The 285,019-nt window shown below is 47.9% G+C and overlaps 5 protein-coding genes and 2 non-coding genes across 20 annotated transcripts; all 7 read left to right on the top strand.

The window, feature by feature from the left end:
- Positions 1 to 440: 440 nt before the first annotated feature.
- Positions 441 to 20,004, top strand: FAM76A (family with sequence similarity 76 member A). Of its 2 annotated transcripts, XM_073317442.1 has the most exons (10): positions 441 to 614; positions 1,104 to 1,168; positions 2,745 to 2,799; positions 3,571 to 3,723; positions 4,786 to 4,943; positions 5,891 to 5,977; positions 6,659 to 6,790; positions 14,448 to 14,583; positions 15,704 to 15,805; positions 18,459 to 20,004. In XM_073317442.1, exons 1-10 carry the CDS (start codon positions 534 to 536, stop codon positions 18,543 to 18,545), a joined length of 1,056 nt encoding a protein of 351 aa, XP_073173543.1. In that variant the 5' UTR covers positions 441 to 533; the 3' UTR covers positions 18,546 to 20,004. The 2 variants fall into 2 exon arrangements, with proteins under 2 accessions (XP_073173543.1, XP_073173544.1); XM_073317443.1 differs by lacking the exon at positions 6,659 to 6,790 and having other exon boundaries at positions 447 to 614.
- A 15,475-nt stretch (positions 20,005 to 35,479) lies between these two features.
- Positions 35,480 to 60,420, top strand: SESN2 (sestrin 2). The gene is made up of 10 exons (XM_073318101.1): positions 35,480 to 35,955; positions 48,135 to 48,200; positions 51,032 to 51,229; positions 52,527 to 52,709; positions 53,220 to 53,432; positions 54,412 to 54,562; positions 55,056 to 55,174; positions 55,875 to 56,065; positions 56,526 to 56,670; positions 57,261 to 60,420. The coding sequence occupies exons 1-10, from the start codon at positions 35,866 to 35,868 to the stop codon at positions 57,345 to 57,347; spliced, it is 1,443 nt and encodes a 480-aa protein (XP_073174202.1). The 5' UTR covers positions 35,480 to 35,865; the 3' UTR covers positions 57,348 to 60,420.
- A 29,606-nt stretch (positions 60,421 to 90,026) lies between these two features.
- PHACTR4 (phosphatase and actin regulator 4) lies at positions 90,027 to 189,879 on the top strand. Of its 11 annotated transcripts, XM_073317317.1 has the most exons (15): positions 90,057 to 90,111; positions 124,703 to 124,785; positions 126,987 to 127,033; positions 167,213 to 167,389; positions 167,963 to 168,043; positions 171,461 to 171,616; positions 171,735 to 172,103; positions 178,860 to 179,442; positions 181,001 to 181,215; positions 182,597 to 182,753; positions 184,257 to 184,312; positions 185,277 to 185,338; positions 186,335 to 186,472; positions 187,309 to 187,385; positions 188,112 to 189,879. In XM_073317317.1, exons 3-15 carry the CDS (start codon positions 127,018 to 127,020, stop codon positions 188,125 to 188,127), a joined length of 2,103 nt encoding a protein of 700 aa, XP_073173418.1. In that variant the 5' UTR covers positions 90,057 to 90,111; positions 124,703 to 124,785; positions 126,987 to 127,017; the 3' UTR covers positions 188,128 to 189,879. The 11 variants fall into 11 exon arrangements, with proteins under 11 accessions (XP_073173416.1, XP_073173418.1, XP_073173424.1 ...); XM_073317315.1 differs by lacking the exon at positions 124,703 to 124,785 and having other exon boundaries at positions 90,027 to 90,111; XM_073317316.1 differs by lacking the exons at positions 90,057 to 90,111; positions 124,703 to 124,785 and adding an exon at positions 91,795 to 92,690.
- Positions 189,880 to 192,487: 2,608 nt separating this feature from the next.
- On the top strand, positions 192,488 to 203,611 carry LOC140900586 (uncharacterized). Its single transcript, XM_073318091.1, has 5 exons — positions 192,488 to 192,716; positions 193,265 to 193,297; positions 194,408 to 194,440; positions 195,472 to 195,502; positions 202,005 to 203,611. Exons 1-5 carry the CDS (start codon positions 192,488 to 192,490, stop codon positions 202,288 to 202,290), a joined length of 612 nt encoding a protein of 203 aa, XP_073174192.1. The 3' UTR covers positions 202,291 to 203,611.
- Positions 194,080 to 194,286, top strand: LOC140900596 (small nucleolar RNA SNORA73 family). The gene has a single exon (XR_012155666.1). It is a non-coding gene; the product is annotated as a small nucleolar RNA SNORA73 family (small nucleolar RNA).
- Positions 195,129 to 195,335, top strand: LOC140900597 (small nucleolar RNA SNORA73 family). The gene has a single exon (XR_012155667.1). It is a non-coding gene; the product is annotated as a small nucleolar RNA SNORA73 family (small nucleolar RNA).
- Positions 203,612 to 208,061: 4,450 nt separating the features above from the next.
- On the top strand, positions 208,062 to 222,328 carry RCC1 (regulator of chromosome condensation 1). 3 transcript variants are annotated; one of them, XM_073317663.1, is made up of 10 exons: positions 208,062 to 208,122; positions 210,971 to 211,055; positions 212,630 to 212,817; positions 213,808 to 213,987; positions 214,159 to 214,255; positions 215,024 to 215,146; positions 215,958 to 216,113; positions 217,271 to 217,390; positions 218,518 to 218,670; positions 219,651 to 222,328. In XM_073317663.1, exons 2-10 carry the CDS (start codon positions 210,983 to 210,985, stop codon positions 219,824 to 219,826), a joined length of 1,266 nt encoding a protein of 421 aa, XP_073173764.1. In that variant the 5' UTR covers positions 208,062 to 208,122; positions 210,971 to 210,982; the 3' UTR covers positions 219,827 to 222,328. The 3 variants fall into 3 exon arrangements, with proteins under 3 accessions (XP_073173764.1, XP_073173763.1, XP_073173765.1); XM_073317662.1 differs by lacking the exon at positions 208,062 to 208,122 and adding an exon at positions 208,330 to 208,401 and having other exon boundaries at positions 219,651 to 222,327; XM_073317664.1 differs by lacking the exons at positions 208,062 to 208,122; positions 213,808 to 213,987 and adding an exon at positions 208,330 to 208,401.
- The last annotated feature ends 62,691 nt before the right edge of the window (positions 222,329 to 285,019 follow it).

Raw genomic sequence — 285,019 nt, forward strand, 5'->3', positions numbered from 1 at the left:
TTTTTAAGGTCAGGCTTGACAAAGCCCTGGCTGGGATGATTTAACTGGGGATTGGTCCTGCTTCGAGTAGGGGGTTGGACTAGATGACCTCCTGGGGTCCCTTCCAACCCTGAGATTCTAGGATTCTAACTGATCTCCCCCACTTCCTTCCGGCGCGCGCGGGGGCTTCTGGGACATTTCCGCCTCTGCGACGCCTCCTCCCCTCTCGTGAGCGTCCGGATGCTGGAGGGAGCCCCCGGGACGCGCCTGGGGTGACGTCACCGCGCCGTCCACACCCCGGATGGGAGAACTCCCCGGTGACGTAAACGCTCCCGCTCTCCCCAACCCGAAGGACCTCGACGTGCCCCGCCCTCTCACACAGGAGTGGCACTCCGGAAAACCAATGGGCGCGTGAGACGGCTTCGGGCTGAGCGCCGTGCCCGAGGAGCGACGTTAGCGAGAGCCAATGGTGGTGACGGGTGTGGCAGCCCCGCCTCGCGGCTGCCCGACCGCCCGTCCCAGGTTAGGCTGCGCCTGTCAGTGGGGGCGGCGGGATGGCGGCGCTTTACGCTTGTACCAAGTGCCACCAGCGCTTCTCCTTCGAGGCGCTGAGCCAGGGGCAGCAGCTGTGCAAGGTCCGGGGGGATGGGGGACTTGGGGGGTCCATGGGAGGGGAGGGGGGATTGGGGGAGTCCTGGGAAGGGATGGGGGAGGGGATTGGGGGAGTCCTGGGAAGGGATGGGGGCATGAGGAGGGGATGGGGGCAGGGGGAGCCCTGGGAAGGGATGGGGGCAGGGGGAAGGAATGGGGGAGGGGATGGAGTCACGGGGAGGGGATGAGGCCCTGAGAGGAGTGGGGGAAAGGATGGGAGGCCCTGGGGGGAGGGGATAAGGGATTGGGGGAGCCCTGAGAAGGGATGGGAGGAGTGAAGGAGGGGATGTGGCCCTGGAAGGGATGGTGCCCCCTGGGAGGAGTAGGGGGGGAAATGGGGGCTCTGGAAGGAGTGATTGCCATGAAGAATACTTCTGCTTTGTCCAGGGTGTTCTGTTGTTGTGTTTGGGGGGGACTTTTGAGTCTTTGGGGAACGTGTGTGGTAGAAGCACTAACTCTTCTTTTTGCTGTAGGAGTGTCGAATCGCGCATCCCATTGTCAAGTGCACGTACTGCAGGACCGAGTTCCAACAGGAAAGGTAAATTTCTGCTAAGCTTAAACACTGGACAATAAAAAGTAGTTGGCATCTGCTTCTTTAATACACATCCAAAATAGTCCCACTTCAGCCTCTTGATTCTCTCATGGTTCCTTTTTCTATGTGTGAATTTAGCATTTATTGACAGCCCTGGAAGCTGAAATTTTCCATAGACTATGTACAGCAGAAGCAGTACCAGTACAAGCTTCACACACACTGGCCCACTAAAGTATCTTAACCCTGATCTTTAGGTGTCCCCCGTAAAGACAAAGGAGACAGTTTGGTGGCTTTGGGAGTTCTGCTGAGAAAAGCGAACCTGGTATGTTAATGCCAGTTGGGGCAGGGTTTGTAATGTGGGAACAAGACTGAGAGCTACCAAACTAATTTCACATAAGCCAATGAGCAACCATCTGTTGGTAATAGCTTTGGGTAACTAGTGGGCTATGCTGTTTATGAACTGGCAACCTAAAGGTGAAAGGCTTCATATCCTGTTACCAAAGCCCTGAGCCATCCTTTTTCTTCGCTCCTGTTTTCTGTTGCAAAATGTTCCTGATACTAAACTCCTGTCCTCCTCTCCTTCCACTGGTGATTCTTTGTGTCCGTAACCCATATGCCATTTGGTTACAGCAGCCCATTCCTTGAAACCCTCATCATGCCCCTTGTGTTGCGCCTTCAATGATCCAGCACTCTGTCATATGTCGTCTGAGTGCTTGTAGGGGGGCCAGTGTTGTGCCCCTTGATGAGGCTCTAATCATAGTCCCAATCTCTGTCAGGCAGACGCATTCTGTGCTCTTGATTTTGCAGCATGATGTGTGGCATTTCTTCCTGGGCGGTGCTCAGCTGTATCTTTCAGTGAAGTGCCTGAGTGCTCCTGGAAGCTGTTCCCCTTCTGTGTTTTGGCATGCAAAAATAATTCTTATTCTCTATGCTGTAGCGTAAATACCTGTCTTGTCCTTCTGCATTTGCAGTAGTAAACATGGTTTTCTGCTGGTTTTAATTTCATTTTTGTGAATATATGAAGAAGAGGGACCAATGATCCCAGCAGCCACTGAGCATATTTCATGCAGGCAGTGTGCAAGGTAGTTCCCTGTTTTCCATCCTGCGGATTGGGGTCAATGAACCTCAGTCCTAATCTGCATCAACCCTGCTATTTTAGTGCTTGCCCTCTCCGGTACTGAGATTATCACTCGTGCCGAGTCATGTAGTTTGATGCTGGTTAAATGTCTGCTGCAGATTAGCTGGTGACCAACTAACTCATTTTGTTGGTGACCATAATCCCAATTGAGCAAATATGTGCGTAAATTAAAGGCTGAGGTCTTAATTAAATTAAAGGGGCTGCCTTATGAAAATGCCGTCTTTCAATAATACCTCACTGTGGTAGATTATCATCACCAGGCAGGGGTAGCAAATACATTTTATATAAAAGCCACTAGTGAACATGAATACAAAAATCCTGCCAGGAGAGTTGTATGGTTAGGGGAAATTTAGCGCTCAAGCACAGAGGGCTTAATCTGTACCCAGATATTGCTGACACAGTTATACTTTATTCTTGCTTTTTCTTAATGTTTTGTTTTAATAGCAAAACCAACACAATATGCAAGAAATGTGCTCAGAATGTGAAACTCTATGGAACGGTAAGTGCTGGGGACTGTCCCGTCCACCCTCATAATTATAATGCTATTTCCATTGTCTTTCATCCGAAAACGTGTAACAGCCTGTCTGTATAGGGGTTACCTCACACACTACTGAAATGCAGTGCCCTTTTGGGTGAAACATAAGACGCTTTTTTGTGGTGAATGGCAATACTTCACATGAGTTTAGGACAGCAAGTGACCGATCCCATATCCAGTTGAAACTAAATGGGGGATTTAGGGAAATCAGAATGTGATAACCTAAATTGAAATTTGACCAGGAAGTTGGAATAAACATTTCTTCCCTTTAGGATGAGGTTTGAAGCTTAGGTCCTGACCACTTGTCATTAAAGATCCCATGGCACCTTATGCAGAAGTCGGTATAAGTTCAGGTATCCTGGCCAATCACATATACTGCAATTAGTAGTTTGGATGCCTGATCCCTGGTTTATCTAGCTCGGTGGTCTCCAAACTTTTTGGATCGTGCACCCCCAGGGCCAGCTCTAGGGATGCAAAAAAATAAGAGCTGCCACCGGCGTGCTGCCGAAGACGGAGCAGGGAGAGCTGAGCTGCCGCCGGCGTGCCGCCAAAGAATCAAAGGTCCAGGAGCGCTCCTCCTGCCGCGCACCCCCCACTTTGGAGACCACTGATCTAGATACATGCACAATTCTTGAGTCCCTATGAAGATGGGACTGTTTGAGTGATAGAAAAACGCACATGTGCCACGTATTTACAAAGCATTGCTAACCCGTACTGTATCTGTCCTTCTTAAAGCCCAAACCATGCCAGTACTGCAACATAATAGCAGCATTTATTGGCAACAAGTGCCAGCGGTGTACGAACTCAGAGAAGAAGTATGGGCCACCTCTCTCCTGTGAACAGTGCAAGCAACAGTGTGCATTCGACAGGAAGGATGATAGAAAGAAGGTGAGTTTCTATGTAAAATGGGGCTGGAAAGGTGAAAGAACTAACCACAGTAATAGCCTATTCATCTTCTGCACCGAGTCACAGGATTTCCGCAACAGTAACGTGTCGGCTATAAAGTATTTTCTGGCCAGCTCAAGAATTTACATTTGCAATGAGAGATGTTAAAACACTAAGTTCATTGGATTGCTTTATATTTTCAGCACCATAGTTCCTTGGTCAGGTCTTTTTCTGAACTGGACTTAGTGTAGGTGCACACACAAGTGAGAGGGGACCCCACTCCAAAATGGGTGGTAGAGATAAAGGGAACTTCACGTACTGTGAATTGTCCCAAAGGTAAGCATATGCATAAGTCTTTTAACATGGGCCCCAGGCCTACAGTTTTGGACGCTGTATAAGTAGTTCCCACCATCTGGACAGAGCCCCTTAGAACAGTAGTTTTCAATCTTTGGTCCATGGACCTGTTGATGTCGGCCAGTCTATGTCTAATCCTCAAGGTTGTTGAGGTTGTTGTTACGATAGGACAGTGGTTCTTAACCTGTCGGGGTCCGCAGACTATGCCTAAGATTTCCAAAGGGATCCGCACCTCCATTCAAAAACGTTTAGGGGTCCACAAATGAAAAAAGGTTGAAAACCACTGAAACAGAGTATTAGTGTTCGGGTTCCTAAAGCACGTGCCTTCGAGTCCAGGTGTTGACCTTTGTGTTTATAAAAATCCGAATTGCACAGGATGTGATTTCTTGCTCTAAAATGTCATGGGGAACATGTGATATAAACAATCCGAGAAGTGTCAGCTCAGAACGGATGGTAGCTGTGCCAAGTTTTTATCACTGTGACTTGCTGGCTGCATCGCACTGGCAGTGTTGAATGCAGTCAACACCTTTTCTAACCACATCAGGGACCCCTTGAGTCACTGCATGTGTGTTGTTTGTGACGGCATACCTTGTGTCTGTAAATCCTGAGCATGGCTGATCTGAAGTCGCCATCAGGCTACTTGTCTACTCTGTGCTTGGGATGTGGGGAGGAAGCGAGAGAAAACCCTCTGACTCCCAACTGGCCTTTCAGGTGGATGGGAAGCTGCTGTGCTGGCTGTGTACGTTGTCCTACAAACGGGTCCTACAGAAGACCAAAGAGCAACGCAAACATCTAAGCAGCTCTTCACGGACGAGCCTGCAAGAGAAGGAGCAGTTCAGCAGGCTCAGCAGTGGCAGCCATTACAACAGGTAACCTGCGTGTAAATGCTGCGAATAATGCTCCGTCGGAGCACTTCCCTCCTGCAGGAGGGCTGCCTGCTCCAAACTCATCAGACCCACTTCCAGCAAAAGTGGGAGAAGTGCCTTGGACCTCACTACTGCGTAACTGGGGTGACTTTTAACATCGTTATGCATCTTTTTGCGTAAAGCCTGGGTAATTCTGACTTAATGAATATGCAAATCCAGTAGTTCTAACCTAAACTCCTAATAGTGTCACAACACTACTCAGTGAGATCTGTTTTACAGAATGCTTACTGACACGCTGTTTTCTCAAATAATTAAAGCTGCATTTGTCAAATTAATGACAGAAGTGCATTAATTCATTCAGTAGCCTTGCTCTTCCAGGTGGCTGAAACTGGGATATAAAAAAGTGAAATGACTTGTCCCAGATAACACAGCAAGTCAGTTGGCAGAGCTAGGACTCCTGACTCGACCACTAGACATGTTTCCCCAGCATTCAAAATTGACTGACTCAGATCAAACACTGCAGCTGAGATCACCTAGGAGACTCTTGGTGATGATCCCTAGTTTGAACATCTGGGGGCTGCTGCTCAGGTATTCTCAGTGGGGATTTAGGATGAGCTGATCCTTTTCTGTGCATTGTGGAGTGTATTACAGTTCTTGTTGACACTGGGTCAACTTAGATTTATCTTTAAATATATGGTTTTGGACATAGAATGTTCATGTGCCCAGAAGTTTGATTGGCACATTGTATAAAATAAACTCTAGTTTCTCTTTAAGGAATTATCTTTTATTTGGCCATCACTATGCTTGGAGCTCTCTTCTCTCTAAGCTTGTTGTGAGTGTGCTTTAGTGGGAGGTGGTATTTATCTGTGCCTCTTTCTTGTTTCCGGACAGTCTCTGATTCACAGGCCTTTTAGGTTCTGACATGTATCTTCATTGTTTTTCCTTCATAGCCAGAAAACCTTATCCACCTCCTCTATTCAGAACGAAATTCCAAAGAAGAAACCCAAGTTTGAGGCCATATCAGCCAATGGTGACAGGTGAGCCAGTTGGTTGGGAAAGATGCCAGTGGGTGGTCTCATTTAAGTTTGTGTAAGAGAGAATTCAGTGCAATTAGCAGGATGCTTATATGACAGAATGGGGCTCTCAAACATTGGTACTGCAAGGGCTGCATTAGCAGCTTTCTGGGACCCCACAGGCCAAGCCTACCTAGCACCTAAATGTACACTTGAAAATCAAAAGATGCCCAATGTTTGTACCTACTAGAAACTGCTTGTTGGTTGAGTTCACCAGCAGTTACAACCTGCAGCCTGGATCAGCTTTATCCTCACCCTGCAATGACAGGGGAAGGGTGGCCACTGGCTGCGTGATGGGCTCTGGTCTGCAGTTTGGGCTAGAACGTTATCTGTTAGACTGAAAGCTAGGCTGCAGTCAGAATAAAGAATAGAATGCAGGGAGACAATCATTAGATGAGAGAATATAGAGAGAAGTCTTATCTCCCCCCTCTCCTGTGGGAGGAAAAGTGATAAACAGCTTCCTCTGAACACAGTGGACCTGATTCTGCCACTGCTATATGCATGCAGTTCCCATTGACATCAGAGCTTGCATGCAGCAGAACGGACCTCACTAGCTATATAAGGAGAGAGTGAGATGGATATTTTTTTTTTTTACACTCTTGTACATGCATATTTTCATTCCTCCCTTTCCTCTCTGATTCTCAGCGTTCCTTCCTCTCCCGAGATGCTTTGCCCCCCTACCCAGAGTGCCCCGTCCGTGTTGGTGCAGTGGGCTGCTTCCCAACAGAGTCCCGGTGCCCATCATTATCCTGTTTCTCAAGGCACTGACGTCCTGAAGTGAGATCACCTATCGTTTTTTCCCACCCCCGGTTGCCCTCCTGCCCTGGAAATTGTCTCACATATGGAAAGTGTCCCCATCGATGGCTCTTCTTCCAAACTGCATTGAATTGGGAATATAGAGCACAGCGTAGGCTCATTAGTGCCAGAGAGTCTTATTAAGTCTGTTGAAGTCACTGGTAAAGTGCTCACCGTCCATCTCAATTGTTCATCATTTAACTCCAAATCACCTCTGTCCTAAGGACACCTGTTAGCCCATTGTCTTTGGCTATTGAAGTAAGAAATGCCAAAGCATGAAACTGAGTTTAAAGAATTCTTTAAGGTGTAGCGGTTGCACCATTCTTTAAACGGAATTTAATGCTGATTGGCAGGAGACTGAACACCACCTCCCCCTGGCCAGAGCAGGTACAGCACAAGCAGTAGTGCTGCAAGTTGCCCTCTACCAGTGCACCTCAACTTTGACTTTTAGGGTGCGCTATTCCATCTGTGGCACCTCTGCTGAGGCTGCCAGCCGTGTTGTAGGTCAGTGCCACTTGTGACGGTAGAACTTCTTAAATATCTGCTTGCTAGGAACGGGAGCGAGCTCCTTTAATTCATTTCACATAAACTACCGAGTAGCCATTATCCGGTAACCAACCTTGCTCACACGTTATCTGGAAGCAAAAAGGCTCCGTGCCCTAATACGAATTCCAAGTCATCCATTCAAAAAAAAACTTAGCAAATGATAAATAAATCAGATTACTTCATTTCAGTTTACTCTTGTACCATATCTTGTTCTCACTTGAAAGCCCTGGTAGGCTGTGATCCTCTCCACAAACTTCTCTAGTCTTAGGGAAATCCCATTAATAAGTTATACATAATTATAGCTGCTGCTCCTAAGTTCCAACGGTGGGCTGTGTGTTGTCCAAGACATAAGTTGCAGCCATTTTAAATCTATGTGACTCTGTTGCTGTGGGGCAACAGTCACCCTTAGTGGCTAGTGAAGTTTAATCCTGGGGCTGTATTTCCTTGTAGATGTTCAAAACAGTAGTTAAATTCTATGATGCAGCTGCCCCTATCTTTAACTTAGAGGTGTGGCCCACAAAGACTGCTTCTACATGGGCGACCCCTCTGTGTTACAGCTGAGGGCAGCTGCATCTTTATGCAGAGTAGGTGCTAGCCTTGGGCTCTAGGCAAATTGCCAATGCAGCCTAGGCAAAATTGGTGTGTTCTTGGGCTCAGTGACTTGGTAGCAACCCCTTCGTGGTCCAGCTTATCTCTACTCTTCACCTTTGTTGGCTTTCCATCCTGGTGGATGCAGATGGGTACTCCTCTGGGCTTCATAGGTTCATGCTTAGTATCTCTGAGTTGATGATTATCATGTTCTGTCACACGTGTATTGGGGATTGTTGACTGACATTTGAATTATTTATTTTAAAAAGTCTCATTCTGGAGTTTTTATGGTTAATTTGGAGGGTGAATTCTACTGCACAGGGAGCGGAGAGGCTGACTGCACTGGCAAGAGCTGGGCATAGCATAGGCTGAAGTTAGGTACCATCACCACCCAGCTCTGTCAGGGCAACTCAACAGTGTCCTGCAACAAATTCTACCTTACCGAGTCCCACAACTCTGACGTTGGACTCACTCAGTTCACTGCTCTTCCACTCGTGGGTCCCAAACAGCTCTAATGGTGTGTTTCCCACCTTGACTTGAGCACCTGTTGCTAGTCCAATCCTGAGCCACCTCAAACAGGTGTGCCAGAGCACCTCAATCCTGGCCCACTGCACCCAGCCCATAGCTTCTTCCTGAATAGAGGCTACCAAATGTGTGTCACGGTTCAGGTCAATTGCACCTGTATTCTCCCTCCATGATTCCTTAAGAGCACTGACTCTAGGCTCCCAACTCCACAGCTGTCACCTCTCTTGGGCAGAGACCCATGTCTTTCTCCTTCCTGACTGGGTTTTGCCAGGCTGCACAGTTCCCTGCCTTCACTGTGATATCCCCAGCAAGCCAGGCTGTCTAACCAGGTCGGCATCTGCATTTTGCTCGAAGGTGAAAACATTACAGAGAAAACACATTAAGAACAATAAAAGAACCTACATGCATGCTAATAAGCTTACCATAGATCACTCCCCAATTCCAGCAGAGTCTCTGGTAGGAGTTTTCCCCATGGTTACAAGTTGATAACAGCCTTAGCTCAGAACTAGCACACTCGTGAATAGTTTCGTCTGTTCTTTCCTTGGGCCTTTGATCTTGAGACTCTGGGAAAAGGTGATCAGCAGACAGTAGTCCTCTCCTGGGGCATAGCTTTAAAAGGCTGGGGTTTTGCATTGTGGTGGTAGGGAATTTGCATTCATCTCCCACTAGAGATTCCCCTGGCGAACCACTTTGTCCCAAAAATTCTTGTCAAGTACATTGTTCACATGGTTCACATAATCTCTTTCCCCAAGAGAGGTTACATGCAGTCCCAGTCCACGATAATACATAATCTTTGCATTTAATACAATGGACTCCCAAGTTATTTAAACTTAATTCAATAAGGTTTTTCAAGGATATTGCATGAAATTGCCATATTTGTCTCAATGTGGTCTTACGATATAGACAAATGTTCACAGTGGATTAGATTAAAACACCCGCACTCCCTTCACTTGTGACCACTGAAGGAGTCCAGTTCCAAGACATGAAAAGCTGACTCACTATACCCCTGGGCCATCTCTTTAGCACAGAAAGATCATAAAAACCTCTATCTGATCCTTGTAGGTGAGCCCTAAGACGCAAATTTGTTCACCCATATTGTCCTGAGGGAATACTGAGCAGTAAATTCCATTAAATAAAAATATTCCCACATGCACAAAATTTCTGTGCTTATACTTAAAGTACTCAGTTTGCAGGCATGGAGAGGGTGGTTTGGGGTGAACTGCTTCTTCTTTGATGTAGTTAAATCAACCTTAGGCCAAGCTACTACTTCCGTTTAGAAAATATTTGTTTAGGCAGATTTTTCATAGTTGGGAAGAAATTTCTAAGTTATTTTTAGTGTAATTTGAACATTGACCTTGACAACGTCCCTTGACAACCAGTCTGACTTTAGTAGCAATGTCTCCAAACAACTGAGACATCATCCCTGAGAAAGGCATTGGTTGTAGGAAAGAGTGTCACCCCTGAATTGGGCCCTCCCTAAAGTGTGCAGGGATCATTGTACCACAGTTTGTATATGTCAAGGGTATATTTTGGTTGGACTTCTGAAGAGGCTCTTTTTTACCAAAAAAAAGTGATTTATTGTTTGTTTTTCAGTTTTATTTCTAATTTTGTAGCTAACTTTGTAGCTTCCATTCCTAACTTGAAGTTAGGGTTTGAGATTCACTCAAGACAGGGAAAAGAAACCCTTCTCCTATTGACATGACTTTAAAAAAGTACCCTCTCGTTTTTTTTTCCACCTTGAAGTAATTGCAGAGACATGTTACAGCAGTTGGATCTCTGAGTACCAACTGTATGCATCCGATGAAGTGAGCTGTAGCTCACAAAAGCTTATGCTCAAATAAATTGGTTAGTCTCTAAGGTGCCACAAGTACTCATTTTCTTTTTGCGAATACAGACTAACACTGCTGTTACTCTGAAACCTGAGTACCTGATTATGCACACAGATGAGATAGGCAGATGCCTGGCCACTCTGAAATATACACGCAGTTTGCACCTGCATAATTACCCCCCACTGTCTGTTTCTAGGCACCAAACTCAAGGGTGAGTTGAGGCTCTTTTTCCGTTAAGGCCGTCTGTCTTTACTTGTGACTTGCCAATATTTGTTAATGATGCAATAGGATGAGAACCTCTCTTTAAAACCGTCTCAAAATCTCTCCCTTTAGTTCTCTGCTGAGGGGAGCAGATGGGTCTTTCTTCCAGTCTCCTCTTCTGCCTTAATAAGTTTTCTTGGCCAGGAGCAAACCAGGGAGTGCAGAATTTCATGAGTGGGTGGCCATGGGAAGTCTGAATCTCCTGGCAATGTTTATTACCTTGGGATACAGCGGAGGATTCATGAAGCAAACTTGGAACCATTAGTGATTATCTTCAAGAACTCTTGGAGGACAGGTGAGGTCCCAGCGGACTGGAGAAGGGCAAACATAGAACCTATCTTTACAAAGGGGAACAAAGACCAGGGAATTAGAGACTGGTCAGCCTAACTTCAATATCTGAAAAGATACTGCAACAAATTATTAAACAATCAATTTGCAAGCACCTAGAGGATAACAGGTCGATAAGGAGCAGCCAGCATGGATTTGTCAAGAACAAATCATGCCATATCAACCACATTTCCTTCTTTGACAGAGTTACTGGCCTAGTGGATGGAGGGAAGTAGTAGATGTAATATATCTTGATTTTAGTGAGGCTTTTGACAGTCCCACGTGACATTATCACACACAAACTAGGGAAATGTGGTCTAGATGTAGTTACTGTAAGGTGGTTACACAGTTGCTTGAAAAGCTGTACTCAAGAGTAGGTATCGGTGGTTTGCTATCAAACTGGGAGGATGTATTTTATGGGGTCCTGCAAGGGTCTGGTACTAGTCAATATTTTCATTAATGACTTGGATAATGGAGTGGATATTCTACTTATAAAATTTGCAGATGACACCAAGCTGGGAGAGGTTGTAAGCGCTTTGGAGGACAGGATTAGAATTCAAAATGACCTTGACAAGTTGGAGAATTGGTCTGAAATCAACAAGATGAAATTCCGTAAAGACAAATGTAAAGTACTACTTAGTGCATTTAATCTTTTTTTTCCTCAATTACAAAATGGGGAATGACTGGCTCAGTGGTAGCATTGCTGAAAAGGATTCGGCAATTATAGTGTATCACAAAATGAATACGAGTCAACAGTGTGATGTGGCTGTAAAAAGTGCTAATATCATTCTGGGGTATATTAACAAGAGTGTTGTATGTAAGACATGGGAGGTAATTGTCCCACTCTACTCAGCACTGGTGAGACCTCAGCTGGGGGACTGTGTCCATTTCTAGGTCCCACAGTTTAGGAAAGATGTGGACAAACTGGAGAGAGTCCAGAGGAGAGCAACAAAAATAATAGGAGGATTAGAAAACCTGACCGTGAGGAAAGGTTAAAAAAAATGGGGCATGTTTAGTCTTGAGAAAAGCAGACTGAGGGGGGACCAGATAACAGTCTCCAAATATGTTAAGGGCTGTTACAACAATAGTTCTCCAGGTCCACTGAAGGCAGGACAAGAAGTAATGGGCTTAATCCACAGAAAGGAACAGAGATTTAGGTGAGATATTAGGGAAAACTTTGTAATTATAAGGATAGTTGAGCACTGGAATAGACTTCTAAAGGAGGTTGTGGAATCCCCATCGTTGGAAGTTTTAAAGACCAGGCTGGACCTTTCAGGGATGGTTCATGTTTCCTTGGTCCTGCCTCAGAACAGAGGGCTGCTCTTGATGACCTCTCAAGGTCCCTTCCAGCCCTGCTTTACTATGATTCTGTGTGCCCCTCGTTTGGCCAAGGAATGGAGTAGGATAGGGAAGGGCTTACTTGTAAACAGGCAATTCAGTGAAGAAACTTTGCTTTCCCCCCACAGAGAGTATCTTAGTTTTAGCTCTCCTCTGCTCCCTCTCTCCCTCAGTATGTCTGTGTGGTGTGTGGAAGCCTGAAGCTCTTGTTGAGAGAGTGGAGATGCTAAGAGTGACATTACTGCATTGTGCATATGTATAAAGGTGCTGGAGGCTGCTTTGCTTCCCTCACTCAAATCTGGTACCTGTGTGTCATATTGCAGAGAAGTAGCACATTACAACGTTCTGGGATGCAGGCTCTCGTTAAATGCTCCGTATAGACAAAGACTGGCCATGTAGAACATTATGGGTGTTAACCCCAGCCAGCTGACATGCAGTTAAATACATCTTCTTGTCAATACCAAGCATTCAACATCATGTTAGTTAACGTGTTCTGTGACAATAAGACACTCTAATGCAGATAAACCCCCACAGATCTGCAGTATTAAGCTTCCGTTTCCTCCCTGGCCAGGATTTCTTTCCCATCCCAGCATGTCCTGTTACTTTTATGACCTGCACAACTCCATTCATTGAATTTCTCCCTTTGGATTCCCAACAGGGACACTTCTACCCCACACACACCACGTAAGGGAGGAAAAGCCTTTCTCCATCACATCCCAGAGACCCTGTCATTCAAACTATGTCCAATTAGATTCTGTCTTTTCAAAGTACTGAAGAAACTCCCTTGGGAGGTAGGCAGCAGATATTCTTACTCCCATTTTACAGATGTGTAAACTGAGGCACGGGTGACTTAACTTGTCTCAGGCCACAGACTGAGTCAGTAACAGTTACATTAATAATCTGGTGATCGTTGGCTGTCAGTGCACTAGGCCACACTGCATTTGCCTTAGACTCTACCAATACTAGGGCCGAATGCACAGTCCAAATATATGACAGGTTTCAGAGTAGCAGCCGTGTTAGTCTGTATTCGCAAAAAGAAAAGGAGTACTTGTGGCACCTTAGAGACTAACCAATTTATTTGAGCATAAGCTGTAGCTCACGAAAGCTTATGCTCAAATAAATTGGTTAGTCGCTAAGGTGCCACAAGTACTCCTTTTCTTTTTCCAAATATATAGTCCAGGTGAGATACTTGCATTATTTATTATTAATTTTCAAATAATTTATACAGCAGCAATAGCATGTAATATTGGCAAACTATTCCTTAGCACCAAGGGGTAACTGTTAGACATATTGTAAAGACAGACTAAACAGTACAGAAGGTGGTGTCTAGGTAGATAACTTGTGGAAGGGACCATCTCTTTGTTCTGTGTTTGTACAGTGCCTAGCACAACGGGGGTCCATGACTGGGGATCCTGGGCATTCTTGCAATACACACAATATGCTTTACCAGAGACAGGGACTGTGTGCGTCTTGCCCAAACAAGCTGTCAGCCAGCCAGCTAGATTCATAGTGTCTGAGGGTGTGTCTGAGGAAGTGTATATCTTCCTTTCACTCTTTTTCTCTTCCTGAATAGTCTTTGATGTGGTAATGAAGCTTTTCTCCAAATCATTGTGCCATGGCTGGAATTAAAATACAAAAAGCCCAATGCATCTCTTCCTGTTTTCCCCTGAGATAACTTTGGCTGTAACCTCCGTGTGCTCTTTCTATTGTTTGTTTAAGTTAGGGGGTTCATTTGTTACTTTTTCCTGTTCCATTGTTTATCAGGGCCCTGATTTGCATTTAGTGAAAGGTTTTCCCCCCCACTGCCATGGACTCCCTGTGACCTAAAGAGGGTTCCTAGGTGATTGCATAAAGTTTCATTAACTCATTGATTGCTTTTCCATACCTCTTGGTTTGAAAATGGATAGTTTCCATGCAAGTAAAGTCTCAAACACTAATGGTTGAAAACATCCCTAACAGTCTCCCATCCTTTCTTGCTGAACGCTTAATATTAAACTTGTCAAGATACAAATTGTATTGCATATCAGGACATCAGCGATCCTGCTATGTGACTATCTCTGAATTCCCATGGTGTCTGGTTACAAGGTTATAGGTAACTTATGTAGCCTTTGAATGGATGAGGTTATTCAGTTGTCGCTATCTGCGATGTCATCTGTGAAAGGGCTTCCATGTACTGGTGAGTAGAAGAGTGTGTGATGAGATTCTATCTCTTCTCTCTCTTGCAGCTTTTCTCCAGACCTTGCCCTGGACTCCCCTGGCACGGACCACTTCGTTATTATAGCCCAGCTGAAGGAAGAAGTGGCCACTCTGAAAAAGATGCTGCACCAGAAGGATCAGATGATCTTGGAGAAAGAGAAGAAGGTACAGCCCTGGACCGCTTCCACACAAAAACTGCAGAGTGAATTATGAGCCACTTACTTAAAGGTCTTTACCTTGCACATTTGTACAGTGTCTGTCTGTTAGCCTTGTGGAAACCAGCTAACTCTCAGGTGGGTGTTGTCTGCAAGCTGGTTAATTTCCAGGGTTAAAGAGCCAGGCACTGTGGCAGGAAGGAAGGTGGCTTTCTGGCTGTTTGGAGGTGGGTGGGCCAGGATTGCAGAGAGGAACAAATTCTGACCATCCACTGCCACACAATGAAGATTACCCCTTTTTCCTTTGCCTTGTACTCCCAGTATGCCCAGCCTTATGTGCTGCCAGTTCTTGATGACTGCTGGAGTGCAAGAAATGGCAGTAGGCAGGTAGGTTGCATGTGGGGTTGAGTCCAAGAAAGCCCATAGCTGCTCTGTGTGCATAGGTAGAGCAGGCAACGCTCAGACAAGTCTCAGTCCCAACCTGTGGCACCCCCTGCTTTGGCACTTCTGAGTCCCAGGCAGCTCTGCTGACGCACCTCAGCTCTGGCTGCTTTCACAGCATGGTGTGAGAATCCTCTTTCTTACTCAAAGTATTCCTAATAATAGTCACACCTTACTTAGCACGCTACAAATGTTAATTAATCCACTTCCACAAACCTCGTTATCAGGTGGGTAAGTATCATTATCTCCATTTGACAGAGAGAGAAACTGAGGCACGGAATGGTTAGTGGCCTATTGGTGCTCAGCAGGGCAGAAATGAATAAGAGCTATCAGAGCTCAGCCCCTCTGAAAATCAGGCCGCAGATTAATTGCCCAGAGTCACAGAATTCACTGGGGTTACTAAAGATGCACCCATGCTGGGGCTCTGTCTGGGTCCCACCTTTGGTATTAGCCTCAGCTCTTGGTGCATGTCCTCTGGCCTGCAGTTGGGCAGTAAATGTTCTGAACCCTCCTTGGCCTACAGGATCGCAGTGTTAACCCACATGGTGCCTCTCTGAATGTGTTCCTTTCTCCAAGGTGACTTCTACAGAGACATTTTCTAGGGCAGGACATCTGTTCGGGGTGAAGGAATCTGGACACATCCCTTTTCTCCTCACTCATCCAAAAGCTGCTTGCTTGTTTCTCCTTAGATCACAGAGCTAAAGGCTGACCTGCAGTACCAGGAATCCCAGATGAGGGCAAAAATGAACCAAATGGAGAAGACACACAAGGAAGTCATGGAGCAGTTACAGGTGATGGCATTTCTATTCTAATGTGCTGGGTTGTGATCTTCGCAGGAGTGACTGAGAACACTGCCTAGATCAGAACGCTTCTCAGGCTTCCACCCACACAGCTCTGCTAATGCCTTTCAGTCCTGACCTGAAGTACTGCCTGTTCGAATAGGATTTGGCCCCCACACTGCTCTGCCAGTGCACCTGAATCCTTCTAGCCCCCCCTTGCTATTCTCTTCCTGGGCTCAGTTTTATTGTATCCTCTGCAAACTGGATGGGAACTTTATCAAAGTCAAGCTTGAACCCAGGTGTCAAGACTGTAAGGCCTATTTATCCACCCATTGCACCACCGAGCTCCTGATTTGATTTATTAGCTCAGTAGCCAAGGAGAACAAAGCCAAACAAACAAAGGGTAGTGCTTTTTGTTAGACTAAATAGATATAATTGTAAAGAAGTCTGTGAGCTTGTAGGAAATGTCCTTTTTTTTTGGTCGGGCCATGAAAACGGTGTATATCGGCAGAGGTAGATTCTGGTCTGCAGTAGGTCAAAAGGGAATTAGTTAAAAGAAAGAAATCGTATATGGGTGCAAAGTTCATCTCCTTAATTACTCTGTCTGGCATTTACAATCAGCTAAAGCTCTAACTATGAGGGGAAAAAAACAAAAAACAAAGGTGTGGATAAGACACAGCAGAAAATGTTCTTTCCTCATCACCACATGCCCAAGTTAATTATTAGGGTAGGACAGGTTTTTGTAGATTACAGTTGATGTCAGAAATCTATCAGTGCTTGTGAGTTCCTGTCCACTATGCAATTTCTAAAGTTGTCTTAAGTTGTTTCTTAAGTTATCCCAGGCTTCGAGCAGTCATGTTATGGATGGGATTGAGACACCTTCTTTTAGAACTGAAAAATTCGGAGGCTGGATGGCTTGTGGGCTGGTAATGGAAGTCAGAGCCCATAATCTCTTACGTTGTCTGCTTGAATCTTCCCAAGTGACCCAAAATTGTTCCCCGTGCAGGCTCTTAGGTGACTTGTGTAGAATGAGTTGACATTCTCATTCCAGTTCCTAGTAGGCAAATGTTCACGTTACATGTTGCCACGACTGGTTGCCTTTGTTGGCAGTTTCAGCAGAGAAGCCAAGGGGGACTGAGCTTCCTTTTATCTCTTGAGACAGTCCCTCCAGATCAGGGCAGAAGCACATCTGTCGGGCACAATGTGGGGAAAGCTGTCAATCCAACAACTTCCAATAGCACCAAACTTGCTCCATTTTAAAATAAAAGAAGTATCAAATAACTGAACTGGCTGGCCCTCGCATACCTGCCATTCCTGGGTGGAGAGGTGTGTGTGTTTTATACTTAGCTCTAAATGAGACAGCCCAGAACTTGGTCTTTCCAGTGTCTGAGTGTAAAACTTCAGCTAACACTGGCAGAGGTTTTGGAAACTCTTTTTCTCCAATGATTCCAAAATAAAAGTTCAAATGGTAGCAGTGATAGCAGGTACCTGGAAACGTTCATAAGATTCACTTAAAAAAAAAAATCTTAAATGTCCTGTTTTTTCTGGGGAAGCTCAGGTTTGTGTGGGTGCCTCTGTTCTTAAAAGCTTGAAGGAGGCAGAAGAAATTCCTTTCTGCTCTAGCACTGCATGCGTGTAGCATCCATTCTCTTGTTTGTAAGCCATCTGCCCAGGGCAGCTGGAGACTTGGCTCATACAAGTTCTCAGCTGTAGGCGAGGGTCATTCTAGCACCCTGCATGCCCACTCAATGCAGTTTGCAAACTGAACCAGAAGAGCCATGTCTGGCTTTGCATGCACACCCCTATCATTAGCTTGTGCTGTACCAACAAGATAAGCAGAAGGCCAGAGAGTTTGGAGAGAGGTGATTCAGAGGCTTCGTAGTAATACAGTGGAGCCTTTCACTTCTAGTTGCCTGGTTTGAAGCCAGTCTAAGTTAGTAGTGACTGAAAGTTGTTACCCGCTGGCTGTTTGGTGATTGATAAGAAATCATCTGTCTCATCTCTTGTTCACTGAGACCTGGATTCATGTCACAGAAATCACCAGTGCAGTAATGCTTCCTGGTGACATTGGCAGCCTCAGTAAAGAGGCTGGGAGTGAAACAAGCCAGGAATATTGATAGAGCCACTCACCCCTAGAGTTGGTCAGAGTTGAAGAGGATTTGGGGATTCAGTGTGGGGGGGGAGGGGGGGAGAGCTTGCACTGCCACTACCCATCCTGCACCTTGTTCTGTGGACTTTGGTCTCCAGAGCCGTTAATTCAGCATTTCTCACAAATAAAAAATGAAAGGGGATGGGGGAAGGAAAGGGAAGGGAAGTTTCTCAGGCAACTCCCAGTGGAATTGAAAGGGCCCTCCTCTCTTGTCTAATGAAAAATCACTTAATCTGTTGTGCTTCGTGATGGAAGTTGATTGCCTGCAGCACTTGGGAAGGAATTCCCCCCTTCTCCCATTTAGGTTGGTCAGGTACATTGGCATTTGCCTGTCTCTGCAGCGTCAGGTGTTGCCAGCTGGTGGAAATGGAATACTGGCCTTGCTGGTGTGATCCAGGACAGCAACTTCTACATCCCTTTTGGTCTGTACGCAGGAAGCCAGCTGTGCCTGTCCAGGTAGTTCTTGAGTAACAATGATCCACGCTATTAAAATACCCATTTTCACTGTGTTTCCAGGCCAAGAACAGAGAACTCCTGAAGCAAGCAGCTGCCCTATCCAAGGGCAAAAAGCCTGAGAAGTCAGGAGCAATAACCTCCCCTTAAAACAAAAACAAACTGGGAGCTTCCCCAGCATTAACCCAGGAGGCCTGTCTGTTCGGCTGGAATCCAACCTCAGTCTTGTTACTATCCTGTCGCTATGGACTCGATGGAACGCCTGGTGTGTGTTGCCTTTCAACAGCATGGTTGAGTGTGTCTGGTTTCAATATCTGTTGAATACTGTTATATAGTATAGTGATCCACAGGGAGCGGTGCCCCCACACATCTTGCTGTCCCCGTGCCCTGGAACGAATGGTCTCCAGAAGAGACCCTGTTTGGAAAACAGGTATTACCACTGCCACTTCCTACATTAGAAACCAGGGATCCTGTGATACTGGAGACCCGTCTCTGCAGTTTAAAATCTGCTGAGCTGAGGCACAATCCGTTGTTGGCTGGTTTTCAGGCTTACCAAGAGCTTTGGGGGCACGGTGAGAGCTTTATTTTCAAGTGTTTTGTTCCTTCTTTCAAGGGAAGCTCTTAAATCGTCTTCCCCAAAGGGAGCAGGAGGCAGCACGCCGATCTGCCTGGAGCGGTTACGCTACCTTTCAAAACCTGTTCCAGAATCCAGGCTATAGATTTCTCTTGGGTTTTTAAAATATTGGCTTGGCACACCTAACTGCCTGTTTTGATAACTTTTGGTTTGAGAGTCTTGCAGAATAATTGTGCATAATAACCATATGGTGGCCCTGTGGGGCTCTGGTTAGTGGCTTGGGCTAATCTAACTTCTCTGGCACGGCCTTCTGCAGTAAAGGCAGAAGGAGAGCTTAAGGCTGTATTAGACGCGCTCTCCCCTCCCAAGTCCCGGATCAAGTTGATCCTTCTATATCTTCTCCTCTCCACCCCACTTCACTAACGTCAGATGTTACAAGAAGTGAGTTCAGTCAGGTCAATAGTGACACAAAGTAGGAAGTGCTTCTTGGGTGCTGGGCAGAGAAGCCCCCAACCTCCATTCCCAACAAAAGCCAGCAGGATAAAAGAGCTGAGAAGGTTCTCTGCTTTTCTGAAACAATCTGACTTCAGAGGCAAAGAGGCCATAAACAGTTCCAGTAAGATCAGCTGGAATGTGTACTTCCAACCCACCCTCATTAGAGGAGAGCTGAGCTCTGCAGCTGTCTGAGCCCTGCCCTCAGGGCATCTCTTAGAGGGGGAAAAAAGCACTCTGCCATTAGGGGGAAATGCACAGATGGGCTCTCAAGTCAGCATGTTCCAGGCCAGGTTACTCCATGGAATCCCACTGGCCAGCCCTATTCACACAAGGTGAAGAGAGAGCTCAGGGGTTAGAGACCCTACCTCGGGGGGGAGTAGGGGAAGGAAACAACCTTAATGTAGACAGGCACCAAATGGAAAGAGATGAGACACTGACCCTTTGAGACAGGGCTAGCTGCTCCAGCTGGGTTTTTATTAATCTTTTAAGTAGAGAGTTGCAATTTTTTTTTAAGATGAATTTATTCAATGGCACTTTTCAGATGTTAGCTTTGAGCGTGGAAGAGCACACTGAAGCATCAGATACTGTCGTGTGGTTTTTGTTTTTAAAAAGACTTTAGGATGCTAAGAAATCTTTGCACTCTGCCAGAGTGTGACAGCCGGAAAAAAAAAAAAACAACCCACCTAATTTTATACTTCACATATTTTTAGAAAAAGTCTGAAATGTATCAATAGGATTTTTTTTAAAAATGGGGGCTTTGCTTCTTAGCTTCCCTCAGGACACAGAAATAATAATAGAGGGAGAAGGGCCTTGTATATACAATGTTGTTGTTTTTTTAATTGTGACACATTGATCATGCAACTGAGTAGCTGATGGTTTGTAGTAATAACGTTGTTTCTTTGTATGTTTGTAATAATGGAGATTTTAAAGGGATGCTTTGATTTGTACAAAACTCTGACAAACGTTAAAAGTGTTTTAAACAAAATCCTCTTGATCTGTGTGATATTTTATGTTTGCCTTTTTTGGGCTGAATCCCTAAAAGGCATCCTTAGCTCTCACCTGGGAATGATTTGTCTGCTGATCCTGGCTGTGCACCTGAAGCACAATGGTGTAGTGGTGCTACTCATGGGTGTGTGGGGGGTGTGGAGAATTGAACAGAATTTTCTTTAATTCGGCTTTCTTGTATTTTGGCTTCTATCTTTTAAATTCTCACAGTCAAGAATCAGTGTCACTTAACCAGTTACATCCACACACTTCAAATTTATCCCAGATGTGCCAGTCAAGAAGATCCTCATTCATTTTGCTTCTCCAACCAGAATTGCTTCATGAACCAAAACTAAACAGGGAACAGCACTTGATAGGAAAAAAGACTAAAGGGTAGATTTTTTCAAGGTACAATAACAGATGCTTAATGACCATTTGTGCCTCTCCTCCTAGATCATCTGTTAGTAGGGCTGGTCGAAAAAACACGTTTTTGGTCAGGAGAAATTCCAATTCCACAAAATTTAATCTGACAACTGAACATTTTCAATTTGGAAATGCTGTCACAGTGCACCGTGGGAGGAGCTGTGTGGGCGTCCCCTGTGTGTATTCTTCTCTATAGACTGGACATCCATGATGGGCTCTTAGAGGGGGAAGGAGGTGCACATGGGAGGTGTAGTCTGGCCACAGAGCCCAGCCTGTGGAGAACAGGGACATGAGGCAATCAAAGTACTGCTTGCATTGAGCCATCCCCACAACATTTCCATGATTTCGGGTTTGTGTTTTGTTTTTCAAAGAAAAATCCTTTTTTTTCCTCTCTCTCTCTTCAGAAAGCAGGCATTGTAACTGCAATGTTTCATTGTAGCTAAAATCCATTTTTCTGTCAAAACAGTTTTAATGAAAACTGACCAGCCCTGGCTTTTAGGGGGTAAGTGCAAAAGAGTGTGATGAAAAAAGAGATATTGACCATATGAACTGAAATATATTTAAAAATAAATTGGAGGTAGCTTGGCCCAAAGCACCACAGCTTGGTCTCATGTTATTGTTCAGAAGCAGTTGCCATCACAGCTTTTGAACCCCAGAGTAGGCAACATTGATTACATCCTAAAGCACTTGGCCATGGTCCACCTACCTTAGTGAAAGGAAAATGTGTGTGTTTTCTTTATGGCAGCTGTCAGGTCTCAAAGCCCTTTTCAAACAGTGTGACTTGCTGGTGGGGGAGGGGGAGAAACTGGACACATGCTCAGTTTTCTCCTCTTATATGTTTATAGCAGTCCTGAAGGGGTTGGTTTCTTTTTTAAACGTACAGTATGTTTTTCAACTGAAAAATTTCAAAATTGTTGTATCTGGTTTTGCTGGAGCTTCAGTGCTCTAAGCTGGCTGAAGGGCCCTTTAAATCTGGAGAGAGAAGGTAGTTTATGTCCAGGGACTAATTGTTGGGTGGTTCCCTATTAAGGATGACACAAGCAAAAGAAAACCACAATACAGCAATAACACTTACCATTTATATGGTGCTTTCTGAGTTCTGTGTAAATGTTATTTTATCCCTGCCTGCACCCAAGTTATCCCCACTTTACAGGAGCTAGGAAAATGGGTTGGTGAATTCATTTGCTCAAAGCTACATGGAAAGTCAGTGGCAGAGTTGGAAATAAAATGCAGGACTCCTGAGTTCTGATCCATTGCTCTGATTCCTAGACAAGCACTCCCTTTCAAAATCGCCATCCTGCCTTTCAGCCTATAAAGATAGAGGGCTTGTACACACTAGCACTTATGTTGATCAGGGGTGTGAAAAAGCCACCCCTCTGAGCGACGTAAGTCACACATACCTAGGCACCGGTGTGTACAGCACTATGTTGGTGGGAGAGCTTCTGCCGCCAACATAGCTACCGCTACTCGCAGAGGTGGATTTAGTATACTGACATGAGAGCTCTCTCCAGTTGGCACAGAGCAGGGGTGGCCAACCTCAACCTGAGAAGGAGCCAGAATTTACCAATGTACATCGCCAAAGAGCCACAGTAATACGTCAGCAGCCCCGCATCAGTTTCACTCCCCGCTCCCAACGCCTTCCACCCACCAGCAGTCATGCCGATCAGCGCCTCCCTCTCCCTCCCAATCAGCTGTTTCCTGGCGTGCAGGAGGCTGGGGGGCGGGGAGAGCCGAGGGCACGGCAGGCTCAGGGGAGGGGGCGAGAAGGGGTGGAGCGGAGGCAGGACCTGGGGCAGAGCCAGGGGTTGAGCAGTGAGCGCCCCCCCCGGCACATTGGAAAGTTGGCACCTGTAGCTCCAGTCCTGGAGTCGGTGCCTCTACAAGGAGCCGCAGATTAACCTCTGAAGAGCCACATGTGGGCCACCCCGGCACAGAGCATCCGCACTATCAGCGCTGCACCAGCATCTGGGACGCTGCTCCCCTATAGTGATTTTGGTGTCGACTATCCCACAGAGTGAGAATTTCATGGGGCTTATCCTCCAAAGTCTTTGGTGCTTCTGAAATTTCCACCCACAGATCGAATAAGAATTTAATAGCTCCTGGTTACTAGCCCATACTTCCTTCTCCAAAACTATGTAATCACCAGTCAAACAAATTTAGGGTTCGTAATTGCACCTTATAGCATCAGTTGGTTTTATTTCAAAGCTTTCTGAAAAGGTTCTCTAATTTTTTTTTGGTAGAAAATTACAATCATTTGCAAACAATTGTCCCCTCCTCCCTTAAAAACAAAATTAAAAACCCACAACCAGAGTTACCCTCTCCAGAAACAAATAAGGAAAGAAAGAAAGAGCGGAATCCGTCTGTAATAACCGAGCAAGAGAGAGGGCACGGCTATCGCCTAACAGGTGTATTGCATTGCTTTATATGTGATGCCTGAATGAACTCCAGCTTCAATCAAAAGTCCCTTGCAATTACATATAGATGTATAAGGGAGGCAGTGTAGCTTAGTGGATAGAGCACTAGCTTAGGACGCTTGTTCTATTCCTGGTTCTGCCACTGCCCTGCTGTGTGATCTTAGGCAAGTAACTTCGCCTACCTGTCCCCCCACAAGAGTCTCAGTTTTCCCATCTGTAAAACAGGGATAATGATATCTTCCTCTTTTGTATAGCACTTTGAGATCATCTGATGAACGGTGCTAGATTATTATTTATTCATAATTATTTACATTTAAATACAAAATAGCCTGGCCATGGCTCTGGGCACCCTAGCAATGAGGTGGAACCGCAGCCTGCACATGTGAATAACCACCTAGTAGCATAACAGCCTTTGCTCACAGTAAAAGTAAATTAGCTCCATCAGCTGGTAATTTTAAGCAGAAAACAAAACCCCTCCCATTCTTGGAGCACTGCCTAAAAGCCCAAGCAAACAGATGGATTTTGCAACTGGCCCTAAAGGTTAACAGATTTGGGCTACTTTGCCTTTTTAACCTATGATCTCAGAACATTTTACAAACTTCAGTTAATTACGCTTTATAACTCATCCAGGAGGTAGGTAAGCATTATCTTCATTTTACAGGCTGGGAAAGCGAAGGACAAGAGAGGTGAAGAGATTTGCCCAAGGCCCACAGAATGAGACGTTGGAATGAAACCTTAAGAGTCCTGGTTCCCAGTCCCAACTACTCACCAGATGTCTTGATGTCCATTCCTGCCTTTTGATCTGTAAGTCACTTTCTCGTAGTATGCCATCAGTCAATAATGAGGCCTACTGCTCCTGTGCTGGTGCCTTACCCTTCGAGAGACATGAGGGACCCTTCCTTGTTGAACCCCAGCTATTTCTTAGCCAAGACGCCTTTTCTCAAAGGAAATCTCTTACTTCAGAAGGTCCATGCAAAAGGTGCGCAGTCTGCAGGAATACCTTCCATTGTGCTTACCAACGTAAGGACCAGCAGTTACACTTCAAGAGTGCACAGTCAGTCAGCCTTCCTCTAGCTGCCGCTTAACGCTCAAACACAAGCCGTATCTACGTTGGGGACTTTTCACCAGTGCAAACCCCCTCTGAGGTCTGTCGACTGTCTACACTAGGGGTTCCTGCTGGTGCAGCTGTATTAGTGACGTTACACACATGTAAAATCCGTATCGCTGAGCCTGGGGGTCTGATTTTCAAATGTGCTGAGCATTCGCAGTGCCACTGGACTCCAGTTAGAAATGTAAGTGCCCGGCACGTCTGAAAACCAGGGTAACTGGTATTGGCTCATGCCGAAGCACGTTGTGCAGCCTCGGGTACGGTTTGTGCTTCTCTAAAGCTGGAACCTTTCATTGCCTCTTTTAAGGGCTCCACTAACGCTCCGCATGTTCTCCAACCCTCAGATCATTTTGCTGGCTCTTCACTGCACCCGTGTCAATCCGTTTTAAATGGTGGTCACCAGAACTCTGTGCAGGATTAGTATGAGTCTCACCAAGGCCATATACAGGGTAAAATCCAAGTGCTGTGCTGACTCCCTCGTCCCCTGTTTATACAGCCCAGGATTGCATTAGCCCTTTTTGCTTTGAGGCATAAGATTGCTGAGGAAGAGGGGAGATGTTACCCGGAGAGTGAGTGTCTCCCCACGGCATCAGCTGATGTTGAGGATGCTGGAACGTCTGCTTCCCCGCGCTATGAATGCTCTACACAAAGAGGGCTACAAGTCCCAGAAGGCACCTGCACTGTTTCTCCAGGGACTCCTTTTACCTGTGCAACCCCGGCTTTGGCTCCGATCAGCTTACCAGTCCAGATGGACAGGGGGAGCAATAAGGTTGCATCAGCCAGAGATGCTTTCACAGCCTGCCCAGGCCCAGCCTGCTCGGGTCTGTCTGTCTGCTTTGCAGAGCACACAACACACGTCTGGCAGAGCTAAGGAAGGACTGTGTCTCCTTGGCTACAGCATCCTAACCAGCTGGCTGATGGGCTGAGCAAAGGGTGGCTGGACAGGCTTGGTCCGTTACAAGGAAGTGGGACTGAGAGCTGCAGATTTGGAAACTCCTTGCGGGGGCGGGGGAAAGGCCACAGGCAGGACTGGAGAACTAGCACGGGCTGACTCTAGGGGCATCAAGCACCCAAGTGACAGAGGAGCTACTTTGTATCTTCCCTGAGCCATGGTCTCTTTACGATCCCGTTTGCTTCCCCGTGGTCGTGTGCCAGCATGGCAGACGCTGATGTGCAGCCTGCTAGAGATGCTGTGCAAGGAGCGGTCGCCGAGCCCAATGCCCCTGGGGCAGGCGCTGCTGAACTGCATTCAAAGTGCCTGCCCTCTCCAGAATGGGCCAGTGAAGGAGGAGCCAGAAGCACAATCGGGTCTCCACCAGGTGTTGGTGCTGCTCCTCGGGCTCTCTAGGAGCTGCCCATTTAGCGAGGTCACAGAGGAAGGCTCCCAGATGCTGCGGACTGCCCAAGTAAGGGTCCAGGCAGGCAGGCAGGGTCCAGTGGAGCTGCAGTACTGGATTGGATACCACCTTCTAGGCCATGGGGAAGAATGCCAAACAGGCAACTGAGTCAGCGTCATACACACCACCCACAAAGGGCACCAGGGCTAAGTGGCCCATGAACAAAGATTCCCATTCCTAGTAGACTTGTCCATATCCCACCCCCAAACCCACCCCCATGGTTGGTCCTGTCCTGTCCGCCTCAGCAAGGAGGCCAGCAACTGTGTCGACATGGAGAATAAACCACCCTGCCACCCCTCATCCAGAGGAAGCCAGAGTCTTGGGCTTGCCCTCGTTGTCATTGTTTTTCCCTTTTTGTGAGTGCCCACCTGGTGCTGTACACCAGAGGGCAAAGCTGACAGCCAGCCAGGTGAATGGCAGGGGGGTGGCACACAGCATGCATGTAAAGGGCTCAGGGCAGTAGCAGCTAAAGATTGTGTGACCTAGTAGCCTGAATACAGGACTGGGACTTGTGAGGTCTTGCATCTTAATCCCAACTCTAGCAGTGATTTGCAGCCCTTTGCCTTAATGTCTCCCTCTGTAGCATGGGGTAATGATGCCGTAGAGAAGGGGTTGTGTGGGGATGAATGAGTCAATGCTTTAGTGATAGAAGGGGCCCAGTAGTGCTGCCCTGCCAGTCACCATCCTGAGCACCAGAATGTGCAGCCTGCATGTTAGAGGCTGCTGGTCTCTGTTACTGGGTAGCAAGGGAGGTTCGATCGGGCCTTTGCCAAGCTTGTCAGCATTGCTGTAAAGCAAAGAGCAAACCGAGTGAGTCAGGGAAAGCTGCTGACAGCCCAGAGCAGCTGGTAAATGGGAGGAAGCAACACAAACAGCCCAGGAAAAGTGCTGAGATTGCAGGTGACCGATTTTATGCCTCTAATTGGCTGTGGATGGATCACCAGAGGCTAAGGAGCGGTGGGGGTGTCTGGTGCCACTCCTTATTGCTGAGTTTATTGCTCACATGTGCTACAGACCGGCCTTGCTCAATCTGTCCTGCCTCTCTGCTAATCGGGAGGGGGGTGGTTTGTGTTTTGGCTCTTGTGTAATAAGCTCTTCTCTGTAGGCAATTGCATGCATGCAGCCTGTCTTTTCAGGACTGTTGTAGGCTCTGAGCAACTGTCTCAAGCAAGGCTAGGTCTCTCGTGGCATTTGCCTCAACGTTTTCTGATTAGATATTTTTTTCTCAAATATTTTGTGTTGTCTGCAAGTGTCTCTGCTGAATTAAATCACCAGTGTTGACCTTTGTTTCCTGTCCCAAACAGTTGCATAATCTTTTTGTACGCTGTTCAACAGCTGGTGCGTTCTGCCCCAGAGGCGGTTGCACTTCACTGCTAGGTGAAGTGAATTCTGGAAATCAAGAACGTGTTTCAGTATTCTTTAGAACAAAAGACGCTTTGTGAATGGGATATGTTATTAAGTGATCTATCTATTGAACCAGTGAATCAGGCAAAGATACCTGGGTTCTTTTCCTGGGCTGACCATTGACCTATTCTGTCTTTGTGGGCAAGTCACTTCCCCCTCTCTGTGCCTCAGTTTCCCTTCCCATCCTTTGCCTATCTTGTCTAATTAGATTGTAAGCTCTTCAGGGGAGAGACTCAGTATAGCACAGTGGAGGTCAGATCTTGGAAGAGGGCTGCTTGCACTATTCTAACAATGACTGACAGTTTCACTTCTGTGGGGTTGACTTTTGTAAATGCTTATTTATCAAGCAAACAAATCAGTTTCACGCTGGAATGGGGAAGCCTTTCCTGGATTTCAGGGCGCGTGGAAATGGCCCGTGTGCTGCCACTTGTCAGTGCATATTATTTCTAGGGCTGTCAATTAATTGTGATTAATCGCACTTATAACAATAAAATACCAGTTGAAAATTATTAAATAATTGTGGATGTTTTTCTACATTTTCAATATTGATTTCAATTACAACACAGAATACAAAGTGCACAGTGCTCACTTTATATTATTATTTTTATTACAAATATTTGCACTGTAAAAATGATAAACAAAAGAAATTGTATTTTTCAGTTAACCTCACACAGGTACTGAAGTGCAATCTCTTTATCCTGAAAGTGTAACTTACAAATGCAGATTTTTTTTGGTTACATAACTGCACTCGAAAACAAAACAGTGTAAAACTTTAGAGCCTACAAGTCCTACAAGTCAGTCCTACTTCTTATTCTGCCAATCACTAAGACAAACAAATTTGTTTACATTGATGGGAGATACTGCTCCCTGCTTTTTATTTACAATGTCACCTGGAAGTGAAAACAGGCGTTCACATGGCACTTTTGTAGCCAGCGTTGCAAGGTATTTACATGCCGGATATGCTAAACATTTGTGTGCCCCTTCATGCTTCAGCCACCATTCCAGAGGACATGCTTCCATGATGATTATGCTCGTTAAAAAAATAATGTGTCAATTAAATTTGTGACTTTACTTGTTGGGGGAGATAATTGTATGTCTCCTGCTCTGTTTTACCCACATTCCGCATATATTTCATGTTATAGCAATCTCGGATAATGACCCAGCCCATGTTTGTTTTAAGAACACTTTTTCACAGCAGATTTGACAAAATGCAAAGAAGGTACCGATGCGAGATTTCTGAAAATAGCTACAGCACTCGACCCAAGGTTTAAGAATCTGAGAGAGATGAGGCGTGGAGCATGCTTTTAGAAGTTTGAAAAGAGCAACACTCTGATGCGGAAACTACAGAACCCAAACCACCAAAAAAGAAAATCAACCTTCTGCTGGTAACATCTGACTCAGATGATAAAAACAAACATGCATCAGTCCGCACTGCTTTGGATCGTTGTCAGGCAGAACCCATCATCAGCATGGAAGCATGTCCTTTGGAATGGTGGTTGAAGCATGAAGGGACATATGAATCTTTAGCGCATCTGGCACGTAAATATCTTGCAACACCGGCTACAACAGTGCCATGCGAACACCTCTTCTCACTTTCAAGTGACATTGTAAACAAGAAGCAGGCAGCATTATCTCCTGCAAATTGTAACCAACCTTGTTTGTCTGAGCGATTGGCTGACCAAGAAGTAGGACTGAGTGGACTTGTAGGCTCTAAAGTTTTACATTGTTTTATTTTTGAATGCAGTTTTTTTGTACATAATTCTACATTTGTAAGTTCAACTTTCATGTAAAGAGATTGCACTACAGTACTTGTATGAGGTGAATTGAAAAATATTTTTTTTGTTTTTTACAGTGCAAATATTTGTAATCAAAAATACAAAGTGAGCACTGTACACTTTGTGTTCTGTATTGTGATTGAAATTAATAGATTTGAAAATGTAGAAAAACATCCAAAAATATTTAAAATAAATGGGATTCTATTGTTGTTCAACAGTGGGATTAATAGCGATTAATTTTTTTAGTCGCTTGACAGCCCTAATTATTTCACACTGTCATTCTGTGACCCAGTAAGGCACAGCCTGAGCTGGCAGCTGAGCCAATCCCCTGAAGTCAACCACAAGGCCCCTGTGTCCCCACAGCAACCTTGGAGTTGCAGCACAGACCATCCTCCCCATGACGTTTGCCTCCCTGGGCACTGCACCCACAGTGAGAACATTTATGCCCTCCCCTTGCCCCCTTGATGAGAGAGCTGGGCCCGCTCTGTCCTTCTGCAGCCAAAAATCCCTTCACCCACCATGGAAGTGCAGCCAGCTCTGGGGTGAAAAGCTGCAGCCAGAGCACAGGAAAATGGGCAGGGTAAAATTCTGGCTAAAAACCCCAGGGGAAACCTCCCTGCTCGGATCAGAAACCTCCCAGGATCTGTATTGTCCGGATGGGGTGGGACGGGACTTGGGTTTGAAGAAAGCACCTGGAAAATCACACACACGCAGTGAACTCCACATGACTCCACTTATCAGCCTTTGCCAGATGAAAGGCTGAGTCGACCCCTCGGCGGCATCGTTTGAATCCAGCGAGTCTAGATGGCCCATACCTGATGCTCAGGGAATAGCCACCCCACTGGCCTGTTAGCTAATGACCCTTGGCTCTGTAAAGCAGTGGAAAACGTACCACACATCAAAAATTCTCTTCCCCTGAAAGGGAGGCTTAGCGAACGGTCGTTAATTATTACTCCTATTGTATTACACTTCCCACATGTCTACACTCTGTGCCTGGACTCCCTTGGCAACTGGGAGCACAGGAGAGCCAATGACAGAGCTGGCAAGAGCCTGTTGGATCCTTCAGTGTATACATACAAACCTTTCTCTCTCTCTCTCTGTGGGACACAAAGTGGTGGTCAATGCTGAGCAGACTGCCTAGCGCTATGTAGTGAGACGTGGGACAGAACTGCACAGGGGTGCTCTGGAAGGCAGGTGCAGAGGTCGGTCCCATGCTGTCTGGCAAGGAGAGCAGGACACAGAGCACTGCTGAGTCAGGTTCTGAGTGCGAGGCACCACCACTCCTTGACCCACTGATGGGAGGCAAGGCGGCTGTCTGCCCCAGCAGCCTGAGAGGTCAATCAACCAAAGCAGGGAGGTTGAGAAGACCCTTGTAGGGATCTCAGGCTGCCTCTGTTGCCTCCTGGCTGAATTTTTGTGCCTGTCCCAACAGAAGCCCTAGTGGGGGAACGAAACAAGAACCTGTGTCATTATCACCTGGAAAGCATTTGCAGGCAATCTCGTCTGGCCTCCCACAAACCAACGCCTGCTCTCCTGAACACACTGGGCAATTCCTCACCCAAGCCTGGAGCCCTGTATCAGGTGGGGGCTTGGGGATGGAATGAACCTGCAGGATCTGCCCTGCTTCTCCTGCTAAATTTGCTACTGGTGTGGGGGCAGGGAGTTGGACAAAAGAAGGAGCTTGACAGCACGGCACCTGCCCAGTGGTTGGGAGAAGCCCATGCAGGATGATGATTCTGAATTATAATTGTATGGTGGTAGTACCTGGAGGCCCAGCCCCATTGCGCTAGGTGCTGTATGCACACATAACAAAAATGGTCCCTGCCCCCAAACTGCTTACAGCCTAACAGGTGGCTGCAATAAACGAGCAAGGATGGTAGAAGGTAACAGTGAGAGGATTATGATCAGCTGGAGGGATGCAGCTGAGAGTGCACATGCAGGTTAGAAGCAGCTTCTGGGACTTGGCTGTGCACTTGGTCCTAAAGCCAATAAGGGATGGATAAAGAAGGGGGCAGGAATAGACAAGGAGCCAGAGATCAATATTATAGGGGCCAAAGAGATGCCTGAGCGATTGGGAGGAAAGAAATCTTTTCAAACGGGATGCAGTGTTCTAGGCAGCTGCAGTTGCAGAGGAGAAGGTTCTCGAACCAAGATGATCAGTGTATGAAACGTTGGAGGTGTGGTGTGAGAAGGATTGGGCAAAGAGCAGGCAGGCTTCAGGCCCTCAGAGGGAGCACAGAGTAAAGTGAGACCAAGAGCCTGATTCTGATCTTCCGTTCTGTTTACACTGTGCTTTTAGTGGAGTTACTCCTGATTTACACCAGTGTAAATGAAAGCAGAGTTAGGCTCAAGGCCGACAGGTAAAATTAGAGCAAATCCATGGTTTGTGGCCTTGGATAACAGCAGCCTTTGTGTTTGCAGGTGGGCATGGCAATGTATCTCTTCTTGATCTTCAGGTGCCATGCAGGTCTGTGCGTTTCCAGGTACAGGTGAAAGCCAGCAGCAATTGGCCTATCTCCTCCCACCTCTGCACATAGTGTGCTTCTAGGGGCCTCAGGCTTGAAATACCCAGACTCCCTGGAGCCAGAGGTTCAAATCTCCACTGGGTCAAATCAGCCTGATCATGCTTGTGTGGCAGGTGGCTTCTTTTGTGTGTGTGAGTGTATGGTGATGGGGGTGTTTGCAGTAAATTGTTAAAATGCAATGTCTTGTCTTGTCTGCTCTATGAGGATGTTAATGATCCTGGGGCTCTTTCCATAGAAGGAGGGGGTTTTACCAGGTGCCAGAACATCCCCTCATGCTGCTGTTAGCTAGCGGGGCTTGTGTGCTTTGGGACCTACCCTGGGAAGCCGATTTCCTGCCTTGCCACCTCATGTCGCCATTCAGCCTGTGAAAAGTGAGTGTGCAACAGCACCATTGGTGTGAATAAGTGGTGAACTTTACACCCTCTCTGGCCAGGTGTAAATGACGAGACAGGATATGAAGCAGGGGAGAAACAGTTTCTGAATGTGCAATTTGCTCATGGATCGATGCTTTGCCTCTGCTGGGTGCATTGCTGCCTGGAGAAATGGGGGCTGCATTGTGGAGTTTGCCTTTGAATTTCAGGCTCGAATCAAATTTTGCCAAGGCTTGGGCTGTTCAGATTTTTTGGTTCTGATTTGGGACTGAGAGATGAGTCCAAACTGAGAGATCTGAAGCTCTGGTTCTGGTATGGAAGCATTATAAGGAGAGGCCCAGCCTTCCCCAGAGTCCAGGAGGATTTGGGTCTGGGGCTTGGACTTGGCTTCATCTCAAGTCACGTGCAATTTAAAAGGGCTCTGGCCCCACTGTTTGGCCTCTCCAGATTTTAAACCCTAGAGTAACATGGGAGGAGTTGGACCTGATGGATTTACAAGAGAGAGAAGAATCTGGCCTCCCTGACTGCACTGGTCAAGTGGCTAAGGATGCTAAACCTTGCTATCATGATCTGAGCTGCAGTGTGCATAGGTCTGAAGGGAATGGAAGGCAAACTGGGGTCTCTTTGCACAGAAAGGTGGTTAAAGAGCACAGAACGTTGTCAAGCCAGAGTTTTGCAGTAAAGCTGCAATTGCAAAACGCTGCTAAAAATAACACTAGTTGTGTGGGGAGCTTTATCAGCCAGAGGGAAAAAATCAGTTTGACTGTATAAGCTGCAACTGCAAGCTTCCTCTTTTCCCTTTGTTGTGCTCCTTGCAGGCACTGGCTGAGTGGCCTGAAGTCTCAGCCAACCACGCTCTGCTGTTCCTTCTTGAGCTGCCTATCCATTGGCTGTCCTTGGAAGTACCATTAGCAAGGTGCAAAGACATATTTTCACCTAACTGGCAGGCGTTTTGGATTGGAGCAGGAGGAGGCTGTTGCCAGGCAAATACAGAGCTGTTTGCGCAGCTACTTCTGTTTTCTGGACTTTGCCGTGTGTGGCTCTTTCTTGGCACTGTTGTCTGGGGCTCTTTCTTTTGTAGAAATTTGGTGTTTGTTAGTCAAATCAACAGGGGTGGAAATCAATAGGGGCTGCGCCAGGGCAGCTGAGAGCAGAATTTGGCACTGCGCTGTCTGTCTGATTGTTCGATGAAATGACGGACCACGTTCATCTCCGGCATAGCTCCATTAATAATGCTGCCAGTTGTTTGGCCTTGTGTGTTGCTTATCAAAATCTGTGCCCTAATTTAGGGATGATAAGCCATGTATAAAGGAACAGGGATGGGGTGATCTACTCCCAGTCTCTGATGAAGTGAGCTGTAGCTCACGAAAGCTTATGCTCAGATAAATTGGTTAGTCTCTAAGGTGCCACAAGTCCTTCTTTTCTTTTTCCCAGTCTCTAGTGGATACATCAAAAAAACATACAACTCAATATGAATGGAACACAGGATAGCAGGGGAAGCTATAAGGAAGGGCTATGGGAGGAGGGGAACCCAGGACTCTGACTTGCAGCTCCCCCTTTTATGCCAGTCCTGGCTTCCCCTTCTTCTCTCTGCTACTACCCCATAATCCTTCTTTGTTGTCCTCCCCCACACTGTGCCATTACCTCGGTGAACAGCATCAATTGTGCTGACCAAGCAGCACTGTTCTGTCCGTGTAGCTGCACCTACACTGGGCGTTTTGTCAGCACAAGTGTGTTGTTAGGAGGTGTGGTTTTTTGCACACCCCTGACTGACAAAGCCGTGCCCTAGAAGTGTTAAGCGTAGATGAGGCCTGAGTCCACGCTGATTCTCCATTGCCCTACTCCTGGAGCTGCCATATAAACGCGTGCAAAAGTGAGCAGAAACGCTACTGTTCTAATTTTGTAGCATTTTACATCCACTTTGCACTTGTGTAAACGGCAGCACAAGGGCAATGGCGAATGGGCGCAGGACACCTATGCGGCGACTTCTTCTCTGCACGTTCAGAAATCCCTTAGGTCGGAGGAGTTTGTGATCCGGGATCAGCCCTCTGAATCCACAGGGAACAAATGTTCTTTAAAGAGAGCTAATCTTTGAAACCCCATCATCACCTCTCTTTATCCCTGTGTTGTTTTTCTCCTGATTGGTGGTTTTGCACCATTCAAGAAAAATGTACCAGTGAAAAAAATTTGTTGTTCAAGCTATTTTCTGTCCCCAGTCGGGCCTTCAGACTAGGAACCTGGCTTGTTTGTGCTTCCACAAATTCACTGACCCTGAATGGGGCTGAATTACACCCGTGCATTGGAGAGAGGAGTTGGGCCCTTCATGTTTGTTTAAAGTTATTTCCTTTATTTATTTAGAGTTTGTTTTGATTTTCGTCTCTGTGTTTGGCAGGTTGATTTGGCTACGGCTCAGGTTTCTTTTATTAGCCTTTAAAATGTGGACTCAGGTTGTGTTTTGCCAGAGGCTGGGAATGGGTGACAGGGGCTGGATCACTTGAGGGTCCTCTGTTCTGTTCGTTCCCTCTGGGGCACCTGCATGGGCTGTGCCTCCCCAAACAGCCAGGCATGGCCCTGCCCACACTTCGCCCCCCAGGGCACCGCTTCGCTGGTGCCACTGGACTCCAGGGGCTGGGGACACACCGCCCGGCTTCCCAGGGCTAGGGGGGCTGCAGCAGCGCAGCACGTTCTCCCTTCTGGCACTCCAGGGCTGGGGGGGCTGCGAGCACTAGCCAGCCTGGGGCAGGTGCCAGTGGCTGCTGTGGGGTGGCTCTGGGTTCCAGGGAGGGGTGGAAGGGGTGGGGCCTTGACTGGAAGGGGTGGGGCTGAGGGCTGGCCTCCCCCAGCCAGCAGTTCACGCTCCGCCCATGGGCACCTGTCATTGGCCACTGTGGGAAGATGGGCTACTGGGTTAGATAAACCTTTGGTTTGACCCAAGTCTGGCCGCTCTTATGTGTTATCTTTAGATAGATCAATCAATCTTGGGGGTGAGGGCTGGATGCTCAAAGTGCAGGGACGGTTACAAGGGGTCATAGATCAGGCCAAAACATATGTTTAAAAATCTATTCAGGTCACTGAGGGATGGGGGTCAAGCAATTTTACCAACATTGCTGCTCCCAGATTATGACCCCCGCCCCCTCACTTTTTTCAAACCACTTTAAACTCCGTACACAGGAAGGTGGCTAGATTTTGATCTCAGGAACATGGATGCACCTTGCGAGAGGGACCTTTTACAAATACTTTCAATGGTAAACGTTTTTTTCCTTCCCTGTTCCTCTCTAACCTTCTCTCATCCACTCCCACCCTCCCCCCAAAGGAGGATCAAGTTTTATCTCAGGATATTCCTCCAAAGAAAATTAAGACTCTCCCGTGGTGAGGGCGGCACTAATCCGATGCGTGTCTTTGTTGCATTCAAATTGCCGTGTTCAGCCCTCGCTAACAGCCTGCAAAATTTGCCCCCACTTCTCTTCCAAGGAGATCGGCTCCGCACCAAAGTAGTAAACAGCGATTGAAACTCGCATTCCCAAAATCCCAAGCGGCTCTGTCCTTTCCTATTGGAGGAGAAGTTTAGGGGGCTGAGTCATGGCTCTGGAGGAGGCTCCTCCTCCTGTGAGGTGATTGGGTCCGTGGGCCGCCGCTGGCTGCAGTTCCGCCCGCCTGGAGCCGTAGGAGAGAGCAGCTGGCGGGGGCCGCGGCCGAGTCGCGGGTCAGTGCTCCGGGCGGTCGCGCGGGTTCTGCGCGGCTGGTTGGGTAGCGGAGCCCTGGGGCGCTCTAGAACGCGGATGCGCCCGGACGTTCCAGAGCCCTGCGGCGTTCGGACGTTCGGCCATAGAACCCCGGGACCGCGACCAGCTGCGGTGACGCTGACGCCTCCAGGGGCTGCCCGATCCGCTATGCACCTTCAGCCTCCGGACAGATAACGCGATCCCGGGACCGAGCGCTGGCGCGGACGTCGCAGCACGGCTCCCCCGTCCCCCCGAGTGCCGCCACCCCAGACAGCACCATGATTGTTGCCGGCTCCGATGGCTGCGGCTGCACGGGCATCAAGGGCTATTTACCCTGCGAGCAATGTGGTGATTTGAGGACTAAACAGGTAATGGAAGAGGGAATACCCCGGTGGTTGTTGTTGTTTTTTCCGGGAAGGGTCTTTGCTCATTTTCCAGTCTCCTCCTCTCCTCTGCTGTCCCGGTCTGTAATTTAGGAGCTGTTTACTTTTCCAATCTTAATGATTTGGGGAGGGGTGCGCTCCAGATCCAGCCTGGTTGCGTAAGGGATTCTGTAACATTTTTGACATGGCATAGTACGTTTTACCCCAGTTGCATCAGGCGGTGGACTGGGGGCGCAACAGGGGCGTGAGGCTGGCATACCAGTGACGAATATGGGCGCACTACCTGGGGTGATGAATCCCAGATCCGATGGGCAAACAGCTTTGCAGTGTCTTGCATGTGTAGTGAGCTGAGGTCTCTCTCTCTCTCTCTCTCTCTGTGCCTCTTTGGAGGCAAATCAAAGTTTCCATTTGACTGGCTGTTTGGCGAAGAGGGCGCAAGTACAGACATGTCCCAAACGGTGGGCCAGTCATCCCCCGAAGGGGTTAACCAAGAAGTCTCAGGTTAGGAGGGTGTGGGGATGGGTGGCTAGCTAATGTGGCAGCAGATCAGGGGGCTGAGACCACTTTTAAGAATTACTCTTACTGACTTCTAGGAGAACAGCCCCTTCTAAAGTTGACAGATTAAGTAGAAGCAGAATTAAAAAGTAACTAACTATACCTTCCCTTCCCAAAGGAGTTTTCCCAACCCCAGTTCCATCTTTTATTATTTTATTTTTATTGTTTTGAATTTCCTGGCTTTAATACATTTGGGTCACTTTGTAAAGCCTGGCAGGGCTCATTAAGATTTTCTTTAGCTTCCAGCCTTCACTCCAGTTTAAGAAAAGGATCCCCCCTTCCCCCATCTTTTCCCCTCCTTCAGCGATGTGAAGGAGATGAGTCTGCTCCCCTGGGTTACAGAAACCTCCTTTGACTCTAAACTGCTAAATTCTAAATAGTCATTCTCAACCTCCTTTGGGTTCAAAATGGCCCTTTCATAATATTTACCCACTTGGCTCTTGGGCAGGGAATTGTATTGCCTTAAGGCACAGCTGCCATCTTCAGTACCCATATTCAGTGGGGCCCAAGTGCATGCAGAGCCCTCCGAATGCACTTAGCTCTCTTTTGCTAACGCGGTGGGACCACCTGTTTGGAATTGTGCAAAGAGGTGCTCCCAAGAAGTTAAAATATGGCTTGCCCCTTGCAGGGTGCTGAGGACAATACAGTAACTAAAAGCTTTCTTGAGGAGGGGGCGGGGTTGCGTTTGAGGGCCCTGAGACACTTCCCTGGATTAAAAGGCCACCCGCTCTCAGTTGTCTGAGGAGAGAAGTGAATTAAAATAATCTTTTGTTTCAGGGGAAATAAACGTGGGGAAGAGGCAGATGCAGATAAGAAGGGCAAATAGAATAGAACAGGGTTATTGGGCCCTGTGCAGTTTCTGTACTTGTTTTTTGTGCCCTCTTAACTGTGTGGCCCCATCTGGGCACCTTGGGGACTTGGTAGTTAGTTTGAGGCAAACTCTGCGTGCAGTAACTGATAGCCTAAAAAAATGACAGAAGCTGGGAGGGGAAACCGAGGCATAGAAAGGGGTAGAGGTTTAACCAAAGCTGCACAGCAGGTTGGTGCCAGAGCAGATGACACAATACCCATGTTTCCCAAGTGCCAGTCCAGTGATTCTTGGCACACTGCTTTTATCATTCTTGTCTCGGTAGTAAGGTCTAGTAGTTACATAGAGAGACCTTGGTTATTTCCAGGCACTGTGCTTGTTTCTGAAGATGGCAGAATTGAATCCTCTTGTGAACAGAACTTCATTGTGCAGAAAACATTTGTGTCTCATGTAGACCTGGATGGGGGTGGGCAAGAATACAAGCTTTCTCTTCCCTGACCTCTGCTAGGGAGTATTCAAAATAGATTTTCATTTATGGAGGAGCTTGGAATTTGGTGCTAGTCCACAAATGGGTTTGGGACTTGGGAGTGGTATAGAGAAGCAATCACTGTGTCAGATCCTGAAGTGCTGTGAATACTAGTATTTGGTGCTTCCAAGGCTTTATTATTAATCATGTTAATTGTGCAGTGCCCATTGTGCTAGGCGCTGTACAAAGTAGCAGACAGTCCTTGTCCTGAAGCATTTACAATGTAAATATACTAGACAGACCCAGGGTGGGGAAAGAGGTAGAACACCCAAGAGGAGTGAACAATGTCATGGCAGCAAATTGTATGTTAATTCCATAGTTTTTGTTTTTAAGGTAGATTAGGTAGGATGGGATGAGCTAAGTGGAAAGAAAAATGAAGAGGGAGGGGACATTAATGGAAAAGGGGATGGGGTCAGGGGTTGCAAAGTGCTTTAGGAACACTAGAGAGACAAGGTGGGTGAGGTAATATCTTTCACTGGACCAACTTCTGTTGGTGAGAGAGACAAGCTTTCAAGCTCATACATAGCTCTCTTTCAGGTCTGGGAAAGGTACTCCCAGTGTCACAGCTAGATGCAAGATGGAACAGATTGTTTAGCAGAAGTAGTTTGTGCATATTGTAAGGGACCATTCAATTTAGAGTGGTCCATTAACACCTCTGCGGTCATAGGAGAACAGAGTGGGTTACAGATTGTTGTAATAAGCCATAAATCCAGTGTTTACCATGAATGGTTCCTTAGAATATGTGCTAACTACTTACACTAAACAATCTGTTCGGTCTTGCATTTAGCTGTGACATTTGGAATAGCTTTCCCAGACCAGAAGAAGAGCTGAATGGCTTGAAAGCTCTCACCAACAGAAGTTGGTCCTGTAAAAGATATTATCTCACCCAGCTGGTCTCTGTAATATCCTGGAACCCACAAGGCTACAACTACACTGCAAAGGGGTTCTCAAACTGGGGGTCATGACCCTCAAGGGGTCGTGAGGGTATTACATGGGGGACAGCCTCCAACCCCAAATGCCACTCCACCTCCAGCATTTATAATAGTGTTAAATATAAAAAATGTGTTTTTTAATTTATACGGTGGGGCGGGGGGGTCGCACTCATAGGCTTGCTGTGTGAAAGGGGTCACCAGTACAAAGGTTTGAGAACCACTGATTCTTCTCACAGACATCCCTGCAAAGTATTACCCTTTTCTACAGATATGGGCGGGGGGGGGGGGGGAAATCAGAGGCACTGTGGCTATCCTGATTTCCTGCAAGACTGCAAAGCAAGCTGATGACAGAGGTGGGAATGGAACCCAGGATTCTGTATGTTCAGGCGTGTGGTTTAATTACTAGAGGATGCTTCATCTTAACAACACTAATGCAACTCTGAATCTGCCAGCCCCATGGGTGGCCCATCACATCCCTTCTCCTCTAGAGGTTAGTATCTTCCTCGCCTTAAGGCCAGTGCACCAGCATCAGAGCTGTTCAAAACTGTGGGAATTTCAAAGCTTCAGCAAAAACCTTGCCAAGTTTTCTGTCTTTCAACCAAATACATTGCGGGCTGAAATCTTTTGAATTTCAGAATGTTGACAATTTAAATGGAGGGGGGGGGGAAAAACCTATTTTACAAAAAATAGGGACACTTTCTCCTGGACATTTTTGCTATTTCCCCTCCTCTTCCCCTGCCCCCACATCAATCAACTCTACTCCAGACATAGGGGGATTGGGGCTCCCACTCAGAAGCTGTGGAGTTTTGTCCCCAAATTAATACACTGTAGCTTTTAAGTAATAATGTAGAGTCCTAGAAAGGGAATGCAGTTGGAAACCACTGTACAGCAGTGAAGAACCTACATCAAAAAATTTATCCCACATGGTTAGGGTGCAAGATAGGAAAAGCTGTATAAGAATGTTTAAATAATGAATATATAACAATGAATCTGTTAATGTAACGCTGATCTCTGCAGGTTAGGATCAGAACTGCTTAGCTGTCTGTCTTAGGCCATGTACTGCTACCCGCAAAAGAGATGCCCTTTCATCTCAACTGTTAAGGGTAGGAGGGGCTGAGTTCTGTGCTTCCTCAAATACGGTGAAGCCATCCTTATATTGGGACTAATATGCGATAGTGTAGAATTTCATGATCTGCACTTTTAGAGCACCTTTCATTTTGAGAATTCATGGACAGGAACTAGGCTGCCCCAATATGCTGGCATAGTGGGCACAGGTTCTGTAGGGTTTCCCTTCACCCACCCTGGAGATGCAGTCACCTCTTGGTTGGAACACAGCCGTGTGCACGCTGACCTTAGGTAGTGGTTCAGGCCTACAACGGAAGAATACTGTAACCAGTTGAAATGGCAGGTGGGGAACTTTTAGGGAGGCGGAGTGCAATGACCAGAGCAGGGATACAGCAAGGACACTTTTAGTAAAGGGGTGAGGAAGTGTCAAGAGATTGTCTGATGTTCCATCTGATTCATCACTATGTCTGAGGCTAGGTCTACCGCTGACTTCGGTATAACTTACATCGCTCAGGGGTGTGAATAAGCCCCTCTCCCCGAGCGACATAAGGTACACCCACCTAAGCACTGATTTGGATGGGAGAGCTCACCCGCCAACACCGGTACCACCTCTCACAGAGGTGGATTTATTATGCCAACGGGAGAGCTCCCTCCTGTCAGCATAGAGTGTCTTCACCAGGGGTGGTGCAGCTGCACGGATGTAGATTAGCCCTGACTTTCCTATCACTGCTCCCTCCTCTCCAGATTCCCATCAGGATCCCTTTTTTTCTTTTTGTATAAACAGAGCCATAGATAATAAACTGGTTTCCTGGCCCTGGCAGTAATTCTGTTTGCTTAATCTTTTGGTGTCCTTCTCAGGCATGCTCTTTGCCAATACCTTGCTAAGCTTGGCATCACTTGGCACCAGAGTTCCCACCCCCCGTCAGACCATTAGCTCTTGTTGCTGGGTGTTCTGTCTCCAGGAGCACCAATCCCAGATCTTTCAGTTGAGGAAGGGCCTCCTCTGTGCTCCCAAGTGGTTAAAGCACAGGGCTCTCTGGAAATCAAGAGGCCTGGCATAAGCTGTTCTTGTGGCCTCCGGCAAATCAGGACGGTGGCTCCATGTCTCAGCTTCCCCTTTTGTCGAACAGGGGTAATGCAGTAGAGGGTGGTGTGAGGATTAACTGGCCAAAGGGAACCATAATGCACCAAATTATTAATAAACACATGAAACTAACAAATAGCCATGTTCAGCGTGTCTGAACAATGGCTACAATGCAGCATTACAGGTGACTAGTAAATGGTGGGTGCCAGCGGTTGGGGGGGGGGGGGGAGAATTGTGCTAACATCACTGGTGGAAGGTAGTTTAAAATAAGTACAGCTGATGATCTGTTGGTCCTTCAAGGTATTTTGTTTCATGCCATCAGAATGTTCTCCTTTTGAAGAGCCATCTGGCACCTCTGACTGGGTGTTAACACCTCCTAGGGTGAAACATGCAGGGTGAATTGCATCACAGGAAACCTGCTTGTTTGTTTGTAACACCAAGCAGCCAGACTCAGAGGCAGCCTTGTAAATAGGGAAGGAAGAAGGGACAGGTAGTCCAGAGGGGAACTGCTGCTGAAGGGGAGATCAGGACTGAACTAGGGGTCTGCGAAGAGGGGTCTGGTGGAGGAGAGGGTGAATTGGGTAGTCTGGCTGGCTGGGCCGTAGAAGATAGGTGGGAATATGATAAAGGTGATTTTGGACGATGGGGGCTTAGTTTTTCCTTTGCTGCTTAACCTCCTAGGACAGGTGGTCATCAATGAGTGAGCCAAAGTGTATTTAGTGGGATGCTTCTTGGAGGTGGGGTCACTGGAGCCGATCTCCCTGTATATAAAGGCTTTTGACCTATGGCTGAGGAGTACATCCAGAGCAGATTGCTCCTGGGCCCTGGGCAGGGGAAAAGGGGGTGCACAGAGTGTCTCTGGTGGGCCCTTGGGTGATTACAGAGGGGTTAATCCTTCCTCAGGGTGTCTCTTTTTCCTTCCCCTTCCCTTTTTGCCTGAGCGAGTTGGTTTTGGGGATCATGCTGGGAAGGACAGGGGCTTGCTGTGTGTTTCCGTTTTTTGCTGGGATTTTCCATGGGAACCTTGGGGATCAGGTGCCCAAGTCCCACTGGAATTCAGTGGGATTTGGAGGCCTAACTCCCTTGGTTGCCTCTGACTAGCCCAGTTGTTGTCCTTTGGACCAATACAGACGCTGATCACCGCCTCTTCCCCCATTGCCCTTCTTAACTTGTCTGTCTCCAGCAGCTGATGTCCAACTAGTGGTGCTCCAGGCATTCAGAAAGCTGCCAGCATTGAGTGAGACATGCCAGCCTGACCGTGTAACTTCCTGTGTCTCAAGGAAGTGCTGTAATTGGATTGGCATGATCGCTTTGCTGCAAACATGAGCTCCTGCCAGACTCCTCTTTGGGCATTTGGCAACCCATACCCTGGAATGTACAGGTGTAAACCTGGCCTCCTTGGATTCTTGAAGAAGAACCAGGATTGGCAGAGATCACTAAGTGGCATCTGTTTCCCTGTGGGCACATTGCATCAGTTAAAATAATAATAATAAGAAAAAAAAAAAGTCCCAGGATCATCAGCCAGAATAAGCCTATTAGCCAGGCTGGGCAGGGATGGTGTCCCTAGCCTCTGTTTGCCAGAAGCTGGGAATGGGTGACAGAAGATGGATCACGCGATGATTACCTGTTCTGTTCATTCCCCCTGGGGCACCTGGCACTGGCCACTGTCAGTAGACAGGTTTCAGAGTAACAGCCATGTTAGTCTGTCTTCGCAAAAAGAAAAGGAAGACTTGTGGCACCTTAGAGACTAACCAATTTATTTGAGCATAAGCTTTCGTGAGCTACAGCTCACTTCATCGGATGCATACCGTGGAAACTGCAGAAGACATTATATACACGCAGAGACCATGAAACAATACCTCCTCCCACCCCACTGTCCTGCTGGTAATAGCTTATCTAAAGTGATCATCAAGTGATACTGGGCTAGATGGACCTTTGGTCTGACCCAGTATGGCCGTTCTATGTTCTAATTTCCCAAAACTATTCAGTCACATACAGGCCACGTTGGATCAGAACTATGCTAACTGCAGCCACCTTGCACCTGCTTGTTGCTACCAGGATTTGTTTCCATGACCAAAGTGGACAGGTTTTTGGTTTTTTTTTTTTTTTTTGTTTTTCTTTTTTTTTTAAGGAACTAGTCTGCAGAGGACATCTGTCCATGAGAAATATCTAATGCACCTATCACTGGGGTATGTAGCTATTGATCAACAAAAGATCAGAAGAGGTATTGAGGGATTTGTAGATAGTTGAGAAATGGATACAATAGGTTCTTCCTGCAATCAGATGATTGGAGAGGAGTTATGGGTAGGGTACTTCACGCATATACGTTGTTAAAATAAACCATGGCTGGCTGATCTGTTTGAGGATGTGGGGCAGATCAGAACTAAGGCCTCAGTTTCAGTGAAGCACTTTGAGCGTGCACTTAACTTTAAGTCCCCGAGCAGTCCTTGGAAATCAACTGGTCTATTAACCTGTGTAAAGTTCTGCATGGGATTACGTACTTTGCTGAATTTGGGAAAAGGGAAATAAGGGATAACTTAAGGACTTGTTTGCACTGAGACTTTTGCACCGGTGTAACTGGCCAGGTTGCACTAGACTCGTGTGACTTATACTGGGGTGGCTTATGCTGCTACAGCTTACACCAGTGCAAAAATCCCCATTATCAGACCATCCCTTGGAGGAAATGGTGTAGGAAAAGTCTAAAGAAGTTCTGAAAGGTCTGAAGAATGGTAAATGAGCTTGCAGGTGAGCTGGAGGAACTGAGTGTAATAAACTTCAGCAGAAATTGGGTTAGTACATGGAAAGACATTTAAATTGACGGAAACACACAGTTGAATGATAAACATGAAGGGATGGAAAATAATCATACTTTGCTCTTCAGTAGTGTTTTTCATCAGTAGTTCTTGAAATGCTTTACAAAGGTCAGTGTCATTATCCCCATTTTACAGATGGGGAAACTGAGGCACAGAACCATGAAGTAACTTGCCCAAGGGCACCCAGTGGGACTGTGGCAGAGCCCTCTTGGGCCACTCAGTCTGCCTCCCAAACAGGTTCAAGCCCTTCATGAGAACCTGTGTTTCTTCTAGAAATAAATACAACGCTGGCCAAGGTGTGCTTGGGAGCAACCCTTTGCTCTTTGGAGGTCAGGAGAGACTCTTGCTGATTGGCATTTGCAATAATGGGGTTTATTGCCCAGGGTGTGTTTGCACCCTTGCTTCGTTCTGCTCGCTTTGTCTAAAGGTGCCTGACTCGGGTGGTGTGTGGCTAATGGTTTTTTCTGCGTGCAGTTTTCCTTAGAAATATCAGGGTTGACTGGTTGCTGCAGGGCTGGGAGGGTGCATGTGTGTTTGGTAGGAGAGGAGTTTTGTGAACTATCCCCTTGAGAGAAGGGGCAGGGATGTTGAATCTTTAACAGGCAGCCTTTTTCCCATTGGGCACTGGAGTTACCCAGTGGTGGGGCTTCCCACTTACCTACGCCCTCTCCTCACAGTTTAATCATTTTGAATAAAATCTTTTCCTCTGCTCCCATGTCACAAGGGACTGAAAGCTGGGGAACTCCATGAGTTCTCTGGTCCCCGTAGAACCTCGAGGGTAGACGAGAGGTGAATTTCCAATGTGCAAAAAATGAGCAGGATTTTTTCTCTTCCAGCGTGTCCATTATAAAGCGGGGGCGGGCAAGTCCAGTTTCCCTCCCTTCCACCATCCCCTACATGTCTGCAGGTCTCTTTTAAAGCTATTTCTAGCTATCCCAAGTCCCTGTGTGATGTGGCCCTTTGCCCCTCCAGTCCATACCCTTGTTTTTAATCCTAGAGTCTGCTAGGCAAGATTGCTGCCCGCAGCAGGTAACGTCACTATGAACTTTAGTAACCCGGGTAGGCTGGGATGACGGCCTGGTGTGATTGGCTGACTTGAATGTCTGGTGACAACCAGCAACCTGGTCAATTAGGTGTCACAATGTGGGCTAGTTCTCTCTTGGACTGGCCTATCTGCTTCCTCCTCTAGATGCTCTATGCCTGCTGTTGTCATTGGACTTTGCTGTGAGCCTGCCCTGAATCCCTCTGAGCTGTTACTTGTGCATCTGCGAGGGGTGAGGGAAGGCAAAGCTTAGCCTGCAAAAGCACCATGCATGTGCCTCTCGGCAAGGGCTTGGCTTGGGCCCATCCTGTGCAGTGTCCGCTCACAGTCCGCCTGTGTCTGGAGGTGGAAGCTGATGAACCCTTTCATTCTGTCTCCCCCAAAGGCAACAAGTCCCATCTCCTCAGGGGGCTGTAGGAAGGCAGATGGGGGTGACTTTACCATGGAGCGGATCAGTTCCATGCTAGGTGATATGCAGACTTCTGGTACAAGATGGTTCCCTCCTCAGGGAACTTCCGGTCAAAGTTTGGGTTTAAAGAAAAATGCTTTGCTCTGTTGGTTAAGGCTCGGGGACTGAGGAGTTTGTGGACAATCTCTTCACTGATCAGTTCCCCATCTGTGAAATACTCCCCATCTCATGCAGATAATAATGCTCCCTTTCCTCCATCCTCTGTTAGATTGTGAGCACTTTGGGGTAGGGGCTGCCTCTCACCTGATCTGTAGCTCATAGCAAAATGGAGCTCTGGTTTCAGCTGGTACCTCTAGGCGCTGTTGTGATCCAAGCCATGCATTTCCCCCTAGGCTTTGAAAATTGGTACACGAATAAGATGCTGTTTGTGTGAAAGAGAAATGAGCAAGTCTATTTCACTCCGTTCCGCCGGTGAAACTACAAAAGAGAGAAGCATCGGGACAAAAGTACCATAGAGCAGAGAGTGAGTCAGCGTGTGTACGAGTGAGGCAGCTTTAAATGAGCCCTCCTCCTTGACATCTCTAGTTCTTTGCTTCTCCCTCACCCTTTCCCAATGCCCTCACTCTCCTCCAGCTTCAGGAAATTGCCTTTTAAATTTTAAATCCCCTCCCAACTGCAGCTGGCCCACTGTCATGGTGAGTTCAACCCAGTGGCACAAGTGGCTGCAACAAGGTGGAGCTTTACACCAAATGGAGAAGTTTGTGGCTTAATTCTGGAGCGACTACACCAAGCCTTTGGAATGGCTCTATGCAGCAAGGTGGGGACAGTCATCCTGTCTGCCCGAGATGTAGATGGGATGTGTTCCCCTTGTTAGAGATCCTTGAACCACAGTTTCAGATCTCAGGGTCTTTGCCCTCCCAAGGAAAAAAGAAATTGGGTTCAGTGCAGTTTACTGTGTGTGGGAAGAGGCTGAACCGGAGTTTGTCTGTTTGAAATCGGTGCTTAAAGATCTTTGCAAAAGTTAAAGGGCTTTGCCCAAGAGTTCTTGCTTGAGGCTTGTTTGTTCTCCCTTTCTTCCCCATGCTCTGTGTGGCATACTGTCCTCCACCCCAGAAGTGGCTGCATTTTAGGGATGGTGTCTGTGTAGTGTGAGTCACTCCTTGTGGAGTGACTCCAGTAATGCCACCAAAGCGGTGGGATGCAGCCACTAGGCACTGAACTGCCCGTCCTGATCCTGCTCACAAACACCTACCCCTCCCACACATACCCCTAGAGGGCAACGGCAGCAGTCACCGAGCATTAACCATGTGTACAGCTGGAGGAATCCGCTCCTGAAAAGCAGCGTTAGGGACTGAGAAGCATTTGTTTGGAATACACTGGTGTCCTCAGTGCAGCTATGCATCCCCCCCTACCCCTGCCAAAGCATTAGCACCCTGTGGTGCTAAATACCTTAATTTACCTAAAGCATCCCCAGCTACGGCAGCTGATGCCTGTAACCATTCAAAGCTAGCTGCTGCCTAGGGTTGTCTGTGAGGGCCCTGTGGCTTTGGAGTTTGCTTCCTCTTAGTCCAAAATGGCCTTAGGGTGACCTTCAGGGCATTAGGGTGGGAAACTTGGGCTTCTGCATTGCCTGGCTTGTAGTCATTGGCTGTTTCACTCTAACTGCTCTGCACTTATGTTTGGGGGGATTAATTTTCTGGTATGTTCCTTGTTCTGTTGGTCGAGGGCTCCTAGCACATTTGGATGAGGACTCTATTCGTGTGCATTCGGAGCTCACACCCAAACCCCTAACGACTGCAAGCTAAACCCCATTACCTCTGGATCCCTTCACAAATAGCTCCCCCTCCTGCAAGCTGCTTCTAACCTGATCCTCCAGACGACTTAAACCACCCTCGCTTTCACTGAGCAAGACCCGCTTCCCTCAGCCCCTGGCCCACGTAATTCAGAAGCAACGTACATGTTTTCTCCCCGCTTGTCGGCAAAGATTGATGGTGGGATCTGGGCCTGGCAAGTTTCACTATCAGTGGCAAGTGCCAAACCTGAGTGGTGTTCTGATCCGCTGCCAGCCCAGACACGAGCAGTTCTGTGGGAGCTTTTGAACCCACGTTAAAGCCATCTATGCTATCACGTCTCAGTGCCTTGATTTCCCTCCCCTCATCCCCTGCAGGGTGCTCCAGGTAACCTAAGACCCAACACGGCATAAATAATTAAAATCACTGGACGATTCAAGTGAGCAAAGTGCATCTTGTAATGCCATTCTGCTCTTTTCATTTGTGTACTCATGGGTTCAATAACTCAGCACTGAATTGGCTGCTACAGTATAATCTTCCACCTTTAGATTCCCTTCTGTATATCCTGAAAGTCGGGGGAGCGGGGAAAAAAGCCCTCTAGTTCACTGAAAGGTGAAATGCAATCGAAGCTGTCCTGATGTCAGGCTAGCTCCATGAAGCAAACTTTCTGTGTAACAGAGTCAGGTTATTTCATCAGGCAGCACAAGTGGCCGTTACACCAGCCCTGCTAGGGGATATCTCCTGAAGTGTTTCTGTCAATCTTCCACCTCCTGGCCAGAGGCATCATGTGGGCGTGTGGCTGGTAAATTGCAGCACCCCTGCTGGGGCAGCTGGCTCACGTGGAGGTATGCCTGATGCAAACCCACTTGGGGGATTGCTGCAGGCTTGTTTGGAGGAGGGTGCACAGAAAGAGCAGCTCTGGATACCTCATCAGACAAGTCCCCAAAGTAGCCAGGTAACTGCATGAGTCCTTTCCCATCCCACTGCCTTCACCTAGGAGGGAGGTGCCAACTCTGATTTGTCCCCCCTCTGGAGGGAAGGCAAGCAGCTCTCACCCTGGCAGGATTGGAACGTCCCCGGTTTCTTTCAGTGCCACACTGGGCAAGGTCTTAAAGTCGATTCCTTTTTTTTCTTTCCTAGGACAGAAGAATAAAAATCCCACGGCAGCTGGGAAGAGGCCCAAGTTCCTTCATCCCCGTGGAAGAGGTAGGATATGGGGACTTAAAGCAAATTGATTTCTCTCTGAGGCTCCTGGGGGCAAATGTGTTCCCCACTCTTCTGGGCTGGGGCCGCAGGGGAGACTGGAGATCTGATTTCCAGCCCCTGCTTGCCAGGGTGTGAGAGCTCTGGAGGAAGTGATCTGTTTGTCTGCTTAGTGCGTGGGGGTGGTGGGGTATCTGTTTGTTTGATCCACCTGGGCCCCCCAACCGGTTGAGCAGCGTGGAAGAGGGTTGGGAAGGAGTCTGTCCTTGTGGATCAGTGCCGGTGGGGATACCTGGCTGTACAATAGATTGGAATGGGAGCCGTTGGGGGGGAGGTGGTATAAGATTCCCCTTAATTCACTTTCTGACCACCCCTCCCACCACGGCCAGTCGCTCTCCAGCACGTGGGATGGTGAGAGTCAGGGAGGGGTGGTGGGGAAGCAGCAAAGCACAGCCCTGGTGCGTGGCACGAGAGGGCCCCCTGTGACAGCAAACCCCGGGCAGGCCGGGAGGGAGAGGTTCTTGCTTGCCACCTGCATGGGTCTAAAGGTCTGGCTGTGTGCTGAGAGCAGAAGAGTATGGGCCCCTGTGACCTCTGGCTCTCAGCAGGCTTCCCGGGGCTTCTCCAAAAAGATGGAGACCTGCCTAGGCTCCTGTGCCGGGGAAGAAAGATTTCTTCTCCAATCCCCCCGCCCCCATGTGGGGAGGCACAGGAGGGGGGATCTTTGTGCTGCTTCCACTGGACGTTTCTGACCATCTAGTGGCTGGGCAGGGGTCTGAGTTATGACCCAGATTTCTCTCTCAGCCTCCCCCGCATTCGCTGCTCCACTGTGCCTTGTGTAGAAACAGGGCTGTCGCCCTTGATCCCCAGATGGCAGGCACAGCTAGGTGTCGCTCCAGTCAGGTCACTTTCTTCCCAGTTGGGGAATGGGGGGGCTTGTCGATATCCTCTAGATCAGGGGTTTTCAACCTTTTTCTTTCGGAGGCTCCCCCGAACATGTTATAAAAACTCCACAGCCCACCTGTGCCACAACAACTGGTTTTCTGCATATAAAAGCCAGGCTGGTGTTAGGGGGCCCCATGCCACAGCGGCCCCCACAAAGCGACATTGCTCAGGCTTCAGCCCCACGTGGTGAGGCTCAGGGCCCCGGGCTTCAGCCCCACATGGTGGGGCTTCGGCTTTCTGCCCTAGGCCCCAGCGAGTCTAACGCTGGCCCTGCTTGGAGGCCCCCCTGAAACCTGCTCGAGACCCCCTCGGGGGCCCCAGACCCCTGGTTGAGAACTACTGCTCTAGGCAAAGAGTGTTCCCTAGGTGTGCTCGCAGGCCCTTCGGAAGAGCTGAGCGCTTGCTTCCCATGGCTCCGTGCAGCAAGAGAGGGGCTTTCCAGATCACCCTGCTGCATCGTTGCTTCATTTGTCCAGCGACCTTCACCATGCTGCTCACAAACAATGAGCTAATTGCAGCCCAGCTTGTTCATGCCCCTCCAATTGCATCAGCCGCCTTTCTAGCCCAAGGTGGGGGCCGAAGGAGGGTGATTAAACAGCTCCTGATCTCCCTGCTTTGAGACCCAGAACTGCTCTGGTTCTGATGCCCTCTGGGCAGGGAGCCACCTCCTCCTGATTCAACACTGGCCCCGCTGCAGCTTCCAGCAGGCCTGTCAAGCCCTGGCTGGCCTATCGCTATGTTCCCGGGCTGGCTGCACGGACGGTTTCTTCTACCACTGACGTCAGGGTGCAGAGCTGGGCACCCGCTACTCCTTATCAGGGCTCTCTTGTTGTTGTAACCCATTGTAACCGGGCCTGCCCTGTGCTGGGGGGTGTGGCGGGGGAGGAGCCGGCATGCGGAAGGTGGGTTGAACAAACAGATGTGTTGCATCAGCTGGCAGGGCGCCAGGCCTGCTGCAAGAAACAGATCGAGCCCTTCTCGAGCTGGGTTTCTATTGGTTCCTCCCCAAAGCCCTGGGGAGCCCTGAGAGGTGGGGCAGTTCTGCTGTTCGCAGCCAGTGCTGACAGCCCTAGGAAGATGAGACTGGTTCGCTGCTTGTTGCCTGTAGGTGCTGCAGACTGCAGAGAGGAGAGCTGGGCAATAGGCTTGCTCCAGGGCACACAGCGTGGGTGGCTGAGCTTGGCACTTCCTGGGGCCTGGCTCTGCCCTCGGACTCTGCCTGCCTTTGGCTATTGTTAGTCCATGTTTGTATTGCACCTAGGAACCTCAGCCCTGGACCAGGCCTCCGTTACACTCAGTGTGGTACAAACACCCCCAGAGAGTCCGTGCCCGAGGGAGCTTGCAATAAAAGGGTATTAGTTCCTCCCGGCTTTATAGGGTCTCTTCCCAGCACTGCTACGGCTGACTTGGCAAGACTCGAGGCATGTAGCTTACCCTCTTGTCTAATATGGGATGACTGGTCCTGACCTCCTGGGGGGCTTTGTGGCCTGATGGTTGTAACGTGCCTCTAGGTCTGTAGATAAAAGGAGCTGCCAATGCAATCCCTAGCGCTCTGTAAGAACTAAGTGATGTTACTGTGTGCCGAGCATCGTTCTCCATGCTTGTTACTGAAAAGCCCCAAAACAAAGCCATTGTTCCCTGAAGCCCAGACCTCCTGAACTCCTGCCCCCGCCGCTGTGGGGCAGCTGGAGGGTTAGGGGGCAATCAGTCGAAATGACCCTGATGCAAGCAGTGCCCTCTGGGGACGGGCCTGGACAGTTAGCTGGGAAGCTTGTGCTGTTAGCATTTGGGTCGGGGCAGTTGCCTGTCTGACCCGCATCGTGTCCCACGATAAATGGGGCTGGGATCCTCCTGGGGCAGCTGGATTCTCAGCGTCTTTCTCCCCGCAGATCCTGCAGGAGGGCATGGAGAGGGCCCAGCGGCAGCTCTTCATTGAGGCGTTGGTCTCCATGGGCAGGGTGGATAACATCACCATGGTGATGGGGCTGCACCCGGAGTACCTGGCCAGCTTCTGGAAGACCCAGTACCTGCTGCTGCACCTGGATGGGCCCCTGCCTTACCACAAGCGCCACTACATCGCCATCATGGTAAGTGCCTGGCGGGAGGCAGGCACTCGGGTCCCGTGGGCCAGGGCGCTGCAGGGAGGGATGGGAACGGGTGAGTATCTGAATGCCTGTAGGAGAACAGTTCATGGTGCTTTAGGGGGTGGAATTGGCAGCAGGGGGGTAGAACGGAGCAGAGGTAAATCTGGAGATGCATATCCAGAGCAACTTGCTAAGCAGGAGACGGATTGGGCCCCGGCTAGGGTCTCCTTGGGGTGGGGAAAGAGACCAGAGGAAGCATCAGAACTGCCCTGGCTTGAGTCCATGTGAAGACTCCACTGGCCAAAGCACTCGCGCGCCATTCCCAAATCCCTGAAATTCCAGATTCCATTCTCCCTGCAGCCCCGTCACATTGCTAAAGGCCTCTCCATAGTAACAGATACACCTACCTGGAGCAGCCCTCGCTCAGGACAACGCTGTTGGGGATCTTCCTAATCTGATCTGCCTGCCCTTTTCTGTCCTGCCGTGAGCATTCATATCGTTAACGGTGTTGGTGTGCAAAGTATTGTGGGCATCCGAGTTGGCACCCAATGAAAAAATGCAGCAGCTCGTATCGCTGCGCTGTCCTTTCAACTCTCGGCACTTGAATCCCATATGGAAGGTTTTCTTTATAACCAGAGCAGCTAGAGACCAACTTTTCCTCTCATTAAAAAGATTACTGAGAAGCTGGAGAACAACTGAGGTCTGTCTGTGTCATAGAATCATAGAATATCAGGGTTGGAAGGGACCCCAGAAGGTCATCTAGTCCAACCCCCTGCTCAAAGCAGGACCAATTCCCAGTTAAATCATCCCAGCCAGGGCTTTGTCAAGCCTGACCTTAAAAACCTCTAAGGAAGGAGATTCTACCACCTCCCTAGGTAACGCATTCCAGTGTTTCACCACCCTCTTAGTGAAAAAGTTTTTCCTAATATCCAATCTAAACCTCCCCCACTGCAACTTGAGACCATTACTCCTCGTTCTGTCATCTGCTACCATTGAGAACAGTCTAGAGCCATCCTCTTTGGAACCCCCTTTCAGGTAGTTGAAAGCAGCTATCAAATCCCCCCTCATTCTTCTCTTCTGCAGGCTAAACAATCCCAGCTCCCTCAGCCTCTCCTCATAACTCATGTCTCCCCCCAATCCATCCCACATCCCAGGCTTGAGGACATGCGGCCCTGGAGACTCTGCAGAAGGGAAATGCCCTGGGCTGACCTGGGTCGGGGGAGAACCGGCTGGATGATGTGCTCTCTCCCATCTCAAATGTCCTTATCATAGTCCCTGTCTCCTCTGCCCTCACCCCTAGGCAGCGGCCAGGCACCAGTGTTCCTACCTGGTTGGCTTCCACGTGGCAGAGTTCCTGAAGGTGGGAGGGACCCCAGACTGGCTCCAAGGCCTACACTGTGCCCCCCAGAAACTGAGGAACCTCAACGAAATCAACAAGATCCTAGCTCACCGGCCCTGGCTTATCACCAAGGAGCACATAGAGGTGAGTGCCCGGGGAGAGGAGCTCTGGTGTGTGCCCCGCAATAAGCAACCTGGGGGAGGGCTGCTTTTCACTGCTGGGCCACAGAAAAGGGGGAAGAAGGGAAAGGGCAGCTTGGTGTCGCGCTCGTACCTGGGATGTGCTGTCCTGAAATGAAGGATGCAGAGTGCTGGGGGAGAGGGGCCTATGGCTCTGGGCTCTCCTTCAGCTGAGCGAGCTGCTGCATTTCCTGGCTCATAAAGAGGGAGGGCAGGAATGGGGAGGGCGCACCACCCTTCTGAAGGCCCTTCCTGTTACTCTCCTTCCTCCTCCCCCTGGTGATTCTGCGACCAGCCGGCGGAGAGGTGCTGACCCAGGCATGGGGGGCGAGGACACAAGGGGGGCTGAGGGTCTGCAGTGGTCTGTGCCCTGCTCCCCTCTATCCGCCCTGCACTGGGTCTGTCGGGGGATATACTCGCCGCATGCGTCCCCTCTGGGGAAGAGCTGACCGGGGAATGTGCATGCGTGTTTCAGGCCCTCCTGAAGACGGGTGAGAACAGCTGGTCCCTGGCAGAGCTCATTCAGGCCCTGGTGCTCCTCACACACTACCACTCGCTCGCCTCCTTCGTATTTGGCTGTGGCATCAACCTGGAGACGGACCAGGATGGGGGGCACGCCTTCCAGCCGCCTTCGCCACGCAGCTGCGACAGCAGCCCCGCCTCTGAGGATGGCGCAAGCGGCTCCAGTGTAAGTCGGGGACCTCGCGCGTCCCTGCTGTCTGTGCAGAGCTGGTGTCTGGTAGAGCCGTCCCCCCAGCCGCGGCAGAGCTGGGATGGGGGTTGCGGAACACTAGGGGTTAGGGAAGGGGTTTCCTGCTGCCGCGTGGCGGTCCCGTCATGGGGTGGATGGGTTAGGAGCTCGGCCAGTCAGCTACCAGTCATTCCATGTGCTGGTCACAGCAGTTAGTTCCAGAGCCTGGTGCGAACGACTACCAGGGAGGGGGTTACATCTGCAGCCCTGCAAATCCTTCCCCAGCCAAACCCCAGGAGAGAAGGGGCACCCCAATTCCTGCTGAGATTGCAGCAGGCTAAAGCCCAAGCTGGCTCTAACCCAGCTGTGGTGCCTGCCCTGCTGATGTGGCTTCTTTGTGGCCTCTCTTACAGCCCCAGAGAGGAGCATCCAAGGGCTGCCATCCACCGTGTCCTCCTCACAGTGTAAGGGTGGATTGGGAGTGGGGCTTAGTGAGAAGATGGAGATGTGGCTGGAACCTTTTTCACTGCAGCTATTCAGAGTGGTTCAGCAACCCATAAGCAGCATGGGGAGGCAAACCATACATTAGAGCAGCCCTGGGACTGCTCTAAGTGACACTGGAGGTGTAAAGGTGACTTGCCCCTTCCCTTGGGCTGTGCCTTCTCTGCAGTCCCTCCTTGGGGTGTAGCACAGAATCTAGCCCACAATAGGTAGAGAGGCACAGGGCCCTGGGTCGCACCTGAGTAGTGTTGGGCACAGTGCCAGCTTGGCATAACACCGTAAGGATGAACGAAGCCCCAGCAAACGTCCCATTGCCAGCAGCCGATTGCGCTGGATAACAGGCATGTGGTCCCGCCAAGGGCTCGTCTCTGCACCTACATAAAGGGGGTTTTTTGTCCTTGGAATGAAGTTGGGTGCATCCCTCTCCCAACCGCCGTTGGTACTGACCCTGCCCGCTCTCTCTCTCCATGTCCAGGGCAAAGATGCCATGCAGGAGGTGGAGGTGCTGATGGAGAGGATGAAGCTGCTTCAGGAGTGCCAGCTGGAGGAGGAGGGGGTCACGCAGGAGGAGATGGAAACCCGCTTCGAGCTGGAGAAGACGGAGAGTTTGCTTGTGGCCCCCTCAGGTGAGGAGGGAGGATGCGCCTGGCAAGGGGCAGAGGCACATGTCCCAGCCAGGTCCAAAGGCTTTCAGTGGCTCTTCTGCATTGGCCATAGTCTGTCACTGGCTTAGCCTGGTGGGGTAGGAAGGACAAGGCCTCTCCGCCACAGTGCTGCTGCCTGATGCTCAAATGCTGTCGGGGGGAGGCAAGGAATCCTCCCTGGCGGGGCTGCCAGCAGCTCCCTCCACGCTGGCTCTGCTCCCTGTGCTGGGCACAGCAATAGCCTGTCACGGATTCCTGCTGTCAGATGTAATTATCTCATGGGTAATTGGTGAACAGTGCGGTCTGAGCTAATTGCACCTCCCATTAGGGCAGATCATGGCTGCGGGTTTGCTCTGCAGAGGACTGTGCCGATGACTCAAAGCTCAGGAGTAACATGGGAGGTGGCTCTGGGTCGTCTTTGCCACGGGGCCTCGACAGGCGCTAACGTCTCTGTGGGCTTTTGTTTTCCATCCAGTTGACATTGCTGAGCACGCTCTGCCTCCCAGCGTCCTGTGCTTCGTGGAGGATCCCGAGTTTGGATACAAGGATTTCACTAGGAAAGGAGAGCAGGCCCCACCCACCTTCCGAGCTCAGGTACCTTCTGTGGGCTGCGCGCTGGGGCTCCCCGATACAGCCGCCCAGCGGCCACGGGAAGGGGAGTGGTGCGGAGCGAGTGTATCGGGGTGACCGCATGCACTTGTCTTGCTCTTGGCCATTCCAGCCCCTCTGTCTCCCTCCTGTGGCTGAACCAGGGGCCTGGCCACCTCTGCTGCTGCGGCTCCTCCCTGCAGGTGAGGCACAGTGGGTGCAGAGCAGAGGTGTTCCCAAGGGTGACGGAGCCGGAGCACTGAGCAGGCAGCAAAAGGAAAGTGACTTGCGATGGGTGCCCAGTGCTCGGGGCTGGGGCAGAGTAAAGCAGTGACGCAGCCGACTGGGGCATGCTTGATTCTCCTGCCTCCTGGGTCTGCAGGGCTGCCGAGCTCTCTCCCCTACAGCCAGATGTGTGGTGTGCAACGTCCGAGTGGGGCAGGAGCAGCAGGACCATCTGATCGCGTTGAGGGCTGTGGGGCCATACTTGGGGCTGGCACCGTCTGTGGGCCTGGCTCTGTGTTGCCATCACCAGCCGGTCCCTTTCTGGGGAGCTGTGTCCTATGCTTCAGGCTCCTGTTTTCTCAGGAGGCCTGACCCCAAGTCCACGGAGAGGCTCCCACTCCTGTGGATGGGGTACTGGGCCAGGCCCTTCGCTCCCCTCAGGGGTTTTGGAGCCTCTGTCCCAGCATCCTTCTCCTTGCAGGATTACACCTGGGAAGACCATGGCTACTCGCTGATTAACCGCCTGTACCCCGACATGGGGCAGCTGCTGGACGAGAAGTTCCAGGTTGTCTATAACCTGACCTATAACACCATTGCCATGCACAGGGGGGTGGACACCACCATGCTCCGCAGAGCCATCTGGAATTACATTCACTGTGTCTTCGGCATCAGGTAGGTAACTGGGGACCCACTGAGCCCACAGTGCCCTGGCCCTCAGACACACCCACTTCTCCCCTCTCCCTCTTTCCCTGGTTGCCCCAGGCCAGGAGTCTAGAGTCTCCAGCTCAGCCATTATTGGAGGGTCCCTGGGAACGGGCTCTGGGGCCTGGTTCGAATCCAGCCAATGGGCAGCTGCGACCAAAGCCTTGCCCATCTGCAGTAAGCTGGTGGTCTTTGTCCAGTTACTCTGGGCACAGCTGCGTGTGGACGGCCTGCCTGGGATCACCTCGCTCACAGGCCCTGTCCCTGCAGTTTGGGATGGAGACCCATTGTGATTGGGAGGGCAGCGGGGAGGGGAGCAGAGGTGCCAGGGATGCCGGAGGGGGAGGGAAGGAAGGCAGGAGGAGCTGGGCTGAGGCCCTATGGCCCTGGTCTCCCCGAGGGTAAAGGGGATTCTCCCCTCCCCTCCTAGATATGACGACTATGACTACGGGGAGGTGAACCAGCTCCTGGAGCGCAGCTTGAAAGTCTACATCAAAACCGTGGCCTGCTACCCAGAGAAAGCCACCAAGCGGATGTACACCCACTTCTGGAGACACTTCAAGCACTCCGAGAAGGTGCGTCCCGTCCCCTCCCCTCCCCGGCGTGGGGGCAGCCCTGGCGCCAGGAGCAGGGCTAGGCGCTGAGGTGGCCCCCTTGTATAACCAGGGGAGTGACTGAGGCAAAGCCGAGCAGCTTGTCACAGCCACGCTGGTCCCAGCCAGGGCCAGCGCTAGGCAATTGCTTAGGGCCCCGAGCAGCTCGGGGGGGCTGTTAATTATTAATGTTGGGGAGGGGACCCTGAAACTATTCCTGCTTGGAACCCCCAGTGGGCTGGCACCAGTGCTGGTCCAGGCCCCTGTGCTCATCCTGCCCTCCCTGTTGTGGCACTGGTGGGGTGGGGGGTCCCTGCTGGAAGATGTCCCCAGATCCTAGCAGTGATCCCTCTGCCCAGTCCAGTGCTCAGCCTGTGGCTGTGCGGGGAGACCCCAGAATGCACCAGGACCATTGTGCGACCGCGCACTGTGGGGAGAGGGGATCCTCCTTCTCTGCAGCCATCCGTTTGCTGTCCCAGGCTCTCCCCAGCCCTGGCAGGAAGTGGAGGCGGCAGGCCGCATCGTCGCTGCACCGCGCCTCGCCTCTTGAGCACCCTCTCCCTCCGTTCCAGGTGCACGTGAACCTGCTTCTGCTAGAGGCTCGGAGGCAGGCGGCCCTGCTGTATGCTCTGAGAGCCATCACCCGCTACATGACCTGACAGCGCTGCGCTCCCCACGCCCTGCCAGGCCGCGCCTCGCCGCGCGGGACGGGGGAGTCTGACTTCACCGACGGGGGTTTGGGATCCGTCGGGAAATACTCTGGGCCCCTGGAGCGAAGGGCTGGGGGGCTCCTCCCCCCTCTCTCCCCGGGGCCAGTAAACACCAAACTGCTCAGCCCCTTCCCTGTGTAATGAAGAACCATCTCCGCCATGCCCAGTGTTCCCACGGACACTGCCCGGCAGGAGCCATCCTGCGCCCTCCCTGTGGGGACTGTCAGCCGGGCTCCACACCAGGACTCTTGCTGCTGCCTTGAAGCAGACGTGCCTTTATAGTGTTTAGCGTGTCACGAAATCAGACTGAGCTCCCTCCCTCCCTCGCTGGTGGCTGCTACCCCCTCTGTGCCATGCATGACCGTCCTGAGGCCGGTGACCAGTGCAGTGGGCAGCAGAGAACTGCGCTGCCGTGCCTGGGGCCAGGGCGCTGCTGAGGGGAAGGGCCTTGCCTTGTGCCAAAGAGATCTCTGCCGGCAGGCTTACCTGGCTACCAGGAACGTGCGTGTCTCTCTCTCTCCTCCCTGCCCCCATGGCCCAGCGTGGCCTCTCCGCGTGTGTTGCCATAAGACTGGGAGCAGTCCTGCCGGGCACCAGCCATCTCACACGGGGGCCAGTGGGGAGAGCCAAGGGCACAAATGCAGCCAGCCTCATGCTGCTGCCACGGCCACCACACTACGTGTCTTCTTGGCCGAGTGCCAATGTTCCTGCTCTCCAGAGCTCTGCTCCATGGAACGCCTCTGGGCTGTGGATGGAGGGAGATCAGGGCACGGGCGGGATGCCCCTGTCTGTGTGGCTGTTCTGCACAGCACCTGCCTCAAAGGGAGGGTAGGGTAACCTGAAGCCCACACCCTCATGCACAGCGCTCAGCCCTGCAGACGCCCCGGTCAGGCCGTGCGGTGGGGTGTGAGCCTCTCCGCCCTGGCAGGGGAGTTTGGGCCAGAAGCTCCCGCTGTCAGGGCCTGCGGGAGAGCCCCCATGGCTGTGAGCCCCTGCATTGCTGAGCCCCCCCTGAGAAAGAGGCCACAGGAGCACCCACAGGTGTCTCCAGTTCAGGGCTTGGAAGTGCCCAGTAGAAGCAGGTCTTTCCCGGGGCAGAGGGGGACAGGCTGCAGCAACCTGGATGCCCCCTGGGTGAGTTTGTCTGGCACGTATCCTGTGCCCTCATGGTCCATGGCATGTGCAGCTCTGGCTCCCCTTCCTCTGCTTGGTGGGGGGGACATGGGGTCTGTGCTGTGTGTGCAGAGAGCTAAACAGGGTGACCCCCCCACCCCACGGAATGTGCATCTCTCCCGCTCCTAGCACCAGGCTGCCCTAGCAACCCACAGAGGTTCGAAACTGAAGGAAACTTGGAGGCTGCTCTCTCCACCTCTTGCTACTTGTACCTGGCTTCGTCCTGAAACCAGCCTCATCCTCTCGCCCCACCCGCCTCCGTCCCCTCTCCTGAGTGTCCCACGTTTCAGCCCCCGCATTACCTACGTCCCTCCCACGTCGGGCACCCCCTCCTCTGTCCCGCTGAAATAGCCCTTGCTCTGAGGTCTAGGAAGCAGGCGGTGTCTGTGGTGCAGGTGGGGAGCATACACTGTGTGACGCTTTCTGAACAAGGCCTTTTTCTTTGTGCCCATCGTTTTGGGTCTGCTTTGCACACAGTGTCCCGTGTCTGTTCTTGGTAGGTCGAGAGGGCCTGAGGGTAAATTCACCCCATAGCACTGCTTAGGCCCCACTGGGGCCTATGTCCCGCTTACCACCCTTTGTTCTGAAGCGGAACATAAGTGGTACATCAGCCTAATACTAGAAACCCTGCACATAGGTGAATTTCCCTCCTCTTGCCAAAGACAGAGGGACCATTTGCCTCTTGCATGCAGCCATCCTGGATGGACTCCGCTCCACTTTGGACTCCACACCGGCACCAGCCATTCGTTGCAGGAGTCAAACTGGGTGGGGATTTTCAGGGTCTCTCTTAATTGCTGTCAATATTTTGATTAGCTAGAAACACAAACCAAATTAGCCTGACTTGATGGCCACTGTAAGAGAGACTGCAAAGAGGGCAAATGCTTCTGGGGTGATGTCCACTTAGAACCAGGCATAGAGGAATTGAAACTTTTGACCCGGGGGAAGATCTTCTCTGGTCACTTTTTTTTTGGAAAGCATTACATGGTACAGGATATAGCGTGTGTGTTACATGCTGCATTGTAAAGCAAGGACTATGTACACGCACTCGGGATACAGTGCATGTGTATAATATATACACTCCATTGTAAAGCAAGGTTTGTGTACAGACAGGCTGGGCTATATGTGTATTTTTACACACACACACACACACACGCTCCTTGCTCTTGCAATGCAGTGTTGTGCGTGTCTCCTTTTTTCTGTCTAGAGCCAATCTCTTTTCACAAACGTGGGGCCTTGTAGCTACCGCTCTCCCCACGGCAGCATTGCACGGTCCGGCAGCTGATGCACTGTGAACTCAAAAGATGGTTGGCGCTGTTTGAGGTGGGCTGCCCCTGCTCCTTCAAGCCAGCTTCTCTTTCCCACGCTGGCGTGCGAAGTGAAATGCTCTTGCCCTGCTGGCAGGTTTGCACAGGGTAAGGTCTGGACAGCAGTCTCCGTTTGTGTTTGTGAAGTTGGCCGGTCCCGTATGCCGGTAGGGAGGGACGTGAGACTGTTCTGTGTGTGACTTTGGGGGGTGGGGGGAAGGGGGAAGCAAATGTCTGTAGCTTTATCCAGATGTGCCACAGCATTTCACACTCGTGCAGGTCACTGTGAAATGCCCACTGTCAGCGCTTTGCCGGTCGACAGCCGTTCCCTCCTTCCCACTCTTGCTTTCCCTGGAGTGACTAGTTTGTGGAACTGACAGGCCCGCCTGTCGCCGCAGTGAAGGACTGGTCGCTGAACTGTAATTCTGTGTAAGTTATTGGTTTTTTGGATGTGTTTCTTCCCAAGTGGGTGTGAAAATGCTGATTGTTGTGACTTTGTTGCCAAATCTGTGTTGATGAGAAATAAAGTTGACTTTTTTTCCAAATGCCTCTGTTAATTTCCTTCCCTGGGCTCTCTGCTTCGAATCACACTCTTGCGTCTGAAACTAGAGCAATGGGGGGGGGGGGTCTGCTCTGCCTTCTGGGAGTGTGAAACTCGCCCCAGGTCAGAGCACCAGCACTAGGCCTCGGCTCCAGGTGACCCATGTTCAGTGCACGCTGGGTGCTGAGCACGTTGGAAAATCTGGCCACTTGTCTAGGTCCCTAAAACAAGAGCTGAGCTCTCCGGTCGGTCACATCCCAAGTGCAGGGGACAAGCGCTCTTGGAGCTCTGGCCCCAGATATGCGTCAGCCGCGTGCCAGCCCTCTGCAGGGGGCTGTCCGCCATCCCAAACTTTGGGTGAGCAAAGCAAAAGGCCTTCCATGATAAGTGGCACTGGGGCAGCTGAAAGCAGGATCGAGGCCTATTGTACTGAGGTACAGTCCCTGCCCTAAAGAGCCTAACAAGACGGGAGCGTTCATGTGAATTTTAAGGGAGTTTACTTCAGTCAGGTTCCTACTGCCTTTTGAATTCCTAAGTGGTCAGACACGGCAGCTTTTCGAAGGCCTGGGCACAACCCACTTGCAGGAGCCAAATTTGAACTTTGCGTGTGCCTGTGTGCTTATCTAGGGCGGGAGGGACCGGGGGAAATGCCATACATCTGATCAAAAGCAGATGAGCCCTCAAGCCGTCGGAGTTGAGTGGGAGCTGGCCAAAGCCCCACAGCGCGAAAGAGACTAGCTCTGTTAAGCATGTGGTTTTTGTGCAGGGTAAGTTGGCGACGTTCATCAAGGAAGTACAGTGATGGGGCAGAAAACAGGACTTCTTGTTGTGGTCGTAAAATTCACAAGCCCCAAAAAAGCCAACAGTAACAGGTCAGGCTGTGCTCCCAGCACTGAGAGGGAGGGGCTCAGGCTAGAGCAGCATCCCCTTCCCGGAGCTTCCCTCCTGGCAAGGGCGAGATCTGTGCCTACCCCCTTCAACCCATGGCATAAGGAAGCGGGTATCTGTGGAGGGTGGCAAAGGCTTGGCACTAGGGAACGGGCTTAAAGAGCCAAGATGCTAAGACTTCCAGCGCCTCCCTCAGCGGCTGGGATTCCTGCAGCTCCTGGGCTGAGGGGCTGTTTGCTGACCGGGACTTTGTCAGCATCTTTAGGATAACAGCTTTTATTGGCAGTGCGCAAGGGCTCAGCTGCCAGCCGCTGATAAGAGCAGCGCTGAATGCAGCCTCAGTGCTGGGCCTTGATCCCATCACCCCCTGCCCCCTGTTGTGGCTCCAGCCCCTCCGAGGGTGGGGGCCTTCAGGCCCCGTGCAGCACCCTCTTCCCTTCCACACAGGCAGGGGCGAAATGTGGCCGCTAATGAACGGGCACGGTGTTGCCAGGCAGCAGGGCGGCACGGGATGTGAAGAAGCTAATTTGGAACTGCAACAGGAAGCTAGGGAGGTGGAATATGCAGCCCCAACTGCCTTGGGTCCTGCCTTTCTCCCTGTGTCGTAAGCGACCTGTTGAATCAAAAGGGGAGTGGGCTTGCTGGAGCCTCTCCCAGGTGCAGATACTTCCCCCACCCAAGCTTGGAGTCTTTTGACCTTCCAGGTATGCTGCAAAGCCTGTCGGTCTGAGCTGCCGGGGTAGGGCTGAGGCTGTGGGGAGGGGTCCCAAGCTGCATGGGTTATGTGACAGGATCAGCTGCGCGGGGGAGGCAGTCTGGCAGTGCTGGGGTCTCAGATGGTTTTGTGGCTGGGATCCAGGCTGGTGCTGTGGTTTTTAAATGCACGGTCAGGGCCCCAGAGCTTAGGACGGTGCCTATCGCCATGGAGGTTTATTAATAAATATCATGGGCCTCCCAGTAACAGTTAGGGCCCCAGATGCGAGTGGGACCTCATGGCGCCTGGTGCTGGACACACACAGAATACACAGCAGCTGCCCCAACATGATCACAATCTAAACAGCCAAAGGGTGGCTGGGGAAACAGAGGCAGGTGAAGTGACTTGCCTGTTGTCATACAGCCCGTTGCTGGCAGAGCTGAGAACAAATCCAGATCTCCAGAGTCCCAGGGTAGTTCTCTGCCCTCTAGATCACGCTGCCTCTGTCAACTATTTCAGCCTGATGACCTGACTTAATTGCAACCAGGTAAAACCTGGCTCCTAGGGACAAGCGTTGCCCCCAGCTTCTAGCCACGGGAACTGAGCGGGACTAGGTTTTTGGTCAGGAATTTGTGACAAGTTGAGACCAAAACTTTTCATGGAAAAGGGTTTGTCTAGACAAAACTTGTTGGGAAGGTTTCTCAGGTCCAGGATGGAATTTCTGGTAGAGGGGAGAGAGCGGGACCCCAGAGCAGCTACTCACCTGAGAGCTGGGGGTGCTCACCTGGAACAAGGTTCAGTTTCAAGTCCCTTTTCTGGCTGTGTTGGAACTGGGGTATGAATGTGGGTCTCCAATAGGCCAGAGATGTACCCTAACCACTGGACTCCTGGCTGCTCTGGGTCTCGGTTTCCTCCTCATGGAGAATGGGGCAATTCTGAAATTGGAGTGGGTGGGGACAGGAAAGCTGGTTCCTGCCCCACTCCTGAGCTCTGAGACTCAGGACTTTGGGACGACATTTCCTCCAACTTGCTGGGACTCCCCCTCCCCCTGCATTGTCTCCTCTGAGACCCCAGCCCTGTCAGCGCGAGGGACCACAACGGTCCCACTACTCAGCTCAGGCATGAGGGTCGATGGGGACAAACGGGGCAGCAGTGTGTTGGGGCTAACCACGGAGCTGTCTCCTCAGCGTAGGCTCCGCTGAGCCGGACACATGGGTGGGGCCACGCCACGCTAGCTGAAGCGGTCCTGGGGCTGTGACAGGGCTCTGAGCCAGTTCCCCTAGCCGGCCAGCCAGCTGGGTGGGGATGGGACTGCTTGTTTATTCCAGGCGAGAGCTCAAGGCCACCTTGGCTGCCTTTTCTCTCTGCCTCTCCCCCTCCTGGGATGATAATCGCTCCCGGTGAAGGACAGTTTGCACAGTGTTATCTGCAGTGGCTTCTCCTCAGTCTTTGCATGGAGTCCCTGGCTGGGGTGCTGCCGGGCGTGAGCTGAGCCTCGCTAACCGGAACGGCTCCCATCTGGCCCTTTGGTTTAACAGCTTTTCCCTCAAGGTGAGAGCCAAGGTTTGCTTAAAGTGGGGGTGGGGCACAGGAGGGTGTCTCTCTCCCTCCCTCAGCCCCCCCCCAGGATGGTGGCTCAGCACATGTGAGGGAACCCCAATCACCCCGCGCCCCGACAAATCAACCTGTGGCCTGCATGGGGGAACTAGCCACAATGGCCTGATCCTGAGCCCCCCTGTGGGGTGGAAGCGTGGCCTGAGCACGGGTTGGGGTGGGGGAGTTTGACTTCTGGCCCCAGATCCTCAGAGGCATTGCAGCACCTAAATCCTACTGGTTTCAATAGGAGTGAGGTGCCTGGAAGCTTCTGGGGAATCGGAGACTTGGCTCCCAAGTGCCCTCTGATGGTGGCTGCCTCCATCTGTCTGTCTGTCCAACTAGAGCCTGTGATCTCAGCCTGTGCCCCATGGGCTGTTTGCATCCCTGTCAGGATGGCCCATGTGCTGTCCTCAGGGCTGCACAGGTAGGGTGTATATGGTGTGGTTGTGTCCCACAGAGAGCTGCCTCGGCGGCCCCTATGGTAAATAGGTTGCAAACTGGAGGCTCTTTGGGGGCTGGTGTTTGGAGGGGCGGGGCGAGGTATCTCAGGCTGGGCACCCCAAACTCGAGGCTCCTCTTCCACGCCTGCAGCTGCCCCAATGCCCTCCTGAGGTGGGCTCAGTTTATTGGCCTCCCTCCCCAGGCTGTAACCAAGCTTGTGGGCGAGTTTCGGCTCTCTGAGGCCCGGGTGCTGCTCTGCAGGAGGGCAGCATGTGGGCCCCGGCCGGCCGGCTTCACAAGCCTGAGCCCCGCTCCACCCAGAGCGCCCTCAGCCAGGGGCGGAGCGGGAGGCCTGCATCGTCCCTGTGTGCTGCCCGGGGATAGAAACCAGCATGGAGCACCGTGCTGGCCTTGCTCCTCGGCCCGAGACGGCAGCAGTTCCTTGGCTTCAGCTCATGAACCTGCACCTGGCTGCTCAGTGCAAAGCCAGACTCCACCCTGGTGCCGTGGCACCAACTTCAGTGGGCTCTGGCCGGGGATCGATTCAAGCCAACGGGCCAGAAGTCAGGGTCCCGGTCGGTCCTGTGGTCTCTACAGGGGTTGGCATAAAAAAAAAAAAGGAAGGAGCCTTTTGCAGGTGAATCACATGGCAACAACTACACCAGGCAAGCTCCTGACCAATCTCCATCCACGTTCTCCGACCGTGCCCATCCCTGTGGCATCTGGCCAGGTGAGATCACAGTTATTCCCGTGCTGAAGTAGCTGCCTTCTTTGCAGGCCTGACGCCTCGAAGGCCGAGGCAAAACCATCACTGCCCCCTTATCTGCGCCGATAAGTGTTTATCGGCTCTGGGGGCTGCGGGCTAAACCAACTCCCCGCTCCGCAGTGGAGGGGGGGTGGGGCAGGGTCTTGGATTTACTGTCTCTGCTTAGGAACGGTGCAGCCGGGCAGCCCCAAGGTCAACTCGGCTGGATGCTGACAGCACTGGATTTACCGATTCTCTGCTTAGGAATGGTGCAGCAAAGGAGCAGCCCCAGGGCCCGGCTGCTCGTGCCCTGCACTTCAAGGCCAGGCCTTGTGTGGGAAAGACAATTGTAAGTGGAAGAGAGAGCCCAGGAGAAGTGTTAGTAACATGAATGGTCCTGCTGCCGTGGGCTTGCCTGGGACTGAAGAGTACTGAGGCTGTGGTAATCTATTTGAAGGGCTTTTTGGGGCTCTCCCCTCCTGGCTGACAGCCTGACTCCACCATGGTTAGCATATTTCAAAGCCTCGCCTGGCACCAATTAAAGAAATTGATCTGAAGATCCTGTACTCAGTGATTAGCCTGGCCCTACCCAGTCCAGGGGAGGGGGCAAGAAAAGGCCCTGTTTGTGAAAGGCAGATGAAACACAGGCCTCCCTCTGCCTCCCTGCATCCTTGGCCAGCATTACACAGGAGGTGCGACTAGATAAAAGATCAGATAGAGCTAGACTAGGTCAGATTAGATTGAAGTTCCCTTATGGCCTTGGAATCTATGAGTGCTGCTGGAACAGAGTGGGGGTGCTGTAGGGTGATTCTCACCCCTCCAGGCTTATTCTCCTCCCCAGGGGGTACCCAGAGCTGAGCGTCAAGCCATAGAGCTGCCATGCAGGTCCCGTAGCTGGATGGCTCAAGCTCTTCGCTGCACTGCAGGAGAGCTGGGTTCGAATCCTGAAAGTGCCTTTGCTCCCTAGATCAGCAGGGGACGTGGGCGTGGGGCATGGTTAGCCCTTAATGGGGGATGGAGAGCCACACTGCTGGGGTCTTGGAAGGGCTGGAAGAATGGTCAGAGAGCAAGGCTGGGGTCAGCCAGGTCATGTTGTCCTGCTACAGTCCCCCACGGCCCATTTCCGCACCGCAGAAACCAGCACCTCGGTTGCTGTTAGCTCGTTCCCCTTTTGGGCTGGGGCAGCAGCGGGGCCAAGGATTGAGTTGGCAGGGGAAGTCCGATCCCTGCTTAACCCTAAAGTGAAAACAGTCTCTGGTCATGTGAAGCCAATTTGTAGGTTGCCTTCTGTGCTCATGATTGAGCTGGAGCGTGTTCTGGCAGAACTGGGCAGGCCAATCCTTGATGCCAGGGGTCCGTCCCCCCATGTTTTCGCTGGAGCCTCTGAACTCTGCTCATCAGCACAACTGCTTGTGTCTCCACTGAAAACGCTACCCACCCAGGAATGCAAAAGCCACAGCTGCTGGTAGGCTAAAGCCCCATTGGCACTCCAGGAAATTGGTGCCACCTGGGAGCAGCTCAGGAAGTGCTACTTCCCAGCAAGGGGCTGAGATGCTGGCCAGGGCCAGGGCTCTAATCTAAACCTTTGAGCCAGCCGCGTAGCTGTCAAGGACACTGTTTGCAAGGCCCTGGGCACCCCAGCAACTTCCCCTCACTAGACAATGAGATCACATTAGAACATGACCATGAGGAGTCATGTTAACAGCATAGACAGGGAAGACAGGGACAAGTCAGGTTAAACATCATGCCAGCTGGTTGGGGGTTACCCTGTGGTTCCCAAAGGGTTTACCCATGACCAGCCGGTATAACATTAAACACAGCATGCCCCTATCTACACTGGATACTTAACATCCTGTTCCTTACTTCCAAGCAGACTCCCTTGGGAGGTGCGGGGGGGGGGAGGAACCTTTCTGGCCAAAACCTAATAGGGTTCTAACCGGAAAACGGGCACAAGCTACTCTGTTCTGATCCAGAGCCCAGCTGGTTGGGGCTGGAGCTTGGATTCAGGCCCATCTGAGCCTTCCTGACCACTGGGAACAGGAAGGTGGTTATAAAACCAGGTTGTGGGCAGACGCTTCTCTGGCTGCACTGGGGAACGTGAGTACGGCTGGTTAGCGGGGGTAGGATGGTAGCATGGGCCACTGGAGACATGGATTCACGTCCCTGCTCTGCCAAAAGCTCCCTGTGTGACTTGGAGTGACTCACTGCAGCCCAGATACACCAAGACATTTAGGTTCCTAAGTTCTGTTGAAATCCACGGGAGTCAGGACCCTAAATCCTTTTGCAGATCTAAGCCTTAAGCTCCCTGGGCCTCCACTCCCGATCTGCAAGATGGGGCTAGCAGCAGTGCCCTACCTTCTAGGATTGAGACGTGCTCAGAGACTACAGGCTATCACAGACAGAGAGAAACCTAGCTACCACCTGATTGTCACCTGCTGCGGTTAAAACCCAGCCACTCTCAGTGCAGATTAAATACCTGTATTTATTACTCCGAGTATCTGTTTGGTGCCCATCACCACAGCATCTGGGCGACATACTAGACTTTTGAGACCACTCGTGCCATGCAGCGTTACCAGCCTCCAAGGAAGCCTGGGGCTGGGCGGGGGCCCTGCTATCTTGCATCCGGAAGGCCAGTGCTGTCCTCAAGTGTTTCCTCACCTGGAGAGAATCTGGCTAGACTTGAAGCACTAGCTCTGATTGCACCTGGCTAGAGCGGGGACTCTGCCTGGCATGGGAGGAGCTGCAGCACAACCCCCACCCGCCCACCCCCGGGCTAGACGCAGCCGGAGGCTGGTTTTTGTGTTTGTTTCCACTGCAGGAAGCTTTGCAGGCGGTTTCTGCACCTGCAAGGGCCTTCGGGACTTTCCGCAGCAGATAAGAAATTGCATGGCTTGGCTAACTGGAGAATCCAAGGTGCCGCTGGCAATTGCCCTCCCTCTGTGCTGAAGCCGGGGAGAGGTTCCGGTGGCTCTTGCCAAGGCCAAAGTCTAGAGCGCGGCGATTACACCGCCGCCGAGGAAGGCCCTGCCTGGCGCGAGCACCTGCCGTTCGGCTCCTTGGTGTTAAAGTGCCACCGTTGCCACCTTTCGAGCGGGGACTCAGAGCTGCTGGGTTTGTCTTGTGCTGGAAAGGAGGGAGGTCCATGGCCATCCTCAGAGGCAAAGGCCTGAGGGCGGGCGGAGCTGAAGGTCCCACTCCAGTTACTGGCTCGCTCTGCTCCGAGGGGAGCCGGAGCTGTCGTTTCCATCTGCAGGGGTGGAACTGGCCACGCGTGCCCCCTCCCTGGTCCACAGCGCTGGTGGAGCCCACACCCTGGGGTCGTGACCCCTACAAGGGTTTTGGTGGTTAATACTGCCCTGTCCTTGTCATATTGCTAAATAGGTGGGGTGGATCCCAGGGGGTGGCAACATGGGAAAGGTAGAGAAACCCTGGTCTGATGCACCAGCATAAGAATTTACTGCTTCTTCTGTCCTTCACAGCCGGTGGCCTTTGCCTGCTTCTGCTCAGACGACACCTCAGCAGCTGGGAGAGACGCAGCTCTGGGTGGACTGAGGACAGGGCACTGCGTGGGATCACTTGACCTCAGCAGGAAATAAGTATTTATTTACGGGACAGGACCAGGCCATGATGGGCTGAAGACCACGGTCTTGTGAGTGCTCTGAGAGCCTTGGATGAAAGGTGGCTGAGCATAAATCAAAAGGGTTTCTTTTCCTCTTTGTCACCAGGTACTGCAGGACGAGGGGTCTGACGGGTTGGCGGGCCGACTGGTAACGATCTCCTCCTCCGACGTCTTGAAGCCACACGCGTGACTTTTTAAGCCAGTTGGGTCATTTCTGATGGACGCCGTTTGAATGCTTGGTGTTGGCGACGCTGCTGATATTAACTCTCCGCCCCAAGGCTATCTCTAAGTGGAAGGTGGTGAGAGGACAGATTCCTCCCTGCCCCGAACCCTCTGGCGTTACTTACCCCATGTGCAGAATCGGGGGGAGGGATACAGGGGGACAAGGAGCTAGGGAGAGGCCAGTCAGAGCCCGGGGGGTTACATTTAGCCCCAGTGTAAGCAGTTGCAGCTTCTTAACATACATGTGTCCCCCACAAGTGGAATTAGGCTGGTGGGCCCAGCCCCACAATGGTATTTAGGTGCCTTTGAGGATCTAGGCCTTGGTCTTTACATTCCCACAGTGACTGAACAAGCATAATTGCGTTCTTCTCCCCTATCATCCTGCTTGTAGTACATGGTCTCCTAGCAGTCAGCTCTGCCTTGCCTCCAGGCTGCTGTGCTAAGCCCCCCTTGTTCATTACACCACAACGAGGAGTTCCCCAAGAGGACGCGGTGAAAAAGGGAGGCGTGTGGTGTTGCTGTGTGGCTATGACGTCCCACCCCAAAAGTGGCTGCATTTCTGAGCTGGGTGAAAGGATTCCCGGATATAGCCTGCCACATGCACTGGGAACCTTCACGATGCAAAAGCTGCTGCCGGCTGAGGGCATGAACTGGGGCTGAGCGTCGCTTTGGAGGTGCACCCTGGCACCATCCCTGCACTGCCAGCCAATGCAGAATGGGGCAGGGCCTCTGCCACACCCACAGTGGAGTGGCTCATGGTGCCAGAATGTCCCATGGGTAGAGGAAGCATCAGGGTTCTCGCTATCCTCTGTCCAAGTGTGCAAAGGGCTCCAGTGTGCTCTCCGTACTCTGTACCCGCACAGAGCTCTTAGTTTCAGAGTAACAGCCGTGTTAGTCTGTCTTCGCAAAAAGAACAGGAGGACTTGTGGCACCTTAGAGACTAACCAATTTATTTGAGCATAAGCTTTCGTGAGCTACAGCTCACTGCATCGGATGCATACGGTGGAAAGCGTAGAAGATCTTTTTATACACACAAACCATGAAAAAATACCTCCCCCCACCCCACTCTCCTGCTGGTAATAGCTTATCTAAAGTGATCACTCTCCTTACAATGTGTATGATAATCAAGTTGGGCCATTTCCAGCACAAATCCAGGGTTTAACAAGAACGTCTGGGGGGGGGGTAGGAAAAAACAAGGGGAAATAGGTTACCTTGCATAATGACTTAGCCAATCCCAGTCTCTATTCAAGCCTAAATTAATTGTATCCAATTTGCAAATGAATTCCAATTCAACAGTCTCTCGCTGGAGTCTGGATTTGAAGTCTTTTTGTTGTAATATCGCAACTTTCATGTCTGAATTCACGTGACCAGAGAGATTGAAGTGTTCTCCGACTGGTTTATGAATGTTATAATTCTTGACATCTGATTTGTGTCCATTTATTCTCTTACGTAGAGACTGTCCAGGGTTGACTCACAGCCCCCAAGTATTTCCCAACCTGGTTTTCTAACTCGGGCTCAGCCAAACATACCTTAATAGCTGATTGTATCACAAGGGAGAGACAGAGACCTTTGTTTATGCCCTAGCAGGGAGAGAAAACACCCAGCGACAAATCACTTCATTGCTCCGATTGTACCTGATAGCGCTGAGCCAGCGAGCAGACAACAGGACACGGTACCTCGACACCTGTGCAGATTCAAATATAAATGGGAGCTGTCAGGGAAGGTTGTTTAAGGTGTTCTGAGTTTTAATGCATTAGGTGAAGCTTATTGTGCCATGGGCGTGATAAGGGATGCTTTAGAATGGCCATAGTCTCTCTTTCTTCATCACTCTGATGAGCTGTGACCTACAAAGCACTGGGTTTGTGCCTGATTTGATTAATAATTAAATAACGGTCATCTCCCTAATATTTCATTCTTACCTAGCACTTTGCATCTGTAAACTGCAAGGACCTCATCAAGAGCGTAAATGGCATCCCCCCATTTTACAAATGGAGAAACTGAGGCACGGAGACAGGAAATTATTTGTCCAAGTCTGTTTTGCTTCTTTATGATGTATAAAAATTCCCCATCCCTCTCCCCACAATCCCCTGTACGTTATTGGGGTACAGTTCTGGAACCTAAAGGGGTTTTTTTCCTCTTGCTTGTTAATTACCTTAGAAATATTATATTGTCAGACTTCATCTCCCCTGGATTCATGAGAGGGCTTTTTGGTCTGCCTTGGAGAAATGTATTGTAACCTCTCCCACCTCAGTTAAAGGGGGTGGGAATTTTGAGTCTTTAACAAAGATGGCCTGTTGCCTAAGGCTTCACTAGGCATCAGAGTGAAACCAGCACCAACAAAAAGCGATACCGAGATTTTCAAAAGTGACTACGTGAGACTGGGGGCGCTTCCACTTTGGGAGACCCAACGTGAGACACCTCAAAGTGGTTGTCAGAAGGGGCTGAGCACCTGCCCTCTGAATAAAAGGCGCTGAGGTTGTGCCCCAGAATCACTGGAGCTTTTGAAAGTCTTGGCCAAAGGGCTGTAAACCGGCTGACTATGATTTCCTTCCCTTCTCAGCTGTTAAGAACATAACGGCCAGACTGGGTCAGACCAAAGGTCCATCCAGCCCAGTATCCTGTCTACCACCAGTGGCCAATGCCAGGTGCCCCAGAGGGAGTGAACCTAACAGGTAATGATCAAGTTATCTCTCTCCTGCCATCCATCTCCACCCTCTGACAAACAGAGGCTAGGGACACCATTCCTTACCCATCCTGGCTAATAGCCATTAATGGACTTAACCTCCATGAATTTATCCAGTTCTCTTTTGAACCTTGTTATAGTCCTAGCCTTCACAACCTCCTCAGGCAAGGAGTTCCACAAGTTGACTGTGCACTGAGTGAAGAAGAACTTCCTTTTACTTGTTTTAAACCTGCTGCCCATAATCTGTTGGTCTCTTGTCGCTTGTGACGTCATCCCCTCTGAACTAAATCCACCCCAACAAGCGGAGTTTGCCACCATCACATTGATCAGCTGTGTGGTCTGTCGCTGTCCCCTAGGCTCCGTCTGTCTTTAGACTATTAACTCTTTGGAGCAGGGTCTGCTACTAGTATTGCTTTAGTATTGCTTTTGGCCCCTGCCCTCTCTAGCATTGGTTCAAGTCAGTCTTGGCCCTTTCCTGGTTTCCACTGGTGGCAAATAGACCAAAGCTTTACAAAAACAAACCTTTGCTAACAGACCACCACACCCAGTGAAGCCTGGGAGCCGCTGCCACCCCGTGGACAATAGAGACGACACACTGCCAGGCTGGAAAGCAAAGAACCCACAACAGGTGACGCCCTGTGACAGTTTGGCAAATGTATAGTAGGCTAATCTTTAATCCTCCACCGTGCGTGTGTAATATGTTAGCTATTGTGTCCAAGTGCTATGGGGGCCTCTCCCACCGTGTACACAAGATGGATCTTCAGAGGCCCTGGGGAGCAAAACAAATGAGTAAATAACATCCTCTTTGAGTCAGGTCATCTTTCAACACCTTTGTTCTCCTGCAGGATTATAGCGATTAACTAGTCTGCATAGTTTGTTACAGTGCACGGTAATCTCCTTCAGTCAGCATGGAAACTAGGTGTCAGACAGGCAGGCCTCGATGACTCAGAAGATCAGGAGCAGGTCACGTGCCCCCCCCTTTACCTGGCGCCCCCCTTTATGTCCCTCCCACACATCACCTGTGGTAGGATCTAGAGTTTTTCTCTGCTCCGCTCGTGTGGTTTCAAATACGTGGATTGAAAATGTCCACTCTGGGGTTCTGTAGACTACGTGAACTGAGGCTGGCATTCTCAGTTTCGGTGTAGTGAACAGGTGTCCAATCTGGCCACAGTAACAAATCTGGCATTCAAAGATGTTCAGAGTAGCTGCCCGATGTGACCAACTGGGAAATAGCCCTGTTGTTGTTTAAAGAATGTGTGCGGGCCTCTGTGTATTTGGCCAGGCAGGATGGAATTAAAGCAAAGGAGGCTGGAAATGAGGAAACCTGCAGGCCAGGAGCAATGGCAAAGATAAGACAGCTTTAGGTACACACCTTGAAAGCAGCTAACATAACAATGGCTGGGCCATCAAGGGGGGAACAAACTACCTCCATACAGGCTCCCCTGAGTTACTCCTCCCAAGGCCATGCCTGGGATCAAAGGAGACCTAAAGGCTCTGAAAAAGAGAGAGGTGGAGTGTGATAGGGAGGGAGGAGAGGGGAGGGAGGAGAAGCTACCAACGGTTTGTCAGAGAAAAGCTGACCAGGAACAGGGAGACATAAAGACTGTAAACAGGCCAGGCCAGAGATGGACTCGGCTGGGCAGAGGGGAATTTGCAAAGGTTATTGCTTTGGTTGGCGCTTTGCTCTCATGCATTGTCCCTTTGAGAAATGAACAAACGACGGGCTGTTTTGGAGACACCGGCTCTGAGTCACTGCAAATGGAAGCCGTCCCAGGCTCTCGAAGGGAAACTTCTAGTGGTGCCCAAACTAGACTGACTCTGTGTCATTAATACAATTGGGAGCCAGAGATCAGCAGCCCAGAGATCCAGGCTGACAGTGGTTCTTCCCAAAGTGAGGGAGGAAACCAGGCCTCTCATCTAAGGGATGCACTCGGGAGGGAAAGGGGCCCAAGGCACAGTTTGCCCAGTAACTGTGACACTTTATAAATTAAAAAAACAAAACAAAAAAACCCTAAATCCATCATCATTTATACTATTTATGCCCCTTCTTGACAAAGCCAACAGGCCATGGGCTGAAAGGGCCTCTCTTGTGCATAGAAGGTGTCTCTCCAGGTGAAGTCTGAGGTTCTTGGCATGTGGGGGGAGCTTGCATTGTGGATAGAAAACTTCATTCTTGTGGTGTATTGAAAACTTTAAAAATTGCAAGCTGTCACTTTAAAGCCTAAGGGTTTTTTACTGATCCTGCTTACAGGGTAGCAGGACTCTATAGGGAAGCATGTGATCAGAGTCAATTCTTCAGATAGCCAGCCTCGCGTAAAGTGGGACGAGTTGCATCTCTGTTTTTGGGGAGCAGCCTTGTTTGTCTCTCTCTGATTTGGGGTTCTTGTGTGTTATTGTTCAGAATGCTAAGAAATAAAGTAGTGTTACATTGCAACCCTTCAGCAAGAGTATTTGTCTTTTTATCTAACTTTTCTGTACATATATCATGAACATAACAATTCAGCACTTTTCTATTTTGCTTTGTTTGCCTGCTTATCTACCACCTCGCTGTGGGCCAGAATAATGGTTTGATGGCACATCTTGCTGCAATGCTGCTGCTGAGGAATTGGGTTTGGCCCCTGAAAAGTTGAATGAAATTAAATAATGAATCCAGTGACAGGATTCACTGAGCAGCTGAACCATTTAGTTCCCTTGGAGAAAAACACCACCAACAGGCTAATGAGAATTAAAAGGGCCCTTCATCTGCTGCTAGAACTTTTCTGTGTTTCAGAGGCTGATTTCAAATAGCTGAACTCTGGTTCTGCAGGAGGCATCTCGGATGGAGATGAAAACTCCCAGTGTCCTTTTTGTGTCTTGTCTTGTGACTGCAGTAATTCACAGTTGGATCATTTGTCCGGAACTGAATAAAGGGGACCTGGTCAGCTGAAAGGGCCATTATCAGCTTGAAATGGTTGATGGGGACCAATGTATAACCCTGCAGGTTTCTGATTGAGCCCCCTTTAAGTAGCATGTATGGAAATATATATTGTCGGTATATTCTGCTCCCCTGTTGATATTTACAAAGGTCTTTCCAGTCGGGGAGAGTGGGTGGTCCCAAGATCAAAGCCACACTTGAACCCAGGACCCGTCCCGTTCTCTTTGCCCCTGCCTGCCAGTTGCATCTTTGCTGCTGCTCTTACTGGTAAACTCCCTCTTGCAAAGCCTGGGGGAAAGCGTGTATGTGAATTTCCCCCAGCAATGCCTGAGAGTGGTGTCCTCATGCTAATCAAATGCATGAGACAAATCGGCATTCCTATGGGCACCAACAAAGCAATGGAATTGACTGACCACAGGGTGCTGGAAAAGAGAGAGAAATCTCTCTTTTGTCTCTGTCTTCAATTGCAGTGATCTTCCGTTTTATTTGTAACCATTTCAGGTACAATTTGTCAGGGGGAAATAAAGGGTTATTTTTCCAAGCATCTCTTTAAAGAAATCAGATGATGAAAGCAGATTTCTTCAGTTCTGTTACTAATGGAACCTGAGATTTTCTTTAAATCAGAAAGAGCTTTGAAGATGTCATTTTATTTTTTACCGTCATTGCTGGCTGCTTACTTCCTGCCTTTCACTGAACTTGGACCATACAAATAGTCTAGACTTTCAGGCTCCTGCAGACTAGATTAATGCAATAGCATTCAGGCTGCAGATGACATTTAAAAAAAAATGTTTTCGGTGGCATTTAACAAAGCAAACCACAAAAGCATCTCTATTGATCTCAAACTTTGCAAAATCTCAGCCTGAGAAATACCTAGATTTTCACCCTCAATTCACCTCCCAATGTTTCCTACTGCAGATTTAAAATAAATAAATTGATAAAAGTTAAGCACCTTGATGTTGCCTGAATATATCATACTCTGTTGGCTCATGTGTCTTCTGCTGGTGGTAAATGATCTAGTGAAATACAACAGATGGCCACTGGGAGTTCTCCAGCATGCCTTGCTTCCCTTTGTCTTCCAGGTTTGGGCTGGGTAGCTTTGGAGCATCAAACAACTTGTAATTGAGCGGGTGCCGCAGCAATCTTTTAACTGACTGCTTGGATCATTTTGTTAGCTTCGTTCATCTCTTTCTTCAAACGTCCATAATTAGACATTAATGAACGCCTCATCCCAAGATCTGCAATTTGTTTAAATGTGTATAATTTCTTAACAGTTTTCATTGTCTCTCTCACACCACTATGAGATCTAATACCCTCCCTACCCTGGGGCTGTTCGTTATATGATTTAAACGAAGCGTTACACTTGTCTTTCCTTCCTATTTTTTTAAATGTTAATGGTGTTAAAAAATTCTAGTGTGTCTAGGAGTGTCAATAATGCCAGTAGGAATGCTACGAACAGATTAAATTTGTAAATAGCTGCTTTAACTCTGAAAGATCCCAAAGGCCTTTACAAATGTGTATATTACAAACCATCACCGAGAAAGTGTTTCATCCATTACTGAGATGCATCCACCTCTGTTGTGGAGCCTCTGTGGTTGTTTTAACAGTACACAACAACACTAAGCAAGAATTTAGGACTAGTTCCGCTGAAATATGTGGCATCAAGATGAAACCGCAGAAGGAATTTTAAGTAGACAGTGGAATTCCCTACATTGGAGTTGAGCCGGGGTAAATTATTCCTGTTGTTGATTGTGCCGATCCGATGAAGTGAGCTGTAGCTCAGGAAAGCTTATGCTCAGATAAATTGGTTAGTCTCTAAGGTGCCACAAGTCCTCCTGTTCTTTTTGCGAACACAGACTAACACGGCTGCTCCTCTGAGAACAAACATTACAAAGGTGAGTGGAACATCCCTAGGTGCCACACTGATGCTTGTTTTGCACCAGTGTCACTAAGCAGGCATTTGACTGCAACCAATGGCTAGAAGCGGGACAAATTCACACTAAAAATAAGGGGCAATTTTTTAACGGTGAGAGTGATTGGAACAACTTACCAAGGGTTGTGGTGCATTCTCCAGCTCTGGAAATGTTTAAATCAAGATGGGAGGTTTTTTCTAGTTCAAATAGGAATCAATTCAGAGACATCCTAGGGCAGTGATTCTCAAACTTTTGTACTGGTGACCCCTTTCACATAGCAAGCTTCTGAGTGCGACCCCCCCACTTATAAATTAAAAACACTTTTTAATATATTTAACACCATTATAAATGTTGGCAGCAAAGCGGGCTTTGGGGTGGAGGCTGACAGCTCGTGACCCCCTACATAATAACCCACAACCCCCTGAGGGGTCCCAACCCCCAGTTTTAGAACCCTCGTCCTAGGGCCTGTGTTATGCAGAAGGTCAGACTAAATGATCACAATGATGCCTTCTGGCTGTATAACCTCTGAATGACAGATGAAGATTTCATCTGCCTCTCGCCAGAGGAACTGACTAGGAAGGGCTCTTATACTGGGTATATACCAATAATTTGCAAACATTCCAAAGTGTATTTCCCAACACACCTGGAGGCATGTACCAAAAATAGGAGCACATCTTGTGTGTTATTGCTTAATTATTTCATAGGAATGGAATGTATTGTTCTGTTGGGCCCCGGAATATACTTTCAGCATCCTCATACAAGAAATATGCCTGTTTTCTTAGGTAATCAGCATGATCCTCATCCTTTGAGAGCTGGATCTGTGAGTCAGCACCACAGCTGTGTCACTGAATAGTTTCTATTGTGTGTGCCAGCATAGTAAACACACGCTTGCCATTGTGGTTTACTACACTATACACCTTAATGATGTTACAACATTAAAAACGCCTCTGAAAAGTCACCAGATGCTTCAAGTGGAGATACTGCATCTGGGCTATGAAATTGGGCTTCTGTTAAAATCCCAGCCTACGCCAACAGACCCTGGAAATACTTTGGGATCAGATCCTGCACAGACATAGGCAGGGGCTTAACTTCCCTCGCCGCGACTGTCCGATTGGAGTCGATGGGTTTACTCACAGAGCGCATAGTTAGGCATGTGTTTAAGTCTTTGCGGGATAGGGGCCTTAGACAGGCAGAAATTGGTAATAATACAGCTGCCTTAGATGTGAGGATGGCTATACTGGGGGGTTCCGCTACGCATAATTAGTGGAGTTGGCATAACTGAGGACAAAAATGTATACGCTGCCAGTCCCAGAGGTGTTCTGTCTATATGCATCAAGGAAGTCCATAGGAGACATCAGGAAAACATTGCTTAGAACTCCTGGTGATGGGGTGTACAAACCCCACACGAGCCAGGAAAGGGTTAATCAGTTGCTGGGTGCCCAACCAGCCCTGCCCCATGACACCTGAAGTTGGTGTCTGGCACCAAGGCCAGAGCTAAAGGAGAGCCTGGGATGGAGAGTAGGGGTTGAGCTTGTGGTAGGGTTAAGAAGGCTGGCTAGGGCCAGAAACCAGGGAAAGCTGCTGCTTGTCGGGGCCTCCCCCAAGGGAAGGGAAGAGACGAGAAGAATTTCATGTCCCCTCTTGTGTCACCTGGCCGGAGGACTAAGCCCCTCATCCTGGAAGGTGTCGGAAGCGGAGCAGAGCAATGGAAGCCCAGGAGGCAAACAGAAGAGGAGCTACTGCTGTCCTGTGCTGTGGTGTGGGGGGCGTGCTGGGACAGGGTGGCCACACCCCTAGGTAGGGAGCAGTGCCTGGTATGGCTTGCAAAATGGCCAACTGGGGTGTAGAAGGGTACTTAGGTGGCTAGTCCCTGGAAGTAAAAAGAAAAGGAGTACTTAAACCCCAGCTTTGGCTCCACTGCGATCTGCAGAACTCTAACTGAACCCCGGAGGTGCCTAAACTCTCTTGGTGCCTAGGTTTTCAGGGTGAAAGTTCCCTGGACACTTGGGTTTCTGTCCCTGGGCACGTGCACTGCTGCCTTGCTCCGGGCATCCAGCCGCTTCTCTCCTGCCCAAGCCCCACAGCACGTCACAAAGTGGGGGAAGGCAGGCGTTCGGCTGCAGGGTCTAACCTGGCAGGTGTGCTCCGAGGCTAGCGGATCAGGTCCCATTCCCCATCCAGAGGAGAAGCCCACCTTAGAACTTAGTGCTGAGAGCACTCACCTGGGCTGTGGGAGACCAAGGGTCAGTTCCCCCCTCTCTGCTAGGGGGGACAAAAGGATTTGAATGGGGACTCCCCCACTTAGAATCATAGAATCATAGAATATCAGGGTTGGAAGGGACCTCAGGAGGTCATCTAGTCCAACCCCCTGCTCAAAAGCAGGACCCATCCCCAATTAAATCATCCCAGCCAGGGCTTTGTCAAGCCTGACCTTAAAAACTTCTAAGGAAGGAGATTCCACCACCTCCCTAGGTAACGCATTCCAGTGTTTCACCACCCTCCTAGTGAAAAAGTTTTTCCTAATATCCAACCTAAACCTCCCCCACTGCAACTTGAGACCATTACTCCTTGTCCTGTCCTCTTCCACCACTGAGAATAGTCTAGAACCATCCTCTCTGGAACCACCTCTCAGGTAGTTGAAAGCAGCTATCAAATCCCCCCTCATTCTTCTCTTCTGCAGACTAAACAATCCCAGTTCCCTCAGCCTCTCCTCATAACTCATGTGTTCCAGACCCCTAATCATTTTTGTTGCCCTTCGCTGGACTCTTTCCAATTTATCCACATCCTTCTTGTAGTGTGGGGCCCAAAACTGGACACAGTACTCCAGATGAGGCCTCACCAATGTCGAATAGAGGGGGACAATCATGTCCCTCGATCTGCTCACTATGCCCCTACTTATACATCCCAAAATGCCATTGGCCTTCTTGACAACAGGGGCACACTGCTGACTCAAGAAGGGTGCTCCCAATACAGAGCTATAGGATATTTGGCTCCTTCCATCTCTCCTGTTGAAGCTGCTCCACTGTGGGTAACTAATGAAGTGTTCGGAGCCGGGGGAGGGGACTGGAGCCAGCATCACCCACTTGGGAGGTGGGGGCTCGAACCACAGGACTGCAAAGTTTTTGCTTTAAGACTGTAAAAAATGTTTGCTCTGAACCTGTGCACCTAGTCAGGAGGGGTCATCTCTTATCAGTGGTTCTCAAACTTATTTGATCGCACCCCCCCCTTCTTTGTGTCTGGGGGGCGGGCAAGGGTGTTGTGGCATCGTCACTCTTACTTCTGCACTGCCTTCGCCTCACTACCGCGTCTTTTAATCCAAAACACTGTATACAGGACAATCAGAAGGTAGCGGGAAACCAACATAAATGTTTGTGTGCTACTCCCTATCGCAAATGAATCCGACACTTAGGCAGCTGTGGGACTCCTGAAAGAAACCAGACACCTAGCATGAATATCAGACCCAAACAGGGGACTGAGAGGGGGGCTCTGATCCTGGAGCTGATGATGGGCTGAAGTCTAGACTTGTAAGTGGGATTTTTCAGAAGTGCCTAACTCCCATTGATTTCAATGGGATTTAGGCACCCAATCAGTTTAGGCACTTTGAAAATCCCACGATTCAATTCCCACTGAAGCCACTGGGGAACTTTCCATTCACTTTAAGGGGAGTTTGATTGGACTCCATCCCCAGGTTAGCTGTGGTTAAAAATCATTACCAGCTGACTCCCTTTCTTCCATTTAGCTTCTGTCAGCGTCAACTCAAGCCAGCAAGGTTTATGGTTTTCTGATTCAGTGTAGCCACCTGCTGGATGCTGGAGGTGTCTCTCCTCTACTGCTCCTCACCCAGGGTAATCACTTTGTCTTATCAACTGCTACATTTCCACGGATGAGGAGGGAAAGGGTCTGCCTTCCTCCATGTTTGGTTTTAACCCTTTTGCTGTCATTTATGTCACTGACAGCTCAGTGGGGTTCCTTTAACTGCTACCTTTTTGGAAATCCTCTGTGTTGCATCCTAGTGCTTATGATTTGAGAAGCTAAAACGGTGGGGCACTTCTTCTGCGGCTGCGGTGCAGACAGTGTCAATGCAGCTGTCCTTGCATTTCTTAAACAGGAGGAGGGGCAGACCTACCATAAATGTGTGTGTGTGTGTACACACTGGTTGGTATTCAGGAGCTGTCAGAGTTGTCATGTCCCCTGACCTTGTTATGTTATAATGTTCGGCAGTTTAAGCACCCACCGGGTACGCTAAGAGCACGGAGCCCTGCACGACTCATTGAAAGATGGGTGTTATTGATCTGTTCAAGTCTAACTAGTCCTTAGTGTTACCGAAGAATGCATCCGTGATTTAGCTGACTCAGTGGTTCTCAGACATTTTTTGTGCTGTGCCCCACTTTTCAGGGCAGACCCATCCTCTAGTGAAAGCTTTATCTCCTAGTCCTGATGCCAGAACATCCCTGCAGCAACTTGCTTACACAAAGTCATCTGAGGACAGCACCACAGAAACAAGCACTTGCTTGAATGTGACAGGCTCAACTGTCGGGCTACATTGCTTCCCTCCCCTCCCCTCCTTTCACTTTGTATCCGTGTTGTTTATTTTCATTTTTTTAGCACTGTATCGCCTTTGTTGCCTTCAGCCCCCAGTGCTCTAATCTCTCCATCCTGCCCCTTCATTGTTTGCTCCTGGCATCCTGGGTGTTTGTTCCTCCTTTAGTTTTAGTGGCACCCATAAGTTTGATCATTCATGGTTGAATCTGGACCAAAGAAGCAACCAGTAAAGACTGGCTAATATTAAGCATCGGTGCAGGGAGCACACAGGGGCTCCATATTTACTTTAATTGGCCTCAAAACTAAATCCCTCTCAGGGATTCTTCAGAGAGTCTTAGGGTTTGTCTCCACAGGAATTTGAGCAGAATAGCTGTTGTGAAATACACTATTTTGCAATAGCTATTGTGGAATATCTCTCCGGGTGGACACACTATTCCAGAATAAAAGTTACTTTATTCCAGAATAATTAGTGCAATTTAATAGCGTGTGCACAGGAGGAGCTATTCTGGAACAGCGATTGTGGAATGGTGTCTTCTGCTTTCACTATTCTGATCAATTTCTCAGTGTATTTAAACCCGTAGATTGTGCTGTTGCTCCCAGGAAACAACATCACTGACTTCCCCAGAGTGATGCAGGCAGCTCTGCAGACCCCTTGGCAGAGGTCCCCTTTGAGAACTACTAATCTAGCTCAGCTTTGCTGACCCATCTCCACATCCATGGCCTTCGGGATGTTGAACGATACTCAGCTGTTGTGTGACCAGGTAAAATTTTAGGGATGTCAAAGGATTTGAGCCAACTTACATCTGGACTGAATTTGTCCCCATAGGGCTATAAAATGGAAACTAAGAAAGAGAGAATTTTATTTAGCCACAAGACTTCTGTCAATCTCATTACCCTGTTATCTGAGTATAGATAGCCCACAGATATGAATGGATTTAGAGAATTATTATTATCTGCATTTTACAGATGGGGGAACAGAGGCACAGAGGAGATGAAGTAGTTTACACAGGGTCACCTGGTAGCTGCCTAGCTAGTGTTCTGACTGTGCTGGGGCCCTTAGGACCACACACACTAGGACAATTATCAAGGACAATGGAAAACTGCAGGAAATGTTGGCAGAAGTTCCTCCTCCCAAAATCTGGTTAATTTAATTAGATTATAAGATCTTTGGAGAAGAGACTTTTATACGGTGTGTGGGCAAAGCCTAGCACAATGAGATCCTTATTGGGGCTTCTATGTGCTACCATCATACAAGAAATTAATAAGCATATCTTTGTGGGGTATCTGCTGTTGTCCTCATCTCTTGATATTTAGATGGATAGTATTCTCCACCTATGTATCTATATGACCCCCACTGCTGTGTGCCTTCAAAGAGGAGTCGGAGACCCGTATTTTAGATGATCACAATGAATGATTTTTGCTGGTTCTAAACCATTCACAAACTCATGCACAATCTAACACTTGTTGCCGGTGTGACAAAGCTCTGTCCTTGCCTCTGTGGGTCCCGCATTTCCTGGTGGATTTCGCTAGCCTCAGAGGCTCACTGTGACCCTCCACATAACCCTTCTCTCTCTAGAGACAAGGGTCACAGTCTACTGAGCCATTTTCATCATAAGCCAGCGAGGGAGGTGAGGAGAAGTTACCCTTCCTTGCACAGTCTCTGTTGTGTCCCAGTCTCAGTGATTAATCAGGTGGCAAAGGTGTGGGGGGGAGCCCAGGCCCACCCTCTACTCCGGGCTCCAGCCCAGGGACCCTAATAGTATCAGCTATGGTAGCTGACCTTTTAGAAACATAACATGTACAATTCCCTGGGCTACTTCCCCCACAGCAGCCCTCACTTCCTCAAGCTCCACTTCACCCTTACCTCAGGGCCTCCTTCCTTGTGCCTGATATGGTGTGTACTACTCAGCCTCTCCAACAGCGCAACTTCCTCCCACAGCTCCTGACATGCACACCCACCTGACTAACTGGGAGGCTTTTAACTAGTTTCAGCCAGCCCCTGATTGGCTTCAGGTGTCCCAATCAACCTAGCCTTCTCCCTGCCTTCTGGAAAGTTCTTCATTGGCCCCAGGTGTCTTAATTGACCTGGAGCAGCTGCCATTTCACTTATCCTGGTACCAGGGATTTGTTTAGTCTGGAGCTAATATATCTAGCTCCCACTACTTTTCCATAGCCATCTGGCCTTGCCCCGTCACGCCAGACAACACTAAACAAACACAACTATTAAAAAAGTTACTGTATAACTACTTGAAATAAACTTAGCATATTATCTGCAATACATAACATCCCCAAGAGTGTGTATTGTATTAACCAAGGGATCGGTTTGGTTCACCACTCCAGGTCAATGGGGGCTGCGGGATGCGTTAGCCAGCACATCCCTTGGCCCACGCCGCTTCCTGCAGCACCCATTGGCCTGGAGCGGAGAACCACGGCCAGTAGGAGCTGCGATCGACCGAACCGGCGAACGCGGCAGGTAAACAAACTGGCCCGGCTCGCCAGGGGGCTTACCCTGGTGGGCTGTGTGCCAAAGGTTGCCAATCCCTCCATTAACCTATGGGATGTATAGACTGCTTAGCTATGCGGATTTTCCCCAAACCAATATGGCATTACACCCCTGCAAAGTATTCCCTGGGCACCTAACTCCCAATGGGCCTTACTGTTGCCCTTACGTGCTGGTGTTAGGAAGCTCATATTGTCATTATGTTCCCATGCTGGCCCAAGTATCACCAGAAAGCTTGTGTGACTTGTAGATAATAAAGTTACTAGAAAAAGGGCTTTGAAATATTCCTTTGAATGCTGAATGCCTCTATCCAGCTAATTGGTATTCAGTTCAAAAAGAACGTAGGTCACTCTAAAAGGATATCCTCTATTATACTGCATTCAAAGGTCCATTGTAGCTCTAAAAAGATTCTACAAAACATGAGAGGAAACAAAAGAGACTGAAAGGCACTAAATATACAGAAGAAGCTCCATTAGATGAAAAGGAAGTCAGTTGATAGCCTAGATCAATGTTCTCTCCTGCTTCTTGATGGACGTTTTTCCCCAGAAGGTTCATGGCATTAGGTTGGACAGTCAGGATGGTAGCCTGGGTCTCAAGAAACCCAGGTTCAATTCCCTGCTCTGCCATAATCTCTGTGTGACCTTGGGCAAGTCACATAGCCTCCCCGTGCCTCAGTTTCTCCATCTATAAATGGTGATGATAGCACTGCCCTGCCTCCTGGGAGTGTGTGAGGGTAAATGCATTAATTAGTGTGTGGTATGCAATACTCTGGAAATGGGGGTCATTTCAGTACTTAAAATAGAGCAGACCTAGCACCCCTAAATATGTGGATTTTGCCATTTATGGTGACTCATAGGCTAGAGGGGAAGGATGGTGTGGAAATCTGGGTTGCACATTTGACTTTTCCTTTGGGACTCTGGGAAAGTCACTTAAACTCACTGGGTAGAATCCTGGCTCCACTGAAGTCAATGGGAGTTCTGCCATTGACTTAAATCAAGCCAGGATTTCACTCTATGCCCCATTTTCCCCATGTGTACCTTACCAGCATGCGGATTAAATCATTAAGTACCTTGAGATCCTCTGATGGAAGGTGTTGCCTGGCTGCATTGCGTTTATTATTGCTTTCCTTGTCATTTCAGCAAATGCCTTTTCATTAGGTGCAAGGACTCTCCTTTTGGCTGGAGCTGTGGGATCTAAATCAGGAACATTCCTAACCTGGCCATGGTGGTACATCATCTCTTTGGCTTTCTTGGCTTCAGTTAAGAGCCTGTCCTCATCCCACAAACCAGGTATTCCACAGATGATGGACTGAGCTGCTCAGGGTTGCATTGGTTGGTTGTTTCTTTCTCCTGGGATGAATGTGGAAAGGCCCCCCCCCACCCAATATCACTGACCCCAAGTGTTCAAAAATCATCAGGTCGTGAAGCATCATGAACTTGGCTTTAAAAACCATGAGATTTTTAAAAATAACATTGGGAAGGGGGCTTTTTATTTGCCTTCGTGTTTCTGAACCTTTAGGGTCCACTTGAGTCATGTTTTCAAGCTTTTCTCTGCAACTTTGAGGGATGGAACCTTACACTTTTTTTTTTTAAATGAAAGCTGAGTCTCATGACTCCGGGTGCTGGAGCTTTAGAAAAAAACAACAAATAGTACAAGAGTTGCAAACAAATCACAAGAGTTGGTAACACCACTTACCACACAGACTGACCCATAGTTAAGATGCAAGATCTCCAGAGCCCAGGCTTTTAGAAAGCCTGCAAAGAGATCTCCCTCAGAGCCAAGGGGGAGACCTTGTAGCCAAAGTATCGATGTAACTTGCACTAGACTCCAGGCAAAACAAAAGGGCTTGGCCATTTCTTTCACAAAGCTTGTGCAATAGCAAATGACATGCGCTCCTCTATTTTCATGACTGCATTCTATGACCTGCTTCCCATCTTTCCTGCCCAGAGGCACCTACTTTAGCTTCCAGCTTGTTCACTCTTCCTGCAAGCTAACGTCCTTGGAGGCCACAATGCTCACTCTGGCATGAACAAGGTCAAATTGTTTGCCCAGCTCCTCTAATTCTGCTAACAGCAGCAAGTTACTCATTGACTTACCCTGGAGAGAAAGCTGTCCTGAATCTTCAGGCAAGATGATTACTGCCCCATAGATCACCTTTGTCTGCATTCCTGCAGCTGCTAGGCATACAGATAAGGCTTGAGAGGGGGTGTAAGCTACAGCACCAGGTTGTTGATGAATGACTTTCCTAATCAAGAGATAACCCTACCGCTCACCCCCCCACTACTGAGAAGCTTTCTGAGAGAGATTTCCAGAGGCATGAAGCATGGGGCTCTAGGATTTTAAGTGCTCCATAGTGCCTGGTGGGCGTAGGGCCCAGTAAATGGGGAGGTTGCAAGTTGGGGGAAGAAGGGCAATGGAGTCTCCGCGTAAAGGAGTCACAGCGGATGGAAACAGAGAGCACTAGAAAACCAGCGCATTTACTAATGTAGCAGGAACTGGCTGTAAATAGCACAGAGTAAAGCATGTACATCTAGAAGCAATGCACACACCCATTTTACACTAACAATTTGTTTATGCATCCGCAAGCAACAAACCACATCTGACTTGCAAAAATGTATCTCTGACAAAATCCCACCAGAGCAGAGGACTTCCAGCTTCAAACCATTTGCGTCCATAAAGCAGCTAGAACAAGGAAGAGCAGGTCTTCATGAGGCCTTGTCTACTCTGGGAGTGGGGCGCAGGGTGGGTAGTTAAAAGCTGCAGTGAAAACCATGCTGCGTCCAAGCTGCGGTGTGTAGCTACACGTGGCAGGGAAAGGCTCTGGCAGGGGGGAGTCAGCAGACAAAGGCTCTGGCAGTGGGAAACTGCCAGAGCCTTTCCCGCTGCTGGTGTCTTTCACTCTTGTGGGCAAAGGTTCCAGCAGCTCCCTGTAGTGGGATCAAGCCTTTTCCCATCTGCCTCCCCTCCTCCCCCCACCAGAGCCTTTCCCCCTGGCTCGAGCAGCAGGCTAAAATTAGCAATGTAGCCAGGGTAGGCACTGCTTGGGCACGTACAGAGCCACCCTAGGTTCAGGCGTGTCTTTATTCACCTACGCAGTGCCTCATCATCTGCTCTGCTATTTATACCTGTGCTGGCAAGGGGGGTGGGGTGAAGCCTGCAGTGTAGGTACACTATATGCCGAAACGTAGATATAGCCTACGCCTCAGGTCGTTTACTGCGTGGGACAGGGAATGTCCACAGAGCACAGGCTTGACTAAAAAATTGGTACATGCACAGCCTCCGTTCCTGCATCAAATGAAAATCTGCAGAGCCATCAATAGTGTGAAAGGCCCCTTTTTGGCTTCAAAGGCATCCTTCGTACCTAAGTCTCATAAAGAAGGCAAGATGGCCTTGTAGCTCAAGGTGCTGAAGACCTAGGTTCAATTCCATAGTCTTCCTGGGTGACCTGGGGAAAATAATGTAACTTTTCTGTGCCTCAGTTCCCCCTCTAGATAATGGGATAATAGCTCTGCCAGGCCACACAGTGGCCCTGTGAGGGTAAATTCATTAATGTTTATGCGGCTGAAATACTACAGTGCTGAGGCCATAAAAGAACTCTGATAGATTTTAGAAACTATTTTTATTGATATTATATGTATTACAGGAGCCCCTGGGGTTCCCAGTGATGATCGGGGCCCATTGTGCTGTGTATTGTATACACACACTGTAAGAGTCCCTGCCCCAAAGAGCTTGCAGTTCAAATACTGGACTTGTGCAGGGGTAGGAAGAGAAAGAAGGGACGTAGTATTTTCCCCATTTTAGAGAGGCCCAGAGAAATGAAATGACACCGAAAGTCTATGGCAGAACTGACTGCAGGGTTTATAACCATTATACTTCTGTTTATCCGATTGAACTTAGTCCTAGATGTTCTCACTGATATGTATCTATAGTACTTGTCTGGCTCCCATTACCACAGTATCTGAAGACTTCACCATCTTGAATGTATTTATCCTCACAAGACTCCTGTAAGGTAGGCAAGTTTTACACATGGGGAACTGAGGCACACAGGCCAGATCCTCAAAGGTATTTAGCTACAGCACTGAGGCTACACCACTGTAGTGTAGACACTTAATACAGCACTGGAAAGGGGTTTCCCCATCACTGTATAGCTCTGTGTGGCTCAAAAGCATGTCTCTCTCACCAATAGAAGTTGGTCCAATAAAAGGTATTCCCTCACCCACCTTGTCTGTCTAAGCATTAGCATGATGACAGAGTTTATTTGGAGGCTGCCCTCAGGTAAAGACATGCTCCAATTTACAGTAGAGGTGGTGGAAGGATTTTGTGTGGGAAGGACTTGGAAGGGTTGGCAGCCCTCTAGGAAAGGAGTGGAGTTGCATAGCTCCTCTTGCGTTACAACCAGAAGGAAATGTATTATCAAGGTACAAGCCAAGCAAATAAACCTGCCTTAAAGGAAATTGGTTCATCTGTGTTTAGCCACACCAGAGGACTTCCATATGGACTGAGGGTCTTCATTTATGCTATTGTGTGTAATTTGTTTTTAGACAAGTAAATGGTTAGTTATGAGTTACTTTTCATGATTTTTCCTGCATATAACAAGTATTTCCTACTGTAATCAATCTGTTTGAAATTTTTCACAGAAAAAAATTCCTCCAATCAAACAAATGTGATTTTTGTCAGAATTTTTTTATTAATCAGGAGAACTGCACTGAAGAATGTCATTTTGAAATGTTGAATCATTTTGTTTCAATCAAAAGTGCTGAACTTTTCCATTTCAATGCTTCAGATGTGAAACTTTTCAGAATTTTCTGTTTCATGAACAGTTTTGATATTTTGCCATGTTGCTCATATTTGGAATGGAAAGTAACGTTGGAATGTCAAAATTTCCTGTGAAAAAAAATTCCATGTTTTGAACAATAAGTATTCCTCCTCCTAGTCTGTGTACATCTTTGTACAGCCCCTAGTACAGTGTGGTCCTGATCCATGACTAGAGCTCCTACGTGCTATAATTCTTATTTATTATTTGTGTTTAGTTAGGTTTATTGCTACTCAAAAGTGAGAGTTATCTTCTGTTCCTTTGCTCCTTGTGTCTGATTATATTACATAGGAGAATATAACTGGGAGGTATGGCTTAATAAGTGATTCAGCCTCTGTCAAAACCTACTCTAATAAAACTAATTCAGAAGGGTGAGGAAGACAACTCTTTGTCCTGAGTAATTATACAGACTAATTTCATAGAATCATAGAATATCAGGGTTGGAAGGGACCCCTGAAGGTCATCTAGTCCAACCCCCTGCTCGAAGCAGGACCAATTCCCAGTTAAATCATCCCAGCCAGGGCTTTGTCAATTTAAAGGTTTGGTGGCAGTATAAACGATCTGAAATGCCCCTCTAGAAAAATTCTCAAAAACTTGTTATGGTCAATGGGCAGTTTTAGTTAAAAGGAGCCAGACATGACACAGCCCCTGCTCACACATGCATGAGATACCCACATTTCCCCCTACCTTATCTCTCATGCAATTTCCTGAGCCACCCCATTACATGTACCACTCCTCGTCTTTCCCTGTGCAGCTCTCCCCATGTCCCCGGACTCCCTAAATTATTCCCCTTCACATCACCCACAAATTATTCCACACAGATAATCTCCCCAAATTACCCTCAACTCCCTCCAAGTGCCCTCCACAAACTCACCCCTCAGATTACCTCTAACTTTCCCAAATTACCCACACAGTATCCCTAAAGAATCCCCAACTCACTACCGCCAAGTACACTTATTAGTCTCCTACCTCTGACTTCCTCCAGCACATACAGCTTCCAAGTTACCCCAGTTCCAACCCCAAACCGCCCCGCCCTCCGCTCCCCACCCCCCACCTCTCCCCAAACCGCCCCGCCCTCCGCTCCCCACCCCCCACCTCTCCCCAAACCGCCCCGCCCTCCGCTCCCCACCCCCCACCTCTCCCCACCTCCCACCTCTCCCCAAACCGCCCCGCCCTCCGCTCCCCACCCCCCACCTCTCCCCAAACCGCCCCGCCCTCCGCTCCCCACCCCCCACCTCTCCCCAAACCGCCCCGCCCTCCGCTCCCCACCCCCCACCTCTCCCCAAACCGCCCCGCCCTCCGCTCCCCACCCCCCACCTCCCCCCAAACCGCCCCGCCCTCCGCTCCCCACCCCCCACCTCTCCCCAAACCGCCCCGCCCTCCGCTCCCCACCCCCCACCTCTCCCCAAACCGCCCCGCCCTCCGCTCCCCACCCCCCACCTCTCCCCAAACCGCCCGCCCTCCGCTCCCCACCCCCCACCTCTCCCCAAACCGCCCCGCCCTCCGCTCCCCACCCCCCACCTCTCCCCAAACCGCCCCGCCCTCCGCTCCCCACCCCCCACCTCTCCCCAAACCGCCCCGCCCTCCGCTCCCCACCTCTCCCCAAACCGCCCCGCCCTCCGCTCCCCACCTCCCCCCAAACCGCCCCGCCCTCCGCTCCCCACCCCCCACCTCTCCCCAAACCGCCCCGCCCTCCGCTCCCCACCCCCCACCTCTCCCCAAACCGCCCGCCCTCCGCTCCCCACCCCCCACTCCCCACCTCTCCCCAAACCGCCCCGCCCTCCGCTCCCCACCCCCCACCTCTCCCCAAACCGCCCCGCCCTCCGCTCCCCACCCCCCACCTCTCCCCAAACCGCCCCGCCCTCCGCTCCCCACCTCCCCCCAAACCGCCCCGCCCCGCCCTCCGCTCCCCACCTCCCACCTCCCACCTCTCCCCAAACCGCACCTCCTCCCAGTACAGCTCCCCCCTGGTTAATATCCCATAATATCCCCCGCCCCACGGCCTACGAGTCCCGGCATGCCCCGCGCGCGCCCCGCCCCCCCGCCTGCAGCCTGCCGGGCTTCCGGGCACGCGCCGAGCGCACTCGCAGCCGCGGGGCAGAGCGGAGCCGGGGCAGGACCCAGCCAGGTGAGGCGATGCCGCTCCGCGCCCCTCCTGGCTGGGGGTGGCCGGGTGCCCCCCGGGACCCTGCCCCATCCACTGCCCGGCTCCTCTCCCCCGGGACCCTGCCCCATATCCCCCCTCCCCTCGGGACCCTGCCCCATATCCCTCCTCCCCGCTCCCTCTGCACCCCGGGACCCTGCCCCATCCACTGCCCGGCCCCATATCCCCCCGGGACCCTGCCCCGTATCCCCCCTCCCCTCGGGACCCTGCCCCATATCCCCCCTCCCCGTATCCCCCCTCCCCCGGGACCCTGCCCCATATCCCTCCTCCCCGCTCCCTCTGCACCCCGGGACCCTGCCCCATATCCCTCCTCCCCGCTCCCTCTGCACCCCGGGACCCTGCCCCATCCACTGCCCGGCCCCATATCCCCCCGGGACCCTGCCCCGTATCCCCCCTCCCTCCCTCTGCCCCCGGGACCCTGCCCCATCCACTGCCCGGCCCCTCTCCCCCGGGACCCTGCCCCATATCCCTCCTCCCCGCTCCCTCTGCACCCCGGGACCCTGCCCCATCCACTGCCCGGCCCCATATCCCCCCGGGACCCTGCCCCGTATCCCCCCTCCCCTCGGGACCCTGCCCCATATCCCCCCTCCCCGTATCCCCCCTCCCCCGGGACCCTGCCCCATATCCCTCCTCCCCGCTCCCTCTGCACCCCGGGACCCTGCCCCATATCCCTCCTCCCCGCTCCCTCTGCACCCCGGGACCCTGCCCCATCCACTGCCCGGCCCCATATCCCCCCGGGACCCTGCCCCGTATCCCCCCTCCCTCCCTCTGCCCCCGGGACCCTGCCCCATCCACTGCCCGGCCCCTCTCCCCCGGGACCCTGCCCCATATCCCTCCTCCCCGCTCCCTCTGCACCCCGGGACCCTGCCCCATCCACTGCCCGGCCCCATATCCCCCCGGGATCCTGCCCCATCCACTGCCCAGCCCCTCTCCCTCGGGACCCTGCCCCGTATCCCCCCTCCCCTCGGGACCCTGCCCCATATCCCTCCTCCCCGCTCCCTCTGCACCCCGGGACCCTGCCCCATCCACTGCCCGGCCCCCCTCCCCTCGGGACCCTGCCCCGTATCCCCCCTCCCCTCGGGACCCTGCCCCGTATCCCCCCTCCCCTCGGGACCCTGCCCCGTATCCCCCCTCCCCTCGGGACCCTGCCCCGTATCCCTCCTCCCCGCTCCCTCTGCACCCCGGGACCCTGCCCCATCCACTGCCCGGCCCCATATCCCCCGGGACCCTGCCCCATCCACTGCCCAGCCCCTCTCCCTCGGGACCCTGCCCCGTATCCCCCCTCTCCCCCGGGACCCTGCCCCATATCCCTCCTCCCCGCTCCCTCTGCACCCCGGGACTCTGCCCCATCCACTGCCCGGCCCCATATCCCCCCGGGATCCTGCCCCGTATCCCCCCTCCCTCCCTCTCTCTGCCCCCAGGACCCTGGTCCATCCACTGCCTGGCCCCTCCCCCCCGGGACCCTGCCCCATCCTACAGCCTGCCCCCCCCCTCCCGGGACCCTGCCCCATATCCCGCCTCCCACCCGGGACCCACCCTCCCCCCCCCCGGGACCCTGCCCCATATCCTGCCTCCCACCCGGAACCCCCCCCCCCCGGTGACCCTGCCCCATATCCCCCCTCCCACCCGGGACCCTCCCCTTCCCATCCTATGGCCTGGCCCCTCTCTGCCCCGCTCTGGGACCCTTCCCCATATTCCCCTCCCTCTGCCCCCCAGGACACTTCCCCATCTTATGGCCAGGCCCCTCTACCCTTCCCTGTTCCCCACTTCCTCTGCCTCCCCCCCCCGATCCTTTCCTGTCCCACTGCCTGGGGCTCTCTCCCTCTCCCCCCATTCCCGCTGCCCCCCGGGACCCTTCCTCATCCCACTGCCTGGGGCTGGCTCTCGCTCTCCCCGTGCCCCCTCCCACCACCTGGAGCTAGCTCCTGCACACCCTCTGCCCCCACCCCTTCTGGACCCTTCCCCAACCCACAGCCTGGTGCTGGCTCCCACTTCCTCAGCCCCCTGAGCCCCTTCACTATCCTATGGGTCGTCCCCTCAAGACTGCTGTCCCTCCCCTCCCACCCTTCCCCATTCTATGGCCAGCCCCTGTCCCCAGCCTCTTTTTGCCTGTGGCTGCCCCAATTTAACCTCCCTTTACCCTCTTTTGTCTGGGGCTGGCTCCTCTCTGCCCCCTTTTGTCTCTCTTCCCCACCCCAAGCGTCCCAACTGCTCCCCCACTCTCTGCTGTTATTCTCCCTCCTTGCTTGTTGCCTGTTTCACATGCAGACACATTTTCTGTCTTCCCCACTTCACCCCCCGCCCTTCTTTTCCCTAGCTGCCTTTTATCTCCAGGACTTCCTTTACTTCATGCATACTATCTAGCTCCATACTAAGACAAAATCCAAAGACAAAAGGGGTGTGGGGTCCAAAGCCGCTCTCATATTGCTGTAACCCACCGCTTTTCACTGCACCGCTTGTGGAGATGGGTTATCCCCTGGCTGTTGTGGCAAGTTGGACGTTTGCGGCTGTTGAGGGATGGCATATGCTGCTTCTCTAAACCAGTGAGCTTCAGCCTTCCCTTTCTAACATGATAACACAATGTAACAAAAAGAAAAGGAGTACTTGTGGCACCAATTTATTTGAGCATAAGCTTTCTAAGGTGCCACAAGTCCTCCTTTTCTTTTTGCGAATACAGACTAACAGGGCTGCTACTCTGAAACAATGTAACGGGGGACTGAAGGGAGAGAATTTGTGGTGATGCCAAAGTTTAGGGCAGTGATGCCTTGCTTTCCAAGTCTCTCAGTCCCAGGAAGGGAGAGAACCTCATCTGTTTGTTTAAAGTCAGTATGGAAAAATTCAGACATGGGTGCCTAAACTCTAAATCAGTATTTCAACACTTACATAAGTAGCCCGATTTTCAAGCATGCTGCACATCCAGCTGCACCCAGTTTCAGTTGGGAGCTGCTGAGTAGTGCTTGAAAATCAGGCCACCTAAGTGCCTGTGAATATAGGCTTAAGAGCCCCCAACATTAGGACCCCCATTTAAAAAAAAATATCTTGGCCAAGGCTTTTATTGCTATGCTTCCCTGTTCTTTTGAAACACTTAGGCCTTGACTACACACACAAGGTGTACAGTTTTAACTACCCTGGTATGACCCCACTGTTTATAGTGTCATAGAATTGTAGGACTGGAAGAGACTGCAAGAGGTCATCTAGTCCAGTGCAGGAGCCTTCTCTGCAAGACTGTGTCTGCAACTTCTGCTAGTTGGAACGGATTTCTTGGTATCTGTTTGCTTGATCGGCTCTCTGTTTCAGATCTCATCTGAAACAGTTTCCTCACTTCCAACTAAATTTCCCTTTCCCTTTATCGTTTATCTATGTAACTGAATTATTTAACACTAGTGCCTTGTATTGTATTTGTCCAAGTGCAAGAGGGTGAAGTCTTGAAGTGCCTATATGTAGACTTGCAATGTTAGTTGAAAAAGTATTGATGAGCTTACCTATTGGTATTTGGTATTGGTATAAAGTATTTTAGTAATGCCCAGAAGGGGACAGGGGCACTCATGATCACAGTCCCTACACTGAAGGTCTTAATATTCCCTTTCTCAAACTTTTTGTCTTTTTAGTTTAAATGTTTATTTTCAATTGTATGAAAGCAGCTGTGCAAATATTTACAGAAATGTGGAGGTATAGCCATTTGAAAAAAAATCTCTCCAACAAAATATAGACTAGGAAGTGAGTCTCAATCCTCTTCTAGAAAGTGAACAGAAACCTCCTAAAATAGACAGCTCATGCATTTTAAATGTTGAATTCACTTCTTAAAAATATAAACAGAGACTTATCAATGGTAGATCTTTATATTCTCTAGTTTGTTTGGCGTGGGTGGTGAAGGGCAAAGCTTTCTGGGACCCTGTCTTGATGAGCAGTCTTGTTAACCAAGTTTAGTTAGCTCAATGTGGCAGGTGATAGCCTGCATTTTGGGGCTTGTCTACATGGGAAAGTTTTGCTGGTTATATACACTGTTATGGTTAAATTGATATAACACCTCCTCCCCTCAATATACTATATTCTAGTATAAGAGGTGTTATTTTTTTGGTTTATCTCAACCTCCTTCCAAACCATGAGTTAAAAATGACAAAAAGCACAAACCAGAATAAGTGTGTCTGCATGCCAGAGTTTTATACTAATATCACTATACTGGTTGCAATGCACACCTTGGGTTATACCAAAAAACTTTCCTGTGTAGAGAAGACCTTTTAACAAGGCTTTCCTAACATATTCAATGCTGTTTAAGCTGCCCCCTCTCAGGCTGAAATGTAGCTGTCTAACACAGTTTTGGACTTGTTAGAAAAGCCCTGTTAAAATACAAGCTATCATGGTGAGCTAATATGATTAAAAGTATGCACATTTTCCCCATCAGGACATACCTGGTTTATTTGCTATGAGCCCTGGAGCAGACTTGAGTCTCTCTTGGGAGGGTGGGGGAAGGGAGGGTAACATTAGTGGGAATGTAGATCCCTGTGGAGGGACTGACACGGATGGGTAAAATGTGATTGCATCCTTGTTTCTCTGCTGCTGGATCAGTAATCTGTGATTACACAGCCTTCCACTTCATTCAGTCACTGGTTAATTTGATCTTCAGTTTAATTTGATGATCTCAGGAGCCAAAGCATTTGTATTGAAACAAGCCACTTGTATTTTGATCAAGCTTGATTGCTTTAGACACAGTTAGGCATTATATTTTAAAAATTTTTAAAATTAGGAAATATTGAAGTTGATTCAGGCATTTTAGTCAGTGATTATTATTCACTAGCTATAAAAACTCATTCAATAAGCAAAAAAGTGCTCAAGGAAAACCCATGTGGTGATGAAAGTTGTTGTTCAGATATTACAGTCCATAGTTATTGACATAAATGCTGCCATGTGCTAAGCAAGCTGTTGCCCACCCCTGTGGGCACATGGATAATACATTCAACCATTTATTTCAAGCAAAACAATAGGTAGGGACTGGTTCGCAATGAGAGGAAGGTCCTATGAATTAGTTAGGAAACTGAATAGGGTTTATCCTGTGCGGGGGCTGATTGCTTGCTAATCCCACTGAAGTCTGTGGAGTAGAGGGTGCTTAGTTAGAGGTGCTCAGCATTTGATAGGATCGGGGTCCTAATTTCTCTTTGTGGTGAGAGAGGTTCTGACATTCTGTATTTCATGTGTTTTTTTGTGGCTTTGAGAATGTTCTTTTGTGGGTGGGTTTTAGAACACTTGGAAAACGGAACAGTATATGGCTGGAGTAGCTCAGTGCTTGGCTTTGTGTAAAGAAAAAAGCGTTTTCAGATGTCTATTTTTATCAGTCAATTAGTAGTTCTTGCTGATTTGTCAGTGCTCTGTGATGAGAACTAGTTGAAACTAGTTCTTTTCTGCACACTGGGGGAATCACACATTTGTCAATCAGTGAATAGGCAGATCAGCCGTCGCACCTTTGTGATTGGTCCAGTGCAGGTGTTTCTTAACTCTTTCCAGATAGTACCCTTTAAATCAGCTGCTCACAAACTTGCTCTATGAATCCTTCGTGCTGCCCTCTCAAGAGGCTTCTCAGGCTTCAGCATATAAAAAAAAATGTAGATATACAAGCACTTGGGATTTCCATAATGCCTTCAATTTGATGATCTCAAAGTGCTCTAAAAACATGCATAAATTGCTCCATGCCTGTGAGGCATGGAAATATTCCCACAAGAAGCTGAGGTAGAGGTTAGAAGTGAATAACTGATGGTCACATGGCAAGCTGATGGGGAACTGGGCAAGAGAGAACACAGATCTTCTGACTCTCAGCCCTGTGCATTAAGCCACTGTGCTATCTTGTCTGACTTTTTGGTTCATGATGTGCTCCTGGTATCTGAGGATTAATTTACAAGTGACTGAGTAAATATTCAAAGGAATGCTGGGGATGGGGAAGCAAGCTTGCAAGCCAGGTGGTATGGCTGGTATGACCTATAGTTACTTCAGCCCCATCCACATCAGGAACTGATATTCTACTGGGTCTATGTCATGGATACTTACCCAGCTTTAAAGAAACCAGCAAAGAAGTAATCAGCTAAGTTTGAGCAAGGGAGGTTTAAGTTAGATATTAGGAAAATCTTTCAAACTATAAGGACAGGTAAGCACTGGAACAAGTTACCTGGAGAGGTTGTAGAATCCTGGTCATCGGTGGTTCTAAAGAGCAGGTTAGACAAACACCTGTCAGGGATGGTTTAGGTATATTTTAATCCTGCCTTTGTGAGTGGGGATGGACTAGATGACCTCTTGAGGTCTTTTCCAGCCCTACACTTCTGATTATTTTTTCAAGATATTTTTAAATCGAAAGATGTTGTTCTGTGCACAGACTTTCTGTTGACTTTAATTTGACCTGATTGGGGCTAGGATACCAAGATGATAGGCACTTTTTGTACCTAGTGAAATCTTCGTTGGCACAATAATGCTTATTTGAATCTATTTACATAGGACTTCAAGCCCTTTTCAAACCACATTAGAGAAACTAATTGTTCCCTGATGTTATCAGTTTAAGGAACATGATTCATCTCTTAACTGAATGATATATTTATGTGAAACGATAGAAAACATCAGTGGCAAAGATGGGAAGAGGATGACAGTAGGGAAAACAAGTCCTTCCTCGCAAACAGGGACCTAATGTTTTGCTGTTTTTTGGAAAACCACTTGGCTTTCTACCATAATGTGGAGGAGAAAGCAAACTATTTACCCAGCCCTAACTTCATTCTTTTGTATTTGTGCCTTTGATGTGCTGATTATAAAACACGGTTAAGAACTGCTTACCTAACAGCTTCATTGGCTTTCAATGAGACAAAGTGCTTGTGTGCACTTAGGGCTTGTTTACACTGGCACTGGTAAAGCGCTGCTGTAGTCCTGGCAGAGTGCTGGGGGAGAGCTCTCCCAGTGCTCTAAAAAACCCACCTCCGCAAGGGCAGGTGCGCTGTCTACACTGACATGTTACAGCGCTTAAACTTGCTGCGCTCAGGGGGGTGTTTTTTCACCCCCTTGAGCAAGCAAGTTGCAGCGCTATAATGTGCCAGGGTAGACAAGCCCGAAGAGCACTGTGGTGGTGCAGCTGCACTGCTGTAGAGCTTAGTGAAGACGCTACCGATGCTGAGAGGAGAGCTGCTGCCATCAGCGTAGGTACTCCACCTCCCTGAGAGGTGGCAGCCGTGTTGACAGGAGAGGCCCTCCCGTTGACAGCACTGTCTATGCTGGGGGTTATAGCACATCGCTCTTTTCCACACCCCTGAGCAATGTAGTTATACTGACATAAATTGGTAGGGTAGACCAAGCCTTAGGCTCTTAAGTGCCTAAGTCGCTTTTGAAATGGGACCCAGGCTCCTAATCCATTTAGGCTTATTTGCAGATTTTACCTCTAGTGTCTGATTCTCCTCTCCTTTTATATATTTTCTGCTGCTATAAATCAGGAATAATTCCATTAAACTCCAGGCAGGTCTGCACTAGAAAGCTTTGCTAGTACAGTATAGCCATATGTTAGAAGTGTGATCATAGAAAACAAAAAAAAAAGAACTATATCAGCAAAAGCCGTAGTGTAGACTCAGTTATACTGACATCAAAGTGCTTTTGCTGGTAGCTTATTTTACTCTCCAAACCGATATAAGCTATACTGGCAAAGGTACAGTTAGTGTTTTGCTGGTAGATGTTACGCTAAGGGTTGGCTGGTATAGTTATACCGGAAAACTTTTTCTAGTGTAGACATGGCTTCAGTGGAGTTACACCAGTAAAACAACTGGTTGGAGAAAAATTATTCTTCAAGGCTAGAACTGTTCTTTGCTGGCTGGGTAGAGTATTAAACCATTTTTTGCCTGAACTATTAACTTGTTTTTTAAAGCTGTTCTGCTAACATGGCTATGCCAAAAGTATGGATGTGGCCATAGAATCTTAATTACTATTCACCGTTTCAGTATAAGGATTCAAAAGTATGAATGGCCTTGCATTTTAGATGTACCGGTCATTTCCAGCTGGGACCTATAACAGGATGATGATTGCTGGAATACACTTAATGGGGCCAACTGGCTTATGCAAACAAGGTTGGTCTCTCACTGTCATAGATGTTAGCACGTTTCATCTCCTGTAAACAGTATTTAATTAACAGGTTTCAGAGTAACAGCCGTGTTAGTCTCTATTCGCAAAAAGAAAAGGAGGACTTGTGGCACCTTAGAGACTAACCAATTTATTAGAGCATGAGCTTTCGTGAGCTACAGCTCACTAGTGTTCCACAGAAAGATTCAGAAGTGAAAGAGATTGTTAGTCACTTTGGGCTCACTTCCTTGTGAGGGATTCTTGCACAGAGCCAAAAGAAATATCTGAATGAAATAGAAACACAGCTTTTTTTCTTATTTGAAAAGTTTTCACTGTCTATACATGAGAGGGTCCACATTCTTCTGAGTGTCCTAAGCTTCATGTACCCTGGGCTGTGGGCCAAATTAGTGTTTAAATCCTCTTTCTAACATGTCCCATCAGTGACAGTGGTGGTAAAATCAGGCCCATTGTTTGGTCATGTTGACAGGATCACATCGTTGTGACATTACCCAGGATACAATCTGGAACAGCTGTGTTGCCTTTTACACTGCTTCGCTGTGAAAGCTACCACTTCTGGTCTGCCCGCACAACCTTCAGCCTGTAAATCACTCCCAGTTATACTGTACAAGTGCTGTGGCCAGCCACCCATGAATTACACCAGCAGTGCAACAATAGCAAACTCCCAGTCTCAGACTTTCCCCTAGCAATGTGCATCTTGTAGTACCCAGCCCCTCCTGGCAATACAGGCTTATATAAAGTCCATCATTTATATAATAGAAAATGATATTCACAAATCTTGTTGTTCCAAATGAAATTTCCCAAACACTTCAATTCAAACAAACAGTGGATTAGATAAAACAATAAAACAAGTTTATTAACTACAGGAAGATAGATTTTAAGTGATTACAAGTAATGAGGCATAAATGTCAGAATTGGTTACAAAGAAATAAAAGGTAAAATGCAAAATAATACCAAACTTAACAAGCTAAGTGAATTTAAAGCAAAAGGGGGTCTTTCACCACATGTTCCAGCAGTTTTACTGGCTAACTCTTTCAGCCAGAATCTCTCCCCAGTTCGGTGATGCTTCCTTTGTCTTTCAAGTGTTGTCTATGCCATGTGTACAGGTGAAGGGATGAATAATCTAGGGAGTTTGTGCCTCTTTTCTTTGAGAATCATTTCCATCTGGGGTTCAGGTGACGGAACGTCTGTGGGACTGGAGACTTCCAGCTGTTTCTTTGCCAACATGTAAATTTCTCTCTCACCCTTTTTCCTCCAAAGAATGGCCGCTTAACCAGGTGATAGTCTATTTGATTTTGTTGACACTTGGCTAAAATGTTTGGCCAGTTTGCCTTTTGTCTCTGAGGAACTGGTTTGTGCCTTCTTTTCTAAATTTGGAGCATGTCTCAGCAAAGTCATACAGTAGAGTTTTATAACTTCACATGCAATGTTGACCCACATATTTTATCAAGACAATAATAATCAGCATATTATGAGCTTTCAGATGATACCTCACAAGGCATACTTTGTACAAAATCCATTATAGTTTTGTAAAAAGGGTGAACATAGGGATACAGACTGTCACAGTCATATTAGAAGTATATTTTAAAAAGATGCTGAAACATGTTTCAAACATGGTTCTGGCATAGTGTGGTCCCAGGCATATTGGCCAGCGAAATGGTGAGGAAGCCAGTGTTGCTGGCACGCTTAATCATGATTCCAGAACTCTCTTCTGGGTTCATTGAGGCCTTGGACATGTAATATCAGGCTTTCTGTGTGGAATTACCCAATGAGCAATGTATGTAATGTTGTCCTTGGCAGCTGTGTTTTACAGTAGAGTTTTGAAATTAGCTGTGGCTTCAGGCCACTGGCTTTTTTATTAAGTTTCTGCACTTTGTGCTGGAGTGGCAGCAAAGGCCAGAACACATAATGCTCGCAGACTTACTTTGGGGAAAGTTCATACTTGCTAACTCAGTCTGATTGCTCTTTATGGCCTGCAGTAAATTTATCATTAACTTTAGAAGTGCTATTCTCTTACTTCTGTCTGATATGTACTTACTTATTTTTGCTGAATATGCATGATAACTAGTATTAGGAGGAAGTGGAAAATTTAGCTCATTCATTGGTAGTACATGTCTGATATCTCAGTCCTGACTGACTCTTTTTGTACTGCATTCAGTGAATACTGACAGCTATTCTGGAATACTGAAGTATCCAGCTTCCCTGTGGAGAATATGGGGCTTATGCAGAACATATCTGGTGGATTTCGATAATTACTAATACAGACAAAGCAGTGAATTTCATCACTGTGATGTATTTAGTTGGCTTTCTAAAAAGACCCTATGAGCACAATCCAGTCATTGGTTATAGAAAATTAATCATACAACTGGAAGGGACCTCAAGAGGTCATTTAGTCCAGTCCTCTGTACTTGTGGCAGGACTAAGTATTATCTAGAGCAGGTGTTTGTCTAACCTGCTCTTAAAAATCTCCAATGATGGAGATTCCATAGCACCTCTAGGCAATTTATTCCAGTGCTTAATCACCCTGACAGTTAAGAAGTTTTTCCTAATGTCCAACCTAAACCTCCCTTGCTGCAATTTAAGCCCATTGCTTCTTGTTCTATCTCAGAGGCTAAGAAAAACCATTTTTCTTCCTCCTCCTTGGGAACAACCTTTTACATACTTGAAAACTGTTGTCATGTCTTCTCTTTTCCAGACTGAACAAACCCAGTTTTTTCAATCTTCCCTCATAGGTCATGTTTTCTAGACCTTTAATCATTTTTGTCGCTCTTCTCTGGACTCTCTCCAATTTGTCCACATCCTTCCTGAAATGTGGCGCCCAGAACTGAACACAATACTCCAGTTGAGGCCTAATCAGCACAGAATAGAGCAGAAGAATTACTTGTCGTGTCTTGCTTACAACACCCCTGCTAATACATCCCAGAATGATGTTTGCTTTTTTGCTTTTTTTGCAACAGCGTTACACTGTTGACTCATATTTAGCTCTTGGTCTGCTATGACCCACAGATCCCTTTCCGCAGTACTCCTTCCTAGGCAGTCATTTCCCATTTTGTATGTGTGCAACTGATTGTTCCTTCCTAAATGGAGTACTTTGCATTTGTCCTTATTGAATTTCATCCTATTTACTTCAGACCATTTCACCAGTTTATCCAGATTATTTTGAATTTTAATCCTATCCTCCAAAGCATTTGCAATCCTTCCCAGCATGGTATCGTCTGCAGATTTTATAAGTGTACTCTGTATGTCATTATCTAAATCATTGATGAGGATATTGAACAGAACCAGACCCAGAACTGATTCCTGCGGGACCCCACTCGTTATGTCCTTTCAGCATGACCGTGAACCATTGATAACTACTCTCTGGGAACCCTTTTCCAGCCAGTTTTGCTCCCACCTTATAGTAGCTCCATCTAGGTTGCATTTCCCTAGTTTGTTTGTGAGAAGGTCATGCAAGACAGTATCAAAAGCTTTACTAAAGTCAAGATATACCATGTCTACCGCTTCTCTTCCTCCCTCCCCCCCGCCTTGTTACCGTGTCAAAGAAAGCTATCAGGTTGGTTTGACACAATTTGTTTTTGACAGATCTATGCTGAGTGTGACTTATCACTTGTCATAAGGAAGGAAATAATCTTTGCAAACACATCACAGATTTGGAAAGTAAAGTAAAAGAATGCTGTAGGATCCATTAGGCTTCCGTTCTATTAATCGTTCTGATACCGACGTACCCTGTGACATGAGGCAAGTCACTTTACTCCATGCCTTTGTTTCCTCTCTTGTCCTGTCTGTCTTAATAAGAGAGTAGCTGCCTCTCATGTATCATGGGCTTTTATAATGTCAGTGATTAATATTCTAAGTCTTAATCCCTGTGAAATGTGAAATAACCGTGTATTTAGTTCTAAAATATTTCTTCATATTCTCCAGTTTGAATATTTGGTCAGGTTTCATTCTTGGTTTTTCTGCTTCCCTTGGGTCATCCTTTCTGTGTCGTGATACATTTCTTCATTTAATAGTTTCAATCTCTGCTGTGGGGAGGCTTTCTGTTTGAGACATACTGTGATGGGAACATGTTTACCATTAGGTTTTCATTACTTAATGACATTCTTGCAAAGTGAGACTTCTATTGAACAATCTTAACATCTCCGTGTGAAAAGAAAAAGAAACTGCAGAGAAATTTCCTCTTTCACCGCCCCTCAAATTGAAACATTTAAGAGGAACATAGGTAGAGAGAACAAAGATTCTGGCATAAAAACTGGATATGTTAACATTTCTAACTAGTAAATGAATTGTGGATGATCTCAGTTGAAGGATTTATTCTGATTTGAGAGCATTGGTCTCTGGAAAAATTAAACCTTTTTTAAAGCCCACTTTGCTGTTCTGGCAAGTTTTGGTGAGTGCCTCCCCAACCTTTGCCTTGCTTGATTGGTCCATGCTGAGCATCAGCTGGACCAAAGTGTATTGTGCTCTTGTCTGTGGATCTTTTTGCCCAATGGCATGGCAAAATGGAGTTGGAAAGTTGGCAGTTTGCAGTTCTGTGTTGGCAGTTAAAAGGGTGGAAAAGGGTCTTTGCTCAAAGCTCTTATAGAGTGATTCATGGCAGTAAAGGACCCTTAAATGTTTTGATAGTATGATTTTATTTTTTCTGATTGATAATTTAATCTCCATGCAAGGCTGAACTATAGCTGCAGAAAGGCTTCCAGTGTATGAAAGGAAAGCATAATTAGTACCAGGTATTGGAAATCAGTCCGTTTAATTTATAATTTCTGTTTCTAAAGTTTGCAGTTGTGCAAATTATTAACTAGCAGACACATTTGATTGCAGATGGTCACTAAAGTCAGACTGGACTCTATTGCAGCAGCCTCTTGTAAGTTATTGAGTGACTGCTCTTTTTTTTAATGTGACTTGAGGGCTTGTCAACACTTACAATGCAACAGTGATGCAGCTGCACCACTTTTGGGAAGATACTACCTACGCTGATGGGGAGGGGTTCTCCCATTAGCATACGGACTCCACTTCTCCGAGAGGTGGTAGTTCAGTCTACAGGAGAATTCGCCTGTCAACCTATTGCTGTCTGTACCAGGGGTTATGTTGGTTTAACTGTGGCTTTCAGAGGTGTAGGCATTTCACAATCTTGAGTGACAGTTATACCAACCTAATTTCCCAGGCCACAGAAACAAAAATAACCTTTTTTGTAAATGTGTTGTGCTCTCTGAAGGCAACTTGATTGAAATATCGGTCAAGATATCATTACAAGACTTGCCTATAGTAGAGTGGTGGTGTCCCTCAAGGCAGTTTTGCACATGGTGTGGGGTATGCTGGAATGCCAACCAACAGAGAGCAGTGTCTTTTGCTGACACAGCTTTTCATGGTGAGGATGCATGGCACTGGAAAAAGCAGCCAAGTGTGCGTGTGCTGTACCAACATAGTAATGTTGGCAGCTAAGTGTCGGTAAAGATTCTGACAGCAAAACTTCCTAGTGTAGACATGGCCTGAATTAAGTAGGGAAGAGAAATTGTGATCTGTTGACACTTGGTGCTAGCAGTGGTGTTTCTGTAACAATCTAGATCTCCTAGTTTGCCATCAATATAATGGTGTCTGTGTGCTGGCTGCTGCTAGGCGGCAGAACAGGTGGTTTGAGAGAGTGCCATATAGATTCTAGCAATCCAGTTGGCTGTGCTTGCAAACAGAAATTTACTCCTGTTTACCCTTCCTGCATTATTGTAGTGGGTGCATGTGACTTTGGGCGCACCTGTTCCTGGGTTGTTTGTTAGATCTTAAAAACGAATTAAGGTGCTAAACTCCATTGCTTTTCTGCAAGAGAGTTCCCCTACAACTCTGCCGTACGAGAGCAAGACTAGTTTCTTGGCAGAGCTTGTACGGGGGAACATTTGAGTTAAGATCTGATACGCATGAAATATTGTTCAGTCACTCTCAGGCCCTTCCTTGTTCACGGAGGCGCACCTCTGTTTCAGGTAGCTGATGCATGGTATTGCATGTTTAATCACAGTTTCTATAGCAGCAAAACCTTTAACAAGAGGGTGGAGTTCCCTGCCAGTTCATTGCAATGTTTTTTGAGTATTTTATGGCCTATTTATAGATGCTTAGTCTGTGGTGTTGATCAGAGTCACGTTTGTAAAGGATAGGTTTCAAAAACTTTCCCGCATTCATGATGTAAATATCGAAGGGCAGAAAAAAGGAAGCTTAGAAAGCTGCAGTGGTGTAGTTGCACTGCTTTTCTCCCCAAGAGATGGTAGCGATGTTGCTGGAGAAGCTTTCCCATCGATATAGTGCTGTCTACCCCAGGGGTTAGGTCAGTATAACTACATTGCTCAGGGGTGTGGATTTTTCACACTTCTGAGCAGGGCTGTCCTGGGGGGGGGGGCGGGGGTGGTGCGGGGCCCGGGACATAGGTGCTGAGTTTCTAATCTGCCAGGGGATACTCCACCCCTTCCATCAAGGCCCCACCTCCTAGAGCTGCAAGAAATTTCTAACTTTCCCACTAATTAGCATGAGCTAGTTCCTTGGAAAATGTATGTAGTGCTATTAGTGTGCATGGCACTTTATAGTCGAGTAAACTCGAGAGCAGTGGTGGGCCGCCTGCGGGCCCCCGCTTCCCGCAGCTCCCATTGGCCGGGAACGGTGAACCGTGGCCACTGGGAGCTGCAGGTGGCCGTGCCTGCGGATGGTTAACGTAAACAAACTGTCTTGTGGCCTGTCAGCGGATTACCCTGACGGGCTGCGGGTTGCCCATCACTGCTCTAGAGCAGCGCTATTCAAAGTAGTGGTCCGCGGATGAGCCATTGGCTGCCAGTCTGCGTGCACATTGGGGGGAAAAGAAATTGCTGGTCCCCCACATCCGATAGCTTGAGAAGCACTGCTCTAGAGACTATAGAGTAGTATTCCTTATACCAGTGTAAGATTGGCAAACATAGTAGAAGTATATCAGGAGGCTTTTGGCTAATCCTGAGAGATTTTCCATGAATCACAATTTTTCCCAGCTTTTGTCTAATTTACTTGGCCCCTTATTTATATTTTATCATTGTAAATCTCAAGGGATACTTAAAAACCATCTGTTGCTGGATCAAGTGTCAGGGACCGCAAACTACATTCTGAAGTCAAGTATTTCTTAGATGACCACTCGAACCCTAATTTTTAATTACAGTAACGAGTGTATCGGAGTAATCGAGATAATCAGTTGACTGAAACATTCTGTTTGCAGATTCAAAACCTGCAGCCTTATTTCTGAGCAATGCCCTATCAAAATCATGGTGCATTCCTGATATTATTATGCCATGTCCATTACTGTGGTATCCCAGGGCTTTCAGTCATTTTGGGGAGAAGGGGGTTGAATGTTTTTGATCAGGGACCCATTCTGAAATGGTTAACAATGTTAGCAGTTGAATGCTAGATTAAATTTTACTTCAGCAACAACACCTCTGTGAAGTGAGAGGTTGTGGTGGGGGAGAGCATGACCATTGTTTCTGTCTGCCTGTCTACAGACATCAGAGCACCAGGCTAGGTATATTCTGAAGTCCCTTCTGAACCTGAATGGCTAGAAAGCTTTTAAAAAAACAAACCTAAGTGCAGGTTTTTGGGGGAATAAGAAAAATCCAGACTGATATTCTGTGCATGTGGTTTGCCCCTAGTAATGTGGGCTAGTTAAATATAAATCTGTGGATTGGATGTTTGCATAAGACACTGCCAGGAGGATTCAGTCTTGAGCTCTTCACCATGATTCATCTTCAACCCAGCTAATCACTAGAGTTGTGGTTTTTAAATGTCTGCATGTCTCCCCAAGAGCTTTGATGGAGTGGCACTTGCTAAATATTACTGAACTTACACTTACAACATTCGCAAAAGGAAAAGGAGTACTTGTGGCACCTTAGACTAACCAATTTATTTGAGCATAAGCTTTCGTGAGCTACAGCTCACTTCATCGGTTGCATCGTTTGAGTGGGTGGATTCACTGACCGCACATATCCCAAAAGCAATACATAATGCAATGCTTTTGACTGACTCTACTCAAGAGAGCCTGTGGTAGTAAGGGCGGGGGCTTGTCTGTAAGAAGTCTGTATGCAGCATTCTGCCTGGCTATATCCAATTCTAATAGTTTCTCATTTTTAATGAGCAATAGTTCACGCACATGTGTATTTAAAAAAAGAGAGTAAAGCTGGTGTCTGGTTCACATTGTAATCCTCTGCCGTTTCAGAGGCTTAGGCTTGGTCTACACTACGTACGTTCTTCAATATAACTATGTTGCTCAGGGGTGTGAAGAATCCACACCCCTGAGCAATGTAGTTATACCAACCTTAACTCCCCATTTAGACAGCACTGTGTTGGTGGGAGAGCTTCTCTCAGTGACATAGCTACTGCCTCTCGCAGAGGTGGAGTTATTAAGCCGGTGGGAGAGCTGTACTGCTGCATCTCTGTAAGTGTCGACAAGCCCAAAGAGAAGCACCAGCTAAGCCGGTTCCAGCCTGACCCCCAATGCTTTTATTGCTATTTTTAGCCCTGTAGCCTGATTCTCACAAACCCAAGTCAATGGCTCAGGCTCTTAGATTCATTGTTGCAGGGCTTTTATTGCAGTGTAGAGTTACCCTGAGGTCCTCTTTCCATTCATCCCTTACATCCTTTGTCTCTGAGCTGCAGTCATATTCTCTTGGAAACAAAGCTACTGTCCCTGGCTACTAACTGTATAACTGGTTTATCACGCTTTCTTTTAGCAATTGGCATGAGGGCTCCTGAACGTGTTTTAGAAAGGTACATTGGTTGTTGTCTCTTACAATGGTACACAGACTGGTTTTTCCCCCCATACGCTCACCCCATGTGTATTCCCACTGCCCTCCCACTTCCAATCGGTCCTTTGCTTTTTGGTAGGGTGAATCTAACAAATTTTTGAAGGTAATACATAGGCCCTGGATTACTTCAATTTCCTGTTGTTACTCTGAGTGACAAATAGAGCATTGTCCTTGTTTTCAGACCATAATAATTTAGACCAGACTGTCTGCATTTTTATTTGCAGACCCTGAAAACTTCATTTAAAAAGGAATCAGATTTCAGAGTAACAGCCGTGTTAGTCTGTATTCGCAAAAAGAAAAGGAGTACTTGTGGCACCTTAGAGACTAACCCATTTATTTGAGCATGAGCTTTCGTGAGCTACAGCTCACTTCATCAGATGCATGCCGTGGAAACTGCAGTGAGCTGTAGCTCACGAAAGCTCATGCTCAAATAAATGGGTTAGTCTCTAAGGTGCCACAAGTACTCCTTTTCTTTTTATTTAAAAAGGAATGATATTTAGTGGGCCCCATCTATGCTCAATTCCAAATGTGCTCGCCAGATCTGTTTGGAAAAATATTTCATGATAGAAAGAGGCGAACACTTTTGTTGGCTAGTATCAATAGGGCTGAACTTCAGTGAGCCATATTGTAACTCACCATTTGACCCTATTTATACCGGCCAGGGAAATCATGTTTGCACCTTTCCAGCAGAGTATTGTTCAAACATTGTGCGAATTCAGCACAGATGGTGTCTTAGCAACGTGGTTAGATTTCAGGTTGTGTGCTGAAAGTGATAAGATTGCTTTGCAAACTTTTACTCGCCCACTCACCCAAGGTGAGTAGTGATATTTTGACGGGCGAGTAAAATATCATTATGAATTGGCATGGGAAAAGTCTTTTGTGCTTGGGCTGGCAAATTTTTCTTGATCTTACAAGGGACATAAACTACTTTGCAAATGGAGAAGCATAGAGAGCTTAAAGTAAGGAAATTAATGGAAACTCTTTTGATTGGTGATGGTAGGAAGCTGCTCTGTGTAGATTGTTCAAAATTTGTGATACGTTTGGCTGGATTGAAAGCACCTGCTGTTGGAAAAACATTAGCTGCAAAATCTTACACTTGCACATTTCCTCCTTGACTATTCTCGGAGTAAATTGATGGGAGCACGTAAGTACTTAAATATGTAGAACCTGTAGCTGGACATGAGCTGCTCCCAACTGTGGCTAATATGCTTCTGTAACCTTTACAGGGGACTGTTGGATTTCCTGCTTTCCCCAATTTCAGCTTTAGCTCTTCACAACAGTTAATTTGATGCGTAAATCCAGGATCAGCCTCTGGCAATAGCCAGTACTCTGATGCCTGGGGTCAGATTTGCAGTTGTGGAAATAGGGACCCCAGGCAGGAGTGAAGAAGGAGAATTTATTCTTCCTGGTGGCTGTGGTGATCAGATTATACTATGAAGCATGACATTTTGATTACCTATTGAAATGGTTTCCCTGTCTTGGCAGACGCAGCAGCAAGTTTCTCAGTTTGAATAATCAAAAATGCATCTGGTGGCTAAGTGTTCCCTTTGTGTATTCAAATCTTGCAGCTTTCTGCTATACAGTATCTGGACCTACACTTCTTCCTTTAGGATTATGCTGCAGAAGGAGACTCTAGGAGGAAAATAGACTCCAAGTTAGGGTACAAGATTAAAGACCATTCCAGCTTGTCTCTCTCACCAACAGAAGTTGGTCCAATAAAAGATATTGCCTGATCCACCTTAGCTTTTGGGAAAGTTATTTACCTGGCCACTGGGGAAAAAGTATTGCAGATCTGATGCCCTCCACTGAGGAGGAGGATGCTCTGTGGTAACTGCTGATGGGGAGGAGAAGAGGAGCATGAAAGTGACTTATACCGTGTAGTTCCCTTGGGAGATAACGGTCCAGGATTTTCCCCAGGATTAGCCTTTTTAAGTTCTACCACTATCCAGCTACCTCTTGTGTAGGCCTGGTATACTGCTAGTGTCGGCAGAACTTAGATGCCTTACCACCATCTAATCTTGCTCAGAGCAAGTCAAGGGGGAGCTGATGTATAAATGCTCGCAGCTGATCTACACTAGTGCTACCACTGGTGGAAGTGCAATGGTGGGAGAATATAAAATACCCAGTGCAGACACACCCCAGTTTCTGTCAGCATACTAAGGAGAAGTACTGAAATCCAGCAGTCACTCCTAAACGAATACTCTTGCTTCACTTTAGAGCTGCCATGGAGAAGATGTAAAACAGTGAGCTGTAAAGAAATGTTCCCAGCATTGCAATTGCAGAATAAAAAGCCTTTTCTTTTTAAAGTGTCAAACATTATAGGCTGTTTAACTGAAAATTGCCAGTTATTTCCAAGCAGGCAACCAAAAGCCTCATGTTTATAGGAAGACTTAAGTCTTCCTACTAGAATCCAGTTGACCACCCAGAATAAAATTAATAGCCCTTTAGAGGGGGGAATAATTTTGTGATCAGCTCCCTGTGCTCATGTATCACTAATATTCAAATTGACCACTATTCGCTGAGGGGATGCTGAGACTATGGCAGGTTAGAGGAGGACCGCATATACAAGGGGGAAAAGTTGTCTTTTCCTAGAGTTCGATGGGCGGGGGGGGGGGCGGGGGGGAGGAGTCAAGTTGTAATCCTTTCTCTGCCCATTGAATTGTTCTCTGCAGTAGATATAGTCAAGTTCTGTAGGAGGCGGATTGGCCTTTCAGATAGAGCATATTCATAGAGACAGGAGTCTTGGATTCTGTTCCTAGTTCTGCTGTTAACTTGTTCTGTGACTGGGGTAGTCAATTAGTTTTGTCAAGGTCCAAATTTCTTGGTCAAAGTATAGGCAAGGTCCAGACGCCAGAGAAAACAATAACAAAGAATAACAATAAGTAGTAAATAAAAAGATTTGGGGGGCCATTCAAAAGTGTATGGTAGTCCGGTTTTGGCTCATGGTCAGCCTATTGACTACCCGTGTTCTCTGACCTTAGGCAAGTCAATTAAATGGTCTATCGCTATTTTACAAATGGGGAAACTGAAGCAGAATGATTCTTTCGAACATCGAACAAAAAGTGCTATTTAAGCACAGGTGGTATTGTCGGAGAGCTGCTGTAGGTGAGTAGCCTGCTGCATGTTCATGGATGGTTGCTGAGGCTACGTCCCACTGCAGCTTATGTTGGTATAAGTTCTATCTCTCAGGGGTGTGACTAAGCCACCCCCGCGTGACCTAAATTACAGAGACCTAAAAGCTGCACTGTCGGTGGGAGAGCTTCTCCTGCTGACGTAGCTACCGTTCTTAGAGGCTGGAATAATTAAACCAATGGGAGAGCTTGCGCCCATCGGCGTAGGGTGCGAGTGGCTCAGCAGCACCAATGCCGTGTAGTCATTGCACACTACGTCGCACCAATGGAATCTAGCCAGAGCCTGAGTAAGAGTTGCTGTGCAGTGGTGGGGGTTTGGATCATATTATAGCACCACGTTCCCCTCAGTCTAGTTATAACAGTACGGTCTTGGCAGAGTGCATGGGCCCAAGTTACCGTTCGGGGCTGCATTATAACCATGATAAAGATTGGATGATTAGTAAAATTATAATATTGTTTGATCTGCCTACATGCAAGTCTAAGATGTGGTGTTATGGGTGGAGAATTACTGTGTTCTAAAATGATTCCTTAACAAAGCAGTTTTGCTAGTGTAGACAGGATCGGGCAGGTATACTTTCTATCTCTATGCCCTGATGTAGAAATGCTTTGCTGGAAGTGAAACAGGGTTTCTGTGCAGTGGGCGTCCATCTCGTCCACCTGTCAGCTTTGGCTGTAGAACTGGGATTTGGAGATGCTGTCTAATTAAGCCTGGCTCTTCACTTCAGTGGCTTTTTATTGCACATATTTCAGTATATTGTGCTTAATTAGTTCAGTCCAGGTCATAGATGGATTCTTGACACTGGCAATCTCATCAAATTGGAATGAATCACAGGGGAGATGGTAGGACTGGTGGAATTAGAATTCCTCTCTCATTAGGCCTTGAGGCACCCAGAGGAATCACCAGATCCTATCAGGAAGAAATTAAAAAGATAGGGTGTGGTAGGAATTTCTGAGGCTTGGTCTAGACTACCAGTTTATGTTGGTCTGAATGGAAAATCCACATCCCTGAGCAATATAGTTATACCGACCTAACCCCTGTTGTAGACAGTGCTTCGTCGATGGGAGAAATGCTCTAGTCACTGTAGGTAGCGCCTTCACTAAGTGCTACGGTAGTGAGCTGCACTGCTGTAATTGCAGACAAGTCCTTAGAAAGTGTTTCTTCCAGATTACTTTCAAGTATTTGCATTCTCGCATATATTTAACAGTACTTTTATTGCACTTTCCATTCAAAGATCTCAAAACTCCTTACAAAGGTGGGTAAGCACTGTCTCCATTTTACCAGAGTCCTGATCCTGACTCTTATTCTGGTGCCTTATCTACTGGATCAAAACTGCCTCATTGTAAGACAAAGAGGATCTAAAAAACATGGCATTACAATGAACTATTGAATTCGCTGGCTACAAGCAAGGAGTGAATGAGGAAGCTGGCAGGATCTGCTGATACGGGATTAATATCTGTGGTGTTTACAGTGGCAAAGAGTCTTGTGGCACCTTATAGACTAGCAGACATATTGGAGCATAAGCTTTCATGGGTGTTTACAGTTTTTCATAGGGTGCCCCTTTAAGATAGAAATCCTCACCTGGGCACCCATCTCCACACCAAGCCCATACCTTCTCTGGGACAACTAGAGGTAAATCATCCTCAAGGAAATGTAAGTTACAACTCTGTTTTAAATGACTTTTTGAATGCATTTACCCAATAAATGAAGTAGGGCTTCCCTGGTCTGTACTTATCTGGCTTGCCCTCATCTGTCTATTGGCACTGAACCTGCTTCCTGCTGCTATAATTCCTCCAGGGCACTTTGTATTTTGGTTCTGTCCTACAGTCCCTTCCCTCTGAACCTGCTTCCTGCTGCTATAATTCCTCCAGGCCACTTTGTATTTTGGTTCTGTCCTACAGTCCCTTCCCTCAGTTTTGTTTTAAGTAGTAAACTTGTTCACAGTTGGTTTTATGCTGAAGGAATATCTGTGATGCAGGCATGGAACAGGCAAACCGGGTGTTTGCTATGAGGCAAAACTGTCTCTTGTTGGGGGGCATGTTAATTTATGTTTGTAGCCTGTTTTTTTTTTTTAAGACTAGCACAGACTGGGGCTAAAGTGTGTTTTTACATCAACAGTGAATGTGTGTTAGCTAACTGACTGTAAATTACTCATGGATATAGATAGGCACTGTAGTTTTTAGTGTAGCTAGGAGAGCTCAACCACGTGTGTGGGGTATAGTGTTGAGGCCAGTTGCCTCGGTGGGTTAAACTAAACAAGAAACAGGCATGCTTATGCCAGAATAGAGCGTTCACATACAAAGGTATTTGGGAATAGTTCTATGTATAGACAAACCCTAATGCTGTCTGTCATTGGACTCCTGTGACCTTGAGCAAGTTACTTAAGATCTGTTGTACCTCAATTTCACCTTTTGTAAAATGGGGAAATAAATACCTAATTTAAAAGGTTGCTGTGAGATTAGAGAATTTGTACAGGGGATTCATGAAGAAAATAACTCCTTCAAGGCCCAGACTTGATCCAGCTTCCATCCCTCATTATAAGAGATACTACATCTAAATATTGTGTGCTAATCCATGCTCTGAGTTCTCCATAGAAAGCCATCAGGGGCTCATGTGTGCTGTGAAAGTCAGGACATTTTATCCTGACATCTGTACTCTTTGGGGGAGGGCAATCTGAGTTGGTGTGTGGGAGTGAGAAATTGCAGTGCACTTGGTGGCTAAATGGTGTGGGAGCAAATGAGATGGAGATGACAGATTAGCTGTCTGCTTGACTAGCAGAGTTTATTCAAATTGGTTGGAGAGTCTGAGCCCTTGTCTGCCTGTTGTCAAGTCGCACTGCAAGTAGTGCCTGCAGTTGTGCCTGCCATCAAAATCAGGTAGTCACAGCTCTGTCCCCTCGTAGAACATGATGTTCAGGGCATGGGGGATGGAGTGTCTAGAATTGTCACCCAGTCAATTGTGTAGCTTTTTGTGGACATCACTAAAGCATCTAATGTAGAGCACCAAAATAGAAGGTGAGTATGAGTCATATAAAATGTCACTGCAGCAAACAGTAAATCTCTCTTTAAAAACTGGCTCATGCAGCACTCCAAGGAATATTCGCTCCCCTTCTCTTTTACCATCTGTTGCCTCCTCTTCTAAAAAGTAAACAAGGAGGTGGTGAAAAACAGGGCTTAATTTCTGCAGGACTGCTACCTGCTTTCACTTATTCAAAATGAATTTACTTACTCAACAGTTAAATAACTTTCAGAGTAACAGCCATGTTAGTCTGTATTCGCAAAAGGAAAAGGAGGACTTGTGGCACCTTAGAGACTAACCAATTTATTTGAGCATAAGCTTTCATGCGCTACAGCTCACTTCATCGGATGCATACTGTGGAAAGTATAGAAGATCTTTTTATACACACAAAGCATGAAAAAATGGGTGTTTACCACTACAAAAGGTTTTCTCTCCCCCCACCCCACTCTCCTGCTGGTAGTAGCTTATCTAAAGTGATCGCTCTCCTTACCATGTGTATGATAATCAAGGTGGAACTCTGAGCCTGGGCTGATGTCCATGCTGCCACGACTTCACTGCTGTTGTTACTTGAGCTCACTTTGATCTAGTTAGATCAAAGCTGGCTTGGATGTGTCTGCTGGTGCACAGTCAAACCCCTGGAATGGAGTGTAGTCAGACCCGAAATCTTGTTAAACTCTGAGGGTGTTGATCTCCATCCATACTCTTTCTCTACTCATCCCAGTTTATGCAGATGATACTATTTAACACAAGGGTTGAAGCACACAAGTACAACTGAGGGCTGGTCTACACTAGAAAATTAGCTTTACCCAGCTACGTCGCTCAGGGGTGTAGATTTTTCACACCAATGAGCGAGGTAGTTAAGCTGACCTAAGTCCCTGTGTAGACAGCACTATCGATGGAAGAATTGTTCCAATGACCGAGCTACTGTCTCTGCGGAGGTGGATTACCTATGCCAACAGGAGGTGTTCTCCCATCAGTGTGGGTAGTGTGTACGCTGATGTGCTACAGCGACGCAGCAGCAGCTGTCCCACTGTAGTGTTTCAAGTGTAGACAAGTCCTAAGTGTGTGTGGCACTATTTTGACATTGTTAAAGCACTTGACTCTAATTGCTCTTGTCTGTAAGTTTATTGTGATGTAATGTGAGGAGAATGCTAGAACTACAACTGACTGACCAAGCTTGGTTCTGGAGCTCTGCTTTACTAGTGAGGTTTAAACCCTAACATCAGGGCCATCCTTACACATACGCAAACTACGCAGCTGCGTAGGGCACCAGGAAATTTGGGGCACCAAATTGCCCCAAATTTTCTGGTGCCCTACGCAGCTGCATGCTGCTCCAGCGGCCAGCCCGATCCCCTGGGGCCAGGAAAGCTGCCCCTGCTCCACCTCTTCCCCAAAGCTCCTGCCCCTGCTCTGCCCCTGCACTGCCTCTTCCCACCCCTGTTTCGCCCCAGCCATGCCGAACTACACCTTCCCCTGGGGGACTGCAGCAGAGGTTGAGCGCGCCCCGCACCCACGGGGCGGTGGGCAGTGGAGCGACCCGGCACCAGCCTACTCCGCTCCGCTGGCTCCCAGCTGTGCCGCCGGTGAGTGCTGTCCCCCAAGTTCCCCCAGTTCCCCTCTGCCCCCCAAGGCTGGGAGTCAGGGGAGTAGAGTGGAGCAGGCTGGGCTGGGTCACTCCACTTCCTGCTGCCCCATGAGTGCAGGGTCGGGCCTGCCCTGCAATCACCGGGCAGCAGGAAGTGAAGCGACCAGGCCCCAATCTGCTCCACTGGTTCGTGCTGGGGGGGCAATTTCCTTCCTGCCCCCTCGCGGAGGCCTGGGGCCAGCCTCTCCCTCCCCCTGTGGGATGGGGGCTGCGTAGGGCACCAAAATGTCTAGGGATGGCCCTGCCTAACATGCTCTGGCTTGCACCCAGGGTTTGTTTTTGCATAGGATTCTGTGTTAATGTGACAAAACTATCGGCAATTTCCAAGCACCAAAGTTAATTATTAAAAATGAATGTTCCCACAGGCCCTGATAGTTGGTTCCTGGGTGGCTACTGCTAAACCACGGATTTATGTGGAATAGCTGAGCTCACTTGAGGAATTTTGACTTTGTACGTTTCAAATTCACAACTGTAACTGCATTGATCAATTTATTTGTGTCTGAATTTTCTTCTCTTCAGAAAATGAGGGCCCTTTGTTGTTTTCAACATGAAATTCAGTTAAAGGTGCCATTGTACGTACTTGAGTGGGTAACCATTAGATCATGGGGTCTTATCAGATTGTGTGCTCTGGGATTTATACATCCCAGAGTGAAGTCATGCACACAATAATGGAATGAATGGGTAAATCTCTTAATACTCCAGATAAAGCACAAGTGGCTGCCTTGAAGGTTCGGTTTCAAGTGCACACCCAACAGTAACTGGTCCAGCCCCCAATTTAAGGAGCTCTTAACTCTTCTGGAGTGCCTTGGGGTTCAGGTGAGCCACAGATTTGGTGTGGTGCAAGCTTTCCCATGAGCTTGGTGTTCTCCTCAGCATGGCAGCCATCTCTGGATTCTCTTCTGGTCTCAATACTTTGTCGCTCAAGAAGAGAGGTAGCCAAGACCGACAGGAATACACTAGGAATAGAACCCTGTTAAGTGTAACCAGGGTCTTCTGTGCTTTTCTGATGTGGTTACATGGGGCTCAGTTTTTCCACACAGTAGCTCTTTTCTTGGCATGGCCGTGTTGGCTTCTCATGCTGTACAGCTATGGCTAGCTTGGTAGCATCCAATTTTGCCTGAGCTGCTGGTGCCAGAGGCAGAGAATTGTGGGTTCATTTCACATGGTGCAGTACACGTCAGGATATTCTTCGGTGCAGTACCACTCATTTATTATCCATAGTGTATCTGGACATGAACTCCCTGGAGTCAACTATGTTAATGCTCAACAAAAATCAGTCGCACGGCTAGGGTCTTAAAGGAGCAGCATGCTTCTCTGCCCTTCACTACCAGATCTGCAGGCTTTCCGTTCTGCATGATCTGAGATGCACTGAGCGGGTGCAGGAGAGAGACAACTTACTCTTAATGCTCTGGTGACTCAAATGGCTGAACACATTTAAAAAAAAAACAAAAACAAAAAACGAAAAGGCGAAACAATCCACCGTCACGTTGCTTGAAAATAAGAATGGAACAGTTTCAGTCTGGAAACCGTGGTTTCAAATGAAGTTTCCTTTCCACTCATAACTCTGGCGGCATTACCACAGTGCTAGAACATGCACTTACCCCCTCTGTTTTCACTGAGAGTTTGACAAACATGGAAGCCACAGAACTGAGGCTAGAGCGGTGAGTAAATTTGCAGCCCTCTTACTGTGTACGCTTTGAGTGAACTAGTGCACGAGTGAACGGTACGTAGCCCAAAGGATACATGCAACTCTCAATCAAAAATGCTTCCTGTGGCTGCTCCCCATGTAATTGAAGGCTGGGTTCGGTGGTAAGCTGAAGGTTTTCCTTTCTGGTGAATCCAAACAAGCCATCTCTTCTCATATACCAAGGCAGATACATGGGTAAGTCAATATTGTGGCCGTTTCTACCATTTCAAAAGTGTGTGTCCATTAAAAGCTGATATTTTGCTAATGAGGTGCAGCCTTTGGTCTCCTGGGGAGTTGTGAAAGTGGCCTTTGCTGTTTCAAAGGCTAAAAGCTCCTCTGGACTAGTAAAGCTTGTCATGGGGCCCAGTGCTATATTCAAAAGTAGATGAAAGCAAATGAAAAGGTTGATTCTCTGACAGCCCCTCTCCGTTTCACTTAGTCTGGCTGAAAACAAAATAATACAGTTAGTTATAGACTGGATATGAATAGCAGATTCTCACCTTAACTGATACAGGCAGACTTGTAGATTCTTAAGATACAAGCTACACTTGCTTTGCAGCTTGGAATCCCCAGGTGTTTCATACACAGGCTAGAAATCCCTTTAGCCTGCGTCCCGCACTTCCTCCAGTTCAATCTTTGTTCCTCAGGTGTTTCCAGGAGTCTTCTTGTGTGGGGAGTGAAGAACCCCAGATGATGTCACTTCCTGCATTATATAGCTTTAGCATATGGTGGGATCCCTTTGTTTCCAAGCTTGGTTCCCTGACCAGTTTGTGGAAGAACACTGACATCCCAAGATGGAGTCCAGAGACATGTGGTCTGGTCACATGTCATTGTAGAGTCATAACAGCCATTACTTACAGGCAGTCTGTAGTGTTCTCAGGAAGGCTCACCAAGTTGGGGATAAGCTTCTCCTAAGGCCTATTGTTTTTCCTAATGGCCCATTGCCCTGAATAGGCTCTTCCCCAGCCACTGTCTAGGCTGAAAACATCTTGTCTAGTGGGTGTTACCCAGGTGTAACTTCATTTGGAGTACAGATACACAGTAAATATTCATAATTTCAGGTACAAAAATGATGCATGCATACAAATCATATTCAGCAAATCATAACATTTCCAATGACCCCTCACATGACCCGGCTTGCATAAAATGCATCATTATTATGCTGTAACCATATCAGAAGAATATGGGGTGCAGTGTTACAACTACCTCATGGCTTTTGTAGAAAAAAGTGTGTGTAATTGGGCATATGTGCTGAGGTCTGTCATGCTGTCTGTTCAATGTTTCCTCCTTCAGTTGGTCTCGGTAACTTTGGCTTTCTCTGAACAAGGATTTAAAGTTGTATTGTTTGTTAGGTAGCTCCATCTAACGTATTCAAAAATGCTAGTCAAGTGAAGGCAAATTGTATGTTAGTGTGCTAAACTGGTCAAGTTAAAGCCTAGGCCCCTGTTGGCTTTAACTTGACCAGTTTAGCGCACACTGAAGTACAGCTTGCCTTGGCTTGACTAGCATTTTGGAAGGTTTTTAATTAGAACAAGCTAGCAAACATGATCTAATCTCTCATCTTTAACTCCCAATCTAGGGGCTTGTCGACAAGGGGAAATTTACCAGCATAGCTATTCTGGAATAGCACCCTGTGTGTGGATACTCCTGTTCTGCAATAGCCCTAGCACTTTAAATTCACACCCGACCTTACTCCTGAACAACTTGCCAGTGTAGACAAGGCCTAGAAAAAGTCTTTGGCAGCATTGTCTGTTTCAGTCTCAGAACTCGCAAATGTGATGTCACACCCAGGAATTACACATCAACCCATGTTCTGAAGTTGGTCTTGGTATATGTATTGTATATAAAATGCACCCATGGTACTTGGTGCTGTGATATGAGTAGGCCAAACTAGACACTAAACGGGGTCAGGTTAGGTCAGTGTTTTGGTGGGGGACCTAATAGAAACAGGTAGGTGCTACAGGAAGTAATATGGTATCTTACCAAGTGGTGATCTTCTTCCTTTTTGAATTGGTGCACCAGTGATGCTGGGGGACTGTGCAGCTGTAGTTGCTGTCTTTCAGAGGAGATACAAACTCACAGGCCTGACCACTTGTCGCTGAAGATCCAGTATCCTGACTAAATTTTGCTTCCTTAAAATCCCCCTGAAGTCTGAACTAGAGATGGCATTTCCTGTTCACTACCTGTTGTGCTGTTTTGTGCTTTTACAGGACTATTTATTCCACTCTCCTTAGAGATAGCAGCAGATTGTGGTGTGATGGGTTTGTAAACCACTTTAAAATTCTCCAAAAGGTGTGGCATAAGACAAATCATTATATATGCAATTGAATATTTAAAATATGGAATTTTAACTTCCAAGAAAATTCTTACAAATCTTGTTGTGCTGTTTTGACTGAAATCTGCATTGTTTGTGCATGAAAGTTGGAATATTATAATTATTATTATTATTAATGGGAAAATATCATACAAAAACAGTATGATAGCTGACTGGATAGTGATCAGGTTTGAATCTGAAATGTTATCTTCATGTTGTGGCTCACCTTTGTAAATTTTCTTTAAAAACCCACAAACAACAACATTCCAGATACTACTTGGTGGTTTGAATTTTCATAGAACAGAAGAATGGGTACAGTTAGTAACTTTTCCCTTCCACTGATTTATGAACGTGAATTGAGTTCTAGGTATTTACTGCTTGTATGCAATGGTCCTTCATGCTTACTATTCCTGCGTTAATATATACAAACTATTGTCTGGTGCAAAGCTGGGTTCTTGCCTTTCAGAGGTGGAGCCCATGTTAAGAAAAATATCTGTTCATAACTGCACTCCTGAGACTTGCTAACTTAACACTCCATTTCCCAGAGGCATCTCCTAAGCAACAATGATGTGATTTCTGATTTCAGTCTCCCTTGACCTCTTGAGATGGCTGTGTGAATTCGTGCTCTTTGGAAGAGGGGTGGCATGGAAGGCACAACTTAGATTTCAGGAAAATAAGCTTCCTTGAAATATTTATTTCCTGGTGTTAGAGTACAGCCAGGCAGTCACTGGTTCATTTTACTACGTGCCACATCACAGAACAGAGAGGATAACAGTAGGATAACTGGGCTTCTGCATGGAATCATTATGTAAAAACTATACAGCTTCTTTCTCTTTCTCTTTCCTTTGGCATACCATAAGCTTTCAGGATGTAGATGAAACTAATGAAATACCTTGCTTCAGAATACTAGAAATGTCACAATATATTGGGGTAGTAGTTGTTCACATGTTCTAAAAGGCCTAACAGATTAGTTTATTGTGTAGCAGGTTTATGGTTACAGACAGAACTCATCAAATAGTAGACTACATCTTAAATAAACCTTAATATATCAATTAACCAGGTTTTCTTCTGCTGCTTGAGCATGTGACCCAGTTTGGGTTCTATTCGCTGATCCTTGCTGTCGAGCTACCAATCTGTTCATTCCAGTTGTTTTATGTTCCTCTAATCTATGGAATTACCATTTTGCAAAACATAATTTTGTGGTGTAAGGGGTTTTGTTTGAGTATTGTGGCTTGCGTGTTTTCATTGTTCATATAGTTTTGACCTCTCTGCTGAGGAAGGTAAAATCTAGTCTATTGTGAAATATTTTTTCTTCCTAAAAATTTCTGCTTACTGACCGTTTGTTTTACCACCACTTAAAGAAGAACTTTAAGAATGTGTTCTTAATGCCATCTTTATTCTTGGACATGTAATAACCTGCTAACTGCAAGTACTTCTACAGCAGTCTTTTAGGGAAAGCAGTAGCAGTTCAGGTGATTTGAAAATTTGTTTGTGTGATTGTCTTGAAGTTTCTCGCAGACTATCTGCGGAGAAGGACACCAGAAATCACTTTTGTCAGTGGACTTAAATGGTCCTTTTACTGCAGATTAAAAAACAGTTTCAAACGTATTGGTTGGAAAGGATTTGTTGGTTCTGGATTGTCAAGGATTTATAAAGCCATTCATGTCTACATCACTAGTTCAAATGCAATCCAGGTTGATGTCTATCTTTCAAAAGCTATATATGCAGATCTGTGATGCTGTCCAAATGGGTCACTTGCCACTGGCAGCTCTTTAGAAGTCTCTGAGACATGAAGTGGGGTATCAAGTCATTTCTCTTGTGCAGAGGTCTGCATCGTACAATTACCACAGCAATTGGAGACTTATAAGCAGAGAGACAAAGGGTTAAATGACAGGTTTCAGAGTAACAGCCGTGTTAGTCTGTATTCGCAAAAAGAAAAGGAGGACTTGTGGCACCTTAGAGACTAACCAAGACTAAAGTACCTCTTGCTCCTGGAGATGGTCACTCCTAGAAGAGATTTAAATTGCAGTGTGTGGGGAAACTTGCACTATTGTTGATGCTGCATCTGTTTTGTGGGTAAATGCAGGACTTCCACTTCCAGGGTGGTTAGTCTGTCACAGTTCACAGCACCAAATTCTTAAACACATTTCAAAAAGTACTTAAAAACTAACAAACAAAAACCCCAACAACAAAACTAGCTCAGAGACACAAAACTTCCCATAAATCCTGCAACACTGAGAGCTGAATAAAATAGTCTAGAGTTAAGATTACTTAGTTTGGTGCTGAGAAGCTTAAGGTTTAATTCTGTGCCATACTTTCCTTTTGACTGTGCTGACTGCTTTTTATGTTGAGGCTTTGTAAATATAGCTTGTTCAGTAAACTGGAACACCTGGACTTTCAAACTACTGCATATTGCAAATGTTTCTTACAAAAAAACACCACACGCAAATCCAAAAGGTCATATTTTTGGCAGGAAGGACAGGAATCTGATTTTGTTTCAAATGGAATTGTATGTGAGAACGTGCATGCTGCGGCTTATTCACTTAATATACCATTCAACACTGCTGAGCTACAGTATGTTGAGAAACAGTCCTGCACAACTTATCTTCTAGTGAAAGGCTGTTAACTAGGGGTTGTCTACACTACCTGTCGGATCGGCGGGCAGCAATTGATCCAGCGGGGGTCGATTTATCGCATCTAATATAGATGCGATGAATCGACCGCTGAGTGCTCTCCCATCGACTCCGGTACGCCACCAGAATGAGAAGCGCAAGCAGAGTCGACGGGAGAGAGTCAGCTGTCGACTTACCACAGTAAAGACACCATGGCAAATAGATCTAAGTATGTTGACTTCAGCTACACTATTCACATAGCTGAAGTTGCGTATCTGGGTCGACCCTGTGCGGTAGTGTAGACAAGCCCCTAGTTTCTCTGAGGCCTATCTTGGCTGTATAGTGAAAATAAGGCCTTGTCTACACCTCACTTTTGTCGTTCAGGGGTGTGAACCACCCCATCCTGGAATGACCAGAGTTTTACTGACAAAAAGCACCGGAGTAAACCACGCTTTGTCGGCGAGAGAGCTCTCCCTCCAACAAAGCTACCGCCTCTTGTTGGGGGTGGATTTTTTTTGTTGGTGGGAGAGCTCTCTCCTGCTGACAAAGAGCGGCTACACTGCACACCTTTTAGCAGTATGGCTGTAATGGCACAGCTGTGTTGCTAAAAGGTGCGTAGTGTAGACATAGACTAAGGCTAACAAAATCCAAACCGTAGCAACAATTTAGATGGTAAACCCCTTCCACTTTATAATCTATCGTCATTACTTTACTCTTCCATGCCACACCCACGGTAGCTATGCTGCTGGTGTAAAGTGATGTTTATTATACCATTTGCATGGGGAGCCAATTATCAGAATGTTAAATCTGTATGGAAATTAGTGGGTTAACATATGTAGTGTAATGGCCTTTCAAGCTATCCCGCTCTATACCAATATTCCAGTCATGAGACTTATCTCACAAAGTGTCTGTGATGCCAGTTAAATCATTATTTAGCTTGTGTACTAATACTTTCAATTCTTCCTTTTTATTCCCCGTACTCCTTGCTAGAAGTATACAAAATAATGAATGATATAGATAAGGAAGACACCACGTCTGTTTCCCCTGTCTCATAACGCAACAAGGCACTTCCAATAAAATTGGAAGATGGTGTATTCAGAACTGATATAAAGGAAACTCGTTAAACACAGTTCACCTTGTGGAATCCATTGTAATATAATATCAGAGGCCCAAAACAGGATTCTAAAAAGGAATTTAACGTTTATCTGGATAACAAGAATATCCAGAGTCCTTATAGTACGTATTCTTATAAAAACACAGTTTTCTGAGGGCTACAAATCCTGTGGCGCCAGATCATAAGCCAACCTTTAACTACTGGGGGTAGGAGGAAACTTTCACGAGAGGCAGATTATCCTGTGTTTGCTTACTGCAGAAGTTCTTTGTCTGAAGTAGCTAGTTTTGGCCACTGTTGGAAACAGGACACAGAACTAGCTGGACCACTGTTCTGATCCCTTGTGGCAATTTCTGTTCCTCAATGGAAGCATAGATGTTAAGTGACCTCTTCCAGCTCATGCAGTTGAGTGACAGTGCCAGGAATAGAATCTAGGAATCCTGACTCCACTGCTGCTTGCTCTATTAGATCACATTTCACTTTCCTAATACGACTGGTTTTATTGTACCTGTTCTGTAATAATAACTAGAAGAATTTGGCTTTAGAGCTACACTAGGGAGAATCCTAGTGCCCAGTGCTCTCAGGCTTTGAGACAGATGTTCTTGGCACATCCAGCGGGGGTAGGGGACTGAAAGGATTAATATTCCAAGCGCAAATATGCACCTTGGAGTAAGCAAAGCTCAGTGAGCGCAGCCTGTGGCGAACATCCTTGAAAAGGAAATGAAATTGAAATCCCTGGGTGGCTGGAGGGTTGCTACAATCTGACTGTGCTGTGGTGAAAGTAGCATTGAAGTGTCTGTTTCCATTCCATTCCTGCCTTCCCTTTTCTATGAGGCTTACTGAGACAGCAGGTATGGTGACTCGATCTACAAATGCCCTCCACCGTTCAGCCCTTGCTAGCTGAAGATTTGCACTCTGAAAAGAGAGTGCTGGATCTATTTTTTTTGGTTAAGGAGTTTGTAAAGCAGCTAAAATTACCTCTGATAGGTAGAAGTATATGACATTCATTCTAATCCATGTGGATGGTATTATCGTGAAGCTGTCTTCAGAAGTTCCAGGACAGCTGTATGACATGGAGCTAGGAGTTTGTTATAAATTTTAATGCTAATGGACTCTGTTGGCTGGAAGTGCCAAGAGGTTTTAAACAAGAAGTTTAATATGGCCTGCTGCACCCAGGTCTGTGCGTGCTGACTGGTGGGCTTGGAACAGACACTATTCACACTATGATGAGAACAGTTTAAGCATGGTTGTGCAAAGTTCTGGCATGGTTTCCCTGGTCATTGTGGACAATTTCCCCTCCTCCCCCTGTCTAAACAGTGCTGGAATGGAATGCTTTAAGTATTGGTAGCCTAGGGCATGATTCTCTGACCAAAGGGAGTTCCTGTCTATGTAAAAAAGAAAAGGAGGACTTGTGGCACCTTAGAGACTAACATGAATAACATGCTTCCGATGAAGTGAGCTGTAGTTCACGAAAGCTTATGCGCAAATAAATTGGTTAGTCTCTAAGGTGCCACAAGTCCTCCTTTTCTTTTTGCAGATACAGACTAACACAGCTGCTACTCTGAACCCTGTCTATATAGTTCAGGGCTACTGTGTTTAAAGCTCCGCTAGCAACTGCTTGTTCAAACACAGTTCCAACCCTGGTGCGAGTAAGATTATAGTCTGTCCTACCTTGGGATAGTAGCACAAACTGAATACACATTCTAAAATGGAGGAATTTGTCAAGGTGGGGAAACTCATCGCATTCCTGGCCTGGCCAACATTCTATTAGCACTTTCCAGCTGCCAGAGACAAAGGTACCAAGTATCAGAGGGGTAGCCGTGTTAGTCTGTATCCACAAAAACAACGGGGAGTCCGGTGGCACCTTAAAAACTAACAGATTTATTAGAGCATAAGCTTTTGTGGGTAAAAAAACCACTTCTTCAGATGCGACTAAGAGACAAAGGTGAGCTGAAAGAGCTGTTTTAGGCTGCTAGGTGCTAAGGCATAGATTGAATTGATGAAGGGAGTGTGTGAAGTGGTGAAGCAGCTTGCAAGGTTAAAAAACTCTCCCTTTAGGAAGTCACTTGTGTAACTGGAGTCCTTGAACTCACCAGGTAACCCTTAAGGCATATATCACTAAGCATCCTTCCTCAACCCCTCCCTGTTTTCATCAGCTTCTGTTGTGGTTGGCAACTGCAAGCTCTTCTCCACAGGAACTCAGGGAACTCAGCATTGTTTGAAAACACCGAGAGAGAAGGTGGGTGAGGTAATACTTTGTATTGTACCAACATGGCTACAACAAAACTGCATTAAAGCACCAAGCACATTTATGATTCCGTATAAATAAGTATACTTCAGTGAAAGTGCACTGTTTCGTTCCTCTGCAGCTCAGTTCAGAACTTAGAGAATCTCTGTAAGAAAGCTGTTTTCTTTTAATTTTTAAGCCATTTTACCATAAATTCAGACTTGAGAGACAAGGTAGATGAGGTAATATCTTTTATTGGAGCAACTTCTCTTGGTGAGAGACAAAAACTTTTGAGCTTACACAGAGCTCCTCTTCTTCAGGTCTAGGAAACATACTCAGAGTGTCTCAGCTAAGTACACCATCATGTGGTTTCTAAAAGTTTCCTATGAACATGACCTTTTCCATTCTCTCTAGGTAAGCATTGAAATGTTCTCATTTTTATAGGAAGGGTGGATTGATTTAAATCAGTGATTTAAATTGTTAATTTTAATCATGACTTAAATCAGCAAGCAGAAAATCTTGATTTAAATAATCAGTTTTAATCGTATTTTGCACTTGTACTTTTTAGTTCTTTTCCTAAAGAAAGGTTGATTCTGATTGGTTGGTAACCATTAAAATATGTTGATTTGCAACTAAAAATTGCCCTTACACTAAATTTGGTGCTTCTTTCTGATAACCAGGAGGATACGCTGTATTTTTACACAGTCATTTAAACAATTATATAGCTTAAGTTACATTTATTTAGGTTCTTAATTTTTCCGTTTTTATTATGTTAGAAGATGGTAAATGATGGATTTCTTCTTTACTAGATTAACTTCTTACTTGTGATTTGTGTCCAGCACTATTTGGGTGGAAATTCAAATACAATTAAAAATGCAGAAAAATAGGGTTCTTTTTCAAATTTAAATACAACTCCCTTAATTGTGCTGGATACATAAGAAAAAATTAACAAAGATGATCCCTTGTTTTGCATTTGAAATTGACTCATTTATTGAAGGAAGTATTCTCTGTAGGTCATGAATTGAAGTGATTGTTTCTGGTCACCATATCATTCAAGGTTTTAGAACTTGTCGATCTCATAGTCTCACACTTTGTTTTCCTCTTCCAATCGAGGAATAAAAACTAGCTTTCCTGCTTTTTCAATTCCGTATTTCTTCCTTAACTTCGAATGAACTAGTCATTGAACTGAACTAGTTGAATAAACTGAAATGAAGAAAATATTCTCTCTCCCCCTGCAGAAGAGACTACTTTTGTCAAAATCCTGTCTAGCACTCCAGTTTAGCCAGTGGCTTCCACCAGTTCAGTGGTTGACTTTCTTCAAAACTTGGCAGCAAACACATACTGCTTAATATTTTTTTGTATTTAATTTAAATTATTTTAATAGACTATAACTTTAGGCCTTAACATAAATTGTCAATTTCACATTTAATTTCATAGATTTCTTTAAAAAGGCAGTTTAAATAGATCCAATTTTAATGTTTTACATAATCAATTTTTATCCATCCTGTTTATAGGTTAAGGTACACTGCCCTGGGAATACAACCACGATTTATCCATGGAAGAAGTGTTTGACGCTTTATTTGTTAATAAAGTTGTAGTTTTATATTTTAACTTGTCCACGGCATAGTAGTCTCCGTATGCAGAACACACACCGCATGCATGGCACTTGGAGGTTAAAGTGGTGTTAATAACTTTCATTTTTATCTTGCAAATATATTCTTGTGTATGGGATGGCTAATGCTCCTGCATTAGTGCTGAAAGGGGGAGGTTTCCCAGACTTGCGCTCTCCTGGGGCAGATTTAGAACCTGCTAGTACTGCTGTCTCCTCTTTTGACTTGCATCATCTCGGCTCTCCACCTCAAATATTGCATGTGCATTCTGTGCTGTGCCTGTGGGGCCTGTTTGAATGGAACAGCAACAAAAGAGAACTGTTCAAACCCAAAGCATTCTGAAATCTGAAGCTCCCTGGAATTAGTTCACCATGATAGGACTTATCACACTTTTGTGCTAATGGGGTGGATGTCAGTGTGTTTCTGTCTTGTTCCAAAATTGCCAGATAGGGTTCCCTAACCTGGGGCTCAGTTACCTGCCTGTTGGTTAAAGACTTGGTTAGCCACTATTGATAGGGAAGCTAAAGTAGACTAAGGCTTTGGTAAAACTCAGGATTTTTCTGCTATCAACTTGCACTTACGTTTTGTTTTTTCTCTCTGCAGGAATTTTTCAGAAAACTAGCGTACCACAGGAATGGAAGAAAACGCTGGTAAGTACTCTCCTGAGTTCCCATACCGCAATTTGTTGGTCTTTTTTCCTTCAGCCCTGGTTCTCTTGCATTTTCATATCAAAATGGTACTTCCTTAATTTCTGGGTCTTGAACCATAAATGTCCAAATGGTAGGATAGAAGACAACCAGAAAAATAAGAACTAATGCTGTTTAGCACCTTTGCAGCCTTCAAAGACCAGATTCGGATCAGTTAAAATGTTGTAAATCTGGACTAACTTTATCAGAGAGAGTCTGGATCTCAAAGGTGAAAGGGATCAGAATTGATTCTGCAATCCTCAAAGCACTTTACAGGCAAGTAGCCATTACTGTTTTACAAATGGTGAAATTGAAGCTTGTCCAAAGCCACACGGCAGTTCTGTGGAAAGACCAGGCTTAGAATACAGTAGCTCCTCGTGCCATATTTATTCCCCTAGACTGTGCTGCCATGTGAAGGATGTAGGGTGAGCTGTAGCTCACGAAAGCTCATGCTCAAATAAATTGGTTAGTCTCTAAGGTGCCACAAGTACTCCTTTTCTTTTTGCGAATACAGACTAACACGGCTGTTACTCTGAAACCTAATTTAAAAAGGTGATTTTAGAGTAATTGCCTTAGGCACTGCATGACTTGCCCTGAGGCAAACTGATCAACACGTTAGTTAAACCTAATCTGTGATGCAAACTGGATTTGGCCTCAGTTCAAGTGGTAGAGACCTGCATAGAATAAGGGCTTTAATGGCCTTTTTCTGAATGGCTAAAAATCATTGTCAATAGGCAATAGAAAAAGGCAGCCACCTGGCTAGAAACTACTTTTTTTTTTTTTGGCAAACATTTCATCTTCCCTTCATCAGAAGGAGTCAATCTCTCTCACCCATCCACCAATACAAATTTGTGTGCATTTCACCTTACATCCCACTGAAGTATGGTGTTACTTCATTCCATGGCTGCCAGCTAACATCTTAAATGACGAATCACAGAAGATGAAGTCATAGCAAAGATTATTCTTGGCTTGGCACTGGATATACAATGGTCCCTTTTTAAAAAGTCTCTCTAATTAAATTACATTTAAATGCCAGCCATTTATTGGCTCACTTGTGGTTTGTATTGAGCTGTGACATAAGCGAAGTAATAAAGTTGCGTGACCACAAATCTTGCCTTTGGGCCATCCTCACAGAGACAAATTATATCACCCTTAACTAGGGAATTGAGTGGTGTTCAACAGTGGCATTATCTTAGTGCAACAATGGCAGCAGCCCTTCTTGTGAAGGCCAAGTTAGGACTTTGTGGAAAACTGATCTGCTGGACCCGAATGGCTCAGCTGGAGCGGTTACAGCCTTTTCTCTGTGCCAAAGTGAATATGCATAGAAACTATGGTCAAATTCCTGGTAACAAGTTACTGCTGTGCACTGTAATAGCCTGTAACGTGAATGCTTTTTTCATGCTATTCCCCTTTTCCTCCAAAAAAGTTGCTTTGGGCCATGTTAAACTAACTTGCAACTGACAACTTTTAAAGTAAATGACTTCAGTGCTGGTAATAGATGCTGGAGGGATGGCCATGGGGATGGAATCTTTCCGTTTATCCACAGCACAGCCCGCAGCAGTGCAAGTTTCTGTCACCACTCCAGTATGCCTCAGCTGGCACTGAAGGGACTCTTCTGGGGGTGGCTGCAATGCAGATTGGGTTATTTAATTCATCCTGAGCCTCTCTGCTGAGACTACCAGCAACCAGTTTGTGTCCATGTCACAAAAGCCATCATCTGTCCACTGGCAACTGGACTTTGACCTCAAGCTCATTTTACAGAGGCCAGCAAGCAGCCATCAGATTACAACAAATCTAGCTCACTCTTGACCTTGACTGCCCTAGTGACTTGGAGGTGGAAAGCACTAAATCTCATTACCGTTTTCCTGAGCCATGTAGAATCACCCACCTCCCCCCCCCATTTGAACGCTCAGCAGTACAAGTGCGAGAATGGTTATATTTTGCACTTCTACTCAAAAGGTCAGTGGCTGTATTTTATTTCAGCCTGTTGTGACTCTGTAAACCTACTGGTTTATATAGTTAACGTTGCTGGAAACAATATGAGGTAGAATAAACAGATGGGTCTTTGATTATTATTGTTTTTTTAAATTACTTTGCTTTTAAGGAGGTTCATTCTCCAAGTGCTACTAAATTCAGGATTCCTGGGTTCTATTCCTGGCACTGACTGGAGATGAGGTAAGGCTGAGCTTTTAACTGAAGGTGCTGTGTGACTAGCTGAGCTGAGGCTGGCTCCCTTTGTTTTTTCAAAGCCTAGTGACTTGATAGATTCCTGTCCTTAACCAGTTGTATATTAACCGCCTTCACAATACTGCATGGCTGGCTTTTGTTTTGACTGTATTGGCACATGTTCAGAGTCTGCTCTGAATAGTATTGCAATGCACCCAAGTGGCCACTGGGACTGTACGATTAGTCATAATTCCTTTCAGTCACCCGGCTTCACTACCCGTGCATGGGTAGGGATGGAAGCTCCTTTTGGCTGGCTGCCGTGGTTAATCAAAAATGACAGATTTGCTGCTGCCTTCAGATTTTAATTCATGATCATCAGTGAAGGCTACTCCGAGCATCCCCTGTAGACAATTCTAGTGGAGTTTTAGTATAGCATTGAGCTCAGCTCTTCCACTCAGGTCTAGAGGGAAAGGAATATACAGGACTCCTGGTACTCTTACTAACTGGTGATGTGAAACCCACCAAAGAGGAAGAAAAATCTGCAGGGATGGAAATAACATGGTTCTGGGTAGGTGCTGAGGCACCAAGGTGACTAGTTTGGTGTTAAATCCTAGTCAGGGCATATACATGTATTCATTTTCCATGTGTCAGGGTTGGGGGAAGCTTGCTAGTTTTCAGGTTTAACTCCATGAGTGAGGCAGGAGAATGGGTGCTAATCAGTGATACACAACAGCCTAAATATGCACAGGAAACAGTGGGCCAAGTCCTACTGCTTCTTTGCAAGGCCTTGAAGAGATCCCACCTACGCAAGGGATCTGTCAAGGAAAATATTGTTGGAATACTCAGCTAATTTAGTTTTTCCCTTCTCAGGTCCTTCCTGTCAGCACGTTGGGGGTGAAGTTTTGCTAGCGGCCATATTCTATTTTTAGAGTATATTTCTGCTGTTCCATTCCCAACCCACGCTACATCAGCATCCAGTCCCTCCCACTCAAAAAATAACATTGTTTCTTGGATGCTCTTAAATTAGTTGGTCTGGGATCCTGTGTGGTGTGTTTTTTTTTTTTTTTTTAAATGTAGAAGTCTTTTCTAGTATTGAGATCTAGCATTTTATCTGTAGTAGTTCCATGATGTGATCTTAAGAAGCAAATAGTTTAAGCATCTTATTTTCTCTTTTCGGCAGTGGAAATCTCATCTTAAGCCCATGGCTATTTGGAAACTCTGCTGTGGTCTTGAGATGAAATAATGCGGAAACAAACTGCTAGTTCGCTTTCAATAGCAATTGAACTAACCATTTTTGAACACTCGCACAGAGTTTATTTGCTGTCTTTTTTTCATGGGGAAGTGTTTGTGGGCAGCGTCATTATGTCCTTTCAGCTGCCTGTGAAAACGTTTGGTTTTCTGATGTCGGAATTTTTGCTTCCTTCTGAGACTAGGAATTTATTTGGCAATTATTGGGAGGACCTTTTTGTAGCTCTCCTGTCTTGAGAGCAGAGGATGCTGATGGAATTGCTGTGCTTGGAAGTTTTACTAGAACTCGATTAAGGATTTTATTGCTACCAGCCGTCCAGACTATAATCTTGTGTTCAGGATCGGTGAGGCATGCTAGGAAGCTGTCATGTTGTGCTGTTAGTCAAGCAGAAATGCATGCTGGGGTAGTGCAGACTCTTCTGTACCCACAAGCTTCTTCCAAGAAGTCTTCTTGCTTTCTCAGAGATGGCACTGAAGATATTGCTGAGGAAATTTCTGTTCTGTCCTATTTCATTATTCAGGATTGATTCCCTCTTCAGTTGATTCCTCTCCCTCTTCAGTTCCTGCCATGCCACTCTTTCCAATTGCTCCCATCTTTTAAGATGTGCTTGGAGCAGCCACAGTATTCAGTGTCTCTCCCTCTCCTCCTCTGTGCAAGCTAATGGGTAATTTGTTTGAGACTCCATTGTAGCTGCTGGGCTAAATGGCCACAAGTTAGGAAGCTAGTACAGTAAATATCGCCTATTGCTTTTCAGAGTTTAAACTCTCTGGGAGGCACTATAATCTGGTGAGAGGAGGAGGCTAGTAGTCAGGATACCCACATCTAGTTCCTAGTTCTGCCACTGGTTCCCTATGTGGCGTTGGGCAAGTTACTTAATTCCTCTGTCTTCACCTGCACAAATGGGGATAATTCTTGAGGTGCCTTGAGAGCCTCACATGAAAAGCAGGAAGTAAGTGGGGTATACAATTCTTCCATATGTATGGATGATGGTATTTTTAAATCCTCTGTTTAAGGTGTGTTTAGAGAAGCTATACTCTAAATACACAAACTCTGGTCCCTGCTGTTTAATAACTGTCCTATGTGCAGGGAAGCCAAGATTAAAGGAGTATGATGAGGTTTTTCAATACTTGATTGTCAGGAGGACTGTTCTTAATTACTGTTTTTTTTCCCCAGAGATTATTGAGCTGAAAGACAGGGTGGGTGCTGTAACAAAGACACTATGGTGGCCAGAATGATATGACTCCTGTTCTATCAGATGCTTCAGTCGTGTTCCAGCGGCCTCTGCCGCAGATAGCTAAAAATAACATTTACTTCAATACTCTATAGTCACCGGTTGCGAGGTGGGGTGTAGGTGTGTGGCTTTTAGCTTCCCATGGGATTTCTCACTGTTTCTTGTTTTAAACATAACCTGCCAGGCTTGATGTCTCCAAGTAAGGCAGGTGGTTGGTAGGATAGAACAGAACACTCTGGACAGGTAAAGTCTGTTATGAACAAAACAAAACTGGTTAACATAGCAAATAGAAATGTTTTCTGCCCCCACTTTAAATGGAGCTGCCAATGTTTTTCTTGCTGTTCCTTTGTGTATATGCCTTCACATAACAAAGGAAAATTCAAATGCGTTTATGAAGCCATTTGTGGTAGCAGCTGTTAAAAAATAAATAAAATAATATGAGGGCGTGCTTTATAGAATATAACACTTGACTGATAGTTTGCCAGTGTGAATCCAGCCCAGGTCCGTAGTGACTACAGGTTACTACCTGGTGACTGAGGTCTTATATGAAATGAGGTGGACATGTCAATCCAGTATTTGGTGGGGAGAGGAGTCCACAAGAACCACAGAGATAAGTAGCACTAACTGGCACCTTCTTGGGCAGAAGGTCTAAGGATTTAATTGGGCTTGTAGACGGTATTCCCCCATTTTGCTCTAGTGATGGTCACTGCAGGTTCAGGGTTAAAGCACTTTGAACAGGACATTGTGCTAGGGATATACTTGTCCTTTTGCTGCTTGTCACCTGATCTCCAGAAAAATTGAGGACCCCCATCTCCAGGGCTATCTGGCTCTTTTCACCATCCACACTTATTTCCACATGAATATATTACACTTTAAAATGGAAAGGAATGGTGGGGAGAGGGAAGCACTGTGTATTGATCTCCACCCTCTCCGTTTGCTGGGGGACTCCTATGAATGGACTGCCTCTGATTTGGAAACCAGAGGTTTCTTGAACTTGCTTTAGTGTTAGTACTGTATTAGACAGCATCCAAGTGGGGAATCCCCTTCTGATGATTAAAAGTCTAATTAGAAGTCAGCTGCCTATAGATTGATGTAAGAATAGACCTTTAATGGTGCACAGACATCTCTAGAGAAAACCTGTCTGAAAGCTTTTACGGGCTTCTGTGCAAAAGAGCTGAAGATGCACTTCTGAGTTTTAGACTAAAGCTCTGGAGAAGTCCTGCCACTGTTGTGAATGGTCTCCTGTTTTGAGCTGTAAAGCAAATTAACTGACAAGCCATCAGAATGTTAGAATACTTCAGTGGTAAGGCTTACAGCTGTTACCCACTTTCCCCACCAATCTCCTTAAGAATGGCAAGCAGCCAATGAGAAGAATATCATTGTAATCTATTCCACAATGCAAAGGATGGGTTCTCTTCCCTCCCTCTCTTCTCCCCCCCCCCCCATCATACCACCTGCGATTCTATCGTGGCGTTATGGTGCTTTGTAAATTGAGTAATGTAAACTGTGTATATGATTCAAGAGATAGTTAAGTGCCTGAGATTAAGCGTATTTTAATTTCAGTGGAAGTTTGCTAATTTACAAGCACACACAAAAAGGCAGGATTTCATCATTAGTAAAGCTTACTAAGAAATGGAAGTGATTTCATAACACCTCACAACCTTTTAACAAAATACAGTACAGAACACTTGAAAGAGTTGTCATAAATAATTAAGTTGACTACACTTGTCCAATTAACAAAGTACCGTGGGATGTATTAAGCTGGTGGCTTTTTGTTTGTGTTCTTAAATTTGCAGTGGGTATTCCAGTTCTTAGTGACATTGTTTTCGAGTGTTGGCTGTGTGCTCAGGGCAGCTAGATGAGAAACAGTAAAGGCATCACTACTTGCCACATTTGCAAATATGTCAGATCAGTTGATCTGGCAATAGAAGGAATCCCAAGTTGATGTATGGACTCTGGCTTCTTTCCTTTCCAGGTCTGTAAGTGGGAATTACAAAGTTATGTGCTGAGTCTCTAGAGACTTTGTAACTTTGCAGTACCCCATGGCCAGTGACTGATAAAGCTGTTATAGCACGTAGCCAAGTCTGCAAATAGCAGTTTGTACAGAAGGTTCTGTGTTGGGGAAAGTGCAATTTAAACCTGCTAGTTTCATGATTGAGTGCCTAAGCTGTGCACGTACTGGCGCTGACCTTCAGTTTTGGTCATTGTGGGCGTCAGGAGATCTGGATTCTATTTTGAGGTCTGCCTTTTTCCTTGGGTGGCTTCCACTGCCTCCCTGTCTGGAGGGTTTAGATGGGGGAAGTTAACTAGCTGAGGTGAGTTGTCTGGGGGGAGTAAGCTCCGTTTAGATGCAGGGTAAGTGGGAGCTTTGGATAAGTGGAATTGTCTTGTATCACGTTTTAAAAAAAAAAAATCTTCCCTGATTTCCTGAAGGCTTTTTCCCCCTGTTTTGCACTATACTGTGCTTAAATGGCCCACAACAGTGGCTGAGGCTAAGCTCCATGTAGACCTCGTTGTTTTCTCTTTAAGTAAACTGAATGTTGTCTCTCCTTAGAGTTATGGCCTTGGTGCTTTGTGAAGAGCATTGGTTGAACAAAGCTACATTATGGGCGCCAGCATGCTGCGGAGTTAGTGCTGATCGACAGCGAGGAACTCTGCTTGGTTTCTAACTGTGTTCTTGGTTATCGCCCTGTTGTCATCTCCTTATCACTGATTCTTGAGAGCACGTTGAAAAAGAACCCTGGTTCTGACTTCTGAAGCTGGTTTTAGCTTCCTAAATGCTTTTCAGTTTAACAAGAAACCTGCAGAAGGCACCTGGCACTCTCCTTGGAGCTGTAAAACTCTTTACTGGTCTGTAAAAGCGGCAGAGAGTCCTGTGGCACCTTATACGTATTCACCCACAAAAGCTTATGCTCCAATATGTCTGTTAATCTATAAGGTGCCACAGGACTCTTGGCCACTTTACAGATCCAGACTAACACGGCTACTCCTCTGATACTTTACTGGTCTGTGTGCGCCTAAAGAAGAATAATCAATGTTCATGACCCTGACAGATTTTTTTTTTTGATCGCGGCTCAGGTTAGGGAGTACTTCTGTGACTTTTGTCTAGTTCAGGCTGCTTCTGCCTTGCTTCAGAAAGCATGTCTTCTGTAAAGTACCTTGAAAATGGGAAGTGACACACTTTTGTTGCTGGACTATAATGAAGGGTTTCTTATTAATCTCTCTAAAAAGCAATTATATACTCATTTGAGTGATTAAATTCAGCTTTATTAAATGACCTTTTGGCCTGTCTCAAGACTGAAGCTTCAGACATTAGGCTTCAAAGTCTGTTACAAAAGAGGGTCCTGGATCCTTTGTCAACTCCTATCTAGGTATTTATCTGACCGTCCTCCATAGTATCAGAGTGCCTTTGTCATGAATAGATTTCATCCTTGCAACACTCCTGTGAGATAGTGAAAATTGCAGAAAGGGAGCTGAGGTATAGGGTAGGTTAATGATTACTGAGGTTTTTACATTCTTCTCATCTCAACTTGAAGCGCTGTGATTTGTCTGTTTTAGTTGAGGACTACACAGGGCTCCCCTTAGAGGCTGTCAGTGCTGCTCTTTAGTTGATTGGGTTTGTTCATTTCTCCCCTCTCCCTGAACCTGAATGCACTATCTTAGCAGAATTTCACATTTATCCTGGAAGTTGTCCTGTGTCTTGTGTGGGTATGTCCGCACTGTAGAGAGGACCCTAGGCGATCAGCACCATGGTTAGCCTCGCTCGGTTGTAAGTGGACACGGGAAAACAAGACTCAAGTCACTGTGTCCTCACTGGTGCTGCACTCTCCAGTGTGTTGCTAGAACTTCTTGGGTCATATCTCATGGTTCTTAGTGATGCAGGTAAGGTAATCCCTTTGATTCTTTCCCAGTGAATTGTGGGAGAACTTATGTCCTTTTAGGTATGTGGGAGATTGTGGGAAGGCATTGGAGGACTATCAGCACTCAAGTGGTATAGCTTATATCCTCACTGTAAAGTGGGCTGTAAGCAGCACGTTGGCTGTAATCTATACCCCCAGCTGGTCTGGATTGAAAGTACCACCGTGTTTGGGTGAGAGGGTTTTAAGTGTGAATGAGAGCTGGGATAGGGGCAACAGCCAAGTAAGAGCCTGAGTTTTAGCTCTGCAGTGGAGACAAGCCCTGTGTCACAATGAAGAGCACTGTTCGGTAAGTTTGGGATTGTGAAACTTTCTTGGGAGCACTTGCTGGTGGTTGGTCCATGCAAAGTGAGCCAGTTCCATGGGGCTGGCTTTGATGCTTCAGACAGCATAGCTGCCTCTCTGAGGAGATGCTACTGTGTCTGGAAGAAAACTGGAGCTACTCTGTGATCAGCACAGCCGCATCCTTCTTCCTACCCTTCTCTTTGTTACTGCCTCTTGTTTGTTCTGGATTGTTACCTTTAGACTGCTAGGTCTCTAGCTGTACTGTAAAGCATTAATGCACATTCATAATGCTAGATGAATAGTAAACAATGTCCCAGAGGAGCAGGACACCAGATATCAAGTGCAAGGGGGTAGTGGGAGGACAAATAGAAACCTGGACAGCGTATCCCAGGGGAGAAGGGAACCCAGCAGCTGGGCTGCATGTGGAGGAAAGAGGACAAGTTGGGAGGAAAGGAAAAAGGGACCAGCAACAGGCATTATTTGACATATCTGCTTTTCCATGGCTCTCCTCACAATAATAGCAAAACATCTGAAGCATTACTGAATGGATTCTTGCAGTACCCTGGGAGGTAAATCATTACCGCTATCCTCACCTTGTAGAGGAGAAACTGAGGCACGGAGCTTAAGTGACTTGCCCAGGGGAGTCTGGCAGAGCTAAGAACAGAATTCAGATGTCCTGAGTCCTAGGCCAGTGCCTTAATCCCAAGACCTCCCCCATCATCTCCGGGGAAGGGTGAAGTACAAGGCGGAGGCAGAAATGAACTGAAGAGCAAAAGGAGACTGATCAGTCCTTTCTGAAATAGCTGTTCCCAAACTTTGCCTGCGTGACTTCATTTTCAGACTTACTGATCCCCTCAGCCCCCTTATTCTATCACTAGACTCGCTGCTGGAGTCTGAGCTGCAGGTGGTGCTGTGCGAGCCCGAACAGGAATATGTGCCCGACAAAACAGCACGCTCCATGTGTCATGACCTTGTGTGCCAGGTTGCACGTACAGAGGATGCCATATTATAGAGCAGGTCCTGACATGTTTGTAGTTGGTTTGTATCTTCAGTCACGTTCACGACCCCATCTGTTGATGCCGTGGTCACACTTGGGGTCACAGCCCATAGTCTGGGAACCGCTGAGTTAAACACTTACCTCATTCACAAATACTCTTTTCTACCTAAGCGATACTGCCACGTGGTGGTCGTGAATGGGAGAGGAAGTGGCTAACTGGACTCAAGATGTAATCTACACTATGAAAGAGTTTAAGAATCCTTGTTACTGGTCACCTAGCCATCCCCTTAATACTTACAGCGCAGTACTATTAAGTGTGACACAATATGATCTAGTTTATTTGAGCATCTTGTGCTGCCTGTTTGCTTTCCTTTCATTCTTGTAATGTAGTGTTCGTACATGACTTGGCTCTGATGTGTGTGTAATGATATCTGTGCAGTTAGAGCAAATGCAACATCCATTCAGTGGTTGTCTCTGCAGATATGCTCAAGGCTAACTTGCTCTGTGTACAGAAATGTTCTGTTGTGTACTTGAGTGCATTTTATAGCCTGGTAGCTGTGCAGTTGGACCACTAGAGGGCAGACATTACTTAGTTTGCAGTTTGTAGGCTGTAGAAATGGAATGGGTACATTTAATTGGGGGGCAAACAATGGTTTCTTGTCTGATTCTTTTCTTCTGAGCTTTCCAGTTGTAATGAAAGGTTTTACTTTTACCCTTAGTGGCTTGTCAGTGAGTCAGACTCTTTGCTTTGTAAAATGAGGTGCTGCTGAATGAGGTGAAGGTTTGCCTAATATCTGCTTCCTAAATCTGTTTTTCTGATTTTGTTCCTTTTCATGAGAAGTAAAGTCACGGACAGTCTCCATTCAGAATCTGTTTACCAAAAGACTATAGCAATTCCTGCAAAACCAGGGATTTAGTATAGAAAAGCTGGTAACTTTGGCCCCAGTCCTGGAATTTGATCCATGCAGGCAGACCCTGACCCTACATAGCATCCACTGATTTCACTGGGATGAAGAATTGGTGCAAAGGTTTCCCTGTATGGATCAGACTACAAGATCAGGGCCTTCACTTGTAGATCTGCCTGTTTGCATCTTCCATGAACAAGTAGTTTAGCTAAAACTGGAACATGATTTTAAAAAATAAATCCAAAACAACAAAACCTGCAGTCAAGTTGTAGCCAAATGATGGTGGCAATGGATGCTGAATTTTACCGGCTGTAAGCCAGTTTTAAATCTTGAGTCTGGCTTGAAAGCGGGTTATAATTGCTTGAGGATAGGGACGAAAGAGTACAAGAGGCATAATCCATGTTGTGCTCCACAACAAAAGCCTTCTCCCCCTGCACTTTGAAATGTGGAATTTAATAATTTCTGCGCATTCTGAATAGGAATCTTACAGAAAAAAACAAGGCTCAGTCCTTTATATTTCCACTGTGGTTACCCCCTCTGACTAGGAAACAGCCCAATGCACTGTTTGCTTTGTTTGTTTGTTTTTCCCTCTCCTCCTATGGCGTGGCTGCAATAAGGGATTAATTTACAAGGCTCGCCTTCCAGTGAGTCATCAACTGGCAAGGAGAATGGGTTTGGAAGGTTAGGGAGTGATCCCCATTAGATGAGTTTCTGGTAAACTGCTTCACAAAGGGGCAGGTTACCTTCTATGGTGGAAGTTGGGATGTGTTTATTATTTTCTCTGACAGATCCTCCAGTTTGATAAATGTTTTAATAGCAGCAATAAACATTACCTTGCGTGTTTATTTCAAGGTGTTCATATAAAAGTGAAAGAGACTTCCTCCATGCCGGCTGCCTTAGGAGTGGCTTAAAGGAAGAGTAAATACAGTCCGTGCTGTCCTTTTTTTTGGCTGCTTGTTGAACAAGACAGTGGGATCAGAACTGAGAGCTTGTCTGCTGTCCAATGCTGCATCGGTGCAGCTGCGCTGCTGTCGCACTTTAGGGAAGACGCTACTTCACCGACAGGAAAGTTCCTCCCATCTGCATAGTTAGGTACCCTCTCACCGAGGTGGATTATGTTGACAGGGCAGTCCAATGGAAACCTCAGCCAGTGCAGTGTCTGCTCTTCAGACATGTCAATAACAAGGGCTCATTCCACCGTGCGTTTCTAAGAATTTGAAAGTGCAAGAAGATAAACCTTACTTTGTGGGCATTAGAAGCATGGAAATGAGTCCTGTGTGCGCTGTTCCATTTTCTTTGTGCTAGGGCAGCATGCTTCCTGGCATTCACTGTTTTTCTTTCCAGATGCATTAATTAATACACAAAACAAGGCTGGTGGAATCCTGGAAGTTACAGATGGATAAGGCCCAATTAGATCAGCTACTAATGTGGCTGCAAATGTGGGATTGTTCCTTACAGAACATTTGTGGGTTGTCCAATTTAGCTTTTAAATTCCAAGTATGGGGTGGGTTCAACTCCCCTTGAGAGTCTGCTTCAGGGATGTCAGGAAGCTTTTCTTGATTTTCAGGTTCTGAGAATAAATTTGAATTCCAGGGGGCTTCTTCAGATTTGCAAAGTTTGTCCTTTTAATCCTTCAGAAACTGTATAGCTATGGGAGGTTAACGGCTAACTTTGCTTGTGGCAAGCCTTTTCCCCCTTCTGGCGTGAATCCATAAAGACCCACTGAAGCCACAATTATTGACATTCAGTGAACCCCATAACTGCATTCCTCTGGAAACTGTGTAAAAATCAATTTGAAGACATAATTTTTGCCAGTTTTCTCTCTCCCTCTTCTGTGCATACCATGGTACCAAATACAAAATGAAGAAACTCACTAAAATCAAACCCATAATGGGCTCTACTTTCCACCACTTTTAATGATCTATTTAGGATGTTTTAAAATTATATGGACCTAATCCTCCATTGCCCTGCACCTGTGCAGGCCCTTACACCAGTGCAGAATGCATGATATACTCTCTGCACTTATCTAAATGGCTGCGCGAGGTGCTGGGTGGAAAAATCACGGCATAGGAAGTGATTGTTCTTCCCTTCTTACTGAGGGAATGCTAAAGTATGGGGGGAATTTAGACTCCCATTAGTGCTAATTAAGCAAGTAGATACTCAGTTCCTTGGTGCAGGTACACAGACACTGTACTGGGCTGAAGTACCAGTGCATTGCAGGGAGCTGGTAATATTTTGATTTGGGGAGGAAAGGAAAAATATCTCTCTGAATTTAATTAAGTTGAAAATGCTGATACTAATGAATTACACAAGCTTCATGTTGGGTGGGGGGAATCCCCCACTGAATCAATGACCTGAGGACTTTGGGAGTGAAATTCTGCAATTAGCAGGATCAAATGATGCTGAACATGAAGTTAATCTCATTATCTCTCTGAAATATTGAGCAAACTGCTTGTGCCCTCTGTAATAGGATTGTTCCACTGAGTCTGGTGTGTGCGCTGTCTCTCCATTTGTATTTTCTTATCTCTAACATCCCCACCCCTAGCCTGGAATCAAGTTTGACTAATCCTCACAGAGGCTTATTCTCCCAATGGGTTGTATAGCATAGTTCTTCACTGATTTTTGAGTTGAGAAAATGTATCTGTTGGGAATGGACATGCTGCTGTCAGGAACATGGAAGACCCAAGGAGCTATGTTATGTTCACAACATGCAAACCAAAATTAGATAAATACTCTTTCTGGAAGACTGTAATGTAACATGACTTTATTTCTTAAAATCCAGAGCCCTAACATACCAGAACCGAAAACAGACTCCCTAAGGCACAGAGGCATAATTCACCCCACCTTGCTCTATGCTGGCTCTTGCAGACTGGAAGACTGAAGACTCAGACCATAGGCTTCCTTACAGAGCCACCTAACCTGAAAGCAGCACCATTAAATTCCTTACCCTTAAAGTGAGAGCTCGAAATTTTAACACAGCTTTACAATATTCCACAAACTCAAATTGCAGTTCTACTCTAATGAACGACTAAAAATGCCCCCTTCTTATTCAGCATCCTCCCTGTGTGTTTTCACTTATTTCTTTTGGCACTAGTTACATAAATACATAGAATCATAGAATATCAGGGTAGGAAGGGACCTCAGGAGGTCATCTAGTCCAACCCCCTGCTCAAAAGCAGGACCCATCCCCAATTAAATCATCCCAGCCAGGGCTTTGTCAAGCATGACCTTAAAAACTTCTAAGGAAGGAGATTCCACCACCTCCCTAGGCAACGCATTCCAGTGTTTCACCACCCTCCTAGTGAAAAAGTTTTTCCTAATATCCAACCTAAACCTCCCCCACTGCAACTTGAGACCATTACTCCTTGTCCTGTCCTCTTCTACCACTGAGAATAGTCTAGAACCATCCTCCCTGGAACTACCTCTCAGGTAGTTGAAAGCAGCTATCAAATTCCCCCTCATTCTTCTCTTCTGCAGACTAAACAATCCCAGTTCCCTCAGCCTCTCCTCATAACTCATGTGTTCCAGACCCGTAATCATTTTTGTTGACCTTAGCTTGACTCTCTCCAATTTATCCACATCCTTCTTGTAGTGTGGGGCCCAAAACTGGACACATGAGGCCTCCAGATGAGGCCTCACCAATGTCGAATAGAGGGGGACGATCACGTCCCTCGATCTGCTCGCTATGCCCCTACTTATACATCCCAAAATGCCATTGGCCTTCTTGGCAACAAGGGCACACTGCTGGCTCATATCCAGCTTCTCGTCCACTGTCACCCCTAGGTCCTTTTCCGCAGAACTGCTGCCTAGCCATTCGGTCCCTAGTCTGTAGCTGTACATTGGGTTCTTCTGTCCTAAGTGCAGGACCCTGCACTTATCCTTATTGAACCTCATCAGATTTCTTTTGGCCCAATCCTCCAATTTGTCTACGTCCCTCTGTATCCTATCCCTGCCCTCCAGCGTATCTACCACTCCTCCCAGTTTAGTATCATCCGCAAACTTGCTGAGGGTGCAATCCACACCATCCTCCAGATCATTTATGAAGATATTGAACAAAACCGGCCCCGGGACCGACCCTTGGGACACTCCACTTGACTCCACATAACTTATAATTATTTAATGGAGTTCTAGATTCATGGCCAAGTTATGCCCTCCATTAGGACAACCCCAACTGAGTTCTGGTTCTGTTCTTAGTTACAAAGATGTAACTGTAGATGGAACTTGGTCAGCAAAATATCTTACAGGCAATGAAGAAGCAGGATCCAGAACGAACCAGACCCTAGATTGTTTTTCTCACTTCCAAAGTCATTTTTGCTCTTCTAAACTGAGCTGGTTCTCTTGTGATGCAATAAAATGGAACCCCCCTGTGCATGGCTGTTTTTTAGTGACTTTACAGTAGAATGGCACTGTCACGCTGTCTGCAGTGGCTAATGACTGTGAGGACCTCCTTCAGGGCAGACACCCCAAACTGGTGGTGTGTTCTAGAATTAGATTTCACCAAGCCAGTGACAAATGTGAACTCCTGGATCACTATACCAGTCTTACCATGGAGTCACAGACTGTCCCCCCTAGACCCTCCAGACTGTCTTGCTACCCAGACAAACTAGACTTTGTGATAAAAGGTCATTTATACCAAAATCACATCACATTTATGTTGCTTCCAGTTCCAAGAGACCAGTCACTTGCCTCAGATCAATTAATACTCTAGATCTTATATCAAAGATTCTGTAGCCACTTCTATAGTAAACTAACTAAAGGTTCATTAGCTAAGAAAAGGAAATGAGTTATTGAGAGGTTAAAGTAGGTAAAATATATGTACAGGTGAGTCACCGTTTGTAATTCCAAATGATGGCAGTGATGTAGTTAGCTACCGGTTTCCCAAAAGTCTTTTCAGGGTTCCCAGATTCGATGGGGATCTCCCCTTTGCATCTGGGACACTTCCCTGTAAGAGTCCAAACAGTTCAGAGATGCAGGATCTTTTCTTGAATCCATCTTTCTAGGTTCTTCTCACAGAAAACAAGCTGACAGTGTCACAACCCACATGGGCTTTTCCTTTGAGAGGGAGTGAAGAATGCATTTTGAGTCTTTGATCTCTGATCATCACACGCAGTGACCATTTGCTTTGAAATTAGCTCTTTTCTGTTACAGTTCTTTATTTGCTTTCCACAAGTCGTCTTTATTGTTTGATGGGTTATTTAGTTACAGGGGTATACAAAATATAAATGTTTGCTACTACATTATAATGCAGTATACTACATTATTATAATACAGGTAAGTGAAAACAATGCAAATAACATCCTGCTAGTTTTCATGAAGGGTAAACACCAAATACACTCTTATACACTTAACAATGACTTTGATCTATACTAATACACAGATGAATTGGCCTGGGGCTCTGGCATGAGCTGGCACCTGGTCTGCCAGGATCACAGGCACTTTACATGAGTACCCAGTAAGTGAGCAGATGTTTCGTATAGCAGCCAAAAATATCCCCAAATGCAGGAAAGTCCCTATAAAGGGCTGCTTGCTTTTAGTGCCAAGTTTTGATTTTACAATAGAGATTTTATAAACATTTCAATGAAAATGATTTTTTGTTTAAAGTACAGCTACATTGCCATAGCAAACAAATTACCTTAAGAGTAAGCCTGTTACTTTGACTGTGCCAAGGTTGTATTCCTCTATCAGTGTATCGTGGATCTCCAATACAGAAATTCCTTGGGGGGTGGCAGAGCTAGGAGCATAGTGTTGCTTTGTACAATATATATTAGCATGGAACATCTTGACCTCTTCCTGTCCCCTGTCGCCAAGCAAGTCCATTGTGGACCTATCTGAACATGGGTAACCTATCTGCAGTACAGTAGAATGTATTTCATATGAAAGTGCCATGCAAAGCTCCCCAGGAGATTAATCTCTACATGCAAATGATCTCTGTGTGAGTTGCTGCATCACACAGACATGTAACGGCAAAGTGTGAAATCTACAAAGGGTGCCTTGGGCAGAGGCAAGGGTATTCAAACACTAGTGCTCTGGCCAGTCCAGTGTCTTAGAATATGTTCAGAGCAGCAGGACTAGCATTGCAGTTTCTGTGCTTCAAAGCTTTTCTTCCATTGGCTGGCAGGATCTGTGAGCAGCCCTGAAATTGTCCTCAGTTTCATATGCAAGGTCTGCTAAGTGCACTCTCTTCAGGAGTGACTCTTGATTGTGACTGTCAAGGTTCCTCCCCACTCTGAACTCTAGGGTACAGATGTGGGGACCTGCATGAAAAACCTCCTAAGCTTATCTTTACCAGCTTAGGTCAAAACTTCCCCAAGGTACAAAATATTCCACCCTTTGTCCTTGGATTGGCCGCTACCACCACCAAACAAATACTGGTTACTGGGGAAGAGCAGTTTGGAAACGTCTTTCCCCCCAAAATACTTCCCAAAACCTTGCACCCCACTTCCTGGACAAGGTTTGGTAAAAAGCCTCACCAATTTGCCTAGGTGACTACGGACCCAGACCCTTGGATCTTAAGAACAATGAACAATCCTCCCAACACTTGCACCCCCCTTTCCTGGGAAATGTTGGATAAAAAGCCTCACCAATTTGCATAGGTGACCACAGACCCAAACCCTTGGATCTGAGAACAATGAAAAAGCATTCAGTTTTCTTACAAGAAGACTTTTAATAAAAATAGAAGTAAATAGAAATAAAGAAATCACCTCTGTAAAATCAGGATGGTAGATATCCTACAGGGTAATTAGATTCAAAACATAGAGAATCCCTCTAGGCAAAACCTTAAGTTACAAAAAAGATACACAGACAGAAATAGTTATTCTATTCAGCACAATTCTTTTCTCAGCCATTTAAAGAAATCATAATCTAACACGTACCTAGCTAGATTACTTACTAAAAGTTCTAAGACTCCATTCCTGGTCTATCCCCGGCAGAAACCAGCATATAGACAGACACACACACCCTTTGTTTCTCTCCCTCCTCCCAGCTTTTGAAAGTATCTTGTCTCCTCATTGGTCATTTTGGTCAGGTGCCAGCGAGGTTACCTTTAGCTTCTTAACCCTTTACAGGTGAGAGGAGCTTTCCCCTGGCCAGGAGGGATTTCAAAGGGGTTTACCCTTCCCTTTATATTTATGACAGTGACTGAAAGGATTGCACTATTCTCATGAATGCTTTTTGGCTAATATTTTGGTCTGATGCCATTGGCACCCAATATTGTGGTGGTTGGTACTAGATTCCACTGTGAGGGGGCAAGGAAAGGCTTATGTGGAATGAAGGGGAGGATACTGGACCTTACTGGGAAAACCTATATAGTGACATCTGGAGGATGGGCAACTTTGTAGCCAGCTGTTAATTTCGCAATGATATAATCAGTCAGATCTCCTTTGATCTCAGTCAGTGTTATCTCATCTCTTGACTGTTTCCTTGAATTATGTAGAATGGCCTTGACAGTGTAAACAATTGCCATTGCATTGTCTCAGAAGCTATATGAGTCAAACACAGTGCATAAGCAGTTCTGGATATGGAAGCCAGGCCTGCATCATATTTGGCATTTATTGCATTCTTCCATCTCAAAGGTGCTTGACAAACATTGATCCTCCTCACTCTGTGAGATAGGTATGCAGTAGCTCCATTTTCTCCAGGGGGTAACCTTAGGCTAAGTGGCTTGTCAAAGGATATAGAAGATTTGGTGTCGGATGGTGTTGGACTCAGCAGCTCCTGACTTCCACTGCTGTGTGCGGGCCACTGAACACTGCCTCTGTCAATTTAAAATGCATGGGGAAGTTCTGAACCCAAGCCAGGAAATTATTGCAATAGTAGTATTCGTTATCCTTGACAGTTGTTGTCATTTATCAGAATTCAGCCCACTCTGAAACCCATTGACATAGCACTGTCTACATGCGGGGTTAGGCTGGGATAGCTGCGTTGCTCAGGGGGGTGGATTTTTCAGCGATGTAGTTATACTGATATAGGACAGTAGTGTAGACCTGGCCTAAGGCTCCCACTGTTCCTGCCAGCCGTAGGAAATTGTAAGAGAAGTCTATTGTGGACAGAGGCACCCAACTTACATATGCTTTTCACTCTTTTAGGTCTGTTTGGAAATTCCAACCCAAGGGGATATAGAAAGTGGGGATATCAGAAGATGTGAGATTAAGCAGCACTTTAATCAAGTTAGTGAGGCATTTGGCGGCATGCTTATCCCTCACTGCTACTAGGCAGGAGTGACTTGGTGGCTGTGCAGCAGTGTTCTCAGTGAGGGTCTGTCATGCTCTTACTAATCACTCTGACGTTTGCATGTGTGGTGCTCTGGACACTCACCATCCAAGTTAGTCCTTAATAGTTTTATAAACTGTATTAATTTGAGTGGCTAGATCATCTCCTCAAGTGTTATCTAGTTCCTCAGGTAAATATAGAGTGGGACCTGTATTAACTTGAACCACACAAAGTTGATAAACTGGAATGGTTCCTTTTGGAGCCGTGTCTCTATTAGTCAAATATTTATTCATGAATTGTTTCTGAAGGCATATTTGTGCAATAGACAGGGAGATCAAACCTGTAATTATGTGCTAGCTTCATGCTGATGGAGATTCCTAGTAAAACAGAAATCACTTACAGAAGGAAGCTTTTAAACATTGTGTTTGTGTGTGGATCTAAAATACTATGCAGTAGTTGCAAAATTTCAATGTTTAGAGGCATTTTGAGTTACCTAGGTGAAAAAGTATCTTCCTCCCTGAATTTCTGACTCTTACAAGTGATGGAGTTTAGCCAAGTCTATTTGCAGTTCCTTTTAAGAGTGAAACAGTGGTGGGGAATGTTGGTTTCTCTTCCAAATGTGTGTGCCCCAAATGATCAGAAGCAGACACTGTTTGTGCCTAACTTGTCTTGCATTTTAACAAGGGGTTCCTAGTCTAGTCAATTAAAATTGAACAGATGCCCTGTGGAAGTTGGTTGTACCCCAAAAGGTTAAACTAAAGCACTTTTATCCATTTCCCTAGTCAGAGCCACGTATGTGAAGGATGGTAAGATTCCCTTGCATTGTCTGGTTCTATTTCTCCATATTTTATTAACTTGCAAAGAGTGTAATTTCAGTATATCAAATTCTGGGCAACTTTAGAAATGAGGGATAGTGGAGCTTCCTTCTCTGAGGTATACATATAACAAAGGCACTTAATGTTAGAGTAAATGCTGTAATGTTTCATGGAGTGACCCTTTCTAGGGCGCGGCAACAAAAGGGGAACTTAGTTGCTGAGACTTTGTGGGAACTTTAAAAAGGAAATAAAATTTTAGAGTGTGTAGAAAGCTCTTCCCACCACTCTTCTCTCTGTTACCATAGGCAGTGTGGGGATGCATTCAACTCAAGCTGGTAGTTTGCCACCTTGATGCGCCAGACTAAAGTTAGTTTGGATGGTGTCTTAAGTACTTCAGAATGATGTGCAAGAGCAGGCTTGTTAGCTGTTGGGCCACAAGCTGTATTTATGCTGACTAACTTCTAGGGTTAAAGCTACATCTTTACTATGTTTAGAAGTTTACAAAGGATTGTAGCCATAAACATTACTAGTAATAATTAGCTTTTATAACTTCTGCATATCTAGTGCCTGGCCACACTAGTCCCTTTACTATCCAAAAGGTTGCAAGGAAGGTCATGCAGCTTTGCTAAAGGAGTCCTTTTTTAGTTTTGCTATTTTTTCGGCATTTGACTCTTAAGCTCTCAGGACAGGACTCACATACTTTGTGCTCAGTAAAGTGCCTACCATAAATTGGTGATCCAACCCTATCTGGTTACCATGTTCACAGTATTTTGCAGCAATTATTCCTGTATTTTGCCAGCTGAGTGTTGGTATATGAATATATTTTGGTCTTAAAAGGAAAGAGAATGTATTTTAGATGCATGCTACAACTGTTTCTCATACTATTCCCCTTCATCCAGTGGTTTGCATTAGGAGGAACTAGATGACCTCCTGGTTTCATAGAATCATAGAATCTCAGGGTTGGAAGGGACCTCAGGAGGTCATCTGGTCCAGCCCTCCCTGCTCAAAGCAGGACCAATCCCCAATTTTTGCCCTTGATTTTTGCCCCCTAAATGGCCCCCTCAAGGATTGAACTCACAGCCCTGGGTTTAGTAGGCCCATGCTCAAACCACTGAGCTATCCCTTGCCCAACGTTTCACTCTGCATATCCTGCTTCTGACCGCTCTTGCTCTTTGAGAGAGGAGATGGTGGTTTTAAATGAGTAAAACGGGGGGGGGGGGGGGGTTAAAGTTGTGTGTAATGGAAAACTTAAAGGTAACATGTTTCCATATTCCAGTTTGTTGTGCCCTCCAGTAATGCAACTTGAATGTGACAGGTGGGCCCCCTATACCTGATTGCTTGCATATCAGTAGAACATGCTATCAATTCACTGCTTGTTTGGTGCTTTGTTGGAATTTATCCTGCTGCTGTACTTTTGTCAGCTTTTGACCAGTATTTACTTTAATACTATTTCAGAATACTCTGAGGAGCAGTTGGAATCTGCCTACGAGAGTCCATAGCCTAGAGACAGTATAGTCATGAATACCTGAAATTATCGTGACTTAGCCAAGATGTGCCTGGATCTCAAATTTTGTTTATAAGTTCCAGAATGCAAAGGAGTGCTCTACTGTCCATCAAAAATATTTAGCGTACATTTTAACTATGATGGATGGAGAAGAATGGAAGAAGACGTGAAAATCACTCCACATAAAATCTGCTCTTATTTTGAATTGCATTTCTGAGCTTTAGCCTCATTAAGTAGAATCAGGCTTATGGCCATAGAACCACCAACTTGACACCCAGGCATCTATGCACAGAAGTGTCTTGTAAGCATTTTAGCTGGGATTGTGACAGAGGTTTGCAAGCATCCTGGGTGCTCTAGCCACCTGATCAGTATAATTCTCAGATGCATGGCCTACCTAGCACTGGTATCCAGTATGTGTTAAGTAGGGAGCAGCAGCACTGTGGCTATCCTCAACTTGTTGGATCACAACTCCTCCTCCCTTTCACTTTGAGATCAGGAAGAAGCTGGAGTTATTGAGTAATCACTGGATACAAGGCCAGCAAACTGCTTGAGGAAATAGGAGTTTCCCAACTGGAAACTTAATAGGAAGTTCACAAGGAAAGCGGGTGACTAGTAACTGGCTTACCGCACTAACCTAGTGTGCCTCCAGCACAGAAAAGTATGATCAAAGTATCCAAAATCTAAACGGGATGCCAGTTGACTTGTGAATAAGCTTTCTTATGATCTGTGTGAAGAGGAGGAGATCACATGCTGCATTAACTGTTGTGACCTTTTAGATTTACTACCCACCTTTCCAACCACTTACTCACTTTACATTGGTTGGTCAGTCGTAGCGAATACCGTTTCTAAATGTTTGTGCAAAGTGTAATGGGAAATCAAGTCAAATGGCTTTCATAGCACCTTTGAGGAACTTTTACAGATACTCAGCACTCTGTGAATTTTCTAGTTAATTCATTTCTTTGGATTCTCCTAGCTATATACAAAATCCTGCAGACTGTCTAGCATGCAGTGAAAACATTGTCCTTCAATTGAAATGAACAATGATTGGGGGAGCGTGCACGTGTGTGTGAGAGAGAATTAAACACAGAGAAACTTTGTTAAAATATGTTCAGTGTGTTATCACTTCCCCCTCTCTTTCCCCTAAAAGGATGTTTATAAGGGATAGCTCAGTGGTTTGAGCATTGCCTGCTAAACCCAGGGTTGTGAGTTCAATCCTTGAGGGGGCCATTTAGGGATCTGGGGCAAAAATTGGGGATTGGTCCTGCTTTGAGCAGGGGGTTGGACTAGATGATCTCCTGAGGTCCCTTCAAACCCTGATAGTCTATGATTCAAAATCCAGTACGGTTGCCTTATCTTTTTAAAAATTAGTACATTTACCTTGGGGTAAGAGTCCTGTTTTTTACCTAATCTCCCTGTAAGGTATGCTGTCACTGTGTTGCTGACAGGCTCTGAAGGAAAACACCCAGTATCGTTCATTTGTTTTGAATGGACTACTCAAGCTTGTGTGGAGTGAGTAATGCAATCCTCCCTTCTTTAACTCTGCTATGGAGCAGAAATGTCGGAGTCACTGTTCTGTTTCACATTACAGTCAGAAACTAGTGTGAACGTCTGTGTCCACATAGAGTAGCTGGTGCTTGTGGTCATGATGGGTTTCAGGCTGTAAAAGCAACTCTGTGACCTGTCTCAAAGTAGAGGTACATAACAACCAAGTTCTCCAGTCAAGGTGGTTTCCTGTATATAGCGCCGAATAGAAGGCTTTCTGTGGAGGATGTCCCTAGTACCTCTCTACAGTCCACACCTAGCCGCAGTTTGCAGCTCTTTGCTGTGTAATCAATATACTCATATGTCTGGGAGCAGATATCAACACTTCCGCTCTGGGAAGCATTACTGTGAGCAGTATTGTCATCCTCCTCGATTATGATTTATAAAAGCTGCTGTATGCACAATTTTTGTACTGTTTTAACTAGATTGGCTTAGAAACGATATAGAAAAAGTTGTCCCAATAGAGGTACCTTTATATCCTTATAACTGCAGCTACACTAGGGAATTGCACAAATCTCTCTTCTTCTCTCCCCCCCCCGCCCCCAGTGTTGTATAGTTGACTTTTGCTGGAAGTTTCATTACTCAGTTTTGTTTATAAAAGGGCTTGACGGTTGAATGTTGCTGCACCATAGCTACTTTTGCTGTTCTGTCACAGAGACTTTATTGGACTAGATTCAGCCCTGCAACTCCCACTCAGTCACCAGGAGTAATTATAACTTAGGCCATGTCTAAATTACAAACTTTTGCTGATGGAAGTGACATCAGTATGAAGCAGTCGCAGTTAGCCTGTCGCTCATATGTGTGCGTCCTTGGCTCCTTTTGTTGATGGTGCGTATACTCGCCAGGAGTGCTTGTCGATGCACAGTGTAGTTATCCCGGTGTGCAACCCACCACTGTCTAGCACACTATCTTTTGGGGAGTTTTGGCAATACATGGTGGGGCAGAAATGAGTCTCTCGGGCCGACTGGGAGCAAGGGGTCAGCTTGCCAGCATGCCACGGTCTCCATCCCATAATGTCATCTATATCCCATAATTTTTGTTTTTTAAAATCCCACTAACCCGTTCAGCCCTCCTAGCTGTCCTCCATCTCTTACAGAAGCATGGAGCCTGCACAGGTCTCTGCTATTGTCATAAGTGTTGCAAGCACAAGATGTACAAAGGTAGATTTTGTGGAGGGCAGATTGCTGTGGGACATAGCGAGAACAAATTAAAGATTGTTTTGTGGCGTTCGTGGAGCAGCTGCAAATGGTGGAGTGTCGTATCTGGGCCTGAGAGATTAGCATTGACTAGTGAGATTAGCATTGACTAATGGGATTGCATCATAATGCAGGCTTGGGATACTGAGCAGTGGCTGCAGAACTTTCAGATGCACAAGCCCACGTTCCTGGGTCTCTGTGTTGAGCTTGCTCCATCTCTCCAGCGCAGGAATGCTGGAATGCGAGCTGTGCTGGTGGTAGAGAAGCGAGGGGTGATCACGCTATGGAAACGTGCAATGCCGGATTGCTACCAGTCAGTGGGAAATCATTTTGGAGTTGGAAAATTCACTGTGGGAAATTAATGGAACAGAATTTAACAAGGGAAAAGAACATTCATGTCCGTTTCAGATACACATGCAGCAACCGTGGCTTTCACAGGTCAGGGTATGTGAAGCTGTGATTGTCCTTAATGTCCCTCAGTGTGGAGTGGTTGGGGTAGGGACGTGGTCCTATGCCTCATGGAATGTTAAGGCAGGGGTGTGGGGAGGTGCTGTAATGGAGTTCTCCATGGCTTGCAAAGGGAGGTGAGCCTGTGACTGTTGAACCAGTAGGTCCATAAGAGTCTGCAGCATCTGTGTTTGCTGCTGGAGAAACCCCATTATGTCCTGCACCTTTCTTCTGTCTGCTGTGTCCTTCTTCATGCAGTCTGCAATATCACCCTCTAGGCCCTCTGTTCATGGTCTGATGCAGCACTGGCTTGCATGATCTCGCTGAACATTTCCTCCGGTGTCCTCTTCTTTCTCCTCCTTATCTGGTTCAGGCAATTCCACGAGTGTGGAGGGAGAACTCCTCAAAAGTGCCATGGCAGCAGCTACAGATAAAACACAGAGGTACCATTGTCAATATAGTCACAACAGAAAGCAAAAGCTAAGATTCAGAACTCCCTTCCCTTGCTCCCCTAAAGATTGATACAAGATCTGCTTATTGACACTTCTGCTTTGGAGTGCTTGTGTACGGCTCTACTCACAGCTCCAGCCATGGTGTGTATGGCTCACCATGGGCAAGGGAAATGAGGAGATAATTGCTCGATTGCATGAAACTGAGCATAGGGCAATGGCAGTACAGTACATCACTGTAATGGAAAATACATGAACACACTTACTCAAGGTTCCTTCCCCTGCCTCAGGCTTGCTTGTGCTTGACTTCCAGGACTGATGGCTCTGTTGTGGAGTCTCAAACGGGTCCTGGCTTGTGGCATATCTGGACACCTCTTCCCCCACCCTCCCTGGTCACATGTCCCCCTTCTTCCCCCACTTGTCCTCACTGTTCATGCTGGGGGCCTGTGACTTGGGCTCCTCAGAAGTATCCACGGTGGTGTGCAGGGTGGTGGTGGGGTTTCCACCAAGTATGGCTCAGCACTGGACTGACTCTTGGCTTCCCTGGCCTTCTGATACACCTGCCACACTTCCCTTGCTTTCACGCAGCACTGTTGCTGAATCGGGTTGTCCGCCTTCTCTTGCATCCCCCATGTAATCTGCTCATAGAGGTCTACGTTTCTACGGCTGGTACAGAGCTGCATGTGCATGGCCTCTTCTCTCCACAGGCCCAGGAGATCTCATATGTCTTGTCTATTCCAAGCCTGAGCACATCCGGAGCGTGTAGCTGGCTTGGGCAGCTGCACACAATAATAGAGAGAGCATCTAGATGTGCTCGCCGAGCTGGGCAATCAGGGGAAAAAGCATTTCAAAAATTCATGGATCTTTAAAGGGGCTTCCAGTCTCCATGACCCCAGGCAGTGGAGTTCACAGTTGTGACCAGAGTGGTCAGTGTCAGGCATTGTGGACAGCTGCCGGAGGACTGTTAGGGTCAACATAAGTAAAGTGGCATCAACACTCACACTGCATGAACCTCAATACATCAATCATGGGTCAGTGCCACTTGGGGAGGTGGTGTAATGGGGTGCCTACATAGGTGGGAGACACAATTAAGTATAGGCACATGCACAATTAGGTCAATGCAAGGTGCCCTACATTGGTCTAACTTCGTGTTGTAGATCAAGCCTGAAGCTATTCCCTGAATATGGCCTGTCCTTTGTGTTCGGTGTACAGGCTTTTCTTATTTTACTTCAAATGGGAAGGAGCCGTGGTTCTTTAACCCTAGCCCGCAGCTTGCTAATGTAAGACTAGATCAGTGTTGGAAAAAAGGCAACAGGAATCAATCGCTGCGGGGATATTCCTCCCAGACCTTTCTCCAAGCCAGACAACTTTCATCTGCTGATTCAGAGAGAATATGCAGCCCTGTTACCTCTGGACTTTGTCTCCTTCACATAGCTGTGTATTTAAAAGGCTTTCTGCCTGTTTCAAAGTAAACAGCTCTTTCGTGAAGTGGAGCATTTTTGTAATTCAGAGGACTTTAATTGCTTATAATATGGATTCAAAGTTCTGTAAAGAAACAGTACTTCTGATCCTGTCTGACTCAGCAGCGAGAATAATCATGATACATTTAATTGGAGTATGAAGATGCATTGTGGGGGGTGAAGATAAGAACAGTGCTTTCAAGATTGTAAAGCAGTTCTGTGTGTGGGGACATTAGACGTTTGTCTGCAAATCTATTACTCCATTTGATCTTGTTGCTGCCTTGAAACTGTCCATGGAAACAAGATCCATTTGTTCAGAAGGGACAGTTTAATGCAAAGCACGTTACATCTACAGGTAGAGCAGAGGGTGAGCACTTTGCTTTGTGCATGTTTTACAGCTGTGCTTAAAGGTGGAGGAGTGAATCTGCAGGTCACATGATTTCACAGGTAACTTGTCAGAATAGGCACCAGAGATGCTACCCATATGCATTAATATAACTAACTTGGTGAGTTTTTATTATAAAGCATGTCCCAAGATATATATATGCCAGCCAGTCATTGTATAGTACACTGGCTCAATATACCCTCAAGGGTAGCAGAGCAAACACCTGCTGCTCTTATCTAATGCACTAATTTGATCTGTAATATCCATTACATACCTAGATACTGGTTTGAGGGACTGAGACCTCATTTGGAAAATGGCTACGTCCTTTGGCCACCCGAATTGGCTGCCCGTGACCAGTCAGTGTATTGGGAATTGTGATAATTTTGTCAAGCAGAGCACTATGGAGGGTGACTTCTGTTCCGTGAAATAGAAGAGCTGTGATGCCGTGGGCTGTCCATAGTGGACTTTAGTGGTGGTTAGAGCAAGACTAGAGAGCTGGGTTTGGAGCAGATTGCTACATTGCAAGACGATGCTGCAGCAGATTTTATGTTAGAGACACTGTCTGATTAAGTGTTTAAAATGCTCCCTTACCTATGTTACAGATGTCATTTTGGATTATTAAAACAGAATTTTTTATAGCATTCTCTACTGCTTGGCTTCAGGATTTTGCTCCCTTTGACCGCAGAGCATTGCAGGTCGTTTTAATTTTTTGCTTTCCACTCACTATTGTGATGCTGCAATGTGGGAATTTTTGTGGGTTTTACAAAAATTGTTTCCATTTCTATTAATCATAGCTTTTTCAGCAAAGAAAATCTAAATGTGGAGATTCTTCTAACTCTCCTATTATGGGTGATAGCTGATTCCTTTCAAGGGGCCCTGTCACATCAGGCAGGCCCCACATTTAGGTTTTGGTTTAAAAAACAAAACAAAAAACCCCATTATATTTATTACAATATACATGTATTTAAGCTCCAAATGAAATATTGTTTTCTTGCAATGCAAATATCCCCTTGCAGTGTTTGCAACATCATCACAGCATCATTCTAGTGCATGAGAACCAGAATAGAGAGTCATTTTGTTTTTCCGCCCAAACAGAAGTTACAAAAAGTAACCGAACAGCATAAGTAATGAAAAGAAAACTCAGCTTTTTACAATTAATTAGTTCTGGATGTTTGTTACACAAATGTATAGGTTTTTTTAAAAAAAAATATGGTCTTAACCTTCTGATGCTCCTTTAATTTTATCACATCCCAGGCTTTTGTACAAATATCAGTTCTGTCTGTATTGTTTTAGCAAAAGGGACTGACTTGATGGAGCCAAACAGCTTATTTTGGTTCATTTTTTTTAGGCCCAGGTATACTGTAGTATCTAGTTGATTTTGACTGGGAAGTGAAATAGCTGAAAATACAGTTTGCAAACTGTTCTCAGGTAAAATCTCCCTCTCCTCCTTCCTGTTTCTCAGCCTCTTGGTGTGTTCCTGCTAAACTTGACGTAAGGAGCAAAGGGTGTTGATTGTTTGGACTATGCAGCTAAGCGGCTAGAGTGTGGTTGGTAGTCTCCTCCCCTGCCTGAGCTTCAGCCCTGACTAGTGTGCACTCTGGAATGACAGGCATTCCTGCTTGAAGGGAGCTGGCATGGACGCTTATTTATGAGAATCACAAGTGCCGGGGCCTGGGATACAGGAAGAACAGGAGCTGCGGTAGCTTGGCTGACACCCGGGCCATTTCCTGAGTTCTGGCAGTCTCCTGGTCGCAAGGCCCTGGATTTTCCCCCACCCTCCAGTGTGGATTTCTCCCTTTCAAAAAAGGCTAACAGACTCTCCCAGGGTAGTGGTGTGTGGTCCCCCCGACCCCTGTGCCGCCTTCAGAGAGCTGCTTTGAAAAGAATCTAAGCATGGGGCAGACACTGTTCTCGAGACCAGTACATCCAGCTGCATTCGGTAAGTAATGGAGGGCAGGAGAAGTCTAATAATCTCTGGCTGGGGCCGAGGCAGGGATTGCAGGTGAAGCTGGGAAGTACATAGAAATGGAATGCTAGGATTGTGTAATTTGCATAGATCACATTAGACTTGGAAATGTCTGACTCTGAGAAGAGTAACTAGAGGGGAATTACTTTGTGTCTCTCTGGTTTCTCCTTTCTCTCTTTGCTGTGTTTAAACTTATTTACTATGCAACTTATTTACTATCCTTGCTGATACCTGTAGTCAGGTTCTGTGCTACATTAGTTAAAGAACTTTCTCTGATCTTTGCTTGCTGCTGCCTGTCAGGTTCAGGGACGCTGGTTTACAGAGCCCAGTAAAATTCCCCACATTTGATTGCAATTAAACATTTTATACAGCCGCAGTATGGAACTGATACACAAGTTGACCGTTTTGCATGGCATCACTGAGCTTTTGGGGGCACCTTTAATATTTTGAAAAATGGGCTTGGCAGTCTTCTTTCTACTTGATTCTATCTCTGCCATTTCTTCCCTGCTTTCTACAGAGGGACGTCTGTGGTCTTGAATTCTGGGGTACTGATGCTCCGACTACATGGAGTGGAAGAGTCCTGATGTGATTAATTGCTAGATATCCATAGTACAAGTGCCAGCCCAGTACTTTAGATTTTGAAAGCAGAATTTGATAACTTTGCTGTAGACTAATGAATTTAGCATGGCATTGGGAGCCTGTTTTGGGTTCGATTCCTGGCTCTGGGAGAGTGCTGTGTGACCTAGAACAAGTCATTTCAGCTGTCTGTGCCTTTATTTTCCTGAGTGTGAGATAGGGTGAATGCATTTTCCACATTTCACAAAAAGCACTTTGATATTTGGAGGTGGAAAGCATTTATATAAGTGTAAATTATTCATTCCCTTTCCATTAAATCAGTTTCTCAGCCTTATAACTTTGAACTTTTCTGGTGCTTTTTAGGGGAATAATTAGCTTTAGGTTAAGATAGTGGTTTTTTCCTTCTTACTGGACTTGTTCAAGAGCTGCTAAAAATAAGTGGTGTGTGGGGGGGGAGGAAAACTTCAGTCTTCTCTGCTGTCAGTGGAGATTAATAGTGCCTTCCCCTTGGATTTATGAGGTGTTGGAAGGCAGATCTATTTGGTTTTGCCTGGGCTGCCCCCTCAACCGGGCGCCAGAGATTTCTGTACTTTTTAGTGAGAAGGGAGGATGACACTGTCATCCCCTGCCCTCAGAATTTGTCTTATCCACCTGATTATGTGCCATCTATAGATTCCTCTTATTGCACAACTTGAGTAAAGGTACCAACCCATTGAATAGATCCTGAGATTTTAAGGGACAGCTTTCGCGGGCTCTCTTGTATTGACACAGACAAGATGTTCATAAAAATCCTGTTAAGATGATATTGGACAGAGATATACAAAAGCCAGGGAAGTTAAAGGCTCACACTGTCCTTACTTTGCCCCATTACGGTGGAAGAGGTTGGGGAAGTGCAGTATGTGTTGTGACCGGAGTCTATTGTTGCTTTTAAGGTCAAGACATCTCCCTCCATCTCAGATATATTTATAGCTATAAATATAGAGAAACACACTCTCTCTCTCTCTCCCCCCCTTCAAATTTTTATATAGTTTTAATTTAATAGGAAGGTAGAAACACCAAACAGATGGCTTCTAATTTTTTTTGAGTCATATCTGCTTACTTTTCTGAAGGACTTAGTTTTGCTACTTTCAGAGACACCGCATCTAGGGCAGAGGGAGATAGGTTTTACTCTGGCTTGTACATCAGTGGCTGATATTAACAGTTAAGAGTTAACAGAACTGTTAACTCAAGACCTAGCTGCAAAATCACTAAGTGATGGCGCTATGCTAGACAGGACTCCTAGATTCCAGGGTGACTTTGCAAGGCTGGCATATTTTCACTTATAAACTAAGTGGTCTTCGGTCTGTTCTACACGATGAACTTTTGCTGGAATGGCTGTGTTGGTCTGGGGCATGAAGAAGTGTAATCCTGACCCTGACTGACACCACTGTACCAGCAAAAGCCCCTAGAGGAGATGGAGTTATACCAGCAGTTTTGCCGGCATAGCTTATTTTTCTTGGGGAGTGAGGGGGTGGGAGCAGATACCAGAGAAGCAGTTTTGCCTGTATAAAAGGCATTCACACTAGGAGTGCTCTGCCAGTGTAGTAAGCCACTATAACCTTCCAAGTGTATACCTGGCCTCACTCTGGAGTCATTGAGGGATGATAAATAGGGACCTCTCTTCTAAGGGTTTTTTGTTTTTTTCCCCCCTGTAAAAGGCGGAGATGTTTTGTGGCCTGACTTTCTGGAGTGTGGATATAGGGAATGGGCTAAAATGCTATCAGAATGTATTTTTTTCCTTTGTCATTTCTTTTTCCTGCATAATGGAAACGTTTATAACCGGTCCTAAAGTGTGCAACTTCAGACCAATCTGGTGGCTGTGCTTTATGGTCACATGGGAGTTCATCTCTGGAAGGTTATCCCATCAGTCTGACTTGCTCAGGTGTGTTGGGGGTGATGTTAACCAAGAGGGTGGTGCGACTGACTGACTTTCCTTGTATGATCTGAAAAAGAGCTCAAAAGCTGCTCTCTCACTAACAGAAGTTGGTCCAATGTTCCAGATGTTACCTCCATCACCTTGACTTTCCTTGCAGATTTCAAAGGTGCAGAAGACCTCTTGATAGACTCAAAAAGCTTCCCACTCCTGGAACAAATGTACTTAATATTCTGTCAATATGTGGGGCTATTCAGTTTTCCAGTAGAACTATGCATATCTTTGATGGTTGTAATGAAGTTACTGCATAAGTGCTGTAGCCAGTTTTCAAACACTTTTATTAAGATGACAGACAAAGGCCTTAGCTTACAGCATGAATACATATGTCCCTCAAATTTAAGGCTTTTTTTAAAAAGTCTTTCTAGTCCCATATAAACAAATTAGAGCCTATGAGGTTAAGGGCTCTGACCATAGTGCTGGAGCCACATCCGGGATAATTAAGGGCAAGGTGCATTGGTTTCTTTAAAGGAATGTGACATGAACAAGATCAAAATGCCATAAAATTAGGCCTTCTTTACATATAAACTTGCACTGGCTTAGTTAAAGCAGTGCAAATCTTCATGTAGACACTTATTTTGATTTGTAGATTAATATGTTCTACTTAGTATAAACTGAAATATACCTGGTTTAACCTGAAATAAGTATCCATACATGGGCAACACATATAAGAGGCTTGGGGAGGCTAAGATTCCCCAAAATAAAGAAGGCTGGCCGTGCAGGGAGCAAATGCTGGATGCAGGTCGCCTCCCTTTTGGAGGTGTGCCGGCCTGACGCCTTTGTACCCTGGGAGCAGGAGTGCCGGAAGCTCCCTAGAAGTGTGGGGGGAGGGGCACCAGCACCTGGACCGAGCCCCTAGCCCTCCCCTCTCTTCCGAGGCCCTGCCCGCATGCCAACCTCCTTCTGTGGTCCAGCCCCTGTTCTGCAGCGAGGCCCTGCCCCTGCTCTGCCTCTTCCTCCCGAGGCCCACCCCTCTGCTTCTTCTCTCCGCCCCTTCCCCCTGTTGCTCACCCTTAAGGCAGGAATAAAGGTGGGAGGGCATAGCCCTCCCACTTTTAAAAGTGATGGGGCCAAGGCCCCCTGGCCTCCCCTGTTCCGGCACCCCTGGCTATGGCCACATCATTTTTTTCCTGCCAGAAGGGCGAGCGATGGGTGGAGAGGAATGAGCAGCAGGGCCTTGGGAAGAGGCGGAGCAGAAGGAGGTGGAGTGAGGGCGGGGCCTCAGGGAAGAGCCTGAGAGGGGGCAGGGCCTTGGGGTGGGGCAGGGGAGGGCCAGAGCAGGGGAGGGGCCACCATCTGGTCACTGGTGGCCCCACTATTCTAGGGAGTTTCCGGCACTCCTGGGAGTGGCCTCCCCAGACAAAAAACTCATTTGCCACCTACGTATCCACACAGCCTTTTGAGTAGGTTTAAAATACCACCTTAAATTGAATTTCTGCATCTCTGCATGTAGACAAGCTCTGAGGCTCATAAATAAAGGACTAATCTATAGAATTGACCGGGGGAGTTCTCTAAGAGCAGAAACTTATCTGGTGATTGGTAGATTGCTTGCAATAACTCCCATAAATAAAAAGAAATTGAACCACTTTCATGTGAATGGTAATCCTTTAGGATGAAGTGGTACAGGCCAACAACAAATTCATGAAAGGCTAAATGCAACGCCAGCTCACAACAAACCATCAGTGTTGCGAAATAAAATCTTGGGTTTGAGGTGGGAGAAGAACTGTTATTTCTTAACAAAAGCAAGATTCTAACACATTCCATCGACCCCAGTGGTTCTTATGACTCCCATCGCTGGTGCATCATCCACCCTGTCACTCTGTGTGATCATCCTGAGTGTGTGTGCTCACCAAGTTCCCCTCTAACACTGGTGTCGTAAGAAAATACGCATAGCATTAACATTTCAGCAGGAGGAAAGATGAGGTGGTAGAGCCTCCCTCAGACAGGAGGTGTCTGAGACACCTACGTTGTTCCTCTTTCACACACTACTCTGCAGAATGGGTGGGGGAAGGAACATGTCATCTATATTTAATCTAAAACAGGGATTCTCAAACGGCGGGTCGGGGGTCACAAGGTTATTACATGGGGGGTCACTAGCTGTCAGCTACCACCCCAAACCCCGCTTTGCCTCCAGCATTTATAAGTGTTAAATATATTAAAAGGTGGTTTTAATTGATAAGGGCAGGGGGGTATCACATTCAGAGGCTTGCTGTGTGAAAGGGGTCACCAGTACAAAAGTTTGAGAACCACTGATCTAAAATATAGTAGGAGAAAACAGTATACAATCTGTTCTGACTCTGCATTTCTGTGAAGAGTTTCTATTTTTCTTTAGGAGCACAGGAGTAGAATCTGGAAATACCTGTAACCTCCCTCAGCTTCATCAAACCTCCTGAACATGTAATAGTATAGTGTGACTCCTACACATCTGGGATGAAATTCCTTGAGAAGATTTCCTTATGTTCTTCAACCTTGTACACTGGCAATGAGCTCTAAGGTCGATGTGGGCATGGACTCAATCTGTACTGATGAACCAAGTTAAAAACATGATTTAAACTTATTTGTAGTAGCTATACTGGATTTGGACTGCGTGGGGACTAAATTAAACCGGCTTTAAAAAAAAAATCACTGAAAACCATGCCAGCCTAAGGTCTCTACGTAGCTTAGAGCTCTTTTCTAACTCAGCTTGGCTTTGTGATTTTTGGTGTCTCTTCATCCTGTATATCAAGTCCCGGTGTTCTAAAAGATTATCCGGGTACCCATTGCCATTTTAAAGAGGGATGGGAGGGATCTATGAATGTCAGCTAACAAAATAAAGGATTCTATTATTGAGGTTTTTACCTGAAGACTCTCCTGTTCCTTTTTGAAAGTTGGGTACATAGTGCAATACAAAAGTGTGTTGCAATGGACGTGACCAGATTACACCATTTGAGGGATGATGCCTACTTTTAATGAAACCCAGAGATCCTTGCTCTGTTGCAGGATTTCATCCATCAGGATATCTGACTCGCCATGGTAACTTGAGGCAAAAACCTTTCCCAGAAATTCCATCACCAAGCCCTGCAAACTTCTTGGGAATCAATGACACGTCTACAGGAAAATATTAAGCCACTAGTTGACTGTGCTGGAGGCAATCAGCTTGGAGTGTGTCAGGAAATCTAGGCCTTGGAGAATGTATAAGAAGCTGGCTCCTGTTGATGACGTGGTTTCTGTTGAATTAAAAGTACAGTAGGCAGCTTAAGGGCATTTTCGTCTTTAATGCAGGAGGAGAAAACAAAGTTTGATCAATTTTAAAATGTCAAGAATAAAAGAGCTGTAGACTTTAGTGCAAACAGAAGTGTGATCTCTTCTGTGCATCACAAGTGCCCTCGACAAAATTGCTTTTAACTTTGGAGAATCTCATTCATGTGCCTTTACTTTTCTTTAAATGTGCTTCAGATTGGAATGTCCTAAATTTCAGCAGGAAATGTTTGTGTGTTGCAGGGAGGAAGGCTTAGGATGCTTTTGCAAGTGCAGTTTTAAGTGCACCGGGAGGGGTGTGGTTGCATAAAACATGATGGGACCAAAGTGTGTGTTAAACATGTTAGCAAATCGTTAGCGCTTTTGACCTTAACAGAATTCTATCAAGTGGTTAAAATATACTTTGTGCCCATCAGGCAAGACTGGCTCACGTTTTAACATGGGCATTGGGATTGCTGTTAGGCTAAAACATGATCCTCCTAAGCACCTTTACAGGTGTGCATTAGACAATGGTGAATGTGGACTTGAAGGGCTAGCTGCCTAAAATGTGTGACTGAAATGGGACGCTAGTTTTTTAATGGAGATGAAGCACTAACGCTTGGGTGGGAGAACATGCTGGTTTGAAGTTGAAGCTTTCTTCAGAGTTGTGGTGTGAAAGAACAGCTTTGCCATCACGAGGCAGTCTCACCCAGAAGCATATTAACCTGTCGTGAAGCATTTGATAGAAAGTGCTGCAACCCTTTTAGACTAGATCTATACAGTTATTCTTTTCATTAAAATTGGTTAAACAAGGTTCTTCCGAAGGGTGTGGATGAGTGTACATGTGTCAGAGGTTCTTATTTGACTGGCTAGTGACGATACTTAGAGCCCTGCATGGATACATCATTTGTATCCACATCTGAACCGCAATCTGCAAAAATGGTCCACGGATATCCGCATCCGAGTCTCTCACCTACCCCCCTATGGATGACTTGAGCTTGCCACACAGGTGGGTGAGAACTGTGCTCTAGGGAGAACTTTGGAGGAGCTGCTAGAAGCTCACACCCCTAATTTCTCTTTCCTATTTTCCCCAATCTCTTTCCCAAAGCACTAAATTGCAGTTCTTTAGCACAGTTTCCCAGCTGAATTACTCAAATAAGGAGGGGTGTGTTCTCTTGATCTCATCATATAAAACAGCCTACAGACCTCCTACACTTCATTATGCAGCAGAATAAGGAGAGGCAGTGAGAGAAACCACCTTTTCTAGACACCTGTGGTGGAAGACTCAGTGGGTGCCAACATCTACTCCCCTTGTGTGCCATTTTCAGAAATATGTTCACTGGTCCCGATGGAAATGTGCTGAAACTGAATGCTCACATGAGTCCAGTGTCTTTCCTTGGTCTTCCAGGGGATTACCCACTGATCAGAACAGTCGCTGAGTAATGAGACTACTTGAAATACATGTCACTCTAAAGCATGTCTGCAGCAGCTGATCCACCCTGTAATTAAGAGTGCAAAGTGAATATAGCTTATAATGGCATCATAAGACGGCTGTTTTAAATGGCTGTGTGCACATGCTCTTCCTTTCACAGTCAATAATTAGCACTATTGGGGAACATGGCACTTTACAAACCCAAGTGTAAGTGATCATTTCCCTGTGATGCTTGCAATCTAACTTTGAGCCTGTACGATGAGTCATGTTTCAGACAAAGGAGGAAGGGAGCTGCTCTCATGACACAAATAATCTCCTGACAGACAGGAATTCTCAGTGAGAGATTGCTCAGTACAATGCAATGAGCTGATACTGATGGGCGAAATAGTGTAGAGTTTAACTTAAGGTATTTGTGATAGCCAGAACTGAATGATGTGAGAGAATTAAATAGTGGATAAATTCTACCTCCGTGCTTAAACCTGTTTGGATATCTGCTTGCTTCGTTATACCCTCCCTCTGATCCCCTCAGTGGTGGCTGTAGAAGGAGAGCAGATATGGTCCTCCTCCTAATTGGAAGTGGAGAAATTGCAGCTTGTTGAGCTGTGGTCTCAGTTCATTAATCTGTGAACCTGACAGTTAGCTTATTAAAAGAAAACTGAGCCCATTTTGCTTAGTGCAGCACTCTGAAACCTCAGGTGGCAGAAAGCGCTCGAGCTTACATTTCTTATACCGGTCCTGACTGGAGATGTATTTGAAATGAGTTTGACATGGGTCTTCCGTAATGTTGGTGTTGCACCTTCAGTATAGTGATGGTCACCAACCCTAGGCTCAAATGCCTTCATGGCACTTCAGTTCCAAATTCAACTCACAGTTTGTTCCTGGCAAGAATTTCTGCTTGCCCTGTGAACTTTCAGAATGCTCTGCTGAGCAAAGTGAATGCAGCTCTTTAAAACTACACTCATAACTCCAGGACTAATGCTTCATTCTCTGAAGAAACTGCCTTGAAACATCTAGGAAATCTATCTTTGGTGTTAAGTTTGAAAGTCCAGTCTGATTTTCCTGTGACTAACCCAGGTGAACATGAATTAAACTAAGAGGTATCTTTTGTGCTTGCAGGTGTGGGACTACCCTAGTCTGTTTACATACTTGCAGTAATTCATCAGTGTGGGTGTGGGACTACCCTAGTCTGTTAACTGAATCAAGTTTTGAACTTGCCTTCCTTTCTGAAATGGTTCCTAGCTGTGGCTATGGCCTCAGCTCTTCACTGAGGCTGAGTGAATCAAACTTTTCTAACTGAGAAGGTAGATCCTGACCGCATCGAAGCTGGCCTCCAGTGAGTCAGGAGAAAGAAATCTTTATAGAGCCGGAAGAAACATGCCTTATAGGTAAAATCAAATTGACCCAAGTTTGGGCCTAGGATGTCAGGTTCTAAAATATGTTCCAACTAGTTCAGGCAATGAAATGTTGGAAAATGCCTTTATGTTGGTTGATTCCCTTTCCTCCCTTTCCTATTGCTGCCACTACATGAAATTGACTTCTATGCAAAACTCCTCCTGTTCTGTCATTTCACATCAGACTATTTTTGTCCGTTTGGTTTCTGATCATTTATCCCATGACCCCACTATTAGAAGCCATTAAAGAGCATCCTGTCTTTACATAGAATCCTGCATGTCCCTGTTGGACTCACTGGAATACTATTCCGGTTCCCTCTAGGTTATTAAAACGCCTTCTGTTTTTCCCTTCTCTCATTGGGGAGGCCTGATTTTGCATGCTGTCACTTCTTCACCCAAGAAGTAGTTACCAGGGGCCCATCAGTGCTGCTCTTTATGAGCAATATTGCATCACATAGTAACTACTGAGTGGCATACACAGCATTCTTTGCCTGTAGCTGCCTGGGGAGCAAAAGATTCGGACTGTTGCTCCTGCATACCTAATCTTTTTCTGTGAGTATGTCTACACTGCAGGTGGATGTGTGGAGGTGGGAGTGATTTGCAGTCCATGTACACATACCTGTGCTAGCTTTAATCTAATTAGCTCACTAAAAATAGCCGTGGGCATGCAGTGCCACAGGTCACACAAGAAAGTGTGGACCCAGGGGGACATGTAAGCTTATGCAGTCCTTGCTGCCATGTCATCACTGCTATTTAGTGAGCTAGCTACATTAAAGCTAGCACAAGTCTACATGAACTGTACATGAACGTGTACATGGACTGTAAATCACACACCGCGGCTGCAGTGCAGACATACCTGATGAACAATGTCATGGCATGAAGATCCAAGTGTCTGTCAATGAAACCCTAGTGAAATACAACACGTAGGCCTTTCCTATTTTTTTCTCTTTTTCTGCAAATTTGATCTCCCACATGTTGTTAAAACCTATCAAGTTCTGACATCTGGTATTACGTCTTCTGACTGGTTACATAAATGTTATGATTAAATGTATGATACTCTATTTGGGGTGTGCTGGACTTAGAAGTTGGCTCTCTCCAAAACCCTATAACCTGGGTTATGGGCTTCTTGGTTTGAGCTTCCTGTATGTGAATAGCAGATGAGTGAGTTGTCGTCGTGGGTCAGTGGTGCTGCCTTTTCTGGAGACATATCGTGTAGCCTAGTTTGAGACTGTATAGCTCAAGGACTTCATGAATCCAAAAAGTTTGCATCAAACTCCAAAAAGTGTTTTTATTTACAATTGCTCAGAAAAATAAGGCCCACAAGTGTGATTTATAGCCCAGTGCATACACAATAGAGTCCCCAGTGTATTAGGGTATGTGGTTTATTCTAGTATTACAAAAAGCCTTCCTGGTCTACACTAGTACATTAGGTCTGCATAACTACGTTGCACAGAGGGGTGAAAAATCTGCAGCACTGAGCAGTGTAGTTAAGCCGATCTAAATCCCCATGGAGCCAGTGCCATGTTGACAGAAGAAATCTTCCCTCGTCCTTCCTACTGCCTCTTGGGGAGGTGGATTCTGTAGGCTGATGGGAGAACCCCTCCTGTCGGCATAGGTAGGTCTACGCTACAGTGTATTAAGTAAAAAGAAAAGGAGGACTTGTGGCACCTTAGAGACTAACCAATTTGAGCATAAGCTTTCGTGAGCTATAGCTCACTGCATCGGATGCATGATGCTTATGCTCATGCTCAAATTGGTTAGTCTCTAAGGTGCCACAAGTACTCCTTTTCTTTTTGTAAATACAGACTAACACGGCTGTTACTCTGAAACCAGTGTATTAAGTGTAGACAAGCCCTTAGTAAGGCTCTCTATTCCCAATACTGGGTACTATCCTGGTGTCCTGTAGAGCTACTTGGGTGCTCCCAAGTCACATATAGCTAGAGGCCAGGGATTCTCAGCCTATAAATTATGACCATGAAGTGGGTCACTAGCAATCTTTAATACGAAGCAAGGCTGCTATAGGTCCCTGCTGGCTTTTGTGGATTGTGAGTTCCCCCTTCCTAGTGAGTTCCAGCAAAATTGCGAACTCCAAGCAAGCAAAAAAGGTGACTGGCATATCTTGATGTTTTGTGTTCAAATCGCTCTTCACAACTTGCCTCAAAAGGAGGCTTTTTTGATACAGAACTATGTTTCATAAATATATCCTCTCCTGCTGCGTTCTCCTGGGAATTCTAGTAAACTAGGTGGAGTGCAAGGTTGCATTGTGTTGCTTTCCTGAGTTTGTTACTCTTGGCCCGGTACTGTTAGCTTGTTTTGGGGGTGGGGAGTGGAAATCAGACTGGCTTAGTTTTATGGTATACAACCGTTGAGCTGGGCTGAGAACTTCAGTAGGTTGTATAAATACAGTCATGGAAGTTTATAGTACAGAAGGTATTTTATTCATGTAACTACTTGTGTCCGGAGCAGTTGCTTCCAGCTGAGATCAAGAGACTGCAGTAAAGCTTTTTGTTTGTGCTCCTAGGGCTAAATTATAGCACTGTACAAATATTAACTAAGTCACAGTTACACTTGAGGGATTTTTAACACATCACAGTATGTCTTTAGCCTGTTAGCACTGAAAACTTCACTTGGCTTCACTGAAAACTTCCCTACTCCTGTTCGATACTGACTGGTTATGTGAAGGCATGGAGTCTTGCTATCTCCTCTGCATGAATTTGCATCACTCACTGCTTAGCACTTTCCCGATATCCACAGGTGGGTTGGCAGGGACTGACTGGGTGGGAAAGGAGGGACCTCACTGGAACAGACCCGTGACTTTGCTTTTTCTTTCTGTGTAGCTGAGGAAGTGGATCATCCGCCATCTGACATGGGGATGGGGGCTGATGTTCTGGAATCTGGAGACACCACGCCCCCCACCAAGAGGAAAAGCAAGTTCTCAGGCTTTGGCAAGATCTTCAAACCTTGGAAGTGGAGGAAAAAGAAAAGCAGTGACAAATTCAAGGAGACTTCAGAAGGTAAAGCATCGGGCTTGGTGCTGGTCTTGAACTTTGGTTTAAACACTTTTTCCCACTGGGGAAGCTCATGCCAAGTTGTTTCATCCTTTGCTATTAGCCATCAGAGCAGTAGCAGCTATGGGTGAGCTGCAGAGGCTGGCTGAAGCCTTGTGTCCAAGTGCTGGTATGACTGGGATCAAAGCTTAATTCTTTGTCAGTGGTGGAACAACAAATTCACTGATCAGAGGCCTCAGCTACTTGGCTCCTTAAAACCACCGCTTAAAGACCTTTTAACTGTAGAAAACAATATTCTGAAGAGTGTTAAAGATATAAGATTCCTTTGTTGAAAGGAACTTCTCAATGAGGCTTAGGCTGGAGGAATGACTGTTCACTGCTCTAGCACTATATTCTGGTGTGTGAATACAGGCCCCATATAGGTTACTTTTTAACCCCCTCCCTCTTCTTCCTTCATGCAAAATGCAGCAACTTGAACCATTTTTGTTTCATCCACAGAGCCAATACATTTAAAAACAATTCTTTTGAAACCCTCCCCTTGCCCTGTTTTCTGAGTGCTTTTTCTCAATTTAATATCAGTTTTAGAACGAAAGATTTCTATGCGAAAGCCAAGAGAGGAGCTGGTTAAAAGAGGGGTTCTGTTGGAAGACCCTGAGCAGGGTGAGTTTGGAAATGAACCTGTCATCCGCCTATCTGTGTTCTGTGTAGCTGGTCGTCTGCTGACATAATCCCATCCTTGTTGTTGTACCTTTAAAAAATAAAATAAGTTAAAGGCTGTTTGCTAAACATGACCTCTCATCCCTTGTCTGTCCTTTGCACACGCTCCCTGTCTGGCTCCTGCACCTAGCTAGGAAAGCAGTGTAAGGAGGAAGAAATTCCTGAGATAAGCATTCCGTGTTCTTATGCATCTTCCTGTCTGCTGCTGGCAAGGAAATTCTGTGTCACTTCCTGTCGAGTTTGTCATATTTGTATCTCTGCCTGGCCTTTGGTACCATCCCTCTATGTTCCTCTCCTTCACATTCATGCTCACTGTAATCTCCAGGTTGTTCTGATCATGTTTCAGTTTATATTCTAGCCCCAGTGAAAAATAGGCTATCTATAATGTTGAATTTGATTTGTTTCTAGGGCTGCAAGGCCAAATGAAAGGAAACAAAAATTCAGTACGGCTTTTGAGTTGCTTGTGTAGAGGCATTCCATCAAGGAGCTGATAGATGTCTTTTACATGCCTCTGAGACAGGCCTGTAATGTGTGCATTCATTTCTGGGCTCCTCCTTATCAGAAAATTGTAGCCAAACTGTAGGAAAAGCAGCAAAAATGATTAAAACATTAGCGAAATGGGGTGAAATATGACTGAAGTAGTCCATGGGTATTTGAACCTTGTAAACACCAAGTTAAGGGAGGAATTTTGTGTGTTCAAAGGTGTGTAATGAGAGGTCATGGGATGAAACTGAGGAAGCGAAAACATAAGCTTGATATAAATTTCCTGAGAGAGAGATGACAGATGGGGAGTGTTCTGAGGTGTAACAAGGGGGTGGCATGCAGGAGTGTTGGTAAGATATAGAATTTTGTGTTTTGGCAGCAGTCACATGACCTGGGTTAGGAAGTGGAGGAGACAGTTACAATAAGATTAAACAAAGTGCCAGAAATAAAGTGTGGGACCAGGCGAGCACTGTCAAGTGGATAGATTTTTAAATTACAGAAATTAGAGATGGACTCTTTAATATTTTTGTTGCAAGTCAGTGGAAGGTTTCTACAATTGATCGCACTTTTAAATCCTGCTCTCAGATAATCAGTGTATTTTCTGAAAGGTAAGTGTTCTGGAGAGAAGAGAGAGTTTTTATCCACTTGCATGCACTCTGCTGGCTCCTGGGTTCTGACAGTCAGGTCTTAGTGGCTCATTTTAATAAACTTCTTTGCTGTCCTTTATTCAGTTCTACGCAGCTGCCTTGTGTCTAGTATTCACCTTACAAATTGCAAACAGTGCAGGCAAAACTCTAAATTGTAACATAAATAAAGGAGAGCAGCTGGCCAGGGTAGCGAAGATGTGTTCAGATGGGATGTGAAGATAGGTGGAGTTGTGGCAGATACAGGAGGGCTGTGTGGGGAAGAGGTGTAGAGAAAGTGGTTTATCCACAGTGGGGACATAGGGAGTGAGTGCCAGATGAGCAAGGGCCGCAAACAAAGTCCTTGAGGCAGGCTGGCCCAAGCTCATGGAGGGCTTCAAAAGCAAAGACGACCGTTTTGAATTAGATTATGGAAAGCCTCTGGAATTGAAATGGCTGGGGGTGAGGGAATGAGAAAGCCAGCAGCAGCATTCTGTAAATGCCGGAGCCTGGAGAATATGGGAAGGCATTAGGAGAGAGTTGGAATAGCTGAGGAGGGGCGGGGGGTGTAATATCTAGGGAACTGTCTGAGGGAGATGATAGGCAGATTGACAGATTTTAGAGCAGTGTTTCCCTGCGTGGGGGAACTCGTATGGAGGGAATGAAGGACTAGTCAGATGGCCCTCTGGATTGTCCTCCAGAGTCCTGGCTTCAGTTTTAAAATGAAAGTCTCATGTTTGCGAAGAAAACAATAAAAACACTAAGGCCATGTCTATGCTACTGGCACAACAGTGGCACAGCTATGCTGCTGTCGTGCCATACTGCAGAACATTCCTACAAAGATGGAAAAGGTTTCTCCATCAGCATAGGTAATCCACCTCTGAGCAGCGGTGGCTAGGTTGACAGAAGAATTCGTCCATTGATTTAGCCATGCCTACGCTGGGGGTTAGGTTGTCTTAACTACAGTGCTCAGGGGTGTGAAGAACCGTAGCTATGTCAACCTAACTTTTAAGTGTAGACCAAGCTTAAGCAAATTTAACGAACACAGCAACATCTGCCTGAGTTCTCAGAGTGCTTGAAACAATAGCTGAGAGTGGAAAAAATGTGTCCCATCAAGGTGACAACTAAGGCTATGTCTACACTACAACTTATGTCAGCAAAATTTATGTCACTCAGGTGTGAATAAATCACCCCCTGGAGTGACACAAATTCCACCTACACAAGCGCTTGTGTGCACAGCGCTATGTCAGTGGGGAGAGCTTCTGTAATACTGTATGGCAGGGCTGAAGGGGTGTGTGGCTGGCTTTGTTTTCCTGAAGAAATGCTCAGCTTTCAGAGTTGAGAGAACACTGCTTTAGGAGACATGGTAAGAAGTAGTAAGTTTTAAGGTTGACGAAGGGTTTGGAAACACGTGCTGGACCTCAATCAGAAAGGAAGGTAGGCGAGATGGGACTTTGTTTAAGGAAACTCTTCTTCCCCATTGTTCAAGTGTTTCGGGCTGCTCATCATTCTCCAGGGCAAATGCTGCAGGAACGCCATGTACAAACCAATATGGAAGGTATCAGTGCCCTGGGAACACTGACTGAATCTTGTCGTCAGAACAAATCTATTGTACATACAGTGGAAACCTGGCCAGCATTTTGAGTTCTGTAACGTAGCAGAGTACAGGGGTTTATTAGAAAGCCCTTAAAGTAAGCTGACATAAAAGGCTGCCCAGAGCTTGATTGCAACTACTCCTGGACTGCTGATCATGGGATAGTGCTGGCCTTGAAGGCCATCCTATCTTTGAATCTTGTAAATATATTCCTTTGTAAATGAGTCCATTGTGCAGGAGACTGATGGGGGAATAAACAGATTGTTGGAATAAATGATACTACACACTAGAGTTACAGGAGATTAGGCCCTATACTGTCTTTTAGCACGTTGTTGAAATCAAGAGCTCCAAACTAACTTGGTGCTGATGTTACCATGTGCTATTTTATGCAGAAAGTAATTCTAGGACCAGATATTCCAGAAGTAAAAGGAGTGTTGTGGATACTTGCAGATTTTTAAATATAGTCATTAGCAATCTATTGCCAGTTCACTGCCTATTGATAGGTGTGTACCTTCTCAGACTTCAGATCATAGAATCATAGGACTGGAAGGGACCTTGAGAGGTCATCTAGTCCAGTCCCCTGCTCTCATGGCAGGACTAAGTATTCAGTATCCTTTGCCTTTTCTGATGGTTTTCTGTTCATTCCCCACCCCCTCACAGATGGAGAGGAACCAGACAAACTCAGCCATACTGCATTGAAGAATGGGCATACAGTCCCCATTGGTGGTTCTGGGGTGTCAAACTTGGAGGAAGAGGTTGAGAAGAAGTCAAGTCTTAGAAAGTCTGTTCCAGTTGAGGAACCAAATAAAAGACTAGGTAGGAAATCAGGCTTGCTTCAGTTTCTCACAAAGAAATACCCGTTTTGAAATCTCTTCTCTTGGGTCCCCTCATTCACCAATCTCTCTGAGCACTTGTTTTGTGTTTCACTTTGCAGGCTCATCCAGTAGCAATCCCAGTTCAGAAATGGAGCCTCCTCATGAGCCGCAAGCACCCAAACAGCCTTTGCTTCCTCCGAAAAGACCCTTGTCCTCTTCTCAGGAGGCAAGTGATGTGCAGGTGAGGGATCCCGCCCCTGCCAGCCGCACCACAAGGACTGCATCCTCCTCTACTGTTACTGCCACCACCAGCATATCCAAGACGGTCAGTTCCACAGTCGCCCCTTGCCCAGCCCCCAGGACTGTGCCCCCTGCTCTTGCCAGCACTAACACTACTGCTGCCACAAGTACAACCAGCGTGGTGCCCGCCAAACAGCCCCCCATCCCGCCCCCGAAGCCTGTGAACAGAAATAGCAACCCTTTAATAGGTAAGTGTCGTCGTCTTTGCAACTGGCTGTCAGTCAGACCTAGGATGCTCTTTTGTTCTTTGAGATTGCAAACTCTGTTTGGAAGGGAAGATTTGTGTTGCTGTGTTCATACAGTATCATGTCTCGAATGTCTGTGAGCTGATCGAGGATCTTCAAAGCTTGACCACTGGACAAGCGTGGAAACTGGATGAGCTCTGTTGATGCTGGTTCCATCAGCACAGGGCAAACATTAATTACTTTCAAGAGGCACTAAAAATTGAACGATCTGCCTAGCACAGATGTATCCAGCAGCTGATCAAGGGAGGCAGTCTCTAGTTTTTCTGTTAAGGGTAGTGATTGAGATTAAAAATCACTATTGTTATAAAGTGTCTTTAATCTTCCACCAATGCGGGAATTTATCAGCTGTGCTGGACTGGAAGGCTTGGGATTGTTAGTGGGTGTTGGCAAAAAGAAAAGGAGGACTTGTGGCACCTTAGAGACTAACCAATTTGTTTGAGCATAAGCTTTCGTGAGCTACAGCTCACTTCATCGGATGCATACTGTGGAAAGTGTAGAAGATCTTTTTATACACACAAAGCATGAAAAAATACCTCCCCCCACCTCACTCTCCTGCTGGTAATAGCTTATTTAAAGTGACCACTCTCCTTACAATGTGTATGATAATCAAGGTGGGCCATTTCCAGCACAAATCCAGGGTTTAACAAGAACATCGCGGGGGGGGGGGGGGCAGAGTAGGCAAAAACAAGGGGAAATGGGTTACCTTGCATAATGACTTAGCCACTCCCAGTCTCTGTTCAAGCCTAAGTTAATTGTATCCAATTTGCAAATGAATTCCAATTCAACAGTCTCTCACTGGAGTCTGGATTTGAAGTTTTTTTGTTGTAATATCGCAAATTTCATGTCTGTAATCACGTGACCAGAGAGATTGAAGTGTTCTCCAACTGGTTTATGAATGTTATAATTCTTGACATCTGATTTGTGTCCATTTATTCTTTTACGTAGAGACTGTCCAGTTTGACCAATGTACATGGCAGAGGGGCGTTGCTGGCACACGATGGCATATATCACATTGGTGGATGTGCAGGTGAACGAGCCTCTGATAGTGTGGCTGATGTGATTAGGCCCTATGATGGTGTCCCCTGAATAGATATGTGGGCACAGTTGGCAACGGGCTTTGTTGCAAGGATAGGTTCCTGGGTTAGTGGTTCTGTTGTGTGGTGTGTGGTTGCTGGTGAGTATTTGCTTCAGGTTGCGGGGCTGTCTGTAGGCAAGGACTGGCCTGTCTCCCAAGATTTGTGAGAGTGTTGGGTCATCCTTCAGGATAGGTTGTAGATCCTTAATAATGCGTTGGAGGGGTTTTAGTTGGGGGCTGAAGGTGACGGCTAGTGGCGTTCTGTTATTTTCTTTGTTGGGCCTGTCCTGTAGTAGTTAGGCCTAACAAAGAAAATACAGGACAGGCCTAACAAAGAAAATAACAGAATGCTACTAGCCGTCACCTTCAGCCCCCAACTAAGTCATTATGCAAGGTAACCTATTTCCCCTTGTTTTTTTCCTACTTCCCCCCCCCCCCCGCGATGTTCTTGTTAAACCCTGGATTTGTGCTGGAAATGGCCCACCTTGATTATCATACACATTGTAAGGAGAGTGGTCACTTTAGATAAGCTATTACCAGCAGGAGAGTGAGGTGGGGGGAGGTATTTTTTCATGCTTTGTGTGTATAAAAAGATCTTCTACACTTTCCACAGTATGCATCCGATGAAGTGAGCTGTAGCTCACGAAAGCTTATGCTCAAATAAATTGGTTAGTCTCTAAGGTGCCACAAGTACTCCTTTTCTTTTTGCGAAGACAGACTAACACGGCTGTTACTCTGAAACCTGTCATTAGTGGGTGTTAGAAGGCTTTCACCTCTAAATCACCAGTTTATATGGTCAGTGGAAGTTGATGGTTACAGCTGTTTGGTGTCCTAATGAACTGGTAAGTCCCAGTGGGAAATATCCACATGACAAACTACTGTGGTATTTGGCATGGATCAGTGCCCTTGCTGCCAGTTGCAGCAGCAAGGCAAAGGACTCTGAGTGGACCATGGAGTCTGAACTGCCCCCTTGCTTCTTGAGGTGCTTCCTCAAAGTGCATTGGCAAGGCAGGGATGTTGGGGAAGCATGCCCCCCTTGCTGCTATGGATAAACTGAGAAATTCAGGCTGCAGGGCTGCCCATCTGGCAAATCGTATAGCACTAAAACGTAAATTAAGAGCTGATTCTTCCCAGTGCTGGTTAAGTAAAGAATTAAATGCATCTGTTTCCAAACCTGTTTTAACAGAACATGTTGAGGGGAGTTTCTTGTCATGCAGTTAGCCCAATATTACGTATTGGTCTCTTAGATGCCTTGGTTAAATCTTGAGTAAGTCCCAAGTGAAATGTGTTAAGTGGACTGAATGAAGCCGTTAAAGGACAACGCACTGCACAGCTAGTCTTTGGACAGGAGTAGCAGGGAGTGCCACAGATCAGGACTGAGATGTATGGGCAGAGCTGTGAAATGAATCCATCCATAGTGGTGGCTGGGCTTGTGCAGATCTTGTTTGGGAGGCATTGGCAGAGCTGTGTCGAGAAAGCCGGCGCAGGACCTACTTGCAGTAGGCTTAGATCAGTGTGTTCGTTTCCACAAGCAAATAATGCTACTTCTCCAGACTAAAAAATAAATACGAACCAAATAATTTAGTTTTTCTGCTCTGGGATGCGCTCTGCTCTAGCAGGTTTTACAGTTGAACTTTGCATGGTATTAAACTGCTGTTTGCCAGATAATAAAACTAGTCTGACCATTCCTGTTGTGCACGCAAGGAATACCTTCTTTGCTTGCTTAAGCTGCTTGCACACAACATGGGTGGTATTTGAAATGCATGAGCATTAATTGCAGGTAGTGCTGAGAAAAAAATATAATGAAAGACAGCAAAGTGTCATACTGCTGCTATCTCCAGGGTAGGGCCTTAGACACCTATGGCAGAGGGTGTGGAGGGAGTGAGGAGTTACATGTAAGTAGAGCTGAAGAGCTCTGCACCTGTTTTGCTTGCTTTGCCTGTTGAGAATCCCCATTCAAACAGGGACTGATTTCACAATTGTGCTCTGTACAGACCTACATTTAAATACTCAACACAATGCTGTTTCTGATACAAAAGTATTGAAAGCAAGATTGGAGTTGGTCTTTTTGCAGTATCAAACCCGCATAGTTTCACTAACGAGTGAAATTGAAAGGACGTGTATTTGGATGGTGTAAACACTAAGGAGGGGAAGAAAATATTTAACAGATAGTAAAGGTATAACTAGGAACAATGGATTTGAATTAGGCAAAGGAATATACAGCCTGAATGTCTAGAAGTGTTACCCAATGGTGAGATTGGGGAATAGGCTCCCAAAGGAAGTGGTGAAAGCCCCATTGACTGACAGAATAAAAATTAGGTAACAGAGCACAAAATGGAAGGGAACAGCCCCGCACTGAAAAAAAGTGACCATGGCTAACATAAGCCGTCTCTTTCATCTCTGCTTCCTCATTCCGTACGTTAGGCTCCTATGCTGCTGGCCTCTTAAATGAGACTTCCTGGCAGGATAGGCTCAGGAAATGCTAACTTTCACATAACTTAACTTGTACACAACAGTAGTTCACAGTGTATGCATGGATTCTGTCAAGGCCATGCCAGGTACAGGGGCAGCTGTTCACACCAAAGTGGCTAGTTTAGCCTTTACTAGAGTAATATGTTGGCTTCTGTGTTGGGTCAGAGGAGTTTGTACTGTCCTGGGTGCAGTGAAACTAATTTTTAGCCCAGTGAGAAAGACCCCTTTGCCTTACCCATGACCGGAGACAGATTGGATTCACAGGACACTTGCAGTAGGTCCTAGTCCTGTGCGTGCTCTGCTTTTCTAACGCCCATTTATGGGAGGTGCTGGCTACTTGGCTCCTCTCAGAATCAGGCTCTTAGTTCCCAAACATGACCTCTTAGGGCTGATCCTATCTGGCTTTGAGTAGCACTGAAAGCAGAAGCCAGTGGGAGCTGAGGACACTCAGCACTAGACAGGATCCTGGCCTTAATCTGTAAGGGAAAAGTCTGTGTATTCGAAACATCTGAAAAATGCGTCCACCTTTGTATTACTGCAGTCTTCCCAGAAAGCACAATCTCCTCATCTCTTGCTGCCATTTGTGGTTCTGCAGCACCACTGGACTAGGAGCTCTTGTTTCAGATCTGGGGAATGTGTTGATACAGATGTGATTGTGGTGGTGAAAACAAGCAGACACGGAAGAAAACTGACGTTTTCCAAGCAGTTTGGTAGGAGGAAAATTGACCTTTCAACCCTTAGAAGCTGCTACTGCATAAATATTAAAGGCCAAGAAGCCACTGCTGAAGAGCCCAGTGCATGACTTTTTTTAATCCCACTCCCACCTACTCCCACTATTATGGCAGTGGGTCCCAAGGGACCCACGGGATACCAGTCCCACTGCAGGGCTCTGCACTAGTCCCCTGCAGGGCTCTGCACTGCAGCAAGAGTCCAGTGTCCTTTTTAAACACTGGGTGTTCTCCTGTAGGACAGAAGTGATATACCAAGTGTGAGGTCTCCAATTTTGGGAGCCACTACTGAAGACTATATTTTCTGGATGGGATGGGATACATTACATTACATTACATTTGGGCCCCAGCCCTCTTCCCCTAGTCACATTGTTCTCGTCATTCTCTCCTGGATCAGCATCAAACAGCACAGACCCCTGCGTTAAATTCAGGCCTGCCCCACAAATCGGGAAGGGACTTTCCAAGCTGTAGATTTTATGGGTCCTATAAACCCCTCTGGACACATGATGATTTATGATGTCAGCTCTGCCTTAGATACTAGTGACCACAGTAGAACCATAGATGAGGGGTAAGCTGGTAACAGGATTTATGGTGACCCAGCATTGAGTCCACGTAGAATAGGGAAAGCACTTTCATGTTGGAGAGGAGTGGCTAGCAGTAATGTTCTCTGTGGCTAGCTCTGACAGCTAAACTGAGTGTGAGCATGTTAGCGTTTCAGTCCCACCGACTTTTGTCTTCAAATAGCAATACTCTAAAAGTGTTGTATGAAAGGAAAAGCTTTAAGTCCAGGGTTTTGTTGGGGATGTTATATCAAATTCCATTTTTGGGTGTTGGCTGTAAATGTAGGCACAAAGTGCCCTGGTTGCATTCATTCCTTTGCTAAGTGAGCAGCATACTGATCCGCATGTCCTGCACCTGCCCAAGGAACGCTGCCGTTCCTGGAGCTGGCCCTCCTGTTGCACTCTCGCCAAGCCAACCTTCCATGCAAAGCAGCAAAACAAGCAGGAGCTCTTCCAGCCTGCTCACTCTTGGCTGCTGTCCTGACTTCTTACCTTAGTAGCTAGAAGAGCAAGTGAGAAGCTTTGCCACCCAGTTACAGGGTGAATTTGATTTAAATCACTAGTCAGGAAGACTCGATTTAATCATCGTTTTCTCCATAAAAGTGCATTCTTGTTGGTGGTTATAACCTTAATACATATTCTTCACAACTCAGAGATAGATGTAGGTTTCATCTTTAGAAGGTACACACTATACATTTTTAAAGTGATTTTATTTTGAAAACTTTTCAGATTAGTTTTACATCTATATCAGAAAATGAATTATTGTTTGGTTATTTCATTTACCAGAGGTAATTGAAACAGATATTTATGAAGTCATTGGGAGATGAACTATCTCCAATTCAACAGATTAATCATTACTATTTGGAGGATTTTCTTGCCATACTGTATTAGGAAGAGAACATCACTAGACAAACATTTTAAATTGTTTTAGTTAACTAAAACAACAATGTTAAGTATTCTGGATTTTTTTCTTCAACAGCAAACATATAATAGTTTAACAAAAAAGCATATGTCCCTCGCTTCTCACATTTATCTCCAGACTTCTTGTCCAGATCTATTCCGCCCCCAACAATCTTCTATTCGTTGAACTTTTTAAAACTTTGCACTTTTAGAGAGGTAAGAAATTGACTCTGTGTACACAAATTTGCGGAGGGACAATAGAGTTGAGGTCTGTTGTTTCTCACCTCTTTATATTTATTTATTTAAAAAAACCTTTTTGCTGTTAACGAGCATGTTACCTTTGGAGACACAAATCCACAGTTTGAGAACTGCAAAACTAAGCATCTCGGATGGTATCTTCTAGACTGAGTACTGAGTCCCATTGGGTAGGTAGAAAGATTAACCTAAATAATTTCTACAGAAGCCCCTGGAGCTCCATAAGATTGGGTCCCTAATCCATGAACTATTGGAATTCATTTACAAAACTTTTCTTAAACATTACATGAATGTATTGTCTCATACTATAGAATTAGAATTTATAATCCCTATTCCAGGATGAAATATCTTTGAGCTATAATATATCTTAATTAAAACTATCTTTAGATAGGTGTTTTTTCCTCAAAAAGCATTTTATAAAAAAAAAATTTAAATAAAAAAATCTGATTTAAAATTTTTTTTAAAAAAAATCATTGATTTTTATCCACCCTGCCCAGTTACCTCTGGCATCTGGCTTTAGGGAGCAAGCAGCTGAGACTGCAGGAGGTCATGTGAACTGATCAAGGTCTCAGTGGGTCAGAATCTGCCTGCTTCTAACCACTGGATCCTGTAGCCTCCTGAGTGCTTTCAGTGCTCAGCCAGTGGATGAGTGAGGGTCCAGCACTATGGCAAAGCCCTAATAAAATGTGGGATCTCTCTTCTTTTCCAGCTGAACTGTCTCAAGCAGTGAACAGTAGTATGGGCTTAACAAAGCCTTCCCCGCCCCTACCACCCAAGAGAGGCATTCCATCTAACATGGCACCCTCACTGGAGTCAACTGCTGCCTCGAAACCACCAAGTGATAGGGTAGTGACAGCTACTCGTCCCGCATCGATACCAGTGCATATCACCGTGTCTCACCCGCCACCGTCGCCTTCTCCGCCATTGCCCAGCCACATACCTCCCGAGCCCCCGCGCACGCCCCTGCCTGCCTCCAGCCCTGTGACGGAACCCCAGCTCTCCCTGGAACTGCCCAAGGAGACCCCTACACAGGAAGATCTCAGGTCACTGGAAGTGCCCAAGTGGGCGGCAGAGCAGGGGTTCGGAGAACCTCACTTGCCAATGCGGCTGCTCCAAATCCCACTGCACATCCGGATCCAGCAGGCGCTGACGAGCCCCCTGCCAGTTACCCCACCTGCAGAGGGGTCGCACAGGGCTCACTCGCTGCTCTTTGAAAGTGACAGCCCCTACGAGGACAACAGCACCCTGGGCCGGGCCAGGTCGCTGCCGGTCACCATCGAGATGCTGAAAGTGTGAGTGCAGACTCTGTGCATGCAGGAGCACTGACGGGTAGGGGGATAGCCGGGCACACAGCAGCCTGCACTGTGGTGTGGGAACGCTGCGCTCCACGTCCTAGAGCAAGACCTATGATTGTGGAAAGTGCCACGGGAATTGAGTGTTTGGAGAAATGATCATCACCTTGGTACGCTAGGCAGGAAAAGCAAAAACAGTTCAGAGGAATCTAGGTATTTAATTGCACTGACGAGACAAAGTGAGATCCTCAGTTTCTTCATTCAGCCATGACCTGCTTCTGATGACCTAGAGCAGGGGTGGGCAAACTACGGCCCACGGGCTGGATCTCGCCCCTCAGGGCTTTGGATCCGGCCCATGGGATTGCCACCCCCATGGCATGGCCGGCACCATGTCCCTGCGGCCCAGGATGGGGGTCGGGGGCAGAAGGCTCCCCGTGCTTCCTTCACCTTTGGGTTCCACACCCGAAGCTCCCATTGGCTGCAGTTCCCTGTTCCCGGCCGATGGGAGCTTCGGGTGTGGAACCCATAGGTGAGGGCAGTGCGCGGAGCCCTCTACCCCTCTCCTAGGGGCAGCAGAGACATGGTGCTGGCCGCTTCCAGGAGTGGCGCGGGGCCAAGGCAGGCAGGGAGCCTGTCTCAGCCCCGCTGCACACTGCTGCCACCCCGGAGCCACACCAGGTAAGCGGTGCTGGGCTGGAGCCCGCAGCCCGAATCCCTCCTGCACCTCACACCCCAACCTCCTGCCCTGAGTGCCCTCCTGCACCCCAACCCCCTGCCCCAGCCCTACATTCATGGCCCTGAATGCAATTTCCACACCCAGATGTGGCCCTCGGGCCAAAAAGTTTGCCCACCCCTGGCCTAGAGAGACTGCTTGGAATTTGATGTGGTCATTCCCATCTCCCCACCCCCCCCACACACTCTGCTTGGGTTTGGCAGCAGGTTTGAACCCTGAAACCCCAAATGGGGTTGGCTGGTGATTAGAGGGTGACGGGGTTAGCCCCAAGTGCCTCAGACATCTCATGCATCTCCTTGAATTGGTGCTTGCTGAGCCCGGAGTCCTTCCGACTCTTCAGGAAGGAGGGATGAGGCAGGGATTGCAGCACGGGCCTTTGAGCAGAGCTCCTTCAACCTGCCACTGTTTTGGACTTGCCACAAAGCACCGAAGGAAGCTTCTTGACTTGGGCTCTTTAACCCCCTAAGTCCCGTAAATTCATTTGAAAATCCCACCCGCAATCTCTGTCTCAGTTGCTGCAATTCATGAATGTTTAAAGCATGTTGACATCCCTGGAGGGAAGGTGCCACAGGAGGGTAAGGAAATCTAAGTACTCTTGCTCGTAGTTCAGCAGGGCTTCCATGAAAGAGTGTGGGGGTAAAAGGGGGGCAGCAGCCGCAGGCAAACAGCCACTGACTAGGAAGGGGTTACAGCGCTTGTGACCTGCCTTCCATAGAGAGGCTTCAGTTTAAATTGTCGCTGGGGCTGGGGATGGAACAAATCCCTGACCTCAGAGTGAATCATTGTCATTTTTAAAATCAATAATAATTGTGCGCGTTTTGTTAGTCCAGATGATGATGAAGAGGAGGAAGCAGACCAGGAGGGCGAACGGAGTTCAGGTCCTCACGTTTACATTGGAGATGCACCATCTGTCACAATCATTCCTAGGCTAATGCCACAGCCCCTGCAGGAGGAAGAGGAGGGGACGAGTGATTCGGACTCGGAGGGACCCATCCTGTATAAGGATGAGGAAGATGAAGAGGATGATGAAAGCCATAACAGTAAGGTTTCACCGTTGGGAGGCCAGCTTTACTCCTACACACACAACTGCACTTAGCCACGTCAAGAGCCACACCAAAAGTTTGGTCCGTACAGTGTCCCAAAGTGTTAGCCTCTTTGCTTCCTCACAGGCTACTTATCCACAATGTGGGAAGTAATGCATCCTGGAAAACATAATCCCAACTGTCCATACAAAATGATGATGACTGTTACCACTCAAGAAAGAGTTCTTGGAGTCATCGTGACTTTTCTGAAAACATCCACTCAATGTGCAGCGGCAGTCAAAAAAAGCTAACAATGTCAGGAACCATTAAGAAAGGGATAGATAACAAGACAGAAAATACCATAATCCCACTAATTTATGGTATGCCCACACCTTGAGTACTGTGTGCAGTTCTGGTTGCCCCTTCTCAAAAAAGATACAATTTGGAATTGGAAAAGGTACAGAGAAAGGCAACAAAAATGATTTAAGGGAGTGGAACAGCTTCTATATGACAAGAGATTGGTGCAGGCCACTTTAGAAAAGAGACAACTAAGCCAGGGGAGGGGGAAATGATAGAGGTCTATAAAATCACGAATGGTGTGGAGAAAGTGAATAGGGAAGTGTTGGTTAGCCCTTCACTTAACACAAGAACCAGGGTTCACCCAATGAAATTAATAGGCAGCAGGTATAAAACAAACATAAAGAAGCACCTCTTCACACAACACACAGTCAACCTGTGGAACTTGTTGCCAGTGGATATTCTGAAGGCCAAAAGTATAACTGGGTTTAAAAAAAAAAAAAGTTAGATATGTTCATGGAAGATCAGTCCATCAATGGCTATTAACCAAGATGGTCAGAGATGCAACACCATGCTCTGGGTGTCCCTAAGCCTCTGACTGCCAGAAGCTGGGACTGGACAACAGAGGATGTATCACTTGATAATTGCCCTGTTCTGTTCATTCCCTATGAAGCATCTGGCACCAGCCACTGTCAGAACACAGGATACTGGGCTAGATGGACCATTGGTCTGACCCAGTATGGCCGTTCTTGTGTTATGTTCCCACCTGCCTACACTCCCTCAAATACCCCAACTGCCAACCAGCCCATGTACATCCCTGCCTGATGGGGAAAATTCCAGCAGGGGATGCCACCAAAATAGTAACCACACATCCTTCCAGCTCCCTCTCTAGACAGGATGGTGTTACTCCTTTTACCATGCTGCAGGCTGTACTGTAGCTGCATGACCTTAGTGACATTCAGCTCCTGCCAACAGAGGAGCTGTGGTACTTGACCATTGTGTGTGTGATGCCGGGCTGGCCTGTGGATCCAGCTGCTTTTTTACAGCGTGGGAGCACTCCTGTCTTTACTCATGCAAGGATCCCTTCTTCCCTTTCCCACAGGCGCTCTAGCTAACAAGGTGAAGAGGAAAGATACATTGGCCATGAAACTGGGCAACATGGCCACGCAGCAGGAGCTGGAGGAAAAGAATGCTTTCCCTCGGAAAAGCAAGGAGGAGTGGAATGAAATTCGGCAACAGATTGGGACAGCATTGATCAGGTACAAAATGCAGAGGAAAAGAAAAATCCTCTGTCTTCGGCATAACTAAGGGTGAGCCAAGAAATCTGCTTGCCTGAAATGTAGCAACAAGGAGGCTTTTTCTCTGCTGCGTTGGGGCTGGGGTGCTAGGCTTGCGTGTCATTTCCCTCTGAAGTATTGTAAAGACAAGAAGCTTACATTTCATGCAGGACAGTTTCCACTGTTCGGGAGGGAAGCCATTTGAGCTGGAAGAGCCAACTCTTCCTACCCCCATAGCCTGTCAGACTTCTCATTTCCTGAGTTGAAGTGTGCTGTTAAAAACAAAGTTCGAGGAGCCACACTGAGCAGTGATGTGAGCAACTTGACAGATGTAATTTGGAAAACAGGTGCAAGTGGCAAGATCATCTAGCTCGCTGTGAGTAGGCATTCTGTGGGACCCTGGGTGACGCTGGTACTGCACTTCCTGAAGTTAGAGGGTGCAGCTCCCTTACCCAAGGGCTGAATCTGGCCTGGGGAGGAGTGGGAATTCTGTGGGTGTAAACTAAAGCAGGGCTGCAAAGTGTCTTGTCCACAGCTGAGTTGGATTCCCTCGTGTCCAGTTGGGATTCCACTGCAATGATGATTCTGGGCTGCTTCAGCCCTTGCTGTGCTGGCAGTTCTAAAAACAGGAATTGCATACGATGTCACAGTACCTGTTGGACAGTAGCCAATACCAAATGTTTCAGAGGCTTCTTTGCTTCCACTCACTGCTCCCTGTTCCTCCTCCTCACCTCAGCCCCTGCGGAGAGAAAGGAGGCAGCCAGATACTTGAACAACCTTGCTGCCTCACCACTGGCCCAGCTCAGCAGCTTCTCACCTTCCTCCGCTCCAGACTGCAGTTGTGCAGTCATTACCAGCCTGGCCAGTGTGGGTGTTCTGCTGCACCCAGACAGCACGAGGCGGCAGGGGAGAGAGGCCCCTGGTTACAGGTGCGCTAAGTGTGGGGTCAGCTTGTGCCACCCAATTGTGCCCCCACTCCTTGGGGTGGAGAAGGAAAAAACAGTGACCTGTTTCCATGTGAGACACATGGCAGCTGTGCCCTGCTTTATCTGACATCCTCACGGGGGCTGTCTTCCTGCTACGCACCAGCCCTCCCACACGTGCAAGTTAACATATCTGAAGCGCCCAACAAATAAAGGTGCATTAGAAGTTATACTGTGAGACAATTTACACCCAACTTTTGACCAGCTTGTCCGTCCTGTGTTCCTTACACCACTGCTGCCTGGCCCAGGCAGCTCCACGGGAGCAGCACCCACTTAGGCCAAGTTCAGTCTAGTGGATTCTGCTGTCTGGGTGAAAAGCTGTGTTAGCAGGTGGAGGGAAGAATTGTCTGGTTTGAGCAGTAATGAAAAAAGGGAGCAAGATGATTAAAGTGAGTATCGTATTAACTCTACTCCCTGCTGCTTCCAAATGAGCATTGGCATCTGTGTGTCCTACAGGAATATGGCTGGGCAAGTGTAATGGTTTTTATCTCCTCTTGTTTAGGCGACTAAGTCAGAGACCAACAGCAGAAGAGCTGGAGCAAAGGAACATACTTCAACGTGAGTAACGACTGCTCTACAGCTCCCAAACCCATAAGTATTGCTGCTTTTTTCCCCCTGTTTCTCAGTTGTAGCATCAGAGGGGTGCAGGGGTAGAATGTATGTCTTCTGCAGTTTTAGAGCAGAGTTCTAGGCCCCTGTTTACTGAGCTAGAGTTAATACACTGTTCTGTATCCCTTCTGTGGGGTACCAGCAAACGCTGACCTGACTGAAGCTTCTTGGACAATAGTATGAACACTCAAGCACAGTTCAAAGGCCCCTGTTCACTAATTTACACCCGAAAGATTGTGAAACACACACGATTTCTTCCCATGATATTTTTAAAGAAAAGCTGTTTTGCTTGGGTGTAAACATTCGACTGCAATATGTGCAGCCCACAGATCACTGCATCATGCTACGGCATAAAACACAGCAGGTGACTATGATCTGTCTAGCTTCGTTGCCCATGATGAATGCAATTAGAGTTAACAGTGTAAATGGTGACAAGAGACAAGACTTAAAATCAACTCTAGAAAACAAAATGTCAGCTTGGAGATGATTTTCAACAGAAATTTCCTTCTCTGTATTGCTCTTTAATCATTAGCATAACTGAAAATTCCTTCCCCCTCGCCCCCAAATATAACACCTATTATAAAATGTAACTTAGGCCCATAGGAGCCAAAGTCACTCAGTGCCTTAGAAAATTTTACCCAGAGTTCTCTGCTAGCCTGGAGAGGGCTCTGGTTAGCTACTGAACCATCCTGAGGTAAGGCCCATTCTGCTATCCTTAGTCTATGGACTGTTTGAGTAAGGATGTCTGACTCAGACCCTAGTGCTCTCAGCATGCCTGGAGTTATTGCAGACAGATGGTAGGAGATGCAGATAGTCCACGGATATGAAAAGCTGGTTTTCCGTGTTCAGCTCTTGACAGTGGTTTTCAACGAGGCACTGCTTTAAATGAAACATTTTTTTCCCCCTTTGCCAGAAAAAAATGAGGCCGACCGGCAGGCTGAGAAGCGGGAGATTAAACGCCGCCTCACCAGAAAGGTACTGCAGTGCTCCGTTTGGTGTTTTCCATCTCTCTGCTCTGTTGTGGATGGTGGCGGTAGTAAGCACCTAAGAGAACATAGAGGGGTGGGGGAGTCATGAGGCTGCTCTGTGGTTATCCTGAGTGCCCTCTGACTGTAACAAGTTGGGAATCTGTCTGGTCAGTCGAGATATTCCTACTGCACCTATCGCTGGAGTGTCGGAGTTCCACATTAAAACAGCAGCGGCCACGGTTTTCAAACTGGGTGGCCTGAAATCAAGTTCCTAAATAAATGCCTGAGAGAAACTGATGGGAGCCGCAACTGCTTGCAGCCATTATCTTCAGTGGGATTTGTGTCCAGCAGCTCGGGAAAAACAGGCCACTTCTATTTAGATGCTTCTTCTATGCTTAGATGTGGATTTAGGAACCTAACTTTAGGCAGCCAGGTTCGAGAATTGTGAACACTATTTCCAGAATGGGGTGTGAAATGGACAGACTATCCCAGATTCTAATGCTGCTGTCTCCCATATACCAACGGGATTAGCTGTTGATCCCAGATGGGTCTAGCCCACGGGGACAGGGTTAAACTCGTCCCACACTTGTGGCTGGGAAGGAATTTTTACAGAGCATATTAATACGGAACTTAAGTACATGTTGCCATTCCCTGGGGCAGTAGGGAGGAATCATGCATTAGAATCAGGTTAGGAGTGTATCCCACACGGTCAGTTTCCTGTATCTAGGTCCCCCCTTCCATCTGTTCCTGTAGCTCTCATTTGAAATGCCGTCCTGGCCCTGTGTGCCTTTTACACTATAAACACTGCCATAGACTCACTTAACTGATGAGGCAATTATTAACTCTTCATTAAGGACCATACTGGGGTGCTTTTTTGCATCCCACATCAGTGTCTAGTGATCTCTCTTATATGCACAAAAAAGATTGAATGGTGGGGTCTTTGGCCAGAATGCACACTGGTGACAAGTATGGTCGAAGCTGACTTGTCTTCTGTTGCTTTCAGCTTAGTCAAAGGCCTACAGTGGCTGAACTGCAAGCTAGGAAGATCCTGAGGTTTCATGAATATGTGGAAGTGACAGATGCTCAGGACTATGACCGGAGAGCAGATAAGCCGTGGACAAAACTCACACCCGCTGACAAGGTAATGGGGAGAACACTCTTCCCAACCCTTGGAGCCCCATGTTGGATACCCCATGCTCAGGGATATAAGCAAAGTAAACTTGCTCTTCTTCTTTTTGCTTCAACTCTTCCATGTGGTGGGACCCTGGTCTCCCTCCCGTCTCCTGAATGACTCATCCCATCTCCCTAGCCCCATCCTGTTGAGCACCCACCCGCTACCAGCACACCAAGAGTTTCCTGTTCTCTACACACAAGGCCTGTTTGGGCTCCATGCTGCTTTCTCCCAATTCCCAGCCCAACCTCCCTCTTTTTGCTCTGGCCTTTGATCTGAAGGAGTGGACAGGAGCCTATAGCAGGAGGAAGCAGGGTACAGATGCTGGGAAGACCCAGGGAAGAGTGGGGGAAGTTCTTGGCAGGCTGAGGCTGGCCTGATCAGGATCACTGCAGGAAAGTCTCAGTCCAGTTCCATGCACCATCATCCCTTAGGAACTGGGCATACCTCAGGGTATCAAGCATCTGGGGATTAGCCAGTATTTTAGGGTTAACCTGAGGCTTTGAGAGGGGTTGTTGAAGAAAAAATGGGGGAGCTGCTGAGTTTGATCTCCAGTACCTCACTTGGGTTATAGCTGTCCGCAAGCTCCCTCTTCAACGGTGAGGAAATTGAGGCTGTGGGTAGTCCTGTCCATTTCAAAACTACATGTGCCCTTCATTTTATTCCTTAAAAGTAGTTGAGATGGTGCGGACCAGCCACAAGCAGATCTGTACATGCAGCACGTCCTGGGTCTATGTAAATCGGTGGTGGTGGGGGGAATAAACAGTGTGGGTGAGCTGAAAGGATTTCTTTCCCCCTCTGTGCAGGCTGCCATCCGAAAGGAACTGAATGAGTTTAAAAGCTCTGAAATGCAAGTCCATGAAGACAGCAAACACTTCACACGGTGAGTGAGACAAGACTCCAGGAGCCCATGTGCTTTGTCTTCGTACAGGCCATAGCTGCTTCTCGTCTTGCTCATAAAGCTGTGCTTTGAGCCTCTTAAGCCAAGAGCAAGTCTGAGCTTCAATATTGAGTAATGGGCTTTAATCCCATCCGGGAGAAATAACCAGATGCAGCTTTCACAGATATTTATCTTCACTTTCTCCGTTGTAGGGGAGCTTCTTGGGTGCACCTGCCTGTAAATGGTGGGCCTGGAGACTGGATAATGGGTTATAGAGCCTTTCACCTGTACATTGTGGGTTCAAATCCCGGTAACTCAATAGTGAGCAAAAGCTGATACACCACTAACCAGCTGTTAACTAGTATGTGAAACAAGTAGCCAGGTGCCCATGTTACAGAAAATACCATCACAATTCCCTCCCACTTGCTCTGCAGTCTCTACATAGAAGTGAATGGAGAATGAAAAGCTGCTCCTCACAGGCTAGAGTTGGGAGTGTGTTGGCTTGGCAGTGCAGGAGAAGTTCTTTCTTTCAGTCCCCACTGGGGTGGATTGTCATACAGGGACCTGAAGTGCCTCTAAAATTCTCACTGAGAGCCCAGTGATTACATACCATCAGTGCGGGGACACTACCAGTTTATTAAAGACCTCCTGATATTTTAACATCCATAACATTTCCTTACAGTTTACCCAAATTCCAGGTGTGACACTGGTTTTACTCTTCTATTTTAGGTTCCACCGGCCATGATCCTCCAGAAGAGGGAATGAGAGAGACCAGAGGAGAGAGGATTGAAAGCGCGTGCTATTTCCATCTACTGGGCAATATAGTGGAGGAGAACCTTGGGGCTCATCCAAGCTTTGCCTTGAAAACATACCCAGAGAAGGGCTCTGAGCTGGGGCACAAGGGGATCCTATCTGAATGTAGCATTTCACTGGAACAAATGCATCTTGAGTGCCATCAGGCTGGAACTGAACACTATACCTCGCATGATACAGCAATACTCCCCAGGGCATCCAGGCATCTCGGCTCACCTTCCTGAGGACCACACCGGCATTGGAACTGAGCTCTCCACTCCTCCCCCAGCTCCCTTTATTGCTCCCGATGAGCCCTGTTCTCCACTGTAAATAGTCCTTACAAACTGGTTGGAACTTTTTGTTTTTCCCTTTTTGGGAAGGGGGAAAAAATAATCTAAGCTCTGATGTTCCAGAGAGCTGGGAAGCGTGTGTATATTTGCTGTGTACAAAGGAAACCTTTTTAAAAAATGCTGACCTGGCAGGAAACTGACATGTGACTATTTTTGGTTTGGCTTGCTTCTTTTTAATGTACTTAATATTCTGAATCACTACTGACCAATGATATGTTGCCCTGGAAGGGAAATTGTATAGATCTTAACAACATATGCTGCATCTTGTAAACTGAATTTTTTATTTTACAAAAACCAAACCCACGAACCTGCTCCTGTGCTAACAGACCTTGTCTTGAGACAATTAAGTCTTGTTTAATGGGAGCTACAGACACAGGAAACAACGGTTGCCTTTTAAAGTTTTGTTTTTAATTTCAGGAAGTTGAGGTATGTAATAAGTTTTCTTTGATTGTGGCTTCCTCTATTTTTTTTTTTTTTTTTAACACTCTCCCGGATCAGGGTGAAACTTGCCTTTTCCTATTCTCATAGCGAAACCTCCTGGAAATTTTAAGAATTACACTGTGGAGAGGAAGAGGTTTTAAAAAGTGACCTTAAAACCAGTCAGTCTTCTGAGAATGTTCTCTTATCAGTTCTTACTGAATGTCTTTAATGTTGACATAAGCTACAGCTGTAGCGATGTGCACGGCACTTGTCCCGTGGGGGTGAAGTGACACTTGGAATGAGGCGGGGGAGATGTTACTCAAGAATATGGGGGATTTGGGATTTTACTGGGGGGTGGAGGGTTCTGTATTGTTGGATCACTGGTGTGTTTTGTTTTGTTGCTTGTTCACTCTCTTTGCTGGAGGTCACTCAGAGCTTGTGCTGACTAGCAGTCGGCATTAGTGTGCTTGAGGTCTGTGCTCATGAATCCTATGTATGTCTGCCTGCCTAGTGTGGAGGCCTTTTCATGTTCTTGGTACTGCCCTTCTTCCATGATGTGCCAAGTATCTGCTGGGTCAGTCCTACGGGGTGTAATGTGGCACCCTCATCTGCTGCCTTCACACCCCAGGAGATCCAGTTAATCTTGTTTCATCTCAGTCATCATACTCTTAGAGCAAGGAGTCACTGGGGATAATTTCTTGTTTCTTCAGATTCCCTCATAGTCCCCAAAAACAATGATTCACAAGCAAGAGGCAAAGATTGAAGTTCCCTTTATAGAAAACAATATGGAACCTGGTGCATTGCACTTCCAGATTGCTTCCCTGATGTACAAAATCTCTCTAGACTAAATGATTGCATTGTATATCTGTCTTCCCGTTGACAAATTTTAATTATTAAATAAAAGTATTTTAGGACTCTTTTTGTAAACAAAACAACTTGTCTTTCATTTTGTGCCACTAACAGGAAGGTGAGAAATAATGGGGACCACTTCAAATCCCTCTTGAGAAGGAGCAATTAAGTTCTGTGCGGTTTTATTCTTTGCAGGTCTGTCAGATGAGACCATGACTAAGGTCCTGTCCACCTTAGACTGAAGATCCTCAGGATATTGTTTGTAAGGATAGGGAATGTTGTTGTCCTAGTGCCTCTGACCAAAATTTCCTCTCACCTGCATTGTACAGCAGACTGTGTACTAGCTGGCTGCTGGCCTCCACCCTCGAGCAATAGCATTTCTGCCATGTTGCTATACAGTAGTTTAAGGCCTTCTGAATCTTAAAGATGAAATACTGTTTTCATAGATATTACGGTAGCTTGTGAGCTGGAGTACACTTGCTTCTGTGCATTTGTATATGAATGGGCCTGGGGAGAACCATTAGGTTAGTGAGGTCCATCTGCTCACAGGATTTAGGGACCTGTTTGAAATTCTGTGGGATGAAGTAGAGACTGATTTCTGCCAGTGCGCCCTTACTCTGAGGCCTGCTGACGTCCTGCTCTTTGGTCTCCACTGCTGACTTTGTCTCAAACCTTTAGGCCTGGTCTACGCTACCCTGTTTTACGCAGCTGGCCCTAGACCAAATGGTGCCCTAGTCGAGGAGCATCTTCGGCACCCCTTCCCCCACCCATTTGTTAAACTTCTGAATAAATTATTTTTTATTGCATTTGTAGCCCATTTCATGACTTCGATGCACGATTTGCAGGCATGATTTTAGTCCTGTCATATAAGACGATAAATTTGCACACTAGGATCTGTAAACCTGTATTTATTCATGCCATATGTAAGCAACTAAAACTAGTTTCCTCTAAGATAGTCGTCTCCAAAGTGGGATGTGCAAGTCTATCGATTGTGGGGCGCAGCAGGAGTGCCGTTGGGGGGGGGGGGAGCCCTCAGTCCTCCAGCCTGTGGAGGAGCAGGGGCAACCGCGCAGCCAGCGGCTGGAAAGAAGCGGCACTTTCCCCTTGAAAGTCGGCCGGAGAGAAGCGGCGCTTTGAAGGGGAAAGCGCCGCTTCTCTCCGGCCGCTGGTTGCACGGCTGCCCCTGCTCCTCCTGAGTCCTCCGGCCTGTGCTCTCAGGGCTGCATTCCGAAAGGGGCTTTAGAGCTGCAGGCCAGGGCCCTAAAGCCCCTGCGGTCCGGGTGGCCCTGCCTGCCGGGGGGGGGCAACGCACAGAATTGCGGCTCTCAGAATCGTGGCCATGTGGGGTGGTGGTGCGCTGCGCAGAGCCACCTGCAAGCCCCCTGCACCAAACAGGAGCTGCCCCAGGTAAGTTCTCTTCACCCCCACCTGCCCCAGCCCTGAGTCTCCTCCTGCACCCCTACCCTGAGCACCCTCCCACCCCCTAACTCCTTCCCAGACCCCGCACCCCTACCCTGAGCGCCCGCTGTATCAGTGTTAAAACAAGATTTTCAAAAATAAAGCATATTCCATCACATTGCTCTCACTAAAAACATTAATTTTTTTTTAGTGAGACCAAAAGTTTTTTGTACCGTTAATAACTAAAATTATTTTAAAATATTGTTTTTCATCTTTATCTCATCGTTTTTTAATTTCTATTTTTTTTATAATTAGTACAGTAATACATGTATGTAATTTATACATAAATATACATACAGTAGGGGTGCGCGCTGAAAAATTTTTTCGGATAGGGGTGCGTGGCCAAAAAAAAGTTTGGAGACCACTGCTCCAAGTCAGTGGTTCTCAACCTGTCTACGGTGGTGGGGCGTATCCCCATCCACTACTACCTGTATGGCCCTGAGGATGTCACGTGCGCCGCAGCTCTGTGCTGATGGGGCCGCGGGCCACACGTGGAGAATCGCCGCTCTAAGGATCCAGAAACTCTAATTTTAAGGATAACTGAACGGTACTAACATCAAGAAGTGCATCAACACTAGGCGGGCCACCCTGAGACAGCCTTGCACGAGCTGACCGCCCGCCGTAGCACGGGAGCCCTGCTTAGCCCCTTCTCTACGGGCGGGGGGCACGGCGGGCCGCGCTCTCGGCGGTTCAAGGGAAGTGTCGTTCTCCGTCCTCCAAGTCTGGAAGGTTCCGTGAGGTTCTGCAAAGGTCCGGAACGTTCTCGGTCAGTGACAAATGAATCCGCAGCTGGAATACCTGAAATATTTGACTTTGGGCTGTTTCCCCTTTTGCCCTTACCGGAAGCAGCCCCCCGAGCCTGGCGCCAGGCTCGGTGATATTAACAAAGGTGCAGATTTCACCTTGCCCAGCATCGTTTTTATTATCCAGCCCCCCCCCCCCCCCCACACACCCACCCAGTAACTGCAACGTATCTGTTTGTCAGCAAGAGTCGGCGGCCACCCCCCGAGGCCCCCAAAACGTTTGTTGGCAGAACCCCTGGCTGAGGCAAAGGGTGACCCCTCCCCCTCTCTGTCTGGGCCTGCCTGCCACTGCCCCCCCCCCACCTCCACCCGCTGCTGGTCTAGGGCGGCCCTGCAGGGGGCGCTGTCTGGGCTCTCCGCAGCCGCCGCCCTGGGAGGGGAGAAGCGGCCGCACGAAGGCCAAGCCTTTCCCCGCCCGAGATCGATAGTACGCATGCGCGTCAGGGAGCCTCCGCCCCCGGCCGGAGGGCTAGGGCGCAGCGCATGCGCCCACGGAGCTGTTGGCGTCTCGGCCCGCCCCGAGCGACGCGACGCAAGCCCCGCCCCGCCGTTTCCGGCTCACCGCTGCAGCGCATGCGCTCTGGACCAGCTCTTCCCGTCGTGCCCTGGGTGCTATAAATTCTCGTTGTCCCGCCTCTGTCGCTCTTTTCCCTCGGAGCGAGGTGGGTGGTAGGAGCGGGGCTGGGCCTGGTTTGGTGGGGCGCGTGTGGGGGGAGAAGGGGATAGTGGCCCGGGGGGGGGGGGGGTTATGATTCCTCTCCCGGCCACGGCCCAGGGGAGGCCGGGCCTGGGGCCAGGGGGTTCGTACGGCGGCTGGCGGGGATCGTGATTCCTGAGTAGAGCCTGGGCCTCAGGCTCGGCCCATCCCCCGGCGCCTCTCGCGGGGGGAGGGGCGGCGCCGCGTGCTGCCCCCGGAGGGCCCCCCTGGGTCCGGCGTCCAACGAGGCCCCCGGAGAGAGGTTGCGCGCTCGGCTCTGCCCGTGTGGCGCACGGGAGCGCAGGCCCCTTGCCCCGCGTTGGAGAACTGGTCTGCAGCCTGCCGGTTCCTGCTGCTGCTCTGAGGCCTCGGACTGCGTCTGCGGGGATCAGCCATGCAGGAGACCGTGTATCCCTGGGACGGCTTCTTCCCGCTGGGAAGGCACGTTCTGCAGCCCTGTCAAACCCCATGGGCTCGGCTGTTCTAACAGGTTATTTGTTTGTTCTGTTTCAGCAGCTTTGCAAGCAGCGCATGCCTGTCCACAAGGTGAGGACTTACAATTTTCTCTGTACATATAGGTACCTTTCCACTTGCTGGTATTGTTTTCTTGCACACTTGGGCTGGCTCTGCATGGTAGCCCAGTTTACCCCAAATAACATTGAACCCTGGAGATGGAGAAGGCTCACCAAGGATAGCAAAGTTTAACTAAACCTGAACCACCCCTGTTAGAAAGCCTAGGTGGTGATCCTGCTCTCTCACAATAGAGGAGCACTCTCTTGTCTGGCTGCAGGATCAGGCTTTTGGGGGAGCGTGGAGTGGTACATTTGAAATCTTGTGTCAACAGGTGTTCTCAGTTTAGTTGGTATTGGCCCTACTTTGAGCAGGGGATTGGACTAGATGACTTCCTGAGGCCTCTAACAACCCTAATATTCTATGATTCAATACATATATGATTTTGTGTAATAATTGAAATTTAGAAGGTATGTTGTAGTCCCGTTGCCTTTTCATTGACTGACTCTAGATCTTTGTTTTGGTCCATACAAATTTCCATTTTGATCAAATTTGAATTCTAGTTCACGTACATCACCCCACTTCAGTGTTTATAAAACAGACTTGTGAGGTCCATTTGGTCAGAGTTCAGTTTTCATAGCATTACCCATGGTATGTCTAACACATTTGTGTAACTGGTGCATGGTGTACACCCATGTTTTGCATTGAGGGTTTTCGGGCACTGCATTACGAGGTCAGAATTCATTAAAGTTTAGCATCTGGGAGGCTAACTGGGTGAGTGGTTCAATTGTGTATGGACTAGAGTACATTATTTCAATCCAACGTGGGCATCCGGAGAAGTTGCTCTCTCTTGGCTCTGCCCGTGTGGCGTACGGGAGCGCAGGCCTTCGGGCTCCATGACGTATAGTCCTATTCCACGACGTTGGAGAATAAGCTTGGGCCTCTGGTCTGCAGCCTGCATATTCCTACTGCTTCTCTGAGTCCTCGGACCGTGACTGAGGAGATAAACCATGCAGGAGACATTGCATTACTCAGATTGCTTCTTTGTTCTGAGAAGCCATGTTCTGCAACCCTATCAAACTCCATTAGGCAGACTGAGCAGGGATTCGTTCAGTTGTTCTAACATGTTTGCTTGTTCTATTTCAGCAGCTTTGCAAGCAGCACATGCCTGTCCACAAGGTGAGGACTTATAATTTTCTGTGTGTACATAAATACCTTCCACTTCCTAGTATTGTTTCCTTGCACACTTGGGCTGGGTCTGCATAGTAGCCCAGTTTACCCCAAATAACATCGAATCCTGGAGATGGAGAAGGCTCATCAAGGATAGCAAAGTTTAACTAAACCTGAACCACCCCTGTTAGAAAGCATAGGTGGTGATCCTACTTTCTCACAATAGAGGAGCACTCTGTCTGGCTGCAGGATCAGGCTTTTGGGGGAGCGTGGAGTGGTATATTTGAAATCTTGTGTCTACAGCAGTGTTCCCAATGCATATATGGTTTTGTATAATTGAAATCTAGAAGCTATGTTATAGTCCCTTTGCCTTTTCGGTGACTGACTATAGATCTTTGTTCTTGTCCATAAAAATTTTCATTTTGATGTAGATCAAATATGAATTCTAGTTCACCTACATCAGCCCATTTCAGTGTTTATAAAACAACCTTTGTGTGGCCCATTTGGTCAAAGGTCTGTTTAGTACATTTGTGTAACTGATGCATGACGTATACCCATGCTTTGCATTGCGGATTTTGGGCCACTGCATGGATGGGGTCGGAATTCAGTAAAGTTTAGCATCTGGGAAGCTAACTGGGTGGGTAGTTCAATTGTGTATGGACTAGTGTAAAACAGTGCTAGAGTACATTATTTCAATCCAACGTGGGCATCCGGAGAAGTTGCTCTCTCTTGGCTCTACCCGTGTGGCGTATGGGAGCGTAGGCCTTCGGGCTCCATGACGTATAGTCCCATTCCACGACGTTGGAGAATAAGTTTGGGCCTCTGGTCTGCAGCCTGCATATTCCTACTGCTTCTCTGAGTCCTCGGACTGTGACTGAGGAGATAAACCATGCAGGAGACATTGCATCAGTCAGATAGCTTCGTTATTGCCAGGGTTGTGCATGTGAGTGTTAAAAACACACTTCAGTGAACTATAAGGAAATCTGATATAAGAGGGATGAATTATCAACTCATCTGAAAACTTTTTTGTTTTCTTCTAGCTTCAGGTGCTATGTTGCATCAGTTGAAAAGGTGAGTAATGTACTGTCCATTACTTCTTCATAGATGTAGATTTTTTGCAATTCATAGCTGATGTTTATTAGCACAAGCTCTTTAGCTTTGTTGATTAGTATATAAAAGCTGTATGGAATCAGTTGTAAAGTAGCTTAGTTTATCATAGAAAGAAAAGGAGTACTTGTGACACCTTAGAGACTAATCAATTTATTTGAGCATAAACTACAGCTCACGAAAGCTTATGCTCAAATAAATTGGTTAGTCTCTAAGGTGCCACAAGTCCTCCTTTTCTTTTTGTGAATACAGACTAATATGGCTGCTACTCTGAAATTTATCAGACACGTTTCACTTCATTGTAGCTATCCAGAGGAATTACTCTGTGTTGGACCAACACAAGGTTAGCCTTCAAGCCTTGTAGCTTCTAAGGGACAGATGGGACCTGAACTTGTGTGACCATGGTGTGGTCCTCAAATGTAGATTATAACCTGCTATGAGGAAATTGAAACTACAAAAAACCTGCCTTGCTGAAAAGCATGAGAATCTGCATAGATCACTACTGTGGGGCTAAATTATTTTGATTACACCCTGCAATATGTATGCTCAGTTGGCTCCCATGGTGTTTAAATTTTTTGAGGCTGGATTAAGGTGACCTAATCTCCCATAACTTCCAGTAGAGAAGACAACGGGGCTGCCTAGTTTGGGTATTGCAACAGAGCAGTGGAAGACAGGAATCTTGAAGCCTATGAAAGTCTCCCATAGCTGTGGGTTTGAGGGCCATGATTTAATCTGCATATTATGGCAAGGCAAGAGGGAGTGAAATCCCTACAATATGGCCTTAACTTTTTGGAAATCATTTGCACTCCATATGTGCATTTTTATCAAGATTTGCAGTTGTTCTTGAATTAAACCTTGCTACATTCCCTGTGAAGAATCAACATTAGCCTACTACTTATGGGGAAGGGAGGGGGTGTGTGAAATAAGGCACAGGAATTAAGTCAAAACTGGGAAGAGAATCAAGGTCTCTTGACTAGTCATAGGCTTTAACCACAACATTCTCCTGTCTCACACTAGCACTGATAACTTTGTTTAAAATACCTAGGAAAATCCCATAAAACAAAACCACTGACCTCTGGCTTTATTCTTTCTCCAGGTAAAATGAAGAAGCAGCTGGATTACAGGGTTCACTCTTTTCAGGTTCCATATTTGAGTTCTCTTTTGGATCCATTTTCCAGCAGGATTCCTGCAGTAGTTCTTCACATTCATGTCCTGGTCTCCTATTCTTTTGACTGGATAGTATTTTAGTACTATATTTTATTCCCTTTTGTGGATGATTAGTTAATTCTAATGACCTGGTATGCTAACTTCTGATCTCATGATTAAATTAAAGAAAACAAGAGGAGTTAGTAAAAAGAGGTTTAACAAGGTTCTGTAAAAGAAAAATGTAGATGTGGTCATATGTTATGTTTTGTGTGGATAGGAGAGTTCTGGGTTGAGTTCTACTCCTTTAGTGCTTTGTGTCGTCTCCAGGTAGCCTGACAAATGGAGTAGGGCTGTGTTTACTTTGGCAAAATTGGTTTCATAATTCTCAGGGTCGATAAAAATGATCTTTTTAATTTAAATTGGAATTTTTTTTCATTTAAATTATGTCTCACTCTGTTCAATGAAATCTGAGTTTAATATAAAATGTTACGGCCTACGTTTATAATAATCTAAAAACATTTTAATAAAAAATATACTGAATTCATAAGTCTATCAAACTTACAGGCTGATTTCAATGTAAAGAAAGAAACGGAAAAATCTTGCTTCTGAGGTCAGGCTTTATAGATATGGCACAATAGGTCATGTACTGTAATAAGGGCTTGTTTGTTTAATAAAAATTTTGTATGCTGTTCTGTGTGTGTGTTAAAATAATTTCAGTTGCCATTTTTAAGCAGTTTGACACAAATCATGAATAAAGTTAATTAGTAAATAAGCAATTTATTATCACCCACCATTTGCCATACTAAAAATGGACTATAAATTACTAAAAATCTGAATTTTAAGCTATATAATTGCTTAAATACATGTTTACGTGTACTGTTCTAGTTAGCGAAAATGATGGACCAAATCTGGCATAAAGGCTTTTCTATTTAGTTTTAAATCAACAGGTTTTAATGGTTATATCCACTTTCTTTAGAAAATAACTGAAATACAAATGGAAAGATTGGTTAAAATCAGTGATTTAAATCATGCTTTAAATTGCCTTGATTTAAATCAATTCACCCTGCCACAGATACCCCCAGGTGTAGATCCCACTGGTGGCATTAGTGGTGGAAATTGATATAGAGAGGACTCAAGTGTGTGTAACATTTCAGCTCACCCTGTTCTATAACCTGCTTTCACTACATTTTCCACAATTGCTACTACTCGTGGTGAGTCGCATGTCTTACTTTAGTCAGTGTAGACTTAACTCAGGTTTGCCTAGACAAGGATTATTATGGGTGTTGTGTTACACCATGTTGGATAACACAGTGGTTCTCAACCAGGGGTCCATACCTCCTGGGGGGGCTGTGAGCAGGTTTCAGAGGGGCCACCACGCAGGGCCAGAGTTACTTGCTTGGGTGGGGCCCGAGGCAGAAAGCTGAAGCCATGCTACGTGGGGCTGAAGCCAAAGCCTGAGCAACATAGCTTTGTGGGGGCCCTAAGCAATTGCCTTACTTGCTCCCCCTTAATGCTTGCCCTGGCTTTTTTGTGCAGAAAACCAATTGTGGCACAGCTGGACCATGGACTTTTATATCATTTTGTGGAGGCCTCCAAAAGAGAGAGGTTGAGAACCCCTGGGATAACACATTCTAAAAATGCCATTGACTATTGCCTAAATATGTTAAACTGCACTAAATACAGCCTAGGCTTCAATTCAGCTTAGTACATGCCTCATTAAGTGTGTGGCAGTTCTCCACCCATAGCCCTTCCTTATAGCTTCCCCTGCTATCCTGTGTTCCATTCATATTGAGTTGTATGTTTTTTTGATGTATCCACTAGAGACTGGGAAAAAGAAAAGAAGGACTTGTGGCACCTTAGAGACTAACCAATTTATCTGAGCATAAGCTTTCGTGAGCTACAGCTCACTTCATCAGAGACTGGGAGTAGATCACCCCATCCTGTTCCTTTATACATGGCTTATCATCCCTAAATTAGGGCACAGATTTTGATAAGCAACACACAAGGCCAAACAACTGGCAGCATTATTAATGGAGCTATGCCGGAGATGAACGTGGTCCGTCATTTCATCGAACAATCAGACAGACAGCGCAGTGCCAAATTCTGCTCTCAGCTGCCCTGGCGCAGCCCCTATTGATTTCCACCCCTGTTGATTTGACTAACAAACACCAAATTTCTACAAAAGAAAGAGCCCCAGACAACAGTGCCAAGAAAGAGCCACACACGGCAAAGTCCAGAAAACAGAAGTAGCTGCGCAAACAGCTCTGTATTTGCCTGGCAACAGCCTCCTCCTGCTCCAATCCAAAACGCCTGCCAGTTAGGTGAAAATATGTCTTTGCACCTTGCTAATGGTACTTCCAAGGACAGCCAATGGATAGGCAGCTCAAGAAGGAACAGCAGAGCGTGGTTGGCTGAGACTTCAGGCCACTCAGCCAGTGCCTGCAAGGAGCACAACAAAGGGAAATCATGCCGCACCACTCTATTACAATTCTTTGAAGGAGAAAGGTGATCCACTAGATATAGTGTACTTGGACTTTCAGAAAGCTTTTGGCAAGGTCCCTTACCAAAGGCTCTTAAGCATATATAGTGTAGATAGCGCCCCTATGAGGTGGGTGCATATGGTGGTGGGAAAACTGTTCCCAGGGAGGAGTAGTTCAGTCAAGCTGGAAGGCCACATTGAGTGGAGTCCTACGGGGATTGCTCCTGGAGCCGGTTCTATTCTATATCTTTGTTTGCAGATGATACCAAACTGGGAAGGGTTGCAAGTGCTTTGGTTGAAAATGATTTGGAGAAATGGTCTGAAATAGAAGATGAAATTCAATAAGGAAAAATGCAAAGTACTCCACTTAGGAAGGAACGATCAATTGCACACATGTGAAATGACTGCCTGGGAAGGGGTACTGGGGGTGTTACAGGGGACCACAGGCTAAACATGAGCCAACAATGTTGCAAAAACAAACATCATTCTGGGATATATCAGCAGGAGTGTTTTCTGCTCTGCTCCATACTGATAAGGCCTCAACTGGAGTATTGTGTCAAACTGCACCACTGGTCAGAAAAGATGTAAACAAATTGGAGAAAGTCCAGAGCAGCAACACTGATTAAAGGTCTAGGAAACAACCTGTGAGGAAAGACTGAAAAAATTGGGTTTGTTCAGTCTGAAGAAGAGAAGACGGGGGGACAGAATGGTTTTCAAGTATGTAAAAGGTTACAAGGAGGAAGGATGAGAAATTGTTTTCAATCTCTGAGGCTAGGACAAGAAGCAATGGACTTAAATTTCAGTAAGGGTGGGTATAGGTTGGAACAGTCCTGTCAGGGTGTTTAAGCACTGGAACAGAAAGCCTAGGGAGGTTGCGGAGTCTCCATCATTGGAGGTTTTTAAGAACAGGTCAGACAAACATCTGTCAGGAATGGTGTAGCTATTACATAATTCTCCCTTGAGTGCAGGGGACTGGACTAGATGAACTTTTGAGGCCACTTCCAGTCTTACACTTCTACAGTTCTATAGGATAAATGAGAGGGACCTCTCATGGGTTTAAAAGTATCAGAGGGGTAGCTGTGTTAGTCTGTATCCACAAAAACAATCAGGAGTCCGGTGGCACCTTAAAGACAAACATTTATCTGGGCATAAGCTTTTGTGGATATATCTGAATAAGTGGGGTTTTTTACCCACGAAAGCTTAAGCCCAAATAAATCTGTTAGTTTTTAAGGTGCCACTGGACTCCTCTTCGTTTAACTGATTAAAAGAAAATAAAGGGTAGGAATAAATGATGAGTGTTCAGTGGTGAGACATAAATAGTGGGTTTCCTCAGGGATCTGTACTGGGACCTGTGCTGTTCAGCATATTGGTAAATGGTTTGGAACAGGTAGGTGGCAAAAGTTGTAGATGACACAAAATTACTGAACATAGGTAAGTCCAAAGCAGACTGCACAGAATTTCAAAAGGAGTGACAAAATGGCAGATGCAATACAGTGTTGATAAATGCAAAGTAATGCACATTGGAAAAAATAATCCCAACTATACATATAAAATGGTAGGGTCTAAATTAGCTGTTACTACTCAAGAAAGAGATCTTGAAAACATCTGCTCAATGTGCAATGACAGTCAAAAAAGCGAACAGAATGTTGGGAATCTAGGGGGGAGGGATAGCTCAGTGGTTTGAGCTTTGGCCTGCTAAACCCAGGGTTGTGAGTTCAATCCTTGAGGGGGCCATTTAGGGATCAGGGCAGAAACTGGGGATTGGTCCTGCTTTGAGCAGGGGGTTGGACTAGTCCCTTCAAACCCTGATATTCTATGAAAGGGAGAGATAATAAAACAGAAAATATCATCATGCCACTATATCATTCCATTGGTACTCCCATGTAGTTCTGGTCACACCATCTCTAAAAAGCTACATTAGAATTGGTGAGGACAACAAAAATGATGGGGGTGGAACAGTTTCCATATGAGGAGAGATTAAAAAGACAGTCTGTTCAGCTTGGGAAAGAGATGACTAAGGCGGGGATATGATCGAGGTCTATAAAATCGTAAACGGGGTGGAGAGAGTGAATGGGAAAGCGTTATTTACCCTTTCACATAACACAAGAGCTAGGAGTCACCCGCTTAAATTACTTCTTTACACACGTACAGTTAACCTGTGGAACTCATTGCCATGGGATGTTGTAAAGGCTAAAAGTATAACAGTTCAAAAAAGAATTAGATAAGTTCAGGGGGGGGTCTACACCCATCAATGGCTATTATCCAAGATGGTCAGGGACACAACCTCAGGCTTCAGATGTCCCTAAACCCCAAACTGCCGGAAGCTGGGACTGGAGGACAGGGGATGATGGATCACTCAAAATTGCACTGTTCTGTTCATTCCCTCTGAAGCATCTGGCACTGGCTACTGGCAGAGACAGGATACTGGCACAGATGGACCATTGGTCTGACCGAGTATGGACGATCTTATATAAATGTGTATGAATTCATAATTTAATGCTTCTTCATTAATAAGCTTGTGTACATACCATGTAGCATCTAGTCTGCCTGGCAGAAGGTTTTAATCTGTAATTGCAAATGTGTGCAGTACTAGTCTTTGAAATATTCTAGAAATTAGTTTTTTTTATTCAGTGACACTTATGTACAGGTCAGTATTAGGCTTAGAGATGACAATCCACAGCTTCGGTGGAGCTTCAGTCCAAGTGCTCACTAAGCAAAACTGGCAATTTTTCTATTAACGTAGATCCAAGTTAGCACAAGTCTGTGTACTTGTAGAAAATGAAAAATGGTGGTAGTGGTGAGTAATGCTAACAATATACTTTGGGAATTTTACCTCTACAGGGCAGTTACGGTATGTGAAGACATGGACGATACAAGCCCCTTAAAGCTTAGATCAAAGAAAAAAAGACTGTCCACAAACTTTGAAACATGTGTTGTTTGCCAAGAAAATCAAAAGAATGCAAACCTGTCAAAAGCCACCAGTGCTGGCCGGAACTCTGTGATGCTGGCAGCAGAAGCCAGGAGAGATGAATTGTATTGGCGGCTACTGGGTGAGTTTTTTAGTTTAGACAAAAAGAAAAGGAGGACTTGTGGCACCTTAGAGACTAACCAATTTATTAGAGCATAAGCTTTCGTGAGCTACAGCTCACTTCCTCAGATGCATATCGTGGAAACTGCAGCAGGCAGTGTGTCACCAATACTCTACCACAGGGGTCGCTTTCAGAAATACACAAGCAAGTCGAATTTGGCATATGTCAGAGTTATGTTGAACCCAGGGAGGAAAACCAACTCTGAATCTGATCAGAGAGCAGCAAGCTCATCCGAGTCTGTAGCCACCGGTTTAAGCACATCCTCCAGCGACTGGTCCTGTTGCGTTGTTTGCCTAAGAAAAACACATAAGAAAGACAAGAAACTTCATAGAATAGGAACATTTGAGAGAGCAGCCAATCTGAGGGAGGCAGCACTTCAAAGAGGAGATGCTGACATGATGCGCAGAGTATCTGTGGAAGACTTGATTGCTAAGGAGGCCGTTTATCACTCAACATGCATTTCTTCCTACTTGAGTAAAACCAATCTTAAAGCAAAACAATCAAGTTGCACTGCAACAATACAGTCACCTTATGACGTTGCATTTTATCAGCTGATTGAAGAGATAGACAATGATCTTATGGACAACAAGAAAGCTCTTCTCCTATCCAAGCTGCTTCAAAGATTCAAAACCCTACTTCCCTCAGAGATAGAAACCGCAAGCTATTCCAGTAGCAAATTACAGGCAAGATTAGTAAAACACTATGGGTCTGCAATTTCATTCCATGGACAGCACGGACAAGGCAAGTCTACCGTTGTTCTATGCAGCACAGTAACATTAGCTGATGCTATCCAAGCTTCTAGTAATGTGAAGCAGGCCCTTAAATCATCCAAGCGTTTTTTGGATGGGCTTCCGGCGAGTGAACCTGATCATCGGCTTTCAAATGAACAAGTGGTTTTGTATAATGCTGCTTCAGTACTTCGGTCTGAAATAGCCAAAGTGAAAGCCTCAGAATATTACCCAAAGACAGGTGATTGTAATTTTCAGAGACCAGCTACTTTTGTGCCCCAGTTGGTGCAGGAATTTGTCCTTCGGCTGATAGATAAAGAGGCACATAATTCAGTCAGCAGTGAGTGTCTTCCTTCAGAAGACATTCAAAGAAGGTGCCACTCAATTGCAGAGTGCATAGTATTTAACAGTAACCCATGCACTCTCCACAGAGATCATGATGGTGAACAAGATAGTGATGTTGACTAGAAATGTCACCAGCGCTACTAAATGTCCATGATACCTGTACAAATTTATTATTAGAGTGTATTTCACCCTTTAAAAGGTTGTTGTGATGCTTTAAGGTCACAAATCCAATTTTATGTCTTGAAATAATGCATGGAGTCATTAAACTGACAGAAACTTGCAAATATTTCAAAGTGATCATTTTAATGTGTTATTTCTGTAGCAGTGACATCGCTTGGCAGCGCCACGTCATACCTCATCGTAAAATAGACATGGTTTATGGTGTGCCTGTGTGTCGAGATGGCACATTAAGTCGACCCGAATCAGTGGTGTCTGCCGCTCGCCCGTCTCTACGCTGGACTTGTAGATCACTAGCTGATGTGTTCTAACAGCATACCCATACTCCTAGTCTAGACAAAGCTTTAGTAAAACAGGAAAAAAGTCAGAGATGTTAACTGGAAAGAAATAAAAATGTTCCAGTGGGCTCCCCAGTCCAGGTCAGACTGCATTTTAGGTACTAGGAGAGGGTGGGAGGTTGGGAGGTAAGGTCCCATGTGTACTGTATTAAGGAGAGTCTGCAGTTTTTCTTCATAAAGAATCTTATGGACACTGACTGAGGGGTTCAGTGGTATGACCAATAAAAGAATTGGTTTTAAACAGTGGTGCTTGGATCTTGATCTGTCGTTCAGTGACATGACTGGTTAAATGGTTTCACTCAGAGTGAAACTCAGGAACACCTGATGACTTCTCGTGTTTCATACAAATAGCTGTATGCACTTGGGTTCTCCCTGTGTCCTTGGATGTCTGGGGATTAACTCTTTCATCTCCAGTGGTATCAACTTGTCAGGACTAAATGGACCAATCTGAGGCTTCCTTGATGCCAAACTGGCTGATGAAAATCCAGCAGATGTGGTTGATGGATTTATGAAGCAACCTTGCTTGGCAACTTTCTTAATAGGGCTCCTAGCCACCAGATTGCCCAGGGTGAGCTTTTAAGAGGTCATTATCAGACCCAAAGTGTAGAGTTTACCAACTTTTTGTTACAAAACATAGCATTAGTAATACTTAATGAAAATATTTCTGCTAATACTGTAAGTGACCGAGACCTACATTTTTATTTCTCTGTAAAATGCCATGAATGCCTGAAGAAGAGCTCTGTGTTGATCAAACACTTGTCTCTCTCACAAACAGAAATTGGTCCAAGAAAATATATGACTTCACCCACCTTGTCTCTCATGAATACCTATGGCATTATATGACTCGAATGAAATAGTTTTTGGTGAGGGTTTGACCATCCACCTGCTGTATGAGTAACCAAATTGTTGATGCATTATATGAGCAATGGAAACTAATTTCCATCCTCTTCATAAGCGACAGGAGTAGTTATGACATGAAACTTGGGCAAACTAAATCTTTAAAGTAAGTTTCAATAGCTTGAGATTTTAGTGATGGGTAAGAAAAAAATAGGGTTTTTGTCATGATAGTGACTCTTTAAAGAAGGAAAACATTCCTTAGAAAACAATCCAAATGTTAAGGAACGCAGAATACACTGGAGAGCTGAAGTGAACAAAAGCTTAGCGTAGTTCAAACTACATTCTGGTAAGACATCCATGCTGTACTCAAGGCTAAAGATAAGTTCCAAGATATTAGCAAGCTACTAGGAGAGGCAGAAATATAAACTGGCTATTTTGTAGGGATACCTAAGTAACATTGTCCAAAGTGAAATATACCAGAAAATTGACCTAGTATTTGTTGTCATTTGATCACCGGGGCTGTGCAAACCTGAATTTATTAAATCTAACGTTCTGTGGAATGACTTTTATAAGGTGAAGGGAACCTAAAAGCATTGGCTTGAACCAAGGGTAATGTAGGTCTGAGCGTTCTTTTAGTTCCTTTGGATGTCTCAAAAGTACCCACTACCAAGCTAATGTGTAATGCGGATGAGGCTTGAGACAGCATCCAAATGCAGTAATACAAAGCTCAACCAATGTGTATTTTAAACCTTCAGGGCACAGCAGTTCTATGGAGTCAGGCTCTCAAAAGTTAGTTGCAGAGTGGGGGGAAGTTCTCTACTATGATTGTCTCCGATTTGGAGCTGATGGACCCATGGCTGAAAGGCCCTGACTACATGGGGACCTGAACTGTCAGGAGAAACCTGAAAAGAGTTGAAGACCACTTCCGTGCAGCAGGCTTTACATGGTTCATTGTATTCATGTTTAAATTGATGTCTAAAACCTGTTTCCTTCCATGCATATGATTTTCTGTTTATAGCGCCATACTGCCTAGATGCCCTAGTTATGGACCAGGCCCCCATGGCGTTAGGTGCTGTACAAAAACAGGCCAAAAAGATTATTTCTGCCCCAAAGGCTCACAATTTATGCTGGTTTTCTCTGCCTAATCTAGGAAACATTTCTCACGATATTTTCTCCACACTGCCATGTAGCTGTCTTTAGATCACATAGAGCAAAGTGGTTTTCAACCGTGCTGACAATTCATCCACATTACAAAATCTGTGTTTAAGCAGGCAGGCGTCTGATCATGTCATAACCAGGCCCAAGCCCTAGTCCTAGATTGTGCTTCCTTAACACATTTGACATGCTGCTCTTATTTGCTTAGAAGATGTGAAGATTGTAGCATCATGCTTAAATATTTGCAGTGCAGCCAGAGCATTAAAATGGCTTCCCTTTAAATAGGCAAGGCATTTTGCAACAGACCTGCGAACATGGCCCTAAAGTGAAGCATGACTCAGCTCTGCAGTTGAAATGTGTGTAATAGGTTATGGAGCCATGTTGCCTGAACACCTGTTTGGACAATCCTTGCTACAGCCTCTGTGCTGAGTTTTAGAACATACTGCGTTTCTATTGAATTATGACTAATATGACTTTGGGCTGTTCTATTGCTTACCAAAGGCCTCAAGGCATTTTACCAGAGTTAGTTAATCCTCACAACACTCCTGTGAGACTGGTGTGTAGTTCCCGTATTTTTGGAACTAGGGGGAAGTGAGACATAGAAATGACTTGCCAATGTCACAGTAATCAACGGGGGTAGGAATTTTGACTCAGGAACATGGGATTGGAAGGAATCTCCTGGGTCACTGAGTTCAGTCCTTGTCCTGTCATAATCCCTTTAATAACTTTATCAAGATCTATCTTAAAACTAGTTAGGCTGTTTGCTCCACTTCTATTAGAAGGCTGCTGCAGAACCTCACTCCTCTGATGGTTGGACATCTTAATTTCCAGCCTAAATGTATTCATGACCAGTTTAGACCAAGTGGTTTTCAACTCTGAGCACTAGGCATCAGTCCACTCCATACAAAAGCTGTCAGTGCAGGTCTACATTTTACAGCCTTAAGGGAACTCGCCCGGCAATTGCAATGCTTGCTGTGGGGAGTGTAAGGCTGTGCCACAAAAACTGGTGAACAGTTTACCCCAAACACTTGTGAAATAAATGCTTACACTAATTGTTTCACATCTTTCCTCTTCCCCATCCGGACAGGAAAATACTGTTATACAGGATTAGGAAAGAAATGGACTATGATAAGCCAAATTACTGTGATTTCCTCAAAGATGCCATTTTTATGCTGTAAGATCTCAGTGCAGGGATAGGGTTATAGTTTGTCTTGCGCCAGGATAGTAAAGGAGATGACTTTTTAATGTGAGTGACTGTCACAGCAAGATGTTACACAGGGCACCCATTATGCAAGGAAAGTTACATGTGTGACTTCCTGCGCTACTAAGGATAAGCGTGTGCTCTGCATAAGGTGTGGAGAGGGAAGGAAACGTGCTGTTCCCCTTGTGTCATCCGTAAGCAACAAATGAACAGGAACTTGTTCTAAAAGAAGCCACTGAGACAACCCTAAAGCCTACCGATCATAATTGCTGCTTGTAGCCAACCTAAAGCATAGATAGTCACAGGCATTGCAAACCTGTCGTGTGTAAACAATGCATTAGTATAGTAAGACACTCCATTCTTGCCTCAAAGGAAGCAGTCGGGTCTAGTGAACAAAACACTGAGTTAGGAAACAGGAATTGCCTCATGGATCTGCCATTAACAGCGGAGTTGGGACACCATCTAACCTCACCATAGCCAAATCTCCTCTCAGTAAACTGGGGCCAAGAGAAGGCAGTTTTGCGGACTAGTTCATATTTCTACAGCACTGTGAACGATAAAAATAATGTAAATGTTTCCAATTTAAAAAAAAAAAAAAGAGAGAGAGATGTCCCCTTTCAGTGTTTGGGTCCTGGGGACTGCGGCGTTGGGCTTGGGCAGATGGCATTGATTAGAAGTTACAGAATGGTAAACATCTGACAAGCAAAACAAGGGCGCAAAAATTGAATTCTTAAAGTATACGCCTTTGAATAATGTCAGTTCTTTGCAGTAGAGGTGTGGTTACTGGTTACATGCACAGTGAACCCTGTAAGCACTTGGGCATACGCTTCATGCCATGTGTGCGATGAGGCCCGTGGAGTTCAGTGGCTGGAGCCTAAAGTTAAGCGTGTGCGCAGAATTTGCGCGCTGCTGCAATTGCATCTGCACAAGGCAGCTCCCGCCGCTGGGGCGGACCTTCGGGTCTGTCTGCGGTTCTCCGTCTGCCGGTCCAGTTGCAGAACTGGGGCACACAGCGCCAGACCCTGCAAAGCCGCCTACGCCGAGGAGTCCCACTGACATTGCCTCCGACCCCCAACGCTGCAGCCGGGGGTGAGCGCGGGCAGGACCGGGCCCGTTGCACTTCGCACGGCCCCCCTGCCCTGGCCCCAATTCACCGCGACTTCTCCCCCTTCCGGGGGTTTCTAGCTCCCTCCCCGGGGCTTTTCCGCGCAGTGGCCAGCAGGGGTCGCCAGCACCATTTTCTGTCGCTCGCCCAGGAGGCCGGCAGGCAGGCGTTGGGGCTCTCCTCGCGCATGCTCCGGCTGCAGGGGGGTGGGGGGGCGCACAGAGGACCGAGCGGGCCAGCCGGGGTGGCGGAGCAGCAGGGAGGTGAGAGCCCCGGTGCCGCTTCCCGTCCTCCTCCCCCCCCCGTCCCGGGGTAGCCAGGGGGGAAGCGAGGCTCCGGGCTGGGGGGGATGCACCGATCCCCGCCCCCTGGGTCTCCGGCTCCCCCTCCCCGGTGGGGGGGCCGAGGCCTGGGCCGGCCCCACGTGGCCGCCGCGCGGCTGTGTCCGAAGGTTCCACGCGTGGAACGCCGAGTGTCAGCCCGCGCGCGCGCGCGCGCCCCCCGCCCCCGGCCGCGCTCCGAACGTTCCCCGGGAGCCGCTCGCGCAGCCCCCTCCCCCCGTCCTCCGGCGCGGCGTTGCGGCAGCGTGCGACAGGCAGGGCCCGGCCCAGCGCGGGAATTTCAAACCCCGGGGCAGCGGGGGGCAGCTCGCGCGCCTTGCGCCGCGCGCGGGGGGCTAGTGGGCGCCGACCTGTCCTGACTCCCTGCAGAGGGGAGCGTGCGGGGGAGGAGGAGGGGCCATCAGGCCCTTAATTCCTGGGGGGGAGTTTGCAGGTTGGGACGCGCGGGGGGGGGCGTGTAATTCTCTGGGTGGCGCTGTCAGGGCTGGATGCGGGGTGGTTGTTGTGGCCTCGTTGGTCCCAGGATATTAGCCAGACAAGGTGCGTGAGGTGCAGGAAAAGACACTGCCTCGCCCGCCTACTCCTAAGGGTGTCACCCAGCAATGACGCCGCATGTGGGCAAAGCTCGGGGGGGTTTGCACATTGCCTTGCGCTTTCTGGTTGCACCTTTGAAGCTTGGATTACTCGGGCATTTCTCCGTATCTCATCTGAACCTCTTTACTTTTGTGCAATTTTTTTTCAAATATTGGTCATTGTGGAGAAAGCATTATGGCCACGCTCCACCCCAGGTATAGCTGCATTTCAGCAGTGGGTGGCATGATTTTTGTGGTGCATGGAACTCGTATAGCCAGGTTAATAAAACTGAGAACAAATTTTACGTGGGAGATACCAAGTGAGCTAAAATTGAGCTGTATTGTATTGCAATGCCGGTGTCTTGGAGGATATCACTTTGCACATATAACCTTGTACTTGGGGGTCTCAAAACACTTTACAAACATGAAAGGGGATGCAGCATAAAATGATTATCTTACTGAAACCTTCTATTTTTCACCTGTATTTCTAATAACATCTTACTTTGTTAAAACCGAGAATACCGGAAAAACGGAATCTCCTTTTCACCCTTTATTCATTGTTTACATTCTACCTTTTGCTTAACTTGGGCAATGAAAACTGACTAACCACTTTCACTTGAATTTCTAGTCAGTTTCTTACTGCTGGCACAATACTGCAATCATAGAATCATAGAATATCAGGGTTGGAAGGGACCTCAGGAGGTCATCTAGTCCAATCCCCTGCTCAAAGCAGGACCAATCCCCAATTTTTGCCCCAAATGGCCCCCTCAAGGATTGAACTAATGTTTGAGGTGTCAGCTCTGCCTGGGCCTCTTTAAGCAAATATTTTTGTGAAAATTTGTAAAAATACAGTTTTGGAAAACTCGTCAAATGCACCCTAAATGTTGGGCCTAAAATCCTGAAGTGTCACTTTAAGCTTTTGTTAAGGTGTTAAAGTCCAGTGATTCCCTCTTACAGCCCTTGCTTGTGTGTGTCTTATCGCACTCAGGGCTTGTCAACCTTTTTTGGGCCAAGGCCCCCCCCAACATGCTACAAAAACGCCACAGCCCACCTGTGCCACAAGTGTTTTTCTGCATATCCAGTAGATTAAAAACCAGGACCGGTGTTAGGGCTTATCAAGCACGGCAGTTGCCTAGGGCCCCACGGCACAGGGGGTCCCACAAAGCTAAGTTGTTTAGGCTTTGGCTTCCTGCCCTGGGCCCCAGTGAATCTAATGCTGGTCCTGCTCTCTGGTTCATTTTGGCGGACCCTCAGAAACCTTCTCTTGGACCCCCAGGGGGCCCCGGACCTCTGGTTGAGAACCACTGATTGCACTCATTTTAGATAGGGTTGTAGGATCAGGCCATAAAATTATAACAAAAAATATGATTCTAGAAAGCAGAAGTAGACTCTTGAAGTAGCAGGCTGTTTGTTTCTTTAACATCTCTTCCTCCTCTTACGCTTTCAGATGTCAATATTTCACAAGTCACGGACTGTTGTAATGGGCTAATGGGTATTTTTAGGACTAAGGACTATTGTGTCTCTGACCTCTCCTGTAGCGAGGGACCGGAAAGCAGTGTTTCTGGGAAATAGAGCCATGAAACAGTTGGGGGCTTTGACTTTCTGGGAATTCACAATTGCATCCGAGATGGATTAGTGGGTAGAATGGAGAAAAGTAAATTAGATTCTAAAAATTCCAGGTGGTTTTAATGTAACGGTGGGATTTTCACAGTGGGCTAAGGTAATTAGACACCCAACTCCCACTTCACTTTCATCTCCCAGAGGCCTCTTGCAAAACTTCAGTGTCAGTGATTTAGCAGAGAGGACTGGGGAGAACTTGACAGTGTCCCTTTAAAAGCTTGTGCTTTGCAATTTTCTTGCTTTTCTCCCAGACTCTGGGTTAGTGCATGTCTTAACGTGGAGTGTTTTCAATTGTTTAGCTCTATAGCAATATGCCGGGAAAGCGTGCTGCAAAGAAGAGCCCGACACCAGAAGAAGGGTCTCCTGAGAGGAAGAAGATTAAAGGTAAAGTGGCTTTTTCAGGGTTTTGCACCTTCCTCTGAAACATTGAGGCTGGCTGGTTTGAGAGACAGGGTGCTGGACTAGATGGACCACAGGTCTGATCCAGTCTGACAATTCTTGGCCTTGTCTACAATGAGGATTTGCCCAGAATTTCAGCCATCGCTGTGTCCGCACTGGTTCGACCTCTAGTGTAGACAGTTTCAAGCCACAATATGCGGCAGTACAGTTTATCCCCGCGTGGAACCAGGATCACTGCTCCATGGATGTAGATTGTGGCTTTGTCTGTCTACACTAGAGTTTGAACAGATGCAGCTGTGTCATTTTGCTGGACACCAATGGCTGCAACTAGGGCAAATCCCATCGGGAACAAGGCCAAAGTGACTCTTCCTCTCCCGGTTCTGCAGTTTTTCTGGTTCTGATTGCTCCCTATCATTCAATGGGTGTTCGCTGCCGGTCAGCATCAGAAATGGCATCTTCCAGAAGCGTGCAGTACTGCAAATTGCCCTTTTCCCTGAGCTTGACTCCCTGCACACCTTGGGTTGTCTTCTGGTTTGTACTGTGCCTGTGGTTAACAACAGGGGAAGATGGCGAGGGTGCAGTTCGTGCTTTGCAATTCTACTTTACGCCGGGAGACTTTAATTTTTTTTTTTAAAGGTCCCATTTTCAATTCATGCTTGGGAGGTTTCTGTGGACGAAAAGGGTCTTCTGGCTGTGCCTTGGGAGGCTGTGATTAGAGGTTATGTTGCTTTCGAGTTGGTTAGTTCAGTTTGTGTGGAGGACACTGAGGACCTCCGAGAACGCTGGGTGATACTGCCCCAAAGCGACAGGTTTCTTTACTCTTCACTCCAACCACATGTGAACGGCTTTTATTTTTTTATTGCATTCAGGCATGCGATAGACTAAATTACAATCCACGCAAAGATAATTTCACTCCCCACGCAGCCTTTCTCTTCAAAGTCAAGTCTTCTCTGTCGACACCTCCTTCACACGCCAAGAAACGATACAGGCTTAACATTGCTAGGGCTTTTTTTTTTGACTCTTGCTTTAATAGTAGATGTAAGTCGGGGGGGGAGAGTTGTGTCAAAGTGTTGATGTAGGATAAGCTGTGGCTAGCCCGAAGAGGTTGAGAAACTCTGGACTAAATAACAAAGACGCCAAGCACTTCTAGAGCCCCTGCCCCCCAAGGATCTGCAAGCAGCTTGCTCTGAATCCTTCCACCATTCTTTGAGGAGGGGGAGTTGTATTCCCATTGTATGGATGGTGACTCTGAAGCAAGGCAGGGCGTGGGCTGACTTGCCCAAGGTCTTTCGGTGAGTCAGATGCAGGAGAACCCCAGGAGTCCAGACATGCTGCTGCTTAAATACGAACCCTCCCGTGGGGTTCGTGCGAGGGACTGTCGGTCTCATGAGCTCAGCGCAGGTTGCAATGGGAAGGCCAGCACAATAGCTAGCTGTTGCTGAGCCAGCCCCTTGTTCTGGGAGCTTTGGGAAGGACGTCTTGACTGCCGTGATATTGCATGAGCGTGAATCTGGCCTCTCGCTTATCAAGTGTTTTCCCCTCTGTCTCCTGTGCTCCAGTCTGCCATTCATCACACCGGACAGAACCTGGCCTGGTGCTGACACTGGGACAGGGGGACGTCGGGCAGCTGGGCCTGGGAGAGGATGTGATGGAAAGGAAGAGGCCAGCCCTGGTGCAGCTGCCCGAGAAGATCGTCCAGGCAGAAGCAGGGGGGATGCACACCGTCTGCCTTAGCGAGACGGGCAAAGTGAGTCTGCGGCACCTTTATCCGAGTCTGATCGTGGGAAAGGAGTGAGGACATGAAATCGAATGGGGGGAGGGGACGCTCATTTGGGTGACTCGTTGAGCAGATTGACTGAGATGTTGGACTGAAAGCGCAGTCTTAATTACTGTTCTTGTGCAATGGGTCAAAACCCTTTGGAACCTCCCCCTCAAACAGGTTCCTTGCTCCAGAGTCTCTCTGATTACAGTGCCATCACGTTACTGTGATCTCACTCTGCAGCCTTCTGACCTTCCATAGCTTCTGGTCAGAGCCTGGACTCTTAGAGTGTTGGGAGGGGGCTGTCCTGGGGTCCCTCGCTCTGAGCAGCAGATTGTGGCGTGCAGCGAGGGAGCTGTGAGTTGGTAAAATTCCTGGCTTTGAAATGAACCGTGCAGGGGGAACCTGCTGCTGTACGACTCCAGCTGTTAACGCTGTACTGCATCTGGCCTGGTGGTAAGCAGCGCCATGGGACGGCTCTGTGATCATAGAATATCAGGGTTGGAAGGGACTTCAGGAGGTCATCTAGTCCTCGGGTTCAGAGAGCATCAAGAGAGAATTGTCTCTGTGTTCCCCAGGCAGATCCTCTTGTTTGAGATCTTGGAAACCACATGGTCTTTCTGCCCAGCAGGGACATTAAAGTTCTCCTAATACCTTCCAGGAGAGGGGGCGCTTGCCCCGAGTCCTTGCCCAGGGTTCCCCCTTCCTCACCAGTACGCCGCGGCGTGTCGACTTCCTCCCGCCAGCGGTGACTGTTTCCTTGACCTTGTAAGCCTCTAACTTTTAAAGTGCTTGGAGATGAAAGGGGCGACCTCCCTCACCCTCCAACTGCGGCTTCTGAGGCTAACGCATCCCCCTCGGCTGGGAGCTGATGGCTGAGCTCCCTGCCAGCTGCTCTACGCGTGTGGGTTCTCCTGCACTGGCTTTGTCCTCCTTGCTCCGGGCCCCCGTCCCACCGTGAGATGTTTCCGTTTCCAGATCTACTCCTTTGGCTGCAACGATGAAGGTGCCCTGGGACGCGACACCTCCGAGGAGGGCTCAGAGACCACCCCGGGGCTGGTGGGGCTGCAGGAGAAGGTGGTGCAGGTGTCTGCCGGCGATAGTCACACAGCAGCGCTGACGGAGGACGGCAGGGTCTTCCTCTGGGGCTCTTTCCGGGTATGCTGTAACTGGGAATGGGTCCTGCTTCGAGCAGGGGGTGGGACTAGATGACCTTCAGGGGTCCCTTCCAAGCCTGAGATTCTAGGATTCTATGTGAGCTGTGCTGGCTCGGGGAGCTCTGCTGCGTCTTCCCGGGCTCTGCCACTAAACGTCTCTCTCTCCGTCCAGGATAACAATGGAGTCATCGGTTTGCTGGAGCCCATGAAGAAGAGTGCCCTTCCAGTACCGCTGCAGCTAGATGTGCCTGTCCTTAAAATAGTCTCAGGTGAGCGAGGGCTCGGTGCGCAGGTGACTCAGGCTGACGGACAAGCCGCTAACCCTGCTCCAGCAGCCCTGACAAAATCAGGCCCAGAATAAACCGGGTTCGTTGATCTTTTTCTACCAGCTGCAGAAGGCTGTTCCCTCCCCTCCGCCAGCCCAGTGCACGCCTCCTGTCTTACCCCTGACTGGCCATTAATAATAATTGGTTCTCGGTGCAGCCTCTCTGCAAGTACTTTGCAAATGTGAACTAACGAATCCTTGCGGAGTAGGAGTATTGTCCCTCTCGTGGGTGGGGAAACTGAGGCAGGGCAGGTAAGGGACTTTTCCACGGTGTAGATGGGGAGTCATCAGTGACTCTAGTCATAATGTTTCCGGTGCCACCGTTTTGGGGGTGGTTAGGACTCAGCTGATGTCCATGTGTGGGTTGGGGTCAGATGGGAGAGGTGGCTTGGTGCTCGTGGTTGGTAAGGGAGCAAATAACACAGGGAGTTAGCATTAGATGCCAATAGAAACTGTCCTCTTGCTGGTCCAGGGTTAGTGCAGGGCATAAAACTCCAGGGCCTCTTACCGAGTTCATACTTGGTACGCTTTAACGTGGGACTTCAACGCTCAACGCTTTAGCATGGGACTTGACGTGCGAGGCTTGTTCTCCGGCAATCTTCCAGTGTTACCCAGCCGTGCTGCTGGCCACGGGGAGGGGTACCAGGGGCGGGCACGCAGCACGGGGATCGGCGTCCCAAGGCTGGTGCTAGCCCTCTCTCTGTCCCCGCAGGGAACGATCACTTAGTGCTGCTGACCGTGGACGGGGACCTGTACACGTGTGGTTGTGGCGAGCAGGGCCAGCTGGGAAGGGTGCCGGAGCTCTTTGCCAACCGGGGAGGAAGGAAAGGCTTACGTGAGTTGCTCTTCATGCCGCGAGGGGGATACGCGCTGGTGGGGCCCCTTGAGCCAGTACCTGCTAGGACACTATGGGCTAGGGGGGTTATAGACACTGATGTCCTCCCCGAGCCAGGCTGGGACGTGGGCTCGCTGAGTAGGGAGGTGCAGAAGCTGGCTGGACTGCAGTCTCCAGGGTGCCAAGCTGGCTGCTTTTGCCGGAGCTAAGCTCCCTGGCACGTGCTGTTGGTGATGATCCCTCCTGCCTTGGGAGCTACACCTCCCCATGTAACAGGTGGGCACGCTCGGCCCCGAGCTGGGGAGATGAGCTGGTTCGATGGCAGCCCTGTCCTGCTGGGGGCTGGCTGAGTGACTCTTTGGTGGCAATGAAACAGGATAGATCAGAGGCAGGGGGGTGGGTTTGCAGCGCTGCCGGAGGGCAGGACACATGGGCAAGTCTCTCTTATACCAGCTGACTCCTCTGTCAGCGAGGAGAGGGTATTGGGCAGCCCCGTGCTGGCTCCGCGGGGGCTACCAAGTTTCTTTTTAGACAAGCGGCTTGAGTTGTTCAGTCTCCAGATCCCTGGTGTGGGGCAAGGGAGGGCTGGGTGCTGACGGATGAGCCTGTGAAGGGATTTCCACCCCACAGAGCGCCAGGAGACTAAGGCCCCAAGAGGGGGCACTGTCCAGCTTGGAGTGACACTGTGCTTGACTGACTGAAGCACTTGAAAGGCCAGCCAGGCTTGTCGTCCCCCCCCAGATGTGTCTGTGGGGAGGGCACCTGTCCCTGGCTCTCCTCGCTGCAGCCTGCTCTCTCGTCTCCCATGTAGAACGACTCCTCGTGCCTCAGCGTGTCCCTCTCAAGGGGAGAAGTGGCAAGGGCCGGGTGCGCTTCCAGGACGCCTTCTGCGGGGCATACTTCACCTTCGCCGTCACCCAGGAGGGCCACGTTTACGGCTTCGGCCTCTCGAACTACCACCAGCTGGGTGAGGTGTTGTCTGTGTTCCGCGCTAGGCGCTGTATGTGTGCACAGTGAGAGAATCTCCAGGTAGACGCCTGGGCGGAGGGGAGAAAGGGAGTGGTGTCTCACCGAGGGGAAAGTGGGGTGCAGAGAGATGAAGTGACTTGCCCAAGGTCACGCATGGGGAGTGTGTAGCAGAGCTGGGGAAAGAATCCAGGCCTCCTGAGCCCCATCCAACGCCTTGACCACGGACCAGCCTTCCTTTCTGTCCCTGCTGTTCAAGCATTGAGTCGAGCGTAATTGGTTAATGAAGGAAAACACCAAACTATCTAGCTGGGCCCCAGCAAGCCGGGCGCGCCCACTGTTCTGGCTTTGTGTAACGCTTTCCAAAGTGTCCGGGTGTGGCCAGGCTGCTGGGATCTTTAATAGCTCCCCTGTGGGCTGTATCCCTGCGCCTGACCGCAGAGGGGCCAGGTGGTCTTTCTCGCCTCAGAGGGACCTGTCCATTGAGAAAGTGCTGAATTTTCGGGCTGTCCCACAGCTCCCATTGAATTCAATGCGAGAAGGTGTTCGAGGCCGGGCCCTCCCACAGAGTTGGTAGGTCCTGTGCCCTGCTAAATGCTCTGTCCCATCCGTGTGTGGTCGGTCCCGGTGGCAGAAGAAAGGTGCCATTAAAGCAAGGGGCCTGCTTGCATCCTGCTCACTGACATGGTAGGAAGCCGGGCACAGTTGGGATAGATGAGAAGGCTCCTTCCGGCGCTGCTAACTCCACACGTGGCCTGTTCCCATATCTGGGCACCGATGCTCTCAGCTCCTCGGACCTCCAGGAGCACGTATTTGGAAGCAATGCAGGTGACTCTCTCTGGGCATTTCTTACTGTACCAGGCTCTTGTCAAGCACCCCCTTCCTCCCAGGTGTACCCTAAAAGCCCACTGGTTTTAGCAGAGGTTTTGCATGGCACAAAGTCTGTGCATTTAATAACGGCTGCAGGATACAGAACAGGTGGGACATTCTTGGATTGTCTCCTGATGGTCCCCGTCCAGGCTAAGCACCGTGGATTAAGTCTCGTGGTGTAGTGCGTCCGTTCTCCTGCAGCAGGCTTGGGGGTGACCTGCCGGCTGCGGGCGGGGCGTCTGCTCACCTGTCTCTGACTTCCTTGGCTTTCGTTGTCCCCCCTTGCAGGGACGCAGGACACCGAGCCCTGCTTTGCTCCCCAGAATCTGACATCCTTCAAGAACTCCACCAAGTCCTGGGTGGGGTTTTCGGGTGGCCAGCACCACACGGTGTGCATGGACTCGGAAGGTGAGTGGGGCAGCTGCTTGTGAACCAAAGGGGGGCGGGGGTCCGCAGTTCTTTGGTTTTGGGCCGCTGTCTCCCAGCGCCAGGGCACTGGGATTGGGGTGACGGTTGAGCCTAAGATCCTTGGCATTCATGAGGTCATGGGCAGCTCTCTGTGCTGAGCTGGTACGTGGGTTGTGGCTGCCGCTGGGATGTTCAGCATAGTCCATGGTGAAGGGGACTTTTCGGTCTCTTTCCTAGCAAGGTTGTGGGAATCACACCTGGCTTTTCTGTCACACTTTTCACCCGTAGCTCTCAAGTGCTTTACAAAGGAGGTCAGTGTCCTTATCCCGATTTTACAGGTGGGGAAACTGAGGGATGGAGGGGGTTGCGGGACTTGCCCAGGTCACCAGGAATAGAGCCCAGGTCTCCAGAGTGCCGGTTCAGTGCACTATCCACTAGACCACGCTACCTCTCTGGTAAATGAGAGGACACCATGCTGCAGTCCCAACGTTGATTGCATTACATACAGAATCACAAAAGGCTCATGGATGCTGCTAATAACCAGAAATAAGTAACTGCTCCTAGTGCAGGAGGGCCTTGGCTTGGCTGGATCTGTGTGTCAGAGAGCAAGAAGCTTGATGGGGGGCTTGTGAGGCCCATACAGACACACAGACCCTTCCCCCCCCCCAAAGTGCTTCATGCCCTTGTCCTTCCCCAAAAGACCAGGTTCAGCGCAAGCAAAGACTGAAGTCCTCCTGCTAACTCTGGTTGCACATGTCCCGAGAATGCAGCTCGTCTCTCCCTAGCAGGCAGTGGGGGTGGGACGGGGCTGAGCAAATACGGGAATCAGGAGCAACTTCTTGGCTTTGGACCCTGGCATCTAAGCGAGTGTCGGTCTCCATCTTGTGTCCTCTCACCATGGCTCAGTTTGCATGCTGCTGGCCTGGAGCGGTCTGCAGGCTGCTGGGTTCCACACAGGGCAATTCGGGGAAGGAATAATGCCTGAGATTAGCCAGATCTGACTGGCAGGGGGCCGGACGTATGTGGGGTGACTGAGGTAGGTACCCGAGTGATGTAAATTCTATGCATCCGGGGTGGTCTTGGCTCCTGAGGAGTAATGTGTCTTTTGCATTTCCTACCTGTGCCAGGGAAAGCCTACAGCCTGGGCAGGGCAGAGTACGGCCGGTTAGGGCTTGGAGAAGGGGCAGAAGAGAAGAGCATGCCCACCCTCATCCCGGAGCTGCCAAGCGTCTCCTCCATTGCCTGCGGGGCGTCTGTTGGCTATGCTGTTACCCAGGAAGGTAAGTGGAGGGGGTGAGGGGGTGGCTCTGTGGGTAACACGCGACTATGGAGCCTAGTCAGTTAGCGCCTCCGTTTTGGTGCCAGGAATGCAGCTAATACCTGTCCCTTCCTGGCTGGCAAGCAGCGATGGGCTGTGACAGCCCCGCAGGCTAAAATCCTCAAGCCAGGGAAGCTATGGGCTTTCCCACCCGCCCGCTGGGCCTGAGGCTTGATCCACAGACCCCCGGGAGAAGGGTGGGGGTGAGGGGAGGAGACCCACGCAATCCTGACCCATCGTGCTGAGGGTGGACAAGGCAGATCTTTGCAGGATAGACACCAGTATATGGGGAGCCGAGACTGAGACAGTCGAATTGCTACATACCCCCAGCTCCCCAGCCGTCAGCCAACAAGGTTAATAACAACCCTGCCTGGCCTGGATTAGAACCACCGACCTAGAGGGGAAAGACTCCATATACTGTTACTAATCCAGTCCCCCTGCAGAACAGCCCCTGGTGGTGGGTGGTGGGCACCCTGGCACTGCATGCCGTTTGCACGCAGTTCGAGCTGGGCAAACGCTGCAAAAATATCTTTCTGTGAAGGCGCTGTTTATAAAGGGTCAATGGGGAAACTGGACATGCGCACTGGGTGTTAGAAGTGGCTCCAAGCCGCCTATTGGATCCCCCCAGCAATTGATTAACCACATATGAAACCACCTCTGGTTCACTTTGTTACCCTTTATGAATGGAGCCTTCATGTGAAGAAAAGCCAGTATTAATCTGGAGTCTCGGCCTCGCCGTTCCCTGGAGCATCCGCAGGGCTGAGTCCTGGCAACACGAGTACTCACAGGAAGCTAACACTCTGCCCGCGCCCAAGTGCTGGGTTCGAAAGCCACTTCCCCTCCTCGCCCCAGGATCCCGCTCGGATCTGTCCGTGTTCCGGGCACGCAGCACGGTCTCCAGCGTTGGGTGGGCAATCAGCGTCTGTCCCTGTCTGTCTTCAGGGCGAGCGTTTGCTTGGGGCATGGGCACCAACTACCAGCTGGGCACAGGGGAAGAGGAGGACGTCTGGAGCCCCGTGGAGATGACTGGCAAGCAGCTGGAGAATCGCATCGTCCTGTCTGTGTCCAGTGGGGGGCAGCACACCGTCTTGCTGGCCAGAGAAAAGGAGCAGAGTTGATGACGCAGCATTGTGCAGCAGTAACGCTGGGGACCCCCCCCTCCCCCCCCGAGTGGCTCAGGGGTGGGGTTTGGGAGACTGGCCTCTGGTAGTTTCCTGAGACCTTCTGATTTGTCTGCAGAGTTGTGGGGGGAAGCCCCCCAGCTGACACCAGCTGCCTCTTACTCTAATCCTAGGGGCAGAGTCTGCATGGCTGGAGTGTGGCTTTTCAGAGACACCTTTCCCCTCTGGAAGCGTGCGGCTTTGCTGGTGTATTCAGGGCTCACTTCCTCCTCCTCCTCTTCCTCCCCGCTTGGTCACCCCGAAGCTGATTTACCAGTGTGATGGCAAAGTGGGTTCCCCACCATTTTAAACAATTCCGGGCCCAGCCACGCTGGCATTCCCCTTTATATGCAACAGGACTTGGGTGTCTCAAACTTTTTAAGGCCACAGCACCCGAAAGCCAAATCCCCCAGTCCCTGTCTTCCCCATCTCCCATTTCCTTAGTGCTCTCCCGTGGGCCTCGTGTGATTTGAGTCACTTTTATGTATCTGTTGGCCGAGTCTCTTTTTACTGTAGATATCCGAGGCCGGCCATCCGTCCCCCAGCTCCTTCCCTCTGCTTGCGTGATTTGCTAGCCGGTGTGATCACAGCGGACGTGCCTCTCAGAGCAGCGTAAGGTCCGGAGGCAGAGGATCTAACCTGGGGAGGGGTGTAGGGCAGATAGGTGGGAGGAAGTGTTCTGGTCTCTCCTGGGGGGTTTTCTAATGTCACCTGAACTGTGACTCCGGCCCAACTCCTCAACCGGGACTCTCTGAAGTCAGTCTCTGAGATCCTTGTTTAAGTTCTTAAGTAGCTGGCCTCGGTTTCAGCTGCAAAATGCTGAGCGATCTGGAGTTCCCTTGGAAGTTGGGAGCGCTCAAGACCTTTGCAAATCAGACCACTTTCGAAGAGCAACCCCGGACAGTTGCATTTGAATACATTGTCTTAGACTAAACCCTGCAGGTGGGTGAAGTTTTGAGCAAATCATTTGTCTAGTCAAATCGTTCCATTTCCCTAGCGGATGCAGACGAGAGCCAGGAAGAGGCATGGTTTCACATCACTGAACTCCCTCTTGTGTCCACCTGCTTTTAGAATTGCAACAGCCGGTCTTCACTCCCTGTATCCGTCGGCTTTGGAGACTTTCAGCAAGAGAACGGTTTTGTTGTTGGCTTTTTGTTTGTACTCTTTTGTGCCCTCCCCTCCCCCCAGTTAGGGTTTTAATTTGCTACATAGGCCTTGAAGAGGAGGAAGAGAAACCAATTCCAACTATGCATTAGATCACTCAAAGTAACTAGCCTGATTTAGTACCTTGGATGATTGTGTGTGTCTAATTAGCCAGGCCATCTACCCCTCTCCCACTCTGTCTTCTGCAGCTGCATTCCAAACACCTTGAATAAGAACCGCGGTTCTGCAAAGAACTGTTTTATATGTTAAGTTATAGCAATATCAGGGAGGGAACAGGGAAACTGTACAATGGCTCATATAATAATTTTGGGTTTTTTTTGTTTTTTTTTAAGAAAAAAAGAATTTAAAAATATTTTGCAGGGTGAGTGGGGAAGAGAGGCAGGAAACTGTAAACTTTTAATATTGGAATAAATCGAGTTTTGATAACCCCTAGTGTGGCTCATCGCTGAAGAGGAGAGATGTCTTGGTTTAATTTGGAATGTTTTTCTGTGTCTCTTGGGCCCTGTGAAACGCTGGGAGACTAACCCAGAGCAGTTGGCTTTGTTTTACTACCCTGGGCAGCTGCTTTTCAAATATGAATTTTTAAATTGTAGCACAGAATAATACATCTAACAATATTTTCTCTTCTTTGGGTATCTTTAGGGTGCCCATCATGGCGCTGTCTGGGTACCAGGGCTCTTCTAACTCTCCCGTGCAATCTGTGTTCATGCAGCTAAGAACCAGGCTTGGTTCCAGTTCCTTCAGCCACAAACCGAGCCTTCTGCAGCGCCTTTCCTAGCTGGTCTGAACGAAATGTTCCCATTCAAACTTGCCCCTGGGTTGAGAAGCAGTGTGCCCTAGAGGTGAGGGCAGGGCTTGGGAGTCAGGACTCCTGGCGTGGCAGAAAGGCAGGCGTGGGCCCTGTGTGTTTTGAGGTTGGTTGTGTATTGCAGGAATGCCTAGGAGCCTCAGTGATGGATCGGGACTTCATTGCGCTCGGCGCTGTACAGACCCAGAACAAAGATGGTCCCTCCCTCAGAGTTTGCGGTCTGGGTCTGACGGTGTTAGCACCTAATTGGATAATGCTCGCTGCCCTGCGCTTTAACCCAATAGATGCCACTTCCTCCCCAACCCACGAGCTTCTCCAGCGCCCGTGTGCTCGTGAGAGAAGACACCCAATCCCGCCTTGACAGGTGCTTCGCTTTCAGTCTGACCTACGGCTGCTTCTAACGCTGGTGCCCCCGCCCATCAATGGGCTTAAGAAATGCACTTCTCGCTGCAGGGCAGGTGGGAAGCTGGGGAGTCATTTATTTTTAAACAGGTGTCAGAAAAATACCTAGCCACTTATAGGGGTGAACCCTGCCCTTCTTCCCCCTTGGCCGTAGTGTCTTTCTGCTTTCACGTGATGGATTAATGATGCTTCCTAAAGCTGCCGGGGTGCCTGGTCTCTGTACACATTTCTGGTGCTGCTTCTCGGAAAGGTTGAACTCGTTGCTGGTGGAAGGAAAAACATATTTTTATTCCCCCCTGCGCCCCCAGTTGCTCAACCCCAGCTCTGAACTGGCTGCTTCAAGGGAGAGTCTGCCCAGTGCAGTGTGGGGAAAGCAATGAGTTCCTCATGAACCGGAGAGACTAGAGTGCCTGGTGTCGCAAGCCAGCTCCGCCGCGGCCCCCAGGATGAGCTGCCTGCCAGGCGTGTGGCTGCTGGGCTGGGGTGTCAGTGATCTCTGCTCCCCGTCCGGTGCAGCGGGGGAATTGGCAGCACTGGGGCAGGCAAAGCTGGGGGCTGTTGGCTACAGCACGAACCTTCCCAGCAAGCCCCGGTCACTAAAAAAGCAGATCTAGCCTAAGCTGCCATTATGTCCCTGAATTACTGTTCTGTAAGCTCCAGTCGGCCTCCTTCAGTCACCCCCACCCCAAACTTCTTGGCTAGCTCCCCCTGGCCCCTCCAGATCCACTTCATCCCCCTTGTTTTTAAAAACCTCCTGAAACTTGCACCAGCCCGTCCGCTTGGCCACATCCCTCTCTGATCACCAAGCGTGAGCCTCCTTTCTCTGCTAGATCATAGAATCTCAGGGTTGGAAGGGACCTCAGGAGGTCATCTTCTCCAACCCCCTCCTCAAAGCAGGACCGATCCCCAACTAAATCATCCCAACCAGGGCTTTGTCAAGCCTGACCTTAAAAACTTCTAAGGAAGGAGATTCTACCACCTCCCTAGGTAACGTATTCCAGTGTTTCACCACCCTCCTAGTGAAAAAGTTTTTCCTAATATCCAACCTAACCCTCCCCCACTGCAACTTGACACCATTACTCCTTCTTCTGTCATCTGGTACCACTGAGAACAGTCTAGAGCCATCCTTTTGGAACCCCCTTTCAGGTCGTTGAAAGCAGCTATCAAATCCCCCCTCATTCTTCTCTTCCGCAGACTAAACAATCCCATTTCCCTCAGCCTCTCCTCATAAGTCATGTGTTCCAATCCCCTAACCATTTTTGTGGTTTTCCAATTTTTCCACATCCTTCTTGTAGTGTGGGGCCCAAAACTGGACACAGTACTCCAGATGAGGCCTCACCAATGTCGAATAGAGGGGAACAATCACATCCCTCGATCTGCTGGCAATGTCCCTATTTATACATCCCAAAATGCCATTGGCCTTCTTGTCAACAGTGTGCCCTTGTTGCCTCATATCCAGCTTCTTGTCCACTGTAACCCCTAGGTCCTTCTCTGCAGAACTGCTGCCGAGCCATTCGGTCCCTAGTCTGTAGCAGTGCATGCGATTCTTCTGTGTCCTTGTTGAACCTCATCAGATTTCTTTTGGCCCAATCCTCCAATTTGTCTAGGTCCCTCTGTATCCTATCCCTACCCTCCAGCGTATCTACCTCTCCTCCCAGTTTAGTGTCATTTGCAAACTTGCTGAGGGTGCAATCCACACCATCCTCCAGATCATTAATGAAGATATTGAACAAAACTGGCCCCAGGACTGACCCTTGGGGCACTCCGCTTGATATCGGCTGCCAACTAGACATGGAGCCATTGATCACTACCCGTTGAGCCCGACAATCTAGCCAGCTTTCTACCCACCTTATCGTCCATTCATCCATCCCATACTTCTTTAACTTACTGGCAAGAATACTGTGGGAGACCATGTCAAAAGCTTTGCTAAAGTCAAGGAACAACACGTCCACTGCTTTCCCTTCATCCACAGAGCCAGTTATCTCGTCATAGAAGGCAATTAGATTAGTCAGGCATGACTTGCCCTTGGTGAATCCATGCTGACTGTTCCCGATCACTTTCCTCTCCTCTAAGTGCTTCAGAATTGATTCCTTGAGGACCTGCTCCATGATTTTTCCAGGGACTGAGGTGAGGCTGACTGGCCTGTAGTTCCCAGGATCCTCCTCCTTCCCTTTTTTAAAGATGGGCACTACATTAGCCTTTTTCCAGTCATCTGGGACTTCCCCCGATCGCCACGAGTTTTCAAAGATAATGGCCAATGGCTCTGCAATCACAGCCGCCAACTCCTTTAGCACTCTCGGATGCAACGCATCCGGCCCCATGGACTTGTGCTCGTCCAGCTTTTCTAAATAGTCCCGAACCACTTCTTTCTCCACAGAGGGCTGGTCACCTCCTCCCCATGCTGTGCTGCCCAGTGCAGTAATCTGGGAGCTGACCTTCTTCGTGAAGACAGAGGCAAAAAAAGCATTGAGTACATTAGCTTTTTCCACATCCTCTGTCACTAGGTTGCCTCCCTCATTCAGTAAGGGGCCCACACTTTCCTTGACTTTCTTCTTGTTGCTAACATACCTGAAGAAACCCTTCTTGTTACTCTTAACATCTGTTGCTAGCTGCATCTCCAGGTGTGATTTGGCCTTCCTGATTTCACTCCTGCATGCCCGAACAATATTTTTATACTCTTCCCTGGTGCAAGAGCCTTCCCCTCCGCAGCTCTGCCGTCTGTGATAGCCTTCCTATGCCTCCAGCCCTTGCTGTCTCTGCAGAGCTGTCTGCTGTCGCCAGGCTCGCCTTTGTTTCAAACCATCAGCGCTAGAAGCTTAATTCCACTGGAGCACAGATCAATGGGACAGGGGGTGCATTCCCTAGCTGAGGAATTGTGGATTACACGGGGCCTTGTCTGCGTTAGGCTGTGGATCTGACTGGTTGCTAAGGCCGAGGCCCTGTTAGCTCCTTTCCATTCTCCAGCCCTCATCTCTGCTTCCAAAATAGGGGTAGCTTTGAAAAGCATGGCAGGAAAGCCTAGAGCTTTGACCAAAAGGCTGAGGGGGGTGAGCCTCCCGGATCCTATTCCTGGCCCAGGTTCATAGAATATCAGGGTTGGAAGGGACCTCAGGAGGTCATCTAGTCCAACCCCCTGCTCAAAAGCAGGACCCATCCCCAATTAAATCATCCCAGCCAGGGCTTTGTCAAGCCTGACCTTAAAAACTTCTACGGAAGGAGATTCTACCACCTCCCTAGGCAATACATTCCAGTGTTTCACCACCCTCCTAGTGAAAAAGTTTTTCCTAATATCCAACCTAAACCTCCCCCAGTGCAACTTGAGACCATTACTCCTTGTCCTGTCCTCTTCCACCACTGAGAATAGTCTAGAACCATCCTCTCTGGAACTACCTCTCAGGTAGTTGAAAGCAGCTATCAAATCCCCCCTCATTCTTCTCTTCTGCAGACTAAACAATCCCAGTTCCCTCAGCCTCTCCTCATAACTCATGTGTTCCAGACCCCTAATCATTTTTGTTGCCCTTCGCTGGACTCTCCAATTTATCCACATCCTCCTTGTAGTGTGGGGCCCAAAACTGGACACAGTACTCCAGATGAGGCCTCACCAATGTCGAATAGAGGGGGACGATCACGTCCCTTGATCTGCTCGCTATGCCCCTACTTATACATCCCAAAATGCCATTGGCCTTCTTGGCAACAAGGGCACACTGCTGACACATATCCAGCTTCTCGTCCACTGTCACCCCTAGGTCCTTTTCCGCAGAACTGCTGCCGAGCCATTCGGTCCCTAGTCTATAGCGGTGCATTGGATTCTTCCATCCTAAGTGCAGGACCCTGCACTCATCCTTATTGAACCTCATCAGATTTCTTTTGGCCCAATCCTCCAATTTGTGTAGGTCCCTCTGTATCCTATCCCTGCCCTCCAGCGTATCTACCACTCCTCCCAGTTTAGTATCATCCGTAAATTTGGTTGCGTGGCTTTGGCTTGTCTGTTTAACCTGTGCGTAAGTGGGGCTAGCGCTGACCTCCCAGGGGCGGCTGGAGGTTAGAAGGTTCACCAAAGGCTTCGGTCTGCCTGGATGGAGTTAGTGGTGAAGGATCAAGCCACTCCGCCCCCGGGGTTACTGGGAACTGCGGTTCCCTCTTGACCAGTGAATGTGTGAGGCACTTTCATGCCCTTAAGCTAGTCTGAGCCCCTGCTCCAGGGCTCCTCTGTTCGCTTCATGGAGTCCAAGGCCAGAAGGGACCACGGTGATCGGCAGTTACCTGCCCTCTTCATCATTCACCGCTCCCCCCACTGGCCTGTCAACTGCAGACTGTATCAGTGATGATTTTAATTTCTCTTCCAGGTCATTGATAAAGATGGTAAATAGCCGTAGGGCCAAGACCTGATCCCGGTGGGACCCCACAGGAAACAAACCCGCTGGAAGACAATTCCCCGGTTCCAGTTCCATTTTGAGGCCTATCATTTAGCCAGTTTTAAACCAGTTAATGCCTGCCACGTTAATGTATTGTTCTAGTTTTTTAATGAAAATGGCGTCTCTTCCGTGGCAGCCTGGCGAGGCTGGACTTGTCTCTTCATGCTGGGCTAGGCGCTTTCCAAGGAGGGCGGGTCCCCAGGCTGAGGGAGCTGTGGGGCTAATCTCCCCGTGGCTGAAGGCCAAGCTGTGCGGCTGATGTGATTTGCTTCAGCTTGCGCGGTGCTGGCAGAGGGGCGACTAGGGGCCAGGTGCTGGGGAAGCCATTTACATGGGTCTGAACAATGTGAGATTGGTTCGCCCTGCAAAACACAGGTGGCTGGGGAGCCCAGCTGCAATTCTAAGTGCCTGTCATCAGTGGATCTCAAAGCACTAAAGGAGTGGCAGAGCCCCACTTCTCATGTTGCACAAGGGGGAACACGCTCTTAGAGTGATTGGGTTTGATGGAGCAATCTTGCCACAGGCAAGACCGTGGCGGAGAACCCCAACCACGGGGGTCAGGGCCTGCCATTGGCCCCTCTGTAAAGGCAGAGAGCATGGGCTTGCAGCTTATCTGAAGGGCTTCTGCCCTGGGTGAACTGCTTTAGAATTGACTCCCGGGGAGGCATCCAAGCTATTGAATTGCCAGCAAACCTGTCAGGAGCAGGCTGGGTTCTCTGGGCCTCCTGTCCCAGGGCTGCTAAGGTCCAGTCTTGCTTTGCTTAGCAGTGGCTGGAGCAAGGAGTATAAAGTTGGAGATAGTGATGAGAAGCGGCAGGTCCTTAATCTTGGAAGTTATGGGGCTAGATTTGCAGCCAGCGTAAATCAGTGTGGCTCCTTTGAAGAGTTCACCAGCAGAGGGGCCGGCCCCAGCGTTTTCTTTCCTGCGGAGACCAGCCCGAATCAGAATTTTCACGCCAGCAGAAGCTGTTAAGTCTGTCTGGGCTTTTACAGCCCTCTTCCCGCTCAGCCGCAGCTCGGGCTGCCACCTCAGCACCTGCGGCCTCAAACTCTCCATCCCCGGTGTCCAACCTTACCAGAGTCACAGCTGTGTGGTCAAAAACGCTGCAGTTCCCCCCCGGGGGGGGGGACGACACTTTCTTCACCCGCAGTTCTGGGATGTGGCCACACGGTGGCAGCAACAAGGCAGGAGTGGAGAGTCCCGGCTCCAGCGCGTGAAGTCCATCGCAATTTGCTATTTTCAGCGGGCCGTCTGACGAGCTGGAGGGAATTAATCGCGCAAGAGGCGCAGGCGCAAAGCGGCCGCAGGGGGCTGTGATGAGGTAATTGCTGCGCTTTGCGCCCCAGGCTGAGCTCCTGCAGTGCGAGAGGCTTTCCCCTTAGAAAAGGGCCAAGGCTGACAAAGTCCCGGCCAGCAGGAGCTCTTCAGGGCTGCCCAGCTGCCCAAGGGGCTCCTCCCCCTTGCTGCTAATGAGCAGCCTGGGTCTTTGGATGGAATTTGCTCATCCCGGGTGCTTAGAGGCTTTTACAAAGGTGGGGAATAGTTCCCAACGGGGCGGTGCAGTGTGACCGGCCTGGGGCCGCAGCGCCAGGCCTAGAGCCCAGATCTCATGGCTCCCCGATCCTGCCACCAGTGCACATGCCGCTGGGATAGCCAGGGTCTCCCCCAGCAGCTGTCGCCTCTTTTTCTCATTCCAGCAGGGCAGGAATTAGCTCTGGGACTCCGGCTGCTGGGGACCCCTTTGAAAGGAGGCGTGGCGGGTAGCTGGGCCTTCCCCTAGCTGCTCGGGTCATGGTCAGCAAACCCTCCCCTGGCCCCTGTTAGCCATGCACTCAAGATGTCTCTGTCGAGAACAAGGGCAAGATTCTCTGAGGCTTGCCTGTGGGTTTGGGAGATGGTTCATGGTGAGGGGGCACGGCCTAGGGGGCTACCTGCTGCTTGCATTGTCTGCTCCCCCGTCTCTTTCCCCTGCGCTCTGACGTTCAGCAGTCCTGGTCATACGTCACTGAAAGGAACAGAGCGCAGCACCCAGGGTATTACAGGAACTGCTCGCTCAGAGCTGGTGTGTTTGGCTGTTGTCAGCCGCACGCTCACCCCGTCGCTGACTGATGGATTCCGTCAAGGTTTGGAGAGAGGCTCAGGCAGACGCAGGTCTGGGAGGCAGCCTGGTCCTGGGGGTGGTTGTGTAGCTGGGTTCCCAGAGGCAAAGGCCAGAGCTGCGAGGAATTACTCCTATGGGTGACGCTGGCATGGGTCGACAATTCTGCGTGGCCTTGGATTTAGGAGCAGAGACTCCCCTAGCGCTCCTATGGTACCAGTGGAGGCCGTGCAGAGCCATGTGTTCAGGGGTGGCAGGAGCTGGCTATGGATTCTTAGGCTCTACTCCCAGGATGCTGAGTCTGGCTTGGCTTGTTCCCGCGAGAGTTTAGCCCAATGTTGGGGCATGGATTCACCCCAGACGCTACTGTCCTTGAAGGGTACCACCCTTCCTCCCCCCACATTGCGGCTGCTGCTTTATGAATGGCTTGTTCATGGATTTTTTTTGTCTTGCTGTGATTTAAAAAACAAATAGGGCATCACCAGACACTTCACGTAGCGACATGGATTGGTGTAGGGTGAGCCCCTGCTGTGGCCCGGGGCAGCCCTCACTGAAAATGCCAAGGTCAGGGCAGGCTGTGAAAAGGAGAACCATCTGCAGATTCTCCCAAAGACTGGTGGTTAACACTGAAGTTAGACTCACCAACCAGCCATAAACTGTGCTCCTGATCCCCCCGCACTGGTTAGCAAGAAGCAAAAAAGAAGAAGAAAAGAAATCACACAGCCCTCTTTATTACATTCCAGTTCTCTGGCTCCCAATCAGCACCTAAGCCGGTCAGCCACGTTACCAGGTCAATATTAATTTGGATCTTACCCAAAATCCTACGCTGCCAGCCAATCCTTTAGCGTCTAAAACTAAAGGTTTATTATAAAGAAAAAAAAGAAAGCACCAGAAGAGACTTGTTAAATAGTAAAGCAATCAGACACATATATAAGATTTCAAAGTCCGTATATCAGGTTCTTAGCGGTGTTGGTGAGTTTGCTGGCTTGAAAGTCCTTCTGGAACGCATCCACAGCTTAGATGGGTCATTCACTCCTTTGTTCAGAGCTTTATTTCTAGAAAAGTTATTCCAGAGGTAAGAACATGGGTGGCGGGTGAATCCCCGCTTTGGGGAGTCTAGCCCACTGGCTGCGCCTCTTCCACCCGAGGCCCTGCCCCCATGCACGGCAGAGCCCTGAACCCCTGTAACAGGAGGAGCCCTGAGGGCCCCACTGCGCCTGGGAGAGCCCCACGGCCTGCTCACCCCAGCCACGTCAGGCCACCCCATCGAGCCACCGGGCTGAGCACATGGCCGAGCAAGCCACCTCACTCCCCCGCCAGACCCTCCCGCCTACCCCTGGCTTGCCGTGTTCCCTCCTCACTCCCCTGCCCCGAGGAGGAGGGATGCGGGGGCCTCGGGGAAGGGGCAGGGCCCAGGTGTCCGTTGGCAGGTCGGTGGTGGCTGCGCCAGGGAAGGCAGGAATGAAGACAAAACGGACATGACGCAGCTGCCGTTGATATTCTTCTGGCCATGTGGCTGGTACTTCCTGTGTCCCAAACACAAACATGGAAAAGCCTTAGAGTTCTGTGCCCAGGCCTGCCCCTACATGTCTTGCTGACTCATAAGGTATTTTTCCCTGGTTCCTTTCCATGGGTTCATCGTACTGCTGATGACCCGTGATAGGTCATCGAACAGGCTAGACCGTGCCGATGCCAGCCTGTCTGGCGATGTCACCCAGAACATGGCACAAGTTTGAAAATACAGATAAGCCCTACATATCTATAACTCATAATACAAAGGGGATACAAACATATACACAAGATTATCAGACCTGACAAACCGTAACATAAAGCGTCACCCATGTTCTATACAGTGTCACACCCGACTCGTGGCCCGTGGGCGTCTCAGCCCTGGTTCTGGGCACCCAGAGCTGGAGGGAGCTCAGCCCCGGTTACTGTTCCCACTCACGCCGGGGGATGGTCCCTGCGCCCCAGAGGAGCACACGTGTGCCTGGGTGCACGCCGAACAGCCCCTTACTGCCAACAGGGCCGCTGGCCGAGACGGTGTTACTCAGCGTGGTAACTGGGCAGAAACTGGCCTTCAGATCCTACGGTGATGAGCGTGGTCCGGGCTCAGCCAAGTTAGACACACAATGTGGCCCACAGACGTTTAACTAATGTACTTGGAAGGAACTCGCCAGCGGTAGCAAGGGAGAATAAAGGGGCAGCGTTGCATAAAAGGAGCCAGCGTGGGCTAGTGGACAGGGCACTGGACAGGGACTCAGGAGACCTGGGTTTGGGCTTGGCCACTGAGCTTGGCCAAGTCACAGCCCCCCTCCAAGCCTCAGTTTCCTGTCCCGTGTCTGTCTTGTCTGTCTTGTCTGTTTTGTCTCTCGCTCTGTGTCCCTAGAGTGCCTAGCACAATGGGCCCTGATCTCAGCGGGGGCCTTGTACAAATAAGCAGGGGTTAAACAATTAGGTCCTTGTTAACTTGCCAATTGCCTAGCAGAAGGTAGAGAGCCTGGGGAGTGTTCCAGGGACAAGGTGAGAAGCTAGCAGCAAGGATGCTTCTTGACAAGCTGAAGCAAGGAGGTTTCCTGTGGCGGACTGGATCCTTTCCCCTCCTGACTGCGATGGCTGGCAGCCCCAGCCATGTCTCATTCTGGGAGGGGACAGGGCATGGTCACCATTGACTAGAGTGGCTGGTGTTTCTGTGGCAGGGAAGCCCTAGATCCTGTAATATCCTGGTGTGACCCTGATTTCAGACTTGTCCTCCCCACTTGCTCCTGGGTGTTGCCTGAGGCCCATGCCAAGGAAGAGGCAGAACGACTCTTTTCTCCTCTCCTTTCGCTGGGCAGAAGGGGGCGTAGTGACACGCTCCAGCTGCAAGTCTATGATCCAGATGGGGGATGTGCCCCAGAGTTTGAGGGGGGTCTGGAGCTGGGATGTGGGGGTGGGGAAGGGGGGCTGTCTGCCAAATATGACTCCGGTGTAGGGGGCCAAACTTGAGTGGCGTTGTGAGCTAGCACACCAGCTCCCTCAAGTTTACCACATGCTCCAATGTGGCTCAGCTGCCCCTCCGTCATGATGAAGGGGAGCCCTAGGCAGCTGCCCAGAAATCTGCTAGCCTGGCTAGCTGCCTAGTTTGCCTAGAGTTAGACTTGCCCCTGTCTGATGTCCCTTTGTGGCAGATGCCCATCAAGCAGTGAGGGCTTTCACCCGCGAGGCCCTTTGTTCTTGAGTCTACCAGCAGGAGTTCATAGAATCATAGAACATCAGGGCTGGAAGGGACCTCAGGAGGTCATCTATTCCAACTCCCTGCTCAAATCAGGACCAATCCCCAATTTTTGCCCCAGATCCCTAAATGGCCCCCTCAAGGATTGAACTCACAATCGTGGCCCCCCGAGTTGTTCAAGAGGGCCTGCTAGGAGCTCATGAAGCCTGTAGCCAAAGCCGGTGGGCAGTGAGGGAGCTCCCCTGGTCCTGCCCCGGTTCACACCATGAGGATTCCGGGAAGGGGAGGGAGCCGGCTGTAGGAGTCCTGCCCTCCTGTGGGGAGCATGGCTGAGATGTTTGGGATGGTGCCGCATGCCATCCCTGCAGGCGGAGAAGGGCTCCCAGCAGCCCTGGCTGTGTCGTTAAAGGGGAGGAGGGAATGGAAAGGGGGCAGGTGGAAGAAGACGACTACGAATAGTGGAACGGGTGCTCGTGTGGGGTGGGAAGAGGCTGCGTTAGCGTCAGATGGGGAAAGGGGTCCCTTGGCCCGGGAATAACAGACTGAGGCCTGCTAACTGGGGCTGCTAACGCACAAAGCCGGGTGTGGGTTGGAATGGATTCCGGCCCCGATTCTCGAGGGGATGCGACTGGGCCGCCCCTTTCAGTGCTTAGCCCCCTCTCCCCCTGCTATACCACATGAGCAATACTTCCATCTCCCGCTGCCCCCCGCTGTTCTGGGCTCGCAGCCCCCGCCTGCCGTGGGAGTGTGAAATCTTATCTATGTTAGGCAGCATTCCCACTCAGCACCTGGGAATTGGCAAGTGTGGCTGGCTCGACATGTTAACGAAAGTGTCTGCCTCTCGTTTTGTAACATTGTACCAGGTGTACAAATATTTTAATTTACTTTCTGGACCAAAAAAACCACACCCCACTTCACTGGGGTTCACACCGGGGATGGCTCTGGCCCTTGATGTCTGTATCCCTAGGCTCTTTCTGAGTTCGGGACACCCCCCTACCTGCTGCACTCCAGACACACAGGCCGGTAGCTGGGCTCCTTTGATTCTTGCTTTGGCACAGCAGGGCAGGTGGGTTTCCTGTTTAGGATTTCAGAGCTGTATGCTGGAGCCTGGGGAACTCAGCTCCACTGAGAGAGGGCAGGCGGCAGCCGGATGTGCTGGGTCAAAGCAGTTCAGTTCTGTTTTCCCTAGGCCAAAGGAAGCACTTACCCTGGCTTGGGTGGATTAACCAGGATTTGCCACACTGGTCCTGATTGCTGCTCCCTTTACACTGGGCTTCCTCAGCAAGCATCTAAGTGAGACGCTTTATGGGTTTCTCTCTGTGACAGGGGAAGCTGGCCCTTTAAGAGGGTTGGGGGCTCAGCCTCACCTGCCTCAGGTGTAGCCTGCTTCCCCAGGTGAAGGGAATGAGCCCTGGGGGGCAAGGGCAGCATGTGACTCAGAGCCAGGCCTTCTGGGAGATAGAAAGGGAACCCAGGGCTCAGGGGGAGACTCCCAGGAGCAGAAGGGCTGGGTGAGCTGCTCTGAACAGGGAGATGCATGGGGGAGGCCTGCAGGGAGAGAAGCCAGCCTGGGGGAGGGAAGCCACAGTCGGGCTAGGGCTGAGAACGCCGCCCCAAGGGTGTGAGCCAGCAGATATCAGTCGTGTGGCTGGTGCTTAGAGACATGGTGACCAGTGTGTCTCTGGACCTGCAGAGACCAGAGGAGGAGAGCTGGGAAGAGTTCTTCTGTTAATAAACCAGACCCCCAAAGGGGTATCCTGTGACATGTGAAGTTATTGGGGAGCCCAACAGGGTGAACAGTGAGGCAGTGGACAGGCCCAAAGCTAAGCTGGGTGAGTCTCTGCTGTGCGCTCCCTCCCTCCTTGCAGTTTCACCACAGCGCTTTGGTGCGAGAGCCTTCTCCTCTGCAGTCCCTGCTGCCTGGAATGATCTTCCTCTGCCTCAGGGGCTCTCCATCTCCTTTCCAACAGGAACTGAATCCAGCGCTCCCCTCGTTGGGGGGGGGGGCCTGCCTTTTCACGGGTCTGTCTCTCCCTCTTTGTGTGTTCGGTTCCTCTTTTAAAACCGGTGTCTCTAGAGCATTTGCGGGACCGTGCTGGCATGGGGGACGCTCCGCAGGCTCGCGCTGTAGTGTCGCTGGAAGTCTGAGCCAGCGCACGTTGGATCGAACAGCACAACACAGCGGTTTGAAAAACCGCTTGATGCTTCCGTTGCTCTCCTTTGTGTGACGCTTTCTCTGAAGCTTGAACTGAACTTGTGCTCAGGGGGAATACTGCAGGCTGTGCTCTTGCGATGTCCTGGATTTTGCACAGGGTGTAGCCAAGGGGGTTCTCAATGCACGACGGGCTTCTAGGAGCCACTCAATCTTACTAATAATTAACTAGGTTTCCGTAAATACTTGCTCGTGTGATTTAAGTAACTTGCTTTGGCCTTCCGTGGCCAACTCACACTAGTATTCTGCTGAGCAAATTTACTGGCAGGCATAGTTCACTGAAACAGGAAATAGCCAAGGCCTTTCAGGAAGGCTGGCTTTGTGGGTAAAGGTGTGTCTGCCCTGCATTGTAAATCTGGGCTCAGACTCCTGTTTGAGCCCAACCCCTCCCCACTGTCGTCCACACACACATCCGTCTGGCTCAGGTCAGGAAGCACTCGGACCTGAGTCCTAGGACCCACCAGGAGAGGGAGGGGGTCTGAGTCCAGGTCCCACTTAGGCTCGGGCCCAAGCCCTGTCACTTTGCGGTGGGGATGCAGTTCAAGCCGCAGATGGTGCGGCATAGCCACGTTCGCGCAGCTGTGAGACCCAGGCCCAACAATTGTAAACCGAGGCTTACAAGGCAGAGTGGATGCTCAAGCGTGGGCTTGGAAACACTGAGTCCACAAACCTGCCCCACAGCCCTGGGTTGACAATGCAATGTAGATGTACCCTAAGGCAGTGGTTTTCAAACGTTTTTCCTCGTGACCCAGTTGAAGAAAATTGGTGATGTCCGTGACCCAGCATAATTATATCTTTTGACTAGAGTTTTCATAAAATCATAATATTGCAGTCCATTCCAGCATAACCCACTTTACATCACTAACACTAGCCTTAGTAAGCCTATGGTAAGGAGTGGGGGAGGTGGCCAAGGGTGGGGAGCAGGGATGAGGGCTCTGTCTGGGGGTGAGGGCTCTAGGGTGGGGCTGGGGATGAGGGGTTCAGGGTGCAGGAGGGGGCTCAAGGCTTGGGTAGAGGGTTGGGATGCGGGGTGGGGTGAAGGCTCTGGCTGGGGGTGTGAGCTCTGGGGTGGGGCACGGGTGAGGCGTTTGGGGTGCAGGCAGGCTGCCCCAGGGCTGGGGCCAGAGGACTCCCCCCAGCCCTCTCTTCCCCAGCTAGCTCCGCGGGAGGGGGCCCCTTTCTCCCCCCGCCAGCAGGCATCACAGAGCTCTGGGGGAAGGGTCCCTCTCTCCCTGCCGGCAGCAGCATGCTCTAGGGCCAGGGGAGAGGCCCACAGCAGCCCTGCAAGCCCCAACTTGCTCCCCTCCTCAGTTCCCGCCTACCTCTTTCCTCTCCAGGTCCCTGCTGCATGGCAACGATCGTTACAATTTGAATCAGCAAGGCGACCCTGTGCTTGACGTTCCGTGACCCAGCGCTGGGTTGCGACCTGTACTCTGAAAATCACTGCTCTACGGCACTTGACTAGGATTGGGGAACCCTGGTTTCACTCCAAGTTCTGTCACAGGCTTCCAGTGATCTTGGACAAGTGACTTCATCCCTCTCTGCCTCAGTTCCCCATCTGTACAATGGGCCGCCCTGCCCTGCCCTGCCTCCCAGGGCTGTTGAGGAGAGAGACCTTTGAAGACTGAAGGATGTTGAGATCTACTGGTGAAAAGTGCGAGTTGAGAGCCCTGGGGCCTGAACTGTCCCTGGCGGGGCCCAGCCTGATTCAGCGGAGCCAAGGGCAGCATTGCCAGCCCCAAATGTTCCAAAATCATGAGTCAGGCTCACCAGAAATCACGAGATTGGCTTTAAATCATGAGATTATGTAAAAATTATGGATTTGAGGTTCTTTTTATTTGCCCTTTGCTTTTTGAGCCTTCAGGGCACACTGGGGTCACATTTCTGAAGCTTTCTCCACAGCCACAAGGGCTAGCACCTTACTTTAAGAATGAAGGCTGAAATCCTCCTAGATTCACATGACTCCAGGAGCTGGGGCTTTAAGGAAAACAATAATTCTTGGAGGGGTTGGATTATCTCTGAAACAGCTGCAGCTCTGTTCTTGGCTGCCTCTCGGAACAGAGCCTCGGTTCAGCCCTTTCCCAGGGCTCCCCGCCTTTGTTAAAAGGCCACGGCAGAGCTACAGCGTGAAGCTAGATGCCAGATTAAAAGATTGCTTCAGACCTCTGAGAGGCCGTGGGGAGGGGGGGAAGGGACGACTCAAGAGCTCTGGCTCTCTGCAAGCTGTTGCAAAAAGCATAAAGCATCAGACCATCTTCTGCCGATGCACTTACCCGTCTTTTGATGCTCAAGAGAAAGGAAAGCGTCCGGTAGGGAACGAAATCCTGCTGCTTCTGGCTGAGGAGCAGACGGTGAGCTCAGTGCTAGGAAATGGCTGGGTTATACTCCGCGCGAGGATGCTCCCTGCAGGGGTAAAGGGCTGTAATAAGCTGCAGGAGACGGGGCATGTACAGGGGAAGGAGTCACTGGGCTGGATTCACCGCTGTTTCTCTTCTGTTCTACGCTGGTGTCACCACGCTGACTTCAGTGGCGTGACTCTGGAGTAAATGCGGTGGTATAGTAGGTCCCTGCGCCCTCCGGGCCTGGCTTATACTGGAGGGAGCTCATTGTGCCAACCGCGTGGCATGCATGCGATGTACTTCATGCCCCCATGCGCCGGCTCCCCCGTGGCCAGTGCGCTGTGACCCCTCTTTGGAGCTGACTGACTTCCCGCATGGGTAACGGCGGTGCGGTCCTTCCACGGTACCACGCTCCATAGGTACGTGGCCAGTGCGGATGCCGAGCACTGGTACAATAACCCCAATGGCGCAAATATCCTCCACTCCTGTCCCACAGAGCACTCCTCAGCTTGCCTGCCTGGTCTGTTTTCTGTGTTCTGCGGGCCTAGAGTCAGGGCTGCCAGAAGCCACTGGCCTGGTCAAACCGTGCTGCCTGCCCCATAGAGCTCGCTGCCTGCCCTTTTGCCAGTTGTGGACAGCAAAGGAGTTGGGTGTTGGTTTTTTATAAATATTGTCCTGCCTGAATGCATTGGGCAGGGGTAGGCAACAGGTGGGCTGCGGGCCAAATCCGGACCGTGAGATGCTTTTGAACAGACCCAACATCTTTTTAGTTACTTATTAATTTTTAAAAAATTTCTCTGGCGTGTTTGGACCTTGACTGAGAAATTTGGAGCTTGACAAAAAAAATAGACTACCCCGAGGACATGAGACAACGCAAAGATAAAACACCTGGGATAAAAAGCTCCAAAGGGGTTAAGGTCACAATGACGGCTGGGCGAAGTGGGTACTTACCTGACTCCATCCAGGCGAGAAGAGTTTGCTCTTGCCAAAGATACGAAAGCATTGCAGAATCTCGGGCCTAGAAAAGGGGAGAGGGTTGGCAGTGAAAGCTGAGAGAGACAGACAGACACTGCAGGGGGGCACTCTGCTTGGGTCAACTCGGAGATGGCTGGATCATGGGCAGCCGGTGAACCCCGGGCTCTTCTTCCTGAGGCTCTGCCTTTCCTGCTGGAGCCCAGAGTGCCCCCGCGTGCAGCTGCCACCCCTTCCCCCACGGGCTGCCCGAGCATCCCCAGTCTGGAGCTCAGGCCAGCCCCCATTAGCCCCAGCGTGGGCGAGACCACACACGGCTGTTTGGGGAGGCTCAGCCCGCCTTGGCCTTCGATACTCACCGCCCATGAGCTGGATGAAATGTACTGAAGCTTGCAAGGAAAGATTATGGGGGAATTTGCGTATAGCCCTTAAATGGTTTTACCTCCTGTCTCCGCTTGCCTTAGACCTTTGGATGAATGAAGAACGAGTGCTTTGTTTCTGAGTTGCTCTGATCAGCTCACTGATCACAGATCCCCAGAGTGAAGCCAAACCTGGTTGGGGCTCTTGTGCTCACTGGTTGAGAAATGCAGGGAATGTTTGGGAGGGACCCAGTCCCAGGGTGGTAGAATTGCACGGCTCTCAGAAAGGGGTGATGGTAGCGAGGTATGTCCCCAAAAGGGTGCACTCAAGGGGGTCTAAAGCAAAGTGTGCCCTGGAACTATGACATTGTTGCTCTAGATTTGTGGGGTGTATATACCCCAGAATGTGATCAAACTATTTGCAGCCATATTATGTGCACTCAGCCACTGTGAATGAATGAAATAGAACACCGCATAGTTAAGGGTTAATTTGGAGGCAGGCTTTCAGAAGCAAGGTCATAACAATTAGCAAAACTGCCAGTAAGTATGGGAAGAGGGGAGGAAAAAGTAAACAACTGAGACTGGAAGAAGATATGTGGCTGAACAGCCTTGAGTCTAGACGCCTCTGAGAGTAAAAATTTCTTGGAAGTTAAGACAAGTGATGACTTAGTAGGGGTCATTATGGCCTGTGTGTTTTGTAGAAGTTAGTGTTAAAAAGTTTAGATAATAGTGTACTTTGGGGAGCTATCCTGGGAGAGATGTTTTCTTGACATCTTTACTCCCTGGCAGGGAGGCGTTTGGCCAGCGCTAACTTGTCGTTGAATACTCAATATCTGGGATGTTCTAAATCTGTTGCTTATGTCCATGTGCGCTTAAATCAAATCAACTGCAGTGTTAGACAAGAGCATGCTGACTTGTATTATTCCTTGATCAGACAATCGCTGAGTTCCTCTTGATTTATTCCTTACACTGCCTGGAGTGAAAGAGTTAAGTTGCGGGTTCTGACAACCGTGGGTAACAACATCAGTGACAGAAGCTGTCTTCAGCATCGTGGTTATCCTGCAATAACGCCCCTCTTAGCAGCAAGGCTCTTGGAAGGTGGCCCTCTGAAATCTCCCACAAGCCACTGCTTCAGGGAATAGTGCCAGGAACTCTGGGGTAGGTACCCAGAGGGGTACCCTGAGGGGAAGGAGGTACCCAGAGGGGAAGCAAAGCATTATGGTTGGTGTGGATGTGCAGCCAGATCAGTGTGATCCTGCTACCTCCAATCTCTAGTGCAGACCCGGCCTTGAAGTGGGCTGGATGAAAGTGCAGCTTGAAAATCAAATGACACAGCCAGCCGCTGTCTTCCTATCACTACAATATATTCTTATTCTAACTTACCTATGGCCTGATCCAAGTCTTTCCATTCACCTGAATGGGATTTGGATCAGGCGCTTAGCTACCAATGCTGGACCAAATCGTGTCATCTTTAGCCAGCCCTGACTCCCACTGAAGTCCGTGCTGGTTCTAGCTGAGTAAAGAATTTAAGATCTGGCCATTAGTGATATTGAAATTGTCCAGCCCTCTTTTTAAAACCTCAGCCACAGAATTTGATTTCTGGACCTCCTGCAGCAATGAGTTCCACAGCTTAACCAAATGCTGGAGGAAGCAACATTGTCCTCTGCCAATGGGAAGTCAATGGGAGCTTTGGGGGAGGTACCTGGAGGCGCGGCCAGGGCAACACACAGACCCCCTGTGCCCCCTCTCCCCCAGGTCCCCTCCGCTTCCCGGAGTGGCACGGGGGCAGGGCAGGCAGGGAGGGAGCCTGCCCTGCTCCCCGTGCATGCCAGGCCGGAGCCACTCTAGGTAAATGCTGGGGAGGTGGGGGTGCCGTGGGGAGCTGGCGGGCTGCAGGAAATAGTCCCGCGGGCCGCATGCGCCCCGCGGGCCGCGTGTTTGAGACCCCTGATCTAGGCTGTAAACTCTCTGGGACATGGGCTCACACCACAGGCTGTGGGGTACTGTTTTGAGCCTGATGCCGCAATCGAGGGATATCACTTGGCAACTGGGAAATTTTGGTTCTCCACATCGGTGTCATCTTCCCCTCCCTCCCGCTGGAAATGGCTCGTCACTCCAAGGCACCGAAGCCTTGTGGAACTCCCCTTGTGCTATGAGAGAACAGATCAGAGCAGCCTTGAGACCCAGAACCCTCTTGCAGGGAATGGCTCCTTTGAGCAGGCCTGTGTCCTTGTAAGGGCGGGGGAATTTCAAAAGGAATATACAGAATTTGGGGGTGGCACAGACAAAAGGAGCCTCTGAGATCCGGTGCCGAAAGCCGTGACAGAGGCCCAGTGTGTGCTTCTCGAGCTGAAATAGACGAACGGTATGAAAGGGCTGCATAAACTTTCACTGAAGTGCGACTCTGCTCTGAAAAGTGACTCTGGAGGGAAGAAAACAAGGCCTCCTGGGCTTCCATCTTTATTAATCCAGAGCAAAACTACTCCGCTGAAAAGTGAAGAGGAAGAAGAAAAACTTTTCCCCTCCCAGCTTCCAGCCCCGCTGAGCTGCCAGATGCTTGGAGAGTCAAGCTGGGTTCTCTGTGACTCCTGCATCGTATCCATCCATCCTGATGCTTGTGCTGCCCCGTTTGAAGGCCTGGGGTCCAGATCCTGTGCGTGGCTTGTGGGATCAGAGAAGACCGCAGGGGCTGGTTGGCTGCAGTGATGACTGCAGCATGGACAAGAATGGGGAGGGGGGTTGAGAAACCCAGCGATACTAACATAGAAACAATAGCAGGCTGGTCCCCTGCTTTCACTCTCCGTTCTTAACGTTGGCTGTAGATAGACTGTGAGGGAAGCATGTTGTCATCCCTATTTTATGGATAAGGGAAGTGACTTGCCTAAGGTCACCCTGTAGGTCAGTGACCAGTCTGGGACTAGAGCCCAGGTCACCTGAGTCCCAGTCCAGTGCTCTATCCAGTAGATCTCATGGGGTGGTTGCAAGTGACATGACTCCACCCCTGCATCAGTCGTCTTATGGGCTTGAACCAGGGACCATCAGCAGCACAGATCTCTCTCAATTGAGTCACTTCATTGACTGGTTGTAGTTATCCTCTAGGAAACCAGCTGCTAGAGCAGGGACGTGACACACTCTGCCATTGCATTCCATGAGGATCGACTACTCAAGGTTTAATGCAATGTCCATGCCTGATCAAGGTCTCTTCCAAACCCTGTTCTGCAGGGCTTGAATGGTTCGGGCTCCCCCTGGGCTGCTCCTGTCCCACTTCCCCTTCACTCCCATCACCACCCAGAGCAATTTGGAGGAAAATCCAGAACTTAACTTGAGGCCAGGCGCTCAGGAAAGTGCTGTCCTCCTGCAGGGAAGCACAGGAGCAGAATTACATCTCAAGGTAGCTTTGCCTCCCGCAGAGACTGTCTGTGCAGTCGCAGCTGGAAGCCAACCTTTCTTTCAGGCAGCATATGCCAGATCTTCTGTGCAGAGTGAAAATATATTTTTATATATAGCATCCTGACACTAGATTTCCCTGTGGGCAGCCCCCTGCATTTACACGGTAATTAAAGAAAAATAACAGCCGCTAATATTTTAATTGCACTAAGAATTCCCACAGCCTGGCCTAACCTGATGTGTGTGTGTGGGTGTGAGTGAATGAATATTACAGGGCAGCTTCTCAACCTCTTTGATACCAGGGACTGGCTTGCTGCTGCCCTAAACGGAATCAGGGAGATCTCAGGGACCGGTGCGGGTTACAGGTGTATCCACTGGAGAACTTGGTGACCTTTTCAACTCGCTCTGCCCAGTGGCAAGGACAAATTCGCCCAAGAAGAGAGAAATTAATAGGTTGAATTCTTCCTTTTATCTACAGAGCAGATTCAGGAGGAGAAGAGATAGCGAAATCGCTTTTTGTTCTCCCTGATTTTTTGTTGTTGCTGGCATTGAGTGGAACAAATCAACCAAAGCTTGACTGTCTGTGATGAGGATTTGCTAAAATCTGACTATTAAAAGCCACCTCCTCCCCACCCGCCTCCCCCCACCCTAAGATTAATCATTTTGTTTAAGCACAAAGGAAATGCTACAAAGTTCTAGGCATCTTTATCTCCCCAATTAGATCCTGCGTCATTCATTTTGATAATTTAAGAAATAGGTTTTTTTTGTGTGCCTATCCGCCACTAATTAAGCCAGAACAGAGGCAGGGAGGGATGGGAAGGAATCTAAAGCTGCTCGTTCATCTAAAATAGCCTGTCATTCTTGCCTGTGATTTTAGATAATTTTAATTTGCTATAAAGGATTTGGCTTGGTAGCTTTTCTGTGGGGATGCAACAGGGCCTAGGGGAAAGAGCCCTGGATTGGGACTCTGGAGACCTGGGTTTTATTCCTGGCTCTGCCACTGGCTTGCCGGGTGACCTTGGGCAAGTCACTGCACCTCTCTGCCTCAGTTTCCCCATATGTACAATGGGGACAGTGATACAATGGGGACCCAATTAGAAAAGGGGTTAAGAGCAGCCACAGCTGGGGCTGCACCCAGTCAGGCCACAGCTGGCCATGATATAAGGGCTCAGGGAGGAGCTGGGTCAGTCTCACTCCAGCCTTGGTGTGGGAAGGACCTGGCTGCCTGGGAGCACAGGACACCTGAAGCAGAGCAGAGCAGTGCTGGGGAAAGGCAGGCGGAGCTAGGGGCTCTGGCCTGGCGAGTCCCCAGGCTGAGGCCTGACTGAAGGCCAGAGGAGGTACTGGGGCTGCAGGGAAACAGCTGGGCCTAGAAAGGCAGCAGGTCCAACCTCCTTGCCAGTGATGAGTGGCCATTACAGACTGCAGTCTGCCCCAGAGAAAGGGGGCTAGTTGACAACTGGCAGTAGCCACTGGGGCAAGGTGGGTATGGGGGAGGGAGTTCCCTTAGGAAGGGAGACCCAGAGTGTGGGGCACTGATGTGGGGCAGCACCCCACGGTAAGGGGCACTGGAGTCTGGGAGGGACATGGGAGCCTGAGGCAGGCAAGACACTGGCCAGCAGGAGGTGCTCCAAGGCTGGAAAGAGCTAATTCCCAGACTACCAGCAGGAGGCGCCGGGATGGTGAGTGCTCAATCTGCCACAGCTTCTTATCAGTAGATCTCAAAGTGCCTTACAAAAGAGCTAGGTTTATTATATTCCTCTATTATTTTGCTGAGGAGCCTAATTGCTTCAAGGGGTTAATGGCAATGGAGAAAGCTGATGCTTCTCTAGCTGTGTTGATTTTCCTGACCTTGCTGTCCAGAAAGGTCAGAGTAGAGGGTTGCTAGTGGTCCCGTCTGGCCTTAATATCTTTAGGAGAAATCCTGGCCTTTTGCAACCAATGGAGTCTTACCTCTGGCATCAATGGAGCCAGGATTTTGCCTTAGGAGTTTGACTCCTCCACTAGCTAGTCTGATGATAATGGGGTGGTGATGCATGTTTTTTGGTCAGTCGGGCTAACCAAACCCGTGACCAGCCTGAACTTGGGTCTGCTGCGGGAGAAGTCGGGATGCTGGTGGGCAACTGCAAGTTGCTTCCACCTCCTCTCTCCCCCTCCCGTCAGCAGGGAGATCAGGGCCACACAGCCAACTTCCTTGTGCTGATGAAGAGGATGGGGGAGGGAATTCACTTCCACCACTCCAGCCTTGCTGTTGGAAAGCGGCGGGAGAGCTGCAGGCTGCCACGTGAGCTGCTGGGACTGAACGACAGGGGATGGCTCACTTGATAAATCGCTCTGTTCTCTTCACTCCTTCTGAAGCATCTGGCACCGGCCAGTGTCCGAGACGGGATACTGGGTTAGAGAGGGATAGCTCAGTGGTTTGAGCATTGGCCTGCTAAACCCAGGGTTGTGAGTTCAATCCTTGAGGGGGCCATTTAGGGATCTGGTGCAAAAATTGGGGATTGGTCCTGCTTCAAGCAGGGGGTTGGACTAGATGACCTCCTGAGGTCCCTTCCAACACTAACCTTCTATGATTCTATGGACCAGAATGGCCGTTCTTATGAGTTGCTGACCTCAGGCCAGATCCAAGTCCCTGGCTTGACTCCCCCCTGACTTCAGTGGGCATGGGCTCAGGTCCTTCACGCAGGACTGTGGGTGCGTCAGCAGGGGCAACGCACGAGGCTCCCAAAGGGCCACTCCAGCTGAATGTGAAGGGACGATGGAGCTCCAAGCCCTGTCCCAGCTGTGACTGGCCTCCAAGAAGGCCCCTTGCCTGGCATATTCATAGGCATTAGAACAGTGAAAACCGGGGGCTAAATCCATTTCTGGTGTAAACTCACTCAGCAGCCCAATGTGTGATATCAGGGCTGAACTTGGCTCTTCAGTGAAACAGTCCCACTATCAAAACTGCTGCCCAGGAGCCTGGCACAGGACAGGGCGCCACCCATAGCTTTGATCTGAACTGCAGATCCCAGGAGTCTCCTTACACGTGGTCGCACTGTCGTCGTCGTCCGCTCTCAAAAACGGTCACCAGCAGGCCTGCTTCCCTTCGCACTCCTTGCTCCTGTACTTCCACAGTGGGTCAGTTATTGCTCTGCAGCCTGTAATTTCTTTCATGTTCTGCTGTCTCCGCCTAATAGGCCCCTGGTTATAATACTTCCTTGCCTCCAGAGTTCTTCTGGCCTTGCTTGTTCAAGGCTGATGGAAAATAAACACGGATCAAAGCATCTGAACAATGGGGATCAACGCATGGGGAATTCACCCACACTAGGCAGTGTTTCCATTTTAAATGGATACCCCTGAAGCGTGTCCTAGGAATACTTTCCCCTTGTTCTTACAGTTACACTGAGAGGCCCCAACGGAGATCAGGGCCCCGTTGTGCTAGGTGCTTGTACATACTAATAACCAGAAACAGTTCCTGCCCCAATGTATTTATGATGGGGAGAGTCATAGCCCCATTGTACAGATGGGGAATAGGGTGGCAAGGTCCCAGTGCCTTTCTCTGACCATGCCACGCCACTCCTTGGAAGGGAGCTTCGCTTCTCAGCGAGAGAGACCAAGACACTAATATTGCTAAATACAGGCAGCATGGCTAATGGGTAGGGCACTGTAGTAGAAGTCAGGAGACCTAGCTTCTATTCCCAGCTCTGCCACTGACCGGCTGTGTGACTGTGGGCAAGTCACTGCTGTGCTCTGTGCCTCAGTTTCCCCTCCCACTCTTTGTCTGTCTTGTGTGTTTAGATTCTTTTGGGCAGGAACTGTCTCTTACTGTGTGTCCATATCTGCCCAGCACAAGGAGATCTCCGCTGAAATAGAATGCCCCAAGTCACTACTGTAATGTCACTAGTAAACAAGTAACCCAAAATTTCCCCTTGCACGAATGTTCATTTGGGAGAGAATTTGAACTTGATATGCTCCTGGCCCCTTAAAAACGGTGCACACCTTTGCTGAGTAAAATCCATTGAATATCGTCACGTTCCTGTCCACAAAGGGACTTTCTGCACGAGAGGAGGAAATCTTAAAGGGCTGGGACTGTGGGTTATGGTGCCTGGAGTATGTGAAACTTGTGGCATCTTGGAGAGTTCTGGGAGTTGGGCCTGTCCTCAGAGGGGTTTAGGAACTAAACTCTCATTGGTTTCAATGAGCTTTAGCAGTTAGGCACCTAAATACCTTTGCACATCTGGGCGTGGGTGCCGTTTCTGGGGAAAGCAATTATCACTGGTCTCTATTAACTGCTGGTGTGAATCCCCTCTTCCCTGCGTTCATTCTGTAACTGTCCCAGAGTCAGTTAGTGGGAAAACACACCAATGCTATTTAGATCTGCCATGGCCTTTTCAAAGCGCAGCCCTTTCCAAACGTGCAGAAATTCCTGGCTGGTCGCTGACGCTTTCTGACAGCTGCAAAATGAAACTTTTTACCTGAGCTGGTACCTACCTTTGCATGATGTGACCCTGCCTGCCAGAAGGGAGACTGCAGCTTCTGTGAGAGCTGGCGTGGCCTGGCTCCTAGTTATCAGGCTGCTAGGAGCTGTGGAAGTGATTGGAGGGGAACGGAAGTGGGAGCGTGCACCAGTAACTCGAAATGAATGGGGAACGTGATGCATGGAGTAGCTGTTTCCACCAACTCCAATTGCAGAGGTTCCCGTTGATTGCATGGATCTCGGCTCTGGCTTTGCAGCCATATATGGCGAGTTGAGATCAGTTGCAAGTCTTTGACTTGAGTGGGCTTTGGATCAGGACCATAGGGAGGTCGGGGTGTGGTGGGGGGTAGGGAGGGGACTGTTACTTCGTGGTCTTGAGACTGCTGCAGTCTTTGTGCAGTGAAGGGACCACCGGGTTCGTTGTAAGGGAAGTCCATGTGGACTCTGAAAAATCAAATGCATGAACACACAGAAGGAGCAACCAGTGGATCACTCACTTGCGGAACTGACTCCCCTCTGTTGGCCAGATCCTGGTCTCCATTAACGTCAGCTGCAAAACTTCCAGGCAGGATTTGACCCCTCAGGTCTAATCTCTAGTCTAGAGTTGATTGATCTGCTATTTGGACTGTGTGTGTCTGTCTGCAGGGCTCCTGGGAGGGCTCCTGCAGAGCGCACAGTGCCAGATCCTCAGCTGGTGAAAGTCGGCGCTGAAGTCCGTGGAGCTGTCAGGATCCAACCCATATCGTTTATGTGTTGACAGAGCATGCTGTGCCCTGTAATGCCCATGTGAGCGTAGGTGGTCATAAGTGGCATAATGCCAAGTGCAGTGTACATATCTGCCCCCACAGGCTCCTGGTGGCTTTGCACTAGTGCCTCCAGCATGACCCATGAGGCTAATGAGATGGCCGTGCCTCGTTCTCTGGATGAGTAGTGATGGCCAAGCATGCACGTTGAGTGCCTATCTGGGGATCTGTCAAGACGCTGAGAAATTGTAATCATGTTGTTATGGTTTCAACTGAACCTCACTGAAACAAGTGTAACAGCTGCTCCTCATTAATAAATGCAAGAAACAATTAAGCTCCTGCATGGAACCAGGTAGCGGAACAATAGTAGTCTCCACTGAAAACATAGGCATGTAGCGGCAGGGATTTGGGGGATTGCTTGGAGGGGGTGTATCTGTATCTATGAAAATAGCAGGGAACACAGCAGAGAGAATCAGCAGAAAGCCAAGGATGCAGCCGGAACAAGCACTGGGGAGGAGCACGGCTCTGGGGGAAGCCTAGAGGGAGCTTTTGGGCCAAGTGCTGGCTGAAACGGGGTTTGGACGTGTGAGCAAAGAGATTGTCCCTTGCTGCATTTAGGGAAACAGGGCTTTGAACATTCTTTGTCAATAAACAGGATGGCACCAAATAAATTGTTAATGCATAGCCCTAAATGAGGGTGGCTATGAGAGGCAGGATAGCTAAGCAGCTAAAACAAGGAAACCGGCATCAGGGGATCTTTTCTCTGACCTTGTCCTACATGAAGTCCCACAGTAAGACACTTCAGGCAGTGATAGATAAAGGACCATCTGGTCTTTTCACTTCATGAACTCCTCAGCAGGGCTTCTTGCTACTAACTCTTCCCTGGATCATCAAGAGAGCAAAGTTAGAATGGGGATGAATTTTCTCTGCTGATGGTGATATTTAGACCAATCTGGAATGGGTGAGGGGACCTTCCTGCTCTTGTCCCCATCTCGTTTCAGGGTCGTCTTGTGCCCTATGTCACTGATGACCAGGCTCATGCCTGTTCGTTAGGCTGCTGATGTCATCCGTGACCAAGGACACGTGTGTGTGAGAGAGACGCTCCGTTACAACACAGCTGATTGGATATTTGGCTCTAATCTTCATGGCCCTCATGCAACACTGGGGATGACATGCAGTGAAACATCCTGCTGCAAGCTGGGCTGGCTAGAGATGCCAAATCATTGAGGGGCGAGAGAGGCTCTCTCTCACGGTGGGATCGGTTTCTAATTTGGGTTTGTTTCCCAGTCCCAAACCCTGAAGTCTTCCCTCCATCTCACACAGACTCAAGTCCCCAATGGCTCCCAGAGCTGTGAGAGGGACAATTATGGTGGGAATACACTGCCCAAAAAGGGAGCCTCATCTGTTAGTGGCTGACCCAGGCTTTGAAGGGGAAGGGTGTTTTATATAATTTAAAAACCCTTTCTCTCATTATCTTCATGAATATAACGGCAAGCATCAGTATCCAGCAGCCAACACGCTCCCTAATATTTTACTTGCTTTTCTGGCCTCTGCTGCATGTTGCAAAGATGTGTTCCTTGAGCGGTTGTCTTGGAAAACCAAGTCTCTTTCCTGAGCAGTTTGTAGTCCGTTTAAAACCTAAGGGTGGGTGGGAAGGGTTCCAGCTCTTTCTTGCATTTTTAAATTAACATCAGAAAGACGTTTTTAATTGTTCAGATCTTTCTTTCCACTCTAGTGTCTCCTCATTTTCGCTAGCTCGTCAAAGAGCTAAAGGGTTGAAATTTCTTCCGCTCATTGACTGCCTCGGTTGCGCCCAACCAGTGTCCTGGTGTTGAGGGATATAGAGTCAGTTGGACTGTTCAGTTTGTTGCAGCTCCTATCTACTTGGGGTATTTAGATGGCACCATCTCAGCACTTCACAATCTTTAATTCTCCTCTTGTATTCCCAGCCTCCAGTGAGGCACAGCATTGCTATTATCCCCATTGTGCAGAGAGGGACGTTTTGGGCTTATCTTCACTCCCACACAATATCCGTGCAGCTGCACCAATGCAGTGTGTCTAGTGAAGATCGTCTCCCGCCATCTCTCCTCTTCATGCTTTTGGTCTCAGGGCTGGCTGAGCTCTGCCATTTACCACTAGTAATCAGAATGCGGCCATGCTGGGTCCTTTGGCAGTGTAATCAGTGGGCTGAGGAGGCATGCGTGGCTTGTGGAATCGGCTGGGGGTTCAGCGGAGGCTGCAATCATGATGTCTTTATGCTGTCCCTCAGCACACTTATAAGTGGCTTCATCTCCATGTTCCCTGCTAATGGATTCTGTTCCTCAGTTTAACTCCATAATAGCCTTTGTTAGCCACTGGGGAGGTGGGCTGAGACTCCCCCCTCAAAACTCGCTTCATGTGAGCCCAATCCTGCCAGTGCATGGGACTGCTGGACTGACTTAGAAGCTGGCATCCCGAAGGTGAAAGAAGCCTCTAGCTCCATTACCACTCCCTTCCGGGTAGCCTAGGTCAGGACTTGGGGCTGTTATGAGAGAACTGGATTTGATACAATTCATGGCCATCTTGTGCACTTAGCCCCCATAAACTGGAAGCGAGGATGCCACAAGCATCAGGAAAATCTGGCCTCATTTAGGCAGGCAAAACCAGCTGCAGTGTGTTACTAACAAGGAAAGATCCTTGGTGGGGAGGGGAAGTGGAAAATTGCCTTGAGTCTGTGTGCCTTTGTTTGTAAGTTGTTAGAAACTGATTTGCTGATAAGTAGAAACTGAGCTTCTTGCTGTTGCTAGGGAAACCCCAGCCTATTAGAAGTTACTATGAGTGCTTTGTTTTGAGGTGCTATAAAAGTTTTGTCAGAGTATGTGCTTTGGTGAAGTTTGGATTTTGTACAAGCAAGGAGAGTGGTACCACATTCCCCAGTGGCTGGGAGCAAGGCTGGCCGCTGGAACCCTGTTGCTGTTGCTCAATACCACCTCAGACTTTGGGTAACTATTTTTGGGGTGCTTCTAGGCTATTGCCAGTTTTGATGTGTGTGCTTTGTAATCCATTTAAAAACAAGGATTTTTTGAGCAGAAGCACTCATGTGTAGCAATCGTTCAGCAGACAGAGGTGCTGTGTCCCCCACTGCTGTTTTCCAGGCAGTGTCAGGAAATAAGTCAATTTTACCAGAGCTTTGGGTTCAGATAACCCCGGGTAACAGGGTGACCATGTGTGGGGATGCTAAGCAACGTGGGCCGTGTTAGACAGAGAAGCACGGGCTCTGCCTGTGTCCATGAGCCTCACTAAAGAATCCCCGCAAAGCTACTGCATCACTGTCTCTTACCTCACACGCGAGGTGCTTGTATTTTGTTGGCAATCTGACACGCTCATGACCTTGGCTGCAGCATGAATCTCAAACTGATGACCATGGTGGTGTGCTCTGCAACCAAAGCTGTTAGAATATGAATGCTGGGATCCATGCATTGATGGGGTTAGAGTGGGGCACGCTCAGGAACAGCCCCAACTCAGCCCAGTTGAGCTAACCTGAAGTGACCTATCAGTTCCCACCCTTGTATGCCCTGGTATTCACATAGGGTGTGCCTATGCTTGAGATGATTGTGTAATTGCCAGCTCCTTTAGACATGCCCAGGCTAGCTTTGATCAAGCTAGTGCGCTAAAAATAGAAGTCTAGCCATGGCCGCCTGGGTGGCCGGAGGGGTGAGTTGTCCCAAGTACGATCCTGCCCGGGAGCCTAGGTAACTACGTGGGCAGCTTTCCCCTCACTCTGCCACCGCTACGTTATTTCTAGCATGCTAGCTTGATTTGAGGGATTGCATAGGTCTGTCTACACCTCCAGCTCCAGTGTGGATGTACCCTAAGAACAGGTGGTAGAAGCCTAGTGTGGACAACTAGTGTAAATACCCAACTCTTACAGAGCACATTTCAGCTATAGATCTCCGTGCTTTCCAAAGGAGGCCAGTCTCCACCCCCTCTTTTCTAGTGCAGCTACACACTTTGGGGATCAGCAGTGGGTGTCACTACAGCACCAGCTGCGTCGGGCTCTTCCAAGGTGTGTAGACGCTGCCTTAGGAAAGTGCCAGCAGGCCAGGGATTGCAGGCAGACAGAGAGGGGCCAGGTCCCCCCTTGGCTCTTTGTGGGCTGCGCAGACAGAAGGATCAGCCGTAGGCACTGCACCATCTCCTCTGCTCCCTTGAACCCAAGCTGGGGAGGAGGGGGAGGGAGGAAGAAAGGCTGTATCATGTCTCCGAGGATTAATTAGAACGGGGCCAAGGCCAACATTGCAGTACAGGGATATCCTGAATAGTGGGTAATTTGCTTGGCCCCTTTGTAGATGTTGCAATTTAGTGGGAGAGCAGGGCTGGGCCAATGCTTCCAAAGCCTTGTTAATATCAAAGGGAAAAATATGATACATGCTCTCAGGAAGTGCAATGTGCTGTCTCCCTCCCCTTCATCAGAAGAGTGCCCTAGCCCCAGGAAGGGAAGTTCTCCCCACTGTGACAGGGTCAGGCCAGATGGCTACAGGAGAGTAATAGAAGGCAGATATATTAGCCCCAGATTAAGTAGGTCCCTTTTCCCTCAGTAAGGTAACAGGGAAGGTTCCAGAACAATCAGGAACCTTCTGGAGATAATTAAGACAGACAGGCTGATTTGAACACATGCAGCCAATCAAGAAGCTGCTAGAATCAATTAAGGCAGGCTAATCAGGGCACCTGGGTTTAAAAAGGAGCTCACTTCAGTTTGTGGTGCACATGTAAGGAGCTGGGAGCAAGAGGAGCTAGGAGCTGAGAGTGAAAATGAAAATGCATACTGTTGGAGGACTGAGGTGTACAAGCATTATCAGACACCAGGAGAAAGGTCCTATGGTGAGGATAAAGAAGGTGTTGGGAGGAGGCCATGGGGAAGTAGCCCAGGGAGTTGTAGCTGTTGCACAGCTGTTCCAGAGGCACTCTAGACGGCTGCATTCCACAGGGCCCTGGGCTGGAACCTGGAGTAGAGGGCGCGCCCTGGTTCCCCCCAAACCTCTCAACTCCTGGTCAGACACAGGAGGAGATGACCTGGACTGTGGGTTCATGAAAATGGCCAAACGGAGGGCTGTTTTGAAGCTCCAAGGCGAGCAAATCCGCCAATAAGCGCAAGACCCACCAAGGTAGAGGAGGAACTTTGTCACACCACCCAAGGTTCAAATATTTTGTGTTGGAAGGAGTTGGCCAAAGTGACGCCTCACCAAACAAGTGTTTTGCCCCCATGCCCTCTGGGAGCCGTCGCAGAGCATTTGGTAATGGAAATGGAGCTGAACCAGAGCCATTTATTCACCCCGGTGTATATGAAACCAGGCATTACAGGGAGCAAATTCATTCCGGTGCATTAGAAACCTGTCGTGCCTGTGTGACGTCTTTCATTTCTGTTTGGCCGTAATTACTGGGGGGAGCGGACTCTGTAATGTGGCAAGGGAAGAAAGGGGAAGGAAAAGGCTGATTTTTTTTTTTGAAAGAAAATAGAAAATTTAACACATTTAGGGGCAGATTTTAACGGCAGTGGAAGGAGCCAGATCCCTAAATGTTTAAGGTTGGAAGGGGGCTGTTCTGATCATCTAGTTTGACCACCTGTAGAATGCAACCAGAGACCCTCATCCAGTGATTCCTGCATCAAGCCCATAACTTCTGTTGTAGCCCCTCAGGGCTGTTGATTGTCTTAGGGACTGACGGTCTCTGCTAATCCACAGGGCAGGGGTGGCTGTGCAGGTATAATGACCCCCAAGCCTGGCTTGTTAGCGGGGTTTGAACCTTGGCTCTCCAGCCCCACAGTACAGACATCCTCCCTTTTAAGGTAAAGGAATCACTCCATTAGCTGGTTGCAGCAGTAGGCTGCTCTCCTTCACGTGGATCAGCTACTAGAGGGAGCACACAGTGTTCCTTGAGCTTCCCCTGCATGTTCTGTCCGAGCCAACATGCCACATCCTTGACCTGGACCCCATCTCCAATTTTAATGATCACGGTGGCTTCCCCTAGTAAGGAGACTAAAATGGACAGGGCTACGTCATCCGGCAGTGGGTTGAGAAGCATTATGACAAGGTGTGTGTGTGTGAAAGTCGTGTGGGTGCCGGTCTTGACCCTGCCTCAGTGATGCAAAATGAAGAGGGCGCTCAAAGCAGATTTAGGACAGAACAAAGAAAATGAGTGCTTGAAAATGCAGCACAGTTAACATGTGGAACTCACTCATGCAGGATTACGGAACAAAATACTGTTGTTTGGAAAGGTCCCAAAAGGGGGTTGGTGTAACAAGTGCCCCCACTGCTCACCATAAGTTGTTAGCGGGATTTGAAGCTGAACCTTCAAGTGGTAGAGGCCTGTGCTTTTGGGGCTGAATGAAAGGAATGACTTCTTAACCTAGCAGCAACAAATAGGTATTATCTTCTGTGGGCCAGGTACAGGAAGAGTAGGTCTGACCCACTTAGCCAGGGCATCACGCACTGCCGTGTCAGGAGAAGCTCACACAGAGCATCTAAAGTCCAGAGCCCATGGAAGCCTGATGCCCCTGACATGGCTTCTCAGCTAGAATAGAACCTGGTGCCTTCAAGCTCCAGAAGTAGCGCTTGAGGCAAAGGAGTAACTCCATCAGCTGGTAGCAGTCAGCTGGTTTATGTATTTACAATAGTAACTGCAGTGACACTGAGCAAGGACAAAGATTAGTGATTCCCAATCCCCATGCTTCAGGGCACAAACTGGCTGACCTGCTAAGTCAGGAAGCCCTTTTCTCCTTGACAATATGGGACCACACGGTTTGCCAGCTGTGTTATTTTTTGGCTTTCCTCTTATGTATTCAGTGTGGGGCTCTGTTTCCACTGTGTTTCCTCTCCTAGCATGGTACTATCTGGCGTTGCTTTGCAATGAGAAGCATGGAGGGCTCCAGCCTGGGAGTAACTGTACTCCTGTTTAGGACCTCTGGCATCCTAATAGCCGATGCCAAAATGTGAGGCCAAATTGAATTCTCCCACCAGTCCCCAAGCAGCACTGCAACTCCCAGTCTAATCAACTGCAGCACTTCCTATCTCCCTATTCTAGCTGTTCCATTTCAGTGGCTTTGGCACGTGTCTGACTCTTATCTTCCCAACAACTGCTTTTACACTCTAAGAGCAGCCAGGTCATGCCTAATAAAATGATCCTATATCCTCAACAGCTCTAGACTCTTCCTGCTTCTGCAAATACTCTGACTTAAAACTGGCACCTCCTGATGGGCAAATACATTATTGCTCTGCGTCTGTGGGCAAGGCAGGCGGTGTGGCAGCTGCAAGCAGAGAATTGATCTCTTTGCAGAGGGACGTCAAAACCCTCCTGTAGTGTCCTGATACGCTGTGGAGAGGATCCTGGAGCTTTTCCGCTTAGGTGATATTTATCCTCCATACAAAATGTGGTGAAAACTCAAATCAAAGAACAGCAAGGTCACCTGAAGCCCCAACTCTGCTGGCTTCTGCATCAACGCTGCCTGCCCTTCCTTGAGTTGAATTCACAACTCTGGTCTAGGTGGCACCTCCCCACTGTCACTTGAGTGGATGCAGCCCCCTGGGTTTTTCCCTCGGTCCTGTCCCTGTCAAGATTCCTTCCCCACTCTGAACACTAGGGTACAGATGTGGGGACCTGCATGAAAAACCTCCTAAGCTTATCTTTACCAGCTTAGGTCAAAACTTCCCCGAGGTACAAAATATTCCACCCTTTGTCCTTGGATTGGCCGCTACCACCACCAAACAAATACTGATTACTGGGGAAGAGCTGTTTGGACACGTTTTTCCCCCCAAAATACTTCCCAAAACCTTGCACCCCACTTCCTGGACAAGGTTTGGTAAAAAGCCTCACCAATTTGCCTAGGTGACTACAGACCCAGACCCTTGGATCTTAAGAACAGTGAACAATCCTCCCAACACTTGCACCCCCCTTTCCTGGGAAATGTTGGATAAAAAGCCTCACCAATTTGCATAGGTGACCACAGACCCAAACCCTTGGATCTGAGAACAATGAAAAAGCATTCAGTCTTCTTACAAGAAGACTTTTAATAGAAATAGAAGTAAATAGAAGTAAAGAAATCACCTCTGTAAAATCAGGATGGTAGATACCCTACAGGGTAATTAGATTCAAAACATAGAGAATCCCTCTAGGCAAAAACTTAAGTTACAAAAAAGATACACAGACAGAAATAGTTATTCTATTCAGCACAATTCTTTTCTCAGCCATTTAAAGAAATCATAATCTAACACGTACCTAGTTAGATTACTTACTAAAAGTTCTAAGACTCCATTCCTGGTCTATCCCCGGCAGAAACAGCATATAGACAGACAGAGACCCTTTGTTTCTCTCCCTCCTCCCAGCTTTTGAAAGTATCTTGTCTCCTCATTGGTCATTTTGGTCAGGTGCCAGCGAGGTTACCTTTAGCTTCTTAACCCTTTACAGATGAGAGGAGCTTTCCCCTGGCCAGGAGGGATTTACCCTTCCCTTTATATTTATGACAGTCCCTTTCTGGAGAAGTGCTGTAGAATGTGAAATGAGTAGGACCCCAGAAGAGTTCTATAGAAATTACTATTAAAAATCTCTGGGGAATGAGACCTAGAGATTTTTTTTTTAAAGTAATATCTAGTGATCTTAGAACATGAGACATCTTAAAGGGCCTGATTTTCGGAGGGTGAGCACTCAACCTCTTCTAAAAAATCCCTTTAAGGAGTCAAGTTGGGCACCCAAAATCCCTAGCCACTTTCAAAAAACACTTTACTCTTGCTCTAAGATTTTTTTAATTAGCAACATCTAGTTCCAGAGCAGGGATAGAATTTTCTACTGCCTTCTACAGGGTGGTTCGAAAATACTAGAGAAAGGGTACTGTATTCTAGCCAATCCCCTAGGACTTTTTTCCAGAAAGGGCAAGACTCTGCTGGCTGTTTAAAGTGACTGACTTGTTTGTTTGTTTTTTTTTCCTCAGAAGTAAGTCATGGTTTCCCTGTTGAGGTTGGCTGGAATAAACTTTTTAGTCGTGCTGGCTGGAAGTGAAGCTAGTCACAAAAGTTGCAGAGAATTGTTTCCACCTGGACTGTGGCCATCTATTTGACACCCCCACTCCTAGTGGACGTCCCCCCTCCCCACCATTCAAATTTGTATACCTTGTAGGAAAATTGTCCATTTCTCAGGGACTTGGCATGCAGTCTTGTTTCCAAGAGCCACTTGGTTATTTTTACTCCCTTTCCAGAAAAGCCAGCCTTGCTTTGTAGTGCTCTAAACTCTTTTTCAAAGGCAAACCTGGAACTCATTAGTACCCCTGCAGAACAGTGCCACAGACGCCTCTGCAAAGTGCTGGTCAGACAGAGGCTGGCAGCAGAGATGTTCAGTGTGTGCGTTCTCATGCTTCTCTTCTAACGTCTGTGTTTGTTTTAAGGAGATAAGAGCAGGGAAGCTTAATAATGGGGAGACACTTGAACCCTCCTGGACTGAAGCGATGCAGCGAGGCTGGTAAGCAAAGAGGAACTGCCGCATTTGTTTCATATTGCAGTAGTGCCTAGAGACCCCAAGCAAGATCAGAGCCACGTTGCGCTAGGCGCTGTGCAGATACGTAGTGTGATTCGGCCCCTGTCCTGACACTGCAGACTGTGTGTACAATACTGACAAAGAGTGGGAGATAGGAAATATTATCCCTATTTTACAGATGGCCAGCCAGGAGGCCCAGACAGATTCAGTGACATGCCCAGGGTCACAGGAGAAGAGTTTTGGGTATAATGCACTGCCAATTAGAAACAGGACAAACTCAGCCCCTCTGCCTGCAGCGAGCCACTGAATTGTGGTGGTTCTAGTTAAATGGAACCTGGATTTGGACTGACCTTTAGTTTTGGGTGGGCAGAAGGAACCCAGCTGAGCGGTGTGTGTTTTTCTTTTTGTTTTTACAAAGCCAAAACGCTGCTTCCTTGCTCCTTCTCCAGTTTTGGTCACTTTCCCAAAACTTATCTGATTCCAAGTTCAAGATGACTAGAATAATATGACGCAGGCGCACAGGAGGAAGGATTGGCCAGGGGCTAAGTAACTGGACGAGGATTCTGGAGCTGTGGATTCCATTTCTGGCTCTGCCATAGGCTGTTTGACCTTGGGCAAGTCACTTTATCACTCTGTTCCTCAGTTTCTCTATGTGTAAAATGGGGGAGGTGGGAGGATGAGCATCCCACAGCACTGCCATTGTCAGGTACTATAATAATGAGCTATATGGATGGAGAGGTGTGGGATGGAGAAGGGTTTTGTCCTACGAGTGGTTCCCATGCTAACAGGGTCTGTGCAGAAGGGTAGGCATGAGTTGATGGGAGTTCTCTTCCTCTCTCTGTTCCCTAACCCCCAGATCAGGTGGAAATCAAGTGAGCAACTCCGGCCCAAGTAGCTTACTGCCATTGATGTCTGGGGGAATTAGGCCTCTCTCTACCTTTGTGGATCCCAACAGGAATTTGTTTGCCTATTTCAAGTTTTATTTGTACAGTGGTCCCATGGGCACCACGGGACACTATGCAGCCTGTTCCCAGGGGGAAGAGCCACCTCTAGGGTGAAAGGCAGCCGCTGTTTAACACACATCTCAGTTGCTACCCTTCACTTTCTGTGAGGAAACTGTCGGGGTGAAATACTAGATTAGCTTCCATCTCCAGTTCTATTCAGCCGTTGTCCCACCCTAGACTCCTCTCCCGAGGTACTTTACAGGTAGGGGAGAGTGGGAGGGGTGAGCCTGAAACTGCAAGTGTTCTCTGACCCCTAAGCTTCAGCCTCATGTCTACTTCCCCTCCCTGGGGACTGGAGGCCAGATTTGCCCTTCCTCCTTCACCCAGTGCCAGAGAGGTATTTTTTGTTTGACATCCTCTGTCAGAGTCCCTGAGCTCCCAGGAGCCAGTCAATAGGCAACAGATCCCAGGCTGAGACCAGGTGGCTTGTTGTTTCATGTTAATTTGCAAGGTGGGGCGTGTGTGTGGTTTTCTTCCTTTCCTTGTCAACAACTTTTTGGGACAGTCAATTTAAAAACCCACTGTGACTCTGTGTGTCTTCCTCAACCCACTGTGACTCGTGTTCCCAGGAATCCATGGTGAAGCACAGATCTGTTGTCAGGAGGGGACGGCATGGGCGTGCTTGTAGCATTTGCCTCCAGTCTAGCCAAGGAAGGGTGACTGGTGGGAGACCCAGCTTGGGTTAAAGAAGAATGGACCCAGCCTCCAGCCAAACGCCTTTTGAGTTTAAAAGTATTTAACTCCTCTCAATTATTGCTCATTTCTTCAAGCACGTTCTGAATTTTCTGGGTTCGCTTAGGAACAGAAGCGCTGGAATCAAATTACTCCCCTCACCTCCTTCTGCAGCATCCCAAACTCCAAAGAGGATGGCTCTAGACTGTTCTCAATGGTAGCAGATGACAGAACGAGGAGTAATGGTCTCAAGTTGTAGTGGGGGAGGTTTAGATTGGATATTAGGAAAAACTTTTTCACTAAGAGGGTGGTGAAACACTGGAATGCGTTACCTAGGGAGGTGGTAGAATCTCCTTCCTTAGAGGTTTTTAAGGTCAGGCTTGACAAAGCCCTGGCTGGGATGATTTAACTGGGAATTGGTCCTGCTTCGAGCAGGGGGTTGGACTAGATGACCTCCTGGGGTCCCTTCCAACCCTGATATTCTATGATTCTATGATTCTTGCCTCTCCTCTTCCTTTTCCATCTAGCCTGAAGGCTGCCCTCAAAACCACACCTTGCCCAGGTCTGTCACTTCTTGGGCTTCCCCTTTCTCTTTTGCATGACACTGAAGATCCGGCACAATGTAGCTTTTACTCCTCTCTCTGCTCTTCTCTCCCCTTTCGCTCTGCTTTAGTGCACACACCATAACACTTTCCCTCCATATCTTTTTCACGTGGTCCCCTGTGCCAGCCCAACCTCCACGGCTGATTAGCAGCCTCTCCATTCTCTGCCGCTTCAAACAAATCTGCCCCCCAGGGCCCAGAACTTCTCATCCTGTGGTGGTGAGATCATTGCAGGGGGTGGGTCCATATGGAGATCTGACCTAGTGTGGACAACCATGCAAGTCGCCTGTCTATAAGACAGTAGTTTTCAACTTCCTCCATACCAGGACCCCTGTCCATAACACCTAGCTGGGACCCCCCACCCACCCATTTACCAATATGAGAAGGGCTCTCCAGGCACCTGCTCTCCCCCCCACCCCCGATTGTGAATCCATGCTATCAACTATTGTGCTAGAAGTCTCCTCTCCAGACATTCAGCCTGTCCTCTAGAACTAATGAAGACATTTGCAGAAACTCAGACACAGCTTGCCAAAAACTTGGGAACAGACTGAAGGGCAGAATTCACCTGGTCACTTACTTGAAGCTGTAATGCTGATGCCCCTGGGTGGGTTGTCAGCGGTGGGGATTGAACCTGGGACCTCAGGATCTTTCTTACTACTTGAGCTAAAAGATCTAGCTCTCCTAGCCACGTTTGTAGCAGGCTCATCAATTTATAGTTGGCCTAGCCACCACTAGAGGGGGAACAGAGCACCACACCAAGTAGACAGAGGGTGTCCTACAAATAATGAGTCAGACGCTAGGCAGGTTATGGATGAGGGAAACTCCACTGTGGTTGATGGAGCGACAACCACTGACACCAGTAGAGACTTTGGCCCAAGATGACCATCCTTGCTGTTGTTGTTTAGTATTGTGATTACAGTGCAGCCTGGAAGCCTCAAGAAAATGCACGGCCCAATTGTTCTGGCCAGACACATAGGAAGAGATCCCCTGCCCTGCAGAGACCAAAGGCTCCATTGACAAGACCAAGGCTGGGAGAGGAAGCAGACTCAGAGAGGGGGAAGTGATGTGCCTAAGGTTAGCCAGCAGGGCAGTGACAGAGCTGTGAGCAGAATTCAGGCTTCCTGACTCCCAGGCCATGCTGAGGCTGCCCACTTTGGACAAACAATTGTCCACCTGTCGGTTGTGCAGGAACTGTTATTTTTGGTGTCTCCTTATTCGTAGGTGGGTGATGTTGATCCTTTATGCTGAGGGACCGGGTCCTACAGAATTTGAATGGTGTCCCATCACCAGACTTGCATGGTATGTAGTATCATGACTAGCTGCTGGAAGCTAGGTGACGGGGTTTAAAATGCCAGGGGCCACCAGCACCTGAGCTATACCAGAGCTGTTACCACATGGTGTTCATGACCGTTGGAATGATTGGGGCTAAAAGGCTAGTTTAGTTTGTCTGACTGTGCATGCAATGGAACCTAAAGCAGACAACTTTTGTACGGACTTAAATTTCTTCCTACCCAAGAAACTCGGGCCAAGTTGGTGGGAAGGATTTCTGAGCTTTGCAAAGCCATCAGAGGAACCTCAGTCCTACTGCGAGTGGGTTCATTTCTAGCTTTGTGTCAGTCTGAGATGGGGCCAGATTCCAACATTCCCAAACCCTGGAAGGGGAAGATTCAAACTCCTGTCTGGATTTTATTTTTTTCCATGTGGCCCTTATATCATAAACTGAACAAAACCCCTAGATCCACATGCTTATTAATTTCACATCAGCGTCTAGTGGTCCCAACAAAGATCAGGGCCCCATGGTGTCAGGTGCTGTACATACATCTAGTCAGGGGCATTGGAACAATTTGTACAGTGGGGGGTGCTGAGAACCATTGAACCAAACTGTAAACCCTGTATGTGATGGAAACCACTTCATGCCAAAGGGTGCGGCAGCACTCCTCTTTCCAGCACCCTGCACCTCGTGAGAGAGTCCCTGCCCCAAGGAATTTACAAATCTAAAGAGAACACACACAAGCTTTGGAAAAGTCCAAAACTTGGAGCTCGGTTTTTCAGATGGAACCCGTCTCTATTCAAACCTTTGTCAAATGAATGGTTCTTATGGGAAACTAGCTGGAATAAGTCAGGTTTGAGGGTGGGCTTTTTGCTTTGGGGACTTGCGTTTGTTCACCCCTGAAATCCAGAGAAAATTTCAACCCCCCCATAAGCCCAAAGAGAATGAAATCTGAGCATGCCAACCAAGTGGAGAGGGTTCAGGAAAGAGTTATGGGAATTATTCATGGGCTAGAAAACAAGCCTTTAGTGTGAGACTAAAGAGACTCTGTTTAGTTCGTTTATCTAACAGTAGGTTAAGGGGTGACTTGGTCAGTCAGTAAGTACCTATGCTGGGAAGAGACTTCTGCTGGTAGATGGGTTTTTTTTTTTTTGGATCTAGTGGAAAAAGACACAACAAGCCCCAATGGCTGGAAGCTAAAGCTAGACAAATTCAGACTAGAAATACGGTGCATAGTGGAGAGGTAATTAAACTCTGGAACAACTTATAGAATCATAGAATATCAGGGTTGGAAGGGACCTCAGGAGGTCATCTAGTCCAACCCCCTGCTCAAAGCAGGACCAATCCCCAATTAAACCATCCCAGCCAGGGCTTTCTCAAGCCTGACCTTAAAAACTTCTAAGGAAGGAGATTCCACCACCTCCCTAGGGACCCCATTCCAGTGCTTCACCACCCTCGTAGTGAAAAAGCTTTTCCTAATATCCAACCTAAATCTCCCCCACTGCAACTTGAGACCATTACTCCTCGTTCTGTCATCTGCTACCACTGAGAACAGCCTAGAGCCATCCTCTTTGGAACCCCCTTTCAGGTAGTTGAAAGCAGCTATCAAATCCCCCCTCATTCTTCTCTTCCACAGACTAAACATCCCCAGTTCCCTCAGCCTCTCCTCATAAGTCATGTGTTTCAGTCCCCTAATCATTTTTGTGGCCCTCCGCTGAACTCTTTCCAATTTTTCCACATCCTTCTTGTAGTGTGGGGCCCAAAACTGGACACAGTACTCCAGATGAGGCCTCACCAGTGTCGAATAGAGGGGAACGATCACGTCCCTCGATCTGCTGGCAATGCCCTTACTTATACATCCCAAAATGCCATTGGCCTTCTTGGCAACAAGGGCACACTGTTGACTCATATGCAACTTCTCGTCCACTATAACCCCTAGGTCCTTTTCTGCAGAACTGCTGCCGAGCCATTTGGTCCCTAGTCTGTAGCGGTGCATTGGATTCTTCTGTCCTAAGTGCAGGACTCTGCACTTGTCCTTGTTGAACCTCATCAGATTTCTTTTGGCCCAATCCTCCAATTTGTCTAGGTCCCTCTGTATCCTATCCCTACCCTCCAGCATATCTATCTCTCCTCCCAGTTTAGTGTCATTTGCAAACTTGCTGAGGGTGCAATCCACACCATCCTCCAGATCGTTTATGAAGATATTGAACAAAACCGGCCCCAGGACTGACCCTTGGGGCACTCCACTTGATACCGGCTGCCAACTAAACATGGAGCCATTGATCACTACCCGTTGAGCCTGACAATCTAGCCAGCTTTCTATCCACCTTATAGTCCATTCATCCAGCCCATACTTCTTTAACTTGCTGGCAAGAATACTGTGGAAGACAGTGTCAAAAGCTTTGCAAAAGTCAAGGAACAACACATCCACTGCTTTCCCTTCATCCACAGAATCAGTTATCTCGTCATAGAAGGCAATTAGATTAGTCAGACATGACTTGCCCTTGGTGAATCCATGCTGACTGTTCCTGATCACTTTCCTCTCCTCTAAGTGCTTCAGAATTGATTCCTTGAGGACCTGCTCCATGATTTTTCCAGGGACTGAGGTGAGGCTGACTGGCCAGTAGTTCCCAGGATCCTCCTTCTTCCCTTTTTTAAAGATGGGCACTACATTAGCCTTTTTCCAGTCATCCGGGACTTCCCCCGATTGCCATGAGTTTTCAAAGATAATGGCCAATGGCTCTGCAATCACATCCGCCAACTCCTTTAGCACTCTCAGATGCAATGCATCCGGCCCCATGGACTTGTGCACTTCCAGCTTTTCTAAATAGTCCCGAACCACTTCTTTCTCCACAGAGGACTTACCTAGGGATATGGTGAGTTCTCTGTCACTCGAAGTCTTTAAATGAAGGCTGGCTTGCTTTCTAAATGCTCTGCTCTAGCTCAAGCAGAAGTTATGGGCTTGATGCAGGAATTACTGGGGTAAATTCTCTGGCCTGTTCTAGGCAGGAGGTCAGCTTAGAGTTAGATGATCATAAAAGTCCCTTCTGGGCTTAAAGTCCTGTGACTTGATAAGCCTGAAGCAAAGGAACCGGCTGCAGTTCTGGGACATTTCATCCCCCACCCCCGAAATGTACCTTGTACTGATGTGATTTTTTTTTTCACCCTCACCAGTGGAACAGCTACTTAACACAACCACGCAGGAATGATGGGGGGAATGGATGTGATTGTGTTGGAAAGCGGCTGTTTTGTAGCACATTAAACTCCTGACTGTGCTGGCTGGCAAATGGACATGGCCTTTCGGCCTGTCCTGCAGATCCTCCTTTCGGCCTGTCCTGCAGATCCTCCAGGATTCTGTGATGACAGTGCTGCTGCTGAGCACTCCCGAGAGGGGAAGCCGGATAGTCCTAATCCTCCGCTGTGGAGTGGAGGGCTTTTCCCGTTCTTGCTGCTGGCGTCCCTTAATGTGCCTCTTGCTCATTAATCGGGTGTCAGCTCCGCCACTGATGAGCTGTGGCCTCTCTTGGTAAAATACCGTCAGTATCCTAAAATTGTGGAACCATAGGGTTAGAAGGGACTGCAAGGGTCACTTAGTCCAGTGGCTTTCAAACTATATTTAGGCTGCGTACCCCTTTCCAAAGGTCGTCTACTGCGTCCCCCCCATCTGAAATAGGGTCATAACGTACCTGTCATTACATTGCCAAGTCTTACTGGATAAAGTGCCTTGTCCACCACTACAGGATTTTTCTTGCGTACCCCCTGAAGAGCACTTGCGTACCCCTAAGGGTAAGTATACCCCAGCCTGTAGACAGTCTAATCCCCTGCCAAGACTCAGGATTTGTTGTCTAACCCAGCGTTTCCCAAACTGTGTTCCGCGGAATACTGGTGTTCCGCACGATGCGACTAGGTGTTCCGTGAAAGAATCATAATTAAAAAAAAAAAAGGGCCTTGCACTTGATTTTTGTACTACTTTATACGTGCTTTCCAGTTAGTAATTGTTAGTTCAAGTTATTTTAAATTTGTATTTTTGCTTTGTTTTATAAAATATATATTTGAGCATAAATAACACAATTTTTTTTTATTTTAAAACCAAATGACTACAAAATAATATTAGAGTGTTCTGTAAATATATACCAGGTGTTCCATGGCCAGAAGAGTTTGGGAAATGCTGGTCTGACCCATCCAAGATAGATTGCTACCCAGCCTCCTTTTGAAAAGTGGGTGAGAAGACGCACAAAATCCGTTCCCTTCTTTCTTGTCAACAGGTGGGTTTTCTCTCCTCTTAGCAAACTGTGACAACTGCAGAGAGCTGTGAATCCATAGCTGACATGAGGTTACACTAACGTACAATGCCTGCTTGGCTCTGTCTGTGTGGTTCCCTGATGGGATCAACGTTTCCTTCTGACTTGTTTTTTTTAAGCTGGTTTATTCATTTGTGGGTTTACTTGCTAGCTTTGAGGTCAGGAATTCTTGCTACTGATGCATGGAGAGCAGCTTGCGGCAGGGCTGTTGGGAGCAGGATGGACGTGAGCCCCCTATGCTGTTCCCTGCTTGCTGTGAGCTCTCCTGCCCTGGTCTCTACACTCTGACTCCTGCATGGAGAGGCTGGGTTTACGTCTACGCAGCCTGTCACAGCGAGCCTCCAAGCCTGGGCTGACAGACTTGGGCTCACGCTAAAGATAGCTGTGTCGATCAGTGCTGGTACTAGCTTGGGGGGGCCATAAGCAGGAATATTTTGAGGGGCCCACCACACAACACATATTAATAATTAACAGGGGGCTCCCTTGAGCTGCTCAGGGCCCTAAGCAATTGCTTAGTCTGCTTATGCCTCGCATCTGGTGTAGACATTGTGGCTCGGGCTTTGAAAGCTAGGAAGGGAGGTGGCCATCGGACCCCGAGCTGCCAGTTAAAAGCACTTTCTACACAGCTATCTGTAACACCGTAGCGTGAGCCCGAGGCTGTTGGCCCAGGCTCAGTGGCTTGTTGCCACATCCTAACACTGACTCGAGCTGTACCATGGGTGCAGCCAAGCTGTAAGGTTGACCCCAAAGCCAGTGCGTTGAGGCTATCAGAATGCCTCCTGCTGGAACAGCGTCACGGGACATTCCCATGCAACCAGCTCTCTCGCCCAGTTCTGTGGAGCCCTCCCTCCGCTGCTGTGTCTACGAGCCAGGGCGGTGAGCCCCCTGCTCACATTCCCAGACTCTCACAAGCTCTCACTGCGCTAGCGTGAGGATAAATAGCCGCATAGCTGGGCAGTGTTTTTCTCAGGGCGTTTCTAATTCTTTGCTCTCATGTGGACAGCCTGAAACGTCTTCTCCTTCCTCTACCTGTATGGACCACGACTTCAGCATTCTTCCCCACTTGCTGCGCTAACAACTTTTCCCCCTGATGATGGCTCCTCTTCAAAATGGACTTGAAATAATGCATCCTGTGGGCCAGGGTGTGTTTGCTTTTTGCCGCCATCACCTGAGATAAGACGGGTTGGGCCTGGGGCGGGGAAACTCTGAGGAAAGGTGAGGTGCTCCAGGAAGTAGCGCCAGTAATTCGGGAAGGGGTCGTCTCCCCACGCTGCGCTGGACCTACAATGGTGCCCACACCAATGCATTGCCAGGTGCGCCGTCTTTCAGAGGAGATTTCACTCAAGGGACTGACCTTTGCGTAAGTGACCCGGCAGTTCTCTTTTCAAACACATCCCAAGTTTGGTAATTTTATATTCTGCTTCTCTAAATTTCTGACTGCAGTTCACCCTGGAACAGGAATTATTACCAATTATTTGATCTCTCAAGGTCCCGTCTAGCCCTGCCTTTCTAGGAGTTCAGTGATTATTTATCTGTATTACCATACCCCATTGTGCCAGGTGCTGTACAAACAGAACAATCAACCATCCCTGCTTGAAAGAGCTGACGGAATCTTCACTTCCTAGCCTAAACTGGAGTGCGGTGGTGAACAGCTGCTGCCTTCCACCCCAGAGGTGGCTGCCTTCCAACAGTGGGTGCAGTGAGGCCTGGGATACAGCGAGTAAGGCACTTGATGATAAAGGTGCTAATGAATTATAAGGAGAGCATCACTCACCTCCTGGTTGTCCTAACAGCCATTGTCCCAGGGTTACAGAGTTCCCTGTTTTCCCAGAAAGCACCAAGCTCCTCCCTCTGCATACCTATGTCGTGGAATCCAGTGGGATTCTCATCTAGCAAATTGTCCATTAAACAGCTGCTTTATTTCCTGTTGCCAGCCTCTCCTGCGCTTTAATTAGTGTCAGGTTCCTGTGACAGACAATTGCACTCCCCTGTGGCTCAGAGAGGTGACCTTGCAGCACGCACTGCCCTGTAGTCTAAGAACTCTGATCCCTCTCTCTGACCAATGGACCCCACCCCTTGGAAATTAGCACTTGGTCTTCTAGTTCCTCCTGCTCTTTAAGGAAGGAGTGGGAACAAGACTGGGAAGAACAAAGGGACAAACAATGTTGTTTAAAATGAATGTGACTGGTGAATCGGACTTCATTGTTTTGGGAGCTGGAGTGACACTTCTATGGGAAGTCGCTGGGTGCAGTGAGAAGGATGAGTGTGGGAGGGGCATGGGGGGTGAAGTCAAACCTGTTTTAATTGCGGAAAGGGAAATGTTCTGTTTGCTGTGGGTCTGTGCCATCAATTCAAGGGCTGGGGGGCTGATGATGGTATTTTGGAGGGAGGGGAAAGAAGATGATAAACAGCAAAGAGGATGAAATTCACCCTGATGCAAAGGCAATAGTACAAGCCCTGGGCACCACTTAAGTGTCGCCAAGGCCTTAAGGGAGAGCTAGATCTTGTGGGAGTTGAGTGATAGCTAGGCTCTGCACAGGGGTAAATTTCACACCATGGAAGAAATGGCCAGAGAATTAATGGGTGGAAATTGCACTCACTCCCCCACAAGCAAAATCACACCCCCATACCCTCCCCCTGCTCCAAATCCATCCCTCAACCCCTCAGGAGATTCAATTTCTTTACTGCAAATGCCATCATCCAATCAGTCCCTCCCCATCTGAAGAATCTCCGGCTGATTTCGAGTGACTCTAGGATGGTCAGTTTCTAACTTTGCATTCTCACGGTGGATGGGGGCCAGGTTCCAACCTTCCCAAGCCTCGGAGTGGGTGGACATCCCAGCTCAAATTTTAATTTTTCACCTGGCCCCCCCCCTCTAATAGAGGGAACCAACCGCCCCTGATTCAAATGCTTCTTAGCTCTTCATGGGAGCCCCTAGAGCTCATCCACCCACGCAACCATTTCCAACCCCCTGCAAGGCAGCAGAGTTGTTAAACTTTGGCTGGCAGGAGTTTTCCAGGGAACACATTACACGATCGAGTGATCAAATATTCCCAGCAAAAGCCATCCATTGAGGAATGGGGGAGGGGGGAATAAATTAGGTTTATTAGCTGCAGCAGGCAATGACATAAGCAGCAAATCATTAAGCATGGTAATTACCCTCTATATTATACTCCCTCTAGGATGACATGAAACAATTATGATTATGCACACAATTAGATTATTTTCATTTTTGGGTTGAGGCTGTTTCCAGTGGCGCTGTGTGTGTGTGGTTCCCCTCCCCTCACCCCAATTTTTATACTGCGTTTAGTTTTCCATTATTTCATGCTATCTCAGTAGTAGTAGGAGTGCATGATATGCCATCTGATATCCCACGGTATGGCGTATTATGCACTATTAATAGCACTCGATAATTGCCCCGTTCTGTTCGTTCCCTCTGAAGCATCTGGCACCAGCCACAGGATACTGGGCTAGATGGACCGTTGGTCTGACCCCGTCTTATGTTCTTATGACCTGTCCTAAAATAGTCTAAAAATAGAATAAACGGGGGCGGGGGGGAGAATGGAAAATGACACTTCATCCTAAAATGCAATTTTGAAAGGTCTCTGAAATGAAACTTTCCAAAATGACAAACCTTTTCCTGCTTTTGACATTTTTTTTTTTTTTTTTTGCTGCCAGGAATGTTGAAATCGATTAGTTTTGCAAAAAAATAAATTTTGAGTTTTGTTGAAATGGCATTTCTGATGGAAAATGATTTAGCCAAAATTGTTCTGGCCATCTCTCTTTATCAGGCCCTATGGCTCTATGCAGCAAACAGTCCACCACCCAACTCTTCCTAACTGATGTGGGGGCGGATCACGGCTCATATTTATATTTTTGCCCTTTTTCTTGCCTGTTGCTTTGTCCCCACCGCATTGCCTCTGAGTCCTCACAGTTATGACCTTTGTACATGTGGCTGCTTCTCTAGGCAGAGTTAATGGCTGTTTTCAGAGAGAATAAAAGTTCATTTTTCAATCAGAGAGAGAGAGAGACGAGCCAGACTTGATTCTAAATAATTGCACAGAGCACTGTCGGCCTAGTATAGTCTCCATTTCTCTGACATGAGGTCACACTGTGACCGAAAGAGTCCAGCTAAATGATGATTTTTCCCTCTGATGTAATGCAGCTTAAGGTGAGGTCAGCGTTCATTGTGGCAGCTCTTTTGTTTAGGGACTCGGGTGCTCATGGGTTCAGTTCTCTCCAAAGGGCAGGCATTGTTTGCAGACACCCCTTCCTTGGGGACTGCACTTTGATGCAGTGGGAAGGCTTGTGTGTACCAATGCCAGCGGGAGTTTAACTCCTCTGGCTCTATCAATTCAGAGAGTAGGGTAGACACAAGCAGTACAGTGGCCTTCCAGCTTGGGAGTAGAACAATAGGCCAACTCCTGTCGTAAGCTAGAGAAACACAGCAAGGTGGGCATTCCAGCAAACAGCATGATAAACAGAGATGGCAGAGCCACATTCATGCCCTGAGCCGCGTCTGACAGCGTAGGAAGCTTGCAGCTGGCTTGCACATCACCGCCAGATCTGTCGTCTCTTGGCTGAGATGTTAAACGAAATTGGCCAGATGCCCTGCTGGGATAAAGTGCCGTAGCTCCACGTTCCATTTTACCCGTGCTGAGGTTATTCTGTCTCGGGCGACTGTCCGACTCTGTTGATGAGCTGAGGCTACAGAGTCAGAGACGAGTATTCCTGGCCAGATAGTCCCCGCTCTTGGTAAATCAGCTTCCAAGGATCTAAAGCATAGTATAAGCGGTTGCTGTGTGCAATGTACTTTAACCCTGACCTGGAAGGACTGTCTCTTGGGAGCAGAGAGAGGCTGCTGTTTTGGATGTGTGCTGTTGTAATGTAGCTGTCGGATCGCTGGGAACTGGACTGAGACCATCCGTGGGTTCTGCTGTACAACCATGGCCCTCGCGACCCGATCCAGCACGTCACTGAAGCTCAGTAGGGCAGACGGGATGAACTGGTGCTGCCCCACTGAAGTCAATGGGGCTACTCACATGCTCCAAGCTCAGCAGGTGCCTAAGTGCTTTGCTGGATTGGGGCCAGAGTGCTCGTCGCTGGTGTGCCAAGCTCTAGATCAGAAGGGGGGAGCAGTCTGTGGAAGAGGAAGATGTAGGTGTTGACCCAAGCAGCTATAGTCAAAGTTCTGGGCCCTGATGACGTTCTAGCTGGAAGCTAGAAATTGATGGAGGTGGTATTTTCTTTGATGCCATCTTGTTGGTTTACAAGAGATGTACAAAGTCCTGCTTCCCCAAATGCAGGGAGGAACCAGAAACAAAGGGAGTGGTTTCTTAGAGCCCCAAGCCTCTTTAGCTAACAGCCAAACCCAAAAGCACACTCCGTAGCTTTTCCACACCCGTAGGCTACTGCCTGGCTTTCTTACTTTGTGCCTCTGCCTCTCTCTCTCCGCTGCACATGTTCTCACGCCGTTTCTGTGTGTTCTGCCTTCCCAATCCCACACGCACACAAACAAACAACGCTCAGACTGGGCCACCAGAATGCTTCACTCTCTACAGGATGGGAGGGGTTTTCCCATCACTGTAGTTAATCCACCTCCCCGAGAGGCAGTAGCTAGGCTGACCAAAGAATTCTGTCTTCTCTCTATGCTGGGGTTTAGTTTAGCACAGCTACATCTCTCAGGGGTGTGAATCTTTGTGAGAGACCTCGTTATGCCAATGTACGTTTTCTGTGTAGAGCTGGCCTTAGCAAACCCGCTCCGCCCAGAACTCCTGGGTGAGTTCACAACCCCTTCTGACTTAGGCTATGTCTACACTAGCAATTATGTCACTCAAGGGTGTGAAAAAAAACACCTCCCCTCCCCCGAGCAACGGAAGTTTTGTCAGCATACGCGCTCGTGTGTCGTTGAGCTGGTTTTGTGATGTCAAGAGGAGAGCTCTCTCCTGTCGGCACAACGTGGCTAGAGGAGCGCTCTGACCGTGGCACAATCGTACCAATATGGCTGTACCGCTGTAAGCTTGTAAGCGTTGCCATAGCCTTAGGTGGGAGCTTGTGGTCAACTTATCCTTTCAGTTATGTTAATTGAAGCCTGCGTTCACACCCATCAATCTCAGCAAGGTTTTAACTCAACCCCTAACTAGGTTTCATTCACCCTGCTCATAGCAAGGCTATGGCTAGTTGGGGATTGGTCCTGCTTTGAGCAGGGGGTTGGACTAGATGACCTCCTGAGGTCCCTTCCCACCCTGATAGTCTATGATTCTATTGTGTTTCTTTCCTGTATCAGTACTTTGCTGCTAGGAGGCTGCAGGGAAATCCATCCATCCATTTCAAGCTATGATTGGATTTAGTGGACGGGGGAGAGGAGAGGCATTGTTCCATATCTCCGTGTATCGCACTTCCTGAATCAGGCCCACATGCTGCTTTCAGTGTTTTTGGAGTGAACAGGGGCCTGCAACATGCTGTCGGTCATCTGGATAAATATTCTGCTACAAAATGCCAATTAGATCTCTCACGCACACAGTCTTTCCATTCAGTTGCTGTCTCTTATGAGTTGCTATCCTGGTGCCCATCTGACTTCATCTGCAGTTAAAATCTTCATTAAGTCCCTGCACTCCAAAGCCCCATCCACTACTATTCAAATAACATAATAGGATTTTTGCTTACAGACAAAAGATGCTTGGAACATGTGATTTTGGCTTCTAGCATCTGAGGGAGGCTTGAACGATCGTGTTGGGAGTCTCTTTTGTCTGTAGAATAAAAGCATTTTGTGTGTTTGAATGAGAGATTTTGGGATAGAGAGGAACTTGACATGTGTTTTCCTGAGGGATCTGCAGGAAAATCACATCACTTTCCCCCCCTCACCCCTGCCACCCCAGGAAATAAGCATGATTTGGGGGTTTTGGCCAGGTATTTTATTCCTGCTTCCCTGCAGTGAACTGAAAGCACCTGTAAATTTTTCACAATTTCCTTCTGGCAGCTTTGTGCTGCTCAGTTGTCCTGCTTTGAGGAAAATCTCCAGACTTTGGAAATCAATGATTTCATTCAATGTCCTGAAGGGTGGCTAGTTGCAGAGTCATTGTATAAATTTTCTACCCAGTACTGAGGAGAGAAACATCAGTTCACAGGCTATTCTAATGGGATGAAATTCAAAGTCCAGCATGAGGCCTCTGCATCAGTTAAACCCTCTGACTAAAAACTGGCTGGTTAATCATTTGGCCAGTTTTCCCAAGCATCCTTCACAACAGACTGTGGCTGGAGCATGGTTTGGGAAAAGATGGTTTATGTGTAAAGACTAAATGGAGGCTCAGGAGATGGGGGTTCCAGTCCCGCCTTTAACCAAGCCTTCCTATGTCACCTTGAGTAAGTCACTTCATCATTCAGGGCCCAGTTCTGTAAAATGGCAATATCAGCACTTCTCTGAGCCTTTGTCTGTCTTGCCTATTTAGATTATTAGTAAGAGGCAGTCCCTAGTCCTAGCTATGTGTATATACAGCACCTAGGTCTCTTGCAGCCCCTGAGTGCAAAACAAAAGACTTGGGTTGGAGAAAAGAACTGGGGTGGTACATTTTAAAGCTTCCTCCATGGCTGTCCCTGGTATTTTCTCTACATGGCTGCATATTTCACCACCAAGAACTTGGCAGGGAAATGCAGGCCGGGTTTTCGGAGCAAAGCCCTCCACCTGGGAAATGCTTTGGCCAAGTCCCATGGCAACTGGCTGAAGTTACGGAAAGAAAAGCTCCAATACGTGCACCGCTGGCTCCTTGTTCATAGAGACTCGTTGAAGCTGCGCCAGTGAAATAGTTAAGGGGAAAGCGTGCAGTTCACCTTGACTGTGGATAATGAGTGGAGAGAGCCAGACAATGAAGTGTTTCCTAGAGGTGAGCTGTGAATTATTTTCTCATCATCACATCATCTCTCTTCCGACCTCTTCCCTCTCCAGCTCCAGCAGTCAGGCTATCTGACATGAGGCTGTGCCGATCGCGGAAACTATTGTTGTTACATTTTTGTTAACCCTAGATTTAATGATGACATTTGCCCGATAAAGATGAGAGCCACTGGCACAGTGCGGACCCATAAAGAGCGATCTGTCCCCTAACGTCATCACAGGATTTTAAGCCGCTCCAAACCCCTCTAGTGTTTAAGCTCTTTGTCTGCTAGGACGCAAGGTGCAGCTTTCTTTTTTCTTTTGCAAAAATAGAGGAACAAGCGGTAATATAATGTGACCCAAGTTTACAAGCATACCCCAAATGGGTGTGGCTTTCTTTTATTTTCCCAAATGAAATATATGATTCGAGATGGAAGAGACCTTGGATCATCTTATCTGTCCCTATGCAGCACTGTTCCAGAAAATGGGCCGGATCCTCAGCTAGTGTAAATATGTGTCGCTCTATTGATATACACCAGATAAGAACATTAAAAACGGCCACACTGGGTCAGACTAATGGTCCACCTAGCCCAGTAGCCTGTCTATCAGAGGGAATGAACAGAACAGGGCAATTTTGAGAGATTCATCCCATCGTCCTGTCCCATTGTCTGGCAGTTGGAAGTTTAGGGGGACACATGAGGATCTGGACCATTATTCTGAGTGCTTTGTCCAAGCCTGACTTAATAGGGCTCCTGCTTCTTCCCTTGGGGGATTATTCTCCACTGTTGTCGTCATCATCATCACTGTTGGGAGACTGTTGATATTCAGCCTAAATCTTCCTCTACTTAATTATATCCCATAATTGTCCCCTATCCCATGCACCACTCTTACCAACTCGTCTCCCTCCTTGTTGTTTACACTCTTCCAGCATGCATAGACAATTATATGAATGGACTTTTATAGCCCCCAGTGTTAATGATTGATCCTTGCGCCCTTGTGAGGTAGGGAAGTATTCTTATCCCCACTTTACAGATGAGAGAACAGAGGCACGAAGAGGGATGCTTGACTTGGCACAGACACCGGGTGTTTGAGTCAGAGCCTGGTATGGAACCCAAATCTCCTGAGTCTGTCGAGTGATTTTACCCAGGATGATGGGTCATGGTAAATGAAAATGCTCACCCATGGCTTCTGTAATCTTTCTTCGTACATTGTTGCCTTCAGTGGCTTAGGAACTTTTGTTGGTCTTCTGAGTTCCCATCGGTCCCGGCTGGGTTGTGGGCAGCCAGACCTAGAGGTCAGAGCCAGAGTCCACAGTCATGAGACAGGAGTTGAGTCACCTGTGTCGGAACCCTGCAAGAGCAGAAGCAGGAGATAAATCAGAGATCAGAACCACAAGTCAGAGGTCAAAGGTCAGCCCAGGTCAGGATACTGGGAAGTCAAGCCAGGGAGCAGGAGGCCCAAGGTACACAATCCAGAGCAGAGTGGATCCCAGTTGTTCAGACAGCTTCCCGTTGCTGGCTTAAGTAGGACCAGTGGGCCAATTGGCTGCTCTGGGACTCTGCCAATAGGACCTCAGAAGCAGAGCCTCAAACTGGGAGTGGGTTCCATAGATCCTGGGTCAGCAGTTGTTAGCAGGCAGAAGGTTGACGTGCGACTGCTCCTGTGGACCTGGGTTCAAGGCCTATGGGTCATGACACCTACAATTACTCCACATTTCTGGGATGGCGGTTCCCAGAACTGAACTCAGTGCTCTAAGTGCGGGCTTACCATTCCCAGATAATTAAGGAACTTCCTTTCCATAAAGAAAAGGAGTACTTGTGGCACCTTAGAGACTAACCAATTTATTTGAGCATGAGCTTTCGTGAGCTACAGCTCACTTCATCGGATGCATGCCGTGGAAACTGCAGCAGACTTTATATACACAGAGAATATGAAAAAATACCTCCTCCCACCCCACTGTCCTGCTGGTAATAGCTTATCTAAAGTGATTATCAGGTGGGCCATTTCCAGCACAAATCCAGGTTTTCTCACCCTCCACCCCCCCACACAAATTCACTCTCCTGCTGGTGATAGCCCATCCAAAGTGACAACTCTTTACACAATGTGCATGATAATAAAGTTGGGCCATTTCCTGCACAAATCCAGGTTCTCTCACCCCCTCACCCCCCTCCCAAAAACCACACACACAAACTCTCTCTCACCCCCTCACCCCCCTCCCAAAAACCACACACACAAACTCACTCTCCTGCTGGTAATAGCTCATCCAAAGTGACCATTCTCCCTACAATGTGCATAATTAAGGTGGGCCATTTCCAGCACAAATCCAGGTTTTCTCACATCCATAGTGGCTTTTCTCTCACTTTGCATTGGTGTAAATGCTTGTGTAAATGGAGAATCCAGCCTTCCACGCCTTTGCATTAGTTCTCTGGCCTCTTTTAAAGATGCTCCAACCTTCTCTCAGACTTGGGAACTTACAACTTCCTGCTGTTGTACCTCACGCCTCAGACGTCTTAATTCCCCTCTTGAAATCTAATGCCACTGTACATTCCATTAACCGGTTCTTCACCGTATTGAATTTGAATTTCTTGTGGCAACGAAACCCCACCCTTCCTTATTACCCACAATAGCTCCTTGCTATTGGTAAGTAGATCCCTCCTGGATTGTGAAGTGTAAGTCAGGAATCTTGCTGAATCATGCTTAGCTACTTTTAGCTGTATCTGTTGCACAAGGGGCACCTTAGGGGGAACTGACCAGCGGAACTAGAAGCAGTATAATTCTATGCCAAAGCTGAGTTTTATAATATAATTATATCGTACTGTATCATTTTATGCCGTAATCAAGTCACTTTTATTCTCTCTTCTCTGTAGGTTCTGTTACCACGCTCGTCACCATAGTATCTGAACTTCTTCCTGTAGTGCATTCAGCAATGTGACTGCACATCTGTCCCATGTTACATGCTCTCCTCGCCCTACGGGGAAGAAGCATGTGAAGCACAATGTCTGCATGGGGAGTTATATCCACATAGTTATAGCTATAATTCTACTGCTATAGTTCTGGTGGTCAATTTCCCGATGTAGACAAGCCGTAAGTACTTAAAATCCCTCCTGAGTACAATATCCTGTGGCATCTAACTCTGCAGTAGGGGATCCAGCTGTCTTACCTGCATGTTGTCGTGTGATGGCATTAGTGACCCAACAGGTGTGGGTGTGGGGGTGTGGTCATCCTAGCTTAATGGAATCATTTCATGCTCCGCAAGCTTCAGGATTAGCTTCAGGTTACAGGAATATCAAGTCATGCAAAACACCCTCTGTGAGCAAGGCCACAGTAATGATCATCTGTGCTTTTTTAAATGATGCATCTTGAGTCAAGATCCCCCTCTCCAGGTTTTCTGAGAGCCTGCATACATCTCAAGCTCCTCAGGGGGGAGGGAGAGACAGAGAGTATTTCCTGAGCCATCGCCAGGGAAGCCAGAGCTAACCATTTACATATGCATATAAATGTAATTATGAAGTCAGCCTAGACTTGAGATTCAGACAAAGGAACAGGCGGTATAATTAACTGCATGTTTAAGAATAAAGAATATTACATTAGGGTTAATTAGCTGGTGGCTTAATTAAAAAATAATTCAGAAATTGCCTGCAAAAGTAATTGAGCTACAATATGAATATTCTATACAAAAATATACCTAGAACTGTGTATAAATATATCCTTTCTCTATTAAAATTGCATCTACAGGCACACAATTTGCACTATTCAGCCAAATTCTGAGTGGGTGTAACTGCACTGAAGTCAAAGGAAGGTCGGAAGGGATCATTAAATCATTTAATCTGATCTCCTGTGTAACACAAGCCATACAATGTCACCCAGTTACCCTTGCATTGAGTCCAGTAACTTGGCTGACTAAAGCATATCTTTCAGAAAGGCAACAAATCTGGAGATGAAAAGTGCCAGAGATGGAGAATCTACCTCTTCCCTTGGTAGTTAATCACCCTCACTGTTAAAGATGGGTACCTGATTTTCTAAACTGAATTTGTGTGTGTGTGTATGCAAAGAGGCTGAACTTTGGGTTTGCAAATGAAAACTAGGGATAATTGCTGTCTGGTAGGCTTGTGCATGTGTTTTACATATATAAAGCACCTGTGCATACTCACCTTTTGCAAGCAATACTTTTGGGTGTAATTAGCCCCTTAAAGAAAAAAATTAGTCTTTAAAAATGGCTAAACAAACGAGCTAACAAATGCTGTTAAATGCCAGAGTCCATCTTGCCTATGCAACCTCAACTGGGCCCACTTGCATGTGCACATCCACATTTGCCCTGATTTCCCCATCTGCAAAATGGGACCATTGATACTTGAATCAGAGTAGCAACCGTGTTAGTCTGTATTCGCAAAAAGAAAAGGAGTACTTGTGGCACCCCATCCGATGAAGTGAGCTGTAACTCACGAAAGCTTATACTCAATAAATTGGTTAGTCTCTAAGGTGCCACAAGTACTCCTTTTCTTGATACTTGAGTGTGTCTCGGGGACGGGGTTGGGAGGGCTCATTAGTGTTTGCAAAGTGCTTTGAGACCCTTGATCTGGAAGGGGCATTATAGACGTTAGAAGTCGCAGTACTGAGCCCCTGGAGCTCCCATGGAGTTCAGATGGAATTGCTGCAGACAGCACCTCTGCAAATAATGTCCCAGGTCTGCAAAATTACCGTGGGCCAGATCCCTAGCTGGTGATGATCAACATTATCTCCAGTGGAAATGGGCTGATTCACAACAGCGGCAGACCTGATCCTATAGGCTATGGTGAATGGTTCTCTAATCTCTCTGAGCTTAATGAGTGTAGCAGCAATGGGATGAATCTCTAGTCCACAGAAACATAGGAATTACCATACATGAGCCCAAGGGGTCCAGCTAGACCAGTGTCCTGTCTCCAACAACAGCCGGCACCAGCTGCTTCAGAGGAGGGTGCAAGACACCCGGCAGGGGACAGTTATGGGACAACCTGGGAAAGTTTCTTCCTGTCCCCTATAATTTGGAGGTTGATGTATGCCCTGAAACATAAGGAATTTGTCTCTGTGACAGGTTTCAGTCGGTCCTCCAAGCCCTTAGGGTGCGATGGAGAGCTATGGTCCCACTGGCAGGCCTTTAGTCACACCTTTCAGGCGCTGGGGAATTAGCGGGAAAGGTGTGCTGGTCTGGGGCGCGCCCCTCCGGCAGGGGGGAGGGCCGGGTCAGGTCTGGGGCGCGCCCCTTGGGCGGGGGGGGGAGGGCCGGGCCGGGTCTGGGGCGCGCCCCTCGGGCGGGGGGGGGGAGGGCCGGCCTGGATCTGGGGCGCGCCCCTCGGGCGGGGGGGGGAGGGCCGGCCCGGATCTGGGGCGCGCCCCTCGGGCGGGGGGAGGGCCGGCCCGGGTTTGCAACGCACAGTTCTGCTACCCAAGGCAGGTTGGCCGGGGTAGGGGAACCTGGGCCCACCCAACTCCACTGCGTTCCAGCCCAGGCCTTCCTTCCGGTCAGGTTCCTCCTGGCCCCGGGCCTCCCCTGGGTCGGTACCAGGATCGCGAGGGAGCAGCCAGCCGCCTCTGTCTGTCTCCCTCCCTGGTGCTGCCTGCACTGGGCAAAGGGCCCCGCCCTTGGTACTTCCTGTCCCACCCCTCCCCTTCCGGGGATTGGCGTAAGCTTGTTCTGGCCCCGCCAACTCAGGCTGAAAGGGTGGCTCTTTACCCTCTGGTTCGGAGGGAAGCCACCCTGGCTCCCTACAGTCTCTCTTCCAAAACCCTAGAATAATTTTTACAGGATTGTTTCTAATCCTTATTATTGCAATTTGTCCGTGTTATCCATAGCTATGTCCCGAATCCTGATAAGTTCTTGGCCTCAGCTTTAACTTGTGGCCATGACTGCTGCTGGCTAACTGAGTGAAACGATTTCCTCAAATCAGTTTTAAATTTGCTGATCTTAATCTCTCTGTGCCTCAGTTTTCCCCCTTTGTAAAATGAGGATAGTCATCGTTCCCTACCTCCAAGGGGTGTTGTGAGGGTAAAGTCGCAACAGGCCCAGAGACTATAATAACAGGAGGACAGATCAATAGATGCCATCCTGGGTTTGGTCTAAAGTAGCTGCCTGAATTCTGCTCTTGCCATGTGCGCTCATATCCATTTTCTCCTGTTTTAAGGCAGTGTTAAAGTAGCCTGGTTTGTTATGCAGAATAGCTTTTCTATCGCTTTTTCTCCCTTCCAGCACAATGGCAAATCATTTCCCCCCCCCTGCCTGCCCCCCCCCCCCCGATTCAATCAGCAAATGTGCTCAACTGAGACTGAAGGGTTATATCAGCGGGTGCGGATTTTTAAAATGAGGCCTTTTAATTCGGTGCTTAAATTTGCCCTCTGGCAGCAGCAGCAAATTGGCTGCCATTTGGAAGCAAATATCGAAGGCAAAGCTCGGCTTTTCCCCAGTCACCAGCCCCTAAGGTCACCTATACAGCTATGTTTACTGGGGTGACCGAGAGCCCTATTGATTAACAAGGGGCAGAGACATTTCCTTTTCCCCGAGTCAGACACAAGGCGGACATTCTGCTTGTTGCTCAGCTGTAATTACAAGTTGCCTTCTTTTCTAAAGGCCAGTAGGCATTCTCCTGCCAAAACACGGGACGCAGGCCTGTCATTAGAAATGCTAGCCTAGGTAGCCTTCTGCTTGCAGTCAGTATGTGGTTGCGATTGGACCGTTAAGGAGATGTGACTTTGGAATCCTCTTAAGTGCCCAGCAGGATGGCCTGGATGCTGCGAGCCCAGGGAGCGCTTTAGGAAGATACGCAAATATCCCTTCTGGATGCTTGGTGCTTAGGAATATAATGCAGGCTATTATTATTATTAGTGGTATTACCATCATGCCTGGGAGCCCCAGTCCTGGGCCAGGCCCCCACTGTGTTAGGCGCGGTATAGTTACAGTATTATGGTTGTTCCCTGGCACACCAGTCCTGGGCCAGGCCCCCATTGTGCTAGGCGCAGTATATATACAGTATTATGGTAGTTCCCTGGTGCACCAGTTGTGGGCCAGGCCCCCCTTGTGTTCGACGTGGTATATTTACAGTATTATTATACCAATAAAGTAAAAACCAGCAGGATCTTATTAAAAGGAAAAAGGCAAAATGCCACATTTATTGTGAATACAGAAAGAATCATAGTAAGCAGTTATCAGAGTAGCAGCCGTGTTAGTCTGTCTACACAAAAAGAAAAGGAGGACTTGTGGCACCTTAGAGACTAACAAATTTATTTGAGCATAAGCTTTCGTGAGCTACAGCTCACTTCATCGGATGCATTTGTTAGTCTCTAAGATGCCACAAGTACTCCAACAAATGCATCCGATGAAGTGAGCTGTAGCTCACGAAAGCTTATGCTCAAATAAATTTGTTAGTCTCTAAGGTGCCACAAGTCCTCCTTTTCTTTTTGAGTTAAGCAGTTAGTTATAGTTATAACATTCCATTCAATTTCATATTTATTGTCACACACACACACACAGAGGTTCTGCAAGGTTGTTATCATAGTTACCAGCCTTAGAGTTGCTCGTGCCAAACCACTGGCCAGGTGGCCTGGACATGAGGAGGGAGCAGGGCCTTGTCAGATGCACATCTGATGCTCTTGGAAGTTGGTTTGCAGAATCAGACCCCAAAGTTCTCACTTTCTAGAGGCCATTTTTATAGGAATTTCTTCCTATGCAAGTCTGTGGGAACTGCTTCATCATGCTGTTGCTGAATCAATCAGCAGATGTCACATTCCTGACAGCTCCGTACTGCCAGATGTTATCTTCTTTGGTTCTCCCATTCTTGAGGCTGTTGGGTGGATTCATGGGGAGTAGATGGCCAGCCCTCTGTGGAGAAAGAGGTGGTTAGGGACTATTTAGAAAAGCTGGACATGCATAAGTCCATGGGGCCGGACGAGTTGCATCCGAGAGTGCTAAAGGAATTGGCGGCTGTGATTGCAGAGCCATTGGCCATTATCTTTGAAAACTCGTGCCGAACGGGGGAAGTCCCAGATGACTGGAAAAAGGCTAATGTAGTGCCAATCTTTAAAAAAGGGAAAAAGAAGGATCCTGGGAACTACGGGCCAGTCAGCCTCACCTCAGTCTCCGGAAAAATCATGGAGCAGGTCCTCAAAGAATCAATCTTGAAGCACTTACATGAGAGGAAAGTGATCAGGAACAGTCAGCATGGATTCGCCAAGGGAAGGTCATGCCTGACTAATCTAATTGCCTTCTATGATGAGATTACTGGTTCTGTGGATGAAGGGAAAGCAGTGGATGTATTGTTTCTTGACTTTAGCAAAGCTTTTGACACGGTCTCCCACAGTATTCTTGTCAGCAAGTTAAAGAAGTATGGGCTGGATGAATGCACTATAAGGTGGGTAGAAAGTTGGCTAGATTGTCGGGCTCAACGGGTAGTGATCAATGGCTCCATGTCTAGTTGGCAGCCGGTGTCAAGTGGAGTGCCCCAGGGGTCGGTCCTGGGGCCAGTTTTGTTCAATATCTTCATAAATGATCTGGAGGATGGTGTGGATTGCACTCTCAGCAAATTTGCGGATGATACTAAACTAGGAGGAGTGGTAGATACGCTGGAGGGTAGGGATAGGATACAGAGGGACAAACACAAATTGGAGGATTGGGCCAAAAGAAATCTGATGAGGTTCAATAAGGATAAGTGCAGGGTCCTGCACTTAGGACGGAAGAACCCAATGCACAGCTACAGACTAGGGACCGAATGGCTAGGCAGCTGTTCTGCGGAAAAGGACCTAGGGGTGACTGTGGACGAGAAGCTGGATATGAGTCAACAGTGTGCCCTTGTTGCCAAGAAGGCCAATGGCATTTTGGGATGTATAAGTAGGGGCATAGCGAGCAGATCGAGGGACGTGATCATTCCCCTCTATTCGACATTGGTGAGGCCTCATCTGGAGTACTGTGTCCAGTTTTGGGCCCCACACTACAGGAAGGATGTGGATAAATTGGAGAGAGTCCAGCAAAGGGCAACAAAAATGATTAGGGGTCTGGAACACATGAGTTATGAGGAGAGGCTGAGGGAACTGGGATTGTTTAGTCTGCAGAAGAGAAGAATGAGGGGGGATTTGATAGCTGCTTTCAACTACCTGAGAGGTGGTTCCAGAGAGGATGGTTCTAAACTATTCTCAGTGGTAGAAGAGGACAGGACAAGGAGTAATGGTCTCAAGTTGCAGTGGGGGAGGTTTAGGTTGGATATTAGGAAAAACTTTTTCACTAAGAGGGTGGTGAAACACTGGAATGCGTTACCTAGAGAGGTGGTAGAATCTCCTTCCTTAGAAGTTTTTAAGGTCAGGCTTGACAAAGCCCTGGCTGGGATGATTTAACTGGGGATTGGTCCTGCTTTGAGCAGGGGGTTGGACTAGATGACCTCCTGAGGTCCCTTCCAACCCTGATATTCTATGATTCCAGTCTGCCCTCTGGGGGTCCTCTGGTTATTTCCACTTGACGCCTTCTTCAGCCGATGGACACTGGATTCTTAGGCTGGCACCTCCCTGGTCATTCAGTTATTATCCACACCAAGCATCCATCCACATACATCCTCTATCTCCATTTTAATCACAATTGTTAACAAAGCAAGATGAATACAACAAAAGGGTGGGGAGTCTCTGGGTGCTGTTTCTGTTGTTACAGAGTATTGCTTTGAGTCTCTCTCTGTGTGAGTAGTTGTTGTTACAAAGAATTGCTTTGAGAACAGACTCTGTCTTAGAATGTACTAACACAATTAGCAGCTTGCAAGTTTCACACAGAGAGGGAGAGAAACAGCACCAAAAACCAAGAGACCTCTTAATTAGTAATACCCTGGAATTTAATCTATGGGGAATCAAACTAATTTGTGATTTTAATACAGAACTTCTTTAATATGATCCAACATTATGGTAGTTCCCCGGTGCACCAGTCCTGGGCCAGGCTCCCATTGTGCTAGGCGTGGTATATTTACAGTATTATGGTAGTTCCCTGGCGCACCAGTCCTGGGCCAGGCTTCCATTGTATTCGGTGCAGTATATTTTTATTGCTCTTAGGCAGAGGTGGATTAAGGTCTCCTGCGGCCCTGGGCCAGAGCAAGCGGGGGGCCCCAGTGCCGGAAGTGTGGCCCCACCCCTTCTGCCTGCGGTTCCACTCCTTCTGCCTGTGGCCCTGTCCACAGCCCCACCCCATCTGCCCCTTTCCCCGTGGCCCTGCCCCCATTCTAACCACGACCCTACCCCATTCCACCCTTTCCCTGTTGCCCCACCCACCGCTTGCTCCTCTCCCACCACCCCACTGTGGCCCCGAGACCAGAGAGGGTCTTTGCCAGGGCTGTGGTGGAGAGTGAGAGCTTCTCCAGCCCTGGGGACACGGTGGAGGAAGATTTTTTCTGGGGCATCCGAATGGGCTGGGGCAACTTGGCCCAGGCCCCATTGGCCCATGCAGTAATTCGCCACTGCTCTTAGGTGTATTACAGTAGTTCCTAGGAGCACCAGTTGTGGACCAGGACCCTGTTGTGCCAGGCACTGCAAAAGCACAGACCCAAAAGCTAGTCCCTGCCCCAAAGTGCTTACAATCGAAGTATAAGACCCGAGACAGCAGACAGGCCAATAGGGGTGGACAGAGGAACAATGCGAGGCTGTTGGTCCCCACTGTGGCAGTGATCTCTGCACACCAGCAACCAAACTGTTCCCAAGCTTTTTGTGGGCCCCATGGCACCCGCAAGTTTTGGTGGATGTTTACAGAACACCTCCCAGGCGTGAGGTAGAAAGCCGTTGTACGCACAAGGATCTGATCCAACGCGGCTTTGTCCTTCGGAAAGCCATAAAGCAAAAAGGGGTTTAGGGAAAGTGTTTGTTTCCCCCTCGTGTTCTTCGAATGTCGGAACGAGGCGTGCTGGACGAATGCATCAGTATGTTTAAGCACTGGTCATTTTGAGACAGGCGCACACAACACGTGAAAGCTAATGTGGTGAATAGCTTGTGATCTGAATGGACCAAAAATTATACTTGATCTTCATTAAACCAGGTGGAATGAAGTGTCACAAACTCCGAGAATCCAGTCTGCCCTGGCGTTGAAGGCAATGGCAGATGTTGCTGCTTAATTTTGTCGAGGACTTGAACCCCAGACGGCACGGTTCGTTGTCTGACCACAGAGAGAAAGGCAACACCAGCAAGGTCCAAACACAAGCTCTTTATTGAAGAGTACACACAACAATAGAGAGCAGCCCGTCTCCAAGGAGAACCAGCCAGCCTTTAAGTAAAACTCGTAGGTTTTTATAAACAGTCCCGTCGCGTCACAGATTTATTCATAAAGCAGCCCACCCCTCCCCTATGTTAGTTAAAATCCTCTTTCTCTATTATGCATGCACTTCTACCCCCTTATTGTAGATAACTTTTAGCAAATCGCAATGCTTCACCAACTTTCTTATCGGTATGGGTGTCAACCAGGAGACGAGGAGTTAAGAACAGACATAACACAAAAACAAGGAGTGGAAAACAGTGCCTCCTATCTCAACAAACTGTTCCCAGAACATTTGGTACAAAAATGCAGGAATGCAGGCCTCCCCTTTTTTCTTACTCCCTGCAACTTAAACAAATATTCCTTCTTTCTATTTATCTCATTCAGGGACTTTCCCAGCAACCTTTATTGGCCTGACTTTGGTTCGGTTGGCATAACTGCTTCATATTTAATTTTTTCTCACCTAACAATTTGAACTTAAGAAAGGCCATGCTGGGTCAGACGAAGGGTCCATCTAGCACAGTATCCTATCTTCTGGCTGTGGCCAGTGCCAGGTGCTTCAGAGGGAGTGAACAGAACAGGGCAATTTATCAAGTGATTCATCTCCTGTCATCCAGTCTGAGCTTCTAGCTGTCAGAGATTTAGGTTCACCTAGAGCATGGGGTGGGGTGGTCCCTGACCACCTTGGCTAACAGCCATTGATGAACCTATCCTCCCTCCATGAATGACATAGCTGTGCTGGCAGGCTCTGTAGTGTAAGCGTGGCCTGACTCCTCAGTGGTTTGAAGAAGGAGTCTGCCGTGGGGTGGGGGAGGGAATTTTGTTATTTATTTTCCTAGCCCCTCTGACCCTGGGTCTTACAGGGATTAGCCAGAGCATTTCATTAGCCTTTTGTAATGGAGGTGTCTCTTTCAGAAGGCTGACATCTGCCCCGAGGGCAATATTTCAGTCTGATAGGAGGACACCAGCTGACGGAGAAAGAGCAAAACATTTTTGGCACGTTGGAGGATGTGGCATGAAAATACAGCCCCCCTGAGACCCAGCAGTCAAAGAGCTGGTGACCCGTACCCAAGTACTGGCTGGGGGCTCTGCTGCATGAGGGCACATGTGCATCCCATTCCTTCTCTCACCAGTCACTCCATTTCATTCTGTTCCATTTTCAGCGAGGCTGTTAGATCCTAGTGGAGAGATGCAGAGCAACAGGCTAGAACGGGCTTTGCCTCCGGGAATTACCACTTCCGGGGTTGGGAGCTGGTGTGCGCTGGAATTTAATGTGTAACATGAAAGGAAGCAGTAGACATCCAGCTCCCAGGAAGCTCCCTGTGTTGTGGTCCTATGCACCAACAAACATCGTTCAGCCAGATGTCGAACTGAAGCCTGCAGTTCAGCACGGCTCCTGACCCTTTCTCCCCTCATGTCCCAGGAAGCCGGACTTCGGGCTTTGCAGAGGGGTGCCATTCTTTTCCACATACAACAGGAAGCAAACCCTGCCCCAGCCACCTCCCCACTCATCCATCCTCTCCCGTACCTTCTTGAAAGCCCTAAGGAAAATGGCTCCAGGCAAACTCCCCTGCTCAGCTTCATGTAGGACCAAATTCTGCTGTTACATGAGTGTAAATGCAGAGTAACTCCCCTGAGAATTAATAAAGGAACTCTAGATTGACACTGCTTTAACCGAGCACAGTGCTTAACCTCTGCATCTGAGTTCTGCTTGGTGAAGGTGAGGAGGGGAGTTGTCAGGGAGCCAATTGTGGCTCCTTGATTCTGTGCTGGCCCCCGTGCAGTTAGAGCAGCCATGGGACTGCTCTAGCTTACCTCACCGGTGAGAGATTGATTTTTGTTTGTTTGTTTTAACCAGAGTTTCTAAACTCACAGCTTTGTTTGCCGCCTACTGAATTTCACTAAGGGTTTGATTAAGTGAGTGAGAGTCTGGGTGGGAAACGCTGGATGGTCATGAACATATTTCAGTGGAGATCAGTTTGATTCTGTCCTGCTTTCTGATCTCTTCTGATAAGGGTGGGGAGGGATAGCTCAGTGGTTTGAGCATTGGCCTGCTAAACCCAGGGTTGTGAGTTCAATCCTTGAGGGGGAAATTTAGGGATCTGGGGCAGAAATTGGGGATTGGTCC

The sequence above is a fragment of the Lepidochelys kempii genome, chromosome 19, assembly GCF_965140265.1.
Source record: "Lepidochelys kempii isolate rLepKem1 chromosome 19, rLepKem1.hap2, whole genome shotgun sequence".
NCBI classification, from domain to species: Eukaryota; Metazoa; Chordata; order Testudines; family Cheloniidae; genus Lepidochelys; species Lepidochelys kempii.

Bases quoted from the DNA above. Each gene is read 5' to 3' on its own strand.
- FAM76A (XM_073317442.1), top strand. From the start codon at position 534: ATGGCGGCGCTTTACGCTTGTACCAAGTGCCACCAGCGCTTCTCCTTC. The intron at 615-1,103 runs GTCCGGGGGGAT...TTTTTGCTGTAG, and splicing joins AGGGGCAGCAGCTGTGCAAG to GAGTGTCGAATCGCGCATCC. The intron at 15,806-18,458 runs GTGATGGCATTT...CTGTGTTTCCAG, and splicing joins AAGTCATGGAGCAGTTACAG to GCCAAGAACAGAGAACTCCT.
- SESN2 (XM_073318101.1), top strand. From the start codon at position 35,866: ATGATTGTTGCCGGCTCCGATGGCTGCGGCTGCACGGGCATCAAGGGC. The intron at 35,956-48,134 runs GTAATGGAAGAG...TTTCTTTCCTAG, and splicing joins GTGATTTGAGGACTAAACAG to GACAGAAGAATAAAAATCCC. The intron at 48,201-51,031 runs GTAGGATATGGG...TTCTCCCCGCAG, and splicing joins CCTTCATCCCCGTGGAAGAG to ATCCTGCAGGAGGGCATGGA.
- PHACTR4 (XM_073317312.1), top strand. From the start codon at position 167,060: ATGGAGTCTTGCTATCTCCTCTGCATGAATTTGCATCACTCACTGCTT. The intron at 167,130-167,212 runs GTGGGTTGGCAG...CTTTCTGTGTAG, and splicing joins CACTTTCCCGATATCCACAG to CTGAGGAAGTGGATCATCCG. The intron at 181,216-182,596 runs GTAAGGTTTCAC...CCTTTCCCACAG, and splicing joins GGATGATGAAAGCCATAACA to GCGCTCTAGCTAACAAGGTG.
- LOC140900586 (XM_073318091.1), top strand. From the start codon at position 192,488: ATGCGCGTCAGGGAGCCTCCGCCCCCGGCCGGAGGGCTAGGGCGCAGC. The intron at 193,298-194,407 runs GTGAGGACTTAC...GTTCTATTTCAG, and splicing joins AGCGCATGCCTGTCCACAAG to CAGCTTTGCAAGCAGCACAT. The intron at 194,441-195,471 runs GTGAGGACTTAT...GTTTTCTTCTAG, and splicing joins AGCACATGCCTGTCCACAAG to CTTCAGGTGCTATGTTGCAT.
- RCC1 (XM_073317663.1), top strand. From the start codon at position 210,983: ATGCCGGGAAAGCGTGCTGCAAAGAAGAGCCCGACACCAGAAGAAGGG. The intron at 216,114-217,270 runs GTGAGGTGTTGT...CCCCCCTTGCAG, and splicing joins CTCGAACTACCACCAGCTGG to GGACGCAGGACACCGAGCCC. The intron at 218,671-219,650 runs GTAAGTGGAGGG...GTCTGTCTTCAG, and splicing joins CTATGCTGTTACCCAGGAAG to GGCGAGCGTTTGCTTGGGGC.